General features: G+C 46.5%; 2 long non-coding RNA genes across 2 annotated transcripts; one reads left to right on the top strand and one right to left on the bottom strand.

Moving 5' to 3' along the window:
• Nucleotides 1-14,337: 14,337 nt before the first annotated feature.
• LOC134929200 (uncharacterized) lies at nucleotides 14,338-168,074 on the bottom strand. Its single transcript, XR_010178373.1, has 3 exons — nucleotides 167,978-168,074; nucleotides 16,630-17,021; nucleotides 14,338-14,705 (listed from the first exon to the last, which is right to left on the bottom strand). It is a non-coding gene; the product is annotated as an uncharacterized LOC134929200 (long non-coding RNA).
• Nucleotides 168,075-168,221: 147 nt separating this feature from the next.
• LOC134929201 (uncharacterized) lies at nucleotides 168,222-211,740 on the top strand. Its single transcript, XR_010178374.1, has 2 exons — nucleotides 168,222-168,326; nucleotides 209,486-211,740. It is a non-coding gene; the product is annotated as an uncharacterized LOC134929201 (long non-coding RNA).
• The last annotated feature ends 76,618 nt before the right edge of the window (nucleotides 211,741-288,358 follow it).

Raw genomic sequence — 288,358 nt, forward strand, 5'->3', positions numbered from 1 at the left:
CATCTGAGGAGATCACTTTCTGTAATTGTAAAGATGTGCCTCACTTGAATCAGCTTTTCATGCAAGAGCTTATCTCTTCATGCAACATCTAGACATGTTGTGCCTGTTGCATATTGGCCACATTCAGTAAAGCCCTCAGAATATCTTCCATACCGGTGTCTGTGTATGTTCGAAAGTGAACGTTTGCTTCTTTAAGCATAAATGAACAATTTTCTTTTACTATTCCCAATTTATCACCTAATGACGAATATGGCTCAACAATAAGGTATATAGAAAATTATGTCCATAGCATAAGGGAAAATACTAACATCGGGGGGTGGGGGGGGGGGGTTTAGAAAGTCTTAATGGGTCAAATAGAGATAGTAGTGGGGAAGGCTGTATTAAGCATGATGGGGGTGGAAAGGGAGGGAGGAGAATAACAGTCGGCAAGGGTAAGTTTAGAAGGGCACTTGTAAATAATGATAAGATACCATAAAAACAAACGTGCAAGGGAGATGCTAAACTAAAATGTATGCTTGCAAACGCAAGAGGCCTATCAGGTAAAATGGGGGAATTGGAATGGCTTGTATCAGAATCTCAGTATGATATTATAGGTATTACAGAAATATGGTGGCGCGACTCTCACAACTGGGTTGTGAATTTGGAGGGATATTCTCTTTTCAGGAGGGATAGGGCTACCAATAGGGGAGGAGGGTATTTCTCTTTGTTAAACCATCTCTAAAACCAAACTTAATAGATGGTATTTACGAGGGGACTGGAGATAACATGGAATCACTATGGGTTGAGATCACAAGTGGGAGCACAGAAGCAAAGAAACTAATCACTGTCACATGTTACAAGCAACCAGATATTAGCGTACATGACGAGGAACAACTCTTACTGCAAACTGAAAAAAGCTGCAGGAATGGGGGACATCCTAGTGTTAGGGGATTTTAACTATCCGGATATAAATTGGAGTAACGATTCATGTGTAAAAACTAGGAACAGCAGATTCTTAAATACATTAAAGGATCAATACGTATCTCAATTAAGCAGGGAGACTGTGTGGACGAGGACTTGTGGATTGGAACTGCTATTTCAAGTTGGTGGAGACGCCTGAATACTGGGACTTTGCAGTGACTATGCCCTAGGGTTTCCTCTTGTAGCAGTTCATGCCATGGGGATGTCCTCGATGTGCTTTATGCTGTCTTATACTTGATGTTTGTGAGTGCATTTTTTTATTAAATACGTGTCTTAATCAAAAGACGGTGTTGCACTATTACTACCATTTTCTCTTCCAAGTTCTATATGAAGGAGGACTCTTCTATGCAGTAAAGGCTACTCTTCCCACCTTGTGATTATCTACACGCAATAAATTTACATCCTTATGTGAGTGGGATTGAGCAAATAAAAATATCATTTGATTTTTAACAGAGTTGCACTATGTTCTGTATGTTTTTTGTATTTTAGTAATGTTCAAAACCAACCATCTGTGAGATCTGAAATTCCATATGATTGTACTGTGTAAGCCTTTTTTCTGATGGTATCTAAGTAGCGCCACGTGGAGTCACATTTGTATTACGTTGTTCATTATTTAGAATCACGGTGAAAGGTTCTATTGGTCTTCTAAGGCTGTTACTAGTATTTAAGGGCACCAGGGGTCTCTCTTTTTGCTAAAATGTATCTCAATTAGTCAGGGATCCAACTAGAGGTAAAACTATTCTGGACCTAGTTATTACCAATAATGTGGGCATTATATCAAACACTAAAGTTGGGGAGACCTTGGGAAACAGTGACCACTATATTATCACATTTGAAATCAGTTTCAAGAAGCATAGCTATAAGGGGACAACTAAAACATTTAGCTTTAGAAAAACTAACTTCAATAAGCTGAGACAGGCACTAAACGACATTGACTGGGAAGTTTTGTTTCATGGTAAAGACACATCGGAAATGTGGGTAGCTTTAAAAGGGTTGCTTGATAGGAATATTCACAAATTCATTCCCATGAGCAGTAAACAAAGGAGTACTAAACATAAGCCTATGTGGTTTTATAAGGAGGTCAAAGAAACAATGGCTAAAAAGAGGCGTGCTTTCAGAATATTTAAATCAAATGAAGGGGAGGAGTCATTCCAGCAGTATAAGGAATGCAATAAAAAAATTAAAAAAAGTAATTAGGGCAGCTAAAATTGTAAATGAAAAGCAAATTGCTATAGAGAGTAAAACCATTCCTAAAAAGTTTTTAAATACATAAACAGTAAAAAGTTAAAGAAGGAGAACATAGGCCCATTAAAAGATGAATTGGGAGCTTTGATAAACGATGATAAAATAAAAGCTGAAATACTGAACTTTTTTTTTTCCTCAGCATTCACCAGTGAGGATCAGACGGTGAGAGTAGTGCATAATGATAGTGAAAGTAATGACTCTTGGCTTGATGCTTGTTTAAGTGAGGAAGTAGTCCTGGAGAGACTAAGCAACATAAAGATTAATAAATCACCAGGCCCACATGGTTTTCATCCGAGGGTTATTATGGAGCTTAGGTCGCAGCTAGCAAAACCACTATACTTGATTTTTCATAGTTCAGTTACATCAGGCATGGTACCAAAGGATTGCCGCATAGCTGAGGTAGTGCCTTTATTTAAAAAGGGAACTAAAAATAATCCTGGTAACTATAGACCAGTTAGTTTAACCTCTATAGTGGGTAAAATATTGGAAGGTATTTTGAGAGATAGCATAGAGGATTATCTGCAGGTTAATAAGATTATTAGCAAAAGTCAGCATGGTTTTGTAAGTGGCAGATAATGTCAAACTAACTTAATTAGCTTATACGAGGAAGTGAGCGAGAATCTTGACTAGGGAAATCAGTGGATGTGGTGTATTTAGATTTTGCAAAAGTCTTCGATACAGTGCCTCACAGGAGACTGATCATCAAATAAAGGGAACTTGGCCTAGGATATACTATTGTACATGGATAGGTAATTGGCTGGATAACAGAGTACAACGAGTAGTGGTCAACGGAATGTTCTCCAGCTGGGCACCAGTAGTCAGCGGAATACCACAAGGGTCCATATTTGGCCCGCTACTAATCAATATATTTATCAATGATCTAGGAATAGGCCTGGAAAGCACAGTGTCAATCTTTGCAGATGATACTGAACTCTGCAAGGTAATTAAGTCAGAAAGCATGTGGAGTTTCTACAGACTGACTTATTTAAACTTGAAACCTGGGCGTCTAAATGGGGAATGAGGTTCAATATAGAAAAATGCAAAGTTATGCATTTTGTAACAAAAAACACACATGCATCCTAAACTCTTAATGGGGAAAATATAGGGGCAACTGTGGTGGAAAAAGATTTGGGCGTGCTCATAGATAATAGGCTTAATAACAGTACACAATGTCAAAATGCAGCAAAAAAGGCAAGTAAAGTGCTTGCGTGCATAAAACGGGGCATTGAGACAAGGGACGAGGATGTAATCCTGCCACTGTACAAATCATTGGTACGTCCACATCTTGAGTATTGTGTTCAGTTTTGGGCACCATATTATAAAAAAGATATTGGGAACTCGAAAGAGTTCAAAGGCGAACTACTAAATCGATTAAAGGGTTAGAGACACTGGAGTATGAGGAAAGGCTAACTAGGTTAAATATGTATACACTAGAAAAGAGGCGTCTAAGAGGAAACATTATTAATATCTTCAAATATGTAAAGCATAGGTCTGCAAACTCGGTCCTCATTACCCCACACAGTGCATGTTTTGCAGGTTACCCAGCAGGTGCACTGGTGTATTAATTAGTCACAGACACATTTTAAAAGGTCCGCAGGTGGAGTTAATTATTTCACTTGTGATTCTGTGAGGAGACCTGCAAAACATGCACTGTGTGGGGTAATAAGGACCGAGTTTGCAGACCTATGATGTAAAGGGTCACTACAAGGAGTTATCAGGGTATTTGTTTATTAAAAGAACTCTGCATAGGACACGTGGGCACTCGCTGAGGCTAGAGGAGAGAAAATTCCATACACAACGTAGGAAAAGGGTTCTTCACGGTAAGGGCAATAAAGAGTTGGAGCTCCCTGCCAGAGAAAGTAATAACGGCAGACTCTGTAAATGCATTTAAGAACGGACTGGACAAATTTCTAACTGGAAAAAGTATCCAGGGTTATAGCTTTTAACATAGTGACATTAATATCTGGGAGTGGTAACAATCATAGTTGTCAATTGGTACTAACTAAACCATTACTTCAGCAGGTACATTATAATATGAACATCTTAACACAGAATACAGGTTGAACCCAGTGGGCATTTTGTCGCTTTTCAACCTCACTAACTATGTAACTATGGGGCCTATTTATCACCATCCGCATCCAGGATGCGAATGACAGGTGATAACATCGCCCAAACTCGCACTGCGATAATTGATTACATTGCAGGGATGTATCAATTATCGCATGCAGGAACAGAGCTTGCGGTCAAGCTCTGTCCCTGCGATGCCTCTTCGCAGCATCATCCGGGTATTTTTCGTAAGAAATACCTCGATGTCCTGCTAAGCATGCTCCGCCCCCATTGACATCGCCGCTACCGTTGCCGCCCGGTCGACCCTCCCCGTCGCGACTACCCCTGTGCGCCGCGGACCCCCCAGCAGGATAATATACTCCCCTGTCCGGGGGAGCCGGTCCGCGCTGCTTCAGGAGGCTGCCGGGGGCCGGGTCCTTCTCCTGCGCTGTGACCCCCGGTGCTGTAAAGTGCGCTGCCATTTTGCAGCATCACTTTACTGCACCAGGGTCACATTGCAGCACAATGGGGGACCCGGCGCCCCCGGCAGCGCTCACCAGTGCAGCGGACACCGGTTCCCTGGACAGGTGAGTATGTTTTCAGAATTTTTTTTACTTTTTTTAATTTATTTTTACTCATTGATCAGCTTGTGTGTCCATCGGACACACAGAGCTGATCACTGGAGCCTGGGCCCCGCTCAGCTTTCTCTGCCAGGGCCATTTTATTTTTAGTAAATCTGGTCAGATTGCATTTCTCATTAGAAGTATGGGGAATGCGATGTGGCATACTAAATTTTTTTAGTATTTTAGTAAAAATAATGTTAATAAATAGGCCCCTAACTTATTGTTAATCTTAACACAGCAAAAACATTCTTCATGAGGTAGAGATTGTACAGGGCAGATGTGTCTGTGATGTGTCCATCCAGGGGATATATTGACTAAAATACGTATTTATGTCGATTTGGTGGGAGATGAATCACGATTGGCATCGAATGTGTGAATTTGCAACTTTTTGTTTTTTTTTTACGCCTCATTTACTATGCTGTCGTATTTTGATTATTTTCATTTTTCGATGTCGATGTCATTCGTGTTTTTCAAAGGTAGAATGCGGCCGATTTTGTGTTTTTGCGGCCGTGTTGTGTTTTTTACGAATGCGCCATTTGAATGTTACGGCAGTGTTTTTTTCGTTCCCGGCCGCGATTTTTTTCTAACTTTTGTTTTTGTCACTCGTCCGTGATTGGTTTGTTTCCTGATGGAGGAGTGTCTGTGCTCATTACTATAAAACCTCCCCAAACCGACCGAAGCTCGTGGGTTTAGCTAATGGAGAGGTGAGAGGAAGTGGTGTTTGGTGTTGGAGAGTTGTTTGGAGTTTTTGGAGGATTTGAGGTGTTTTTTTTGCGATTGCTGAGTGCTGTACTGTGTGTGTAAGTAGTCTTGTCATACTTGTTGTGTAGTTATTTAAAAGTCTGTTTAGTTTTTTGTCTTTGTATTTTTTTTTCAGTCTATTGTCATTGTTTGTGAGTGTGTGTGTTTGGTGTGTGGTGTGTAGTGGTAGTGGAGGAGTATGTTTTGTGTTTTATTTTTATCAGTGTTATTTGTTGTTTGTCCGGAATATGTCCCAGTCAGAGGTGAGTGAGAGGGAGGAGGTGAGTGAGGTGGAGGAGGTGAGTGAGAGGGAGGAGGTAAGTGAGGTGGAGGAGGTGAGTGAGGTGGAGGAGGTGAGTGAGGTGGAGGAGGTGGGTGAGGTGGAGGAGGTGAGTGAGAGGGAGGAGGTGAGTGAGGTGGAGGAGGTTAGTGAGGGGGAGGAGGAGGGGAGGTTGGTGCTGTGGCCTCGAGTGAGAGTGACAGTGATGGTGCTGTGGCTCCGCAGCCACGCACCACTACAAAGACTGGGCGCAATGTGAAGTTCAGCTATGCAGAGAATGTAGCGTTGGTGCGGGAGCTTATGAGACATCATCGTCAGCTGTTTGGGCCTGATGCTGCCAAGGTTCCTTCACACAGGAAGAGTGTTCTGTGGGGGAAGGTAGTAGCGGCAGTTAATAGTGAGGGTGTGGTGAGGAGGACCGAGGACACGTGTCTTAAGCGATTCTACGACATCAAGCGCCGTGTCAAGGCTAAGATGGCGAAGGAGGCTAAGTCAGCCAGACAAACAGGGGGTGGCCATCCCTTCAGAGCGTCATATCGGGATTGGGAGGAGCCTGTGCCGCGCGTTCCCTTATTCTGCCAGAAGTGGTTGGTGCGACTAATGTCAGGGATTCGGATCGTCCAAGGCAGGATGGTGAGTTTGTTGTACAATAATTCTTTTTTTTTTAACATATGTGCTTTGTCCTTAGTTGTCTGAAATGTATTCTAGCTAATTATGATTGTAAGTTGGTTCATTGTTCTAATGTGTTGGTGATGTAGTTTTATACATAAATAGTTATGTTTTTTTCCCTTTGTATTGTGAAGTTAGCAGTTGTCCTGGCCCTTTTGCTGCCTTTTTTTTTTTGGGGGGGGGGGGGGGGGGGGGGGACTTTAAATGAAATGTGACTCATGTGTTTTCCTGAATGTTAAGTCAATTTAGTTGAATGTAGTTATGGTTATTGTATGTTGCTCTGGGTAGGCCTTTGTGTGCATGAGGTGATTTTTACCGCAGATTATATATATTTTTTTATCATTTTTTATAATATATTTGGTTGTTGTGAGTTATTTTTGTCACAAATCAATTTTTAATTACAGACTAATATTCTTGTTGTGTTAAACATCCACAGTTGGTTTTGTAGTTGTATAATATTGTGAATTCTGCACCTTAGGGTATGGATTGGTTGGTGTAATTGGTTCATAATTAAAGTATACACACCCAATGAAGTCAGGCAGAAAAGCATAACCAAAGTTTTGTTTACTTCTCACAATGTTCTTCATATGTCCACATCACAATAAGGTTTTTGATTAAATATATAATCACGGGGCGTGGCCTGGCTGTCCTGGAGAGTGGTCGTGCCTTTCCCAGCTCCTCCACACCTAATCCCTATTACCACCCTTTCCTATACCCGACCACCACCAAACCGTTCCAAACCCCTCACAACAAGTCCTGGTACCTCTCTGCAGCTGCCGTGGGGGACCCGCAGAGTCGGGGAGTGCTTCTAAGCACTCCTGCGGATTGCGGCCTCCCCCCGGCCTGAAGCCTGGGACTCAATTTTAGAACCGGGCCGCGGTGACGAGGCGGGACCGGCTTTCCACGAGCTCCACCGCCTCCTCGACATTCTCCCCGTGTCCCCCCTCTCCCGCACCTGAAGAAAGAGGGCCACTCCGAGTGAGGACATCCCCCGGAGCCCGCGGTGCGAGCGGCGCCCATGACCCCGGAGGCCGCCGGGGCCCGGACGACGGACCCTGCGGCTGGGAAGACCCGAGACGGAGATCCGGCTCCGAGACGTGTGGGGTACGTACCTCCGCCTGCGGCCCCTGCCTCACGACCCGGTCCCGAGCGCAGCGGAGGGCTGAGGCCTGCTCCTTGACCCCGCGCCGGGGCCTTGATTGCCGCGACGACCCGCCCGGGACCTCCGGTCACGTCACACACGCCCGGAGGGCTCCCGCGGGCACCTGACGGATCCCTCCTCTCTCCCCCAGGCACATCAGCTCTCGGCCCCGCGATTCCTGGTGCCACCAGACACCAGAGGCCCTCCTGGGGAGCCCCAGCATGACCTGCTTACATCTTCCAGCTCCCAGCAGCCTGCACCAGCGGCGGCCATTTTGTGGGCCTTCAGGACCACAATCTTATCTCTCCGCAAGTATTTACAGCACACGGGAGCATACATTGGGGCCCACCCGAGAGTCGTCCACATAACGCTCTGCAGACCTCTCTCCCTGCTGGGGCCCGGCCGCAGTGCTGCCCCGGTCACTGGCTGGTCCGTGCCCAGGGCGCGCCCCCGTGGTCCCTGAACGGCGGAGACCAAATACAGATCCCCCCCGCCTACGACCTCTGATTACCTGCTTCCACCTCGGGGCCGGGTGGTCCCCCCCTGCTCTCTTGGGCCTCCCTGGACCGGCTCCGTCTGCCGGCCCCGGATGACCACATCATGATTCCTCCTTAAAGCCCTCAATTCACCTTCCCTGGCCCTGAGTCATACTGCTGGGGCGCCACCTCCATCCCCTACCCTGCTACCCACCTACTCCCCCATGCCCTCAAGATGACCAGGGGTGACAAAAAATCTCAGGGGTCCGACCTCACACCATTCCTAACCAAAAAAAGCACCCCAGCCACGAACAGGCATAATAATCCCGGACCCTCCCAGGGTCCCTCCGAATCGGAGGCCGAGGATGACGATCTCACGCACCTCACCCGCAAGGACTTTCTCTCCCTCCTTAAGGAGATGCGGGACATCAAGTCCTCAGTCCAGGCTCTCCACTCCCTGAAATCCGATATTGCCGACATCGGCTCCAGAACTGACCAACTTGAACGATGAGTGGAGGAGGTGGTGACGTTCCAGCAAACGGTAGAGACCGACTTTCTTCAACTCCGCCAAGATGTTGCCCACCTCCGGGAGGAGCATGAAGACCAGGACAATAGAGCAAGGAGAAACAACCTGAGGATCCGGGGTATCCCCGAGGAGGTCGAGGCGACTCATCTTGACCTCTACCTCAAACACCTCTTCGCACACCTGTCGCCTGACACCCCTGAGGAACATCTCCTCCTGGACCGAGCCCACCGAGCCTTGCGGCCTCGCTCTCAGGACTCCTCCCAGCCCAGAGATGTCATTCTCCGACTGCATTACTTCACTGCGAAGGAGTCTGTCATGAGGGAGGCCCGACGGCTAGGGTCTGTGACTTTCCAAAACACCCCGCTTCAGATTTTCCAGGATTTATCTCTGCTCACCCTAGCTAAACGCAGGGACTTCAAACCCATCACTTCCCTGCTCTCCCGTCACAACGTGAAGTACCGCTGGGGTTTCCCTTTCCGTATCCTGGTGTGGCACCAAGGGAAGCTCCTCACAGCCAGAGATCAACCTGAAGCCCAAACGCTCCTCTCCAGGTTGGGCATCCCCGCTGCCGACCAAGATGCCCATACTCAACGCCTCCCGCCACGGACACAGCGGGACTCACTCCAATCTCCTCGCTCTGAGTGGTTCACGGTGCCGTCCTCTGCAGCTTCCCAGGCTCCACCTCCAGTGCCCTGATGAACTTTCAACTCTCTACATTAACGCTCCCTACACAGAATTGGGGCGACCATCCCTGGTCGCATTCCCCCATCTGGGGAGCTGCGTTACCTTAGGTTCCCCGTAACCTGATCTCTTGACCCCTTAGTTGCTTTACAATTGCTTTGTTGTTGCCCCCTGTTTAAATGTTTAAAAGTTTAAATGCTTAAATGTCTAAATATCCAAATGCTACCCTGCTGATATGTTACCATGCTGATACCTGATCTATTCCCTTCCATCCTCCCCCCCCCCTCTCCTTTGCCCCTTGGGGCTGGCGCTCCAGCTGTATTCTCTTCCTGTCTTCTCTCCAGCTTTCTCCCTCAGGTACCTCCAGGGGAGGCTTGCCTCCTGCCCTTTCCCGAGCGGCTCGTGATCCGCGATCTGGACCCCATGCCGCACCCCCACAGGGCTCCGTGCCCTACCGCTGACCTAGGTGCTCCCCCGACACCTAGTACTCCTTCCCCTTGTCAGCTCCACCGGTCCTGGCCTCTACTGCCAGACGACCAACTACCCTCCCACCCCTCCCGGTCTTCTTTCCCTCCCCCCCCTCCTCTGACCACACTCTCTCTTGCTTCATATATCTCCGTTCGGTCTCCCTCTCCCCCCTCTCCACCTTCAACCACCTCCGCTCTTTCTAATCTGCCTACCTCGCTGTTACTTGCCCATGGGTCTCCGGGTACTCTCTCATAACGTGAAGGGCCTGAATAGCCCTCAAAAGAGAGGTAAGCTCTTTGCTTCCCTTAAACACCATAAGGGCGATCTGATCTTCCTACAGGAAACTCACTTCGTGCATGACTCTCACCCTACCCTGCAATGTAAACCATACCCTGTTTCCTTTCATGCCTGCGACCACTTAGCCAAAAAACGAGGAGTGGCGATTTTATTTGCCCACCACCTCACCTTTGAACTCCTAGACTCTTATACCGACAAAGACGGACGATTCCTTGTCCTGGTGGGGAAACTCAATAACAACATATGCACCCTGGTTAACGTTTACGCCCCTAACCAACGACAGGAACGGTTCTTTACAAGGCTAGATAATCTCCTTACTCGAGTCCGGCAGGGCGACCTCATACTTGCAGGGGACTTTAACTCCATCCTGAACCCACAGATAGATCGCTCTACCTCCTCCCTTACTCCTTCCCCATCGGACTCCCTCCGCTCTAGATCCCTTCTCCGACTCATGCGATCTCAACTTCTCTACGACTCCTGGAGGATAAAAGACTCCTCTGGCCGCGATTACACCTTTTACTCTGCCCCTCATAACTCCTACTCACGCATTGATATGGTCCTGCTCAGTCATGATCTTGCTCTGAATCTCCTCGATGCCCATATTCACCCACTAATTTGGTCCGACCACGCCCCCATCTCCTGCGACTTGGTAGGTTTGGTTTCCCGTCCTCGCCCCATGACATGGCGCCTCAACGACTCAATCCTTCACAACCCCGAGATAAGGTCCCAGCTTCAGGATAAGATCTCAGATTACTTCACCTTAAATGATTCCCCCGATATCTCCAGGTCCACCCTCTGGCTGGCACACAAGGCTGTCCTTCGAGGACACCTCATCAGCCTAGCCTCAAAAGTTAAAAAGCAATCCCTTTCCCAATACAATAAACTCTCCATTAAACTCCACGCACTTGAGACCCAACACAAGGCGTCCTCCGACCAGACGGTCTTGTCCGAACTTCGCACTATTAAGGCGGAACTTGATCTCCTTCTCACTACACGGATGGCCAGGCGTCTTAAGTGGCTTCGCCAGTCCTTTTACGAGAGGGGTGACAAGGCGGACAAGATCCTGGCGGCACGACTCCGCTCCACGAGAGCCAAAACCAACATTGTTACTATCAGAAATTCCCTCAATCAACTTGTTCAGGATCCCATTGCCATTAGAGCCGCCTTCCAATCCTACTACACTGACCTATACAACCTTCCGCCCCCTCCACCGGGCTCTTCCCCCCAACCCCAATCCGACCTTATCTCCAAATTTCTCTCTGCTTCTAAATTACCCAGACTACCCCAGGACGCCTTGGACCTTCTTAACGGGGAGATCATGGTGGAAGAAATCACCCAGACTATACTCATGCAAAAAACTGGCAAATCCCCGGGCCCGGACGGGTTCACGGCTCTCTATTACAAAAAAATGTCTGCCCTTCTCTCCCCCCACCTTCACTCCCTGTTCAATAGGATTGTCCAAGGTGACCCTTTTCCCCCTGAGATGCTAGAGGCTAGAATTGTGGTGATCCCCAAAGAAGGTAAGGACCCCCTTAACTGCGCTAGCTATCGCCCCATATCTCTCCTGAACTTAGACCTGAAAATCTTTGCTAAGATCCTGGCCAACCGTCTTAACCCATACCTCCCTTCCCTTGTTCACTACGACCAAGTAGGATTTATCCCGGGCCGCCAGGCGAGAGACAACACCAGACGTGCTATTGACCTTACACATATCTCGAATTCCAGGAGATCCCCCACTATCATGCTCTCCTTAGATGCCGAAAAAGCATTTGACCGGATCTCCTGGGGATTCCTGAGACCCGCCCTGGAGGCCTATGGCCTGTCCGGTGGCTTTCTCACTAGCATCCTAGCATTATACTCCACCCCCACTGCCACCGTCCTTATCAATGGTATCCCATCCGCCCCACTTAGTATTTCCAATGGCACATGTCAGGGCTGCCCTCTCTCCCCCTTAATATTTGCCCTTATCATAGAACCCCTTGCCTCTCAAATTAGAGCACATCCGGATATACACGGAATACAGGTAGGCCCCACAGACCCTAATATCTCCCTCTTCGCAGATGACATTCTACTTTCCCTGACCCAGCCTCTCATCTCACTCCCAAACTTATTCTCAGTTCTACAAGCCTATAGCCTTATATCAGGATATAAGATCAGCTACTCCAAATCTGAGGCTTTGATACTTCATATCCCCCAACATGAGGCTGAGTCCCTTCGCGCCAACTTTAATTTTAAATGGCAGCCCACGAAGATTAAATACTTAGGGATATACCTAACCCATCGTTACGACTCCCTCTTCCGGGAAAACTTCCAACCCCTCCTTGCCAACACACTTGCCGACCTGACCTCTTGGAACAGTCTCTTCATCTCGTGGCTGGGCAGGATCATAGCAGTTAAAATGACCATAATCCCCAAATGGCTCTACCTTTTCCAGACCCTCCCAGTGGCGGTCCCGGCCCCCTTTCTCCGCACTATCCAACGAGCCCTTGTACGCTTTATTTGAAACCACAGGCCTCCCCGCATTGCTGCCAACACTCTGAAAAGACCAACCTTCCCGATGTCAAACTTTACTACCTAGCCTCCCATTTATCCCACATTGTCACTTCATATGCTCCTCCAGGATCGGTGTCATGGTTAGACATCGAGGCAGCCTTCATTGGCATCCCAGACCTGACCCTTTTATGGGGCCTCTCCTCCACCTCCCGACCCCCAACCTCTAAACTTCTCCCCACCATTAAATTCAACCTCAAAATCTGGGACACCCTCTCTCTGAAGTGGGGTCTCACTACTACACCCTCACCCTTGACCTCCATCTGGCAGAATCCCATGTTTCCCTCGGGACTCTCAATTACAAGATCCCGGACGTGGATAACACTGGGCCTCAAATTCCCAACCAACTTTGCCGAGCGGAGCCAATGGTTGTCCCTACCCGACCTCCAACAGAAACCCCCCTCACAACCACTTAATCCCTTTCAATTCCTACAAATACGCCATTTTCTAAGCCCCCCCCCCCCCACCGCCTTACCTCGTGCCCTCACTCCCTTTGAAAGCCTATGTATCAACTCCCATTCCTCCAAAGGCATAATCTCCCAACTTTACTCTCTCTTACTAGAATCCTCCCTTCCCCTCTCCCGGCCCCATGAACTCGCATGGTAACGGGACCTTGGGCCTCCACCAGAAACTGAAGACTGGGAGGACATGAGACTAGGGATTGCTAAATGCTCCATTGCCACCGCTTTTAAGGAAATGGCCTACAAAGTTTACTACCGCTGGTACTACACTCCCGACCGACTTAACAAATTTTTCCCGTCTTCCTCTCCGGCTTGCTGGAGGAACTGTGGGACTAGAGGCACTATGCTCCACATATGGTGGACCTGCCCGGTCATCGTGCCCTTCTGGGACCTAGTCCACTCCCTCCTCAACTCGCTCCTAGAATCCCCTGTGCTGAAAGATCCTTGGATCTCCTTATTGTGTTATCCCCCCCGCTCCTCAATAAATTCTCCCAAAAGCTGACCTCACACATTCTAACGGCAGCAAAATCACTGATCGCCCTCAACTGGAAGAACCCCTCACCACCTTCCCTACTGTCCCTTAAAGCTAAAATTTGGCACATTGCCTCAATGGAAAAGATCACATACTACCTCCACGACCGGGGCCACGTCTTCGAGCAGGTCTGGGCCCCCAGGCTCGCAGCCGAACGTAGTTAGCCATTCCCCTCCTCCTGCTCCTGGCCCTCCCCGTAGACCCATGGGCACCTCATACAATCTCTCTCCCTGACATCTCTCTTTATCATACCTCCTCTCTTTCTCTATCTTCTCTTTTCCCTTTGCTCTGTCTGTTTCCGCCTCCTTCCTGACTCCCCTCCTTCCTTTTATTCTGATCTTGTTGTTCTCACGATATATATTATGTACGGATGCTAATGTGGTCCTCCCCCTCCCCTGTTCCTCTCCTCCTCCCTCCCCCCCCCCCCCCTTGAACCCCATGTTTGAACTCTATTGTTCTTTCTACACCGATTAACCCTGTTGTTTATCTGAAAATTTGTGGTCTATCCTGGACACTGGCTATGTTGGCCGCTTGTCCCATGTATTTCTGTAATGCCTTCTCTATGTGCCTGACCACGTACAAATAAAGAATTTAAAAAATATATATATATAATCACAATATAATGCTCATAAGGACAATCTTCATATTTCGACAGTACGAAAGAGAGCCAGCACAGCCAAGACACAAACCACACTGCCAAGAGATGTGGATGCTGGCGATGCAGGTAAGTATTTTGTGTATACACATAATCTGCAAACACATAGAAAGACAGAATTATAATGTTTATATTATCCCATAGGAACTTCATCATCGCACCACCCTCCACTAAGACGACCTTCGCAGGGGTCTGCCAGTCTCCAGAAGATGTTTAGCAAGAGACGGCATCTTGAGGCGGTATCTACACCCGCATCCTCACCACCACAACGGCGCATCTCCACTGTGTTGGCTCAGCCACCAGAAGTCATTTTGGCCAGTCCACAAAGCGAGGAACCACAATCCCCTCAGCTGTCTGGTGAGTAAACATAAAAATACAATTTTATTTTTAAAAAACACAGTGTTTTTGCACAACAAAAAAACATAACCAAAAACACACACTCATCCTTGTATTAATCCCCACCAGCAAACACATGGGGGTAACGTTATTAAGATGGGAGTTCTCTTTAAGATGTGATGTTGACCATAGCAAGCAATCTTATTCTACGTCACATTAATACAGCACCTTCTCGAATATAATCCCTGCAATGTGATTGGTTGCTATGGACAACATCCCATCTTAAATCTAACTTCCATCTTAGTAATTTGACCCCATGGTAAGCATTATTTCGTTGTTCACATCTCAACTTAACAATATGCGCTAAATAGGTGTGCCCACTCCTGCCATCCATGGGGAAAAATTAATACGGTGGTAGAATTTTACCCATAGCAACCAATCTGATTATATCTATTATTCGGTAGAAGCAGCTACATAAATGGTAAGTAGAACCAGATTGGTTGCCATGGCCAACATCACCAGTTCTACAAATCTACCACCTTAGTAAATTTACCCCCATATTTTTAAAAAAAATTATTTCCACTATATTTTAAAAAGTTTACTGGGCAACACTGACAGCCTTTAACAATGTATGAGTGTATTGTTCAACACATTTAATGTATTGTGTTTGTTTGCCCAAAGGAAGCTACAAACAGAATATGTAAATGGTGGAATTGTTATTTGTTATAGTTCTACGTGTTAGCACATTAAGTATGTCTCATAGTCCAACATTTACCTAAATAATTGATTAAATGAGTAGGGTACCTAAGAAGCCACATGTTTCTAAAATAATGTACAATAATATTTTAAGTTTAGCCCACACTCTATTTATAATTTACAACATGCATATTAAGAAGTAATGCATGTTGCCGTAAAGCTGAAACCAACCAGAAGCACAAGAGTAACTAAATTGTGGCTGTCTTCAACCCCATACAGATCCAGACATCATGCCCCAGGATACCCAGCAGGAAACTGACTTGCAGCAAATGTTCACACTCCACCTGCAAGCGATTGATAATAACCAGCCAACCACGCCGGCTGACATAACTCCACCACCCCAAACAACCCCCACCCCCCCAATTGAGCCCAACACCACCCCAGCCACAAATGGGACCAGAGTTTTGGTCCAGTTGGGCCACACAACAGGCACAAAACTATGCCTGTCCCAACACACACAGCCAATATCTTGCCAGTCTGCCCCATCATCTACCTAGACTCAGTAGAAACTCGGGCAGACTGATTGTGCAACTTGGCAGAGGGGCCAATACCATGGAGCAGATGAGAGCCGACAACAGCCAACTGATAGCAAGTTTTCAGCGAATAATGGACGAACAACACCGCCATCAACAAGCCCTCATTCAAATTATCTAAAATAATCAATTAATTACAAAAAGCCTGTCCCGAATCATCGCCAACAACACTGCCGCAACCACACAACTCACAGCAAGCCTCAACAACCTGAGCCAAAACGTAAATGTGTTGGCATCCCAGCAACAAAGCTCAAGCTCAGGGACAACCGCACGAAGCCAGACCCCAGTTACCTCCCCAGTTAGACGATCCAGCAGAACCCGGCCCAATGTGCCATCACAATCATCTGCACCCAACAAAAAAACACCTAGGAAATGAGCAAGCCTGCATCAAAATATACAGTATTTTCAAATATATTTAAAGATTATCGAATTGTGACAAACCAAATTCAAGTGTTTAAGGTAATAAATTACTCAAACGCAATATGTGTAATGTTTCATTTGTTATTGACTGACAGTGTAAGACGAAAATGTTATTGACTAACTGTAAACAACATGACTAATATCAAACAATAACGCATCACAAACAGAATTCATAACTACATATATTTTAGGATTGGGTTAGCCAATGTTGATTATGAAAAATTAAGACTTACCGGTAAAATAACGCAGAATCAGTTCTTGCCTTACCTGCCTCCCTACATCTGTACTCACACTGTCGCCGGATGTTTCTAACTCCTCTACTTGTGGCTGTTTTCTTCATCACCAACATCAGCCTCCTCCTCCTCAACATGTGGCAGATGTTGGCACAAACACATATTATGAAGAAAACAGCAGCAGAACACAATCCTAGTCACCTTTGAGGGACTATACAACAAAAGCCCTGCAGACTTATCCAGACACCGAAACCTAGATTTCAGCACCCCAAAAGATCTTTCTATCACATTCCGCGTGGACTTATGTGCATTATTGTAATTGTGTTCAGCAGGGGAATCAGGTTGGGACAATGGAGTAAGAAGCCAAGAGAAGCAGCCATATCCCCCATCACCTGAAAGACAGATATAGCCAACATTAGGACATGTGGTTTAGGCAAAAAATAGCTTACATAATGACGATGTTGAGGTTAACACACATACACACAACCAACTTGGAACATACCCAGCAGCCATCCATCAGGCATTTGTCCGGCCTCAAATTTATCAAAAAGGGATGACTGACTGAGGATGAAGGAGTCATGGCAGCCACCAGGGTAACCCGCAACAACACTCATAATTTTTAGATTTGCATCACAAACCACCTGGACATTAGTAGAGTGGGCCAGATGTCTATTGGTATAAATGTATTGCCTGCCCCTAGGTGGTCTCAGCTCAACGTGTGTGCAATCTATGGCACCCAGCACATTGGGCATGCCAGCAAGCTCATAGAAAGCTACCCTGACTGCATGCCACTGCGACTCCTGGGTAGGGAAGCAGATAGAGGCATCTATGTGTGTATCCAAAGCATCCAAAACCTGAGTGGACATTACAAAATATAAGGTGAGTTTCATGACCTGTAATAAATACAATAATGTGTTATATTACATAACAGAAGCACCACTTAGACATAGAGGCATATGTATGTTTTAACTCACCTGCTTTAAATATTTAGAAAAGGTGGGCTGTGAGATACCAATTACATCGCCAGTCACAGCCTGAAAGCTGCCAGTAGCCATAAAGTGCAACACAGCCAGGAGTTTGTGCAGGCCTGAGACAGAGCGAGTGCGTGCTGTCTCAGGGTCTAGGTCCAGTTTGACAAGGTCATACAGACGGAAAATGTTGTTTCTATTTAGCCGGAACATCTGTATGACCTGGTCATCGGCCAATGCATTTAAGCTTAAATGCCCCTAAAAAAACGAGGCCTGCGCAGCCTCCGCGGCACCTGGACAACCTGCTGACCATGTTCAGTTTCCTGGCCCTGGTTTATTGTAGCCTCATGGAGCAGTCTCAGGTATCCCACAGCAAACAAGAATCAGTACTACACACGGCAGCAGCCATTTCAGAGTGAGAGATTTGAAAAATGTGCTTGGGTCCCTTTTAAAGGGCCAAAAATGCAGGTGTGATTAATGTAGAATTGGAAACACATGTAAACACGCTTCTCAAAAGCAGGTCTGTTTTTTTCCAGACTTTTTTTCATGGCCGCCAATGCACTTTCACGGTAGAGATTTCAAATACGAATGCATAGTAAATTACCGAGTTGTATACCTAAACAGCCGCGTTTGACCGATGGTGTATTCATTCGTATTTTTTTCTTTGAATTTCAAAAAAAATACGAATGACCTTATCACTGCCGTGATTTGAGTTTAGTAAATTCCCGAGATGACACTTTGAAGAAAAAACAACAAATCGGTCAAAATCGGGAGCTTAGTAAATATACCCCCAGCAGTGCTGTGATGTCCATCAGAGGTGCAGTGTTGTCCATCCAGGGGGTGCTACTGTGTACTCCAGGTGTGCTCTGTCCGTCTAGGGGTGCTCTGTGCATCCATCCAGGGGCTCTGCTCCAGTGTTAAAAAAAAGAAAACTATTACAATATTCTATAAAAAAAAGGGGCTGCTGTGTCTTTACAGGGATGCTCTCTCAGTCCATCCAGGGGCTCAGCCCCAGTGTTAAAAGATAAAACTAATATTTTATTAATTTAAAATAAAAGTATTTGTTTGTGCTGTACCCTAGTGTACATCCAGGGGCTACTGTGTCTGTGCAGGGGTGCTCTGCATACACATACTATGTGCTTCATCGCGCCCTATGGTCGCTCTTCACACCGTCGTAGGGGGCTATGCCCCCTTAACCCCTGCACGCCTTTGTGTGGTTGAATATTTGTATTATATGGAGTATTACCTGCATTCCTACTGTTGTTAGTGGTAAAATATTGCGTAATGTAAGGGCAGCCGATGGTGAAGGGGGCGTCTCCTCTTGTGATGGCGTGAACAGATATAGAGAATGTAGCGGGTGTGGGTGGGAGGACCGTAGATGAGGGAGGGTGTCTGTAGATGCTGCAGTTGGAGGGGCGGATGGGGGAGGGGGCTGGGAGGTGCTGCGGGGGTGGATGGGCGGGGGAGTGGGGTCCAGAGGTGCTATGGGTGGGGGAAGGGCGAGGGTGACGCGGGTGGGGGAAGGACAGGTGTGGTTTCCTGAGGTGGTGTGGGGGTGCCACGGGTGGTGGAGGGGCGGGTGAGGGGGGCCTCCGGATGGAGGAGGGTGTATGTAGATGCTGTGGGTGGAGGGGGGCAGATGGGGGAGATGTGGGGGTTGCTGTGGATGGGGGAGGGTGTCTGTGGATGCTACGGGTGGAGGGGGTGGATGGGGGGGTGGATGGGTGAGGAGGGTCAGGAGGTGCTGTGGCCGGGGGAGGGGGCGTGGGGGCAGTGGATGGGGAAGGGGGACCGGAGTGGTGCAGGTGGCGGAGGGACAGGAGCGTGGATGATGGGGATGGGGGGAGGGGTTCCGATGGCACTGCGGGTGTGGGCGTTGGGTGGATGGGTGAGGGGTGCTGTGGGTGGTGGAGGGGGGGTGTTTGGATGCCACGGGTGGGGGGTACCGTATGTGGGGGAGGAGAATGGGTGCCGCGGGTGGGAGAGGGGCAGGTGCGATGGTGTTGCGGATAGGGTCAGGAGGTGCCGTGGGTGGGGGAGGGGTGGTTGCGGGGGTTGCCGAGGGTGGGAGACGGGGTCCGAGGGCAGTAGGGGAGGGGTGGTTGTGGGGGTGCCGAGGGTGGGGGAGAGGTGGGTGGCGCGGGTGGGGAAGGGACGGGTGCGGGGGTTGCTGCGGTGTGGGGAAGGGTGTCTGTAGATGCTACGGGTGGAGTGGGGTTGTTATGGGGGGGTGCGAATGGGTGAGCGGGTTGGGAGGTGCTGGAAGGGTGCAGCGAATGGGGGAGGGGGTCTGGAGGCAGTGTGAACAGTGGAGGGGAGGAGGTGTGGCGGGTGCAGGGCTGTTGGGGATGGGGGAGGGGTTTCGAAGGCACTGCGGGTGGAGAAGGGGCTGGTTCGGGGGGTGCGGTGGATGGGGGAGGGGGCATGTGGTGGAGGGGCAGGAGCAGGGGTGCATGCATTCCACAGGTGGGGGAGGGAGGGTGCTGCAGGTGGGGTAGGGGGTTGGGAGGTGGCGTATGGGGGGGGAGAAGCATGGGTGGTGTGGGTGGGAGAGGGTCAGGTGCGGTGGTGTGTGGGATGTGGGGTGGGTGTGGAGGTGCCGCGGGTGGTGGAGGGGCAGTTGTGGAGGTTGCCGTGGGTGGGGGACGGGGTCCGAGGGCATTAGGGGAGGGGCAGTTTTGGAGGTGGTGGGGGAAGGTATGGGTGTGGGGGTTGCTGCATTGTGGGGGAGGGTGTCTGTTGATGCTACGGGTGGAGGGGTGTTGATATAGGGGAGGGGGTGTGCGGATGGGTGAGTGGTCGGGAGGTGCTGGGGGGGCCGCGAAAGAGGGAGGGGGTCTGGAGGTGGAGGGGTGTGGCGGGTGGGGGAGGGGCAGGTGCAGGGCTGTTGGGGATGGTGGAGGGGTTCCGAAGGCACTGCGGATGGAGAAGGGGCTGGTTGCGGGGGTGCGGTGGATGGGGGAGGTGGGCCGAAGGTGCTGCGGGTGGTGGAGGGGCAGGTGTGGGGGTGCGGGGATGCCACGGGTGGGGGAGGGGGGTGCTGCAGGTGGTGTACAGGGTTGGGAGCTGCCGTGTGGGGGTGGAGAAGCATGGGTGGTGTGGGTGGGAAAGGGCCAGGTGCGGTGGTGTGGCAGATGGGGGAGGGGGTCAGGAGGTGACGTTGGTGGTGGAGGGGCAGTTGCAGGGGATTCCCATGGCCCGGCACTTCCCCACACAGCTGCAGTATATCTCCCACAACAGCAGCAGCACGTTCAGCGCTGCCGCCGCTGCCTCCTCTGCCCCATGATGTTTCCGTCAGGAGAAACAGTGGGCCGGCTTCCCCCGAGCCCGTCACTTCCCCACCCAGCCGCAGCGTGCTCTGCTCCACCGCCGGCGCTGATCCCCGGGTCACACAGCTGAGCAGTCCCCCTTGCAGCATGGTGCAGAGAGGGGCTGCGCCTTGAGAGCTTTTCCCCCGGGGCAGCCCTTTGGACAGGGAGAGCGCTGTGCCTCAGTGTCCCGTGACTGCAGCCATGCTGGGACACCAGAGACAGTGAATCCTTGCCTGGGTGTTTCTTATCCCTCTCCTATATAATTGGCCAGATCTTTGTCTCCACCCAGCGTTAGAGGGCCAGGCACAGAGTCACAAGGCTATTATATAGGAGATATCTATATATATATTCTTTTATGTACTGTAACGTCTTTTCGTATGGGCTCAGTGGGCTCTTGCCCAAGGGCCCCAGGAGTATAAGGGCCCTTGGCTGATAGCTGAGGGTCCCCTCTTTCCAGGGATACCAGATTTTTGAAAATCGGCCTTGAGGAACCGGAGATATCTGACTTCAAAGCAGTGGTCCCCATCCAAGCCTCTTAATTGCTCTTCCCAGCCTGATATCTCGAGTTCTGTCTGACTTGGAGTTTTTCTGAGGGTATAGTCCAAAAGCTGGGACTCTCCTCTTGTGGTGAACACTGACAGCTTGTCTCTACTATGCCCAGAACCAGAGATATCAGCTTTCAAGCAGCTGGTCCCTGCTCCAGCTCCACATGCCTAATATGCAGTTTTCGTTGGTGGATTGCTCTGGCTCCTGAACTCTGATTTCCAAGTCCCCAGTACTTCCTGAAAGGTGGGACTCTCTAGTTTTTTATTTTATCCCATTAAAGCTAGGAAATCTATTTCCAGGAACTGGAGATATCTGCAGTAAAGCAAGCTGCCCCCCAAAAGAAAATTATGAATATTAAGCCCACGCAACTATTGACCCCTCCCCTGTGTATTAAACACCCCCTACCACCCTGGAAGTCAGTACCCTGGCCCCTTCATTCAGTGCAATGTCCCCTTCTATAGTTTAGTGTTCTCCTTCCTGCTCCATCTGTGCAGTAAAGGAGTAATTAGCAGAAATTATTTATTCAGTTCCTACATGCTGAGCGAAAGATAGAACCCCCTACTGCCTGTGGGACATCAAAGTTGCCGCTGATAGCACCCCCCACCACTACCGCTGATGGGTGGGCAGGGGGCCCAGTGCATTGCTGTGCCCAGGGGCCTACACTGCTGTTAAGACGGCTCTGCTGTACCCCAGTATGTATCCAGGGGCTGCTGTGTCTGTACATGGGTTATCTGTCCGTCCATCCATCCAGGGGCTCCGTCCCTGTGTAAAATGTAAATAATAAAAGCCTAAAATATAATTATTACAAAAAAATTGTGCTGTACCCCAGTGTACTATACAATTTTTATTTTATTTTCATAAGTACTGTGACACTGCTGGTCAAACTGCAGTATTTTATTATTTTGTACTCATACATGTATTGTGTGACACTGTTGGTGAAGGTCAACCATAATGTAATATATTTTATTTTGTACTCAAACATGTATTGTACAACACTGTTGGTGAAGGTGGTACCACAGTAATATATTTTATTTCGTACTCATACATGTATTGTGCGACACTGTTGGTGAAATTAAACTACAGTGTTAGATTACTATTTCTGGCACTGGATGAAGGTGAAAGTTAGCTACAAAGAAAGATAAATTGTCAATATGCCATTCACCACACAAAGTGGCAAGAAAGGCTTAGGTCTTGGCCTTTTTTTATCAGTGGCGTGCGGTGAGGTCAGTGGCTGATGAGGCATGCCCGCTACCACCACCGCTATGGCCACTGCCCGTTACTGTACTGCCGCCCATGCCAGCTGCCAATGCCTGCTAAATTCACTGCCAGCTACCGCCCCGACAGCTATTTCCCAGTCCGATGCCGCCGCCAATGCCCACGAAGTCTGGGGAGTAGCAGCAGCCAGGGCCTGGGCAGCAGATGTGCCAGAGGTTAAGGAGAGAAGTGGAGGGTCTGCCTGGAAGCATGGAAGTGGGATTACAGCTGCAGGCTGGTTGATCAAGACAGCAGTAGTAATCGCCCCCTCCCCTTATAACCCGGCACACACACATTAATCACCCCCCTCCTCTTATGCCCAACACACACACACACACACACACACACACACACACACACACACACACACACACACACACACACACACACACATTAATCACCCCCCTCCTCTTATACCCCAACACACACACACACAAACACACAGTAATCACCCCCCCCCCCCCCCTCCCCTTATACCCCAGCACATATGCAGTAGTCACCCTCCCCTTATACCCCGGCACACACACAGTAATCACCCCCCCACCCAGTGGCGTAACTACTGCCCCTGCAGCCCTCGCGGTGGCTTGGGGGCGAGGGGCTGCGGGGGCGCCACTGACTTAGAACAGATTGACATGCGGACGAGCGTCCGCATGTCAATCTGCAGGTCTCCTTCCCCCCGCCGCTGTAAGGGGGGACACGGAGCGCACAGCGCGCCCCCCTGTGTCCCTCCCTGGCTCTCCGGCTGTCTAATACAGGAAGTGCCGTTCGTGAGCTCTGATTGGCTCACGAACCGGCACTTCCTTTATTAGACAACCGGAAAGCCAGGAGGGACACAGGGGGGCGCGCGCTGTGCGCTCCGTGTCCCTCCAACACAAAGGAGGGGGAGGGGAGCAGGCACTGTGGGGGACTATCTGGCACTGGGGGCATATACCTGGCACTGTGGGGGACTATCTGGCACTGGGGGCATATACCTGGCACTGTGGGGGAATATCTGGCACTGTGGGGGACTATCTGGCACTGGGGGCATATACCTGGCACTGTGGGGGAATATCTGGCACTGGGGGCATATACCTGGCACTGGGGGCATATACCTGGCACTGTGGGGGACTATCTGGCACTGGGGGCATATACCTGGCACTGTGGGGGAATATCTGGCACTGGGGGCATATACCTGGCACTGTGGGGGACTATCTGGCACTGGGGGCATATACCTGGCACTGTGGGGGACTATCTGGCACTGGGGGCATATACCTGGCACTGTGGGGGAATATCTGGTACTGGGGGCATATACCTGGCACTGTGGGGGACTATCTGGCACTGGGGGCATATACCTGGCACTGTGGGGGAATATCTGGCACTGGGGGCATATACCTGGCACTGTGGGGGACTATCTGGCACTGGGGGCATATACCTGGCACTGTGGGGGACTATCTGGCACTGGGGGCATATACCTGGCACTGTGGGGGAATATCTGGCACTGGGGGCATATACCTGGCACTGTGGGGGAATATCTGGCACTGGGGGGAGCAGGCACTGAGGGGGCATATGTGGCACTGTGGGGGAATATCTGGCACTGGGGGCATATACCTGGCACTGTGGGGGAATATCTGGCACTGGGGGCATATGTGGCACTGGGAGCACAGCCCTAGCAACAAGCACTACCCCCTAGCAACGAGCATGACACCCAGTGCATGAAACCCCTGGCAACGAGCATGACACCCAATGCATGAAACCCCTGGCAACGAGCATGACACCCAGTGCATGAAACCTCTGGCAACGAGCATGACACCCTGAGCATGAAAACCCCTGGCACCGTGCATGGAACAAAGAGCATGAAACCCCTGGCAACGAGCAGGTAATTTAAAAGTAATTAGAAGCCTTACTGTAGAACTTAATGTGTAATGGGCATTACGGTGTGTGGCATAATGTATCACGGACATTGCGGTGTGTGTCATAATGTGTCAGGCATTACGGTGTGTTGTATACTATATCACGGGCATTGTGGTATAATGTCTCGGGGTCATTGCGGTGTGGCATAATGTATAACGGGCATTGCGGTATGTGTCATAATGTGTCACAGATACGGTGTGTAGCATAATGTATAACGGGCATTGCGATTCCTGTCATAATGTGTCGGGGGGCATTACGGTGTGTGGCATAATGTGTCGGGGGCATTACAGTGTGTGCATATTGTGTCATGTGCATTGTTGTGTGTGGCATAATGGCTAAGGCCATTGCAGTATGTGGAATAATGTATACTGGGCATTACTATAAGGAGGAAAAAAGACAAATAATGTAAGGGGCATGAATCAGGATTATTTTTCTTTCCTGTGGTGGCTAACGTCTGGGCATGCAGGTTGCAAAACTGGGGTATAAGGTAGTCTTTTCCTGCAATGCCACGCCCCTTTACGCGAAGCCACGCCCATTTCAACGAAGCCACACCCCTTTTTGGCGGCGCGCGCATATTTCTCCCTTTACTAGTGCCAATTAGGGGGGGGGGTGGGGGCGCCGAAGAATTTTTTGGATTGGGGGAGAAATATTTCTAGTTACGCCACTGCCCCCACCCCTTATGCCCCGGCACATATCCAGTAATCACCCCCCTCACCTTATGCCCCAGCACATATCCAGTAATCACCACCCCCCTCCGCTTATGCCCCAGCACATATTCAGTAATCACCACCCCCTCATCTTATGCCCAGCACATATCCAGTAATCATCCCCCTCCCTTTATGCCCCAGCACATATCCAGTAATCAGCACCCCCCTCCCCTTATACCCCAGTAATCACCCCCCTACCCTTTTCCCCTGGCACATATGGAGTAATTGCCCCCCCCCATACACTGGCACAGTGCGCACATCTCCGTGCTGAGCGCTGCTGCGTACTGACCATGTGCTGCCCTGCTATCTGAAACACAGAGCGCAGGGCAGCCTATGGTCAGTACACAGCAGCGCTCAGCACGGACATGGGAGATGGCAGGATGTGCACACCGACTCTCTACAGCGGCTCTCGACTATAGCGGCGCGGACACTGACATGTGGAGGGGTGAAGGATGGTGGAGTATCTCGCACTGCGGTGCGCCTGACGCTGGCCCTTACCTGGAGCAATGGTCAATCCCGGTGGCAATGAGAGCTGCACCCGGCAATCAATGAGAGGAGACTCAGGTGAGCAGTCCGTGGGAACAGGTGCACTGGTGCAGGGGACTCTCTCGGGGTGGAGGGTGGGCTGGACCCCAAGGAAAGCTCAGAATCTTGTGCCCAATCATATAAGCCTCAGTGACAGTGGCGTGCTTTCATATGGGCTGAAAGCACGCCCCTGTCACTGAGGCACTCATACTAGTGCCGCTTACAGTGCTTTTTTAAATGGGCTTTTTACTGCCCATTTCTTGGTCCCGCCCCCCCACTTCCGATCCTTTATTATTGGCCCTGGGGGTTCCTCCTAAATCAATGTAAACCTGTTTTTACAATGTAAAAATTAATACAATAATATAAAGCATTTACTTATGACACAGAATGTGTCATAAGTATCTTTGTATTATTGTAATCATTAATGACAGGGGAGGCACTGCCTCCCCTGACTGCACGTCACTGGTTTTTACCCTAAGGAGGCAGGGAGAACCAGAAAACTCAGACACTGTATTTGTGAAGTTGTGGTAGCCAGCTAATCCAGGCAGGAGCCTGCAATCTACCTCCAGGAAGCAGGCAAGACTTTAATACTTTGTGAGATACTTTGTGACGTATACTAGCTACCCAAGCAAGTGATGGGTGAAGTAGTGAGTTAGTGCTTTTGCACGGGAACTAGGCTTTTAGTTGTTTTTTGTTTCATTTATGCTGCCAAAAAGTATTATTTCATTTATTTACTGTACCTCATAAATTGTGTGCGGCCCCTGATTAAGCACCTAGACATTGAATCAAGGCACCCCTCTACTGACTTAATTTCCCCAGATTACCACACATTATATTGTAGAAAGCTTTTGGTATTTTAGGAAAATTTCTTTGGTCTATCACAATATATATGCAGCTTAAAACGACAGACCAAAGATTGTAACGAATAGCATGCAGGCTAGCGCAGGGCCGGATTAACAATGGGGCGGGTGGAGCTGCAGCTCCAGGCCTCCCCATGAAAATAGGCCCATCGGAGACAGGCAGAATTGACAGGGAAAAAAAAAGTTCCTGTGAAAAAACTGCCAGCGGCCGTCCTCCCAGGCCCCCGCCCCATGCAAACCCTGCTGGCTCTGGCCGTCACCTCCCCGGTTGTCACCAAGGAGATTACAGGTACCTGCATGTCCGCCTCCCCTCCACCCAGCAAAGCTTACAGTGCAGCCGTGGGTATCCCGCGGCCGCCCCAACACCCAGAGCTTTCAGCGTGACCACCCCTGTCCAGGGCTTACAGTAAGCCCGGACCCTGACCCTCACCGGAGGTTACAGGAAGCTGCAGGCCATACAGTCCGATCCCCTCTACTGCAGCCCCTGTCCGGAGCTTACAGTAAGCCCGGACCCTCTGACCCTCACCAAAGGTTACAACAAGCTGCGGGCATTAATCACCGATCCCCCCCAACCCCTACAGTGCTGGCCGGACCTCTTCTCCCCCACCGCACCGGAGGATATGGTGAGCTGTGTAGTGAGCTGTGGGCATTCAAGCCCGATCCCTTCCCTCTGCCGGAGCTTCCTCCCTAACCCTGAGGTTACACTACTGAGCCGCGAGCAATCATGACAACCCCCCCCTTCCATCCCACCGGAGGTTACACTAAGCCACGGCCAGTAATACCTGAAACCCCCAGCAGTGAGCAGGGCAGATCAGAGAGATAGCCTTTCCGGGACTGTGCCACCCTGCATACTAGTGTGCCAGTCAAAGCACTGCCGCCTCCGCACCCATCTCAAGCGCAGCAGTCCCAGTAGTCATTTTTATGTTTAAAGCAATACTGCTGCGTGCTGGATTCAGGGCCTGGCAATTTACTTCCAGGGAGGGAGGCAGGGTACAGAGTCAATATTTGACCGAAGCCGCTTGTTGGAGAGAACCTGGAAGCGTGGTTAACAGACGGGTCGTGCTTGGACAGAGCGACACAATCTTATTGACAGTGAGCCCTCCTCTCCCCTACCATCCGTCCATATGTCTGTCTATGCCCCCCCATCTGTCTATGCCAACCGCGTCTGTCCGTCTATACACCCCCACCCCCCCATCTGTCTATGCACTCCCCCATCCGTCTATGTCCCCCACTCCCTGTCCATTTGTCTATACCCTGCCCCGTCTATCTATCCATCTGCAGTATGCCCCCATATGGTGTTCTGTCCATCTATGCCCCCAACCACCATCCATCTATGCCGGCTCCTTCTGTGCCCCCATATTGTGCTCTGTCTGTCTATGCACCCCCCCCCCCAGGTCTGTCCGTCCTTCTATACTTTTTATGCTCCTATATGGTGCTCTGTCCGTCTATGCCCCGTCCGTCCATCTATACACTCCATTGTTTGTCTATCCATCTATGCCCCCATGTGGTACTCTGTCCGTCCATCTATGCCCCCATGTCTTTCCACCTGTCTGTCTATGCACCATATGGTGCTCTGTCCATCCGTCTGTCCATCTATGCCCCCTGTCCCTTGTCAATCTATCCATCTATACCCCATATGGTGCTCTGTCCATTTATGCTCCCCCGTCTGTCAGTCTATGACCCTATATGGTGCTCTGTCTGTCCATGCCCCCCATCCATCTGTCCGCCTAACCCCCCCTCCCTTCGTCCTGTGCTATAGTCAGGTAGTGTCTCCTGCTTGCTCCTCACCCTTTTCTTAACACTCTCTCTCTTGCTCCTCTTTCTTTCTTTCTCTCTTACAGTCTTTCTCTCTCCCTGACAGTCTCTCTCTCCCTAGCACTGTCTTTCTCTGACACTCTCTTTCTTTCTCTCTCCCCCTCTCTCCTTAACACTGTCTCTTTCTCTCTATCCCCCTCTCTCTCTCCCTGACACTGTCTTTCTCTCTCCCTGACATTCTCTCTCTGACCCTCTCTCTTTCTCTCTCCCCCCTCTCCTTAACGCTGTCTCTATCTCTCTCTCCCTGGCACTGTCTCTCTCTCTCTCCCTGACACTGTCTTTCTCTCTCCCTGACATTCTCTCTTTGACACTGTTGCCTTCTCTCTCTCTCTGTCACTGTCTCTCTCTTTCTCTCCCTGACACCCTTTCCCTAAAACTCACTCTCTTTCTCCCCCCTCCCTCCCTGACACACTCTCACTCACTCCCGCTCACACCCTCCCACTCTCTTGCTCCTCCCCTCTTTCTCTCTCTGACACCCTCTCTCTATCTCCCTGATGCCCTCTCTCCCCCCTCATCCTTTTCTCTCTTTCTACCTGACACCCTCTCTATCACTCCTCTCTCTCCTCTCGTTCCTTCATTTTTCATGAAACCCTCTCTTTCTCCCTCCTCTCTCTCTTTCTTCCCTTGATGCCATCTTTGTCTCTCACTCCCTCCCCCTTTTACTAACACTCTCTCTCTTGCTCCTCTTTCTTTCTTTCTCTTTCTTTCTTTCCTTCTTTCTTTCTTTCTTTCTTTCTTTCTTTCTTTCTTTCTTTCTTTCTTTCTTTCTTTCTTTCTTTCTTTCTTTCTCTCTCCCAGTCTCTCTCCCTGACAGTCTCTCTCTCCCTAGCACTGTCTTTCTCTGACACTCTTTCTTTCTCTCTCCCCCTTTCTCTCCCCCTCTCTCCTTAACACTGACTCTTTCTCTCTCTCTCCCTGGCACACTCTCTCTCTCCCTGGCACTCTCTCTCTCCCTGATGTTGTCTTACTCTCTCCCTGACATTCTCTCCCTGACACTCTCTCTCTTTCTCTCTCCCCCCTCTCCTTAACGCTGTCTCTATCTCTCTTTCTCTCTCCCTGGCACTGTCTCTCTCTCTCTCTCTCCCTGACATTCGCTCTTTGACACTATTGCCTTCTCTCTCTGTCACTGTCTCTCTCTTTCTCTTTCTTTCTCTCCCTGACACCCTTTCTCTCCCTAAAACTCACTCTCTTTCTCCCCTCTCCCTCCCTGACACACTCTCACTCACTCCCGCTCGCACCCTCCCACTCTCTTGCTCCTCCCCCCTTTCTCTCTCTGTCACCCTCTCTCTATCTCCTGATGCACTCTCTCTCCCCCTCATCCTTTCCTCTCTTTCTACCTGACACCCTCTCTCTCCTCTCATTCCTTCATTTTTCATGAAACCCTCTCTTTCTCCCTCCTCTCTCTCTTTCTTCCCTTGATGCCATCTTTGTCAATCACTCCCTCCTGCCCCCTTAAGGGGCATTGTTGTGACAATGACAGGGGGCCCACAATGTTCTAGTTTTGCCCCTGCCAGTAGTCCCTGGATCTGCTCACACTGTACCTACAATGTTGAATTCAGATAGAAGTAAGCAGCCAGCAACATCCAATGAAAAATAGAAAGAGTCTTTATATACCCCCCTCTCCTTCGCCCTCTGAAGGTATACAATAGGCCCTTCAGAAATTTCAGCTCCAGGCCCGTGTGGACCTTAATCTGGCACTGGGCTAGCGTTATATAATATATAACAAAGGACAAAGTGACTGAGGCACTGTATAATTAAGCAGTAAACTCAGATTGCGTAAAGCAATATATAACATGGTAGCCTTGCTTCTAAACAAATATTACAATGTTATGGTGGATTTTGCATCTACTCAGCTCTCTGTCTGCTTCTAGGTCAAGGGCTCTCCCTTTGGCATTGTGCCAGCTCAATCCACGATTCCCATAATCCTCTGGCATAAGTAACCATTGAAATGCTTTGCCAGATCCACTTGAGGGTGAAATGTGCTGCCCACATTATGATGCTTTTTGTGAACATTTGCTCGTGTGTGCAGCAAACAATGCAATCTTTATGAAATAATGGTGTCGTTTCTTTATCATGAATTTTAGAATAGTTACATTTTGTTTTGTTACAAAAAAAATTATATAATGAGATCTTTTTTAGCATGATATACGTGGCCTTTGTTTTAATTAGTGTGATTAAATTTTACAAGATAAAACAGCATTCATACAGAACTGTTAAGTGATGTTCCAGCTATAATTAAACATGATGTAGCATAAATCTCACAAAGGACTGTCTTGTGTTTAGTATGTGACCTCAGCTCATCGTATTCAAATCATTTGATCTCACATGACTGACTGCAGAGAACAAGGAAAGATGAAACCATGCAGTCTGGATCTGAACCATACTTGCCTGCTTCTGAAAAAGCATTTCAGGGAGATTGTGAAAGCAACACCTGTGAGCGCAGTGTTAAAGTGAACTTGTAGTGCTACATCTGAGAGGTGTGTCATAACAAGGACTTACATCCAAATGTAAATGAGCCCCAAGTCAGTAAGACCACGAGAAACCTTATCTGAAAATGCATGTAGCTATAGGGGTCATTGGCCCAAATGTATGAAGCCTTAACAAGAGATAAAGAGGTCTATTTCATACTTGCCTACTTTTGGAAACTAGTTTCAGGGAGATTCTAGAATCTAGATGGTATGAGAGCTTGCATGACACGCCACTGAAGGGGCGTGTCATGCTCCACCTAAAGGGTGTGTCTGGCGCCACCTGTGGGTGTGTCTACTACCATTCAGGGGGATGTCCTGCAGGTAGAAACTAAATTACTTAGAGCAGCATGCTGCCGGGGGTGCGTGTGTATGGGTGGCATATGTAGTTGCACATACATGAGTCAATGAGTCAGTGCCAGCCTACACACACACAGGAGTCAGTGCCATTCAAACACACATACACACGGGTCAGTGCCATTCAAACACACACACACACACACACACACACACACACACACACACACACACCAATCAGGACAGTATTAACCTACACACAGTGCCAGCATATGAGGCCACTGAGGTAGAACCACATACACTCACTTTGGAATTGGGCGCTCCTCATAGAAACATAGAATTGATGGCAGATAAGAACCACTTGGCACATCTAGTCTGCCCTTGTATACTCTAGGGTTATTTATTTATTTTTTTCCGGGAGGCAATTAACCTACCAGTGTATTTTTGGACTGTGCCAGATATCACCATTACCGATAGCCAAAAATATGTCGCATCTCAATCAGGTTATCACCATTATGGAAAGAATGAATATTAGGTGTTAGATATCCTTGGTAACACTGCAGCCTGAATCTCAGAAGTGTCTATTTGATTGTTCAATAGTGAAGTGGCAACACAGTGATAGTAACAGTTGTTAAAAAATGTATGTATGGTTATTATGTTGCAATGCCTCAAATACACTTCACTGTGCAACTAAAAGTATATATATATATATATATATATATATATATATATATATATATATATTTCGCTGTATAGACTGCTAATATATTGCCACTGTAGAGCATAGGACAGTGTGTGTCTGGATTGGTATCGCACACTGTGGCCATGTTTTATATATGTATTAGTGATGTGCACCGGAAATTTTTCGGGTTTTGTGTTTTGGTTTTGGATTCAGTTCCGCGGCCGTGTTTTGGATTCGGACGCGTTTTGGCAAAAATTCCCTGAAAATTTTTTGTCGGATTCGGGTGTTTTTTTTACAAAAACCCTCAAAAACAGCTTAAATCATAGAATTTGGGGGTCATTTTGATCCCATAGTATTATTAACCCCAATAACCATAATTTACACTCATTTCCAGTCTATTCTGAACACCTCACACCTCACAATATTATTTTTGGTCCTAAAATTTGCACCGAGGTCGCTGGATGGCTAAGCTAAGCGACCCAAGTGGCCGACACAAACACCTGGCCCATCTAGGAGTGGCACTGCAGTGTCAGACAGGATGGCACTTAAAAAAATAGTCCCCAAACAGCACATGATGCAAAGAAAAAAAGAGGTGCACCAAGGTCGCTGGATGGCAAAGCTAAGCGACCCAAGTGGCCGACACAAACACCTGGCCCATCTAGGAGTGGCACTGCAGTGTCAGACAGGATGGCACTTAAAAAAATAGTCCCCAAACAGCACATGATGCAAAGAAAAAAAGAGGTGCACCAAGGTCGCTGGATGGCTAAGCTAAGCGACCCAAGTGGCCGACACAAATACCTGGCCCATCTAGGAGTGGCACTGCAGTGTCAGACAGGATGGCACTTAAAAATATAGTCCCCAAACAGCACATGATGCAAAGAAAAAAAGAGGTGCACCAAGTTCGCTGGATGGCTAAGCTAAGCGACCCAAGTGGCCGACACAAACACCTGGGCCATCTAGGTGTGGCACTGCAGTGTCAGACAGGATGGCACTTAAAAAAATAGTCCCCAAACAGCACATGATGCAGAGATAAATATATATATATATATATATATATATACTGGTGGTCAGCAAAATTCTGCACTGTCCTCCTACTATAATACTGCACACAACTACAATGCAGTACAGATATGGATAGTATACTTGATGACACAGAGGTAGAGCAATGGACTACTGTACCGTACTGCTATATATATACTGGTGGTCAGCAAAATTCTGCACTGTCCTAATACTATATACTGCGCACAACTACAATGTAGCACAGATATGGATGGATAGTATACTAGACGACACAGAGGTAGAGCAATGGACTACTGTACCGTACTGCTATATATATACTGGTGGTCAGCAAAATTCTGCACTGTCCTCCTACTATATACTGTGCACAACTACAATGCAGCACAGATATGGATGGATAGTATACTTGATGACACAGAGGTAGAGCAATGGACTACTGTACCGTACTGCTATATATATATACTGGTAGTCAGCAAAATTCTGCACTGTCCTCCTACTATATACTGCGCACAACTACAATGCAGCACAGATATGGATGGATAGTATACTTGACGACACAGAGGTAAAGCAATGGACTACTGTACTGTACTGCTATATATATACTGGTGGTCAGCAAAATTCTGCACTGTCCTACTATATACTGCGCACAACTACAATGCAGCACAGATATGGATGGATAGTATACTTGACGACACAGAGGTAGAGCAATGGACTACTGTTCCGTACTGCTATATACATACTGGTGGTCAGCAAAATTCTGCACTGTCCTCCTACTATATACTGCGCACAACTACAATGCAGCACAGATATGGATGGATAGTATACTTGATGACACAGAGGTAGAGCAATGTACTACTGTACCATACTGCTATATATACATACTGGTGGTCAGCAAAATTCTGCACTGTCCTCCTACTATATACTACAATGCAGCACAGATATGGAGCGTTTTCAGGCAGAGAACGCAGATATTTGCAGCACACTGAGCACAGATATATGCAGCACACTGAGCACAGATATTTGCAGCACACTGAGCACAGATATTTGCAGCACACTGAACACAGAAACTGAGAGAACACAGCCACGTCCTCTCGCTATCATCTCCAATGCACGAGTGAAAATGGCGGCGATGCGCGGCTCTTTATATGCAATACGAATCTCGCGAGAATCCAACAGCGGTATGATGACGTTAGGGCGCGGTCGGTTTAACCGAGCAAGGCGGGAAGATCCGAGGCTGCCTCGGAACCGTGTAAAATGGCTGAAGTTCGGGGGGGTTCTGATCTCGAGGAACCGAACCCGCTCATCTCTAATATATATACTGCATTATATAGGTAATTAACATTATAGAGTACAGGGTAAATAGAGTGTTCAGTTGTTTATTAGCCTCTGGTAGTGTAAGTATGCAAAGAACATATATTTTGCAGTATTGAATAGATGCTGTGATTGGCATTACAAGAATCTGCTAATTGCCATGGTAAATGTGTACCAATCATATCAGTGCATTTAGTAACCAGTAATAATTAGAAATCTTGTTGTTCTTGGTGAATATTATGTTGCTAATGTATAGTGCCAGTGCTTGGATGAAATAATAACCGCTAATCCTAAACTGTAAGAGAGGGTGATACAACACACAAGATAAAGGAATAGGAGGGACTGTTTAATCTCCCAGCATGGAAGGCAGAGGTAGGGAAGGTCAAGTAAATTTACTGCACAGACAAGGAGGTCACTTAAGGGATCTAGACACACAGTAGCGTGGGCCGCTGCCTTACAAACCCTTTAGCCCCCAACAGAAGATTTATGTACAGCAGCGGTGGCAGTCGGACTTGCGCATGCGCCGTTCAGATTTTTTGCAAGAGAATTCCCCTGCCGCCCCAGGACTGTCAATCGTCCCACCCAGTGCTTAAAGTGGTCCTAGAGAGGTGGTGGAACTCACCCCCCTCCCCACGGCGCCCATGTAATAAAGGTATTGTGCGCGCCTAAGGCGCGCACGGCAAAAAGGGGGTGTGGTCTCAAAAAGAAAGATGCGTGGTCACACAATAGTAATAATGCCCACAGTACTAGCACCCAAGTGTAAATTTTGAAGTGGGGGTATGGAAAAGTGAAGGTTGTAATTATGTGCGCGCCGATGGCGTGCGCGCTCCTGAAAAGGGGGCATGGCCACGCAAAAGGGGGTGTGCCCTTCAGTGTAGTTTACCACACCATATACCCCTTATACACCCCAATAACAGGACCCCTTTCACATTATAGCACACAGTATGAGCCGAAATTCACACTATATCACACAGTATGAGCCGAGATTCACATTACACCACACAGTATGAGCCAAATTCACATTACACCACACAGTATAAGCCGAAATTCACATTATAGCACACGGTATGAGCTGAAATTCACATTACAGCACACGGTATGAGCCGAAATTCACATTATAGCACACAGTATGAGCCGAAATTCACATTATAGCACACGGTATGAGCCGCCATTCACATTATAGCATACAGAATGAGCCGAAATTCACATTATAGAGTGACAGAGTGACAGGGAGAGTGACAGCAGGGACATGGAAAATGACAGCAGGGACATGCAAAGTGACAGCAGGGACATGGAGAGTGACAGCAGGGGCATACAGTAGGCACTAGAGAGAGAGAAAGGCAGCAGGGTAAGATTACCTGTTTAGCAGCGGCGGTGGTCTGCGGTGCTGTGGATGAGTAGGCTGTGGTAGGCGTGGAGTGGAGAAGGCTGTGGGCCTCGGAGATAGTGCGGAGGAGGAGGCTGTGGGCATGCAGAGGTCCGAGGGCGGGGCGGCAGAGGAGGCTGAGGGCGGCTGCAGTGGATCGGGAACCAGGCTGGCTTTATTATCCCTGCCGCCGCATCGAGCTCCTGTGACCACGGTGCTAATATTTCAAAACTGCTGCGGACCGGCAGCCAATCAGCGACAGATTTGAACTAGTAGCGCCGCAGTCACAGGAGCGCAATGCGGCGGCAGGGATTATAAAGCCAGCCTGGTCCCAGATCCGCTGCAGCTGGGAGTCTGAAACCAGGGCTCCCAGTGCGGCGGCGATGGTAGGGGCGGAGCGACGGAGGGCGGACCAGGAGCTCAGCTTCTTTGTCAGCCCATACAGTAACGCCCACAGCAGTAGCACCCCTTATACTATGCCCACAGTAGTAGTGCCCCTTATGCAATACCCGCAATAGTAGTGCCCCTTATGCAATACCCGCAATAGTAGTGCCCCTTATGTCCCCAAGAGTGGTGCCCCTTATGAAGTGTCCCCTTTACAATGCCCTCATTAGCAGTGCACCCCATCAGTAATGCCCTTAATGGTAATGCCCCTGTGTAGTATTTCCCCCAGTAGTAATGTTGCCTGTAGTAATTAGAGATGTGCACCGGAAATTTTTCGGGTTTTGTGTTTTGGTTTTGGGTTCGGTTCCGTGGCCGTGTTTTGGGTTCGAACGCGTTTTGGCAAAACCTCACCGAATTTTTTTTGTCGGATTCGGGTGTGTTTTGGATTCGGGTGTTTTTTTCAAAAAACCCTAAAAAACAGCTTAAATCATAGAATTTGGGGGTCATTTTGATCCCAAAGTATTATTAACCTCAATAACCATAATTTCCACTCATTTTCAGTCTATTCTGAACACCTCACACCTCACAATATTATTTTTAGTCCTAAAATTTGCACCGAGGTCGCTGGATGACTAAGCTCAGCGACCCAAGTGGCCGACACAAACACCTGGCCCATCTAGGAGTGGCACTGCAGTGTCACGCAGGATGGCCCTTCCAAAAAACACTCCCCAAACAGCACATGACGCAAAGAAAAAAAGAGGCGCAATGAGGTAGCTGTGTGACTAAGCTCAGCGACCCAAGTGGCCGACACAAACACCTGGCCCATCTAGGAGTGGCACTGCAGTGTCACGCAGGATGGCCCTTCCAAAAAACACTCCCCAAACAGCACATGACGCAAAGAAAAAAAGAGGCGCAATGAGGTAGCTGTGTGAGTAAGCTAAGCGACCCTAGTGGCCGACACAAACACCTGGCCCATCTAGGAGTGGCACTGCAGTGTCAGGCCGGATGGCCCTTCCAAAAAATACTCCCCAAACAGCACATGACGCAAAGAAGAAAAAAAAGAGGCGCAATGAGGTAGCTGTGTGACTAAGATAAGTGACCCTAGTGGCCGACACAAACACCTGGCCCATCTAGGAGTGGCACTGCAGTGTCACGCAGGATGGCCCTTCCAAAAAACACTCCCCAAACAGCACATGACGCAAAGAAGAAAAAAAAGAGGCGCAATGAGGTAGCTGTGTGACTAAGATAAGCGACCCTAGTGGCCGACACAAACACCTGGCCCATCTAGGAGTGGCACTGCAGTGTCACGCAGGATGGCCCTTCCGAAAAACACTCCCCAAACAGCACATGACGCAAAGAAAAATGAAAGAAAAAAGAGGTGCAAGATGGAATTGTCCTTGGGCCCTCCCACCCACCCTTATGTTGTATAAACAGGACATGCACACTTTAACCAACCCATCATTTCAGTGACAGGGTCTGCCACACGACTGTGACTGAAATGACGGGTTGGTTTGGAACCCCACCAAAAAAGAAGCAATTAATCTCTCCTTGCACAAACTGGCTCTACAGAGGCAAGATGTCCACCTCATCATCATCCTCCGATTCATCACCGTGTACATCCCCCTCCTCACAGATTATCAATTCGTCCCCACTGGAATCCACCATCACAGCTCCCTGTGTACTTTGTGGAGGCAATTGCTGCTGGTGAATGTCTACATGGAGGAATTGATTATAATTCATTTTAATGAACATCATCTTCTCCACATTTTCTGGAAGTAACCTCGTACGCCGATTGCTGACAAGGTGAGCGGCGGCACTAAACACTCTTTCGGAGTACACACTTGTGGGAGGGCAACTTAGGTAGAATAAAGCCAGTTTGTGCAAGGGCCTCCAAATTGCCTCTTTTTCCTGCCAGTATACATACGGACTGTCTGACGTGCCTACTTGGATGCGGTCACTCATATAATCCTCCACCATTCTTTCAATGGTGAGAGAATCATATGCAGTGACAGTAGACGACATGTCCGTAATCGTTGGCAGGTCCTTCAGTCCGGACCAGATGTCAGCATCAGCAGTCGCTCCAGACTGCCCTGCATCACCGCCAGCGGGTGGGCTCGGAATTCTGAGCCTTTTCCTCGCACCCCCAGTTGCGGGAGAATGTGAAGGAGGAGATGTTGACAGGTCGCGTTCCGCTTGACTTGACAATTTTCTCACCAGCAGTTCTTTGAACCCCTGCAGACTTGTGTCTGCCGGAAAGAGAGATACAACGTAGGTTTTAAATCTAGGATCGAGCACGGTGGCCAAAATGTAGTGCTCTGATTTCAACAGATTGACCACCCGTGAATCCTTGTTAAGCGAATTAAGGGCTCCATCCACAAGTCCCACATGCCTAGCGGAATCGCTCAGTGTTAGCTCCTCCTTCAATGTCTCCAGCTTCTTCTGCAAAAGCCTGATGAGGGGAATGACCTGACTCAGGCTGGCAGTGTCTGAACTGACTTCATGTGTGGCAAGTTCAAAAGGTTGCAGAACCTTGCACAACGTTGAAATCATTCTCCACTGCGCTTGAGACAGGTGCATTCCACCTCCTATATCGTGGTCAGTTGTATAGGCTTGAATGGCCTTTTGCTGCTCCTCCAACCTCTGAAGCATATAATAAGAATTTACTTACCGATAATTCTATTTCTCGGAGTCCGTAGTGGATGCTGGGGTTCCTGAAAGGACCATGGGGAATAGCGGCTCCGCAGGAGACAGGGCACAAAAAAGTAAAGCTTTTACCAGATCAGGTGGTGTGCACTGGCTCCTCCCCCTATGACCCTCCTCCAGACTCCAGTTAGGTACTGTGCCCGGACGAGCGTACACAATAAGGGAGGCAATTTGAATCCCGGGTAAGACTCATACCAGCCACACCAATCACACCGTACAACTTGTGATCTAAACCCAGTTAACAGTATGATAACAGAAAGAGCCTCTTAAAGATGGCTCCTTAACAATATAACCCGAATTTGTTAACAATAACTATGTACAGTATTGCAGATAATCCGCACTTGGGATGGGCGCCCAGCATCCACTACGGACTCCGAGAAATAGAATTATCGGTAAGTAAATTCTTATTTTCTCTATCGTCCTAAGTGGATGCTGGGGTTCCTGAAAGGACCATGGGGATTATACCAAAGCTCCCAAACGGGCGGGAGAGTGCGGATGACTCTGCAGCACCGAATGAGAGAATTCCAAGTCCTCTTTTGCCAGGGTATCAAATTTGTAGAATTTTACAAACGTGTTTTCCCCCGACCACGTAGCTGCTCGACAGAATTGTAATGCCGAGACCCCTCGGGCAGCCGCCCAAGATGAGCCCACCTTCCTTGTGGAATGGGCCTTAACAGATTTAGGCTGTGGCAGGCCTGCCACAGAATGAGCAAGTTGAATTGTGTTACAAATCCAACGAGCAATCGTCTGCTTAGAAGCAGGGGCACCCAACTTGTTGGGTGCATATAGTATCAACAGCGAGTCAGATTTTCTGACTTCAGCCGTCCTTGAAATGTATATTTTTAAGGCTCTGACAACATCCAACAACTTGGAGTCCTCCAAGTCGCCAGTGGCCGCAGGCACCACAATAGGTTGGTTCAGGTGAAACGCTGATACCACCTTAGGGAGAAAATGCGGACGAGTCCTCAGTTCTGCCCTATCCGAATGGAAGATTAGATAAGGGCTTTTATAAGATAAAGCCGCCAATTCAGATACTCTCCTGGCGGAAGCCAGGGCCAGTAACATAGTCACTTTCCATGTGAGATATTTAAAATCCACCTTTTTCAATGGTTCAAACCAATGGGATTTGAGGAAATCTAAAACTACATTTAGATCCCACGGTGCCACCGGAGGCACCACAGGAGGCTGTATATGCAGTACTCCTTTAACAAAAGTCTGTACCTCAGGAACTGAGGCCAATTCTTTTTGGAAGAATATTGACAGGGCCGAAATTTGAACCTTAATAGATCTCAATTTGAGACCCATAGACAATCCTGATTGTAGGAAATGTAGGAAACGACCCAGTTGAAATTCCTCCGTCGGAACACTCCGATCCTCGCACCACGCGACATATTTTCGCCAAATGCGGTGATAATGTTTCGCGGTGACTTCCTTCCTTGCCTTAATCAAGGTAGGAATGACTTCTTCTGGAATGCCTTTCCCTTTTAGGATCTGGCGTTCAACCGCCATGCCGTCAAACGCAGCCGCGGTAAGTCTTGAAAGAGACAGGGACCCTGTTGTAGCAGGTCCCTTCTCAGAAGTAGAGGGCACGGGTCGTCCGTGACCAACTCTTGAAGTTCCGGGTACCAAGTCCTTCTTGGCCAATCCGGAGCCACTAGTATTGTTCTTACTCCTCCTCACCGTATAATCTTCAATACCTTTGGTATGAGAGGCAGAAGAGGAAACACATATACTGATTTGTACACCCAAGGTGTTACCAGTGCGTCCACAGCTATTGCCTGTGGATCTCTTGACCTGGCGCAATACTTGTCCAGTTTCTTGTTGAGGCGAGACGCCATCATGTCTACCATTGGTCTTTCCCAACAGTTTATTAGCATGTGGAAGACTTCTGGATGAAGACCCCCCTCTCCCGGGTGAATATCGTGTCTGCTGAGGAAGTCTGCTTCCCAGTTGTCCACGCCCGGGAAGAACACTGCTGACAGTGCTATTACGTGATTCTCCGCCCAGCGAAGAATCTTGGCAGCTTCTGCCATTGCACTCCTGCTTCTTGTGCCGCCCTGTCTGTTTACATGGGCGACCGCCGTGATGTTGTCCGACTGAATCAACACCGGTTTTCCTTGCAGGAGTGGTTCCGCCTGGCTTAGAGCATTTTAGATTGCTCTTAGTACCAGAATGTTTATGTGAAGAGACTTTTCCAGGTTCGTCCATACCCCCTGGAAGTTTCTTCCTTGTGTGACTGCTCCCCAACCTCTCAGGCTGGCGTCCGTGGTCACCAGGATCAAATCCTGTATGCCGAATCTGCGGCCCTCCAATAGATGAGCCTTTTGCAACCACCACAGAAGATATACCCTTGTCCTTGGCGACAGGGTTATTCGCAGGTGCATCTGAGGATGCGACCCTGACCATTTGTCCAACAGATCCCTTTGGAAAATTCTTGCATGGAATCTGCCGAATGGAATTGCTTCGTAAAAAGCCACCATTTTTCCCAGGACTCTTGTGCATTGATGTACAGACACCTTTCCTGGTTTTAGGAGGTTCCTGACAGGTCGGATAACTCCTTGGCTTTTTCCTCGGGAAGAAAAACCTTTTTCTGAACCGTGTCCAGAATCATCCCTAGGAACAGCAGACGTATCGTCGGAAAACAGCTGCGATTCTTGGAATATTTAGAATCCAGTCATGCCGTCGAAGAACTACTTTAGATAGTGCTCTTCCGACCTCCAACTGTTCTCTGGAACTTGCCCTTTTTAGGTCGTGCAAGTAAGGGATAATTTAGATGCCTTTTTTCTTTGAAGAAACATCTTTTCGGCCATTACCTTGGTAAAAAGGCCCGGGGTGCCGTGGATAATTCAAACGGCATCGTCTGAAACTGATATTGACAGTTCTGTACCACGAACCAGAGGTACCCTTGATGAGAAGGACAAAATTTGGACATGGAGGTAATCCTTGATGTCCAGGGACACCATATAGTCCCCTTTTTTCCGGTTCGCTATCACTGCTCTGAGTGACTTTATCTCGATTTGAACCTTTTATGTAAGTGTTCAAAACATTTTAGATTTAGACTATGTGTCACCAAGCCGTCTGGCTTCAGTACCACAATATAGTGTGGAAAAATAATACCCTTTTCCTTGTCGTAGGAGGGGTACTTTGATTATCACCTGCTGGATATACAGCTTGTGAATTGTTTCCAATGCTGCCTCCCTGTCGGAGGGAGCCGTTGGTAAAGCAGACTTCAGGAACCTGCGAGGAGAAGATGTCTCGACTCTCCAATCTTTACCCCTGGGATAATACTCGTACGATCTAGGGGTCAACTTGCGAGTGATCCCACTGCGCCCTGAGACTCTTGAGACTACCCCCCCACCTTGAGTCCGCTTGCACGGCCCCAGCGTCATGCTGAGGACTTGGCAGACGCGGTGGAGGGCTTCTTTTCCTGGGAAAGGGCTGCCTGCTGCAGTCTACTTCCCTTACCTCTATGTCTGGGCAGATATGACTGGCCTTTTGCCTGCATGCCCTCATGGGAAAGGAAAGATTGAGGCTGAAAAGACGGTGTCTTTTTTAGCTGAGATGTAACTTGGGGTAAAAAAGGTTGGATTTCCCAGCTGTTGCTGTGGTCCCCAGGTCCGATGGACCGACCCCCAAATAACTCCTTCCCTTTATACAGCAATACTTCCATCTGCCGTATGGGATCTGTATCACCTGACCACTGTCGTGTCCCTGACATCTTCTGGGAGATATGGACAACGCACTTATCTTGATGCCAGAGAGCAAATATCCGTCTGTGCATCTCACATACATATATATAGAATGCATCCTATTAAATGCTCTACATGAATAAAATATTTTCAGTCAGGGAATCCGACCAAGCCAACCCAGCACTGCATCTCCAGGCTGATGGCGATCGCTGGTCGCAGTATAACCACCGTATGTGTGTATATACTTTTTAGGATATTTTTCCAGCTTCCTATCAGCTGGCTCCTTGAGGGCGGCCGTATCTGGAGACGGTAACGCCACTTGATAAGCGTGTGAGCGCCTTATCACCCTAAGGGGTGTTTCCCAACGTACCCTAATTTCTGGCGGGAAAGGGTATAACGCCAATATTTGCTATCGGGGTAACCCTACGCATCATCACACACTTCATTTTATTTTATCTGATTCAGGAAAAACTACAGGTAGTTTTTTCCACTCCCACATAATACCCTTTCTTGTGGTACTTGTAGTATCAGAAACACGTAACACCTCCTTCATTGCCCTTAACGTGTGGCCCTAATGAGAAATACGTTTGTTTATTCACCGTCGACACTGTATTCAGTGTCCGTGTCTGTGTCTGTGTCGACCGACTGAGGTAAATGGGCGTTTTTAAAACCCCTGACGGTGTTTCTGAGACGCCTGGACCGGTCCTAATAGATTGTCGGCCGTCTCATGTCGTCAACCGACCTTGCAGCGTGTTGACATTCTCACGTAATTCTCTAAATAAGCCATCCATTCCGGTGTCGACTCCCTAGAGAGTGACATCACCATTACAGGCAATTTCTCCGCCTCCTCACCAACATCGTCCTCATACATGTCGACACACACGTACCGACACACAGCACACACACCGGGAATGCTCTGACAGAGGACAGGACCCACTAGCCCTTTGGGGAGACAGAGGGAGAGTCTGCCAGCACACACCAAAAACGCTATAATTATATAGGGACAACCTTATATAAGTGTTTCTCCCTTATAGCATCTTTTATATATATACAATATCGCCAAAATCAGTGCCCCCCCTCTCTGTTTTAACCCTGTTTCTGTAGTGCAGTGCAGGGGAGAGCCTGGGAGCCTTCTCTCCAGCTTTTCTGTGAGAGAAAATGGCGCTGTGTGCTGAGGAGATAGGCCCCGCCCCTTTTACGGCGGGCTCGTCTCCCGCTATTTTTGAAGTTAGGCAGGGGTTAAATATCTCCATATAGCCTCTGTGGGCTATATGTGAGGTATTTTTTGCCTCTAATAAGGTTTTTATTTGCCTCTCAGAGCGCCCCCCCCAGCGCTCTGCACCCTCAGTGACTGTTGTGTGAAGTGTGCTGAGAGGAAAATGGCGCACAGCTGCAGTGCTGTGCGCTACCTTTATGAAGACTCAGGAGTCTTCAGCCGCCGATTTTGGACCTCTTCTCTCTTCAGCGTCTGCAAGGGGGCCGGCGGCGCGGCTCCGGTGACCATCCAGGCTGTACCTGTGATCGTCCCTCTGGAGCTAGTGTCCAGTAGCCAAGCAGCAAATCCACTCTGCACGCAGGTGAGTTCACTACTTCTCCCCTAAGTCCCTCGTTGCAGTGATCCTGTTGCCAGCAGGACTCACTGTAAAGTAAAAAACCTAAGCTAAACTTTCTCTAAGCAGCTCTTTAGGAGAGCCACCTAGATTGCACCCTTCTCGTTCGGGCACAAAATCTAACTGGAGTCTGGAGGAGGGTCATAGGGGGAGGAGCCAGTGCACACCACCTGATCTGGTAAAAGCTTTACTTTTTTGTGCCCTGTCTCCTGCGGAGCCGCTATTCCCCATGGTCCTTTCAGGAACCCCAGCATCCACTTAGGACGATAGAGAAAGAGGGTTGAATTCCACCTCGTTACCACTTCTTGCTTCAGATGATGGCAGGGCAGGTTCAGGCGTTTTTGGTGTTGCTCCAGTCTTCTGTACGTGGTGCCTGTACGCCGAAAGTGTCCCGCAATTCTTCTGGCCACCGACAGCATCTCTTGCACGCCCCTGTCGTTTTTTAAATAATTCTGCACCACCAAATTCAAGGTATGTGCAAAACATGGGACGTGCTGGAATTTGCCCATATTTAATGCACACACAATATTGCTGGCGTTGTCCAATGCCACAAATCCACAGGAGAGTCCAATTGGGGTAAGCCATTCTGCGATGATCTTCCTCAGTTGCCGTAAGAGGTTTTCAGCTGTGTGCGTATTCTGGAAAGCGGTGATACAAAGCGTAGCCTGCCTAGGAAAGAGTTGGCGTTTGCGAGATGCTGCTACTGGTGCCGCCGCTGCTGTTCTTGCGGCGGGAGTCCATACATCTACCCAGTGGGCTGTCACAGTCATATAGTCCTGAGTCTGCCCTGCTCCACTTGTCCACATGTCCGTGGTTAAGTGGACATTGGGTACAACTGCATTTTTTAGGACACTGGTGAGTCTTTTTCTGAGGTCTGTGTACATTTTCGGTATCGCCTGCCTAGAGAAATGGAACCTAGATGGTATTTGGTACCGGGGACACAGTACCTCAAACAAGTCTATAGTTGGCTCTGCAGTAATGATGGATACCGGAACCACGTTTCTCACCGCCCAGGATGCCAAGGCCTCAGTTATCCGCTTTGCAGCAGGATGACTGCTGTGATATTTCATCTTCCTCGCAAAGGACTGTTGGACAGTCAATTGCTTGGTGGAAGTAGTAAAAGTGGTCTTACGACTTCCCCTCTGGGATGACCATCGACTCCCAGCAGCAACAACAGCAGCGCCAGCAGCAGTAGGCGTTACACTCAAGGATGCATCGGAGGAATCCCAGGCAGGAGAGGACTTGTCAGAATTGCCAGTGACATGGCCTGCAGGACTATTGGCATTCCTGGGGAAGGAGGAAATTGACACTGAGGGAGTTGGTGGGGTGGTTTGCGTGAGCTTGGTTACAAGAGGAAGGGATTTACTGGTCAGTGGACTGCTTCCGCTGTCGCCCAAAGTTTTTGAACTTGTCACTGACTTATGATGAATGCGCTGCAGGTGACGTATAAGGGAGGATGTTCCGAGGTGGTTAACGTCCTTACCCCTACTTATTACAGCTTGACAAAGGCAACACACGGCTTGACACCTGTTGTCCGCATTTCTGTTGAAATACTTCCACACCGAAGAGCTGATTTTTTTGGTATTTTCACCAGGCATGTCAATGGCCATATTCCTCCCACGGACAACAGGTGTCTCCCCGGGTGCCTGACTTAAACAAACCACCTCACCATCAGAATCCTCCTTGTCAATTTCCTCCCCAGCGCCAGCAACACCCATATCCTCCTCATCCTGGTGTACTTCAACACTGACATCTTCAATCTGACTATCAGGAACTGGACTGCGGGTGCTCCTTCCAGCACTTGCAGGGGGCGTGCAAATGGTGGAAGGCGCATGCTCTTCATGTCCAGTGTTGGGAAGGTCAGGCATCGCAACCGACACAATTGGACTCTCCTTGTGGATTTGTGATTTCGAAGAACGCACAGTTCTTTGCTGTGCTTTTGCCAGCTTAAGTCTTTTCATTTTTCTAGCGAGAGGCTGAGTGCTTCCATCCTCATGTGAAGCTGAACCACTAGCCATGAACATAGGCCAGGGCCTCAGCCGTTCCTTGCCACTCCGTGTGGTAAATGGCATATTGGCAAGTTTACGCTTCTCCTCCGATGATTTTATTTTAGATTTTTGAGTCCTTTTTTTACTGATATTTTGTGTTTTGGATTTTACATGCTCTGTACTATGACATTGGGCATCGGCCTTGGCAGACAACGTTGATGGAATTTCATCGTCTCGGCCATGACTAGTGGCAGCAGCTTCAGCACGAGGTGGAAGTTGATCTTGATCTTTCCCTATTTTTGGAACCTCAACATTTTTGTTCTCCATATTTTAATAGGCACAACTAAAAGGCACCTCAGGTAAACAATGGAGATGGATGGATACTAGTATACTTATGGATGACGAGTGACTGACGACACAGAGGTAGCTACAGCCGTGGACTACCGTACTGCGTCTGCTAGTATAGAGATGATAATGATATAAAAAATATATATATATCACTACTGCAGGTATATATAATATAATGACGGACCTGCTGGACACTGTCAGCAGACTCCTAAACTACTAGTATGAAGAAGATAGAAAAAAAAAACCCACCACAGGTAGGTATACAATTATGGACGAGCACTGACGACACAGAGGTAGCTACAGCCGTGGACTACCGTACTGCGTCTGCTAGTATAGAGATGATAATGATATAAAAAATATATATATATCACTACTGCAGGTATATATAATATAACGACGGACCTGCTGGACACTGTCAGCAGACTCCTAAACTACTAGTATGAAGAAGATAGAAAAAAAAACCCACCACAGGTAGGTATACAATTATGGACGAGCACTGACGACACAGAGGTAGCCACAGCCGTGGACTACCATACTGCGTCTGCTAATATAGAGATGATAAAGATGATAGAGATGAACAAAAAAAATATAACACTACTGCAGGTAAATATTTATATAATATAATGAATGACGGACCTGCTGGACACTGTCAGCAGAATGCGTTTATAGAATTAAAAAAAAAACACCACAGGAGTGTTTAACTTTTTCAGGCAGACAATATACTGGTGGTCACTGGTCAGTCACACTGGCAGCAAAAGTGTGCACTGTACTCCTGCTATAACAGCACCCCAGTCTCCCCCACAATTCAGCTGTGTGAGCAGTGAGCACTCAGCACAGTCAGATATACCAGTGGCGTAACTACTGCCTCGCCCCCAAGCCACCGCGAGGACTGCGGGGGCGCCACTGATTTACAGCAGACTGACATGCGGACGAGCGTCCGCATGTCAGTCTGCTTTCTCCTTCCCTCCGCCGCTTGTTGGAGGGACACGGAGGGCACAGCCTCTCCTGTGTCCCTCCTGCTGCATCATCTCCGGCGGCCGCGGGTCTGATAGGGAGAAGTGCCGTCCGTGAGCTCTAATTGGCTCACGGACCGGCACTTCCCCCTATTAGACCCGCGGCCGCCGGAGATGATGCAGCAGGAGGGACACAGGAGAGGCTGTACCCTCCGTGTCCCTCCAAAAAGCGGCGGCGGCGGCGGCGGCGGGGGGGGGAATATCTGGCACTGGGGGGAATAACTGGCAGGGGAAGGATATCTGGCACTGGGGCATTGTCTGGCACTGGGGGCATATATGGCACTGGGGGGGGATATCTGGCACTGGGGCATTATCTGGCACTGGGGGGGAATATCTGGGGGGGGGGGGTGGATGTCTGGCACTGGGGGGAATAACTGGCAGGGGGGGGATATCTGGCACTGGGGGGAATATCTGGCACTAGGGGCATATATGGCACTGGAGGGGGGGAATATCTGGCACCGGGGGCATATATGGCACGGGGGGGGGGGGATATCTGGCACTGGGGGCATATATGGCACTGGGGGGGGCATATCTGGCACTGGGGGCATATTTGGCACTGGGGGGGAATATATGGCACTGGGGGCATATTTGGCACTGGGGGGGAATATATGGCACTGGGGGCATATGTGGCACTGGGGGGGAATATCTGGCACTGGGGGCATATGTGGCACTGGGGGGGTATATGTGTACCTGGCACATGGGGGGGGGGGCTATATTTGGCACTGGGGCATGTGAGTACCTGGCACCGTGGGGGAATATCTGGCACTGGGGACATATGTGGCACTGGGAGCACAGCCCTAGCAACGAGCATGACACACAGTGCATGAAACACCTGGCAACGAGCATGACACACAGTGCATGAAACACCTGGCAACGAGCATGACACCCAGTGCATGAAACCCCTGGCAACGAGCATGACACCCTGAGCATGAAAACCCCTGGCACCGTGCATGGAACCAAGAGCATGAAACCCCTGGCAACGAGCATGACACCCAGTGCATGAAACCCCTGACAACGAGCAGGTAATTGAAAAGTAATTAGAAGCCTTACTGTAGGACTTAATGTGTAATGGGCATTACGGTGTGTGGCATAATGTATCACGGACATTGCGGTGTGTGTCATAATGTGTCACAGGCATTACGGTGTATGGTATACTATATCGCGGGCATTGTGATATGTGGTATAATGTCTCAGGGTCATTGCAGTGTGTGGCATAATGTATCAGGGACATTGCGGTGTGTGTCATAATGTGTCAGGCATTACGGTGTGTGGTATACTATATCACGGGCATTGTGGTATGTGGTATAATGTCTCAGGGTCATTGCAGTGTGGCATAATACATAACGGGCATTGCGGTGTGTGGCATAGGGTGTAACGGGCAGGGCATTGCGGTATGTGTCACAGGCATTACGGTGTATGGTATACTATATCACGGGCATTGTGGTATAATGTATCACGGACATTGCGGTGTGTGTCATAATGTGTCACGGACATTGTATGTGCTATAATGTATCAGGGGCATTGCAGTGTGTTGCATAATGTATAACGGGCATTGCGATTCCTGTCATAATGTGTCACAGGCATTACGGTGTGTGGCATAATGTGTCACGGGCATTACGGTGTGTGGCATAATGTGTCGGGGGCATTACAGTGTGTGCATATTGTGTCGTGCATTATTGCGTGTGGAATAATGTCTAAGGGCATTGCAGTATGTGGCATAATGTATACTGGGCATTACTATAATGAGGAAAAATGACAAATAATGTAAGGGGCATGAATCAGGATTATTTTTCTTTCCTGTGGTGGCCAACGTATGGGCGTGCAGGTTGCAGAACTGGGGTATAAGGTAGTCTTTTCCTGCAATGCCACGCCTCTTTATGCGAAACCACGCCCATTCCAACGAAACCACACCCCTTATTTTGTCGCGCGCGCCTTCGGCGCGCGCATATTTAGCCCTTTCTTGCTCCCAATTATGTAGCATGAAGGAGGGGGGGCGCCAAAGAATTTTTTGGCTTGGGGGAGAAAAATTTCTAGTTACGCCACTGAGATATACATATAGATGATATTATCATGCAGCACACTGAGGCTGAGCACAGATATGGTATGTGACTGTGTATCGTTTTTTTTCAGGCAGAGAACGGATTATATTAAATAATAAATAAAACTGGTGGTGGTCAGTCACTAGTAACTATCAGCAAAACTCTGCACTCTGAGTACTCCTAATGCTCCCCAAAATTACTAAGTAATCAACTCAAGTGTCTCTATCTATTCTAACGGAGAGGACGCCAGCCACGTCCTCTCCCTATCAATCTCAATGCACGTGTGAAAATGGCGGCGACGCGCGGCTCCTTATATAGAATTCGAGTCTCGCGATAGAATACGAGCCTCGCGAGAATCCGACAGCGGGATGATGACGTTCGGGCGCGCTCGGGTTAGCCGTGCAAGGCGGGAAGATCCGAGTCTGCCTCGGACCCGTGTAAAAAGGCTGAAGTTCGGGGGGATTCCGAGGATCCGAACCCGCTCATCTCTAGTAGTAATGCCCCCAGTCGTTTAGCCCCCTGTAGTTAGCCCCAGTAGTCATGCCCCCACTGGTAATGCCCCTGCAGTTATGACCCCAGTAATTTACTCCCCCCCCCTTTAGTTTAGCCTCCCAGTGGTAATGGCCCCAGTAGTTTTGCCCCATGTAGTTTAGCCCCATTAGTAATGCCCCCAGTAGTTTGCCCCAGCCCCCCTGTAGTTTGCCCCCTTGTAGTAATGCCCCCAGTAGTAAAGCCCCCCAGTAGTTTGCCCCTTTGTAGTTTGTCCCCAGTATTAAAGCCCCCCAGTAGTTTGCCCCTCTGTAGTTTGCCCCAGTAGTTTGCCTCTGTAGTATAGCCCCCCAGTAGTTTGCCCCAGTAGTTTGCCTCTGTAGTATAGCCCCCCAGTCGTTTGCCCCTCTGTAGTAGAGCCCCCCAGTAGTTGGCCCCTCTGTAGTATAGCCCCCCAGTAGTTTGCCATCTGTAGTATAGCCCCCCAGTAGTTTGCCCCTCTGTAGTATAGCCCCCCAGTAGTTTGGCCCCTCTGTAGTATAGCCCCCCAGTAGTTTGCCCCTCTGTAGTATAGCCCCCCAGTAGTTTGGCCCCTCTGTAGTTTAGCCCCCCAGTAGTTTGCCCCCAGTAGTATAGACACCCAAATAACAGCGCCGCTAGTAATGCACATATGGGAGGGGGGGGGGAGAGAGAGGCACCATACTTACCAAGCCCCGCTCCCGCCGCAGTCCTCTCTTGGCGCCCGCTCCTCGGCACTATGGGAGAGGCGTCATGACGTCTCTCCCATAGCGCGTACTGACAGAGCCAGAGTACTGAGCTCCTGCCTCCGGATGCCGCTGTGCGGGGAGAGCCGGGCGCCGCTGATAACAGCGGCCGCCCGGCATCTCCCTGCAGCGCCGGGACATCGGGTTAGGTGAGCCGGGGGAGGCGGAACTGCGTTCCGTCTCCAAGTGGAACTGACGGAACGCAGTTCCGCCCCGTTCCGGCTCACTTTAACCCCTGGTCCCACCAAGCAAGTTCCATCATCACTCACCCCTCCTAGATGATGTCTCACTGCCCGCAGGTCTGCATTCAAGGGGGGAGAGGGGGAGGGATCAGAAGCTGCTGCTGCCACGGCCAATGGAGATGGACATTGCGCGCCGCGGTAAGGTGTCCATAGTGTGCTGGCCGCTTGCAGGCTCTGCAGGGCTGGAACTCTGATGCTGTCCATGCCCCCCGTGCATTCCCAACGTATTTTGCATGCTCACTCCAAACTCTGCTCCCGTGGCAGTCGGACTTGCGCATGCGCCGTTCAGATTTTTTGCAGGGCTCTGGGATTCCGGGGGATTGGGAGGGCTGTGCGGGGCAGCGGGAGAATGTTTATAAGAACGGGAGCCTTGGCAAGTATGGTCTATTTATTAACATTATTTTAGTATCACCTGAATGTATTAAAGGGCATTTGGAGCAGTTTTCATGAAAAACTGCTCCAAACCCTTTTTTCAGTTTTTTTTAGTAACCCACATCGCATTCCCCATACTTATAATGGGAAATGTGATGTGGCCAAATTTACACAAAAAAAAAAGTGAAAAAATACCGCAGTGTGCTCTGTGATAATCTCGCCAGCTCAGGCTGGCAAGTTCACAGGGCAGCACTGCGATAATGTGGCATTAGCCCAGCTTTCTCTGCCCCTGGCAGAGAGAGCTGAGCGGGGACCGGGCTCCAGTGATCAGTTCTATGTGCAAGCTGATCACAGTGTAAAAAGTAAAAAAAAAAAAAGTAAAAATACCCCAAAACCATACTCGCCTGTCCAGGGAGTCGGTGTCCGTTGCTCCGGTGAGCGCTGCCAGGCGCCGGGTCCCCCATGTGCTGCAATGTGACCCCCTGTGCAGTAAAGTGACGCTGCAAAGCGACAGCGCACTTTACAGCACCAGGAGTCACCGCAGCGTACAGGAGCCGGGCAGCCCAGCAGAGGCAGCGTGGACCGACTCCCTGGACTGGTGAGTATATTAATCTTCTGGGGGGGTCCACGGCGCATGGGGGTAGTCGCGATTGGGGGAGTCTCAACCGAGCTGCGGCGGTAGTGGCCAGAGCCGGCCCTAGGCATAGGCAAACTAGGCAATTGCCTAGGGCATCTGATATGCCTAGGGGCACAAGCAGCTTCTGCTGATTAAAATGATATGCGGCATGCCTATATTCTGTGTGTAGCATTTCGTATGCAGATACAGCCACAGTCGCACACAGTGTATAGGCATGCCGCATATCATTTTATTCAGCAGTGGCTGCTTGTGCATCCTAGCCACATAGCAATGCAAATAAGATGCATTTTCATAAAAAATAGGCACCTGACGTTAGCAGAGCTGCCACTTGACTCACGCCAGGAACTATATGTGTCATTATGTGTATAAGGTCATTAACAATGTGCGGCATATGTGTAAGGGAAATTATGTGTATAAGGGCATTAATGAGGATTGGCACAATGTGTAAGGCGCATTATGTTTATAAGGACATTAATAATGTGTGTCATATGTGTAAGGGGCATAACTGTGTGGTATTATGTATATAAATGCATTATCAATGTGTGGCACTATGTGTATAAGGTGCTCTACTGTGTGGCGTAACGTATAGAAAGGGCACTACTGTGTGGTCTAAATGGGAATAAAGAGGAATATGGTGTGGTGTAATGTGAATAAGGAGCAATATGGTGTGGTATAATGAGAATAAAGAGCAATATGGTGTGGTGTAATGTGAATAAAGAGCAATTCAGTATGATGTTATGAGAATGTGGGGCACTACTGTGAGGAGTAACGTATATAAGGTAAAGTGGTACTACTGTGTGATGTAATGTGAATAAGGGACACTATCGCATTATAAATTGTGAATAAAGTTGCACTACTGTGAAGCATAAGTTGAATTGGCCATGCCCCTTGGCAGCAAAAACACATACCTTTTTGGGCTGTGCGCCGAATGTGCACACTAATCTTATTTAAATTACAGGGGGTAGGAAAACAAAAAAAAGGACTGCTATGGGTGGGGGGTGATGGTGCTGGGAAAAGGGTGCAGGGTCAGAGGCGGAACTAGCGGTGGTGCTAGGGGGCACCAGCCAAAATCTTGCCTAGGGCATCATATTGGTTAGGGCCGGCTCTGGTAGTGGCAATGTCGGCAGGGGCGGCAAATGCGCAGCAGGACATCGGGGTATTTTTTCCAAAAACTACCCCGATGATGCTGCTGAGTATAATCGCAGGGACAGAGCTTGACCGCAAGCTCTGTCCCTGCACGCGATAATCAATACATCCCTGCGATGTAATCAATTATTGCAGTGCGAGTTTGGGCGATTTTATCACCTGTCATCCGCATCCTGTATGCGGATGGTGATAAAAAGGCCCCAAAGTCTTTACCAGCCAACCGGCTCCTAACTGTCATTTTTCAAACACAGCCTGTGACATGGAAGTTAGGAGCTGATTGGCTGGTAATTTATTACTCCTTATCCATCTCCACTTTATCTTTTGTTAAGGCTTAATACATTTGGGCCATTGTGCCTAAAGACCAATGCAGGGAAATGGTACTGGTGATCCCATTTGAATGTATATGTGTCAGATTTCTTTTTAGCCCACCAGAATAACAGCTATATAATGGGGGTAAGGTGCAATCAGGGAGATTTATATTACAAATATAAATTAATATTATAACAACATACAAGTGTACATCATTCTGTATTAAAATACACACAACCATTGGTTGAAGTGGAAATGTTGAAGTGGGGGTATGGAAAAATAAAGGTTGTAACTAAGCGTGCGCGCTCCAGAAAAGGGGCATTGACATGCACGCGCTCCATTCACTAGAATGAGAGCGTCTGTGTGCACTCCCGGCGGGGCTAAGCGGCGACCAATCAGACAGAGGGTGTCCCATAGAGGTACTGTCAAAAATATGGGTGTGGCCAATTAAAATGGGACGTGATACACAGACATATGCCCCCAATAGTGCACTGCCAGATCCACAATTGCCCCCACAGTGCCAGGTATACAAATGCCCCCACAGTGCCAGGTATACAAATGCCCCCACAGTGCCAGATCCACAAATGCCCCCACAGTGCCAGATCCACAAATGCCCCTACAGTGCCAGATCCACAAATGCCCCCACAGTGCCAGATCCACAAATGCCCCCACAGTGCCAGATCCACAAATGCCCCACAGTGCCAGATCCACAAATGCCCACACAGTGCCAGATCCACAAATGCCCCACAGTGCCAGGTATACAAATGCCCCCACAGTGCCAGGTATACAAATGCCCCCACAGTGCCAGATCCACAAATGCCCCCACAGTGCCAGATCCACAAATGCTCCACAGTGCCAGGTATACAAATGCCCCCACAGTGCCAGATCCACAAATGCCCCCACAGAGCCAGATCCACAAATGCCCCACAGTGCCAGATCCACAAATGCCCCCACAGTGCCAGGTTTACAAATGCCCCCACAGTGCCAGGTATACAAATGCCCCCACAGTGACAGATCCACAAATGCCCCCACAGTGACAGATCCACAAATGCCCCCACAGTGCCAGATCAACAAATGCCCCACAGTGCCAGGTATACAAATGCCCCCACAGTGCCAGATCCACAAATGCCCCCACAGAGCCAGGTCCACAAATGCCCCACAGTGCCAGGTACACAAATGCCCCCACAGTGCCAGCCAATTTCCCCCACAGTGCCAGGTATACAAATGCCCCCACAGTGCCAGGTAAACAATTGCCCCCACAGTGCCAGGTATACAAATGCCCCCACAGTGCCAGGTAAACAATTGCCCCCACAGTGCCAGGTATACAAATGCCCCCACAATGCCAGCCAATTTCCCCCACAGTGCCAAATCCACAAATGCCCCCACAGTGCCAGATCCACAAATGCCCCACAGTGCCAGATCCACAAATGCCCCACAGTGCCAGGTATACAAATGCCCCCACAGTGCCAGGTATACAAATGCCCCCACAGTGCCAGATCCACAAATGCCCCCACAGTGCCAGATCCACAAATGCCCCACAGTGCCAGGTATACAATTGCCCCCACAGTGCCAGATCCACAAATGCCCCCAAAGAGCCAGATCCACAAATGCCCCACAGTGCCAGATCCACAAATGCCCCCACAGTGCCAGATCCACAAATGCCCCCACAGTGCCAGGTATACAAATGCCCCCACAGTGCCAGGTATACAAATGCCCCCACAGTGCCAGATCCACAAATGCCCCCACAGTGCCAGATCAACAAATGCCCCACAGTGCCAGGTATACAAATGCCCCCACAGTGCCAGATCCACAAATGCCCCCACAGAGCCAGATCCACAAATGACCCACAGTGCCAGGTACACAAATGCCCCCAGAGTGCCAGCCAATTGCCCCACAGTGCCAGGTATACAATTGCCCCCACAGTGCCAGGTAAACAATTGCCCCCACAGTGCCAGGTATACAAATGCCCATAAAGTGCCAGGTAAACAATTGCCCCCACAGTGCCAGGTATACAAATGCCCCCACAATGCCAGCCAATTGCCCCCACAGTGCCAGGTATACAAATGCCCCCACAGTGCCAGGTAAACAATTGCCCCCACAGTGCCAGCCAATTGCCCCCACAGTGCCAGGTATACAAATGCCCCCACAGTGCCAGGTAAACAATTGCCCCCACAGTGCCAGCCAATTGCCCCCACAGTGCCAGGTATACAAATGCCCCCACAGTGCCAGATCCACAAATGCCCCCACAGAGCCAGATCCACAAATGACCCACAGTGCCAGGTACACAAATGCCCCCAGAGTGCCAGCCAATTGCCCCACAGTGCCAGGTATACAATTGCCCCCACAGTGCCAGGTAAACAATTGCCCCCACAGTGCCAGGTATACAAATGCCCATAAAGTGCCAGGTAAACAATTGCCCCCACAGTGCCAGGTATACAAATGCCCCCACAATGCCAGCCAATTGCCCCCACAGTGCCAGGTATACAAATGCCCCCACAGTGCCAGGTAAACAATTGCCCCCACAGTGCCAGCCAATTGCCCCCACAGTGCCAGGTATACAAATGCCCCCACAGTGCCAGGTAAACAATTGCCCCCACAGTGCCAGCCAATTGCCCCCACAGTGCCAGGTATGCAAATGCCCCCACAGTGCCAGGTAAACAATTTCCCTCCACAGTGCCAGCCAATTGCCCCCACAGCAGTGCTGCAGCTGCTTACCGCTGCTCAGTAGCGGATCTTGCCACGGGCAAGCAGGACTTTTGCCCGGGGCGCCGCCTTCCGGAGGGCGCCGGCGCCTTCCGGAGGGCGCCGCACCATGGCAAGATCTGCTACTGCAGTGCTGTGCCCCCCGCTGTGTCCCGCTACCTCTGCGTCCCGCTCTGGAGGGCGTCAGGGAACTAGACGCGTAGCGTCTAGTTTCCCTTCGTGAAGAGGACCTTTACTGTGCGGTGCGCGATGACGTCATTGCGCACCGCACAGCATTTCAGCGGCGCTACTACTTTACAGGGGGCGTAACTGACCACGCCCCCTGTATGAAGCCATGCCCATACTACCCGCACCGGGCGCAAAAAGGCAGAGAACCGGCCCTGCCGCTGCTGCTCCTTCGGCTGGGATGTGACTGAGGCTGTCAGGAGCTGAGAGCGCGCCAGCGCGGCTATGTCTGGCGGCGTGTAGCGGACTTCAAACCAGCCGCCGGTTCGTGAGCCAATCAGAGCACGTGGACCGGCAGCGGCAGCTCCAGATTGGCTGCCGATCCGCAAGCTCTGATTGGCTCATGAACCGGCGGCTGGTTTGAAGTCCACTATACGCCGCCAGACATAGCCGCGCTGGCGCGCTCTCCTCCCCTGACATCTGAGACACGCTGCCGCCGGACTGAGCGGCAGCGTGTCTCAGTGAGCGCTGGACCGGCCCACGTGGCCATTGGCCCTTCTGGCATTTGCCAGAAGTGCCAGATGGCCAGTCTGGCCCTGCACATACCGATGTTTACAGAGATGTGTGCTGAGCGTTCTATCACAGCATCTATAACAGAGCGATGTGTGCTGATCGAGGGGGGGGGGGGGATTGGACGCTCACTTCACCCATTGGTGAAGTGAGCGATGTAACTAGATTCTAGAGTCAGCAATAGCGCCGTGCGGGGCCGCGCATCACTATCGCTATGAGGCATACACACAGAGAGATCCATGCTTAATTTCTGAGCAATTTAGTAAGGTTGCTTAGAAATTAAGCATACAGTACGTCTCGACGTATGTACCCCCCGTCGCTATCACTGCTGCTAAATTGGCCTCAATTTAGCAGGTCGCTCATTTCACCCGCTGGGTGAAATGAGCGGCCCCCCAGTCCCCTACCCCTGCATGCTCAGCACACATCACGCTGTGCTCAGCGGGGGGAGAGATGTGTGCTGAGCGAACCGCTCAGCACACATCTCTCCCCTGATCTGCCGGTGAGTACTGGCTTTTAGACTATTCAGAGAGTCAGGGAGATTGCTGCTATTTCAGGGAGTCTCCCTGACAATGAGGAAGTGTTGGTAAGTATAAACAGAGCTGCTTAACCACTTGTCTGGCATGGTCGCATCAGATGCGACCATGCCTGCAAGTGCTCTATCTGACCTGGTCGCACAGGATGCGACCAGTCAGATAGAGAGTGTTAGAAGCGGCAGGGAAGAGAAACTTCCCTCCGCTGCTGCTGTCAGAGGGACCAGAAGGTCCCTCTGCCTCCCTGCACTCTCCCCCTGTGTCTGCCGTGCTGCCGATCACTGCTGATCGGTCAGCACGGCAGGATCTGTCCCCTCCAGTGGCTGCAGACAATGGCAGGCGCTGGGGAGTGTAAATAAACCCTCCCTAGCTGCCCCCAGACCCCCACTGCATACCTCCAGGCCAGAGCCGGCCATAGGCAAACTAGGCAATTGCCTAGGGCATTTGATATGCCTTGGGGCATCAGCAGCTTCTACTGTTTAAAATGATATGCGGCATGCCTATATTCTGTGTTTAACATTTCATATGCAGGTACAGCCACAGTCTCACACAGTATATAGGCATGCTGCATATCATTTTAATCAGCAGAAGCTGCTTGTGCATCCTAGCTACATAGCAATGCAAATAAGATTTATAGCATTGAGGCAAGATTTATGAGGGCACATCTGTATCCAAGCAGAGGCAGAGGTCACAGTGTTAGTGGCAGTGTGAGTGCTGTGTGCATGTGAGTGGGTTGGTTGTGCAGTAGTGTTCAGAATATGTGTAAGGAGTATTATGTGTGTCATGTAAAAATGCATTAATAATGTGCAACATATGTGTAAGGGGCACTATGTGTGTCATTATGTGTATAACAGCATTAATAATGTGCAGCATATTTGTAACAGGGTACTACTGTATGTGTGTCATTATGGCCCTCATTCCGAGTTGTTCGCTCGCAAGGCGATTTTAGCAGAGTTACACACGCTAAGCCGCCGCCTACTGGGAGTGAATCTTAGCTTCTTAAAATTGCGAACGATGTATTCGCAATATTGCGATTACAAACTACTTAGCAGTTTCTGAGTAGCTTCAACCTTACTCGGCATCTGCGATCAGTTCAGTGCTTGTCGTTCCTGGTTTGACGTCACAAACACACCCAGCGTTCGGCCAGACACTCCTCCGTTTCTCCAGCCACTCCCGCGTTTTTTCCGGAAACGGTAGCGTTTTTATCCACACGCCCATAAAACGCCGTGTTTCCGCCCAGTAACACCCATTTCCTGTCAATCACACTACGATCGCCGGAGCGAAGAAAAAGCCGTGAGTAAAAATACTATCTTCATAGCAAAATTACTTGGCGCAGTCGCAGTGCGAACATTGCGCATGCGTACTAAGCAGAAAAACGCTGCGATGCGAAGAAAAATACCGAGCGAACGACTCGGAATGAGGGCCTATGTGTATAGGGGCACTAATAATGTGCAGCAAATGTGTAGGGGGCACTATGTGTGTCATTATGTGTATAAGGGCATTAATAATGTGCGGCACATGTGTAAGGGACATTATGTGTAAAAGGGCATTAATAAAGGTTGTCATAATGTGTAAGATGCATTATGTTTCTAAGGACATTAATGATGTGTCTCATATGTGTAAGAGGCATTACTGTGTGGAATTATGTGTATAAATGCATTACTAATGTGTGGCATTATGTGTATAAGGTGCTCTACTATGTGGCATTGCGTATAGAAAGGACATTACTGTGGCGTCTAATGTGAATAAAGAGCAATAGGGTGTGGTGTAATGTAAATAAGGAGCAATTCAGTGTGATGTAATGTGAATAAGGAGCTCTACTGTGAGGAGTAATGTTTATAAGGTAAAGTGTTACTACTGTGGGATGTAATGTGAATTATGGACACTATCGCATGATCAAATGTGAATAAAGTTGCAGTACTGTGTGGCATAATTTGAATTGGGGGTACTATTGTGTGGCCATGCCCCTTGCCAGCAAAAACACACCCCTTTTTGGGCTGTGTGCCAAATGTGCAAACTGTTCCTATTTAAAATATAGGGCGTACAAACACCAAAATAAGGACTGTTATGGGTGAGGGGTGATGGTGCTGGGAAAGAGGTGCAAGGTCATTGGCAGAACCAGCGGTGGTGCTAGAGGGCACCAGCCAAAATCTTGCCCAGGGCATCATATATGTTAGGGCTGGCTCTGCTCTAGGCTGTCTCGGCTTTCAAAATAAAAGCCGCGATGGTCGCGATGTTCCCGATGTTTCGATGGTCGCTATGTTCCCGATCGATGTTTCGATGTTTGGGGGTATTTTTTTTTTTTTTTTAGCAAAAAATTCAAAAAAATTATTTTTTTCCCTTTTTTTTTTAACTAAAATCATTTGGGATAGGGTTAAATTCATGTTCTTCACCTAATTCACTCATAAAAAAACCCCGACAATTTCGGAGCGTTTTTTTGCTAAATAAATTGTCAGTTAAGTGGTTAAAGAGTATTATTTTAGCACTGTCTCCTGATAATGTAGTTACCCCAAGCAGCATTTTGATACTATGGTTCTAATTCAGACGTGATCATAGCCGTGCAAAATTTTGCACGGCTACGATCAGTTACTCAGACATGCAGGGGGACGCCCAGCACAGGGCTAGTCCGCCCCACATGTCTGGCTCTGCCCCGCCGCACAAGCACAAAAGCATTGCACAGCCCTGGGGGGCTTTTCCACTCTGTCTTAGGTGGTGGCTGCGCTCCCCTGCAGGCCCGTCTCTCAACCCCACCCATTGAGCTGCCAAATCTAGGCACCAGACATGGGAATGATAAAATGTGCTGTTCTACGCAATTTGTGCAGTTCTAAAAGCATTGGCCCTCATTCCGAGTTGTTCGCTCTGTAAAAATCTTCGCATCGCAGCGATTTTCCGCTTAATGCGCATGCGCAATGTCCGCACTGCGACTGCGCCAAGTAAATTTGCTATGTAGTTAGGAATTTTACTCACGGCTTTTTCATCGTTCTGGCGATCGTAATGTGATTGACAGGAAATGGGTGTTACTGGGCGGAAACAGGCCGTTTTATGGGCGTGTGGGAAAAACGCTACCGTTTCCGGAAAAAACGCAGGAGTGGCCGGAGAAACGGAGGAGTGTCTGGGCGAACGCTGGGTGTGTTTGTGACGTCAAACCAGGAACGACAAGCACTGAAATGATCGCAGATGCCGAGTAAGTCTGGAGCTACTCAGAAACTGCTACGAGGTGTGTAATCGCAATATTGCGAATACATCGTTCGCAATTTTAAGATGCTAAGATTCACTCCCAGTAGGCGGCGGCTTAGCATGAGCAAATCTGCTAAAATCCACTTGCGAGCGAACAACTCGGAATGAGGGCCATTATGCAGTTATATACCCAAAATTTGTGCAGTTCTAAGAACACCTTAGGGCTCAGTACATACTCCTTTGAGCCCTGATACTCAGCCTGTGTCAGAGGCTGAGCTAACATAGAAACTGCAGCAGCAATAACAGTCCCTGATGCTCTCTAATTATAGCTGCCCAGCCAGTATCATCATGCCATTAATCCTGTAGGCTCGGACAGAGTGCCCAATCAGAATTCACATACTCCCTCTCACCTGGTCCAATGGCTCTGCCTGCTCATCAGCAAGGTTTTATTTAACATAAAATAAAATTTAAATCAACAATGGGTGACTGGCAGGCCCCCTAGGAGTCCATCTAAAGTACATATGGGGTAATATACTCTGCTCACAATGACAGTGGGAAAAGGCACAGATGTATTATGCAGAGTACAGTACACTGGGGGCAGCTGCGTTCAAATGGAATCAGTGTACTTTCCATTACAGCACTATTGTTGTCCTCACTGGGCAGGACAGAAGAAAAATCATTTGAACGAGTTTTGATAATTCTTTCTAACCAAGACTATTTAAATGAATTCAATATTAGCATTCATGTAAACACATCTTGCAAGTTTACCTATTTTATGCATTGTGGGCATCAACTGTCCCGAATGTGTGGCACCAACTGTCCCGAATCCAGTGGGACAGTCCCGCTATTTGGACACTGTCCTGCTGTCCCTCCTGTGGGCAGCAGAGTCCCGCGGGTGGGGGACAGTAGGGAGATCCTTTGATCACCGACTGCTCTGCTCTGTTCAAAGCAGCGAGTGATCTCTGAATAGATGGTGTGCGAACGCGCACGGCATTTATTTAGTGCTGGGAGGTGAACAGGGGGCAGGCCAACTGCTCGGACAAGAGGTTAGTGTCACAAGGCTACGCTCGCTTGGCCGAGGCCACACCCACTTCACCTGAGGCTGCACCCATTTTTTGGGTCAACTAAGAAGTTGGGAGGTATGACAGAGATATGAGCTAAGCGAAATAAAGGAACAATTGGCAAAACCATGTGGCACTGCAGAACACTTTTATAATGAGAATACAGATTCAGTGCTGAGTAGGTCTTGTCTGACTTGTTCTTTCTAGCTTAGGCCCTCATTCCGAGTTGTTCGCTTGCTAGCTGCTTTTAGCAGCCGTGCAAATGCTAAGCTGCCGCCCTCTAGGAGTGTATCTTAGCTTAGCAGAAGTGCGAACGAAAGGATTGCAGCGCTGCTACAAAAAAAGATTGTGCAGTTTCTGAGCAACTCGAGACCTACTCCTAGCTTGCGATCACTTCAGACTGTTTAGTTCCTGTTTTGATGTCACGACCATGCCCTGCGTTCGGCCAGCCATGCCTGCATTTCCCCAGGCACGCCTGCGTTTGTATCTTACACGCCTGCGTCTTTACACACACTCCCTGAAAACGGTCAGTTACCTCCCAGAAACACCCACTTCCTGTCAATCACTCTGCGGCCAGCAGTGCGATTGAAAAGCGTCGCTAGACCTTGTGTGAAACTGCATCGGCTGTTGTGAAAGTACTCGCGCGTGCGCATTGCGTCACATACGCATGCGCAGAATTGCCGCTTTTTTGCCTGCTCGCTGCGCAGCGACCGAAAACAGCCAGCCAACATCTCGGAATGACCACCTTAATTCTAAATTTCAGTGTTAGGGCAGAGCTGCCCAGTATTTGTGCACTACATGCAACATCAGTCCATATTTTCCCTGCATAGTAAAAGCATGGAGGTTGGCGGTGGGGATGGTGGGTGGGTGGGATCACGGATAATGTGCTGCTTAGCAATATTTGTACAGTTTTAAAGAATCCTATTTTAAGGTCTGCTCGAACGATGCATCTTAAGCCCATGGTCTTTAAATAACTTAGAAGCACCCCTCTTTGCTTATCTTCACTAATGCCCCTTTCAGACCGCATATAACGGGTCGCACCCGGGAGCCATACACGAGTGCTTCCCGAGTGCGACCCACTGAGACCCCTTTCACACAGGACTCCCCATCCTGGCATATTTCCGGGTTGGTGACGTCAGCAGTGACGCGTACGGAGGCGTCGCTTTATGATCAGATGATCTGTAAGCGCCACCCGCCCACACAGTGTGAACGGCAAATGGATCGCATCGGCCCAGTAACCTGTTCACACCGCACAGCGACCTTGGTTGAAACCGTATTCAACTCTGGTTGCTCGACCCAGGATATTTCACCTGGCCCCTTTCAGACCGCACAGCAACCCGGGTTATGCGCGCTCATGTGCAATAACCCAGGTTACAAGCTGGCGATCTAAAAGGGCTAAGTATACAATACGTCATCAACACTGCACTTATTCTACATGGAAACAGGGGTGTATCTACCCATTGGCCAGGATGGCACTCGCCAGGGGCGCCAGCTGAGGAAGGGGTGCCGCCCGGCAGTGCGACCCTCAGCCAATGGGTGGACTCACTCAGTAGTGGCATCGCCTGGGCTGGAGGATCACGCAGTAGGCAGGAACAGGCGCCGGTGTACGGCACTGCAATGAAGAAGTGAAAATAAACGACAGCTCCCAGCAGCCCTTGCTGTCGGGAGCTCCTGGCAGCAAGGGTTGCTGGGAGCTGTAGTTTACTTTCACTTTCTTCACGGCGTGTCGTGCAGTACCGAAGTATGGTGTTCATGCCTACTTTGTGATCCTCCAGCCCAGGCGATGCCCAGCTCATCAAACTAGGTATTGCTAAATATTACAGATACAGTATGTGCTTCAAGGGCGGAGACTATGTGCAGGAGGAGAGATAACTATATGCAGGGAGGGGAGAGATCATGTGCTGGGAGGGGGATGGGGACTATGGATATGTGCTGGGAGGGGGATGGGGACTATGTATATGTGCTGGGAGGGGGAGGGGGACTATGGATATGTGCTGGGAGGGGGATGGAGACTACATCAATGTGATGGAAGGGGATGGGGACTATGGCTATGTGCTGGGATGGGGACTATGGCTATGTGCTGGGGGTTGACTATGGCTATGTCCTGGGAGGGGGATGGAGACAACGGCTATGTTGCTGGGATGTGGAAGGGGACTACAGCTATGTGCTGGGAGGCGTATGGGGACTACGGCTATGTTCTGGGAGGGGGATGGGGACTACGGCTATGTGCTGGGAGGAGGTTATCTACCCATTGGCCAGAATGGCACTCACCAGGTTCACTGGCCAAAGAGGTGCACTGCCAGGTGGTGCCACCACTGGCCAGGGGGTGGGATCACTTAGTAGTGGCAGTGCCTGGGCTGGTGGTTAGCACAGCAGCCAGGAGCTGGCACCGGTGTTAGGCACTGCAATGCACCACAGTGAAGAAACTCAAAATAAACAACTAGAATGCTATTCTTAATATATCATTACATCACCACTACTAGGTAGTGTGCATAGATACCTTTTCACTTCAATCAATATTTGATTATACCCCTGGCCGCGGGCAGCATCGCCGGGTGGTGCCCCTCCTTGGACGCACAGGCACTGCTGATTTCTCCACAGTGTGACAAGGATTACTGTGTGGGCATGATGTGTGGGCATGATGTGTAAGAGGCACTAGTGTGTGACAATGTGTATAAGGGGTTACTATTGTGTAACGTAATTTGAATTGGGAGTACTATTGTGCGGTCATGTCCCTTTCCCACAAGATCATGCCCCTTTTTTGTGAATGCGCCTTCCCTATTTCAAATTTTGGGGGGAAGGGCACCAGTACCTTACTTTGCCAGGGGTGCCAGGACCTCTAGATACACCTCTGCATGGAAATACTGTTTTTCCTCAGTGAAAAAGACAAATAAAGCACAATGATATAGGGGAAAAAAATAACGATTTCCTCAAAGTGTGGAAGAATTGAAAGCAGAGACTCTCCCACACATGCAAATCTGTTTGTCAACTCCAAAAAAAACAACAAAGTTTAGTTTTCTGGCAAAGTTTGCACAATGATTATTATGAAGACTTATTTTACCTATAATGCTGTGAAACTGAGAAATTAAAAATAACGCCTTATTTGTGCTACCATAACTTTGCAATGAAAATCTATTTAACTGCTTAACACATTTTTCAAGAAATTACTGGAAACCTCTTTTTAATAGTCATTTCCCTTTGTATCCAACAGGAAAATTATTGCCAGACTTTAATTTAAAACTTCAATTACTTTACTAGTGAATACATTACAATTTTGCTTTACTTTGTACAGTATGCTTAATGTAAGTTTCCACCAATTATTCTCAATACTTCACGCTTTTGCAATTTTGTTCTGCATGATAAGAATACCCACAACCTCAGTTATGTAGGGTAAAGACTACACTCGTGATACAATATATACAGCCCTATTTTAGGAAATACAACAATATACAGACAGTGGTGGCGAGAGATGGGAGGGAGGGTACAAATTTCCGGGGCCCAGGTGTGATGGAGGGGCCCAGTGAGGGTCCAGTAGGGGCCCAGGCCCCCAACCCATTACATAGCAGCAGCAGCTGCAGCTCTTTTCCTCAGCCCAGCACATGCTGCTGTGTACTGGTCTGCAGTGTGGCCATGGAGGTGCTTAAAATATTATTTTTTTCAGTATTTTTTTTCTAAAGATACATAATCACAGCTCCTGTGATTAGGCCAACCCCTTGAAAAGTACCTGGGCCCATCCCGACTGCCCTGTATACACTATACAGCATAAACATAATTAATTACACATTGTTCTTTGCTCAGTATGGGCATTATAAGTCTTTGGTGCCTTTCTAACTTAATTACAGTTTTCACAAACTAATCAGTTTTTCTGCTATGTTCTGTTCTTCACTTTTGATAACAGGGGTAGTAAACAACTGATAGCTATGTGAAAAACACCAATAAACATGAGTATTACCATGCCTCCCATTTGTGGCAATTTTGGGCTGCTTTATCCTATGATAGGGTAGGTTGTGAGGTATGTCATGTGCCGCATGTAACTGCCAATGATGCTCTTTAGGAAGGGGAAAGGCATTCAGGGAAATATGGTCAGACCACAATCCCGTGTGACATGTGACCGCATCCCCTTCTTGAGCATGCATGTGGTGCCAATTCTCCAATTGAATAAAGTGGAAAGCATAGCTATACTATTGTGAAATTCGTGATTAACAGCAAGGAATGATAAAAACTGTGGTTGTTATACAATGTGTATAACAAATAGATAACAAAGGCAAATATAATAAGCAACCCATGATGCTTGGGAAGAAGGGAGCAGTGAAAAAAAGAGTGTTACCATCTTGTGCAGAGGCATTGATTAGGCACACTTGATGTTTGATAAAGTAGTCCCCAGCTTTCACTTGGAAAGTGAGGGGCTGGTGTGAAATCCTCCAGAGCCAGAGGGGGTGAAAGGAGTGGGGGGGGGGGGGGGGGCTTAGCAGTTAGTAGCTCTCCCATTTCATGTTAGGATGAAATATATATTTATACTAAATTAGCTCAATTCACCTGAACAAATGTTTTCTACATTCGCCACACACACTTTCTTAACTCACACAATTTATTGGACCCACTTCAGTCAGGCTTTTGTGCCCAACACTCCACAGAAACAGCACTCCACAGAATCAAGCCCTTTCTTGGTTCTCAACCTACCTATCTTATCGTTCTTTCAGTGTTCATTTCGCTGATTCCACCTCTTTTTCGTTACCTCTATCAGTTGGAGTACCGTAAAGGCTCAGTCTTAGGTCCTTTACTTTACTTAACCTATACCATATCTCTTGGCAAACTAATCAGCTCTTTTGGATTTCAGTATTTGTATGCAGATGATACTCAAATCTACCTATCCCCCAGATTTGTCACCATCTGTACTGGGACGTGTCACTGAATGCCTTTCTGCCATGTAATCTTGGATGACTTCTTGCCACCTCAAACTTAATATTTTCAATACAGAATTAATTATATTTCCACCAGCCAATAATAGTTACCAACCTGATATCTCTATCACTGTTGAGAAATCAACAATCAACCCTACACCACAAGCTCGCTGCCTAGGTGTTATTCTTGACTCTGAATGGTCCTTTGTTCGCCAAATTCAATCTGTCTCAAAATCATGTTACATACACCTAAGAAACATATCCAAAATATGATCATGTCTTACACACAGCAAAAACTGTAATCCATGCTCTCATTATCTCCCGCATTGATTATTGCAATAGTTTTCTGACTGGTCTTCCCAAAAAAAAACTCTCACCACTACAATCCAATACAATTTTGAATGCAGCTGCAAGGCTGATTTTCCTCGCTAGACGTTCATCATCTGCGGATCCACTGTGTTAGTCCCTCTATTGGTTACCAGTATTCTACCGTATTCAATCTAAAATACTTTTACTTACATACAAGGCTATTAACCAAACTGCACCAACGTACATCTCTTCTCTCATCTCAAAATATCTCCCTACCAGACCTCTCCGCTCTGCACAAGATCTGCGTCTCTCATCCACACGCATTACTTGCTCCCTCTCAAAATTACAGCTGTGTCTACTCTGTGGAATGCCCTCCCATGATAAGACTCACCTTTAGTCTCCAAACAGTCCCTGAAAACGCACCTTTTCAGAAAAGCTTAGCAAATTCTGGACCCACCCACATAACCTTCAATGCCTTCCTCTCTAATTACATCCCCTCTATACAGTCCACACATAACCTCACATATTTTGTCTTTCTTCACTTTCACACTCTCCTAACCCTTGGCCAAAATTTCTGGGTGACCAGATCATACAGTCCATTAAGAACCTTTACACACTTGTGGACCATTATGCAATAGGTAGCATTTATCCTTGCGTATCAATGCCTATTTCCCTATAAATTGTAAGCTTACGAGCAGGGCCTTCCTACCTCTATGTCTGTCTGTCTTTACCCAGTTTTGTTCTATTACTGTTGATCCAATTGTAAAGCACAATGGAATATGCTGCACTATATAAGAAACTGTTAATAAATAATAAATAAATAAATAAATGAATGAATAAATAAATAAATAAATAAATAGCTACCTTAATTAATAATTGTATTTACTAGACACCAAAATATTTTCCAACCATTATTTTAAGTGTGTTCAATCAAAGAACACACAGGACCTCAATGAATGTGCAAAAGAGCCCACACTGCTTTGTTATGTAATATTTTAGGCCAATGCAAAATATAAGACTTCCAAATTTCCATTGATTTGTAAATATGGAAATTAATGCTGCTGGACGTTGGCGTAAATGTAGGACAATTTAGAAATATACCTTGTAACTCCATAAGGGTTTCCCGTATGACCAGCCTATTGGGCTATTATTGGAAAACTTCCCTATGACAGCTTTTCAACGCTAGGCCTGGGGTCTATATATGTTAATCCCCCACTCTACACACCTCTCCTCTAATTGAAATCACACTGCATTTTGGTAAAGGGAATCAGATTTTTTTTTGCTGTGATACAGTTGTAATCCACTGTGTCACATTTTAGTAATACCATTTTCACACAGAAAGGAAGAACGGCTTTTACCCAGCATTTGAAGCACATGAAAATGACAGGAGCTGGTTGGCTGGTCATTTATCACACTATCTCCACTTCATCACTTTTTAAGGTTTAATTTGGGCCAGGATATTTTATAGTCCAAGCCTGTACCCCCTTCAAACAGACGAACAATTTGCTGGGTCAAGCATTTGGACCTTGTAATTTCAATGTCAACACGCGTCCTTATTCTGTGTGAAAAGGTCAACTCGGGTCACATTTTCCAGGATTTCGACACTGGTTGAAAGTCAAGTCGAAGTCCAGAGATGTTTCGATCCCGGTTGACACTTTCACACAGAAAAGGATCCAGGCTGACCTGGCAAATTACCTGGTCAAAAACTCTGTCTGAAAGAGATACAATATAATTTTCAGGAAAATAGTGTAAAGCAAGATACACTTTTACTGACCACAAGGTTTGTCAGTACTTATTACAAGAATATGATTATTACTCTCTGAAGTAGATCTTACAGACACATTGGAAGAAACACTTCCCAAGCATACGAGTTAGCAATGCATCATACTGCTGTATTGTTCTATAACAGTCACAAATTTGTTAGCAAACCTTAACAAAAATAGCCTTTCTGTAGAGATAATTACTTTCACAAAACTAACAGTAATTGCCTTAAGATCTGTCTTGTAACATTTGGTTTTTCACATCACTTATTCATTGATAAATAAATGTTGTTTTATTTTACACTCAGTAAATCAACACTCCCAAGTCAGACTTTAAAGGAGAAATACTTAATTTCATCTGTGCAACCAAAATTAGGATTTCTCAACTTTGCATTGCAATTTACCAGCATGTTTTTCAGCTGGGCCTGTTCCAATGTCTTATTAGGGTGAGCCACCACTTGCAGCATACAAATGGTAACTTTATACTTAAGCTATTTTTCATATGTTCATGATACAATAATAAACATACATTACCTAAACTCTTTCTTCCACATGTTCATTAATGCAAATAAATGCTGCTTAATAGGTGTTCTGATTTGATGTACTGTTAACATGTGTGAAAGTCACCATATACTGTATATAGCTATAAGATATTAGGGTTGCCACCTGACCTGCATTATACAGGACTGTCCTGTAGTTGTAGTTCATAGAGAGATGTTGCATCCTATATTGATTTATTACAGGACACAATTTGTCCCATTTTTAGGTTTGGTGCACTTCAGGTCCCACATAGCAGTGTGATTAGGGATGGCCGTCGGTGGGTTAAAATGGTACCATAACCTTGATGGTGTAAAACCATCTGTAAATGAACCATCAATGGTTTTACACATCGATGGTCACCCCTAAATTGGTAGCACTGATGGTAAAAGTATTCGACATCGGTCATAGACCATCAATGATTTAGAATCATAAATGGTCGATGGCCATCCCTAGGTGTGATGTTGGCGCCTGGAGGTGACTGGAGTGTGTGCACCTCGCACACAACACTCCAGTCACCTCCAGGCACCAACATCACATGAAGGGATGGCCATCGACCATCTGATCTCCACCTTTAAGTCCCAGAGTGACAGGACTTTCAACCTATAATGATGCTAGCCTGTGTGCAGCGTCAGTCAGTGTGACTGAGTCCTGATTTGCACAGCCAGCCACACAGCAGCAGCAATTCACAAGCTGTGCAATGCTGAGCATGGGCAGTGGCCAAGCTCTATCATGAACAGCTGACTTGCAGAGTGCTGATGCCGGCCTGCCCCAGCCCCTGCCTATCTGCCTTCCCTGTGAATGGACTGTTACACAGCATTTGGCACTGTCCCATCCCACCCTGACCAGGTGGCTCTGAACCTTAGTATGAGAACCAGATGCTGCCTGTCACTGATTTCAGAGAAGTGATTGAGGCCTCCTTAGCCCTTCTGCACAGCAGCACAGCACTCCTTGGTAAGTTGGCATGGTTCATTCCTTTCCAAAACCTGGCCCTCTGCGTGCATGCAGAACTGGTGAGGTGAGACACTGGAGTCTATAGTCACATGGGGCTGAAGGCTGGAGTGACAAGGGGTAGGAGACTGGTGTGACAGGAGAGCAGGAGGCTGGAGTGATGGGGGGCAGGAGGCTGTTGCGACAGGGGGCAGGAAGATGGATGAAAAGGGATGGGAGGTTGAAGTGACAGGGGGCAGGAGGTTGGAGTGATGGTGGTAGTAGGCTGGAGTTTCAGGAGGCTGGTTCAGGGGGACAGGAGACTGGAATGACAGGACAGGAGGCTGAAGTGACGGGGCAGGAGACTGGAGTGACAGGGGGCAGAAGGTTGGATTTTTAAGAGGCTGGTGATAAGGGTCAGGAGACTGAGTGACAGGACAGGAAGTTGAAATGACAGGGAGTGGGAGCATGGAGTGACAGGGGGCTGGAGGCTGGAATGACAGGAGGCTGATGACAGGTGCACAGAAGGCTGCAGTGATTGGGCCATGAGGCTGGAGTGACCGGGCAGGAGGGGACATGGGGCATGAGTCTGGTTGAAGCTCTGTGATTATGATATTGGTTATATTCCTACACAAACAGATATATTTTGGATCATGTGATCTTATACATGAATATTGAATACTAACAGGAGACACTGTTTGCAAAAGGATTAATTTCCTCATAGTTTCTCTGTTGCAGAGATACCACCATATAGGTAAGGTGTATTTTTATTTAGTACACACAAAAAAACAGAATAGGCTCTTTACCTGGGCTTGTTTGAGGGGTGTGGTGAGAGCCGGGGTCCGTTGCTGAGGGGGACATTGTCCCCTTTGCAGCGCTGCTTTCTATTTTTTGAAATAATGTGGCCATGCTTTTTGGATTTGGCCATGGCCTCCAACCCGTCCTGTATTTTGCCAGAACAAAGGTGGCAACTCTAAGCTATAAAGACATACTGTCATTTTTATTATGACTGTCTATTTTTTTGTGGTTTTATGATTGATTTATTGACTACTATTAGTTTATTCTAATTAACGAAATGTATAGATTAGAATTGTATGTACATATGGGTGGCCTAATGCCAGATGGGAAATTAAATAAAGGGTTTTCAAGCATTTATCGTATCTTGGCTTCTGGCATTTTTCTAGCAAAGCCTGTAACATCACAATTGGAAGATGATTACTATGGGAAATGTCTCCGCTCCCCCTGTAACATTAGTTATTTGCTAGCTTATATGTAAGGGTTTACTTACAGCATACATGCCACAGTCACTTATCTAGCTGCAGCTTTAGTCTAGACAGAGCCTATAGTAAATGTCCCTCCCAAAATGTCCACTGTTTCAGAGGAGACAGTTGTGAATTGAAGGATGCTAGAGTACCAGTAGTACCTCTAGACTAGCATTACTACTGGTCTTCTAGCATACTTCACAACTGTCTCCTCTGAGGCGGTGGCCATTTTGCATGGGTAATTTACGAAAGGCTTTGTCTAGACTGATGCTGCGCTAGATTAGTGACCGAGGGCAGCATGAAACTCCTGAGAATAAGCAAGTAGTTTAAAAGTATGGTGTTAGGGGCATGACTGTGGGGCATGATATAGTGTGAGGGGCATTACTATGTGGGGTAAAAAATGGTGACAAAATGGGACATAACTGTGTGGCGCATAATATGATGCAAGGGTCATAACTCTGGACATAATGTGACTCAAGGGGCATTATTGTGTGAGACACAATATGTTGCAAGGGGCATTACTGTGTAGGTCATAATATTGTGCAAGGGGCATTACTATGTGGGGCATAATATGGTGCAAGGGGCATAACTGTGGGGCATAATATGGCGTAAGAGGCATAACTGTGAGGCATAATATGATGCAAGGGGCTTTACTGTGTGAGATATAGTATGGTGCAAGGGACATTACTGTGTGGGACATAATATGGTACAAGGGGCATTACTATGTGAAGCATAATAAGGTGTAAGGGGCATGTTGTGTGAGGGGCATTATGGTGCGTGGCATAATGTGTAAAGAGCATTACTGTGTATGGAATAATGTGTAAGGGGCATTATGGTGTGTGGCATAATGTGTAATAATGTAAAGAGCATGAATTAGGATTTTTTTTTCCTGTGGTTGCCCTTTGTCTGGGGGTACAGGGTGCAGACATTGGTAGTCTTATCCTGAGAGGCCACACCCCTTGCAGTGAGGCCACACCCTTACTGAAGGTAAGGCAGCTAGCACATGTATTCGTACCTTCCAATATGACCCATTCCAGAGGGGCAAAATGCTCTATTTCTGGACTTCTCTCTTCATTTCTGATTGCCATAACTTGTGTTGAAACACCTTTCTTAGCAACTCATTAGTTTAACACAGGTGATGGCAATAATATGTTAAGAGGGAAGTCCAGGAACAGAGTATTTAGTTCCTCCTGGAGACCATGAGTCATGTTGGGAGGTATGTATATTACATGCAATATTGCATGTATGTTTATACTGTATGGGCCTGATTCAGGATTGTAAGCAAAGCACACAGCTGGGCAAAACCATGTTGCACTGCAGCTTGGGCAGATGTAATATGTGCAGAGAGACTTACAGTGCATCCGTAAAGTATTCACAGCGCTTCACTTTTTCCACATTTTGTTATGTTACAGCCTTATTTCAGACTGGAATAAATTCATTTTTTCCTCAAAATTCAACACACAATACCCCATAATGACAAAGTGAAAAAAGTTTTTTTGAGATTTTTGCAAATTTATAAAAAATAATAAACTAAGAAATCACACGTACATAAGTATTCACAGCCTTTACTCAATACTTTGTTGATGCACCTTTGGCAGCAATTACAGCCTCAAGTCTTTTTGAATATGATGCTACAAGCTTAGCACACCTATCTTTGGGCAGTTTCGCCCCCATTCCTCTTTGCAGCACCTCTCAAGCTTCATCAGGCTGGATGGGAAGCGTCGGTGCACAGCCATTTTCAGATCGCTCCAAAGATGTTCAATCGGATTCAAATCTGGGCTCTGGCTGGGCCACTCAAGGACATTCACAGAGTCGTCCTGAAGCCATTCGTTTAATATATTGGCTGTGTGCTAAGGGTCGTTGTCCTGCTGAACGATGAACCGTCGCCTCAGTCTGAGGTCAAGAGCACTCTGGAGCAGGTTTTTATCTAGGATGTCTCTGTACATTGCTGCATTCATCTTTTCCTCTATCCTGACTAGTCTCCCAGTTCCTGCTGCTGAAATACATCCCTACAGCATGATGCTGGCACCACCATGCTTCACTGTAGGGATGGTATTGGCCTGGTGATGAGCGGTGCCTGGTTTCCTCCAAACATGACACCTGGCATTCACGCCAAAGAGTTCAATCTTTGTCTCATCAGACCAGGGAATTTTGTTTCTGAGAGTCCTTCAGGTGAATTTTGGCAAACTCCAGGTGGGCTGCCATGTGCTTTTTACTAAAGAGTGGCTTCCGACTTCCGGTTCCGGCATGGGAGAGTGAGCAGCTTCTCCCCTCGGCTCCGCTCTACGCACCTACCCTTTCCCGCAAGCACGCTGTCAGCCTCAGGGAAACATCGTTCCCGGTCTCCCCGGAGGACAGAGGTGACAATGGAGAAGTTTCTGGCGTCACCAGCCGCCCCAAAATCGCTCCCTCCGCCGCAGCCACTGAGACAGGAGAAGCGCAGGGGGGAACACAACATGGCGCCTGACGCTGATATGGCTCCTGGAACTCCGGTCAGTAAAAAGCCGATTGCGGCTCCTGTTATTGCTACGGGGGAATCTAAGTCTGCTGTGCCTACTCATTCCTCCTCATATGAGGATATGGTATTGGCGATCCAAGATGCAATGGCACCTTTGTTACAGAAAGCAGTGGTGGATATTACGACACAGATAAAAAATTTGGCTGGCAGGATGTCTGAAGCTGAGCAGCGCATCAGTGATAATACCGATAATGTGGCGGGGCTGCAGAAATCTGTCTCTGCTCTGGTTCTGGACAATAAACGGCTGTCTGAGAAGCTAGATAGCATTGAAAACAGAACCAGAAGAAATTATTTAAGAATTATTGGGTTGCCTGAAACGCTGAAGGGGGCTTCTCTAGAGCACTTTGTTCATACTACACTCCCTGCATTATTGTGGATAGACAGGGACTGCGCTGACATGGTAATTGAGAGAGTGCACCGCTTAGGAGATCTGGCCAGGAACTCCCCTCAACGTCCAAGAGTGGTTATTTTCAAAACTTTGAACTATCTACATGCCTTGGCTATTTGGAGGGTGTCTCGCAAATATAATCCTATTTTATGGGAGGGACACTCTTTGCGTATTTTCCAAGACTTTTCTGCCGAACTTTCTAGACTAAGACGTGCCTTTTCCCCAATTTGTTCTACACTTGTCAAAACCAATCGCAAATTCATGATGTTATTCCCGGCGCGATTGCGCATTTATACTGGATCGGAGTTCTCTGAGTTTGCCACACCTGCTGATGCGGAGGCATTTCTCAAGGAAGAAGCAGATGGGAGAAGCACTATGGATTTATCTCAGGCCACGGATGACTGAGACAAGCAGTGCTGTTCCTGTTCTAACGATAAATATTCCCTGGGATATATTCCATTATTGTACTGTATTGCTCATTTGTTTAGATTTTATAATTGCTCTCAGTTTTTAGTTTTGAGTAATACTCTACTTTGCTATGTTTCATGCTTGCTTAAATTTACACCCTGATTTATCAGGGATTTCTGGTTAATTACTATGTTGGTTGGTGTTTTGGGCGGAGACCGTGCCGGGGGGATTTCTTCTTTATGTCGCTATTGCAGAATTTAGTCTTTGGGGCACTGGTTGTACAAAGACTGAATTCCTACTGGAAGTCTATGAGGAGGATGGGTTATTACTGCTCATGGTTGCTTTGTTTTTGTGTGTTTTCTATTTGTGTTTTTACTTTTATTGTCTGTTATTCCCTCTTGTGTGTCCCTTCCCCATTCCCTCCTAGATTAGGTTCACAATTTCCTGTGCTAAGTGTGGTTATTATCTATTCTTGTGACTATGTCTCTTAAGGTTGGGTCACTGAATGTCCGAGGCATCCATACTCCTGCCAAACGTCGGCGTTTGCTGACTTATTTAAATAAACATGTGATAGATTTAATTTGCCTTCAAGAAACTCATCTGATGCCTGAGGAGGTTAAAAAATTGAATATGATGGGATGGGTGGTTTTAGGTTCTGCATCCCATAATACTAAATCTCGAGGAGTGGTGGTGCTAGCTAAGAAATCTTTGAATATTATGGTATCTCATATGGTTTCAGATGCGGAAGGCCGGTTTTTAATACTTAAGCTTGAATTCCGGGGTGTGGCTTTTCATATATGCAATATTTATGCGCCAAATATATACAGTAAAACCTTTTTTACCTCACTGATTGCGAGATTACATATCTTGGATCCTAGCTCGTTGATAGTCTGCGGTGACTTTAATTTGCTCTCATCTTCCTTTCTGGACAGGACCCTCCCTCCGAAATGCGAGCTGACTCTGCCAAAGATTGATATACCATTTTTTCTTAAGTCACTTAATTTAATTGACACTTGGAGGGCTACACATCCCATAGAAAGAGAATATTCTTGTCTTTCTCTGACCCATAATATGTGGTCTAGAATTGATTATATCTTGGTAGCTGAACCGCTATTTCCCAAAATAGACTCGGTTGATATGGAACCCCCAGTGATAGCGGATCATGGTTTGGTTTGGATGGTGTTGAGCTTCGGGAGGTCAGAGGGCTCTATTCCCCATTGGAAATTTCCTTCCCACTTATTGCATTCACAAAATATGAAGTCTCAATTGGAGACTTGGTGGAAGGAATTTCAAATGGATAATATAACATACGCAAGTTCTAATCCCACAGTTTTCTGGCTGGCAGCCAAGACTGTAATAAGAGGTAACTTAATTGCTTATGTTTCTTTCCTTAAAAAACAACGCAATGCCTCTTATCTCGAACTGCAATCTGCTCTTTCTAGTGCGTTTCAAACTTATAAATTATCTCCTTCCCCAGAACATAAAACTACCTATCTTTCAGCTAAACTGCACTTTAGTGAGATATTACAGAAGAGTGGGGACAACTATCTTTTCCAAGTTAACTCCAAGTTTTATAAATTTGGTAATAAGACTGGACGGCTTTTGACTAATTTATTACAGGGATCGAGGGGTCAGTCTGTAGTTCATCCTCTGTTTAAGGCGGATGGATCTCTCACTACTTCAGACCTACAAATTACAGAGGTTATGAAATCCTTTTATGAATCCCTTTATTCGATTCCAGTTGAAACTGCCGAACAAACTTCTTCTTCTTCTTTTTCTTCTTCTTCTTCTTCTTCATCTTCTTCTCCTACTGTCACTGACTTTCCTCTTCTTCTCACTATCCCTCTGCTTACTGGGACTTATTATCACTTCCTCAGCTCCCTGACTCTTTCTGTTCACCACTTACTGCACCAATCACCACTGCAGAAGTCCTATTAGCCATTAAGCAGCTGAAGCTTGCCAAATCCCCAGGTCCTGATGGCTATTCTAATGAATTTTATAGGCTATTAGATTCTCACATTGCCCAACCTTTAGCTGCCTGTTTTAATCATATAATTAGCACAGGCAGTCTTCCCCTTCACTTCTCGGATGCCTTTATAAAATTTTTACCAAAGGCTGGCAGGAATCTTGCTCTCCCAGGGTCCTACAGACCTATTTCATTGTTAAATTCTGATTATAAACTTTTTACAAAAATTTTGGCTGAAAGATTGAAGCCTATTTTACCAGTTCTAATTCATAAAGACCAAACTGGATTCATTACTGGGAGGCATTCGGTGGTGAACGTGCGAAGAGTCCTTGCTGCGATACATCAGGCTACTGCTGATCCCCCATCTTCTTCCCCCTCAATTTTAATTACGTTAGATGCGGAAAAGGCCTTCGACCTTGTTTTATGGCCTCACTTGTTTCGTACCTTAAAAAAATTTGGCTTCCCTACTCAATTTATTAAAATTCTCCGCTTGTTTTACTCCAACCCCAAATCCCAGGTAGTGTGTAATGGGCTCTTCTCTCCTGCCTTTACTCTCCGTAGAGGTACGAGACAGGGATGTCCTTTGTCGCCTCTTTTGTTCGCCATTGCAATAGAACCTTTGGCGGTGGCGATACGATCGTCCCCTTTATTAACCGGAATAGGGGTGGGGGCTGAGGAATTGAGGGTGAGCTTGTTTGCAGATGATACTCTTATCTTTCTATCTAATCCTCGGCGTTCTTTGCCAGCTTTACTACTTTTGCTTCGCTCTTTTGGTATAGTCTCTGGATATCGAATTAATATGTCCAAATCAGAGATTCTGCCTCTGGGAACGGTCCCCTCTGACTTTTTGAATGATCCCACTATACCCTTTTTAGTCGCATCATCCCAGATTAAATACCTGGGTATACAAATTTGTTCTGATTTAAAAAGACTGTACTCTGCAAATTTCCAACCCATAATTAATAAGCTCGCTACGAAACTGGAGGCGTGGAGAGATCTTCCCCTCTCCCTTCTGGGTCGTCTAACTGTTATACACTCATTCCTTTTTCCTAAGTTGTTTTACTGCATGCAGATGCTGCCGATTGCGTTGGTAAAATCAGACATACAGAAAGTAGATGCCCTGTTTTCTAAATTTCTCTGGCAGGGCAAGTGCCCCAGGATCTCTAAAGCTAAACTTATAATGTCCAGGAAGGAAGGTGGGTTGGGTTATCCCGATTTAAAAATGTATTTGCATGCTGTTTTCTTTAGATATATTCAAGCTTGGATATTAACCAAGTCTCAATATACGGATCTCTCTCTTGATATGGAAATTTTCTCACCATATTCGCCTAGTGCCCTTCTACAGTCCCTTATACCTGCAGAAATGCGTACTCACATTTTATTTGCAGACACCTACAAGACTTGGATTGCTGTTAATAAACATTGTAAAAGTGATCCGCACATTACGACTTTCATCCCCTTGTAGGGTAATCCCTCTTTCTACCCATCACTAACAAAATCATGGTTTAAAATATGGCGTTCTAAAGGGCTGGATCTATCTTGCAAGATCTTTGACCCGGGTGGCCATTTAATTTCTTTTGATATGATTTCTAGCCGTTTTTTGATCCCTAACACACACCTATTTATGTTTTTACAAGTTCGCCATTTTTTGATGACAAGGAAAGCACCCCCTTTCTTATCACATATGCCAAAAATCACACTATCCCAGATTGATTCTTTAGAGAAATTGTTTTATTTTCTTTTGCATACTGACTATAAGGTGAAACATCTGTACTCTCTACTTCTTACCTTTGATAATAGTAATCAGTGGGAGATGTTGGTGTCTAAATGGAGAATGGATATTCCCTTACTAACTACACTACAAGATTTGACTGACTCCTAATCCTTTTCTTTGAAAATATTAAAATCTGCATATCTACAAGAGGTACACATTCGTACCTTACACAGGGCATATATCACCCCATACCAACGTAGATATATGGTCAAGGACGAACTTGGTTATTGTTGTAAATGTACTGCAGTTAAAGCTGATTTTATGCACTGTATGTGGGACTGCTATAAGATTAGGCAGTTTTGGTGTAAAGTTATGCAATTTGTCAATGATATGTTTCACCTTCACCTCTGTCCAGAACCAGCCGCTTGTTTAGGTATAAATTTTTCAAGCTGGTATCTAGGCCGGAATAAGAAATGTGTCTTACCATTGTTAATTACCTTACTAGCAGTGTGTAAGAAATGTATATTACTCCACTGGATTAAAAAGTCTGCTCCTAGATTGGGGGACGTAAAATGTAAACTTTTACAACTCCTATATTATGAAAGGAAGTATGCTTGTCAGGACTTATCTACAGGAGTTAGATCATTTTCTATTAAATGGGCTCCATTTATTGACACCCTTGACTCAACTACTCAGCAACATATATATAGAGTCTTCAATGACTATAAACCTTAGTAGAGGTGTTAGGATGGTATAAGGTGGATTACTACACTTACACTGGTTCATGTTGAGATGTGTAACACATGATCTAGGCTCCCCCCCTCCCCTTTTCTCTTCCTTTCCCTTCTGTATGTCTCTCTTGTCCCTTTTTTGTTTTGTTTATTTCTGTATCCTATTGATGTGAATGCTCTTTATGGTCAGATATCACAATGATTACATCTTTGACCTTGCTAATATACCACAGGGTTTTTATTCCTGTTCTAGTGATGGATGTTATACCTACATATTACCTTTATTAATAGATACTTCTTATTGTAATTTTTCATTCACCTTTCTTGTCACGGTTATGGTGTGATATCTGACTTTGTTACAATGTATACTTTCTGATGTAAATGGAAAATCTGAATAAACAAATATTTAAAAAAAAGAAAAAAGAGTGGCTTCCAACTGGCCACTCTACCATACAGGCCTGATTGGTGGATTGCTGCAGAGATGGTTCTATTTCTGGAAGGTTCTCCTCTCTCCACAGAAGAATGTTGTTGCTCTGACAGAGTGACCGTCGGGATCTTGGTCCCCTCCCTGACTAGGGCCCTTCTTCCCCAATCGCTCAGTTTAGATGGCCGGCCAGCTCTAGGAAGAGTCCTGGTGGTTCCAAACGTCTTCCATTTATGGATGATGGAGGCCACTGTGCTCATTGGGACATTCAAAGCAGCAGATATTTTTCTGTACCCTTCCCAAGATTTGAACCTCGAGACAATCCTGACCTTGGAGGTCTACAAACAATTCCTTTGACTTCATGCTTGGTTTGTGCTCAGACATTCACTGTTAAGTGTAGGACCTTATATAGACAGGTGTGTGCCTTTCCAAATGATGTCCAATCAACTGAATTTACCACAGGTGGACTCTAATTAAGCTGTAGGAACATCTCAAGGGTGATCAGTGGAAACAGGATGCACCTGAGCTCAATTTTGAGCTTCATGGCAAAGGCTGTGAATACTTATGTACATGTGATTTCTTAGTTTTTATTATTAATAAATTTGCAAAAATCTCAAAATAACTTTTTTCACATTGTCATTACGGGGTATTGTGTTTAGAATTTTGAGGGAAAAGGTCAATTTATTCCAGTTTGAGATAAGGCTGTAACATAACAAAATGTGGAAAAAGTGAAGCTCTGTGAATACTTTCCGGATGTACTGTGGATTTTTTTGGATTATATTTTGCATATAGCACACAAATGTTAGACAATTTTATTTTTACATTGCATTTTAGATGTCAATTTGAACACACCCCACCCAAATCTAACTCTTTCTCCACATGTTACATCTGCCCCTCCTGCTTTGCAGCATGGTTTGGCCCAGATGCGCGCTTTTTTGCTTTGCTTACAAACATGATTTAGCCCTACAGTTAGGTGCGGTGCTAAGGTGTTCGGCGCCCTCCTGCAAACTATCAATTTTGCGCCTTTCTACAAATACAAATGTGACCGATCTCATCCTCAGAGCTGTAACTAGACATTTTGTGCTTTGCTTACAAACATGACTTAAGCCCTACAGTCAGGGGCGGTGCTTGGGTGTTCATCGCCCCCCTGCAAACTATCAATTTTGCACTTTTCTACAAATGTGACCAATCTCATCCTCAGAGCTGTAACTAGACATGTTTGTCGCCCCCTCCCTCAAGATCCATAAGAGGGACATTGTGTGCCAAAGGCACCCGCAAAAATATAGGGGCATAAAAAAATTACGTATAATATAGGGGCGTAAAATAATTATGATACACAGTAGTCTCCATTATTCAAAATCACGCCACACAGTAGTACCACTTATATACATTACGCCAGGTACAGACCCTTATATACATTATGCCAGATAGAGCCCCCTTTTACATATTGCACCAGGTAGAGCCAGTCGCACATTATTCCAGGTAGAGCACCCTTTTATACATTGCGCAAGGTATAGTCTCCTTTTACAATGCCAGGTAGAGTAATTTTTACACATTGTGCCAGGTAGAGCACCTTTTTGCAACGCCAGGTAGAGCCAGTCACACATTATTCCAGATAGAGCACCCTTTTACATACTGCACCAGGTAGAGTCCTCTTTTACACACTGAGCCAGGTAGAGCTCCCTTTTACACTTTGTGCCAGATAGGGCACCCTTTTACACATGCCACTTCCCCCAGCACACATTACTATGAACCCCCCTTCCCCAGCACATATTAATATGATCCCGCCTCCCCAGCACACATTAATGACACCCCCCTCCCCAGAACACATTAATTACACCCATGGTCGGTGCTAGAGTGTTTGGCGTCCCCTGCAAATGATAAATTTGTGCCCTCCCTTCCTTGTGCTCACACAAGTCACACAATGCAGAGGCGTGATCACAATGGTACCCACAATTTAAATTACTCCACACAGTATTACAATCTTATTCACATTACCCAAAACATAGTGCCGCTGATTCATTTTACACCACATAATAGTGCCCCTTATTCACATTACATTGCACAGTAGTGCCCCTTATACACGTTTCGCCACACATTACTATCCCGTATGCATAATGCCCAGAGTAGTGCCACTTATCAGAGGTGTAGTGTCGAAGTTGGAAAATATTACAGTACACACATCACGTACAAACTCCACACAGATTACCTCCGTGCGCGTACTTGTTCTGCCGTGCATGTACATATTCGCAAGTTGCGTATGACCGCTCACGCAGTCCTGCATATTAGCGCGTGGTATGAGTAATTACGGTAGCATTGGTACTCGCATGGAAAAGCCACAAAGACATATCTCATATTTAATCCACATAGTGCACAATGTACACATAGCCCACAAGCACCACACCAGCAAGTTATACTTGTTTAAAAGGTACAACAACAAAGGGATTCACCTTTACAGGATATGAGGGGACAGCATTAGGTTATGAGGTGGTGTTTGGTATCCAACTGTATGGTATTTTAAGGGCAACATTCCGGTAGGAGTTTGCAGAAGATAGCACACACCTGCGCATAATTATGCGCAGTAACAGAATATTACTATTATACTGTGTTTACTGTTCTCTGATATTCGGCGGGAACCCAGTGGAGACCAACTGCAAGCACACCTGGAACAGACATCGCCCACCTATTCAAACCAACCTATGACCCCTCCTGTACTGTAAATGACCAGCCCTTTGACCTATGGATGAAGAGGTTACAGTTTCCATTGTATTGTGTTTTTACCAACTGTATAAAAGCTAAGCTGCCTAGCCGGTCACTCAATCTCTCTCTGAATGTCATCTTGCTGATTGACTGAGCACCGGACCGTGTGGCACTGGCGAAACCAAACGTATGTACCATTGTATTGTAGCCTCTTTTCTCTTATTGTAATTGTATATCTGTTGTGACCCCCTTTTATCAATTATATGTTGGCGGGTCAGATCCCAACATCTTAATTACAATTGGTGTCGTGTCTCTTTCCCTGCTAAGGTTTAAAGGTATTTCAGCCACACGTGAAGCTGCATTGTGCTCTCAGCATGTCGGTGTGTGTGTGTATGCACTGCGTGTACTTTGTACGTCCGTCGCGGCGTGTGTACGCAAAGTGCGTGCACGGTACAGGCCTTTGTATGCTAACTGAGTAAAAAGTACGTAGGTTAAGGATTGAATACAGCGGCCGCAGCGGCTCGATTTTAAAGTGTATTGAGTGTATTAAAGTATTGCTTTTAGTCCTGTAAGTAAATCAGCATTTACAATTGGGGGCTCGATCCGGTTTTTCACATGCTCATAGACTAGCAGATCATAGCAGACTTTAATCTATCAGCAAAGGGTGGAGATACAGCTTTAAGTAAAACCTTTTCCTGATTGCTTGGATGTTTTGAAACCCTATTTTTGTGCTGTTAGATTGCGTCTGCTCTATCTGGTCTGCAGAGGTGCTGATAGAACCCGGAGGTAAACAGGAAAATAGCTATTTAAAAATCTGTGAAATTGTTTTTGGCACCAAAAGCGTACACAAAGGGTACCGATATTTTGCATACTCTTCCACATATTGTTGCCATAGGTTATTAGTCATTATAGATCTGTGTGAAATCGGATACATTTGTTTGCTTTTTAGATAAATTTGAAATAAATGTATTAAGGGTGTAATTATAAAAACACAAAACCAGTCCCGGCCTGGTCACTTAGGTTTATACGGAAAAATAGTGGGTTGTGTTTGTGAACAATAGTAGCTTTTATCGCTCACATTTATAGAGATTGTGTGGTTTGTTTTATTGCGGACGCACATTTGTACACGAGGTACGGACAAAGTACGTGGCACAGGGTCGCACACGTGGCATAAAAGGCACGCACGGTCACGTGTTTACGCAAGGTTGCGTAGGAGTACGGATGCTAAGTGCAAATCACACGATAGTTTGTTAAATTAAAAGGCGGGATAGTATACATTTCATACAATAGCACATAACTATCCGATTTCAAAAACAGGTTACCTTAAAAATTTAGTTTAAAACTGTAAGTACCTCTGGGGTAAAGTAACCAACCTAAGGGAGTGGAAATTTTCTGTACAGAAAAGAAAAACAAGGTGTATTTGAGTGAGTGAAAGTGGAGTGAGTGGAGCTGAACCCCGGAAATTTGGGTCCCGTGGGAACACTGGGTTAGTAGAAGCCCGGTGGCGTAAGGTTCGCTACCTTACGTGAACATATTGTGGAAATATGCAAGTCGTGAGGAGACTTGCACAGGAGCGTGGTAGGGAATTGTGAATTGAGAATTGTGACCTCATATAGTTTTTGTTACGCTCCGGCTGAGGATCGCAGCTTGTGAATTCGACTCCCGTGATCGTAGGGCATATAGATAACTAGTATCTATAGGCTGTGCGATTGAACCGCACGTCCGTGTGTTCTACACAGCACAACGTGATACCATTGTGTCATATGTGCTGTGGAAAGTATACGCAGACGTGATTGTGTAAACAAAGTGGAAATTTTCTTTGATAACGTCGGGAAATCTCCCTGGTGGACTACCATTGGAAAGGGTGAAGCAATAGTTATTAGGCAACTGTTTTTTTCACCCTACAAAAATTCCAGTGGAAAGATATCGAAAAGGAATTTTTTGCTGCCTCTCTCAGGAAAATATTCCAACAGAACCTCCACCAAAAGAATTACGGTGCTGTAAGGTCTTATAGGAGCCCTAAGTTGGGTACATTGCGATCCACTATCGACAGTGTATCGTTGTACTGGCCAGCGTGGGCGAGAGCGAGTGAGAGGCGCTCAAGTAACTTTCACTGTCTGCTTGCACTGAGTATTTTGGTGTTTGTGGGAAAAGGCCCACAATTATGGGAGCCAGTTGCTCAAGTGAGAGACATTCAGTATGCAGGGTTCAGGCTGGAGAATTGCGGCCCAGGGGGTCAGCAAGGTGTATTGCAAAGAATGGGTACGTATGACTGCTGCAGATAGGGCCACATTCCACAGGGTGGGTAGCTTTGAACCAGAGGTACTGCAGAATGTAGGTATTAGAATATGTCTGATCAAATCTAGAAAACAAAGGATCAGACATAACGATTGTTTAAATCTGTGGCAACAAGAGCGGGAGGTGCAAAGGGAACAAACTCGCAAAGCAAGTTCCAAACCTGGCAGGAATGTATGAGCACACCATTACTGACACAAGTCGAAGGGGAGGAAATGGCTACAATCAATGGTACATCTGTAAATGATAGTAGAATGCAGAAGCAATGTGTTAACCCTAACCCTTGCAAGTTGTATCCTGTTTTGAATTCTCTCCAAGGTTATAGGTCACAGGAAGATGAAGGACCCAGCCTAATCGCAGCTCTCATTCAGGCAGTCACCTTACAGGAAACGTAGGTGGGGCCTGTCCAACCAGTAAGAGAAGCAACAGCGTCTCCCACTAAAAGGACTGGTGAGATCACAGCCATCGGTAAGTGTGAGACTGTTCATTACACAGAGACATTAATACCTCACAGTGAGCAAATTAAGAATGGAATGGTAGGGTTATATCCTGTCTTGGAAATAGTAACTCCCAATGGGAGAACCGATAGTCAGGGAATAACCCTCACCAGGAATAATGCAATGTATTGCCCGTGGTCCAGATCAGAGCTGTGGTCAATCATTTCAGAATTCCCCAATCCCCAGAAGTATTTAGCCAGATGTCAGAAGTTTATCAGGGATCTGGGTAATACCCATGAACCGGCAAACAAAGATTGTCGGACATTCTTGAAAGTGTGCCTACAACCTAATATTGACAAAAAGTCAGATGGTCCTATGACTGACGAACACAATCAGGAGAACGTGGAATGAATTAACATACAACTAGGATTGTATTTCCCCACTGCTGTCAAGTGGAGCAAAATTTTCTCCATAAGACATAAGGACAGTGAAATAACATCTGAATACTTCCATAGGGCTTTGCAAATAATGGCTAGATACACTGGGGTATCGGATATAGGGAATGATGCGAATTACAGGGAGGTAGCTGTCTCTGTGCTAATGGACAGGCTCAATAAGGCATTGAGGGGCAGGGTGCAGACTTCTTTGCCTAATTGGAGAGGGATCACAGTAGCTAATCTTAGAGAGTGTGCTATTGAACATCACAAGAATATTGGCCCTCATTCCGAGTTGTTCGCTCGCAAGGCGATTTTAGCAGTATTGCACACGCTAAGCCGCCGCCTACTGGGAGTGAATCTTAGCTTCTTAAAATAGCGAACGAAAGATTCGCAATATTGCGATTACACATCTCGTAGCAGTTTCAGAGTAGCTTCAGACTTACTCGGCATCTGCGATCAGTTCAGTGCTTATCGTTCCTGGTTTGACGTCACAAACACACCCAGCGTTCGCCCAGACACTCCTCCGTTTCTCCAGCCACTCCCGCGTTTTTTCCGGAAACGGTAGCATTTTTTCCCACACGCCCATAAAATGGCCTGTTTCCGCCCAGTAACACCCATTTCCTGTCAATCACACTACGATCGCCTGAGCGAAGAAAAAGCCGTGATTAAAAATCCAAACTTCATAGCAAATTTACTTGGCGCAGTCGCAGTGCGGACATTGCGCATGCGCACTAAGCGGAAAAACGCTGCGATGCGAAGAAATTTTCCGAGCGAACAACTCGGAATGACCTCCATTGCTAGGTGCAGAGAACAACAGGAGGAGAGGTTGAGGACGGTAAGTATACAGACACATACAAGAAAGACCCATCAGCCAAAACCCCAGACCCCTGACAGTACATTACGGCCAAGAATATGTTACAATTGTAATAAGGAAGGACATTTTGCCAGGGATTGTAGGAGTAGTAGGACACATAGTCAATATAGGCCCCCTAGACAGAAAACATGAGCCACATTATTAAACACATAGATGGGAGCAAGGGACATATAGTAAGGAATCACAAGCCATATAGAAAACACAAATTTGGCTAATGGGAAGAACAAAATAAATGCAACATTACCCTTTGACAAAAGTTGCTGGGGTTAAGATGGGGCCTCTAAACTTTTGCTTCTTTTTCTAGCAGAAATGGCCCCTGGTTAATTTAACAGGAGCTTTGTTAGATATAATATACATATAATGTGCTCCCGCTCAGGAAGTACAAAGTATGTTAGACACCCACGAAGACTAATTTCACTGTTCTAGATTCATGTCCATCACAGGTAGAGGAAATTATCTCATAGATACCGGGTTCCCTATGAATTTAGGATGGACAGGACACTGGATTGATGGCTGGGATAGTCCCAGTAGAGATACAACACACAGATAATTTTTTTTAAGGGGAGTAGACCAAGTAGAGAATCACTTTCCCGTAGTGCTCAATCCAGTTGTCAAATTTTATAAAATCTTCTTTACCTCTACAAACTTATCTGTCACCAACTTCTATTCTGTTTCTCCACAATTTCCTCTTCATCTTTTGCGTTCACACAGGGTGGTCCAATACATTGACCCGATTACAGTTCAAACACCACATGCTTACTCGGTCCTTCAGAGTTCTGCCCAAACCCAGCATATCTCACCAGCACAATGACTCCAGTATTACTACTAGAGATGTGCGCCGGAAATTTTTCGGGTTTTGTGTTTTGGTTTTGGATTCGGTTCCACGGCTGTGTTTTGGATTCGGACGCGTTTTGGCAAAACCTCCCTGAAAATGTTTTGTCGGATTCGGGTGTGTTTTGGATTCGGGTGTTTTTTTTTCAAAAACCCCTCAAAAACAGCTTAAATCATAGAATTTGGGGGTAATTTTGATCCTATAGTATTATTAACCTCAATAACCACAATTTCCACTCATTTCCAGTCTATTTTGAACACCTCACACCTCACAATATTATTTTTAGTCCTAAAATTTGCACCAAGGTCGCTGGATGACTAAGCTAACCGACCCAAGTGGCCGTCACAAACACCTGGCCCATCTAGGAGTGGCACTGCAGTGTCAGACAGGATGGCACTTAAAAAATTAACCCCAAACATCACATGATGCAGAGATAAAAAAAAAAAAAAAGAGGTGCAAGATGGAATTGTCCTTGGGCCCTCCCACCCACCATTATGTTGTATAAACAGGACATGCACACTTTAACAAACCCATCATTTCAGCCACAGGGTCTGCCACACGACTGTGACTGAAATGACTGGTTGGTTTGGGCCCCCACCAAAAAAAAAGCAATCAATCTCTCCTTGCACAAACTGGCTCTACAGAGGCAAGATGTCCACCTCCTCCTCATCGTCCGATTCCTCACCCCTTTCACTGTGTACATCCTCCTCACAGAGTATTAATTCGTCCCCACTGGAATCCACCATCTCAGGTCCCTGTGTACTTTCTGGAGGCAATTGCTGGTGAATGTCTCCACGGAGGAATTGATTATAATTCATTTTGATGAACATCATCTTCTCCACATTTTCTGGAAGTAACCTTGTACGCCGATTGCTGATAAGGTGACCGGCTGCACTAAACACTCTTTCGGAGTACACACTGGAGGGGAGGCAACTTAGGTAAAATAAAGCCAGTTTGTGCAAGGGCCTCCAAATTGCCTCTTTTTCCTGCCAGTATACGTACGGACTGTCTGAAGTGCCTACTTGGATGCGGTCACTCATATAATCCTCCACCATTCTTTCAATGGTGACAGAATCATATGCAGTGACAGTAGACGACATGTCAGTAATCATTGGCAGGTCCTTCAGTCTGAACCAGATGTCCGCACTCGCTCCTGACTGCCCTGCATCACCACCAGTGGGTGGGCTCGGAATTCTTAGCCTTTTCCTCGCAGCCCCAGTTGCGGGAGAATGTGAAGGAGGAGCTGTTGAAGGGTCACGTTCTGCTTGACTTGACAAGTGTCTCACCAGCAGGTCTTCGCACCTCTGCACACTTGTGTCTGCTGGAAAGAGAGATACAATGTAGGCTTTAAACCTAGGATCGAGCACGGTGGCCAAAATGTAGTGCTCTAATTTCAACAGATTGACCACCCGTGAATCCTGGTTAAGCGAATGAAGGGCTCCATCCACAAGTCCCACATGCCTAGTAGAATCGCTCCGTTTTAGCTCCTCCTTCAATCTCTCCAGCTGCTTCTGCAAAAGCCTGATGAGGGGAATGACCTGATTCAGGCTGGCAGTGTCTGAACTGACTTCACGTGTGGCAAGTTCAAAGGGTTGCAGAACCTTGCACAACGTAGAAATCATTCTCCACTGCACTTGAGTCAGGTACATTCCCCCTCCTTTGCCTATATCGTAGGCAGATGTATAGGCTTGAATGGCCTTTTGCTGCTCCTCTATCCTCTGAAGCATATAGAGGGTTGAATTCCACCTCGTTACCACCTCTTGCTTCAGATGATGGCGGGGCAGGTTCAGGAGTGTTTGCTGGTGCTCCAGTCTTCGGCACGCGGTGGCTGAATGCCGAAAGTGGCCCGCAATTCTTCGGGCCACCGACAGCATCTCTTGCACGCCCCTGTCGTTTTTTTAAAAATTCTGCACCACCAAATTCAATGTATGTGCAAAACATGGGACGTGCTGGAATTTGCCCACATGTAATGCACGCACAATATTGGTGGCGTTGTCCGATATCACAAATCCCCAGGAGAGTCCAATTGGGGTAAGCCATTCTGCGATGATGTTCCTCAGTTTCCGTAAGAGGTTGTCAGCTGTGTGCCTCTTATGGAAAGCGGTGATACAAAGCGTAGCCTGCCTAGGAATGAGTTGGCGTTTGCGAGATGCTGCTACTGGTGCCGCCGCTGCTGTTGTTGCTGCGGGAGGCAATACATCTACCCAGTGGGCTGTCACAGTCATATAGTCCTTAGTCTGCCCTGCTCCACTTGTCCACATGTCCATGGTTAAGTGGACATTGGGTACAACTGCATTTTTTAGGACACTGGTGACTCTTTTTCTGACGTCTCTGTACATTCTCGGTATCGCCTGCCTAGAGAAGTGGAACCTAGATGGTATTTGGTACCGGGGACACAGTACCTCAAGCAATTCTCCTATTCCCTGTGAATTAACGGTGGATACCGGACACACGTTTAACACCAACACAGCTGCAAAGACCTGAGGTATGCGCTTTGCAAAAGGTTAACTGCTGGGATATTTCATCTTCCTCGCAAAGGACTGTTGGACAGTCAATTGCTTACTGGAAGTAGTACAAGTGGTCTTCCGACTTCCCCTCTGGGAAGACAATCGACTCCCAGCAGCAACAACAGCAGCGCCAGCAGCAGTAGGCGTTACACTCAAGGATCCATCGGAGGAATCCCAGTTAGGAGAGGACTCGTCAGACTTGCCAGTGACATGGCCTGCAGGACTATTGGCGTTCCTGTCTAAGGAGGAAATTGACACTGAAGGAGTTAGTGGTGTGGTTTGCGGGAGCCTGGGTACAAGAGGAAGGGATTTAGTTGTCAGTGGACTGCTTCCGCTGCCACCCAAAGTTTTTGAACTTGTCAATGACTTCTGATGAATGCGCTCCAGGTGACGTATAAGGGAGGATGTTCCTAGGTGGTTAACGTCCTTACCCCTACTTATTACAGCTTGACAAAGGCAACACACGGCTTGACACCTGTTGTCCGCATTTCTGTTAAAATAATTCCACACCGAAGAGGTGATTTTATTTGTAATTTGACCAGGCATGTCAATGACCATATTCATCCCACGGACAACAGGTGTCTCCCCGGGTGGCTGACTTAATCAAACCACCTCACCAACAGAATCCTCCTTGTCAATTCCCTCCTCAGCGCCAGCAACACCCATATCCTCATCCTGGTGTACTTCAACTGTGACATCTTCAATTTGACTATCAGGAACTGGACTGTGGGTGCTCCTTCCAGCACTTGCAGGGGGCGTGCAAATGGTGGAAGGCGCCACCTCTTCCCGTCCAGTGTTGGGAAGGTCAGGCATCGCAACCGACACAATTGGACTCTCCTTGGGGATTTGTGATTTAGAAGAACGCACAGTTCTTTGCTGTGCTTTTGCCATCTTAACTCTTTTCAGTTTTCTAGTGGGAGGATGAGTGCTTCCATCCTCATGTGAAGCTGAACCACTAGCCCTGAACATAGGTCAGGGCCTCAGCCGTTCCTTGCCACTCCGTGTAGTAAATGGCAAATTGGCAAGTTTACGCTTCTCCTCAGACGCTTTTAATTTAGATTTTTGGGTAATTTTACTGAACTTTAGTTTTTTTGATTTTACATGCTCTCTATTATGACATTGGACATTGGCCTTGGCAGACGACGTTGATGGCATTTCATCGTCTCGGCCATGACTAGTGGCAGCAGCTTCAGGACGAGGTGGAAGTGGATCTTGATCTTTCCCTATTTTACCCTCCACATTTTTGTTCTCCATTTTTTAATGTGTGGAATTATATGCCAGTAATATATCAATAGTAATGGCCTACTGTACTGTACTATATATGTATACTGTTGGTCACCAAAATGCTGCACTGTAATACTATATATACTGTTCACAAAAATGCTGCACAGATATGTAATGGATACTTGCAGTGACACAGAGCTGCAAGATACAGCAATGGCCTACTGTACAACTATATACTGTTGGGTCACCAAATTGCTGCACTGTGATACTATATATGCTGCTCACAAAAATGCAGCACAGATATGGAATGGATACTTGCAGTGACACAGAGCTGCAAGATACAGCAATGGCCTACTGTACACAACTATATACTGTTGGGACACCAAAATGCTGCACTGTAATACCATATATATATACTGCTCACAAAAATGCAGCACAGATATGGAATGGATACTTGCAGTGACACAGAGCTGCAAGATACAGCAATGGCCTACTGTACACAACTATATACTGTTGGTTCACCAAAATGCTGCACTGTAATACTATATATACTGCTCACAAAAATGCAGCACTGATATGGAATGGATACTTGCAGTGACACAGAGCTGCAAGATACAGCAATGGCCTACTGTACACAACTATATACTGTTGGTCACCAAAATGCTGCACTGTAATACTATATATACTGCTCACAAAAATGCAGCACAGATATGGAATGGATACTTGCAGTGACACAGAGCTGCAAGATACAGCAATGGCCTACTGTACTGTACTACTATAAGTATGATTATATACTGGTAGTCCCCAGTCCCGACAATAAAGCACACTGAGCACAGATATTTGCAGCACACTGAGCACAGATATGGAGCGTTTTCAGGCAGAGAACGTAGATATTTTAAGAACACTGAGCACAGATATTTGCAGCACACTGAGCACAGATTACGGAGCTTTTCAGGGAGAGAACACAGCCACGTCCTCTCCGTTCAATCTCCAATGCACGAGTGAAAATGGCGGCGACGCGCGGCTCTTTATATAGAATACGAATCTCGCGAGAATCTGACAGCGGGATGATGACGTTCGGCTGCGTTCAGGTTAACCAAGCAAGGCGGGAAGATCCGAGGCTGCCTCGGAACCGTGTAAAATAGGTGAAGTTCGGGGGGGTTCGTATCTCGGAGAACCGAACCCGCTCATCTCTAATTACTACAGTGTGCCTGGTCATGCACAAAGGGTGGAGAATGGGAATACTGGTGAAGGGAGATTGTGTACAGACACCGATATGCATGATGGTGTGACGGCCTGTCGGTGAATGGCAAACCTGACATTTTTCTTTTAATTTTCCCTCTCTTCTCTCATCCAGAGATGTTTTTACTTCACACAACTGATAACATGAAATAATTGAATTGAAATGCAAAATTTGTGTTCCCTACAGGAAAAGACAGTCTGGAAGGCGAAGGGATATGGTCAGGAGTCCTCAGGACTTTGGACAGATGGACACGGTAAGCCAGTGGCCCCCAGAACATGTCTCCCAAGTCTAGCTGAGGCGGCACATGGTCTGACTCATCTGGGCAAGGAGGGTATGTGCAAGCTGGTAAGAGCCTACAGGAGTGCGCCAGGATACTCTTCTCATGCAGGTAAGAAAGCAATGACATGTCTTACTTGCTTAAGGAAGAATATTGGTAAGGCAATACCAACGGAGCCATCCCATATCCCTCCTACAGACGGACCTTTTCCGGTAATACAAATCGACTTCATACAGTTACCACCCTGTAGGAATTTTAAATATATGTTAGTATGTACTGATGTGTTTTCCAACTGGGTAGAAGCATTCCCCGCTGCCACAAATACTGCTGTGTTCACTGCAAAGAAAATTGTGCAGGAATTTGTGTCCAGATATGTTTTCCCTAGAATGATTGAAAGTGATAGGGGTACCCACTTTACAGGTGAAGTCTTTCAGGTCATGTGCAAACTGATGTGTCATATCACTGCCGCGGCCGCCGGGCTTGTCCCTCCGAGGCTGCTGGCTGCCCGGGCGGTCGTCCTCACTGGCGGCCTCTGCCTTCCGGCGCTCCGTCCGGCACCCGTAGCGAGAACGTTGCGGGTGCGCCCGACGCTCACTGGGGACAGGTGACGTCATCAGCGCCTCTCCAATCGGGTGCTGGCGGGAAGTACAAATTCAGACGCCGGGCAGAGCTCCGGAGCCTGAGTATCATCGCTACTACTGCTGTACCTGTGATCTCCAGACCTCCGTGCCTCAGCATTTCCGTGCCTCAGTATCTCCGTGCCTCCAGCACCTCCGTACCTCAGCATTTCCATGCCTCAGCATTTCCGTGCTTCAGCATCTCCGTGCCTCAGCACCCCCGTGCCTCAGCATCTCCGTGCCTCAGCACCTCCGTGCCTCAGCACCTCCGTTCCTCAGCACCTCTGTGCCTCAGCATCTCTGTGCCTCAGCACCTCCGTGCCTCAGCATCTCCGTGCCTCCAGCACCTCTGTGCCTCAGCACCTCCGTGCTCCAGCACCTCCGTGCCTCAGCACATCCGTGCCTCAGCACCTCTGTGCCTCCAAGCACCTCAGCGTCTCTAAGCACCTCAGCACCTTCAAAACACCTCAGTACCTCTTGCATTTCAGTGCCTCTAGCACCTCAGTGCCTCTAGCACCACAACACCGCTCACAGCGAGCTTTTGGTACTCGCCACCAATTCATCAGCACCTTTACAAGTCTTGTCTTTCAGGAGTCCTTCAAGCGCCCACCCGTACCTTCTGCCTACCGTCCGAATCCTGCATGAGGAAGACCTACATCCGGCCTTCTCTTCTGCGACCCAGTAGTGGTTCCTCTTCCCGGTCACCGGAAGAAACCCTGAGTCCACAACACTTCCAAAACCAGGTCAGTGATAGTATACTCAGGCCCCATGGACCCGGGGGATTGGAACACAGAGTCGAGCGCCATCCAAAGTTTGGCTTCCCGAGTTCAGACTCAAGAGGCGACACAGGGCCAGGTGATGCAATATCTCCAGGAATTGTCCGGCCGATTGGATCAAATTCAAGCATCCCCAGCTTCCGTAATTCCGGTTCCAGTTCCCGTAACTGCTCCAGTTGCTGTTTCCAGTAATGCTCAACCTCCGGCTGGTACCAGGTCTCGTCTTCAGCTGCCTACTCCTTCCCGCTTTAATGGAAACCCAAAGAATTGCCGTGGTTTTCTAAATCAGTGCGAGCTTCTCTCTCACAATTTCCCTACGGATCGCTCTAAAGTAGCGTATATCATTTCCCTGCTTGAAGGGTCAGCGTTGGATTGGGTGTCTCCGTTATGGGAACGATCTGATCCCGTGGTTTCCAACTACACCAACTTCATCACGTCCTTTCGAAGAATCTTCGACGAGCCCGGCAGGATGACTACTGCTTCTTCCGACTTGCTCCGTGTTCGTCAGGGCTCCCGCCCCGTGGGTCAGTACGTAGTTAATTTCCAGACCATTGCCTCTGAACTTCGCTGGAATAATGACGCTCTGAGGGCTGCCTTCTGGAACGGTCTTTCCGACCGTCTGAAAGATGAGTTGGTTACTAGGGATCTGCCTGATCCGTTAGAAGAGTTGATCTCCCTTTGCGTCAAGGTGGATCTTCGGATGCAGGAGCGTGGAAGAGAACGTAGCCGTTCAGATCATCCCAGGTTCCGGCATTCTACTCCTAGACCGGCGGCTGTGCCCAGCTCGGACGAACCCATGCAAGTTAACCGATCCCGACTATCTCCGGAGGAACGACAGCGTCGTCGTGAGGGTAAACTCTGCCTTTACTGTGGAGCTGCAGATCATTTCCTCAAGTTTTGTAAATCCCGTCCGGGAAACGGGCAGGCCTAGCTTGTTCCGGAGGAGTCAAGTTGGGGGTCACGACTAAATCTTCTCCTATTTTGGATTGTTTGCTTCCTGTGTCTTTAATCACCAATTCAGTTTCCAAGTCTTGCGAGGCCCTGTTGGATTCCGGAGCTGCGGGGAATTTCGTTTCTTCCTCCTGTGTCCAAAGCATGGATTTAAAGGTACGGCCTATCGAGCGGCCTATTTCGTTGACGGCTATCAACGGTACTAGAATTTCCAAGGGTCTCATAACGTGGCGCACGGAGCCAGTTAAGCAGCAGGTCGGGGCTCTACATCAAGAATGTCTGGAACTCTTGGTGATTCCGGAAATGCATCACGATCTGGTCCTTGGAATGCCTTGGCTCAAAATTCATAATCCCCACATTGACTGGAAGTCTTCTCAAATTCTGTCTTGGAGTCCTTTTTGCCATGCTAACTGTCTCACTCCCGTTTGTCCGCTCCATGTCTCTTCTAAGTCGGATGAAGAGCATATTCCGAAGGCGTATCAAGGGTTCAAGGATGTGTTTTCGGAACAGGCGGCTGATCAGTTACCACCTCATTGGCCTTGGGACTGCCCTATTGACCTTATCCCAGGGAAGATGCCACCCCGTGGCCGCACATATCCTCTATCACTTCCCGAGACTTAAGCTATGTCGGACTATATTAAGTCCAATCTGCTCAAGGGATTCATTCGCCCCTCTTCCTCCCCTGCTGGAGCGGGCTTCTTTTTCATGAAAAAAAAGGACGGGGGGTTGAGACCATGTATTGACTACCGCGGTTTAAACGATATCACCATCAAGAATAAATACCCCTTGCCACTAATCACAGAATTATTTGATAGGGTTCGTGGCGCCCGCGTTTTCTCCAAACTCGACTTGAGGGGAGCTTATAATCTTATACACATCTGAGAAGGGGATGAATGGAAGACCGCCTTCAATACCCGGGACGGGCATTACGAATACCTGGTGATGCCGTTTGGCCTTAGTAATGCTCCTGCTGTCTTCCAGGGATTCGTCAACGAAATCTTCCGAGACATGTTATATCAAAGTGTTGTGGTATATCTAGACGACATACTGATTTTTTCCAAAGATCTTGTTGAACACAGGACTCAAGTCAAAGAAGTGCTCCACCGTTTACGAGAGAATCATCTCTATGCTAAGTTCTCCAAATGTACCTTTGAAGTAACATCAATTCCGTTCTTCGGTTATATCATCTCGGGGACGGAGCTTTGCATGGATCCGGAGAAGCTCTCTGCCATTCGTGACTGGACTCAGCCTCTCTCTTTAAAAGCAATACAAAGATTCCTGGGCTTTGCGAATTACTACAGGAAATTCGTTAGGGGTTTCTCCACCATTGTTGCGCCCATTACTGCCTTGACGAGAAAGGGCTCTAATCCAAGTTTGTGGCCTTCCGAAGCTATTGAGGCTTTTTCCCACTTGAAGTCAGCTTTCATGTCCGCTCCAGTTCTCCAACAACCAAATTTCGATGAACCTTTCTTCCTAGAAGTTGACGCATCTTCGGTGGGAGTTGGGGCCGTTCTCTCTCAGTACTCCTCAGATAAGAAATTACATCCGTGTGGCTTCCACTCTCGTAAATTCTCTCCGGCGGAATGAAATTACACTATTGGAGACCAGGAACTTTTGGCAATTAAATCTGCCTTGGAAGAGTGGAGATATCTCTTGGAAGGGGCCAAACATGTGATTACCATTTACACGGATCACAAAAATTTGTTGTATATCAAATCCGCACAATGCTTGAATCCTCGCCAAGCGAGATGGGCACTTTTCTTTACTCGATTTTCTTTTGTTATCAAGTACCGGGCCGGGACTCTCAATATTAAAGCGGATGCACTGTCCCGTTCACAAATTTCCACAGACGAGGATGATTCCTTCGCGCGGAGTTTAATTCTAAATCCAATTTCTGTCTCTGCTGCTTCAACTATTCCAGCTCCTACTCCTGGAAGAATGTCCATACCAGCTAGATTCTGGTCGAGAATACTACAGTGGGCCCATATCTCCAAGTTTTCCGGTCATCCCGGCGCCCAGAAGATGTACAAGTTTCTGCAAAGATCTTACTGGTGGGACACCATGAGGAAGGATGTACAGGATTACGTTAATTCTTGTCCACAGTGTACACAACATAAATCTCCTCGTCTGCCTCAAGCTGGGTTGCTTCGTCCTCTGCCCATTCCTATGAAACCCTGGACTCACATTTCCATGGACTTCATCACTGACTTGCCCTGTTCCAAAGGTTGCAACACCGTCTTGGTGATCGTCGACCGTTTCTCGAAGATGGCGCACTTCGTTCCATTGACTGGTCTGCCGACAGCTCCTAAACTAGCTCTACTATTCATCCGCGAATATTTCCGGTTACATGGGTTACCTCAGGAAATAGTCTCTGATTGAGGGGTACAGTTCACCGCAAGGTTTCGGAAAGCCCTCTGCTCGGCCTTACAGATTAAACTTAAGTTTTCATCCGCTTATCATCCCCAAACGAATGGACAAACGGAACGAGTCAATCAAGATCTAGAGACTTTCCTTCGCCTTTATCTCTCCCCTTCACAGGACAACTGGGTGGAGTTGTTACCTTGGGCGGAGTTTGCCCATAACCATTCATTTCATTCTTCCACTGGTGAGTCTCCGTTCTTCGTCAACTATGGGTTCCATCCACGAGTTCCGGAGTTACCAAGTCTTCCAACAGAAGAGGTTCCAGCTGTAACATCCACTCTACTACACTTCAGACAAATTTGGTGTAGGATTCATGCTAGTCTTAAAAAGGTTTCTGTCCGATACAAGTTCTTCGCTGATAAGAAACGACGAGCCGCTCCTCAATACAAGGTTGGTGATAGGGTATGGCTGTCCACACGTAATCTCCGGTTGAAGGTACCCACTATGAAGTTTGCTCCAAGATTCATCGGTCCTTACCCTGTGCTACAAGTCCTGAATCCTGTGGTCTGTAAGTTGGGTTTACCTTCTCACCTACGTATTCCAAATGCCTTCCATGTTTCTCTTCTTCGTCCTCTCGTCCTTAATCGTTTTCATTCAAAGTCCTCTAGCCCCACCTCAGTGGAAGCTGAAACAGGAACAGACTTCGAGATCAAAACAATTCTAGACTCTCGTTACCTTCACAAGAATCTGCAATATCTGGTGGAATGGAAAGGGTCCAGTCCTGAGGAGAGAAGTTGGATAAAGGCTTCTGAGGTTTCGGCTCCTCGACTAAACCGGATTTTCCATTCTAGACATCCTACGAAACCAGGAAAGTGTCCAGGGGCCACTCCTAGAGGAGGGGGTACTGTAATACCACTGCCGCGGCCGCCGGGCTTGACCCTCCGAGGCTGCTGGCTGCCCGAGCGGTCGTCCTCGCTGGCGGCCTCTGCCTTCCGGCGCTCCGTCCGGCGCCCGTAGCGAGGACGTCGCGGGTGCGCCCGACGCTCACTGGGGACGGGTGATGTCATCAGCGCCTCTCCAATCGGGTGCTGGCGGGAAGTACAAATTCAGATGCCGGGCAGAGCTCCGGCGCCTGAGTATCATCGCTACTACTGCTGTACCTGTGATCTCCATACCTCCGTGCCTCAGCATTTCCGTGCCTCAGTATCTCCGTGCCTCCAGCACCTCCGTGCCTCAGCATTTCCGTGCCTCAGCATTTCCGTGCTTCAGCATCTCCGTGCCTCAGCACCTCCGTGCCTCAGTATCTCCGTGCCTCCAGCACCTCCGTGCCTCAGCATCTCTGTGCCTCAGCACCTCCGTGCCTCAGCATCTCCGTGCCTCAGCACCTCCGTGCCTCAGCACCTCTATGCCTCCAAGCACCTCAGCGTCTCTAAGCGCCTCAGCGCCTTCAAAACACCTCAGTACCTCTTGCATTTCAGTGCCTCTAGCACCACAACACCGCTCACAGCGAGCTTTTGGTACTCTCCACCAATTCATCAGCACCTTTACAAGTCTTGTCTTTCAGGAGTCCTTCAAGCGCCCACCCGTACCTTCTGCCTACCATCCGAATCCTGCATGAGGAAGACCTACATCCGGCCTTCTCTTCTGCGACCGAGTAGTGGTTCCTCTTCCCGGTCACCGGAAGAAACCCCGAGTCCACAACACTTCCAAACCAGGTCAGTGATATGATGGGAATTAATAGCAAGCTGCATACTCCGTACCGACCACAGGCGAGTGCGAAGGTGGAGAGAATGAACAGTACTATTAAGAATAAGCTGAGCAAAGTGATGGCTGAAACTGGATTGCTGTGGCCAGAAGCTTTGCCACTAGTGTTGTACAGCATCAGAACCACTCCCAGGTCACCACTTAACTTATAACCCTTTGAAATTCTTTTTGGTCGACAACCCCATGTAATGATAGACCCCCAGGATGATTTGAAATGCAATAACGAATTAACTGTGAAATATTAAGTTAGGATGAGCCAGCAGCTGAGAAATCAACAAAGAAATTTAAAGCTGGTGATTCCTGACCTACCGAACAGTAATTGTCATGACATTGAGCCTGGGGATTAAGTGATGATTCGAAATTTTCTATGCTCAGGTTGCCTCATAGACAGGTGGGATGGACCGTATCAAGTCTATATAACCAGCATGACAGTACTAAATGTCGCCGAAAGAGAGACTTGGGTCCACTCGTCCCACTGCAAGAAGGTCGCTGACCCGGAGAACTGTGTGTTCAAAGAGCAAGGTGAAAAGAACCTCATATCACTAGAGTGTTTGTTCCGGGAAAGCTGAGAGGCAGTACTGTTGAAACGGCACCTGAGCGCGGAGAGCAACAAGATCAAAGAGGGTTGTCGTACCAGTTTTCTTTTTTCACCTCCCACTACCATTTTCTCCCCCCCCCCTTCTTATCTTCCTTCTTTTCCCTTAACGAAATGGATCTACCTCAAGAGACTGTGTTTTGGGTTTTTCTAGTAATTATGTTTTTGATCAGAACAATCTGTTTTGGTGAGGATCCCAGAGACGTCGAACAAGGATCTGGAATGGGTTCTGTTGGCAAGTACGGATTTGTAGGATCTCAGGAGCAGCACATCACTCGAGTAAAGGCTGGTATCAGTAAGCGCTCTGGTAGTCACGGAGCTCGGAGGCAATGTGAGGGGTTATTGTCTGATGAATATTGTATTTGTAGGAATTGTAAGAACATAGTCGAAGATGGGATCATCCAGAAGTGTCAGTCCAACATTAATATCGACATGGACCGACATCCGTTGAGTGATTACCACTCATTAGTGGGTAAGGTCTTAAACCAGACAGAATGTTGGGTGTGATCACAGGTTCCTCAAGGACAGAGTAAGTCAGGATTAGTACCATACCCTTTAGCAATAGATGAGGTACTCGAATTACGGGGTGGGAGACCGGTGGACAAGAAATTCAATATATCTAGGCCCCCTAGCTTGAAGCTCCACCAGTACAACGTAGATAGGTCTCTGTTGTGTTTTAATATTTCCAATTTCCGAAAACCAGGAAATTGGGAAGTGACTTGGAATAACCAGACAATGACCTTTTCACACAGAGCTGATAGGATTCCTATCGACTCTGAACTTGTATGCAAGATAACCAACAGTGGGAAGTATTTTTGGTACTGGTATACACGTGGAAGCAAAACCATGTGGGTTGGAAAGGTATCGCAGGGGTATTGTACCCACATCATCCAGCCTGATACTTGTACTGAGCAAATGAGAGAACTAGGGATTGGATTCTTTACATGGAAGATTTGCAATATGGTGATGTTACATTTTGTCCCCTATGTTCTGCCAGATGATGCCTATTTCATATGTGGGAGGAAAGCGTACAAGTGGCTTACTTCCGAGCTCTGAGGGATTGTATTATATTGGGAGAGTACTACCAGAGGTCATGACCATAACCCACGACAAAATGAAAGACGTTCACTGCAGTGCTCAGACTCCTTATACTCATACCCACTATGAACACATCATCAAGAGACACCTCATAGATAGGGCAGAGCACGCAGCCTCTGATTTGATCCACGAATCCACCGGGATTCAGTTCCTTTTCGCATTAGATATCACCCTTACTGCCAGAGGAACTATAAATTATAGGTACATCCATGCGCTAGCGAACTTGATAGATAATATCACTGAGATGTATGATGACACCATCAGGTATACAGGAAGGGAGTTACAAGCCTACCAGAAGGAACTGATCCAGCACAGGATGGTCCTCAATTACGTTACAGCTGTGACAGGTGGGTACTGTGTTACCCTGGCAACTCAATATGGCGTGAAGTGTTGTATGTATATCACGAATAGCACTGACGACCCCACGGAGATCATCGATCATAAGATGGATGAGACCTTACAGTTGTATTGGGAGTTCAGTAGGAAGCACAACCTTACCTTGATGGCTGTGGGTAATGAACTGACCGGCTGGGTCTCATGGTTGAACAGACACAAATGGTTCTCAGGGTTAGGAGAGTGGGCACAGAATGTTATCATGATTGTGGGAAAGTTTCTCCTTTGTATCCTGGGAGTCATCATAATTATTGGTCTGATATTCAGGTGTGTTCGAATTCTAACGCGGCGCAAGAACGGCACAAATTTGATGAGTCTAAGGAGCGAGAGCGCTGTTACAGCAGCAGATTTGATTTATGACCCATCAATAGAAAAAGTGTTATGATAAGGATTGCAAATGAATTTCATGGCCTGTTTCTTTCACCATTTTTCTCTGTCTCCCCCTTTACCCAGAAACATCCAACCAGAAAAGGCGTCAACCCTACCCAATGTTTATGTGAATGTATTTTTATATGTGTCTTATCTTCATCTCTGCAACCCTCAGTTAATGGCACATAGTTGACAGGTGTTATACACATATAGTAGCATTCACATATATTCCCCCTCCATGTATCATCAACTAAATGTGCTTCCCATTTGTTGGAATAAGAAGCCGAAAAGAGCTTGGTAGTGTTTGTTTGCCCATTTACAGACCCTTAATACGAGATGAGAAGGATTTAAAGTATACTTTGCAATACCTCGAAGCTTACTTAGATCATATACGGCACCATGATACATGCCCCTCAGAGATTGATTCATACATACATGCTTTTACTATCCCACTAGGCTATACATTTCCCACCTACAACTCTCCCCCGATCATCCAAGCTTGTATATAAATTGTATAGGTAATATTTTTAGTTTATTAGTTAAGAGTGGCAGTTATTGATGACTGCCAAAGGGTGGACTGTCGAAGTCGGAAAATATTACAGTACACATATCACGTACAAACTCCACACAGATGGCCTCCGTGCACGTACTCGTTCTGCCGTGCATGCACATATTCGCAAGTTGCATATGACCGCTCACGCGGTCCTGCGTATTAGCGCGTGGTATGAGTAATTACAGTAGCATGACCCCTCCTGTACTGTAAATGACCATCCCTTTGACCTATGGATGAAGAGGTTACAGTTTCCATTGTATTGTGTTTTTACCAACTGTATCAGAGCTAAGCCCCCCCCCCCCGTAGACCGATAGTCTCCAGTATAGATTCAATAACAGCATCATATCTATCTGAGTATATAGATTACTTCCTACAGTCATTAGTCCTAAATAATGCCTTACATCTTAAGGATACGAGAGATCTTCTTAATCTCCTCACCACGGTCCAGTGGGAGGAGGGATATGTATTAGTCACAGCTGATGTAAAATTCTTATATTCAATGATTGATCATGAAGCAGGAATCTATGCTGTAAGCACCTTTTTGAATAATAGTACTTTGGAAAAAGAAGTTCAGGACTTCATTTTAGAAGGTATACGTTTTATTTTTGTCAATAACTATTTTACCATTGATGGGGATTTTTATATCGAGAAAAGAGGGACAGCCATGAGCACCAGGTTTGCCCCTAGCTATGTGAATATTTTTATGGGGAGATGGAAAAGGTATATAGATGATATATTTTTCATATGGAGAGGTAATAAGGAGGATCTAAACTCTCTCTGTATTTATCCAAATGATAATAAATTAAATATAGAACTGACATATAATATTAGTGATCAAAAAGTTAGTTTTTTGGATATCTCCATATTTCTTGATAATGGAGAACTCTGTACAGAAACTTTTATAAAGGAAACTGATTCTCGAACATATCTAGATATAACTAGTTGTCACCACTCAAATTGGTTGAATTCGACACCACAGGGGCAGTTAAACGATTAAAGAGAAACTGCACAAAAGATTCGACATACAAACAACAGGCCACTGAGATGGTTAGTAGATTTGAAAGGATTGGTTATCAAAAGGATAAAATAGAACTTGCAATACAGGAGGTGGATAAGTAGATAGGAAATAATTATTAAAAGACAAACATCGAGGACGAAAAAATAAAAATAATGCAGAAAGGGCCTTTATTACTGGGTTTAATGCCTAATTCAAAACCCTTGAAAAATCTTTTAGAAAAAATTGGGGAATTCTAAAAAAAGATCCCATAATAGGACAATCTCTTCCAGAGCACCCAATATTTATAAAAGAGCACCAAATCTCAAAAATTCCCTAGTTAGAAGTTATTTACCACCCAAAATGAGAGAGGGTAGGAATTTAACTAAAGGTTTCCATCGATGCAGCACCTGTATTGGATGCTGAGAGGTGAAAAGCGATGGAACAAAAAAACTAGAGGCGATATGTATTAATGGAAAAACTATAAAAATTATGGATTTTATCACATGTAATGTTAAAAATGTTATATATTTTTTAGAGTGCTCATGTAACCTTTTTTATATTGGCCATACAACCAGACCTTTAAAAATCTGTTTGAGCGAGCACTGCAGGAATATAAAAAAGGGCTTGGAAACACATGCCCTATCAGACCATTTCAAAGTGCATCATAGTTGTTCCACTAAAGAGATAGTAAGATTTGGTGGAATAAAACTGATTAAGGGTAACCATCGTCAGAAGCATATTGGGTCTGCACTTGCAAGAAACGAAATGCAGTGTATTTATGAGTGTAATACACTACATCCTCATGGGCTCAACAAGGATTTTGAATTAAAGTGGTTTTTATAGAATCTTTTAATGTTCTTTTTTATCAATTCCCCTTTTTATATTGAGTCGTTGCCATGTAATTTAAAGTTGTTAATAATAATTCAGAGGGATGATGGTAGTCATATTTATTTACTTATATTTGTGTATTCTCCTTTTTTCCTCCTTTTTTTCCCTCTTATTGTTTTTACATAAGGACTTGTTTGTATGAGGATTATATCAAAATTCGGGACGATTAAACATAAGATGACAAGTTATAGTCTTTTTTGTCATGAACTATACTGATCCTACAATGAGCTGTGAAGAATCTTAAGGAATGTGTTTCATTATGTGTTTATGGAAGATTCCCGCAGGCTGTCTGTATGGCCATGTGTGATTTGCTGGAGGAGATGCAGCACGCTGCAGTGAGCGGCTTCACTCGTTACCGGGACAATGGGATAATCCCTTGTTGCCGGAAGTGACGTAGTGGAGGCAACACCCCATCATAGACTGAGCAGCTTCCCTCGTTGCTGTTAGGGTATGTTAACCTGTTCAGGTCTGGTCTATAAACTCTCTGCAGTCATCAGTCAGAATTCTGTTCCTTTAGCAACCGGTTGGAGGTCAATGAATGATAAGATGACACAAATTCATGTGTAACCGAAGCAAATCATAAAAGACCTGCTAGGGGGCCGTCATGGCTTTATTATTTATAGCTTAAAAACAAAGGATTCATGTTTGCCAATACATTTAGCCCATCAGAATACACCATATATATCTTGAAATACATCGATTGTCATACAATGTTTCAAGTGGCAACTAGAACAGCCTTAAAGATGGTTATTGTTTCGTTTATCAGTCTTTCGGACATAAACTCAGAAGATTTTCAGCATTCTTCTCAATTATCCTTGGATATATCTGGTGTTGCTTTGTCCGCCTTGGATACATTTAATGTTGCATTTGTCTTTGTACAAGTCATGCTTTAGGACAAGATATTCAGCAAATATAGTATTCTGACCAACTCAGCAATATTTTTCTTAAGGACACATGAACCCATTTTGTGATTAACAGTAAATATCTTAATAAATGCGAAAAAGCGTGAATCAATATATATTTGCTATACTGCGGAAGCTCCTACACTATCATTGCCAAGACAACGGGTCAATCACCTGTTGCCGGAAGTGACGTAGCGGAGGCTACGCTCTGTCATGGATTGAGAAGCTTCCACCGTTGCTTAGGCAATGGATCATCCAATAGCAGGGATGGCAGGATAAGTTCCTGTTAGTGGAAGTCACGTCCTTGTTCCGGAAGTGACGCCATGCGTTAGACTGGGCGGCGTTCCTGCTGTCACCTAGGCAACCGGACGCCCTGCAAAGGGAATCAATGAAAACAGCTGTACGGTTTTTAAATGAGATGTTTTGATTGGATGCTGGGGATTTAAATATCCGTTTGTGGACTGGGGACATCTACTCTGCCTTGAAAAAGACCCTTGTAAGGGTTGAAACGCGTTGGATGCATAACGGAACCCAACCTGCCTGCTGAGAAAGTGAGACTGCTGAACAGTTACCTAAAGGAATCTCCAGATTGATTTTCCTGGGAGTCGTCTGGTGACTATAACAAAAAACAAGCTTGTTTGAGAACTATCTCACATTAGTTCTCATCTTGTTTTGGTAATTGCACTGCACTTTAACTGTAACAGGGGTTGGAGGTTTTTTAAAAAAAATTTTTTATGGAACTCTTTACAAATTAATTTTTAGAGATTGTGTGTTCAAAATGTACTGTACTACACATGTTTCTTTTATTTTTTCTTCGTATATGCTGAGCGGGGCCAATATGCCGTCACATTGAAGTTTCAACATTTATTCCAGGGATGTATCGTTGTTCCTTTAACTGTTTAAGTTTGTTGAGAGATTGATTTATTTCAAGTGTACTAACCTATGCTGTTAGTTACCTGGCAGGAACCATATCCGTTACTTTTTTTTTACAGTTTTTGTTTCTTTGGGTGGTATTAGGAGACACTCCTTTGGATACGTTGTACTGCAGGGCTGCCTTATATTTAGCGCGGTTTATATGTGACCAATATGCCTAATTCACATTATACACATTATGCCCGGTAGAGCCCATTATATACATTATGCAAGGTACAGCCCATTATACACATTATGGGGGTCATCCAGACCCCACCACATTAGTGGCCCACAGCGCAGTTTGCCGGCAGCAGCAAACTGCGCATGTGCAGTGGGCATGTGGGCATATACATTGCGCTGCCAGGGGTCAACCTTAGATCAGATGCGTCGGCAATGTAATTGCGGATGCATCGGGAGGCGGCGCTACACATGCTGGGCATCCTTGCTTTGTGCTGGGTGGCCCTCAGCATGTGCAGAGATGAACGCAGATCTGGCTGCATATGCAGCGATCTGCATTCATCTCTGAATGACCCCCTATGCCAGGTACAGCCTTCATTCCCTCCACAGTGCAGCTCTGGAACTGCAGTAGGTCCCGGCTCGGGCGCTGCTCCTCCTATCCCTTCTCCTCCGGTTTCTTGCAGGCTCCATTACTCCAGTGGCTCTGTAGGATGTTGTCAGTGACCCCAAGAGGGGGGAGAGGGAGCAGGTACTAATTACTCAGGCCTGGGACTGATGGAGGGGCCCGGTGGGGACACTGGTCCACTGCACTCCCACCGACCTTACTGGGCAACAGCAGCATCAGTTCTCATCGCGGCAGCACAGCACATGCTGCAGTGTGCTGTGCTGCAGTGGGGCCGAGAGGCAGCTGCTACTGCTGAGCCTCTATCTGTTCCTGTATGGGTGGGGGGGAGTGATCACACTCCTGACCCTGCCTGAGGGCTTTGGGCTCAGGGTGCAGGCACTGCACACACCCTGCTCGGCACTGCAAAGATTTTTTTAAATTACTTTTTCCATAAAGGGGTGTGACCATGGCTCCTGTGATTAGGCCATGCCCCCAAACCTCTAGGCAGCATGGGATATCGGTGGCAGCAGCGCTGTGTGGGGGCTGAGGCCACACACTGCGTGCACTCTATCTGGGGAGGAGGAGGGGGAGGGAGCCACGCTGTAAACTGCCAGCTGCCTTCCAGTTTGACAGGCGCAGTGGCATCCAGCAGCAGCAGGGATGCAGAGCAGGGAGAGCACCTCTTTAGCTTGGTGCCTCCCTGCACTGCATCCCTTTGCTGAGCTGCTAGCGCCGGCTCTGCCTACACTATATGTTAACCGCCTCATGGTGTGCGCTGCAGATTATTTTATTATTTAATTATTTATTTATTTATTTATTACCAGTTTTTTATATAGTGCACACATAATCCACAGCACTTTACAGAGAATATTTGGCCACAGGGCCGGCTCTAGGCACGTTCCAATAGAGCAGCCGAACAGGGCACCACACTTAATGGGCGCCGCTCGCTCTCGCTGTCATATTGGAGCCTAGAGCCAGTCCCTACAGCAGCAGCGTCCATCCCACAGGCCGCCTCCTGGCCTTCTAGCAGTGGCTGTGTGACGACAAGGGTGTGTGCTGTGGGCAGTCCAAAGGTAAACAATATGACTTCAGACGCCGCACAGCACGCACATAGTTTAGCTTTGGCCCTCCCACAGCACTCCCCCTCATTGGCTAGGACTACCCCACTGCTTGGACTCAAGATAGAAGCTAGGATGCAGGCCCCTGGATGGGCGCTGCTGCAGTGCTGCTGTTCCTTCCCGTGCATGCCGCCAAACAGTATTGGAGCCTCAAGCCTGTCCCTACAGCAGCAGTGTCCATCCTGCGGGCCTCCTCCTGGCCTAGCAGTGGCTGTGTGACAACCAGGGTGTGTTCTGTGGGCAGGCCAATGCTAAACTATGTGCACGCTGTGCGGTGCCGGCGTTGCACAGCACGCACATAGTTTAACTTTGGCCTCCTACAGCCCTCTCCCTCGTCGGCGCAGCCACTGCTAGGACTCAAAACAGAGGCTAGGAGGCGGGCCCCTGGACGGACGCCGCTGCAGTGCTGCTGTCCCTTCCCGCAAACGGCGAACAGTGTCACTACCAGACTCACCAGAGCAGTCCAGACCAGTTCTGATGGCTGCTCTGCTGCATGTGCGTCACACACCAGGGCCACTGGCGTTTCTATAATGGGTGCAATGTGTGTGGTGCACACGGGCCCCTGAGTCCAGAGGGGGCCCCCACCACACACACTGCACCCATTTGTAAAATACTTACCCCTCTGAAGTCCATTGCCGGCATCCGTAGCGCCGCTAGAACACAGTGAAAATGGCCCAGTGGCCATTTTCACGGCATTCTGCGCATGCGCAGTAGAGAGATCTCAGGGAAAATGGCCGCTGCGCCATTTACCCGGAGATCTGCGCATGCGCAGTAGAGTCTGAGCCCTCTAGAGCTCAGACTCTACGTCGCTCCGGGCAGAGAGGAGGGGGCCCAACGGAGGAGGCTGAACACGGGCCTCCTCTCTCTTAAAACGCCCCTGACCAGGGCGCTGTTGGCTCTGGTGGCGAACAGCAGGGAGTGGTATATTCAGACTGGATCCTCCTGTCCGGAACAGTGTGAGCACTGAGCACCCAAGTAAAGTGTGCCCTGCCTTAAGAGTATTTTTGTTTTCTGATATGGTGCACTGTAACTGTTCTAGCAGTTTAAACTTCTCACCAGACCATTGCGTATAAAGCTACTCCTGGCCCTCCTATAACTCCAACCTCACTTCTATCATCACCCCTTCATGCCCTCTCTGCTCTTCCAGTGATCAGTGGCAGTGCCTCACCTCCACCCTAGTTACCTCTTCTCAGACTATCTACCAGTCTCACCCTCTTCAAATGTGCACTGAAAACATATATTTTCATTAAAGCTTACCAGCCTTCCTCCTAAATCTCCACTTTCCTCTCCTTATGCCCAGTATACCCTTCTATAATGTGTATCTGACAATGTAGGGGATTATAATGTGTATCTGACAATGTAGGGGATTACAATGTGTATCTGACAATGTGGGGGCATACAGTATAATGTGTATCTGACAATGTGGGGGCATATAATGTGTATCTGGCACTGAGGGGCATATAATGTGTATCTGGCACTGCTGGGGGCATATGTGTATCTGGCACTGCACTACTGGGGTATATGTGTATCTGGCACTGTGGGGGCATATAATGTGTATCTGGCACTGTGGGAGCATATAATGTGTATCTGGCACTGCTGGAGCCATATAATGTGTATCTGGCACTGATGGGGTCATATGTGTCTGGCACTGCACAACTGGGGGCATATAATGTGTATCTGGCACTGTGGGGGCATATAATGTGTATCTGGCATTGTGGGGGCATATAATGTGTATCTGGCATTGTGGGGGCATATAATGTGTATCTGGCACTGTGGGGGCATATAATGTGGGGGCATATAATGTGTATCTGGCATTGTGGGGGCATATAATGTGTATCTGGTACTGATGGGGGCATATAATGTGTATTTGGCACTACTGGGGGCGTATGTGTAACTGGCACTGCACTACTGGGGTCATTATGTGTCTGACACTATAATGGAGACATAGGTGGTCTTTCCGAGCTGATCGTAGCTGTGCACACACATTCACACTAGGGTTAATTTTGTCAGAGACCAATTAACCTACCAGTATATTTGTGGATATTGGGAGGAAACCGGAATACCCGGAGGAAACCCACGCAAGTATGGGGAGAATATACAAACTCCACACAGTGGAGTCCATGGTGGGAATCGAACCCATGACCTTAGTGCTGTGAGGCATTAATGCTAACCATAACACCATCCGTACTGATAGCTTGCAGCTGAGTCACCACTGGTTATGATTATGATTTTATAACAACAAAATGCAGTAAGATGAGCCTACCGCAGTTTTGGCAGCACATCACATTCCCCATACCAGAGTAAAGGTGCGCACACATGGGATGAGATTTTAAACGATTTGGCCATTTTCAACCGTTCAGAATAACAAATTATTTAAAAAGTGCCACTATAATGATGCCGAGGTGTGCACCCATGGGTCGGTAGCATCTGCCTCAGATCTTTTGTACATGCAAGAAGATCTAGGGCTGTCACTAGCGATGCCTTGCTTCTCCTTCCCCCCTGATGTCGCTTCGTTGCTGCTGGCATCTGCAGGTATATGCACTTCCCGATGCCAGCACCCTGCAAGGTTCCGTGATTAACAATGTCATGCTGGGTACACATCATCTCGTGTGTACCCAGCTTAGGAGAAATCCTAGATTTGTCTGTGGAATCCCTAATGGTAAACCAACCTGGATTTGGCTTGTAAAAAAATGGCGCTTTAAACATACGGGCAGACTTGCTGAAATTCCCACACAGCCTGCAGCTCATAGGCTTTACATACCTCCCAACTGTCCCGATTTTCGCGGGACAGTCCCGTTTTTTGGGGACTGTCCCGCTGTCCCACCCACGGGCCGCAGTGTCCCGCGGTGGGGGGGGCAGTTGGGAGGCTCATGCACTCGCTGCCCTGCTTAGCAGAGCAGCGGTGAGAGGGGGCATGCCCCCTCAGTGCCTCATCAGTGATGAAAACGGGGCGTGGCTCACGATCGCGGGTCCTCCCGCGAAGCCATGCCCCCTTGTCACACGTGTGTCCCTCTTTCTACAAATGAAAAGTTGGGAGTATGCTATTACAGCAGTGATCGCGCTGAGCCAAAAAAAAAGTGGGTCCCATGGACCCCTCACTTTTAAAAATTGGGGTCCTACTGGTCTTTTTCTGGGTCCCATTGGAATGAAGGTTCTTTTTAAACTTAATCTTGTTTGGACACTACAAAAGTGTTGCAAGGTGGGGGGATGGGGTGACAGTGCTGCTGGGCTGTGTAGCATGCAGGACACCCTGCACCAGAAGTATAACTAGACATTTTGGGGCCCTTAGACAGAAAGTGAATTGGTGTTCCACCTCCCAGACTGCAAAGTATAGGCAATGCGCGCCACAAAATTTTATGGGTGTGGCTTCATGGGGAAGGGGCGTGACCACATAATAGTGCCAATTCACATTACACCACACAGTAGTGCCGCTTATACACATTGCACCAGGTAGAACCTCCTATGCACACTGCGCCAGGTAGAGCACGTCATACACTTTGCTCCAGGTACAGCACGTTATACACTTTGCACCAGGTACAGCACGTTATACACTTTGCACCAGGTACAGCATGTTATACACTTTGCACCAGGTTCAGCACGTTGTACAATTTGCACCAGGTACAGGACTTATACACATTGCGCCAGGTAGAACACGTTATACACATTGCACCAGTTATTGCACGTTATACACGCAGTTAGAGCACGTTATACACATTGCACGTTATACACATTGCGCCAGGCAGAGCACATTATACACACTGCACCAGTTAGAGCGCGTTATACACACTGCGCCAGTTAGAGCACGTTATACACAATGCACCAGGTAAGAGCACTGAGGCACACTGCACCAGGTAAGAGCACTGAGGCACACTGCACCAGGTACGAGCACTGAGGCACACTGCACCAGGTACGAGCACTGAGGCATACTGCACCAGGTAAGAGCACTGAGGCACACTGCACCAGGTAAGAGCACTGAGGCATACTGCACCAGGTAAGAGCACTGAGGCATACTGCACCAGGTAAGAGCACTGAGGCACACTGCACCAGGTAAGAGCACTGAGGCATACTGCACCAGGTAAGAGCACTGAGGCATACTGCACCAGGTAATTACTGCAGGCACACTGCAGTAATCACCTTGTCCCCCCCCCCCCCCCCCCCGGGCCGTAGCGGACATAGACAGGGAACTCACCACACGTGCTGGGATCGGCGTCCTCCGTGATCTAATGGGTAAAGCTGGGCTTTGTGACTGGGGCTTCTCGCGGTGCCGTCTGAGGCGGTGGCCGCGCTGCCGCTCTTGCTTTGAGGTGTTCAACCCCTCGAAGCAGGAGCAGCAGCGCGGCCACTGCCTCAGATGGCACCGCGGGAAGCCCCAGTCACAAAGCCCAGCTTTACCCACTAGATCACAGAGGACGCCGATCCCTGCACATCGCCAGCACCCCCCAGAGATGCTGTGCCCCCACTCCCGTTTTAACCCAACCATCACCCGCACTAGCCTTCACTCACCCGCCGCAAGCAGCCAGCCAGGCGCCAAAGAGGAAGGGAAACTGGCTCCACCTCCTCTTTACATCATTCAGGCAATCATACAAAAATCCCCCTTAGGGATTGGCCTAATGAGGAGCGCGTCCCCTTGGACCCTCCCACTTTAGAAACTTGAGTCCCAGGTCTTAAAAAACGGGTAAAAAACGCGCCATAGCGCGTAATTGCGATCACTGTACAGAAACCCCCAATATGTTTGGGAATGTAACCCACTGGTTCCAATGACCCCATACTCACAAGCATTTTTATTTGTATATTGTGGCACAAAGTGTGGCGTTGTTTGCTCTTTTTATTTGCGTTCATCCCAAGTCAGTGTCCACCATTGATCCCCCTGAACGCTAGCTCTTGTTACTACAGCAAGAAAAATGTGAGTCTCTTTCACATGTGGTGACACTGTCATTTAATGCCATGCCAGTGTGTAACCAGACTAACAGTAATACTTCTTAAATATCTTGCAGCATTTCAGACATGCACCACTTCCATGGTACAGTGCATGACTTGTGAGTTATTTTCCTATAGCATATACTTTTCTTTCAGTGTGTTATCCTCCTTCTCTCAACAGTTTAAAATCTGCTGTCATGTGGCATAATTAAGCAGCAGCATTAGGTAGATTAAGGACACTCTGTTCACTGTTTTAGAATTGAAGGTTTCACAAACTTTCACACCTACTGTGCTCATTAGCAGATTGATGGCAGACAGGATATCATTTGATGTACATGCACCTTAAATATAGATGCTAAGCTGCATGGATCAAATATAGAAAAAAGTGTGAGCTAAGAATCACTGCTAAGTAAACGTGTGGATCTTCCACTAGATGTTCTTGAACTAGATATTTAAACTTAAGCTGGGTACACTACAAACTGTTCCAAGATCGAAACGAATCCCCATCAGCCTGGATTACCCATACACACTGGAGCAACTATAACGTTCATGTTAGAATCCTTCATTAACATACTACAGGACGCTAGCAATATGGGGGGTAATTCCGAGATGATCGCAGCAGGAACTTTGGCCCTCATTCCGAGTTGATCGCTCGCTGCCGTTTTTCACAGCATAGCGATCAGGCTAAAAACCGGCTGTTCTGCGCATGCGTATGGGCCGCAGGGCGCACGCGCCAAGTACTTTCACACAAAACTAAGTAATTTTACACAGGGGCGAGCAACGCTTTTCAGTCGCTCTGCTGATCGGTGTGTGATTGACAGGAAGTTGGTGTTTCTGGGCGGAAAAAGACCGTTTTCCGGGAGTGTGCTAAAAAACGCAGGCGTGTCAGGCTAAAACGCAGGAGTGGCTGGGGAAACGGGGGAGTGGCTGGCCGAACGCAGGGCGTGTTTGTGACGTCAAATCAGGAACCAAACAGTCTGCAGTGATCGCAATCTAGGAGTAGGTCTGGAGCTACTCAGAAACTGCAGGGAAATATTTAATAGCAGAACTGCTAATCTTTCGTTCGCACTTCTGCTAAGCTAAAATACACTCCCAGAGGGCGGCGGCTTAGCGACTGCACTGCTGCTGAAAGCAGCTAGCGAGCGATCAACTCGGAATGAGGGCCTTTGTTAGCAGTTGGGCAAACCAATGTGCACTGCAGGGGAGGCAGATATAACATGTGCAGAGAGAGTTAGATTTGGGTGGGTTATTTTGTTTCTGCTAAAGTAGTTATCCTGCACTGGATATAAGATATCTATTAAACACTTTGGATTATGAACCAGCTACTCTTATTATTAGAGATAATCTTATCTGAATCATAAACAGGCTGGAGGTGCTCCTGGAATTATGAAAAAACTCATGTTCCAAAAATATTGTGGGGACTAGCCCCAAAGAAAATTCCTTTTTTGGAGCACTCTTTTGAAATAATTAACGGTATGATATATAGAGGATTAATGAATGATATTAAAACTTAACTTTTATTTCTCACCAATCTAAAATAAAAGGGAGAGTGTTCAAACACATTTCATATCAAAACACTGAAATAAGTATCATATGTGTTCAATAATTGTCCTCATCTCCCATAATGTCAAAATAAATAAATAAACAATTGCGTTAATGCTAATATTAGATCATAAACATTGAGATCACAGCATATGGTATATATATCTCTAGGACTAATCGTCCCGATTTGAACGCTCTCTCTGTATAAACATGCATTGATTGCCAATTCAGTTGGAATAACTCTAATGTTTTTTCACACACTTCTCATATGATAATTTACTTTATCAACCCTACAGTACCTCTGAGCTGTTTCTCAGCTCAATTTGGAAGCTATGTTGCCTTTGGCAAAAAACATACCTTTGTGATTTCTCCCCAGTGTGATTCTAAAACAGGCCATTCATGGCCTCACAATTTTATAAAGACACGTAGGGGGACATTTACTAAGCAGTGATAAGAGCAAAGAAGTGAACCAGTAGAGAAGTGCCCATGGCAACCAATCAGCACTGAAGTAACATCTATAATTTGCATACTAAAAAATTATACAGAGCTGCTGATTGGTTGATGGGGAAACTTCTCCACTGGCTCACTTCTCCGCTCTTATCACTGCTTAGTAAATGTCCCCCTTAAACCTTTAACGTGTGATATGTTGTACTGGGACATGTCATCGCCCCTAGACGTATAGAGTTTCACTTTTTTTCACAGACATATATCACATTTAAGGAAGAACATCTCAACCCTTAAATTACCACCTGAAAAACACTCTATATCTGGACTACATCACATATAGTATGCGGTGAGGGACAACATGTCTCCTTAACATTCACCGTTTTATACTTATGTGATCGGTCTGAGAAATATTTGGTCAATTAAGACCATAGGTGCACCTCTATTAATTAATTATTTTGAGGCCTCAACCTTAAATTTCTGAATGTGGATTGTATCATTCTTTAGTGTGAAAGGTGGAGAGAGGTATAGTACGATCCAATATACAGATACCCCCATCTGCTGCCCATCCTCATCAATTAGAGCGGAAGAAGGGTGAGAGTAGGGGCACTGATGGATTGATAGAAAAATAGCAACAGTATCTCCTGGTATCTCCGTCTCCGGTGTTAGAGCAATCCTGTTGCAGTGAGCATTGCAGGACTACAATGCGCCGCGGAGACCAGCGGGATACCTGTGAAATATGTAGAAATGAAAAGATTGTGTGTATGTGTGCTCTTGAAGCGCCAAAGTATTTTTTAAGAGACTCAGTTGACACTGAAATTATCTATACTACATGGGCGTAATCCATGGTTTATAACCACTCCAAGGCACATAAACCAATAATTATAGTCCCAATTCAAATGAGTTTAACATAAAAAAAAAGGGGCCATAATCATTCAGAAAAAACATGGGCATAGGAAGCTGCAGGCTTAAGTATAGACAAGAGTAGATGTATCTTGTGCTGCTCCCTGCCGCAACACCGTAGGCAAAATTATTGTAAATAACCATAATCATTCAATGAGAAATTGGACGTAGCATACTGCAGGCTTAGGTATAGGCAGAAGTAGATATATCCTGTATCGTTCCCTGCAGCTGAACTGCTGCTGTTTTGTGTCCAATAACTTTATCCCAAATGATTATTCTTATCCCTATTTCTCTAATAAAAATCAAACAAATCACCAAGATGGAAAAAATTGTTCAATAGAAGAAAAAAGCTGGACACTGCAGTCTATAGGTATTGAGGGAAAAGGTGCATGCAACGCCGCTCCCTGCGGCTCAGTCACTGTTAATCTCCAATCAACCCGTTAATTCATCAACAGTTCACTATCATAACTTGTGTTATCATTTTGCCATGCCTCTGGACCTAATAGTTTAAGCCTCTGATGGTACTACGCTTAACTAATTGCTGAAAAAATGGGAGGCTGTTTTATATGTCTCCCTTATTTAGAACAGTGCCAAGCATTTCGGGTTACCACATTTAGATTGGAGTCACAGATGCCGTCCACCTTCTCCCATCTATCCGTCCCTGGAGGGGATTATCGCTGCCCCATGCCGTGTCTGTCTACCTGTCTCTTGTATAGCGGCTTTCCTGCAGCCCTGTCCCGCTTCTCCAGTGAGAGCGTCTCTGTAGCGATTTCCACTGCCGCTCGCCACGGCTGTGTTGCCGGATCCAAATAAGCGGTTTTACATGCCGCCTAGCACAGCATCCTCCTGCAGAGAGGAGCTGTTTCTGTGGAACACTTCGTCCCAGCTGAACGTACGTTTCACAAACGTGCTTGATCACCAGCCTGACGTTACTCCTGTGTGTCCACTATTTAAAGTACCTCCATGTCAATCAGCTGTTTCGAATTCTGTGTAATTGGTTTAGAGGCATTTGTGATTCTTTCCAATTTAGCTGAGTGATACTATGGAGATAATGGTAGCTTTTAGGCAAGTGTTAATTTAAAACAATTTCAGATACTTCCCATTAGCTAAATCTAACTGGGAAGGTTTAATAGTTTATAGGCTGATAAGAAAAAAAAGGGGGATTTTACCATGAAAACAGATAGATATATATTCGTCTAAGGCTGCATTCATAATGTAATTACTACCTGGATTAACATGTTTTTCTTTTCCTTTTGTAACGAGGAAGGAAAAAGCAGGTAACTATAAAATAGGGCTGGACTCCATGCAAGAATCATATGCCCCTTTATTTGAAAGAAAAGATGTATCTCTTAGAACATGCAGATGTATATATAAGTTCCAAGAGTACCGTGGAGTGTATCCTTTGATCCATGCTACAATACCACTGCCAATTCCACTCCCCTAGTTAAAAATAGTCCCCCAACTATAAAATCAAAGAAAAAATATAAAAAATAAAAAATATAATTAAAAAAAATATATATAGACCCCTCTGCAAAGGGGAAAGGGAGAGACATTTTTCCGACATGCTGATCACAAGAAATTGTGAGTTTAAATACTAATGTGTCAAACAATAATTTCCTATTCCCTCCTTATGTAGAGAGAAATATATGCCCTCCCATATTTCTTATAAATACCAAATTCATATGTATATCATTATGTATTGATATTATATAACCCGTAATGTCCTATGAGTAAATAAATTGTGCCCCCAGTGAAGTGGTGGATAAGTTTTGTGTAAATATCTTTGATTATAAAAATCAAAGCTTGGTGAGCGTGCTAAAACTCTTTTATTTCAAATTGTGAAATTGCTATTATCAAATAATTGTATACAGTTGACTGTGAATAAGACGAGGACCTTTTATAGTCCAGAACTGTGGTTTAATACGTGAATGAATACAATACCTAGTATTAGGGACCCCCAGTGACGGAGAGGCCTTGTCGATCGGCCTGGGGGCTTAACCCTATATCTGCAGATATACGCAACCAAGATCTCCGTATTATCTGACTATTATGTAGTAATATTTTTTCACTCGGTGTGCATTAGGGAACCATTGTTTTTTCCTACACAGAATTACCCCTCCCTTTTAGCACCTGAGTGACATCACTATCTGATTGAGCAGCTCACCATTTTTTGTATTGTATTGAGAGGCATGGATGGGTCAGCATTAGGAGGGATTGCTGACTCTAGACTGCCATAGGAGAAGCTAGGGGTATCTCCAGGTAAGCTGGCTCTCAGATGCTGTAGGAGCCATTACCATGTGGCCTTACACTGGGAATTCAACCCAGACATATTTGCAATTATTTATGGGGTGGGTGTGGGGTGTGGTGGCCCCTGTGTCGGTATGGCTGGGCTGCTTCAGGTAGGCACACCCTAACACTTTATTAACACTTATGATTTTCCCTATCACTTTGTATATATTTTTGTATTATTTTAATCACACCACTTACATAGCACTTCTGTGCTTCTTATTAACCCTTATTAATTTTCACCTGTGTGCTGACCTGGGGTAGCCGACCTGTGCCGACATGATGGGGTCCTGCACCCCGAACCCATACCTAGTATTAGGGACCCCCAGTGACGGAGAGGCCTTGTCGATCGGCCTGGGGGCTTAACCCTATATCTGCAGATATACGCAACCAAGATCTCCGTATTATCTGACTATTATGTAGTAATATTTTTTCACTCGGTGTGCATTAGGGAACCATTGTTTTTTCCTACACAGAATTACCCCTCCCTTTTAGCACCTGAGTGATATCACTATCTGATTGAGCAGCTCACCATTTTTTGTATTGTATTGAGAGGCATGGATGGGTCAGCATTAGGAGGGATTGCTGACTCTAGACTGCCATAGGAGAAGCTAGGGGTATCTCCAGGTAAGCTGGCTCTCAGATGCTGTAGGAGCCATTACCATGTGGCCTTACACTGGGAATTCAAACCAGACATATTTGTAATTATTTATGGGGTGGGTGTGGGGTGTGGTGGCCCCTGTGTCGGTATGGCTGGGCTGCTTCAGGTCGGCACACCCTAACACTTTATTAACACTTATGATTTTCCCTATCACTTTGTATATATTTTTGTATTATTTTAATCACACCACTTACATAGCACTTCTGTGCTTCTTATTAACCCTTATTAATTTTCACCTGTGTGCTGACCTGGGGTAGCCGACCTGTGCCGACATGATGGGGTCCTGCACCCCGGACCCATACCTAGTATTAGGGACCCCCAGTGACGGAGAGGCCTTGTCGATCGGCCTGGGGGCTTAACCCTATATCTGCAGATATACGCAACCAAGATCTCCGTATTATCTGACTATTATGTAGTAATATTTTTTCACTCGGTGTGCATTAGGGAACCATTGTTTTTTCCTACACAGAATTACCCCTCCCTTTTAGCACCTGAGTGACATCACTATCTGATTGAGCAGCTCACCATTTTTTGTATCAGGACACACATGTGTCACAGTTACACCGCTCTGTACTACTACTGATATACAGTAATATATATACTTTTCTATAGCTTCTATACTGCTTGTCAGGACACATGTGTCACAGTTACACTGCTCTGTACTGATATATATACAATAATATATATACTTTTCTATAGCTTCTATACTGCTTATCAGGACACATGTGTCACAGTTACACTGCTCTGTACTGATATATATATACAATAATATATATACTTTTCTATAGCTTCTATACTGCTTGTCAGGACACATGTGTCACAGTTACACTGCTCTGTACTGATATATACTATAATATATATATACTTTTCTATAGCTTCTATACTGCTTGTCAGGACACATGGGTCACAGTTACACTGCTCTGTCTGTACTGATATATACAATAATATATATACTTTTCTTATTTTCTATAGCTTCTATACTGCTTGTCAGGACACATGGGTCACAGTTACACTGCTCTGTACTGATATATACAATAATTTAAAAAAAAAATCTATAGCTTCTATACTGCTTGTCAGGACACACATGTGTCACAGTTACACCGCTCTGTACTACTACTGATATACAGTAATATATATACTTTTCTATAGCTTCTATACTGCTTGTCAGGACACGTGTCACAGCTACACTGCTCTGTACTGATATATATATATACAATAATATATATACTTTTCTATAGCTTCTATACTGCTTGTCAGGACACATGGGTCACAGTTACACCGCTCTGTACTGACATTTACAATAATTTTAAATCATTTTCTATAGCTTCTATACTGCTAGTCAGTACACACATGTGTCACAGTTACATCGCTCTGTACTACATAGTAACATAGTAACATAGTATCTGAGGTTGAAAAAAGACAATTGTCCATCGAGTTCAACCTATTTGTGGTGTCCTCTGCATGATGATTTGACTAAATAGTAACTATAATGCATGACTATGCACCATACCCCTGGATATCCTTATCCAATAGGAATTTATCTAACCCATTCTTAAAGGTGTTGACAGATTCCGCCATTACAACTCCCTCGGGCAGGGAATTCCAAACACGTATTGTCCTTACCGTGAAAAAGCCTTTACGCCGTATTGTGCGGAATCTCCTCTCCTCTAACCTGAGCGAGTGTCCACGAGTCCTCTGTGTTGATCTAACCAAAAACAGGTCCCGCGCAAGCTCTGAGTATTGTCCCCTTATATATTTGTAGATGTTGATCATATCCCCTCTTAGTCTCCGCTTTTCCAATGTAAACATGCCTAGTCTTTCAAGCCTTTCCTTGTATTCCATCGTCTCCATGCCCTTAATTAGTTTGGTCGCCCTCCTTTGTACCTTTTCAAGCTCCAGGATATCCTTTTTGTAGTACGGTGCCCAGAACTGTACACAGTATTCAAGGTGTGGCCTCACTAGTGATTTATATAATGGGAGTATAATACTCTCGTCCCTAGCATCAATACCCCGTTTTATGCATGCTAATATCTTATTAGCCTTCTTTGCTGCAGTCCTACTTTGGGTACTACTGCTTAGCTTGCTATCTATGAGGACACCTAAGTCCTTTTCCAGTACAGAATCCCCTAGTTTTACCCCATTTAGTAGGTAGGTGTAATTTTTGTTCTTGTTACCACAGTGCATTACCTTACACTTGTCTGTGTTGAAGCGCATTCTCCATTTGGCTGCCCATGCTTCTAATTTAACTAAGTCGTTCTGAAGAGACTCGGCATCCTCCTCTGTATTTATAGCCTTACACAATTTGGTATCATCTGCAAAAATTGACACCATGCTCTCTAGACCTTCTGTTAGGTCGTTAATGAAAATATTGAACAATAGCGGTCCTAATACTGAGCCTTGCGGCACACCACTTAGCACTTCAGTCCAAGTTGAAAAATATCCATTAACCACAACGCGCTGCTTCCTATTATCTAACCAGTTTTTGACCCAAGTGCATATTGTGCTTCCTAGCCCTGATTCTTGTAGCTTGTATATAAGTCTCATGTGTGGTACAGTATCAAACGCTTTGGCAAAGTCTAAAAAGATTACATCCACGTCTTTACCCTGATCTAGGTTTGCGCTTACTGTTTCATAAAAGCCAAGTAAGTTGGTTTGACAGGATCTGTCCTTCATAAACCCATGTTGATTCCTTTTAATGACCTTATTGGTTTCAAGGAACTTCTGAATACTATCTCTTAGAATACCTTCCAATACTTTCCCCACTATAGATGTAAGACTAACTGGTCTATAATTACCTGGTTCAGCTTTACTTCCCTTTTTGAATATAGGCACTACTTCCGCTATACGCCAGTCTTTGGGAACCATACCTGATATAACTGAATCCTCAAAGATCAGAGATAGCGGTTTTGCCAGTTCAGAGTGAAGCTCCATTAGAACCCTTGGATGAATACCATCGGGCCCTGGTGATTTATTAATCTTTAAATGTTTTAATCGGTGACAGACTACTTCCTCGCTTAAATAAGTACCTATCAGTGTGATATTGTCCTTATTGAGATTGTGTGTCAGTCCCTGAATTGGGTCCTCTCTAGTGAATACTGTTGAAAAAAACTCATTTAGTGTGTTCGCTATGTCATTATCATTTTTGCTTAAGACTCCCAACGTGTCCTTCAAAGGGCCTATACTCTCCTTTTTTAATCTCTTGCTATTGATGTATTTAAAGAATTTTTTGGGATTTGCTTTGCTTTCCTTTGCTACTAGTTTTTCAGTTTCTACTTTAGCCGCTCTTATTTCCTTTTTGCAATTTTTGTTACATTCCTTATAGTGCTGAAATGACTCTGCTTCCCCGTCAGATTTGTATTTTTTAAATGCTCGCCTTTTCTTGCCCATAAGTTCCTTAATCTTTTTGTTAAGCCACATCGGTTTATGATTTTTATTCCCTTTTTTGCTACTCATAGGAATATATTTGAGTGTATTTTTAGCTAGCAGGAATTTTAGTACCTCCCATTTCTCCGTAGTATTTTTTCCTAAAAACAAACCTTCCCATTCAATATCCCTGAAAAATACCCTCATCATTTCAAAATTTGCTTTGCTAAAATTTAAAGTCCTAGTTGAGCCAGTATAGGGCTGTTTGTAGAAACTGATATTGAATGTGACCATATTTTGGTCGCTGTTTCCTATGGGTTCCCCTACTATAATACCCGATACCAAATCCTGATTGTTTGTTAATACCAGGTCTAAGATTGCATTGTACCTAGTTGGTTCCTCAATTAGTTGGACTAGGTAGTTATCATTTAGTGTGTTTAAAAACATACTGCCCCTAGCAGTATCACATGAATCGTTTTTCCAGTTTATCTCTGGATAGTTAAAATCTCCCATCACTACTATGTCTCCTACTCCTGCTGCTTTTTCAATTTGCTTTAGTAACAATTCATCATCAGATGCGTTGATACCAGGCGGCCTATAGCATACACCCAATACTAACTTTTTTGTTCCTTTTTCCCCGCATGCAATTTCTACCCATAGTGTCTCAACAGTGTATACAGTACCCTTCTGAGTATCTTCCCATATATTAGGTTTTAAAAACGGCTTTACGTACAGACACACCCCTCCACCCTTTTTATTTAGTCTGTCTCTCCTAAACAGTGTATAGCCCTCTAGATTGACTGTCCAATCATGAGATTCATCCCACCAAGTTTCAGTAATGCCTATAATATCATACTGTTTGCTTGCTGCAAGTATTTCTAGTTCACCCTTTTTACCAGTAATGCTTCTGGCGTTTACATACATACAACTAAGATAAGTATTTTCCCTTGCATTAGGGACATCTTTCACCTTATGTGGCAAGGATGACCTGTAATCGTCATTGGTTAGTGCTTTGGTAAAATCCCTTTTAGTACCCATGTTAATAACCTTACTGCCTGCTCTTACCCTCCCCCCAACTTCTCCCCCATTTTGTTTACTACCGCCATCCCCACTATTCTCACTGCATGACCCGTAGTTTTAAGCTAAACCCTCCCCCCAGGCTCCTAGTTTAAAATCTCCTCCAACCTTCTAACCATCCTTCCCCCCAGCACCGCTGCCCCCTCCTCAGTCAGGTGCAATCCGTCACGACAAAAGAGATGGCGTCTGACTGAGAAGTCCGCCCAGTGTTCCAGGAACACAAACCCCTCTTTCCTGCACCAATCCCTAAGCCACACATTTACCTCCCTAATCTCCCTCTGCCTCCCTGGACTAGCGCGTGGCACGGGTAATAATTCCGAGAATATTACCTTAGATGTCCTTGCCTTCAGTTTCTTTCCTAAGTCCCTATAGTCTTTCTTAAGGACATCCCACCTTCCGCTAACTTTGTCATTGGTGCCAACGTGCACCAAGACCGCCGGGTCTTTGCCAGCCCCTCCCAACAATCTATCTACCCGGTCCGCGATGTGCCATACCCGAGCACCCGGGAGACAACAGACTGTACGGCGATCACGATCCCGGTAGCAGATTGCCCTATCTGCCTTCCTGATGATAGAATCCCCTACCACCACCATTTGACTAGGTACCTCTCTATCTTTTATCCCAACCGCGCCAGAGGGACCGCACCTCTGGATGCTAGAGGGAGCAGTCTCCTCCGGCACCGTCATTTCTTCGCTATCATCCTCCGATTCCTCGTCCAATCGGGCAAATTTGTTCGGGTTTGATAGTTCGGAGATGTCGTGCCTCCCCCTCTTATTCTTCCTTCTAACTGTGACCCAACTGGCTACCTGATCATCATCCTCTTCTACCAGTGACCCCTCCCGCAACTCCTCCACCGTTCTGTCTAAACTACGCTCGAGATTGTGAATCTCCCTCAGTCGCGTAACCGTTTGCTCTAGATCAGTTACCTGGGCTTCCAGGGCAACAGTTCGCACACACCTCGTGCAGATGTATTCACACTGGGCCGGTAGCTCCAGGTGTGCATACATCTTGCACGACATGCACTGAGTGAGGTCCTCAATCACAGCCCCTCCCATATTGTTTGCAAGGTCTAACTCCCTGTTACACTCAAAGAAAAAGCAGCAAAAATAAAAAATAGAAGACAAGCAATATCACTTATACAATAATTAAGCTGGCTTATACTTATCTATCTTTGTGCGGTTCTTGGTCCTTCACTTTTATGCAGCCGTAGTGCTCTCACCTGCGGCACCTATACTCCACTTAGCAGTTGCAGTTGTATCAGCTCACTGCTCCTCCTTTTCACTCGGCTTCCAGCTCCTGCTAAGAAAAAAAATAAAAAATGCCCCTCACACCCGCACAATCACAGCCCCTCTGCTACTCCAAGTAAGAGACCCTCTCACTCACTCACAAGGTCAGCCCCTTGCAGTCTCACCAGAAGTTTAATGGTACTGAAAATGTGTGTTCCTGATTGTGTATTATAAAACTCACCTTTATCTGTATTCTAACTCACCTTTATACTGTTTCCAACTCACTTAGAAATCCCAGCAGCACTTTGAAGAGACCAGCCCCACAGAGCAGGCTCAAAGAGTCTGGTCACTGCTTATATAGGCTCACCCAGCTGTTTCAATCAGCCCCTCACCCTCCTGATTACTCCTGATTACTCACACCTGAGTTAACCCCTCAGGCTATCACCTCACACTTTTTTTTTTTTTTAGTTTCCCTCCAAAAGAAAAACAACACAAAAAAAAACCCCAGTACAGATGTATTAAAACAAAAAGAAACAGTATAGATACAATCAATCAATCAGAATCAGATTACTTTCTCTCACAAAATTAATATCTCTGTATGGATAGACAGAGATTAATCAGAGTTCACCTTTATACTGTTTCCAACTCACTTAGAAATCCCAGCAGCACTTTGAAGAGACCAGCCCCACAGAGCAGGCTCAAAGAGTCTGGTCACTGCTTATATAGGCTCACCCAGCTGTTTCAATCAGCCCCTCACCCTCCTGATTACTCCTGATTACTCACACCTGAGTTAACCCCTCAGGCTATCACCTCACACTTTTTTTTTTTTTTTAGTTTCCCTCCAAAAGAAAAACAACAACAAAAAAAAAAAACCCAGTACAGATGTATTAAAACAAAAAGAAACAGTATAGATACAATCAATCAATCAATCAATCAGAATCAGATTACTTTCTCTCACAAAATTAATATCTCTGTATGGATAGACAGAGATTAATCAGAGTTCACCTTTATACTGTTTCCAACTCACTTAGAAATCCCAGCAGCACTTTGAAGAGACCAGCCCCACAGAGCAGGCTCAAAGAGTCTGGTCACTGCTTATATAGGCTCACCCAGCTGTTTCAATCAGCCCCTCACCCTCCTGATTACTCCTGATTACTCCTGATTACTCACACCTGAGTTAACCCCTCAGGCTATCACCTCACACTTTTTTTTTTTTTTTAGTTTCCCTCCAAAAGAAAAACAACACAAAAAAAAAACCCAGTACAGATGTATTAAAACAAAAAGAAACAGTATAGATACAATCAATCAATCAATCAATCAATCAGAATCAGATTACTTTCTCTCACAAAATTAATATCTCTGTATGGATAGACAGAGATTAATCAGAGTTCACCTTTATACTGTTTCCAACTCACTTAGAAATCCCAGCAGCACTTTGAAGAGACCAGCCCCACAGAGAGACCAGCCCCACAGACGGCTGTACTGATATATACAATAATTTTAAATCATTTTCTATAGCTTCTATACTGCTTGTCAGGACACACATGTGTCACAGTTACACCGCTCTGTACTACTACTGATATACAGTAATATATATACTTATCTATAGCTTTTATACTGCTTGTCAGGACGGGTAGACTATGGTATGCCGGCGGTCGGGCTCCCGGCAACCAGTATACCGGCGCCGGGAGCCCGACCGCCGGCTTACCGACAGTGTGGCGAGCGCAAATGAGCCCCTTGCGGGCTTGCTGCGCTCACCACGCTACGGGCACGGTGGCATGCTACGCGCGCCACGCTATTTTATTCTCCCTCCAGGGGCGTCGTGGACCCCCACGAGGGAGAATAAGTGTTGGTATGCCGGCTGTTGGGATCCCGGCGCCGGTATACTGTGCGCCGGGATACCGTCAGTTGGCATACTGAAGACCACCCTGTCAGGACACATGTGTCACAGTTACACTGCTCTGTACTGATATATACAGTATACAATAATATATATACTTTTCTTTAGCTTCTATACTGCTTGTCAGGACACATGTGTCACAGTTACACTGCTCTGTACTGATATATATGGAATAATATATATACTTTTCTATAGCTTCTAGTATTACAGTGCAGCATTTTGGTGACCAACAGTATACATATAAAGTACAGTACAGTAGGCCATTGCTATTGATATATTACTGGCATATAATTCCACACATTAAAAAATGGAGAACAAAAATGTGGAGGGTAAAATAGGGAAAGATCAAGATCCACTTCCACCTCGTGCTGAAGCTTCTGCCACTATTCATGGCCGAGACAATGAAATGCCATCAACGTCATCTGCCAAGGCCGATGCCCAATGTCATAGTAGAGAGCATGTAGAATACAAAAAACAAAAGTTCAGTAAAATGACCCAAAAATCTAAATTAAAAGCGTCTGATGAGAAGCGTAAACTTGCCAATATGCCATTTACGACACGGAGTGGCAAGGAACGGCTGAGGCCCTGTCCTATGTTCAGGGCTAGTGGTTCAGCTTCACATGAGGATGGAAACACTCATCCTCCCGCTAGAAAAATGAAAAGACTTAAGCTGGCAAAAGCAGAGCAAAGAACTGTATGTTCTTCTAAATCACAAATCCCCAAGGAGAGTCCAATTGTGTCGGTTGCGATGCCTGACCTTCCCAACACTAGACGGGAAGAGGTGGCGCCTTCCACCATTTGCATGTCCCCTGCAAGTGCTGGAAGGAGCACCCGCAGTCCAGTTCCTGATAGTCAAATTGAAGATGTCACTGTTGAAGTACACCAGGATGAGGATATGGGTGTTGCTGGCGCTGAGGAGGAAATTGACAAGGAGGATTCTGACGGTGAGGTGGGCACCCGGGGAAACACCTGTTGTCCGTGGGATGAATAAGGCCATTGACATGCCTGGTCAAAATACAAAAAAAAATCACCTCTTTGGTGTGGAATTATTTTAACAGAAATGCGGACAACTGGTGTCAAGCTGTATGTTGCCTTTGTCAAGCTGTAATAAGTAGGGGTAAGGACGTTAACCACCTAGGAACATCCTCCCTTATACGTCACCTGGAGTGCATTCATCAGAAGTCATTGACAAGTTCAAAAACTTTGGGTGACAGCGGAAGCAGTCCACTGACAACTAAATCCTTTCTTCCTCTTACCCAAGCTCCTGCAAACCACACCACCAACTCCCTCAATATCAATTTCCTCCCTAGACAGGGACGCCAATAGTCCTGCAGGCCATGTCACTGGCAAGTTTTTCGAGTCCTCTCCTAACTGGGATTCCTCCGATGGATCCTTGAGTGGAACGCCTACTGCTGCTGTTGTTACTGCTGGCACTGCCGTTGTTGCTGCTGGGAGTCGATCATCATCCCAGAGGGGAAGTCGGAAGACCACTTGTACTACTTCCAGTAAGCAACTGACTGTCCAACAGTCCTTTGCGAGGAAGATGAAATATCACAGCAGTCATCCTGTTGCAAAGCAGATAACTGAGGCCTTGACAACTATGTTGGTGTTAGACGTGCGTCCGGTATCCGCCGTTAGTTTACAGGGACTTAGAGAATTGCTTGAGGTAGTGTGTCCCCGATACCAAATACCATCTAGGTTCCACTTCTCTAGGCAGGCGATACCGAAAATGTACACAGACGTCAGAAAAAGAGTCACCAGAGTCCTAAAAAATGCAGTTGTACCCAGTGTCCACTTAACCACGGACATGTGGACAAGTGGAGCAGGGCAGACTCAGGACTATATGACTGTGACAGCCCACTGGGTAGATGTATTGTCTCCCGCAGCAACAACTGCAGCAGCGGCAACAGTAGCAGCATCTCGCAAACGCCAACTCGTTCCTAGGCAGGCTACGCTTTGTATCACCGCTTTCCATAAGAGGCACACAGCTGACAACCTCTTACGGAAACTGAGGAACATCATCGCAGAATGGCTTACCCCAATTGGACTCTCCTGGGGATTTGTGACATCGGACAACGCCACCAATATTGTGCGTGCATTACATGTGGGCAAATTCCAGCACGTCCCATGTTTTGCACATACATTGAATTTGGTGGTGCAGAATTTTTAAAAAAACGACAGGGGCGTGCAAGAGATGCTGTCGGTGGCCCGAAGAATTGCGGGCCACTTTCGGCATTCAGCCACCGCGTGCCGAAGACTGGAGCACCAGCAAACACTCCTGAACATGCCCTGCCATCAGCTGAAGCAAGAAGTGGTAACGAGGTGGAATTCAACCCTCTATATGCTTCAGAGGATGGAGGAGCAGCAAAAGGCCATTCAAGCTTATAAATCTGCCTACGATATAGGCAAAGGAGGGGAAATACACTTGACTCAAACACAGTGGATAATGATTTCAACGTTGTGAAAGATTCTCCATCCCTTTGAACTTGCCACACGTGAAGTCAGTTCAGACACTGCCAGCCTAAGTCAGATCATTCCCGTCATCAGGCTTTTGCAGCAGCAGCTGGAGAGATTGAAGGAGGAGCTAAAATGGAGCGATTCCACTAGGCATGTGGGACTTGTGGATGGAGCCCTTCATTCGCTTAACCAGGATTCACGGGTGGTCAATCTGTTGAAATCAGAGCACTACATTTTGGCCACCGTGCTCGATCCTAGGTTTAAAGCCTACGTTGTATCTCTCTTTCCGGCAGACACAAGTCTACAGATGTTCAAAGACCTGCTGGTGAGAAAATTGTCAAGTCAAGCGGAACGTGACCCGTCAACAGCTCCTCCTTCATTTTCTCCCGCCACTGGAGCTGCCAGGAAAAGGATAAAATTTCCAAAACCACCCGCTGGTGGTGAAGCAGGGCTGTCAGGAGCGATAGCTGACATCTGGTCCGGATTGAAGGACCTGCCAACGATTACTGACATGTCGTCTACTGTCACTGCATATGATTCTGTCACCATTGAAAGAATGGTGGAGGATTATATGAGTGACAGCACCCAAGTAGGCATGTCAGACAGTACGTACGTATACTGGCAGGAAAAAGAGGCAATTTGGAGGCCCTTGCACAAACTGGCTTTATTTTACCTAAGTTGCCCCCCCCTTTCCCCCCTCCAGTGTGTACTCCGAAAGAGTATTTAGTGCAGCCGGTAACCTTGTCAGCGATCGGCATAGGAGGTTACTTCCACAAAATGTGGAGAAGATGATGTTCATCAAAATGAATTATAATCAATTCCTCCGTGGAGACATTTACCAGCAATTGCCTCCAGAAAGTACACAGGGACCTGTGATGGTGGATTCCAGTGGGGACGAATTAATACTCTGTGAGGAGGGGGGATGTACACAGTGAAAGTGGTGAGGAATTAGACGATGAGGAGGAGGTGGACATCTTGCCTCTGTAGAGCCAGTTTGTGCAAGGAGAGATTGATTGCTTCTTTTTTGGTGGGGGCCCAAACCAACCAATCATTTCAGCCACAGTCGTGTGGCAGACCCTGTCGCTGAAATAATGGGTTTGTTAAAGTGTGCATGTCCTGTTTATACAACATAAGGGTGGGTGGGAGGGGTGGGTGGGAGGGCCCAAGGACAATTCCATCTTGCACCTCTTTTTTTATTTATCTTTGCATCATGTGATGTTTGGGGACTATTTTTTTAAGTGCCAGCCTGTCTGACACTGCAGTGCCACTCCTAGATGGGCCAGGTGTTTGTGCCGCCCACTTGGGTCGCTCAGCTTAGTCATCCAGCAACCTCGGTGCAAATTTTAGGACTAAAAATAATATCGTGAGGGGTGAGGTGTTCAGAATAGACTGGAAATGAGTGGAAATTATGGTTATTGAGGTTAATAATACTATAGGATCGGGTGTGGTCTGGATGGTGAGGAGTGCAGACGTGCTTCTGCCTGGCTCCTCTACCCACCTTCATTAAAGTTGTTTTTCAGGGTCAACACCCTCTGTGGACACCCTCCGGGGGTTCCCCTTCCCCCCCTGTAACACAGCTGTGCCCAGTAGCGTTCACCGCGGAGCCAGGGAGCAGTTTTCTCTGTTCCTGCAGGTTGCGGCCTACGCACCTCCGGAAGCCGGAGCCTCGCGTACATTTTACACCCGCGTTTGGAGCTCCATAGCGGGGACGCGGCGCCGGGAAGCGGCACGGACCCCCCCCCCCCCCGGCGCGCAGGCACCTGCGGCTGGCTTCCCCAGACCCCTAGAGAGGTCACCCACCGTGTACAGCAGGCAGAGGAGGCATCTGGCAGTGGGGGACAGCATGAGACAGGCGCCCAGGAGACGCGGTGGCCATCTTGGATTCTCTGGAGGAGCTGGATAATCAGAGGTAGTGTGCCTGTGTGCTGTGGGGGACTCTGACCTGGGGCTGCATTGAGTCTGGTGGCCCTCTGGCACAATCTTGACTGTGTTCCTACTCTGGGGCCTCTGTTGAGAGTTCTGGGCAATACCCTTTCCTGTGGAGCTTTAGAATTTCACTCAGCAGTATCTTCTTCTACTACAACTGCCCCATCTTGTGGCCACTGGGTGTAACTACATGCACTTCTCCCACAGTGTTCTCGATACATAATACATATTATTCTGCAGTCTTCATAGGAACGCAGCTATCCCAGCACCTGCCGTGACTATCGGATGCGATGTCCCCATGGTGGATTGACCACGCTATTATGATTATGATGTGACTGCTCTGAGACAATTCTGCCTCCACCCGACTGCTCCTTTGACATGACATGACAATTTAACCTTCCTGTGGATCCTTCTCTGATTGATATTACTGACGACTCCTATCTCCAGTCCCATTATTTGTGTCGGTCAGCTTTATTATGCCTCCCAAGAAATATAAGACCGCTAAATCTGTTTCCCAAGTGGCATTCTTTAAACCTTCTCCTCAAACCGCTAAATCAAAAGATGTATGGAGTGGCTCCTCTAAGCCTGTGTCCTCGCCGCTTCGAGATGCGTCTGCCCCTATCACTGTTACCACACACACCAGCTCTATCGAGGACAGTGACTCACTTACGGTGGGCGCTATGAAGCATCTCCTAACGCAATTTAAGGATGAAGTTGCGGCTGAATTCAGAGCAACTATGAAGGAATGCCAGATATCTATTGATGAGATTGGTGGCCACACCGATCACCTAGAAACAAAAATGGGTGAAGTAGTGTCGTCGCATAATGACCTAATCTCTTCCCATGAACTGCTTCAAACCGAGGTAACGGCACTCAAGGACAAGCTTTCTGAACTAGAGGACAGATCGAGACGTAACAATATAAAGTTGCGAGGTGTTCCGGAGGCTGTCGCCAATAGCGCTTTAAACGATTTTGCAGTTGACCTCTTTAGCAAACTCCTTCCCTCATATCGCTCGGCGGACTTTCTGATTGATCGCATCCATAGGCTCCCTAAAGCCAGGAACGCTCCTGATGGGGTCCCCCGAGACGTTCTTATGAGGGTACATTATTTCCACGTGAAGGAGGCAATTTTGAAAGCTGCTAGACCCTCGGATACTGCTTCGGAGGCTTTGGGCTCACTTCAGATATTTGGAGACCTGTCCCCTGCTACTCTAGCGAAAAGGTGCTCTCTTTACCCCATCACGTCAGTGCTACGCAGAGAGAACATTCTATACAGATGGGGATTTCCTACAAAGTTGCTTATTTCTCGAGAAGGTTCTACTGTCGTTATAACAAATGTCGAGGAGGGGAAAAAGATCCTTGCGTCATGGAACTCTGCAAGCTCATCTACACACACCTCTCCCGAACGGGGCCTTCAGCGGGACTGGGCCTCGTCGGCTGCTGAGCTCTGAGTATCGTCTGTTCCACTACACTTGCATTGTTTTTGTATCTTTCTAATCATTTTGTTATGTCATGTTTCATATTTTACACCAGTTCCTTGGCAGTTGCTTATTACGGGTGTCTATGTAAGGCCGATTTGAATGCTGTTAGACTGTTCTTCAGGTGATGCCTCGACACTGCTGGTTTACTGTTTGTTGTCTGCCTCTGTTGCTCCGTCTACCGCCCACGTCTCTTTGGTAGCTGGGTATTTTACCCTAGAATACTTATTTTCTTTTCTTTTTTTTGTCCCGGAGGCTGGGGGTACGGGGGACCAGAGATAGAGGTCCGAGGAACTGCATCTTGTTGAATTTTAATTCGGGTGTGGGCAGATTGACCATTACCCCCCACAGGCTAATTCTGAGTCGCCATGGTTAGGGGTCCAACCATGCCCCCAAGAGGGGTTAATGTTATGTTTCCTTTAACTGTTATTTTCCTTTTTCTTATCCTTTCTTTCCCTTTTCCTCTCCTTCTGTCCGGAAATTGTTGCTCATACTTTCTACATGCCAGCTGGTTGATGGTAACTATGCAATCTTCGATTCCTTTGCAGTATGGTTAACATTGTTTCTATAAATGTGAAGGGTCTTAACTCCCCACATAAGAGGAAGTTAGCATTAAATTATTTTCATAAAATTAAAGCTCAAATCATAGCCGTCCAAGAGAAACATTTTATTAAATCAGCCCCTCCACGGTTTACTAATGTGAGATTTCCCCATTGCTATTTGGCCAATGGACCAGCAAAGAAGGCGGGGGGTGGCAATCTTAATGTCTCAACATTGCGCTTTTTCACTCACGTCACAATACTGCGACCCTGAGGCGAGAATTCTAATTTTAGTGGGTACTCTTGAAAATAAAGAAGTGACGATAGTTTCCTGCTATGCCCCGAACACCAAGCAACTAGCATTTTGTAGGAAACTCTGTGCTAAGGTGCAACAATTGGCCAAGGGCGCTTTACTTCTCATGGGGGACTTTAATCTGACCCTTGACCCTTTGGTTGATAACTCTGGCAAGCGGACCTCACTCTCCAGTCAGCTCCATAGGAATGCGAAGGGCTTTCGCCAGTTATTGGCGGAAAATGATCTTTTAGACCTATGGCGCGTTAAACACCCAATGGACAGGGACTACACATTTTATTCTCCAGTACATGCCTCTTATTCCAGAATAGACCTAGCTTTAGCGGATAAGTGGACTCTACAGTCCATCCGTAAAATTTCCATTCTCCCCATGTCATGGTCGGATCACTCCCCACTATTTATCGAATGGGATATTGGTAGTAGAAAGACTACCCCGGGCCCCTGGCGCTTAGGTAAACAAAGTCTCCTTCAGCCGGAGACCAAGCAGGCTATCCAAACCACTATGGATTATTACCTCTCTGAGAACTCTCCTCGGGAGACATCCATCTTTACATTCTGGTGTGCCCTCAAAGCAGTAACACGAGGAACAGCGATTCAAACAGCAGCTAAACTTAAAAGGAAATATCGTAAAAAATGTGAACAAGCTGAGCTTGCAGTCGCTTCCCTGGAGAGTGCTCACAAGACACACCCACATGATAAAACCCTCCTTAGATCATTGCAGGAAGCCAGAGAGGCGGTAAATGTTTTCTATTTAGCGGAAGTCCAACACAACCTACATAGACTGAACCAAAAATTCTATGTTTATGGTAACCGGGCTGGTAGACTGCTGGCAAGGAAGCTGAGAGGCAGGAAAGCTATAGAAAAAATTCACATTATCCACTCGGATAGGGGTAAGAGAGTCTAAGATCCTGACGAAATTGCAAAAGTTTTTGCATCTTATTACGCCAAACTATATAACTTGAAGGAGGATTCCTCCACTTTTCAACCTACAGGCACGGATGTTCAGAATTTTCTGGGCAAATTTCCTCTCCCTTCACTGTCACCGGAGTCTTGTAGCTCTCTTAGTGCGCCTTTGACTCTAGCAGAAGTCGAAAAAGTTATTGACTCCCTCCCAGCAGATAAGGCCTTGGGACCCGATGGTTATCCTTCTGGTTTCTATAAATCTTTTAAGGAGAGTTTGGCTCCGGTGCTCCTATTGGTGTTTAATAAAGCCTCAGAAGTTGGGTGCTTGCCCAAAGAAATGCTGGAAGCTCAGATCATCACCATCCCCAAACCGGGGAAAACTCCCACCTGAGTCCAAAATTTTAGACCAATTGCTCTATTAAATACGGATTTAAAACTCTATGCCAAATGAATTGCCAACCGTATCAGTCCCCTCCTCCCCTCTCTGATCAACCCTGATCAAGTGGGCTTCGTCTTAAACAGACAGGCCCCAGATAATACGCAAAGGGTGATTAATGTCATTGAACATTCTGCCTGTAGAAAATAACCCCTCCTAGTTTTGTTTCTGGATGCCGAAAAGGCGTTCGATAGGTTGAACTGGGACTTTATGAGATTAACTCTGGCCAAATTTGGCTTCTCTGGTAGGATCTTAGACTCTATCCTGGCTCTCTATTCCACGCCCTGTGCGAGGGTCTTTGTCAATGGATACCTTTCTTCACCCTTTAATATCTCTAATGGCACTCGTCAGGGCTGCCCGTTATCTCCTATTATTTTTGCATTGGCGATAGAACCCCTGGCTGCTTGCATTAGATCCTGGGACTCGATTAGTGGCCCTGTTATAGGGGGTATTTCCCACAAAATCAGCCTATTTGCGGACGATATTTTATTATGTCTTTCTGATCCTGAGACTTCCTTGCCAGTTCTACATGCCGTTCTTCAAGACTATTCGGATGTTTCCTTTTACAAATTAAATACTAATAAAACTGAGGCCCTCCCACTCAATATATCTCCGACTGTGGTTTCTCGGTTGAAGGAATCGTACAAATATGCCTGGAAATCCTGCTCCTTGAGATATCTAGGGATTGATTTATCCAGTGAAGATAATGTATTTGAATGTAATTATGCCCCGTTATTATAAGCCTTTACGGAGCTGACTGGGGAGTGGATGCTGCAGGAGGTGTCTTGGCTGGGTAGGATTGCTGCTGCCAAGATGGTCTTATTGCTGAAATTAATGTATCTGTTTCGCGTCATACCAAGACCCCTTCCCAAACTCTACTATAATAAATTTAACCAGGTCCTGATTAGATACGTGTGGGGAGGCTCTAGGCCAAAAATTGCTAAAAAGATTCTTATTCTGCCCAAACAATCCGGTGGGGTAGCTTTCCCGGACATAGAAAAGTACCATGCTGCTTGTCTGTTAAGTCAGTCTAGGGACTGGTTTGACACCTCGAGCAGGAAACCGTGGGTTATTCTGGAAGCTTCTTATTTGAATACTGTTACTCTTTCTGATTTGTTTTGGTTGCCACCCTCTGCTGACCAAAGTAGGTCCGGATCTTGCAAGTCTATTAAAACAACCCTAGATTCATGGCATAAACTAGTGTCCTCTTCGGAAGAGATTAAATTACCGTCCCCCTGTCTGTCGTTATCCGCTCTTATGTCCTTGATTCCTAATATTACCCTGGAAGACTGGATTCGGAGGGGCCTCTCCACGGTGGGCGATTTTTTTATAGGTGACGTCTTGATGTCCTTTTCTCAAATACAACAGAGATTTGGGATTCGTACTCAAGACTTTTTCAAATATTTGCAGGTGAGAAGTTGGTTACACTCACGGGCTCCACATCTTCACAAACCTTCTTTTCCGGCTTACTTTAAAAGCCGACTGGAGACATCCTCACATAAAGGTGGGATTACGTGGTGGTATCAATTTCAATTGACTAACAGCACACAGTCTAAATTCAAAGCTCAGATTTTATGGGAAAGAGATTTGAATAGATCCTTTACTGATGCAGACTGGGACAGTATATTTAGGTCTTGTTTTAAAGTTTCCAAATGTATTAACCACTCTGAAATGTTCTACAAGCTTATACAGAGGGCCTACTTCACCCCTGAAAGACAAAATAGAATCTGGCCTTCACAATCTAAATTATGTTGGAGGAAATGTGGCTCAACGGTAGATATCTTTCATATTTTCTGGGTGTGCCCACTTATACAACCACTTTGGGGAGAAGTTTTCAATATGATTAGCATGATTTTAGGATTCACCATCCCCCGGACCCAGCTTTAACATTATTTCATTTGTTCGTAGACCACCTTTCTACAGGTGATCGCTACGTCTTGGGGCATATTTTGATAGCTACTAAAGCTGCTATAGCCCAATTGTGGAAATCTGAGAATCTCCCTTCTTTAGCGTTTATTCAAAATAAGATTCACAAACATTTTATTTTTGAAACAGCGGAAGCTAAATACTCTTCCTCAGCTAATTCTATTCACCTGAAATGGTTAGGTTGGTCCGACTATAGGGGGAGAGAAGGTAGGCTAACCGTCTATAGCTCTCCAATTGCTTTATCTGTGCTTCACCCCACCTAGATTGACCTCTATAAGAATGTTGTGATATCAGACGATTTTTTTTCTTTTCTTGGTGTTTGTTTGTGCTAAGCCTCTTTTTTTTGTGTTTCTTCTTCTTCTTCTTGATTCTGAACGCCTAATGTAACCAATTGTATATCCATCCAACTGTGCGTTACAAGTGCTTTGATTATGGTAACCATTCCAGACTTCCCCTATGTTCCCCTTTTCTCTTTTTTCTGTTCCCCATTTCTGTGTGAAAAATCTTCAATAAAAATTCTAATGTTAAAAAAAAATAATACTATAGGATCAAAATTACCCCCAAATTCTATGATTTAAGCTGTTTTTGAGGGGTTTTTGAAAATAAAGATCCGAATCCAAAACGCACCCGAATCCAACATAAATTCAAAAGGGAGGTTTTGCCAAAATGCGTCCGAATCCAAAACACGACCGCAGAACCGAATCCCGAAAAACCCGAAAAATGCCTGCTGCACATCTCTAAACATATATGTGACATATAACTGAATGTACAGTACAGTATGTTATATATAAAATATGCACTTACACTATAAAGGTGATTGCACCTTTCCCAGTGTCCCTGCATGGGATGTAGTTATGATCTCGGAGGTCGGAATCCCGGCGGTCAGCATACCGACACCGAGATCCCGGCTGCCAAAATGCCAGCATTTAGCCGAGGGCTACTTCCACTTGTGGGTGTCCACGACACCCATAGAGTGAGAATAGAACCTGTGGCGAGTGGGAATAGAACCTTCATTGCGCTCGCCCCCCTGCCGGCATTCGGGCGGCCGAGATCCTGGCATCGGTATGCTGACCCCCAGGATCCCGACTGCTGGGATTGTGTCACCACTCCCTTCACACACACACACACACACACACACACACACACACACACACGTAAGTCATGGGAGGACATGACCCCATCATCTGGAGAGAGCAGGCTGGAGAGGTTCTGGCTCTTGCATGCTTCAGTGTGTTGTTCCCTCTATTGTGTCACGTGAGCGCCGGGAGTGATCTTGTGCTGTGCCCCTGGTCTGAAAGATGAGTGTCAGTGGAGAGGACTGGGAGAGGAGGGGGCAGTGAGAGTGACTTCTAGAGAATAGAGATAAATCTCTCCTGCTTCCTCCTGTGTCAAATGTATTTATTGGTGAGGAGCTGTGGAATATCCTGGGTTGAGGGGGGTGGGGAGGGGGAGAGGGTCCGTCCGACCATCACCACACACACTTAACTTGCTTCCCTCTCCTCCTCTCAGCAACGGCAGCCAGCTCCAATATGGGAGCAACTTTACCCACTTCTACACACAGGGGGGGCCGCGTGCACGTGGGATGTCGAACGATCACTGCCAGAAGAACTGCGGTACCGGAACAACATGAGAGGGGGTAGGGCACACAGGGGAACCTGCCCAGCGCTGCCTCATGTCATGTCTGCATGTATCCCAGGCACAGCAAGTGGGACGGCTGAGAACACACACAGAAGACCACTCTGACTCCCTAGCGCTGCCTGCTGTCTTATCTACACAGCACGGCAGACAGCGCTGCAGCTCTCCTCACATAGAAAGCTGTCTAACAGAGGGAGGTGGATGCAGATGGTGCGCCCACAGGACAAATGCCCTGTGGGCAAAGCACCATCTGCACACACCTAGTTACGGCCCTGGTAAAGGGAGATAAGGTCAGAGATGTAAATGGGAGAGGAGTGGGTGAGTGCTTTGTAAGTGAGTGTGAGAAGTTTGAATTAGATTCTGAAAGGGAAGGGAAGACAGTGAAGGGCTTGTAGGAGAGGAGATGTGGATGTAGTGCGTTTGCTGAGGAAGATGAGCTGGGCTGCAGCATTGAGGATAGATTGGAGTGGAGAGAGGTAATTGTCAGGGAGGCTAGTTAGGAGGAGATTACAGTAGTCCAGTCTGGAAATAATCAGTGAGTGGATAATGGTCTTAGTGGCATCCTGAGTGAGAAAAGGTCTGATCCTGGAAATGTTTTTGAGATGAAAATGACAGGTTTGTGAGAGGTGCTGAATGTGTGGTTTGAAAGAGAGGGAGGAGTCAAGGATAATGCCAAGACAGCGTACTTGGGGGCTAGAGGAGATAGTCATGCCATCAATGGATAATGAGATTGTAGGAGGTGAGGTTGTGTGGGAGGGTGGGGAAATAATCAGCTCAGTCTTAGACATGTTGAGTTTAAGAAAGCGCTGGGACATCCAGGAAGAGATAGCAGAAAGACAGTTGGAGGTACGAGTGAGGAGAGATCAGGGGAGGAAAGGTAGATTTGAGTGTCATCAGCATAGAGGTGATATTGGAAGTTAAAAGAACTAATGAGTTCACCTAAAGAGGACGTATAGTGAGAGAAATGGAGAGGACCAAGAACAGAGTCTTGGAGGACACCAACGGTTAGTGGAAGTGGGGGGGAGGTCGCGTCATGAGAGGAGACAGAGAAGGAATGATCAGAGAGGTAAGAGGACAGCCAGGAGAGGGCAGTATCATGCAAACCAAGAGAGTGAAGGATTTGCAGAAGGAGAGGGTGGTCCACAGTGTCTAAAGCAGCAGAGAGGTCAAGAAGAATAAACAGTAGTGGCCCTTAGATTTGGCTGCATGGAGGTCATTGCAGACTTTTGTGAGGGCAGTTTCAGTGGAGTGGAGAGAACGGAAACCAGACTGGAATGGGTCAAGCAGTGAGTGAGAGGAAAGAAAGGCAGTGAGGCGATTATAGACAATACGCTCAAGAAGTTTGGAGGCAAAAGGAAGGAGATAGATTGGTCGATAGTTGGAGAGAGTGTTTGGATGAAGGGTAGGTATATATATATATATATATATATATATATATTGCAGTGTACATTCATAATGTCATCTGGAAATTATTTATTTTATTATTTAAACTACGGAAAAGCACTAAAGTTTTCATACGCAATAGTTGTCTTCATAGGTATATCCTATAAAGACTGCAGTTCCTATTGTCTATTAATGTTACTATGGAAAGGATCAGTGCTTTGGGGCTTATTATTTTCCAGTTTATTATAATTTTCACCTATACAGTATGTTAACTTTTATGTATTATGTATGCTACTATTTTTCTAAAAGGTTACTAGTGTACATTGGTATACTAAACTGCTATATTTTTTTTTTCTCTATCTAAAAGGTTTTAAACCACTTCCCATTAATAGATAACACGTTTTGTATGCAGGTATCTGTGTTTGGCTTGAAGATCCAGTTGTTAATCACAATTATGAATGATTAATAATGTTGACTGCAGTTCTACTTCAGAAGAGATAAGCTGACAACAATTCTTGTTTTTGCCTCAGCCACTTGAAAATAATTAATATCCCTTGCAGCATATGCTCCAAACAGACAGATTCAGTGCGCACATTAATGAGTTTCCATCTATAATGACTTATAGAAACAGAGAATTTGACAGCTGATAAGAACCTCTTGGCCCATCTAGTCTGCCCGTTTTTCTTTCATCCTTTTGCCAATTTCAACCCTATTTGTTCCTTAAGCCTCTGTAAGGATATTCTTATGCTTGTCCAAACCATGTTTAAATCACTCTACTGTCTTGGTCACTACCACCTCTGATGGGAGGCTATTCCACTTATCTACTACTATTTCCGTGAAGTCATTTTTCCTTTAATTTTATTACACTGACACAGTTTACTTGCCATGATCTAATATACATTATAAATGATTATGCTGTAATGGACAGACTGATACTATAGGGATGTAGGGATAGCGAAAGACTAACATATGAATAACATATTACACTTACACACTTGCTAGTATATTAACAATATATACTTCTGCATTATGCAGAGTCTCTTGAATATGGGATTTTGGGCCTGAGTCATGCACAAATGGATATTATTTGCAACTGTGCATGCACAAAAATTTCTGAAGACCCCTATAGTACATGCGTTACATAGAGTGTACTCAAAGTAGAGATGTGCGGCGGGCACTTTTCGTGTTTTATGTTTTAGTTTAGGTTCTGGTTCCATGCTCGTGTTTTGGATCTGGATTGGTTTTGCCAAAACCAGCCTTTCATGTTTTGGTTTTGGATCTGGATGATTTTTGAAAAAAACATAAAAACGGCTAAAATCACAGAATTTTGGGGTAATTTTGATACCATGGTATTATTAACCTCAATAACATTCTTTTCCACTAATTTCCAGTCTATTCTGAATCTGAACACCTCACACCTCACAATATTGTTTTTAGGCCAAAAGGTTGCACAGAGGTGGCTGTATGACTAAGCTAAGCGAAACAAGTGTGCGGCACAAACACCTGGCCCATCTAGGAGTGGCACTGCAGTGGCAGACAGGATGGCAAATTTAAAAAATAGGCCCCAAACAGCACATGATGCAAAGAAGAAAAAGAGGTGCAATTAGGTAGCTGGATGGCTAAGCTAAATGACACAAGTGTGCGGCACAAACACCTGGCCCATCTAGGCGTGGCACTGCAATCAGTAGCGGATCTTGCCACGGGGAAGCAGGACTTTTGCCCGGGGCGCCGCCTCCCGGAGGGCGCAGGGCGTCATCTGGAGGGCGCCGCACCAGGGCAAGATCCGCTGCTGCTGTGCCCCCCGCTGCCCCCCGCTGCCGCTGGCCGCTGTGAAGGGAAACTAGACGCTACGCGTCTAGTTTCCCTTCCTGGAGTGGTCCTTTACTGTGCGGTGCGCGATGACGTCAGCGCGCACCGCACAGCAAAGGTCCTCTCCACGAAGGGAACTAGACGCTATGCGTCTAGTTTCCCTTCGTGAAGAGGACCTTTGCTGTGCGGTGCGCGATGACGTCAACGCGCACCGCACATTTCAAAGCGCTACAGCAGTCTGTACAGGGGGCGTAAATGACCACGCCCCCTCTACGAAGCCACGCCCCCTATTGCCGCCCGGGAACCGGCCCTGACTGCAATGGCAGACAGGCTGGCACTTAAAAAAAATGGGCCCCAAACAACACATCATGCAAAGAAGAAAAAGAGGTGCAATGAGGTAGCTGTATGACTAAACTAAGCTGTAAAATTAAAATTTGAATAATAATAACAACCCTTTTATTTGGAGCTATTATAATAATATGCAGCACAGGTGAGTGTACCCATACACCACACAGGGCAAACCCTGTAAAAATGATTTGGATAATAATATAAGTAATGCATATAACCCCTTTATTTGGAGTAAATAATATACAGCACAGGACACCACCACTGGACTTATTGCAGCACAAGACACTACCACTGGACTGATGCAGCACAAGACAGCACCACTGGACTGGACTTAAATGGCAGTACCCCTGGACTTATACGGCAGTACCCCTGGAGTTGTACGGCAGTGTCAGACAGGATTGCACTTTAAAAAACTAGTCCCCAAACAGGACATGATGCACAGAAGAAAAAGAGGTGCAAGATAGAATTGTCCTTGGGCCCTCCCACCTTATGTTGTATAAACAGGACATGCACACTTTAACAAACCCATTATTTCAGCGACAGGGTCTGCCACACGACTGTGGCTGAAATGATTGGTTGGTTTGGGCCCCCACCAAAAAAGAAGCAATCAATCTCTCCTTGCACAAACTGGCTCTACAGAGGCAAGATGTCCACCTCCTCCTCATCGTCCGATTCCTCACCCCTTTCACTGTGTACATCCCCCTCCTCACAGAGTATTAATTCGTCCCCACTGGAATCCACTATCACAGGTCCCTGTGTACTTTCTGGAGGCAATTGCTGGTAAAGGTCTTCCCGGAGGAATTTATAATTCATTTTGATGAACATCATCTTCTCCACATTTTGTAGAAGTAACCCCCTATGCCAATTGCTGACAAGGTTACCGGCTGCACTAAACACTCTTTCAGAGTACACACTGGAGGGGAGCAACTTAGGTAAAATAAAGCCAGTTTGTGCAAGGGCATCCAAATTGCCTCTTTTTCCTGCCAGTATACATACAGATTGTCTGACATGCCTACTTGGATGCTGTCACTCTTAGGGCCGGATTCAATTCTTTTCACCCCTTTCCACACCTGTTCTGTTTCTGCCCTCAGGGACGTGGTATCATTAGTTCAGCTTGCTACCCCCGGAGTAGCGAGCCACCCAACCCTTTACACAGCTACACCCGATTACTATGGGCGCAATATGCGCGATAACGGAGATCATTTTAGAAAGGAAATTGGGCGTGATATATCATTTGAATCTCACCCATATAATCCTCCACTAATTTTTCAGTGGTGACAGAATAATATGCAGTGACAGTAGACATGTCAGTAATCATTGGCAGGTTCTTCAGTCCGGACCAGATGTCAGCACTCGCTCCTGACTGCCCTGCATCACCGCCAGTGGGTGGGCTAGGAAATCTTATCGTTTTCCTTGCAGCCCCAGTTGAGGGAGAAAATGAAGGAGGAGCTGTTGACAGGTCATGTTTCGCTTGAGATGACAATTATCTCACCTGCAGGTTTTTGAACCTCTGTAGACTTGTGTCTGCCAGAAAGAGAGATACAATATAGGCTTTAAACCTAGGATTGAGCACGGTGGCCAAAATGTAGTGCTTTGATTTCAACAGATTGACCACTCTTGAATCCTGGGGCTCCTTCCACAATCCCACTTACTTTGCGGAATCACTCCATCTTAGCTCCTCCTTCAATTTCTCCAGCTGCTTCTGCAAAAGCCTGATGAGGAGAATGACCTGACTTAAGCTGGCAGTGTCTGAACTGACTTCACATGGGGCAAGTTCTAAGTGTTGGAGAACCTTGCACAAGATGGAAATCATTCTCCACTGTGCTTGAGTCAGGTGCATTCCACATCCTTTGCCTGTATCTTAGGTGGATGTATAGGCTTGAATGACCTTTTGCTGCTCCTCCATCCTCTGAAGCATATACAGTGTTGAATTTTACCTCGTTACCACCTCTTGCTTCAGGTGATGGCAGGGCAAGTTCAGGAGTGTTTGCTGGCGCTCCAGTCTTCGGCACGTGGTGGCTGAATGTTGAAAGTGGCCCGCAATTTTTCAGGCCACCGACAGCATCTCCTGCACGCCCCTGTCATTTTTCAAACAATTCTGCACCATCAAATTAATTGTATGTGCAAAACATGGGACATGCTGGAATTTTCCAGGATGTAATGCACGCACAATATTGGTGGCGTTGTTCGATATCACAAATCCCCAGGAGAGTCTAATTGGGGTAAGCCATTGTGCGATGATGTCCCTTAGTTTCCGTAAGAGGTTGTCAGCTGTGTGCCTCTTACGGAAAGTGGTGATACATAGCGTAGCCTTCCTAGGAACAAGTTGGCGTTTGCGAGATGCTGCTACTGGTGCCGCTGCTGTTGTTGCTGCGGGAGGCCATACATCTACCCAGTGGGCTGTCACAGTCATATAGTCCTTAGTCTGCCCTGTTCCACTTGTCCACCTGTCCGCGGTTAAGTAGACAGTGGGTACAACTGCATTATTTAGTACACTGAGGACACTTTTTCCGACGTCTCTGTACATTCTCGGTATCGCCTGCCTAGTGAAATGGAACCTAGATGGGATTTGGTTCCGAGGACACACTACCTCAAACAATTCTCTAAGTCCCACTGAACTAATGGCGTATACTGGATGTACGTCTAACACCAACATAGCTGTCAAGGCCTCAGTTATCCGCTTTGCAACAGGATGACTTCTGTCATATTTCATCTTCCTCACAAAGGACTGTTGGACAGTCAATTGCTTACTGGAAATAGTACAAGTGGTCTTCTGACTTCGCCTCTGGGATGACGATCGACTCCCAGCAGCAACAACAGCAGCGGCAGCAACAGCAGCAGTAGGTGTACCACTCAAGGATCCTCCGGAGAAATCCCGGTTAGGAGAGGACACCTCAGTCTTGCCAGTGACATAGCCTGCAGGACTACTGACGTTCCTGACTGAGGAGGAAGTTGACATTGAGGGAGTTGGTGGTGTGGTTGGAGGAGCTTGGGTATAAGAGGAAGAAGGGTTTAGGTGTTAGTGGACTGCTTACGCTCTTACCCAAAGTTTCACAACTTGACACTGACTACTGATGAATGCGCAGCAGGTGACGTATAAGGGAGGATGTTCCTGTGTGGTTAACGTCCTCACCCCTTCTTATTACAGATTGACAGAGGCAACACACGGCTTGACACCTGTTGTCCGTATTTGTGGAGAAATAATTCCACACCGAAGAGGTGGCTTTTTTGGTATTTTGCCCAGGCATCACAATGGGCTTATTCATCCCACGGACAACAGATGGCTCCCACGGTGCCTGATTTAAACAAACCACTAGAGATGAGCGGGTTCGGTTCCTCGGAATCCGAACCCGCCCGAACTTCATGTTTTTTTTCACGGGTCCGAGCGACTCGGATCTTCCCGCCTTGCTCGGTTAACCCGAGCGCGCCCGAACGTCATCATGACGCTGTCGGATTCTCGCGAGACTCGGATTCTATATAAGGAGCCGCGCGTCGCCGCCATTTTCACACGTGCATTGAGATTCATAGGGAGAGGACGTGGCTGGCGTCCTCTCCATTTAGATTAGAAGAGAGAGTGTGAGATTGATTTGAGACAGAGACACTTGATTTACTGGAGCTTAGGAGTACTGTAGAGAGTGCAGAGTTTACTAGTGACTGACCACAGTGACCACCAGACAGTGCAGTTTTATTTAATATAATCCGTTCTCTGCCTGAAAAAAACGATACACAGTGACTCAGTCACATACCATATCTGTGTGCACTGCTCAGCCCAGTGTGCTGCATCATCTATGTATATATCTGACTGTGCTCACACAGCTTATAATTGTGGGGGAGACTGGGGAGCAGTGCCAGTTATAGGTTATAGCAGGAGCCAGGAGTACATATTATTAAAATTAAACAGTGCACACTTTTGCTGCAGGAGTGCCACTGCCAGTGTGACTGACCAGTGACCTGACCACACTGACCACCAGTATAGTTAGTAGTATACTATATTGTGATTGCCTGAAAAAGTTAAACACTCGTCGTGTGACTTGTGTGGTGTTTTTTTTTTTATTCTATAAAAAACTCATTCTGCTGACAGACAGTGTCCAGCAGGTCCGTCATTATATAATATATACCTGTCCGGCTGCAGTAGTGATATATATATATTTTTTATATCATTATTTATCATCCAGTCGCAGCAGACACAGTACGGTAGTTCACGGCTGTAGCTACCTCTGTGTCGGCACTCGGCAGTCCATCCATAATTGTATACCACCTACCCGTGGTTTTTTTTTCTTTCTTCTTTATACATACATACTACATCTCATTATCAACCAGTCTATATTAGCAGCAGACACAGTACAGTAGTCCACGGCTGTAGCTACCTCTGTGTCGGCACTCGGCAGTCCGTCCATAATTGTATACCACCTACCCGTGGTTTTTTTTTCTTTCTTCTTTATACATACATACTACATCTCTTTATCAACCAGTCTATATTAGCAGCAGACACAGTACAGTAGTCCATGGCTGTAGCTACCTCTGTGTCGGCACTCGGCAGTCCATCCATAATTGTATACCACCTACCCGTGGTTTTTTTTTCTTTCTTCTTTATACATACATACTACATCTCATTATCAACCAGTCTATATTAGCAGCAGACACAGTACAGTACGGTAGTCCACGGCTGTAGCTACCTCTGTGTCGGCACTCGGCAGTCCGTCCATAATTGTATACCACCTACCCGTGGTTTTTTTTTCTTTCTTCTTTATACATACATACTACATCTCTTTATCAACCAGTCTATATTAGCAGCAGACACAGTACAGTAGTCCACGGCTGTAGCTACCTCTGTGTCGGCACTCGGCAGTCCATCCATAATTGTATACCACCTACCCGTGGTTTTTTTTTCTTTCTTCTTTATACATACATACTACATCTCTTTATCAACCAGTCTATATTAGCAGCAGACACAGTACAGTAGTCCACGGCTGTAGCAACCTCTGTGTCGGCACTCGGCAGTCCATCCATAATTGTATACCACCTACCCGTGATTTTTTTTTTCTTTCTTCTTTATACATACATACTACATCTCTTTATCAACCAGTCTATATTAGCAGCAGACACAGTACAGTAGTCCACGGCTGTAGCTACCTCTGTGTCGGCACTCGGCAGTCCATCCATAATTGTATACCACCTACCCGTGGTTTTTTTTTCTTTCTTCTTTATACATACATACTACATCTCTTTATCAACCAGTCTATATTAGCAGCAGACACAGTACAGTAGTCCACGGCTGTAGCTACCTCTGTGTCGGCACTCGGCAGTCCGTCCATAATTGTATACCACCTACCCGTGGTTTTTTTTTCTTTCTTCTTTATACATACATACTACATCTCTTTATTAACCAGTCTATATTAGCAGCAGACACAGTACAGTAGTCCACGGCTGTAGCTACCTCTGTGTCGGCACTCGGCAGTCCATCCATAATTGTATACTAGTATCCATCCATCTCCATTGTTTACCTGAGGTGCCTTTTAGTTGTGCCTATTAAAATATGGAGAACAAAAATGTTGAGGTTCCAAAATTAGGGAAAGATCAAGATCCACTTCCACCTCGTGCTGAAGCTGCTGCCACTAGTCATGGCCGAGACGATGAAATGCCAGCAACGTCGTCTGCCAAGGCCGATGCCCAATGTCATAGTACAGAGCATGTCAAATCCAAAACACCAAATATCAGTAAAAAAAGGACTCCAAAACCTAAAATAAAATTGTCGGAGGAGAAGCGTAAACTTGCCAATATGCCATTTACCACACGGAGTGGCAAGGAACGGCTGAGGCCCTGGCCTATGTTCATGGCTAGTGGTTCAGCTTCACATGAGGATGGAAGCACTCAGCCTCTCGCTAGAAAAATGAAAAGACTCAAGCTGGCAAAAGCAGTAGCACCGCAAAGAACTGTGCGTTCTTCGAAATCCCAAATCCACAAGGAGAGTCCGACTCCAATTGTGTCGGTTGCGATGCCTGACCTTCCCAACACTGGACGTGAAGAGCATGCGCCTTCCACCATTTGCACGCCCCCTGCAAGTGATGGAAGGAGCACCCACAGTCCAGTTCCTGATAGTCAGATTGAAGATGTCAGTGTTTAAGTACACCAGGATGAGGAGGATATGGGTGTTGCTGGCGCTGGGGAGGAAATTGACCAGGAGGATTCTGATGGTGAGGTGGTTTGTTTAAGTCAGGCACCCGGGGAGACACCTGTTGTCCGTGGGAGGAATATGGCCGTTGACATGCCTGGTGAAAATACCAAAAAAATCAGCTCTTCGGTGTGGAAGTATTTCACCAGAAATGCGGACAACAGGTGTCAAGCCGTGTGTTCCCTTTGTCAAGCTGTAATAAGTAGGGGTAAGGACGTTAACCACCTCGGAACATCCTCCCTTATACGTCACCTGCAGCGCATTCATAATAAGTCAGTGACAAGTTCAAAAACTTGGGCCGACAGCGGAAGCAGTCCACTGACCAGTAAATCCCTTCCTCTTGTAACCAAGCTCACGCAAACCACCCCACCAACTCCCTCAGTGTCAATTTCCTCCTTCCCCAGGAATGCCAATAGTCCTGCAGGCCATGTCACTGGCAATTCTGACGATTCCTCTCCTGCCTGGGATTCCTCCGATGCATCCTTGCGTGTAACGCCTACTGCTGCTGGCGCTGCTGTTGTTGCTGCTGGGAGTCGATCGTCATCCCAGAGGGGAAGTCGTAAGACCACTTTTACTACTTCCACCAAGCAATTGACTGTCCAACAGTCCTTTGCGAGGAAGATGAAATATCACAGCAGTCATCCTACTGCAAAGCGGATAACTGAGGCCTTGACATCCTGGGTGGTGAGAAACGTGGTTCCGGTATCCATCATTACTGCAGAGCCAACTAGAGACTTGTTGGAGGTACTGTGTCCCCGGTACCAAATACCATCTAGGTTCCATTTCTCTAGGCAGGCGATACCGAAAATGTACACAGACCTCAGAAAAAGAGTCACCAGTGTCCTAAAAAATGCAGCTGTACCCAATGTCCACTTAACCACGGACATGTGGACAAGTGGAGCAGGGCAGGGTCAGGACTATATGACTGTGACAGCCCACTGGGTAGATGTATGGACTCCCGCCGCAAAAACAGCAGCGGCGGCACCAGTAGCAGCATCTCGCAAACGCCAACTCTTTCCTAGGCAGGCTACGCTTTGTATCACCGGTTTCCAGAATACGCACACAGCTGAAAACCTCTTACGGCAACTGAGGAAGATCATCGCGGAATGGCTTACCCCAATTGGACTCTCCTGTGGATTTGTGGCATCGGACAACGCCAGCAATATTGTGTGTGCATTAAATCTGGGCAAATTCCAGCACGTCCCATGTTTTGCACATACCTTGAATTTGGTGGTGCAGAATTTTTAAAAAAACGACAGGGGCGTGCAAGAGATGCTGTCGGTGGCCAGAAGAATTGCGGGACACTTTCGGCGTACAGGCACCACGTACAGAAAACTGGAGCACCACCAAAAACTACTGAACCTGCCCTGCCATCATCTGAAGCAAGAAGTGGTAACGAGGTGGAATTCAACCCTCTATATGCTTCAGAGGTTGGAGGAGCAGCAAAAGGCCATTCAAGCCTATACAATTGAGCACGATATAGGAGGTGGAATGCACCTGTCTCAAGCGCAGTGGAGAATGATTTCAACGTTGTGCAAGGTAATGATGCCCTTTGAACTTGCCACACGTGAAGTCAGTTCAGACACTGCCAGCCTGAGTCAGGTCATTCCCCTCATCAGGCTTTTGCAGAAGAAGCTGGAGACATTGAAGGAGGAGCTAACACAGAGCGATTCCGCTAGGCATGTGGGACTTGTGGATGGAGCCCTTAATTCGCTTAACAAGGATTCACGGGTGGTCAATCTGTTGAAATCAGAGCACTACATTTTGGCCACCGTGCTCGATCCTAGATTTAAAGCCTACCTTGGATCTCTCTTTCCTTCAGACACAAGTCTGCTGGGGTTGAAAGACCTGCTGGTGAGAAAATTGTCAAGTCAAGCGGAACGCGACCTGTCAACAACATCTCCTCCTTCACATTCTCCCGCAACTGGGGGTGCGAGGAAAAGGCTCAGAATTCCGAGCCCACCCGCTGGCGGTGATGCAGGGCAGTCTGGAGCGACTGCTGATGCTGACATCTGGTCCGGACTGAAGGACCTGACAACGATTACGGACATGTCGTCTACTGTCACTGCATATGATTCTCTCACCATTGAAAGAATGGTGGAGGATTATATGAGTGACCGCATCCAAGTAGGCACGTCACACAGTCCGTACTTATACTGGCAGGAAAAAGAGGAAATTTGGAGGCCCTTGCACAAACTGGCTTTATTCTACCTAAGTTGCCCTCCCACAAGTGTGTACTCCGAAAGAGTGTTTAGTGCCGCCGCTCACCTTGTCAGCAATCGGCGTACGAGGTTACATCCAGAAAATGTGGAGAAGATGATGTTCATTAAAATGAATTATAATCAATTCCTCCGTGGAGACATTCACCAGCAGCAATTGCCTCCACAAAGTACACAGGGTGCTGAGATGGTGGATTCCAGTGGGGACGAATTGATAATCTGTGAGGAGGGGGATGTACACGGTGATATATCGGAGGATGATGATGAGGTGGACATCTTGCCTCTGTAGAGCCAGTTTGTGCAAGGAGAGATTAATTGCTTCTTTTTTGGGGGGGGTCCAAACCAACCCGTCATATCAGTCACAGTCGTGTGGCAGACCCTGTCACTGAAATGATGGGTTGGTTAAAGTGTGCATGTCCTGTTTATACAACATAAGGGTGGGTGGGAGGGCCCAAGGACAATTCCATCTTGCACCTCTTTTTTCTTTTTCTTTGCGTCATGTGCTGTTTGGGGAGGGTTTTTTGGAAGGGCCATCCTGCGTGACACTGCAGTGCCACTCCTAGATGGGCACGGTGTTTGTGTCGGCCACTAGGGTCGCTTAGCTTAGTCATCCAGCGACCTAGGTGCAAATTTTAGGACTAAAAATAATATTGTGAGGTGTGAGGTATTCAGAATAGACTGAAAATGAGTGGAAATTATGGTTTTTGAGGTTAATAATACTTTGGGATCAAAATGACCCCCAAATTCTATGATTTAAGCTGTTTTTTAGGGTTTTTTGAAAAAAAAACACCCGAATCCAAAACACACCCGAATCCGACAAAAAAAATTCGGTGAGGTTTTGCCAAAACGCGGTCGAACCCAAAACACGGCCGCGGAACCGAACCCAAAATCAAAACACAAAACCCGAAAAATTTCAGGCGCTCATCTCTACAAACCACATCAACATCAGAATCCTCATCGTCAACTTCCTCTTCAGCGCCAGCAACACCCATATCCTCATCCTGGTGTACTTCAACAGTGACATCTTCAATTTGAATATCAGAAACTGGACTGTCGGGGCACCTTCCAGCACTTGCAGAGGGCGTGCAAATGGTGGAAGGAGCCACCTCTTCCCATCCAGTGTTGAGAAGGTCAGGCATCACAACTGCCGACACACTTGGACTTTCCTTGGAGATTTGGGATACCATCTTAGAACACACAGTTCTTTGCTGTGCTTTTGCCAGCTTAACTCTTATCATTTTTCTAATGGGAGGATGAGGGCTTCCATCGCCATGTGAAGCTGAACCACTAGTCATGAACCTAAGCCAGGGCCTTAGCCGTTCCTTGCTACTCCGTGTCGTAAATGGCATATTGGCAAGTTTATGTTTCTCCTCAGACCATTTAAATTTCTTTTTTTAGGTCTTTTTACTGAACTTTGGCTTTTTGGATTTTACATGCCCTCTACTATCACATTGGACATCGGCCTTGGCAGACAATGTTGATGGCATTTCATCGTATGCCATGACTAGTGGCAGCAACTTCAGCATTAGCAGGAAGTGGTTCTTAATCTTTCCCTATTTTATCCTTCAAATTTTTGTTCTCCATTATTTTTCTGGAGTTATATAACAATATGTGGTACAGGAGAGCATACCTCTACACCACACAGGGCAAACCCTGTGAAAATTATTTGGATTAAATATTAATAACCCTTTATTTGGAGTAAATAATATACAGCACCGGACAGCACCACTGAACTTATATGGCAGCACCACTGGACTGGACTTATACGGCAGTACCACTGGAATTATACGGCAGTATCACTGGAATTATACGGCAGTACCACTGGACTTATACGGCAGTACCACTGGACTTATAAGGCAGTACCACTAGACTGGATTTATACGACAGTATCACTGGACTTATACGCCAGTACTGCTGGAATTATATGGCAGTATCACTGGAATTATACGGCAGTACCACTGGACTGGATTTATACGGCAGTATCACTGGACTTATACGCCAGTAGCACTGAAATTAAATGGCAGTACCACTGGACATATACGGCAGTATCATTGGACTGGATTCATACACCAGTACCACTGGAATTATACGGCATGACTACTGGACATTTACGGCAGTATCACTGGAATTATATGGCAGTACCCCTGGACATATACGGCAGTATTACTGGACTGTATTTATACACAGTACCACTGGACATATACAGTAGCACAGGGACACCACCACTGGACTGATGCAGGATAACACAGCACCACTGCAATGGACTGGCACTGGACTTATACAGCAGTACTGGACATATGGCAGCAGAGGACACCACCACTGTGACTGGACTGATGCAGCACAAGACATTACCACTGTACTGATGCAGGACAACACAGCACCACTGGACTGGACTTATACAGCAGCACTGGACATATGGCAGCAGAGGATACCACCACTGTGACTGGACTGATGCAGCACAAGACACTACCGCTGAACTGATGTAGGACACTGAGGACGGAGACACGTCCTCTCTCTACACTCTCCAATGCCGGAGTAAAAATGACGGTGACGCGCGGGTCCTTATATGGGATCCAAACCCTGCGAGAATCCGACAGCAGGACGATTACATTTTGTCTCGTTCTGGTTTCCGAGTCAGGCGGGAAAACCCGAGCCTGACTCGGATCCGGGCTCGGGTAGTGAAGTTCAGGGGGGTTCGGTTATCAGGGAACCAAACCTGCTCATCTCTAATCCAAAGGGACTGTTGTGACAGACGGTATCATATTTGACTCATCTCCAGCCTCGGTCTCCACCAGCAGCTATCCCAGCAGCAGTGGACCAAAAACAAACAGATTTAACTGTAAAAAGCGCCTCAATATGATAATTAAACGTAAATATCAGAAGCCCTCTGAATTACTGCGCAGCCTGCAACTATATGTGTAATAGTGGGGAGAAATAGACTGAAAAAGAGAACTGGCTGCGCTGAATTTCAGAAGGATTCAAATGACAAAGGAGGGAGCCAATGTATCAATATAAAAAGACAGCAAGTTTATTTAAAACATAATGTGTTAATTAATAAAAATAATAATAATAAACAGACATGTTGCATTAATGATAACACAGTCCGGTGTCTCACAGTGTCAGCAGTATGTTGGACTTTTACAGAACTGCCTCTGTAGATGTGGTGTGTTAAAGTCCAAAATCCATGCCAGATATTAGGTGCCGTTCATAATGCTCAGTATTGATGCATGAAGAAAAGTGATATAACTGATTCCAATATGGGATCACATAGGGAGGCCAGTGAGTCCGTAAATAATGAACAATTACCTCTCCAGTGGGTTGGTCCGTCTACCGGGCGTCCCCGGACAGGAATCCTGCGTTACCCACACACAACAGCAGTGTCACGGAGAGGAGAGCGAGCACCGCTCAGGAATCAGCTGCTGACACTGTGAGACACCGGACTGTGTTATCATTAATGCAACATGTCTGTTTATTATTATTATTTTTATTAATTAACACATTATGTTTTAAATAAACTTGCTGTCTTTTTATATTGATACATTGGCTCCCTCCTTTGTCATTTGAATCCTTCTGAAATTCAGCGCAGCCAGTTCTCTTTTTCAGTCTATTTATCCCAGCAGCAGTGTAGCAACTCTTGCCATCAGGGGCTGGTTGGAAACTTTCGGCCTTGAGAGCAGATGCAAGTAAGTGGCCCTGACTTTTCAGTGTATTGCAATGGCAAACTGGACATGACAAAAAAAAAAAAAAAAAAAACCTGTAGGCATATTCTGTCTAATGAGAATGCCAGTAGCCAATGAAATAAATGAAAAATTGCTGCAAATAAAAATACCAAATCCAACTGACAAAGCAGAGACCATTCTAGTGAAATAAACTAGAGATGAGCGCCTGAAATTTTTCGGGTTTTGTGTTTTGGTTTTGGGTTCGGTTCCGCGGCCGTGTTTTGGGTTCGACCGCGTTTTTGGCAAAACCTCACCGAATTTTTTTTGTCGGATTCGGGTGTGTTTTGGATTCGGGTGTTTTTTTAAAAAAACACTAAAAAACAGCTTAAATCATAGAATTTGGGGGTCATTTTGATCCCATATTATTATTAACCTCAAAAACCATAATTTCCACTCATTTTCAGTCTATTCTGAATACCTCACACCTCACAATATTATTTTTAGTCCTAAAATTTGCACCAAGGTCGCTGGATGACTAAGCTAAGCGACACTAGTGGCCGACACAAACACCTGGCCCATCTAGGAGTGGCACTGCAGTGTCACGCAGGATGTCCCTTCCAAAAAACCCTCCCCAATCAGCATATGACGCAAAGAAAAAAAGAGGCGCAATGAGGTAGCTGACTGTGTGAGTAAGATTAGCGACCCTAGTGGCCGACACAAACACCGGGCCCATTTAGGAGTGGCACTGCAGTGTCACGCAGGATGTCCCTTCCAAAAAACCCTCCCCAATCAGCACATGACGCAAAGAAAAAAAGAGGCGCAATGAGGTAGCTGACTGTTTGAGTAAGATTAGCGACCCTAGTGGCCGACACAAACACCGGGCCCATTTAGGAGTGGCACTGCAGTGTCACGCAGGATGTCCCTTCCAAAAAACCCTCCCCAATCAGCACATGACGCAAAGAAAAAAAGAGGCGCAATGAGGTAGCTGACTGTGTGAGTAAGATTAGCGACCCTAGTGGCCGACACAAACACCGGGCCCATTTAGGAGTGGCACTGCAGTGTCACGCAGGATGTCCCTTCCAAAAAACCCTCCCCAATCAGCACATGACGCAAAGAAAAAAAGAGGCGCAATGAGGTAGCTGACTGTGTGAGTAAGATTAGCGACCCTAGTGGCCGACACAAACACCGGGCCCATTTAGGAGTGGCACTGCAGTGTCACGCAGGATGTCCCTTCCAAAAAACCCTCCCCAAACAGCACATGACGCAAAGAAAAATAAAAGAAAAAAGAGGTGCAAGATGGAATTGTCCTTGGGCCCTCCCACCCACCCTTATGTTGTATAAACAAAACAGGACATGCACACTTTAACCAACCCATCATTTCAGTGACAGGGTCTGCCACACGACTGTGACTGATATGACGGGTTGGTTTGGACCCCCCCCAAAAAAGAAGCAATTAATCTCTCCTTGCACAAACTGGCTCTACAGAGGCAAGATGTCCACCTCATCATCACCCTCCGATATATCACCGTGTACATCCCCCTCCTCACAGATTATCAATTCGTCCCCACTGGAATCCACCATCTCAGCTCCCTGTGTACTTTGTGGAGGCAATTGCTGCTGGTCAATGTCTCCGCTGAGGAATTGATTATAATTCATTTTAATGAACATCATCTTCTCCACATTTTCTGGATGTAACCTCGTACGCCGATTGCTGACAAGGTGAGCGGCGGCACTAAACACTCTTTCGGAGTACACACTTGTGGGAGGGCAACTTAGGTAGAATAAAGCCAGTTTGTGCAATGGCCTCCAAATTGCCTCTTTTTCCTGCCAGTATAAGTATGGACTGTGTGACGTGCCTACTTGGATGCGGTCACTCATATAATCCTCCACCATTCTTTCAATGGTGAGAGAATCATATGCAGTGACAGTAGACGACATGTCCGTAATCGTTGTCAGGTCCTTCAGTCCGGACCAGATGTCAGCATCAGCAGTCGCTCCAGACTGCCCTGCATCACCGCCAGCGGGTGGGCTCGGAATTCTGAGCCTTTTCCTCGCACCCCCAGTTGCGGGAGAATGTGAAGGAGGAGATGTTGACAGGTCGCGTTCCGCTTGACTTGACAATTTTCTCACCAGCAGGTCTTTCAACCCCAGCAGACTTGTGTCTGCCGGAAAGAGAGATCCAAGGTAGGCTTTAAATCTAGGATCGAGCACGGTGGCCAAAATGTAGTGCTCTGATTTCAACAGATTGACCACCCGTGAATCCTTGTTAAGCGAATTAAGGGCTCCATCCACAAGTCCCACATGCCTAGCGGAATCGCTCCGTGTAAGCTCCTCCTTCAATGTCTCCAGCTTCTTCTGCAAAAGCCTGATGAGGGGAATGACCTGACTCAGGCTGGCAGTGTCTGAACTGACTTCACGTGTGGCAAGTTCAAAGGGCATCAGAACCTTGCACAACGTTGAAATCATTCTCCACTGCGCTTGAGACAGGTGCATTCCACCTCCTATATCGTGCTCAATTGTATAGGCTTGAATGGCCTTTTGCTGCTCCTCCAACCTCTGAAGCATATAGAGGGTTGAATTCCACCTCGTTACCACTTCTTGCTTCAGATGATGGCAGGGCAGGTTCAGTAGTTTTTGGTGGTGCTCCAGTCTTCTGTACGTGGTGCCTGTACGCCGAAAGTGTCCCGCAATTTTTCTGGCCACCGACAGCATCTCTTGCACGCCCCTGTCGTTTTTTAAATAATTCTGCACCACCAAATTCAAGGTATGTGCAAAACATGGGACGTGCTGGAATTTGCCCATATTTAATGCACACACAATATTGCTGGCGTTGTCCGATGCCACAAATCCACAGGAGAGTCCAATTGGGGTAAGCCATTCCGCGATGATCTTCCTCAGTTGCCGTAAGAGGTTTTCAGCTGTGTGCGTATTCTGGAAACCGGTGATACAAAGCGTAGCCTGCCTAGGAAAGAGTTGGCGTTTGCGAGATGCTGCTACTGGTGCCGCCGCTGCTGTTCTTGCGGCGGGAGTCCATACATCTACCCAGTGGGCTGTCACAGTCATATAGTCCTGACCCTGCCCTGCTCCACTTGTCCACATGTCCGTGGTTAAGTGGACATTGGGTACAACTGCATTTTTTAGGACACTGGTGAGTCTTTTTCTGACGTCCGTGTACATTCTCGGTATCGCCTGCCTAGAGAAGTGGAACCTAGATGGTATTTGGTAACGGGGGCACACTGCCTCAATAAATTGTCTAGTTCCCTGTGAACTAACGGCGGATACCGGACGCACGTCTAACACCAACATAGTTGTCAAGGCCTCAGTTATCCGCTTTGCAGCAGGATGACTGCTGTGATATTTCATCTTCCTCGCAAAGGACTGTTGAACAGTCAATTGCTTACTGGAAGTAGTACAAGTGGGCTTACGACTTCCCCTCTGGGATGACCATCGACTCCCAGCAGCAACAACAGCAGCGCCAGCAGCAGTAGGCGTTACACGCAAGGATGCATCGGAGGAATCCCAGGCAGGAGAGGACTCGTCAGAATTGCCAGTGACATTGCCTGCAGGACTATTGGCATTCCTGGGGAAGGAGGAAATTGACACTGAGGGAGTTGGTGGGGTGGTTTGCGTGAGCTTGGTTACAAGAGGAAGGGATTTACTGGTCAGTGGACTGCTTCCGCTGTCACCCAAAGTTTTTGAACTTGTCACTGACTTATTATGAATGCGCTGCAGGTGACGTATAAGGGAGGATGTTCCGAGGTGGTTAACGTCCTTACCCCTACTTATTACAGCTTGACAAAGGGAACACACGGCTTGACACCTGTTGTCCGCATTTCTGTTGAAATAGTTCCACACCGAAGAGCTGATTTTTTTGGTATTTTCACCAGGCATGTCAACGGCCATATTCCTCCCACGGACAACAGGTGTCTCCCCGGGTGCCTGACTTAAACAAACCACCTCACCATCAGAATCCTCCTGGTCAATTTCCTCCCCAGCGCCAGCAACACCCATATCCTCCTCATCCTGGTGTACTTCAACACTGACATCTTCAATCTGACTATCAGGAACTGGACTGCGGGTGCTCCTTCCAGCACTTGCAGGGGGCGTGCAAATGGTGGAAGGCGCATGCTCTTCACGTCCAGTGTTGGGAAGGTCAGGCATCGCAACCGACACAATTGGACTCTCCTTGTGGATTTGGGATTTCGAAGAACGCACAGTTCTTTGCGGTGCTACTGCTTTTGCCAGCTTGAGTCTTTTCATTTTTCTAGCGAGAGGCTGAGTGCCTCCATCCTCATGTGAAGCTGAACCACTAGCCATGAACATAGGCCAGGGCCTCAGCCGTTCCTTGCCACTCCGTGTGGTAAATGGCATATTGGCAAGTTTACGCTTCTCCTCCGACAATTTTATTTTAGGTTTTGGAGTCCTTTTTTTACTGATATTTGGTGTTTTGGATTTGACATGCTCTGTACTATGACATTGGGCATCGGCCTTGGCAGACGACGTTGCTGGCATTTCATCGTCTCGGCCATGACTAGTGGCAGCAGCTTCAGCACGAGGTGGAAGTGGATCTTGATCTTTCCCTAATTTTGGAACCTCAACATTTTTGTTCTCCATATTTTAATAGGCACAACTAAAAGGCACCTCAGGTAAACAATGGAGATGGATGGATACTAGTATACAATTATGGACGGACTGCCGAGTGCCGACACAGAGGTAGCTACAGCCGTGAACTACCGTACTGTGTCTGCTGCTAATATAGACTGGTTGATAAAGAGATGTCGTAGTATGTATGTATGAAGAAGAAAGAAAAAAAAACCACGGTTAGGTGGTATACAATTATGGACGGACTGCCGAGTGCCGACACAGAGGTAGCCACAGCCGTGAACTACCGTACTGTACTGTGTCTGCTGCTAATATAGACTGATTGATAAAGAGATGTCGTAGTATGTATGTATGAAGAAGAAAGAAAAAAAAACCACGGTTAGGTGGTATACAATTATGGACGGACTGCCGAGTGCCGACACAGAGGTAGCCACAGCCGTGAACTACCGTACTGTACTGTGTCTGCTGCTAATATAGACTGGTTGATAAAGAGATGTCGTAGTATGTATGTATAAAGAAGAAAGAAAAAAAAACCACGGTTAGGTGGTATACAATTATGGACGGACTGCCGAGTGCCGACACAGAGGTAGCCACAGCCGTGAACTACCGTACTGTACTGTGTCTGCTGCTAATATAGACTGGTTGATAAAGAGATGTCGTAGTATGTATGTATGAAGAAGAAAGAAAAAAAAAACCACGGTTAGGTGGTATACAATTATGGACGGACTGCCGAGTGCCGACACAGAGGTAGCCACAGCCGTGAACTACCGTACTGTACTGTGTCTGCTGCTAATATAGACTGGTTGATAAAGAGATGTCGTAGTATGTATGTATAAAGAAGAAAGAAAAAAAAACCACGGTTAGGTGGTATACAATTATGGACGGACTGCCGAGTGCCGACACAGAGGTAGCCACAGCCGTGAACTACCGTACTGTACTGTGTCTGCTGCTAATATAGACTGGTTGATAAAGAGATGTAGTAGTATGTATGTATAAAGAAGAAAGAAAAAAAAACCACGGGTAGGTGGTATACAATTATGGATGGACTGCCGAGTGCCGACACAGAGGTAGCTACAGCCGTGAACTACCGTACTGTGTCTGCTGCGACTGGATGATAAATAATGATATAAAAAATATATATATATCACTACTGCAGCCGGACAGGTATATATATTATATAATGACGGACCTGCTGGACACTGTCTGTCAGCAGAATGAGTTTTTTATAGAATAAAAAAAAAAACACCACACAAGTGAAGTCACACGACGAGTGTTTAACTTTTTCAGGCAATCACAATATAGTATACTACTAACTATACTGGTGGTCAGTGTGGTCAGGTCACTGGTCAGTCACACTGGCAGTGGCACTCCTGCAGCAAAAGTGTGCACTGTTTAATTTTAATATAATATGTACTCCTGGCTCCTGCTATAACCTATAACTGGCACTGCAGTGCTCCCCAGTCTCCCCCACAATTATAAGCTGTGTGAGCTGAGCACAGTCAGATATATATTATATACATAGATGATGCAGCACACTGGGCTGAGCAGTGCACACAGATATGGTATGTGACTGTCTTGTACTCCTGGCTCCTGCTATAACCTATAACTGGCACTGCAGTGCTCCCCAGTCTCCCCCACAATTATAAGCTGTGTGAGCTGAGCACAGTCAGATATATAATATATACATAGATGATGCAGGCATGCAGCACACTGGGCTGAGCAGTGCACACAGATATGGTATGTGACTGAGTCACTGTGTGTACCGTTTTTTTCAGGCAGAGAACGGATATATTAAATAAAACAACTGCACTGCTGGTGGTCACTGTGGTCAGTCACTAAACTCTGCACTCTCTTCTACAGTATCAGCCTCAGGTCAATCTCTCTCTCTCTCTCCTAATCTAAATGGAGAGGACGCCAGCCACGTCCTCTCCCTATCAATCTCAATGCACGTGTGAAAATGGCGGCGACGCGCGGCTCCTTATATAGAATCCGAGTCTCGCGAGAATCCGACAGCGTCATGATGACGTTCGGGCGCGCTCGGGTTAACCGAGCAAGGCGGGAAGATCCGAGTCGCTCGGACCCGTGAAAAAAAACATGAAGTTCGTGCGGGTTCGGATTCAGAGAAACCGAACCCGCTCATCTCTAAAATAAACCAGTATACACTACAGATACCTTTGTAGTGATTATGTTAAATTATTAAAAGTATGATTAATAACTGTAGTTAGTCCCACTCAATGAGCGGGATGTAATGGCGCCCAAGATCGCCGGAGTTGCAGGATGCCAGCCAATCACGGATATTTTTTTTAAAGGGCAATCACTTACAAGGCATGCTTTGTGAGTGATTGCCCCTTTAAAAAAACAACAGAGATTGGCCGACATCCCGCTTCTCCAGTGATCTCGGGCACCATTAAATCCCACCGCATATGTTAAAAAAAAATACTAATGTGGCAAAAAATAGGATTTTAATACCTACCGGTAAATCCTTTTCTCTTAGTCTGTAGAGGATGCTGGGGTCACTTCAAGAACCATGGGGTATAGACGGGATCCGCAGGAGACATGGGCACTTTAAGACTTTCAAAGGGTGTGACCTGGCTCCTCCCTCTATGCCCCTCCTCCAGACTCCAGTTTAAGGAGCTGTGCACAGGGAGACGGACATTTAGAGGAAAGGATTTATTGTTAAACCACGGTGAGCATCTTACCAGCTCACACCGCAAGCATGCCGCAGAACGTGGCATTCAACAGATCACAAGCCAACGGCATGAAGAAATTTTCAGCAATATGCTGACAAAAACCGTAACACAACCTGTGTGTAACCACAACCACTAACTGCAGATACAGTACGCACTGGGACGGGCGCCCAGCATCCTCTACAGACTAAGAGAAAACGATTTACAGGTAGGTATTAAAATCCTATTTTCTCATACGTCCTAGAGGATGCTGGGGTCACTTCAAGAACCATGGGGTTATACCAAAGCTCTAGAACGGGCGGGAGAGTGCAGATGACTCTGCAGCACCGATTGACCAAACATAAGGTCCTCATCAGCCAGGGTATCAAACTTGTAAAACATTGCAAAAGTGTTTGAAACCGACCAAACATCTGCTCGGCAAAGTTGTAATGCCGAGATCCCCCGGGCAGCCGCCCAGGACGAGCCCACCTCTCTAGTAGAATGGGCCTTCACCGATTTCGGTAACAGCAATCCAGCCGTGGAATGAGCATGCTGAATCTCACCACAGATTCAGCGCGCAATGGTCTGTTTGGAAGCAGGACACCCAACCTTGTTGGGAGCATACAGGACAAACAGAGCCACTGTTTTCCTAATCAGAGCTGTTCTGGCGACATAATCTTCAAAGCTCCAACCACATCCAGAGACTTTGACTCAGCGAAGGTGTCAGTAGCCACAGGCGTCACAATAGCCTGGTTCCTGTAGAAAGAGGAAACCATCTTCGGTAGAAAACGCTGACGTGTCCTCAATTCAGCTCTATATTCAAGGAAGATCAAATAAGAGCTCTTGTGATACAAGGCCCCTAACTCAGACACACGCCTTGCAGATGCCAAGGCCAACAGGATGGCCACTTTTCAAGTGAAAAGAGCAACTTCACCTTCTTAAAGGTTCAAACCCACGTGATTGAAGGAACTGCAACACCACATTACGATCCCATGGTGCCACTGGAGGCACAAATGAAGGTTGGGCGCGCAACACGCCTTTCACGCAAGACTAAAACTTCCGGAAGGGAAGCTAATAGTTTCAGAAAGAAAACTGCCAATGCTGAAATCTGGACCTTAATGGAGTCCAACTTCAGTCTGCATTCCCTCCAGCCTGTAGGAAATGGAGAAAACGCCCTAACTGAAACTTTTCTGTTGAACCTTTCTTGGATTCACACCAAGACACATATTTTCTCCAAAAACGGTGGTAATGTTTAGACATTACTCCTTTCCTGGCCTGAATAAGAGTGGGGATGACTTCCTTGGGAATACCCTTTTGGGCTAGGATCCGGCGCTCAACAGTTATGCCGACCAACGTAGCCGCGGTAAGTGTAGGTACACCCATGGCACCTACCGTAGTAGGTCCTCGCGAAGAGGAAGAGGCCCAGGATCTTTTAATGAGCAACTCCTGAAGATCTGGGCACCAAGCCCTCCTTGGCGAGTCTGGGGCAATGAAAATTGCCCAAACCCTTGTTCTTCTTATGATCCCGAGAACTTTTGGGATCAGTGGAAGTGGAAGGAATGCATACACTGACCGGAATAGCCACTGGGTCACCAGAGTATCTACTGCTATTGTCTGAGAGTCTGGAACAATATTTCTGAAGCTTCTCGTTGAGACAAGAAGTCATCATGTCTACTTGAGGAACTCCCCAAAGACTTGTCCCCTCTGCAAAGACTTCTTGGTGGAGGTCCCACTCTCCCGGATGGAGATCGTGTCTGCTGAGGAAGTCTGATTCCCAGTAGTCCACTCCCAGAATGAAAATTGCCGACAGAGCCCTTACATGTTTTTCTGCCCAGAGGAGGATCTTCGTCACCTCTGCCATTTCCGCTCTGCTTTTTGTTCCGCCGTGCTGTTACATTGTCTAACTGGATCTGCACGGGGTGATCTTGAAGAAGATGTACCGCATGCTGAAGGCCGTTGTAAATGGCTCTCAATTCCAGCATGTTCATGTGAAGGCAGGCTTCCTGACTTTAGCATTTTTCTTGGAAGCTTTTCCCTTGAGTGACAGCTCCCCAGCCTCGGAGACTTGCATCCGTGGTTACCAGGACCAGTCCTGAATCCCGAACCTGCATCCCTCTAGTAGGTGCGAGCTGTGGAGCCACCACAGGAGTAAAATCCTTGCTTTCGACGACAGGACTATCGTCCGGTGCATGTGCAGGTGGGATCCACTCTTCCAACAGGTCCCACTGGAATACCCAGGCATGGAACCTGCCAAACTGTATGGCCTCGCAGGCCGCCACCATATTTGCACTGATGGATCGTCACTCTTGATGGTTTCAAAACTAGTTTTACCATTTTCTGGATTTTCAGAGCCTTTTCCACCAGAAGAAAAACTCTCTGAACTTCCCTGTCCAGAATCATCCCAAAAAGAAAAGATAATCTTTCCTGGAAAATTTAGGATCTAACCGTGTTGTTGGAGTATGGACAGGGAGAGCACAATGTTTTGTACCAACCGCTCCCTGGATCTCGCCTTTATCAGGAGATCGTCTAGATAAGGAACTATATTGACTCTTTCTTGATGCAGGAGGACCATCATCTCCGCCATCACCTTGGTGAAAACCCTCGGAGCCGTGGAGAGACTGAAAGGTAACGTCTGGAATTGGTAATGGCAATCCTGAACCGCGAATCTCATATAAGCCTGGTGAGGAGGATAAATGGGAACATGCAGGTAAGCATCCTTTATGTCTACAGACACCATGTAGTCCCCCTCCTCCAGACTGGAAATCACTGCCCTCAGCGATTCCATTTTGAACTTGAATCGTTTCAAGTAGAGATTCAGATTCTTTAGGTTTAGGCTCGGTCTGACCGAGCCGTCCGGCTTCTGAACTACAAAAAGGCTTGAATGAAACCGCTCCCCTTGTTGAGACAAAGGTACCAGGACCATGACCTGATCCTGACATCATTTTTGGATTGCCGCTGTTACTGCTTCCCTTTCTGGAAGAGAAGTTGGCAAGGTCGATTTGAAAAATCGGCATGGGGGAACGTCTTGAAACTCCAGCTTGTATCCCTGGGACACTATCTGCAACACCCAGGGATCCAGGCCAGACAGAATCCAACCTTGGCTGAACAGTTTGAGACATGCCAACCCCCACCCCCACCCCCCGCGCGTGTGGCCTCCCGCAAGGGAGCCCCAGCGTCATGCTGAAGTTTTGGCAGAAGTAGGGGTAGACTTCTGCTCCTGGGAACCTGAAGCCACTGTGGACTTCTTTCCCTTTCCCCTTCCCCTACCTGCAAAGAAGGGGGAACCTCTCGCTTTTGTATTTATTGGGCCGAAAGGACTGCATGTGAGAGTGATATGTCTTTTTTGCCAGTGCAGGCGCAGATGGCAAAAAATGTCGACTTACCTGCGGTAGCTGCTGAGACTAACGCATCTAGTCCATCGCCAAATAAGGCCTCACCCCTATGTGGGAGAGCCTCCATATTTCTTTTGGAATCTGCATCCGTGTTCCACTGGCGAATACACAACGCCCGCCGAGCTGATACTGCCCTGGTAGCAGCTTGTGAACTCAAGAGTCCAATATCTTTTATCGCCTCTAGCATGTATGCGGCAGCGACTTTGATATTCCCTCAGTTAAGAAGTAACTCATCTTAATCAATCGTGTCAATTTCTGATGACACGCTTTCAATAGCGCGACTCACCCACGCGCAAACAATAGTGGGTCTGAGTAGCGTACCATTTGCAACATAAATGTATTTTAATGTATTTTTCACCTTTCGGTCTGCCTGCTCTTTTAGTAACGCCGTACCCGGTGCAGGGAGAATTACTTTGTTTGTCACCTTGGACAGTGCACTATCTAACACAGAGGGTGACAGCCGGGAAAGAATATATTAAACTCGTGGGAGGGACTCTAATTAGATCTATTTAGATCTACTTCCCTGGAGTCCCTATCGTCGACACAGGACTTAGAGTCCGTGTCGGTATCAATAGTCATAACATTTGTAAATGGACTTTATGTGACCCAGGAAGGGCCGCCTGCAGATGGAAGAACAGAATCCTGAAAAGAAACACATCTTCCACATATCCAGCATGCAGTATTAGATACAGCCTTATCTAATCTCCTATTGATATGATGCATACTACCACGTATTCCTTTCACCCATGCAGGCTCTTGGTGTGTCGGAATCGCCACCACCTTACAACTCTGTGTCCCTACAATGGCTTCCTCCAGGGAGGAACTCCCTGCCTCAGACATGTCACACACGTGTACCACACACACTCACGGACACACTGGGACTTATAGGGAACAGATCTCTGTCAGGTGGACACAGAGAGGAAAAACCAGCTCACACCTTAGCGCCAAGCACACACAATCTGTGAAACATATCATTGAAAAACAGACCTGCAGCGCTTTTATTATTATAATAGTACAAGTACCATATACATCTCCCCCCCCTCCCTGTTTTTGCACCCTGATACAAGTCAGTAGTGAAGGGAGGACCAGCGTTTCTCTTGTGAGGAGAAAATGGCGCTGATTAGTGTGCTGGCTTAGTGAGGAAGAAGCCCCGCCCCCGTACTGGCGCGCTTCACTCGCTCTTAACTTAAATAGTTAACTATACTGGCGGGGGTAGGACAATGTGCCTTTTGCCATAAACTAAGTTTTATGCTGCCCAGGGCGCCCCCCCTGCGCCCTGCACCCTGCAGTTGTGAGCAGTGTGTGTGTGAGCTGTGAGGAAGAAGCTCCGCCCCGTAATAGCGCGCTTCCTTCCCGCAATTTTCAACAAATATTTATACTGGCAGGGCTTAGGACAGTGCCTTGGAACAAATGTCCCCTCATGCCAGTGTCAGAATGAGGATTGATATGCGGCCCAGGGCGCCCCCCCCCCCCCCCGCGCCCTGCACCCTGTAGTGCCGCTGTGAGTGGGAGCATGGCGCACAGCGTGCGATCGCTGTGCGGTACCTCAGAAGCCGTCACTGAAGTCTTCTTTGCTTCTTCTACTCACCTGTCTTCTGACTTCTGGCTCTGCAAGGGGGGTGACGGCTGGCTCTGGGAACGAGCATCTGGGCGTACCTAGCGATCAGACCCTCAGGAGCTAATGGTGTCCTGTAGCCAAGAAGCAGAGCCTATAAACTCACTAGAAGTAGGTCTAACTTCTCTCCCCTAAGTCCCACGAAGCAGGGAGACTGTTGCCAGCAGGGCTCCCTGAAAATAAAAAACCTAACATAAGTCTTTTTCAGAGAAACTCAGTAGAGCTCCTTATAGTGCCTCCAGTCTCACTGGGCACAGATTCTAAACTGGAGTCTGGAGGAGGGGCATAGAGGGAGGAGCCAGGTCACACCCTTTGAAAGTCTTAAAGTGCCCATGTCTCCTGCGGATCCCATCTATACCCCATGGTTCTTGAAGTGACCCCAGCATCCTCTAGGACGTATGAGAAATATATTCTACTACATACATATACACCAACAATTATTTAAAACAAAATAATGATCACCTTAAACTGTTAAAATAAATAATCATTCCCAAACATTTTTACAAGTGTAATAAATTCAGATCCCAGAAGAGATTCTACAATAATACTCTGAAATCTGCATAGTACACTCGTTTATTAAATGTGCGGAACGGACACCTCAGATAAAGGGCAAACATAACACGTGAGGACAGGGGTGCAACGGAATGTGTTGTGCTATATAAGAAACTGTTAATAAATAAATCAGTGATAAACTAGAACTTTATAGGCCCCATAGGAACATTTGGAAGGGTTCCCCACAAACCACGCACACTCACCAGCAGGGGTTTAGTGAGGGTGGCTCAGGTGGAGCATGAGCTCCGGGCACCAAAAAAGTTAGAGGGTGCACTGCCCTTCCCTTCCTGCGGGCCACTGGCAGCCACAGAGCAGGAGGAGGAGAAGAAGCAGAGGGGACGCACACTGAGTCAGACTGTGAGACTGGGTAGAGAACAGGGCAGGCCACAGGAGACAGCAGGAGACACTGACAGCCGTCACATGCTGGAGCTCTGCCCGCCCTCTTTATATGTCTCATTGTCTGCTTGTAGCTGTGCAGTAGGGTCTCTTCTGTCCTGCAGAACCTCTCTCTTTTCTGGAAGCTGCAGCACATGTCTATACTTCAGATGCTGCATCAGCTCTCTCTCTGCTCTAGCTGCTGCAGCACCTCTTTCTGTCTCAACTTCTGCAGATCCTCTCTCTGCCCCAGCTGCTGCAGCACTTTTCTCTACATTGATGCTGCAGCACTTCTATCTAATGTTTTGTGAATTGGTACTATTTTGTTGCCACACACCTGCCCAATGAAGCCATCATTTATCTATTTATTTATTATCAGTTGTTTATATAGCAAAAAAACTAAACAAGAGAGTTCCAATTGTCTAGGGATTGCTAATACCCTATTCCTTTGGGAGCAGCAGGCAGCGTTTCAACATAGGCTCAGGGAGGCGCCTTTTCCCCGTTTTAGTTTATATAGCATTCACATATTCCGCAGAACTTTAGAGAGAATACACACACACACACACACACACACACACACACACACACACACACGCGCACGCACGCACGCACGCACTCACACACACACACACACACACACACGTGGCACCACAAGTACCAGCATGCCCGTAATCACAGACACTGGGACATGCACGCCACAACTAACCAGCCCAAGAAAGGGTTAATGCAATTCACAGCCAGCAGCCCAGAGGCTTCAGAGACAACAAGGGTTATACATACTTGCCTACTTTTGGAAACCAGTTTCAGGGAGATTCTATACGGTATGGGAGTTCTTGCGGCACACTGCTGAGTGAGGCATGTCATGCTCCGCCTTAAGGGCATGTCTAGCTCCACCTATGGGCGTGCCTACTGCAGGTGGCTGTCCTGCAGTGGCACACAGGTGTTAATGCCACTCTACACACACAGGAGTTATTGCTAGCCTACATATACACAAACAGGGCAGGGGCGCTTTAAGAGAAGAGGAGGCCCGTGTGCTCCTCCGTTCGGGCTCCCTCCTCTCTGCCGGCAGCGCTGGAGAGTCTGAGCACTAGAGGGCTCAGACTCTACTGCGCATGCGCAGATCACCAGGAAAATGGCTGCTGCACCCTTTTCACAGTGATTCTGTAGCGCTGCTGACTTCGGCGCGGGACTCCGGAGGGGTAAGTATTCAAACAGTTGGTGCAGCGTGTGCCCCTTCTTGACTCGGGCCCATGTACAGCACACATACTGCACCCATTATGGATGGGACAGTGTCAGCTTATACACACATGCCAGGTAAAGCCCCTTTAACACAATATTCCAGGTAGAGCCCCTTTTACGCATTACTCCAGGTTGAGCCTCCCTTTACATATTATGCCAGGCAGAGACCCTTTTACACATTATGCCAGGTAGAGCCCCTTTTATGCGTGTGTGTGTTATATTTATGTTTGGCTCTGGAGAAGCAGCTTCCACCAGCTGGCCCTTTTACACGTGGCTGTGTGTTCTTCAGACCCTGCGGACAAGCTGGGAAGAACGGGAAGCTGCAGCACTGCCCGGCTACCTATGTAACAAGTAGCCAGGCTATTGCGGCGGTGGCAGCATGGCTGTGTGGGTGCTGCTGGTGGTTCTGTGCCATCACTGCATATTTGCTGTGTGTCGGCGATGCTGGCACAACCTCCAGTTATTGCTCTGGTACCTATTTACCAATATTAATTCATTAACATATTGTCCAGCCAAATTCTATAAATATAAATATGTAAAAAAAAAAAGTCTCAGAGTAAATCACACACACACACACACACACACACACACACACACACACACACACACACACACACACACACACACACACACACACACACACACAGTGGTGGCAGACTAAACACACATACATACAGATGTCAGTGGTGGCAGACTACACAGACACACACATACACACACAGTGGTCAGTGGTGGCAGACTACACATACATACATGGGTCAATGGTGGCAGACTATACACACACACAGCACAGTGGTCAGTGATGGCAGAGTACAGTACACACACACACACACACACACACACACACAGTGGTGGCAGACTACGCACATAGGTCACACACACACACATACAGACACTCCTACCTCTTCTCCTGCCTCTCCTCCGGACTCCCAGGTGCCTCACTCTTTCCACTAGAGCGCTCCGTGACACACCAGATCCCCCATCACTACCAACTAACAGCTGCTCCAGTACCGATGTGCGGGGAGGAGGAGGGCGGGCAGGGGGAGTGATCATCTGCTGATGCCGCCGGTGATCCGCTGCTGATGCCGCGGTTACACTGCCTTACTGCATGGTCGGGCATCAAGCTCCGCCCCTGTCGCGCCCAGAGTCGCCAATGCTCAGTCAGGTTTTCAGACATGGCTGGGTGGATTCCGGGGGATTGTGAGGGCTTTCCGGGGTAGCGGGACACTGGGCGAGAAAACGGGAGCGTCGGTAAGTATGGGGTTATACAATGTTGCTAGCTGCAGAACTTCTTGCCTGCAACTGATTGGGTGCCCTCAGGGCGGGAAACCCAGATATGGAATGTTACCCTGGATTTATAGAACTTTGCCCTGGATCAGAGGAAGGCTTATATAGCTTCTGCACAGGTCTGGACTCTGGAGCAGAAGAGAGAGAGCCAGCGTGGTATTGTGCAGAGGGGAGTGTTTGGTCCTGTGGTGAGGAGTATGTAGTAGCCTGTGGAGTGCCTGGTGGAGATCGCAGCGGCAGCCTGGTGTGTATGTCACAGCCACAGAGGAGACGTGGAGCAGTATCCAGCACTATGGGAGAGCCGGCGCACAGCGGTAATAGAGGGCCGTGTCCTGCCGCAGAGAACCGCCGAAAGTGCAGTACGCCTGACAAACTGGAAGAGGACGCAAAGCAGCCCCAAGAACCACGGTGTAACGGAGGTCCGGTCAACTGCTTCTGGGTCTCCAAAGCATCAGCCACGCAGAGCAGGAGCAACAACACAGGCACAAGTGCATCAGCCGTGGGCTGCAGTAATTGTGTCCGAAGGAAGCGTCTGGAGGAGTAAGCATGCAACTGCAATTGCTAATAGAACAGGGAAGAGGCACCTTAACACAGCCAGCAGCCATTCCTTCCCAAGTGCTAGTAATAGCCTCAGGGTTGCAGTACTCTTACAATGCTGCCTGTCCCTACTAGCATCTATCACAGAAAGAGACTGAGTGACGTGCTAGAACAGTCACCTCTTCATCCTGCCAGTAATCTTGGGACAGTGCCCAAATTAACAGAGACTATCTACACCCCGCTTTACCGATCCTGGTCAGAGTTAATTTATAGCTGCAGGGGGCATTACTCTTGCATGAATTTAGTGAACAAGTCACTACCACAGTGTTGTGCCAGTTATTGTATATTACCAGCAGGGTTGGTTCTGCGGCTTTGCGCGCCCCGGGCGGCAATGGGGGTCGTGGCTTCGTGCAGGGAGCGTGGTCATCTACGCCCCCTGTACAGACTGAAATGTGCCCCCAGCTGCCGCTGGCCGTTGTGAAGCCCTTCGTGGAGAGGTCCTTTAATGGCGTTGCGCGATGACGTCATCGCGCACCGCACAGCAAAGGTCCTCTCCACGAAGGGAAACTAGTTTCCCTTCACAGCGGGCAGCGGGGGGCACAGCAGCAGCGGATCTTGCCCTGGTGCGGCGCCCTCCGGATGGCAGCGCCCCGGGCAAAAGTCCTGCTTGCCCGTGGCAAGATCCGCTACTACCAGCCATCCTTAAAGGAAAACACAAGTTACTGCTTAAACGCCAAAGATCTGCTGAACTATTGCTGTTGAACTCTTATGCTACCTTAAATTAATGAGAGATGGTGTCGCTTGTTACTTGACATATAAACTGTTGCTTCGCTGCCTCTGGGGACATAACAGGCTTCAGGTGCAGCCTCTAAGTACCCACAGTTATATCACATAAATCCTTTGCACAGGTACAGGAAGTGGGACTACTGAACGAGACCTTTAAGTTAGGGATCGGGTACCTGATGTCAAGTAAAGGATATACAGTGTGATGTGCTACGCATCTGAAATGTATGTGCCACCACTGTAATGTCATTAGTTAAATGACGCAGGTACCTGCATAGTAGATCCCATTGCTCTCGAAGTTTAAACCTGAATGCCTGCTAATGAGATACAGTAGGCAAACGGTGGCATTATGGTATGTTTGGCTAATATTTCTGTGAAAAGAGTATTCCAAGGATTTGGTTACATATTGCATGATTCTGCAAGGTACTTGTATATTGTTGTGCTTTGTTTGAAAGTACTGACTTATGGTATTGTAGTCTGTTTGATTAACCCTTCTCCAACTGCCAAGCAGTGGTGAGCGCCATAGCGCTAATAAATTCCTTTAGCTCCGCTTTTCCAGGTGTAGTGTCTATTCTCTGGGGATCCTCATCCTTTTCTGTCTGCAAGAAGGGGTAACGTGTACTGGTTAGCTAGTGAAGCCGAAGCAGCAAGCTGAGAAGAACTACAGGTACAAGCTACAACAGGGATAATATACAAACTCCACACATGGTGGGAATGGAACCCATGACCTCAGTGCTGTGAGGCAGTAATGCTAACCATTACACCATCCGTACTGCCATGCCCTTATATTATTGTTGCAAGCGTTCAGCACACGGACCCTATTTTAAACATTGGGGGCACCCAAAGGAAACTTTCGCCCTGTGCTCAACAAGGTCTAGTTGGCTAGGCCCCCAATTCAGTACAGGGGTGGGGGGCGCCAAAACATAACCTTGCTTCAGGCACCATGGCGCCTAGCTACACCTCTGCTCACCAGTCACCACTAGCCAGTAAAGAATAAAACAGCAATTCCCTGTACCCACATCCACTGGTCACTGCTTCCATGTTACAAGATGCCTTACAGTATAATTTAGGGGCAAGTATTTGCAGATATCCCGGCGAAAATGCATGATCCCGAAAATATTAAGCATCCCGAATATGTATCTAGCAGGGGGCGCAACAGCATGTATTGGAGATTGCCCATTTTTGACTGCAAAAGCAGTCCCCGTAGGCTTTTATGGGGGCTGCTTGATTGACATATTTACTAAGCTCCGGATTGCTTCCTGTTAGCTGACGCCTGTAACCTATGGCTATAGTTCACAATATTTCCAGGAGAGGGATCCATAGGATTTCTAATAAGGGATGTAGAAAACTTGAAATAAAGGAGAGGGTACACAGTACCATTTGTGACAGGGGGCCTTATTCAGAGTTGATCGTAGCAGCAAATTTGTTAGCAGTTGGGCAAAACGGGTGTAGTATGGTATGCCGGCAGCCGGGCTCCTGGCGGCCAGCATACCGGTGCCGGAATCCCGACCGCCAGCATACCGACAGCTGGGCAAGCGCAAATGAGCCCCATGCAGGCACGGTGGCAAGCTACGCATGCCACGCTGTCTATTCTCCCTCCAGGGGTGTCGTGGACCCCCAAGAGGGAGAAAAGGTGTCGGTATGCCGGGTGTCGGGATTCCGCCGCTGGTATACTGTGCGCCGGGATCCCAACAGCCGGCAAACTGAAGACCACCTGGGCAAAACCATGTGCACTGCAGGGGGGGCAGATATAACATGTGCAGAAAGAGTTTAGATTTGGATGAGGTGTGTTCAAACTGAAATCTAAATTGCAGTGTAAAAATAAAGCAGCCAGTATTTACCCTGCACAGAAACAAAATTTCTCTGACGTCCTAAGTGGATGCTGGGACTCCGTAAGGACCATGGGGATAGCGGCTCCGCAGGAGACTGGGCACAACTAAAGAAAGCTTTAGGACTACCTGGTGTGCACTGGCTCCTCCCACTATGACCCTCCTCCAGACCTCAGTTAGAATCTTGTGCCCGGCTGAGCTGGATGCACACTAGGGGCTCTCCTGAGCTCCTAGAAAAGAAAGTATACTTTTAGGTTTTTTATTTTCAGTGAGATCTGCTGGCAACAGACTCACTGCTACGAGGGACTAAGGGGAGAAGAAGCGAACCTACCTGCTTGCAGCTAGCTTGGGCTTCTTAGGCTACTGGACACCATTAGCTCCAGAGGCAGTGATCGCGCTAATCCAAAAAAAAAGTGGGTCCCAGGGACCCCTCACTTTCAAAAATTGGGGTTTTACCGGTCCTTTTCTGGGTCCCATCGAAATGAAGGTTCTTATTAATCTTAATCTTATTTGGACACTACAAAAGTGTTGCAAGGTGGAGGGATGGGGTGATAGTGCTGCTGGGCTGTGTAGCATGCAGGACACCCTGCACCAGAGCTGTATCTAGACATTTTGGTGCCCTTAGGTAGAAAGTGAATTGGTGTTACACCTTACCAGATCGTAAAGTAGAGGCAGTGCGCGCGCCGAAGGCGCGCCGCAAAATTTGAGGGGCGTGGCTTCATGGGGAAGGGGCGTGACCACACAATAGTGCCAATTAACATTACATCACACAGTAGTGCCGCTTATACAGATTTCACCAGGTAGAACCTCCTATACACACTGCGCCAGGTAGAGCACGTTATACATATTGCACCAGGTACAGCTCGCTATACACTTTGCTCCAAGTAGAGCACATTATACACATTGCACCAGGTAGAGCCCTTTATACACATTGCGCCAGGCAGAGCCCGTTATACACATTACGCCAGGTAGAGCACTTTATACACATTGTGCACGTTAGAGCGCATTATTATACACATTGCACCCAGTAGAGCACGTTATATACATTGCACCAGGTAGAGCACGTTATATACATTGCACCAGGTACAGCACATATAAACATTGCACCAGGTAGAACACTTAAGACACATTGCACCAAGTAAATCAAATATAAACATTGCACCAGGTAGAGCACGTTATACACAATGCGACCGGTAGAGCACGTTATACACAATGCACCAGGTAGAGCACGTTACACACACTGCACCAGGTAGAGCACGTTACACACACTGCACCAGGTAGAGCACGTTACACACACTGTACCAGGTAGAGCTCGTTACACACATTGCGCCAGGTAGAGCTCGTTACACACATTGCGCCAGGTAGAGCACGTTACACATTGCGCCAGGCAGAGCACGTTACACACATTGCGCCAGGAAGATCACGTTACACACATTGCGCCAGGCAGAGCACGTTACACACATTGTGCCAGGCAGAGCACGTTACACACATTGTGCCAGGCAGAGCACGTTACACACATTGTGCCAGGCAGAGCACGTTATACACATTGCGCCAGGCAGAGCAAGTTATACACATTGCGCCAGGTAGAGCGCCGAGACACATTGCACCAGGTAGAGCGCCGAGACACATTGCACCAGGTAGAGCGCCGAGACACATTGCACCAGGTAGAGCGCCGAGACACATTGCACCATACCCCGGGCACACACACAGCAGCTACCCACCACACACACACACACACAGCATCTGTCCACCTTATACCCCGGACGCACACACAGCATCTGCCCACCTTATACCCCGGACGCACACACACAGCATCTACCCACCTTATACCCCGGACGCGCGCGCACACACACACACAGCATCTGCCCACCTTATACTCCGGACGCACACACACACACACACACAGCATCTTCCCACCTTATACTCCGGACGCACACACACACAGCATCTGCCCACCTTACACCCCGGACGCACACACACACACACACAGCATCTGTCCACCTTATACCCCGGACACACACACACACACAGCATCTGCCCACCTTATACTCCGGACGCACACACACACACACCATCTGCCCACCTTTTACCCCGGACGCACACACAGCATCTGCCCACCTTATACCCCGGACGCACACACACACACACAGCATCTGCCCACCTTATACCCCGGACGCGCACACACACACACACAGCATCTGCCCACCTTATACTCCGGACGCACGCGCACACACACACACAGCATCTGCCCACCTTATACCCCGGACGCACACACAGCATCTGCCCACCTTTTACCCCGGACGCATACGGACGCACACACACAGCATCTGCCCACCTTATTCTCCGGACGCACACACACACACACACCATCTGCCCACCTTTTACCCCGGACGCACACACAGCATCTGCCCACCTTATACCCCGGACGCACACACACAGCATCTGCCCACCTTATACCGCGGACGCACACACACACTCAGCAGCTGACCACCTCATACTCCAGGCGCACACACACACACATCTGCCCACCTCATAATCCACCCCCCTTTTATACCCCGTGCACACACCCATTTTCCCCCCAACCCCCATACAACCAGGACACACAAGCAGTAATTTAACCTTCTCTCCTTATACCCCGTGCACACCCCCAGCAATTGCACCCCCCCCCCCAGACAACTCGGACACACAAGCAGTGATTGACCATCTCCCCTTGTACCCCAGGCACACACACACTAACTGGCCCCCTGCAACAGTGCAAGCACCTCCTCGATGGCAGAGCCCACATGGCAGGCACGGTGAGAGAAGTCCGTTTACAGCAGCGCACACACACACGCTGGCCGGCGCTCAGAGCGGCTGTCAGGAGCGGCACACACACACTAACTGGCCCCCTGCAACAGTGCAAGCACCTCCTCGCTGGCAGAGCCCACATGGCAGGCACGGTGAGAGAAGTCCGTTTACAGCAGCGCACACACACACGCTGGCCGGCGCTCAGAGCGGCTGTCAGGAGCGGCGGGGAAACTGACCTGCAGTGAAGCGGTGCGCTCAGTCCATGAGCACGGGCGCAGGAGCGGAGGGTTCAGGCAACAACAAGTCTATGATGAATGGGCGCCTCCGCGGTGCTCACCTTCTCCCGCCACAGGCATCAATCACTGACTTAACAGGAAGTGATTGGCTGCTGCAGCAGAGCGCGTCCCCGGGGACCCGCCCATTTCAGAAAAGTGAGTCACCTTCCCTCAAAATCGGGTAAAATACGCGCTATAGCGCGTTTTTGCGATCACTGAGAGGGATCGAACACAGGCCCAGCCTCGGTCGTCCGGTCCCAGAGCCGCGCCGCCGTCCCCCTTACAAAGCCAGAAGCAAGAGGATGGTCCTGGAAATCGCTCCTCATGCACACCTCACACTCCGGTCACTGATGGGTGCAGGGCGCGGGGGGGGGGGGGCGCCCTGAGCAGCAATATTAAACACCTTGCTGGCATAAAACTCACATAATATAGTCTTAGAGGCTATATATGTGAAAAATACCCCTGCCAGATATCCATAAAAAAGCGGGAGAAGTCCGCCGAAAAAGGGGCGGAGCTATCTCCCTCAGCACACTGGCGCCATTTTCCCCTCACAGCTCTGCTGGAAGGATCGCTCCCAGGCTCTCCCCTGCAGTTTCAAGACTACAAAGGGTAAAAAAGAGAGGGGGGGCACTAAATTTAGGCGCAGTAGTATACATATAAGCAGCTATAAGGGAAAATCACTCAGTTATAGTGTTAATCCCTGTGTTATATAGCGCTCTGGTGTGTGCTGGCATACTCTCTCTCTGTCTCCCCAAAGGGCTTTGTGGGGTCCTGTCCTCAGTCAGAGCATTCCCTGTGTGTGTGCGGTGTGTCGGTACGGCTGTGTCGACATGTTTGATGAGGAGGCTTATGTGGAGGCGGAGCAGATGCCGATAAATGTGATGTCACCCCCTGCGGGGCCGACACCTGAGTGGTTGGACTTGTGGAAGGAATTACGTGAAAGTGTCAACTCCTTACATAAAAGGTTTGACGACATAGCAGATGTGGGACAGCCGGCTTCTCAGCTCGTGCCTGCCCAACTGTCTCAAAAGCCATCAGTGGCTCTAAAACGCCCGCTACCTCAGATGGCAGACACAGATGTCGACACGGATACTGAATCCAGTGTCGACGACGATGAGACTAATGTAACTTCCAATAGGGCCCCACGTTACATGATTGAGGCAATGAAAAATGTGTTGCACATTTCTGATGTTACCCCAGGTACCACAAAAAAGGGTATTATGTTTGGGGAGAAAAAACTACCAGTGGTTTTTCCCCCATCTGATGAATTAAATGAGGTGTGTGAAGAAGCGTGGGCTTCCCCCGATAAGAAACTGGTAATTTCTAAAAAGTTACTAATGGCGTACCCTTTCCCTCCAGAGGATAGGTCACGTTGGGAAACATCCCCTAGGGTGGATAAAGCGCTCACACGCCTGTCAAAGAAGGTGGCACTACCGTCTCCGGATACGGCCGCCCTGAAGGAGCCTGCTGATAGGAAGCAGGAGGCTATCCTGAAGTCTGTATATACACACTCAGGTATTATTTTAAGACCGGCTATTGCTTCAGCATGGATGTGCAGTGCTGCAGCTGCGTGGTCAGATTCCCTGTCGGAAAATATTGATACCCTTGACAGGGACACTGTATTGCTAACCATAGAGCATATAAAAGACGCAGTCTTATACATGAGAGATGCACAGAGGGATATTTGCCGGCTGGCATCTAAAATAAGTGCAATGTCCATTTCTGCCAGGAGAGGGTTATGGACTCGGCAGTGGACAGGGGATGCAGATTCTAAAAGGCATATGGAAGTTTTGCCTTATAAAGGTGAGGAGTTGTTTGGGGATGGTCTCTCGGACCTCGTTTCCACAGCGACAGCTGGGAAGTCAGCTTTTCTGCCCCATGTTCCCTCACAGCCAAAGTAAGCACCGTATTATCAGGTACAGTCCTTTCGGCCCCAAAAAGGCAAGCGGGTTAAAGGCGCGTCTTTTCTGCCCAGAGGCAGAGGTAGAGGGAAAAAGCTGCAGCATACAGCCAGTTCCCAGGAACAAAAGTCCTCCCCCGTTTCCTCTAAGTCCACCGCATGATGCTGGGGCTCCACAGGCGGAGCCAGGTACGGTGGGGGCCCGTCTCAAAAACTTCAGCAATCAGTGGGCTCGCTCACGGGTAGATCCCTGGATTCTTCTAGTGGTATCTCGGGTACAAGCTGGAATTCGAGACATCTCCCCCTCGCCGTTTCCTCAAATCTGCCTTGCCAACAACTCCCTCAGACAGGGAGGCTGTGCTAGAGGCAATTCACAAGCTGTATTCCCAGCAGGTGATAGTCAAGGTGCCCCTCCTTCAACAAGGACGGGGTTACTATTCCACAATGTTTGTGGTACTGAAACCGGACGGTTCGGTGAGACCCATTTTAAATTTGAAATCCTTGAACACTTATATAAAAAAATTCAAGTTCAAGATGGAATCGCTCAGGGCGGTTATTTCAAGCCTGGACGAGGGGGATTACATGGTATCACTGGACATCAAGGATGCTTACCTGCATGTCCCCATTTACCATCCTCACCAGGAGTACCTCAGATTTGTGGTACAGGATTGTCATTACCAATTCCAGAGGTTGCCGTTTGGTCTGTCCACGGCACCGAGGGTATTTACCAAGGTAATGGCCGAAATGATGATACTCCTTCGAAGAAAGGGAGTTTTAATTATCCCGTACTTGGACGATCTCCTGATAAAGGCGAGGTCCAGGGAGCAGTTGATGGTCGGGGTAGCACTATCTCGGGAGGTGCTACAACAGCACGGTTGGATTCTAAATATTCCAAAGTCACAGCTGGTCCCTACGACACGTCTACTGTTCCTGGGGATGGTTCTGGACACAGAACAGAAAAAAGTGTTTCTCCCGGAGGAGAAAGCCAAGGAGCTGTCATCTCTAGTCAGAGGCCTCCTGAAACCAAAACAGGTGTCGGTGCATCACTGCACGCGAGTCCTGGGAAAAATAGTAGCTTCCTACGAAGCAATTCCATTCGGCAGGTTCCATGCAAGGACCTTTCAGTGGGACCTGTTGGACAAGTGGTCCGGATCGCATCTTCAGATGCATCGGCTGATAACCCTGTCTCCAAGGACCAGGGTGTCTCTGCTGTGGTGGCTGCAGAGTGCTCATCTTCAAGAGGGCAGCAGATTCGGCATACAGGACTGGGTCCTGGTGACCACGGATGCCAGCCTTCGAGGCTGGGGGGCAGTCACACAGGGAAGAAACTTCCAGGGACTATGGTCAAGTCAGGAGACTTCACTACACATAAATATTCTGGAACTGAGGGCCATTTACAATGCCCTAAGTCAGGCAAGACCCCTGCTTCAAAACCAGCCGGTACTGATTCAGTCAGACAACATCACGGCAGTCGCCCATGTAAACCGACAGGGCGGCACAAAAAGCAGGATGGCAATGGCAGAAGCCACAAGGATTCTCCGATGGGCGGAAAATCACGTGTTAGCACTGTCAGCAGTGTTCATTCCGGGAGTGGACAACTGGGAAGCAGACTTCCTCAGCAGGCACGACCTCCACCCGGGAGAGTGGGGACTTCATCCAGAAGTCTTCCAGCTGATTGTAAACCGTTGGGAACGGCCACAGGTGGACATGATGGCGTCCCGCCTAAACAAAAAGCTAGAAAGATATTGCGCCAGGTCCAGAGACCCTCAGGCAATAGCTGTGGACGCTCTAGTGACACCGTGGGTGTACCAGTCGGTTTATGTGTTCCCTCCTCTTCCTCTCATACCCAAGGTTCTGAGGATAATAAGAAAAAGAGGAGTAAGAACTATACTCATTGTTCCGGATTGGCCAAGAAGAGCTTGGTACCCGGAACTTCAAGAACTGATCTCAGAGGACCCATGGCCTCTGCCACTCAGACAGGACCTGCTGCAGCAGGGGCCCTGTCTGTTCCAAGACTTACCGCGGCTGCGTTTGACGGCATGGCGGTTGAACGCCGGATCCTGAAGGAAAAGGGCATTCCGGAAGAAGTCATCCCTACGCTGATTTAAGCTAGGAAAGAAGTGACCGCAAACCATTATCACCGCATATGGCGAAAATATGTTGCGTGGTGTGAGGCCAGGAAGGCCCCAACGGAGGAATTTCAGCTGGGCCGTTTTCTGCACTTCCTACAGTCAGGGGTGACTATGGGCTTAAAATTGGGTTCCATTAAGGTCCAGATTTCGGCTCTGTCGATTTTCTTCCAGAAAGAACTGGTTTCACTGCCTGAAGTTCAGACATTTGTTAAGGGAGTGCTGCATATTCAGCCCCCTTTTGTGCCTCCAGTGGCACCTTGGGATCTCAACGTGGTGTTGGATTTCCTAAAGTCGCATTGGTTTGAGCCACTTAAAACCGTGGATTTGAAATATCTCACGTGGAAAGTGGTCATGCTGTTGGCCTTGGCTTCGCCCAGGCGTGTGTCAGAATTGGCGGCTTTGTCATGTAAAAGCCCTTATCTGATTTTCCATATGGATAGGGCAGAATTGAGGACTCGTCCCCAGTTTCTCCCTAAGGTGGTATCAGCTTTTCATTTGAACCAACCTATTGTAGTGCCTGCGGCTACTAAAGACTTGGTGGATTCCAAGTTGTTGGACGTAGTCACTCAGGGCCCTGAAAATTTATGTTTCCAGGACAGCTAGTGTCAGGAAAACTGACTCGCTATTTATCCTGTATGCACCCAACAAGCTGGGTGCTCCTGCTTCAAAGCAGACTATTGCTCGCTGGATCTGTAGTACGATTCAGCTTGCACATTCTGCGGCTGGACTGCCGCATCCTAGATCAGTGAAAGCCCATTCCACGAGGAAGGTGGGCTCTTCTTGGGCGGTTGCCCGAGGGGTCTCGGCTTTACAACTTTGCCGAGCAGCTACTTGGTCGGGGTCAAACACATTTGCAAAATTCTACAAGTTTGATACCCTGGCTGAGGAGGACCTAGAGTTTGCTCATTCGGTGCTGCAGAGTCATTCGCACTCTCCCGCCCGTTTGGGAGCTTTGGTATAATCCCCATGGTCCTTACGGAGTCCCAGCATCCACTTAGGACGTCAGAGAAAATAAGATTTTACTCACCGGTAAATCTATTTCTCGTAGTCCGTAGTGGATGCTGGGCGCCCATCCCAAGTGCGGATTGTCTGCAATACTTGTATATAGTTATTGTTTAACTAAAGGGTTATTGTTGAGCCATCTGTTGAGAGGCTCAGTTATATTTCATACTGTTAACTGGGTATAGTATCACGAGTTATACGGTGTGATTGGTGTGGCTGGTATGAGTCTTACCCGGGATTCAAAATCCTTCCTTATTGTGTCAGCTCTTCCGGGCACAGTATCCTAACTGAGGACTGGAGGAGGGTCATAGTGGGAGGAGCCAGTGCACACCAGGTAGTCCTAAAGCTTTCTTTAGTTGTGCCCAGTCTCCTGCGGAGCCGCTATCCCCATGGTCCTTACGGAGTCCCAGCATCCACTACGGACTACGAGAAATAGATTTACCGGTGAGTAAAATCTTATTAACCCGCCCAAATCTAACTCTCTCTGCAAATGTTATATCTGCCACACCTGCAGTGCACATGGGGGTCATTCCGAGTTGATCGTAGCTGTGCTAAATTTAGCACAGCTACGATCATCTTTCCTGACATGCGGGGGGACGCCCAGCACAGGGCTATTCCGCCCCGCATGTCAGTGCCGCCCCCCCCCGCAGAAGTGCAAAGGCATCGCACAGCGGCGCGCATGATAGTGGCTCTTGCACTTGCCTATGGATCTTTTCTGGCTCTTTGCCTCCGACTGGTTGGCCACCCCTGGTATAGTGTATTAGTATTATTTCTATTACATTTTGTACACAGGGATATGAGGTTTTCACTACTCTAGGCAATGTATATGGTATATACAATGTATAATGTATATTATAGCCTAATCAACATTATTACATGTGTGTCATGGCCAAGTGAGCTTTGCCTCAGTCTGCAGACTGTAACACTGAGCTCACTACTGTGTGGGGTGGGCATTCACCTCTCCCAACAACCTTGCTTCATAGCATAGTTGCCTACCCTCCCTCATTCTGCAGGAGACTCCCTGAAATAGCAGCAATCTCCCTCACTCCCTGAAAAGTCCAGCAATCTCCCTTATTACACCTTACCCCCATTATGTAGCTATTACATTCTTGGGGGGGGGGGAAATAAATCAGAGATACATTCATTCAAATGGGATCATTAGTGCCATTTCCCTGCATTGGTTATATATTATAAGCATACTTGCCTACTCTCCCGGAATGGCCGGGAGGCTCCAGAAAATCGGATGACCCTCCCGGCCCCCCAGAAGAGCAGACAAGTCTCCCGACTTTTCACTTCCCACCTGCGCGGCCGCCCACTTTGAGAGTAAAGTGGGCGGTCCGGACACTCAATGACGCGATTCAACAAGAATCGCGTCATCGTAGTCACGCCCCCTGCTCTAAAATGACGTGGTGTCAACGTAACCCCGCCCTTGTACCACCTCCGACCCGCCTCCACCGTGCCCCATTCCGCCTCCTCCCCGCCCCCTCCTCTCGTCATTTTCCCGGACAGCCCCTCCACTGAGCCGACCTGGCAGCTCTCTCCCGGAGAGGGCTGCCAGAAAGTAGGTAAGTATGGTTATAAGGCACAATGATCCCTAAGGCTACATGCATTTTAAATAAGGTTTCTCGTGGCCACTTACAGTATATGGAAGTGGCTTTCTACAGGAAGCCAGCTCTCTTCTAGCTGCAGCCTGTTCTGGCAGTCCCAGAGGGCAGAAACAGTCTGTCCTGCCCAGGGCCGGACTGGCCATCTGGCACTTCTGGCAAATGCCAGAAGGGCCGATAGCCACGTGGGCCGGTCCAGCGGTCACTGAGACGCGCTGCCGCTCAGTCCGGCGGCAGCGCGTCTCAGCTGTCAAGATTGGAGAGCTGTGAGGGACGGGGGTGAGAGCGCCGGGCGCCCGCCAGCACGGCTGTGTCTGGCGCGGCGTGTATAGCGGACTTCAAAGCAGCCGCCGGTTCGTGAGCCAATCAGAGCTCGCGGACCGGCAGCCAATCAGAAGCCGCCGGTCCGCGAGCTCTGATTGGCTCACGAACCGGCGGCTGGTTTGAACGCTATACGCTGCCGCGCCAGTCACAGCCGCGCTGGCGGGCGCCCGGCGCTCTTACCCCCGTCCCTCACAGCCCGGAGGAGGAGGAGCAGCAGCAGCAGCAGCAGTAGTGCAGCAGCAGTAGTGCAGCAGCGGTAAGCAGCTGCAGCACTGGCTGCTGTGGGGGCAATTGTATACCTGGCACTGTGGGGGCAATTGGCTGGCACTGTGGGGCATTTGTATACCTGGCACTGTGGGGGCAATTGTTTACCTGGCACTGTGGGGGCATCTGTATACATGGCACTGTAGCGGGGCATATGTATACCTTGCACTGTGGGGGCATCTGTATACCTGGCACTGTGGGGGCATTTGTATACCTTGCACTGTGGGGGCATTTGTATACCTGGCACTGTGGGGGCATTTGTGGATCTGGCACTGTGGGGGCATTTGTATACCTGGCACTGTGGGGGCATTTGTATACCTGGCACTGTGGGGGGCATTTGTGGATCTGGCACTGTGGGGGCATTTGTATACCTGGCACTGTGGGGGCAATTGTTTACCTGGCACTGTGGGGGCAATTGTTTACCTGGCACTGTAGGGGCATTTGTATACCTGGCACTGTGGGGGCATCTGTATACCTGGCACTGTGGGGGCATTTGTATACCTGGCACTGTGGGGGCATTTGTATACCTGGCACTGCACTATCGGGGGCATATAATGTAAATTTCGGCTCATACCGGGTGCTGTAATGTGAATTTTGGCTCATACTATGTGGTATAATGTGAAAGGGGCAGCAGTACTAGATAGTATAAGGGGTCCTACTATTGTGGTGCATAATGCGTATAAGGGGTGTATGGTGTGGTAAACTACACTGAAGGATACGCCCCCTTTTGAGTGGCCACGCCCCCTTTTCCGGAGCATGAGCGCCGAAGGCGCGCGCTTAATTACAAACCTCACATTTCCATACCCCCACTTAAAAATTTCCACTTCAACCACTGGTTGTGTATATTTTAATAGAGAATGATGTACGCCTGTATGTTGTTAGAATATTAATTATATTTGTAAGAACATAGACTAATAAGTGGGGAGGAGTCAGGAATAGTAAGGGGAGGAGTTACAGAGGTGGGCCTGTGTGCTTCAAAAATGCCAGGGCCTATTTTTAGTCCCAGTCCGGCCCTGGTCCTGCCGATGACTGGCAGGTAAGATTTCTAATAGGAAGTCACTGCCAGTTACAATGAAGCCAGTGCAGCCACATAGACTGCAGCTGGCTCAGCTGAGCTCACTGAAGTGGCAGATTTTACTGTGGGGACTGCAGTCCCACAGCCCTAAGGTAAAATCCGCCACTGCAGAAGCATATACATGCATACGGGATGGTCATAATACCAATGCCGGGATGCCGACTGCTGAGAATGCTAGCAGCTGCACCAAGGCTATTCCCAATCGTGGGTGTCCATGACACCCATAGAGTGGGAATAGAACCTGTGGCGAGCGCATCGACCCACCAAGTCCGCAGTGTGGCGAGCGCAGTGTGCCCACAAGGGGCTTTCTAGCACTCGCCCCAATGCTGGCATTCTGACGGCCGGTATCGGTATACTGACCTCCGGGATCGCGGGCGCCGGGATTACATCCCCAACCCATGCATACATGTGGCATACATATGAATGTTCATCGTACAGTCTGGTTTTTCATAGTATGATTTGGTCAGGGCCAGCTCCAGGCCTAGTGGCGCCCTGCTAGAGAAAATTTGTAAGTGCTCCCCCCCCCCCCCCCCCCCTCCACACATCATGCGTGCACTGAAGGTGTGCACGCTTCTGGAAAAGTGGGCCTGGCCTCACAACTTTATATAATCAAACTATAAATAAATATATTTTCACACCTCCTCTACACACACTATTAGCAGCCTTACACATAACGCCCACAGTAGTGTTCCTTACACATAGGGAGTAATTCAGACCTGATCGCTCGCTAACTTTTTTGCAGTGCTGCAATCAGGTCAGAACTGTGTATGCACCGCAATGCACAAGCGTGTTGCACGGGTACAAAGCTGATCGCCGCTCAGCAATGGGTTTGTGCGAAGAATCCATTCGCACAGCCGTTCGCAAAGGAGATTGACAGGAAGAAGGCGTTTGTGGGAGGCAACTGACTATTTTCAGGGAGTGGTTGGAAAACGCAGGCATTCCCAAGCGTTTGCAGGGAGGGTTCCTGACGTCAATTCCGGCCCCAAACAGGCTGATGTGATCGCAGCAGCTGGGTAAGTCCTGAGCTGTGCAGAGACTGCACAAGATCTGTTCGTACAGCTCTGCTACACATACGATCGCACACTTGCAAAGGTAAAATACACTCCCCCTGTAGGCGGCGACTTTCCAATCGCAGCAGTGCAAAAATCGCCTGCTAGTGATCAGGTCTGAATTAGGCCCATAATCTCCAGTATAGTGTCAGACACATAATGACCCCAATAGTGCAGTGCCAGATGCACATATACCCCCAGCAATGCCAAATACACATTATATGCCCCTACAGTGCCAGATACACATATGCCTCCAGTAGTGCAGTGCCAGATACACATTATATGCCCCCAGCAGTGCAGTGCCAGATACACATTATATACCCCCAGCAGTGCCAGATAAACGTTATATGCCCCCAGCAGTGCCAGAAACACATTATATGCCCCCACAGTGCCAAATACACATTATATGCCCCCACAGTGCCAGATACACATATGCCCCATAGTGCCAGATACACATTATATGCACCCACAGTGCCAGAAATACATATGCCCCAGCAGTGTCAGATACACTTTATATGCCTCCAGCAGTTCCAGATACACATTATATGCCCCCCTGTGCCAGATACACATTATATGCCCATACAGTGCCAGATATACATATGCCCCAGTAGTGCAGTGCCAGATACACATATGCCCCCAGCAGTGCCAGATACACATTATATGCCCCCAGAGTGCCAGATACACATTATATGCCCCACAGTGCCTGATACACATTATATGCCCTCACATTGTCAGATACACATTATATGCCCCAACATTGTCAGATACACATTATATGCCCCCACATTGTTAGATACACATTATATGCCCCCATATTGTCAGATACACATTATATGCCCCCACATTGTCAGATACACATTATAATCCCCCACATTGTCAGATACTGTACACATTATAATCCCCCACATTGTCAGATACACATTATACAGTAGGAGGGTATACTGGGGATAAGGGGAGGAAAGTGGAGCTTTAGGAGGAAGGCTGGTAAGCTTTAATGAAAAGGTATGTTTTCAGTGCACATTTGAAGAGGATGAGACTGGTAGATAGTCTGACTTGGTGAGGGAATTTCAGAAGGCAGTAGAGTGAAGAAAGTCTTGGAGAAGGAGAAGAGGTAACTAGGGTGGAGGTGAGGCACTGATCACTGGAAGAGCAGAGAGGGCATGAAGGGGTGATGGTAGAAATGAGGTTGGAGATGTAGGAGGGTCAGTAGTGGCTTTATATGCAATGGTCTGGTGAGAAGTTTAAACAGTCACAGCAGGGACATTCTGTGAGGTAAATGGCTCAGGAGGTACTGGCTAGTAGCAGAGTCAGATTTACACACAATATACAAGTCCAATGATTCATGTTGGCATTATACACAGGCGCAGCAGTATATACTGCTAGACATTTGGTCAGTTTTGATCAGAGATGTGCGGAGAAGATAGGCAGGGGAGGCACTGCCTCACCTGTCATAGACTTTTTACTCCAGATTTTTGACTATAAAAATTATTAGAATAATGCAAATAAGATATTTCTAATATATTATTTGTATTTTTCATATACTTTATACAGTCAAACCTCTGGTTTACACATTAGTATGACAGGAAAGGCTCTGCTTCACCCCACCGCACGCCTCACAGTGCACCATATCAGAAAACAAAATTACTCTTAAGGCAGGACTTACTTTACTTTGAGTGGGTGCTCAGTGCTCACACTGCTCAGGACAGGAGAATCCAGTCTGGATGCACTGCACCCTGCTGTTTGCTGCCAGCGCCAACCGCGCCCTGGCGTGTGACGCACACGCAGCACAGCAGCCAGCAGAACTGGTATGGGCTGGTCTGGTGAGTTTGGCGTCGTGACACTGTTCGGCGGAGTGCGCATGAAGGAACAGCAGCACTGCAGCAGTGTCCAATCAGGGGCCTGCTTCCTAGCCTCTATCTTGAGTCCTAGCAGTGGGGGAGTCCTAGCCGAAGAGGGGGAGTGCTGTGGGAGGGCCAAAGCTAAACTATGTGCATGCTGTGTGGCATCTGATGTCATATAGTTCACCTTTGGCCTGCCCACAGCACTCCCGCTCGTCATCACACAGCCACTGCTAGGAGGCCAGGAGGCGGGCCGCGGGACGGATGCTGCTGCTGTAGGGACTGGCTCCAGGCTTCAATATGACGGCAAGAGCTAGCAGCACCCATTAGGGGGGCGTCCTGTTCGGCCGCTCTATTGGAACATGCCTAGAGTCGGCCCTGGATTTGGTTGTACCTCCCACGTTCAGATCAGGTGAGCAGTCAGGCTTAGTGAAGTGCAGCCATTCATTGTGTTTGTATAGTGATGGCTGTAACTGTTCTAGCTCATCTATACATTTTTAGTGCAGCGATATACAGGTAAGCAAAAAGGCTCTAAAGTTTCTGCTAGTACATCTAGTGGGCAGTTTTCAGATTTTCAAAGGGAGATGGTTCATGGCCATATTGAGCGGTATATGGTGCTAGATTAGAGATTATAGGCCTAATTCAAACCTGATCGATGGGCTGCTAATTTTGCTTGTCTGCGTTCAGATAGTCGCTGCCCAAGTGGAGTGCATTTTCGCCCACGTAAGTGTGTGATCGCATGTGTGTGCCGTGCTACACATATCCCTCAGTCAGCGCACAGCTGCAAATCCGTTCGCACCTCACTCACCATGAAATGTTTTTACCACTGTGTGCAGTCTGTGCACAGCCCAGGACTTACTCCTACAGTGCGATGAGAACAGGCTGATCGGGTCCAGAACACCTGCGTTTTTCCTTACTCTCCCTGAAAACAGTCAGTTACCACCCACAAGTTTTCCTGTCAATCAACATGCGAATGGCTGTGCGATTGAAATTTTTGCACCAGCTTGTCGCAGTTCGGCGATGCCTGTTGTTGTTTGGTGACGCACATGCACACTGCTGTGCATACGCATGCGCAGTCTATCGATAATCGCCCGCTATGAGAACCGAACACCCCGAACCTCACTACCCGGGCCTGGATCCGAGTCAGCATTTTTGTCGCATTTTTGCAGGGTTTGGTTTCCATATAAGGAGCCGCGCGTTGCTGCCATTTTCACTCCGGCATTGGAGAGTGTAGAGAGAGGATGTGCCTCCATCCTCAGTGTCCTGCATCAGTTCAGTGGTAGTGTCTTGTGCTGCATCAGTCCAGTCACAGTGGTGGTGTCCTCTGCTGCCATATGTCCAGTGTTGCTGTATAAGTCCAGTCCAGTGGTGCTGTGTTGTGCTGCATCAGTTCAGTGGTGGTGTATTGTGCTGCATCGATCCAGTCACAGTGGTGGTGTACTCTGCTGCCATATGTCCAGTGCTGCTGTATAAGTCCAGCCCATTGCAGTGGTGCTGTGTTATCCTGCATCAGTCCAGTGGTGGTGTCCCTGTGCTGCTGTATATGTCCAGTGGTACTGCCGTATATGGCTAGTGATACTGCCTTATATGTCCATTGATACTGCCGTATATGTCCAGCAGTACTGCTGTATAAATCCAGTGATCCTGCCATATAATTCCAGTGGTAATGGCGAATAATTCCAGTGGTACTGGCGTATAAGTCCAGTACAGTGATACAGCCATGTATGTCCAGTGGGGGTGGTCTTCTGTTTGCCGGCGGCCGTGATTCCGACGACCAGCATACCGGCGCCGGATTCCCGACCGCCGGCATACCGACGTCTTTTCTCCCTCTTGGGGGTCCACACCCCCCTGGATAAAGAATAGATAGCATAGCACGCCACCGTGCCCGCAGTGTGGCAAGCGCAGCAAGCCCGCAAGGGGCTCATTTGCGCTCGCCTAGCTGTCGGTATGCCGGCGGTCGGAATTCCAGCGCCATTATGCTGGTCACCGGGAGCCCGGCCGCCGGCATACCCTACTAGACCCGTCCAGTGGTACTGACGTATAATTCCAGTGGTACTACCGTATAATTCCAGTGATACTACCGTATAATTTCAGTGGTACTGGCATATAAATCCAGTGATTTTGCCATATAATTCCAGTGGTACTGGCGTATAAATCCAGTGATCCTGCCGTATAATTCCAGTGATCTTGCCGTATAATTCCAGTGGTACTGGCGTATAGGTCCAGTGATCCTGCCGTATAATTCCAGTGGTACTGGCGTATAAATCCAGTTATCCTGCCGTATAATTCCAGTGATCTTGCCGTATAATTCCAGTGGTATTTGCATATAAATCCAGTGATCCTGCCGTATAATTCCAGTGATCCTGCCGTATAATTCCAGTGGTACTGGCGTATAAATCCAGTCCGGTGATACTGCTGAATAAATCCAGTGGTACTGCCGTATAAGTCCAGTGGTACTGCCATATAATTCCAGTGATCCTGCCATATAATTCCAGTGGTACTGGCGTATAATTCCAGTGATCCTGCCATATAATTCCAGTGGTACTGGCGTATAACTCCAGTCCAGTGATACTGCCGTATATGTCCAGTGGTACTGCCATATAAATCCAGTGGTACTGCCGTATAATTCCAGTGATCCTGCCGTATAATTCCAGTGGTACTGGCGTATAAATCCAGTGATCCTGCCGTATAATTCCAGTGATCCTGCTGTATAAATCCAGTGGTACTGCCGTATAATTCCAGTGATCCTGCCGTATAATTCCAGTGATACTGGCGTATAAATCCAGTGATCCTGCCGTATAATTCCTGTGGTACTGCCGTATAATTCCAGTGATCCTGCCGTATAATTCCAGTGGTACTGGGGTATAATTCCAGTGATCCTGCTGTATAATTCCAATGGTACTGGCGTATAAATCCAGTGATCCTGCCGTATAATTCCAGTGATCCTGCAGTATAACTCCAGTGGTACTGGCGTATAAGTCCAGTCCAGTGATACTGCCATATATGTCCAGTGGTACTGACGTATAAGTCCAGTGGTACTGCCGTATAATTCCAGTGATCCTGCCGTATACTTCCAGTGGTACTGTCATATAAGTCCAGTCTAGTGATACTGCCATATATGTCCAGTGGTACTGCCATTTAAGTACAGTGGTACTGCCGTATAATTCCAGTGATCCTGCCGTATAATTCCAGTGGTACTGGCATATAAATCCAGTGATCTTGCCGTATAATTCCAGTGATACTGGCGTATATGTGAGAGGTGCGGTTGGACTGCGGTGCGTGTGGTGGTGCCTGCTGCCGTGCAGGTGTAGACTCGGTACTCACCAGGCGCCGCTCGCTCTCACCTTCAGGTACCGGAACCCTCAACGGACCTGGAAATCTTCACTCGGATCCGGACACGGCGATTCCCTCTCGGAGCTGACCGACGACCGAGCTGAGGAGAGAATGGTCTACATTAAAGGGGTATCGACCCTGCTTCCGGTGGAACAGGGGATACCCCAGGGGTGGCTGCGACCTTCACCGGCTGGGTGAATGGTCATCACCGGCACAAAGCCTCAGCTACCCAGCTTTCACACACTCGCGCTTTCGCACGTAGTGTGATGAAAGGGATTCTCACGTCCGTGAGCAATCCTAACTCCGGCGCTCGGGGACAAACAAGGGACAGACGTACACGGATGCTACTCACCGTCACAAGTCTTGCACTCCGATCTTCTCCACTTACAGGTCCCTGTAAGGAGGCAAAGAGAAACAGCCGTGCAGGGCCTAACTCTACCCTAGTGTCACACCCTATACTATCTACAACTGCGGAGCCCTCAAACTAGCTCTGTGGGTGTGGTGCAACACAACTATGCACAACTTACACAACACATACACTTTGCCCTGCACAGTAACAACATATATCACACTATCGGAGTTACAACATAAAACGGTGCTGTCCCTTTTCTACCCGACTCAGAACACCCAGTAGTGGGGACCGCACAGCTCACCCACCTACCGTACTCTCAGGGTGGCCTGAGCCTAACGCCCAGTGCCACCTTTACTCACCTCGGGGAAAACACTGCTTCGCTGGGCCTGGCGCCCCCTAACTGCACACAGGCCAGAGGCCTGACTTCGCTCACGGGCCTAGCGCCCGCCTAACTTGCTGCCCGTTGGGTGACCTGGGCCTTGTGCCCAGGGTCACCTTATCTGTACTTACTGGCCAAAATACGCTAGGGCCTAGCGCCCTCTAATGTCCCAACAGGCCTATTGCCTGAACTGCCCCTCGGGCCTAATGCCAGCCTAACTGTGCCCACAGGCCGGTGGCCTGACTATTCTCATGGGCCTAGTGCCCAACATGTGCCCCCCAGGCCTAGTGCCTGCCTATCTGGTGCCGCAGGGGTTGGGTGGCTCGGGCCTAATGCCCAAACCACCTAATCAGACAAATGACCCCCAATCTCCTAACTGCGCCACAGGCCTAGTGCCTGACTTGTGCCCGCGGGCCTAATGCCCGTCCCTGGTGGTCGAGGGAGGAAGAGGGGAGGATAGCCTCACTGAGGCCTTACCTAACCCGAGGGCCTCCGACACCGTCTTCTGCCGCTGACCCGTCCTGGCCAGCGGCGTCGCCTCCGCTGCTCCGCGTCCAGCCGCCGCTGGACATCTCCTTCCTGGGGCCCGACGTCTTCCGGCCTCTTCAGCGGCCACCGGAGCTCTTCTCCCCGCGGCCGTCGTCGTCTCCTTTCTGCGGTGGCGTCTTCCTCCTTCTTCGCGCTCTTCTGCGCGCGCAACCTCTTCGGCTCCCGCCCGTGTCTTCTGTCCTCGCCGCTCTTCGGCGCGGCCTCCTTCGCTCCGTCCCGCCCGGCGTCTGACGTCAGACGCCGGGGGCGGGGCCTATGACGCGGCGAGCGCCGATTGGCTCGCCGCGTCTCTCTCCTATTGGCTGCCGCTCCGGGAGCCGCGATTGGCTCCCGGAGGGCGCCAACATTCAAATGCCCCCGCAGTCTCTGGTCCGGTGCAGGGAAAAGGGTAATCCCTGCACCGGACACCCGCCGCCGCCACACACTGACAGGCGCTGGGGACAGACAAGCTGTCCCCGCGCTGTCAGAGACATTGTCCCGCAGGGGACACAGGCGCTCTGGCTGCTGCAGCTGGAATGTGTCCTGTAAAACAGGACACATTCCCACATTTCCCCCCCCTTTTTCCTTTGTAGTCCCTACAAAGATCTCCACGGCGTCCATCGTCCGCGGGTCAGGGAATTCCAAGGTCCTTCCGGCGAGGGTGCATTCGGGGGCCCAGCCTGGACCAGCTGTGACCCCACATCCTTCCTCCTCCAGCTCCGGGTTCCTCTTACGGCCTGACCTCCATCGGCGGATCCTCTGGGGGAGTGGCATCTCCTCACGGTCGCTTGACGCTGGCCACCAAGGGGAATCTTCCTCCACGGGGACAACAGTCACCCACTCTTGGCCTCCGATATCGTCTGTGGCTTCGTCCCTGTCTTCCGGGTGTGGTATCGACCACCACCCAACAGCGGAATCCTCCGGGGCATCCGTTTCCTCCCGGGCAACAGCCACCACATGTAGAATTTCCTCGTGGGGCATCTCCAAAGGTCCTGTGTCTTCCTCTGGAACGGGTCCTCCCACGGCATCACAGTCCTGTCCCCGTACGTCGGTCCATTTCAACACTCCTGGCAGGTATTCTTGCTCCAGGACTATCTCCTCCTCTTCACGGAGGGCATTCAACTGGGAGCATGACTCCACCCGATCCTGCCAGTCACTCTCGTCGGCGCTTCCGATGCCAGAGTCGTCCTCCATCTGTTCTGGGAGGGATTCGTCGGCGGACAGCTCACCGTAGTCCGAGTCCTCCTCCGATATCTGGCCTGGGGTATTACTTTCCTCCTCAGCGTACTTCTTCACTTCCGCTGGCACCTCTGCTTCCTCAGCGTACTCCTTCGCTTCCGCTGGCATCGTTACTTCCTCAGCGTACTCCTTCGCTTCCGCTGGCATCGTTACTTCCTCAGCGTACTCCTTTGCTTCCGCTGGCATCTCTTGGTACCCAGGACACTCCTGTTCCGCACGTCCTGGTCGTGGACGGTTCCATCGCAGGGAGATTCCGGACGTCTCAGTCACTGGGTCTTCACGCTTTTCTTCGCAGCGTGGCCTCTTCACCTCCCAGTCGTCCACCTCCGCCTCATGCGGGAAAGGATTCTGCCTTACTGGGGTCACTTTCTTGGGACAGAGTAGGTCCGCGGCATCTTTCCAGGGGCACTCACTGGCCGCATGTCCTGGTCGTCGACACTTCCAACAAGGGAGGGCCACTGCCACCTTCTCCAAGACGGGTTCCTGGTCCACCTCCTTCACTGGGGAATCTTCACCCGTTGGTCCCGGCTCAGAGGAAATGGGCACCTGCGAACTAACTTCAAGCAAGGCCTTCCGCTCCATTTCCCTGGTTTCCTCCTCCCATCTCTGGGCGCGACCATCCGCAATCATCCGGTCTTCATTCCACGGACAATCGGGAAGCGCATGCCCTCTCGCCTCGCAGAGCGCACACACAGGCTCTGCAGCCACCCGGTCCCAAAGCTGCTGACGAGATTCCGTCAGCTGCTTCACCGTGGCCTCGTAGTCCGTCCTGTCTTCCGTCCATGGACATTCCAGGAGCCGATGTCGGGGATCTCCACAGCTTTCACACCGGGAATCAACCTCGTCTTCGCTCGACTCTTCGTCCCAGGGACAACTGTTGTGCTCATGCCCGTAGTTTCCGCAGAGCAAACACCAGGACTCTTTCGCTTGGCCCTTCTGACGTCTTCGGTCCACTTCCTGGACCACCTTCTTTGGGGACGTCTCTCGCCAAGTACACTCGTCGGCAAAGTGACCTGTTTGCCGACATTTCTTGCAGGGCGTCACAGCGGCCTTCTTGCGCCCCTTCTCCCGGCGCTCTTCTTTTTCCCGCTGGACCGACCGCTGCACCATCTTCAGGATGTCTGCCCCAGACACCGTCACCCAGTCGCTCTGGTCCGCACACGTCCGGGGGTGAGTCTTCTCCGGAGCCGTCCGCAGGGAGGTCTTCTTGGTGGCGTTCCACATCGTGTCCGTGATCCGGTCTCTTTTATCCTGCCGACTACGCCAAGTGTGAGAGGTGCGGTTGGACTGCGGTGCGTGAGGTGGTGCCTACTGCCGTGCAGGTGTAGACTCGGTACTTACCTGGCGCCGCTCGCTCTCACCTTCAGGTACCGGAACCCTCAACGGACCTGGAAATCTTCACTCGGATCCGGACACGGCGATTCCCTCTCGGAGCTGACCGACGACCGAGCTGAGGAGAGAATGGTCTACATTAAAGGGGGTATCGACCCTGCTTCCGGTGGAACAGGGGATACCCCAGGGGTGGCTGCGACCTTCACCGGCTGGGTGAATGGTCATCACCGGCACAAAGCCTCAGCTACCCAGCTTTCACACACTCGCGCTTTCGCACGTAGTGTGATGAAAGGGATTCTCACGTCCGTGAGCAATCCTAACTCCGGCGCTCGGGGACAAACAAGGGACAGACGTACACGGATGCTACTCACCGTCACAAGTCTTGCACTCCGATCTTCTCCACTTACAGGTCCCTGTAAGGAGGCAAAGAGAAACAGCCGTGCAGGGCCTAACTCTACCCTAGTGTCACACCCTATACTATCTACAACTGCGGAGCCCTCAAACTAGCTCTGTGGGTGTGGTGCAACACAACTATGCACAACTTACACAACACATACACTTTGCCCTGCACGGTAACAACATATATCACACTATCGGAGTTACAACATAAAACGGTGCTGTCCCTTTTCTACCCGACTCAGAACACCCAGTAGTGGGGACCGCACAGCTCACCCACCTACCGTACTCTCAGGGTGGCCTGAGCCTAACGCCCAGTGCCACCTTTACTCACCTCGGGGAAAACACTGCTTCGCTGGGCCTGGCGCCCCCTAACTGCACACAGGCCGGAGGCCTGACTTCGCCCACGGGCCTAGCGCCCGCCTAACTTGCTGCCCGTTGGGTGACCTGGGCCTTGTGCCCAGGGTCACCTTATCTGTACTTACTGGCCAAAATACGCTAGGGCCTAGCGCCCTCTAATGTCCCAACAGGCCTATTGCCTGAACTGCCCCTCGGGCCTAATGCCCGCCTAACTGTGCCCACAGGCCGGTGGCCTGACTATTCTCATGGGCCTAGTGCCCAACATGTGCCCCCCAGGCCTAGTGCCTGCCTATCTGGTGCCGCAGGGGTTGGGTGGCTCGGGCCTAATGCCCAAACCACCTAATCAGACAAATGACCCCCAATCTCCTAACTGCGCCACAGGCCTAGTGCCTGACTTGTGCCCGCGGGCCTAATGCCCGTCCCTGGTGGTCGAGGGAGGAAGAGGGGAGGATAGCCTCACTGAGGCCTTACCTAACCCGAGGGCCTCCGACACCGTCTTCTGCCGCTGACCCGTCCTGGCCAGCGGCGTCGCCTCCGCTGCTCCGCGTCCAGCCGCCGCTGGACATCTCCTTCCTGGGGCCCGACGTCTTCCGGCCTCTTCAGCGGCCACCGGAGCTCTTCTCCCCGCGGCCGTCGTCGTCTCCTTTCTGCGGCGGCGTCTTCCTCCTTCTTCGCGCTCTTCTGCGCGCGCAACCTCTTCGGCTCCCGCCCGTGTCTTCTGTCCTCGCCGCTCTTCGGCGCGGCCTCCTTCGCTCCGTCCCGCCCGGCGTCTGACGTCAGACGCCGGGGGCGGGGCCTATGACGCGGCGAGCGCCGATTGGCTCGCCGCGTCTCTCTCCTATTGGCTGCCGCTCCGGGAGCCGCGATTGGCTCCCGGAGGGCGCCAACATTCAAATGCCCCCGCAGTCTCTGGTCCGGTGCAGGGAAAAGGGTAATCCCTGCACCGGACACCCGCCGCCGCCACACACTGACAGGCGCTGGGGACAGACAAGCTGTCCCTGCGCTGTCAGAGACATTGTCCCGCAGGGGACACAGGCGCTCTGGCTGCTGCAGCTGGAATGTGTCCTGTAAAACAGGACACATTCCCACATATAAATCCAGTGATATTGCCGTATAATTCCAGTGATCCTGCCGTATAATTCCAGTGGTACTGGCGTATAAATACAGTGATCCTGCCGTATAATTACAGTGATCCTGCCGTATATGTTCAGTGGTACTACCATATAATTACAGTGATACTGCCGTATATATATATATACCCTGTTGCAAAGCGGATTACTGAGGCCATAACAACTATGCTGGTGTTAGACGTGCGTTCGGTATCTGCCATTAGTGCAGTAGGACTGCAGTGCCAACCCTAGTTTGGCCAGGTGTTTGTGCCGCACACTTGAGTCGCTTAGCTTAGTCATATAGCTACCTCATTGCCCTCTTTCACTTCTTGGCATGATGTGCTGTTTGGGTACTATTTTTTTTATGTGCCATCCTGTCTGACACTGCAATGCCACTTCTAGATGGGCCAATTGTTTGTGTCGTTTAGCTTAGTCATACAGCTACCTCATTGCACCTCTTCATCTTTGCATGATGTGCTGTTTGGGGCCTTTTTTTATATCTGCCCTCCTGTCTGACACTGCAGTGCCACTCCTAGATGGGCCAATTGTTTGTTTCGCTTAGCTTAGTCATACAGCTACCTCATTGCACCTCGTTTACATCTTTGCATGATGTGCTGTTTGGGGCCTTTTTTAAATCTGCCCTCCTGTTTGACACTGCAGTGCCATTCCTAGATGGACCAGGTGTTTGTGCCGCACACTTGTGTCCCTTAGCTTAGTCATACTGCAACCTCGGTGCACCTCTTTTTCTTCTTTGCATCATGTGCTGTTTGGGGCCTAGTTTTTTAAATCTGCCATCCTGACACTGCAGTGCCACTCCTAGATGGGCCAATTGTTTGTGTTGCTTAGCTTAATCATACAGCTACCTCATTGCACCTCATTTACATCTTTGCATGATGTGCTGTCTGGGGCCTTTTTTTATATCTGCCCTCCTGTCTGCCATTGCAGTGCCACTCCTAGATGGGCCAGGGGTTTGTGCCGCACACTTGTGTCGCTTAGCTTAGTCATACAGCAACCTTGGTGCACCTATTTTTCATCTTTGCATCATGTGCTGTTTGGGGCATGGTTTTAAAAAGTGCCACCCTGTCTGACATTGCCGTATAAGTCCAGGGGTACTGCTGTATTACTCCAGGAGTACTGCCGTATAATAGTGATGTGCACCGGACATTTTTCGGGTTTTGTGTTTTGGTTTTGGATTCGGTTCCGCAGCCGTGTTTTGGATTCGAACGCGTTTTGGCAAAACCTCCCTGAAAATTTTTTGTCGGATTCGGGTGTGTTTTGGATTCGGGTGTTTTTTTACAAAAAACCCTCAAAAACAGCTTAAATCATAGAATTTGGGAGTAATTTTGATCCCATAGTATTATTAACCTCAATAACCATAATTTACACTCATTTTCAGTCTATTCTGAACACCTCACAATATTATTTTTAGTCCTAAAATTTGCACCGAGGTCGCTGGATGGCTAAGCTAAGCGACACAAGTGACCGACACAAACACCTGGCCCATCTAGGAGTGGCACTGCAGTGTCAGGCAGGATGGCACTTCAAAAAAATTGTCCCCAAACAGCACATGATGCAAAGAAAAAAAGAGGCGCGCGAAGGTCGCTGTGTGACTAAGCTAAGCGACCCAAGTGGCCGACACAAACACCTGGCCCATCTAGGAGTGGCACTGCAGTGTCAGGCAGGATGGCACTTCAAAAAAAATAGTCCCCAAACAGCACATGATGCAAAGAAAAAAGAGGCGCACCAAGGTCGCTGTGTGACTAAGCTAAGCGACCAAAGTGGCCGACACAAACACCTGGCCCATCTAGGAGTGGCACTGCAGTGTCAGGGAGGATGGCACTTCAAAAAAATTGTCCCCAAACAGCACATGATGCAAAGAAAAAAAGAGGCGCACCAAGGTCATTGTGTGACTAAGCTAAGCGACCCAAGTGGCCGACACAAACACCTGGCCCATCTAGGAGTGGCACTGCAGTGTCAGGCAGGATGGCACTTCAAAAAAATTGTCCCCAAACAGCACATGATGCAAAGAAAAATGAAAGAAAAAAGAGGTGCAAGATGGAATTGTCCTTGGGCCCTCCCACCCACCCTTATGTTGTATAAACAGGACATGCACACTTTAACGAACCCATCATTTCAGCGACAGGGTCTGCCACACGACTGTGACTGAAATGACTGGTTGGTTTGGGCCCCCACCAAAAAAAGAAGCAATCAATCTCTCCTTGCACAAACTGGCTCTACAGAGGCAAGATGTCCACCTCATCATCATCCTCCGATTCCTCACCCCTTTCACTGTGTACATCCCCCTCCTCACAGATTATTAATTCGTCCCCACTGGAATCCACCATCTCAGGTCCCTGTGTACTTTGTGGAGGCAATTGCTGCTGATGAATGTCTCCACGGAGGAATTGATTATAATTCATTTTGATGAACATCATCTTCTCCACATTTTCTGGAAGTAACCTCGTACGCCGATTGCTGAAAAGGTGAGCGGCTGCACTAAACACTCTTTCGGAGTACTTCTCATCAGACGCTTTCAATTTCGATTTTTGGGTTTTACATGCTCTCTACTATGACACTGGGCATCGGCCTTGGCAGACGACGTTGATGGCATTTCATCGTCTCGGCCATGACTAGTGGCAGCAGCTTCAGCACGAGGTGGAAGTGGATCTTGATCTTTCCCTATTTTAACCTCCACATTTTTGTTCTCCATTTTTTCATGTGTGGAATTATATGCCAGTATCAATAGCAATGGCCTACTACTATATACTGCGCACAACTGAAATGCACCAAAGGTATGGATGGATAGTATACTTGACGACACAGAGGTAGGTACAGCAGTGGCCTACTGTACAGTACTGCTATATATTATATACTGGTGGTCAGCAAACTGTGCAAAACTGAAATGCACCACAGGTATGGATGGATAGTATACTTGACGACACAGAGGTAGGTACAGCAGTGGCCTACTGTACCGTAATGCTATATATTATATACTGGTGGTCAGCAAACTGTGCAAAAATTAAATGCACCACAGGTATGGATGGATAGTATACTTGACGACACAGAGGTAGGTACAGCAGTGGCCTACTGTACCGTACTGCTATATATTATATACTGGTGGTCAGCAAACTGTGCAAAACTGAAATGCACCACAGGTATGGATGGATAGTATACTTGACGACACAGAGGTAGGTACAGCAGTGGCCTACTGTACCTTAATGCTATATACTATATACTGGTGGCCAGCAAACTGTGCAAAACTGAAAAGCACCACAGGTATGGATGGATAGTATACTTGACGACACAGAGGTAGGTACAGCAGTGGCCTACTGTACAGTACTGCTATATATTATATACTGGTGGTCAGCAAACTGTGCAAAACTGAAATGCACCACAGGTATGGATGGATAGTATACTTGACGACACAGAGGTAGGTACAGCAGTGGCCTACTGTACCGTAATGCTATATATTATATATACTGGTGGTCAGCAAACTGTGCAAAACTGAAATGCACCACAGGTATGGATGGATAGTATACTTGACGACACAGAGGTAGGTACAGCAGTGGCCTACTGTACCGTACTGCTATATATTATATACTGGTGGTCAGCAAACTTTGCAAAACTGAAATGCACCACAGGTATGGATGGATAGTATACTTGACGACACAGAGGTAGGTACAGCAGTGGCCTACTGTACCGTACTGCTATATATTATATACTGGTGGTCAGCAAACTGTACAAAACTGAAATGCACCACAGGTATGGATGGATAGTATACTTGACGACACAGAGGTAGGTACAGCAGTGGCCTACTGTACCATAATGCTATATATTATATACTGGTGGTCAGCAAACTGTGCAAAAATGAAATGCACCACAGGTATGGATGGATAGTATACTTGACGACACAGAGGTAGGTAAAGCAGTGGCCTTCTGTACCGTACTGCTATATGTTATATATACTGGTGGTCAGCAAACTGTGCAAAACTGAAATGCACCACAGGTATGGATGGATAGTATACTTGACGACACAGAGGTAGGTAGAGCAGTGGCCTACTGTACCGTACTGCTATATATTATATATACTGGCAGTCAGCAAACTGTGCAAAACTGAAATGCACCACAGGTATGGATGGATAGTATACTTGACGACACAGAGGTAGGTAGAGCAGTGGCCTACTGTACCGTACTGCTATATATTATATATACTGGTGGTCAGCAAACTGTGCAAAACTGAAATGCACCACAGGTATGGATGGATAGTATACTTGATGACACAGAGGTAGGTAGAGCAGTGGCCTACTGTACCGTACTGCTATATATTATATATACTGGTGGTCAGCAAACTGTGCAAAACTGAAATGCACCACAGGTATGGATGGATAGTATACTTGACGACACAGAGGTAGGTACAGCAGTGGCCTACTGTACAGTACTGCTATATATTATATACTGGTGGTCAGCAAACTGTGCAAAACTGAAATGCACCACAGGTATGGATGGATAGTATACTTGACGACACAGAGGTAGGTACAGCAGTGGCCTACTGTACCGTAATGCTATATATTATATATACTGGTGGTCAGCAAACTGTGCAAAACTGAAATGCACCACAGGTATGGATGGATAGTATACTTGACGACACAGAGGTAGGTACAGCAGTGGCCTACTGTACCGTACTGCTATATATTATATACTGGTGGTCAGCAAACTTTGCAAAACTGAAATGCACCACAGGTATGGATGGATAGTATACTTGACGACACAGAGGTAGGTACAGCAGTGGCCTACTGTACCGTACTGCTATATATTATATACTGGTGGTCAGCAAACTGTACAAAACTGAAATGCACCACAGGTATGGATGGATAGTATACTTGACGACACAGAGGTAGGTACAGCAGTGGCCTACTGTACCATAATGCTATATATTATATACTGGTGGTCAGCAAACTGTGCAAAAATGAAATGCACCACAGGTATGGATGGATAGTATACTTGACGACACAGAGGTAGGTAAAGCAGTGGCCTTCTGTACCGTACTGCTATATGTTATATATACTGGTGGTCAGCAAACTGTGCAAAACTGAAATGCACCACAGGAATGGATGGATAGTATACTTGACGACACAGAGGTAGGTAGAGCAGTGGCCTACTGTACCGTACTGCTATATATTATATATACTGGCGGTCAGCAAACTGTGCAAAACTGAAATGCACCACAGGTATGGATGGATAGTATACTTGACGACACAGAGGTAGGTAGAGCAGTGGCCTACTGTACCGTACTGCTATATATTATATATACTGGTGGTCAGCAAACTGTGCAAAACTGAAATGCACCACAGGTATGGATGGATAGTATACTTGATGACACAGAGGTAGGTAGAGCAGTGGCCTACTGTACCGTACTGCTATATATTATATATACTGGTGGTCAGCAAACTGTGCAAAACTGAAATGCACCACAGGTATGGATGGATAGTATACTTGACGACACAGAGGTAGGTACAGCAGTGGCCTACTGTACCGTACTGCTATATATTATATACTGGTGGTCAGCAAACTGTACAAAGCTGAAATGCACCACAGGTATGGATGGATAGTATACTTGACGACACAGAGGTAGGTACAGCAGTGGCCTACTGTACCATAATGCTATATATTATATACTGGTGGTCAGCAAACTGTGCAAAAATGAAATGCACCACAGGTATGGATGGATAGTATACTTGACGACACAGAGGTAGGTAAAGCAGTGGCCTTCTGTACCGTACTGCTATATGTTATATATACTGGTGGTCAGCAAACTGTGCAAAACTGAAATGCACCACAGGTATGGATGGATAGTATACTTGACGACACAGAGGTAGGTAGAGCAGTGGCCTACTGTACCGTACTGCTATATATTATATATACTGGCGGTCAGCAAACTGTGCAAAACTGAAATGCACCACAGGTATGGATGGATAGTATACTTGACGACACAGAGGTAGGTAGAGCAGTGGCCTACTGTACCGTACTGCTATATATTATATATACTGGTGGTCAGCAAACTGTGCAAAACTGAAATGCACCACAGGTATGGATGGATAGTATACTTGATGACACAGAGGTAGGTAGAGCAGTGGCCTACTGTACCGTACTGCTATATATTATATATACTGGTGGTCAGCAAACTGTGCAAAACTGAAATGCACCACAGGTATGGATGGATAGTATACTTGACGACACAGAGGTAGGTAGAGCAGTGGCCTTCTGTGCCGTACTGCTATATATTATATATACTGGTGGTCAGCAAACTGTGCAAAACTGAAATGCACCACAGGTATGGATGGATAGTATACTCGACGACACAGAGGTAGGTAAAGCAGTGGCCTTCTGTACCGTACTGCTATATATTATATATACTGCTGGTCAGCAAACTGTGCAAAACTGAAATGCACCACAGGTATGGATGGGATAGTATACTTGACGACACAGAGGTAGAGCAGTGGACTACTGTACCGTACTGCTATATATTTAGTTATACTGGTGGTCAGCAAAATTCTGCACTGTCCTCCTACTATATACTACAATGCAGCACAGATATGGAGCGTTTTTCAGGCAGAGAACGTATAATACTGGTGGTCACTGGTCAGCAAAACTCTGCACTGTCCTCCTACTATATAATGCTGCTGGTCTCCAGTCCCCACAATAAAGCAATTAGCACACTGAGCACAGATATTTGCAGCACACTGAGCACAGATATGGAGCGTTTTTCAGGCAGAGAACGTAGATATTTGCACTTGCAGCACACTGAGCACAGATATTTGCAGCACACTGAGCACAGATATTTGCAGCACTCTGAGCACAGATATTTGCAGCCCACTGAACATAGAAACTGAGAGGACGCCAGCCACGTCCTCTCACGATCCTCTCCAATGCACGAGTGAAAAATGGCGGCGACGCGCGGCTCCTTATATAGAATACGAATCTCGCGAGAATCCGACCGCGGGATGATGACGTTCGGGCGCGCTCGGGTTAACCGAGCAAGGCGGGAGGATCCGAGTCTGCTCGGACCCGTGCAAAAAAGAGTGAAGTTAGGGGGGGTTGGGATCCCGAGGATCCGAACCCGCTCATCACTAATAAAAACCCTGTTGCAAAGCGGATTACTGAGGCAATAACAACTATGCTGGCATTATATGTGCATCTGGTATCTGCCATTAGTGCAGTGGGACTGCAGTGCCAACCCTAGATGGGCCAGGTGTTTGTGCCGAACACTTGTGTTGCTTAGCTTAGTCATACAGCTAACTCATTGCCCTTTTTTACTTCTTGGCATGATGTGCTGTTTGGGTACTATTTTTTTTAAGTGCCCTCCTGTCTGACACTGCAATGCCACTCCTAGATGGGCCAATTGTTTGTGTCGCTTAGCTTAGTCATACAGCTACCTCATTGCACCTCGTTTACATCTTTGCATGATGTGCTGTTTGGGGCCTATTTGTTAAATCTGCCATCCTGTCTGACACTGCAGTGCCACTCCTAGATGGGCCAGGTGTTTGTGCCGCACACTTGGGTAGCTTAGCTTAGTCATACAGGAACCTTGGTGCATCTCTTTTTCATCTTTGCATCATGTTCTGTTTGGGGCATGGTTTTTTAAAGTGCTATCCTGTCTGCCACTGCCGTATAAGTCCAGGGGTACTGCTGTATTAGTCCACCACTTGCAGAATTTTTTTTAAATGACAGGGGCGTGCAGGAGATGCTGTCAGTGGACTGAAAAATTGTGGGCTAGTTTCAACATTCAGCCACTGCATGCCATTACTAGATGGGCCAGGTGGTTGTGTCGCTTAGCTTAGTCATACAGCTACCTCATTGCACTTCTTTTTCTTCTTTGCATGATGTGCTGTTTGGGGCCTATTTTTTAAATCTGCCATCCTCCCTGACACTGCAGTGCCACTCCTAGATATGCCAGGTGTTTGTGCTGCACACTTGTGTCGCTTAGCTTAGTCATACAGCAACCTCGGTGCACCTCTTTTTCTTCTTTGCATTATGTGTTGTTTGGGGCCTATTTTTTAAATCTGCCATCCTGTCTGACACTGCAGTGCCACTCCTAGATATGCCAGGTGTTTGTGCTGCACACTTGTGTCACTTAGCTTAGTCATACAGCCACCTCGGTGCATCCTTTTGGCCTAAAAACAATATTGTGAGGTGTTCAGAATAGACTAGAAATGAGTGGAAATGAATGTTATTGAGGTTAATAATACCGTAGGATGAAAATTACCCCCAAATTCTGAGATTTTAGCTGTTTTTATGTTTTTTTCAAAAATCATCCAGATCCAAAACCAACACCAAAACACGAAAGGGTGGTTTTGGCAAAACCAAACCAAAACCAAAAGACGAGCGGGGAATTAGAATCAAAACCAAACCACAAAACACGAAAAGTGCCCACTGCACATCTCTACTTTCTGCTATCCTGGTTCTTTTATATAGAACTTAATTGCACGAAAACATCTATTCCAGGAGAGAATAAGTGTTTATTGATCATCAAGGCTATGAAATTCTGTTCTATGTAATTCCAACTAATAACTCGTCCTCCCTTTAGCTTTGCCTCGCTTGGGCAGTATTATTATCATTAGATAAAAGTTAGCCTTGAGGCTCCTTGACAAGGTTAAACATACTGTATGGGAAGAAATTTTATTTTTATTGAAGCTCATAGTAATGGAATAGTTTTTTTTCTGAAAATAATATTTTGACAGTAATATTGAAGATTGTATTTAATAGTGTTAGTGTTACCTTAAATATTCACACTGCACTCAGTGTCAGGCCTAAAAATGCGCTTGTGAAAACAAACAAAAACCCAGCATAGGTAAAGGTGTAGCCCACACTACTACTTTCATAATTTTATTTATTTTATTCTAACCTTAGGTTCCTCTTCCAGAGCCATTATCAGAAATTGCATGGCTCAAGACGAAGTATAAGAGCTCTTATTCTCTGTCTTGAGCCATGTGATTTCTGATAATAGCCCTGGGAGAAACTCTGAGCAGAGACCACTTTCTTCCCCACATTCCTGCAATACCTGAATTCAGACACCAACTTATCCCCCAATCTCTACGGGCAGACTCTCTGATACCTTGACCATGCACAGTTTCCACCAATCTAGTACCCATTGTCATTGTATACTAATATGAAAGCATTTTGCATCCATTTGAATCAACTAACTGGCATCACCCCAGGCATTAACACACAGGTGCCCACATATATAGCATCAGGACTTGGGGGGTACCAATCTTCCCATAATTGTGCCCTGCCTCTGACTCTCTACACTTTTTAAGGTTGTAGACTGCTACTAGTGACTCTGCAATGCTGTCACAGTGTGACTTTGAGGAGCAGTTGAGAGGAACCTCCTAGTCAGAATAACATAGTAACACATGATCGCACAGAGCTCGGGTTGCCATCTGTCCTATATTATACAAGATTGTCCTGTAATTAACATGGACATGCTGAGTCCTGTATTGATTTAATATGGGACATAGTTTTCCACCTTTTTAGGTCTGGTGCACTTCAAGTCTCACATAGTGGTATGATGTCAGGACCCGAAGGTGACTTTAGTGTTCTGTGTGAGGTGCAGCTCTCAGCTCCGCCTTTAAGTTCCAGAAAGACAGGGCTTTCAATCTATCATTTTGCTGGCCTGTGTACAGCATTCGTCAGCGTGACTGAGTCCCGCACAGCACGGCTAGCTACACAGCAGCAGTAGCAATGAGCAAGCTGTGCAACACTGAACGCGGACAGCAGCCAGGCTCCATCCTGTAGCTGCATTGTGGAGTACGGATGCTGGCTTGCCCCCAGCCCTTACCTCTCTGTCTTCCCTGCGGATGAACTGTTACACACACATTTGGCACTGTCCCAAGTCTGGCTGAGCATGAGTGTGAGAGCCTGAGGCTGCCTGCTGCTGATTGCAGAGAAGATAGTCTGAGAGTGAATGAGGCCTTCTGAGTCCAGTTTTACCGCAGCACAGCACTCCTTGGCAAGTTGGCATGGTCCATTCCTTTCCAATTCCTAGCCCTCTGCCTGCAGACAGTACTAGTGACATGAGACACTGGAGGCTGAAGTGACAGAGGGCAGAAGGCTGCAGTGATGGGGACAGGAAACTGGTGTGACAGGAGGGCAGGAGGTTGGAGTGACATGGGGGCAAGAGGCTGAAGTGAAAGGGAGCAGGAAGCTGGTGTGACAGGGGCAGGGGGCTGGAATGACTAGGGGCAGGTAGGTGGAATGACTAGGGGAGGAGGCTGAAGATTCAGTAAGTTAGTGACAGAAGACTGGAGTGACAGGACAGGAGGCTGAAGTGACAGCCGGCAGTAGGCTGGAGTAAAAGGCTGGTGACCTGGGGCAGGAGGCTGGGGGAGACACAGGGGGCACAAGTCTGGTTTAACCTCTGTAATGATGATATTGATTATATTCCTACACAAACAGGCATATTCTGGACCATGTGATCTCATACATGAATTGTGAATACCAACAGAAGACACTGTCTGTCCAGGGAGGATCAATTTATTCAGAGGTTCCCCGTTGCAGAGAAACCACCATATAGATAAGGTGTATTTTTATTTAGTATACACAAAATAACAGTATAGACTCTTTACATAGTCATTAAAAGTTCAGCAAATCCTGAAAAATAACATCCCATTATGAGTGGATAAGGGAGCTTAGGTCCAACTGCAGCTACCACCTCATGAGTGCTTCCTTTTATGATGAGACTCACTCATACATGGGAGAAGTTTTCCATGGATCTCCGTTGGAGTCTCCACAAACAGTGGGTGTAGATGCAGTCACAGGCAAGTGCGGTGCCAAATTAATGGGAAGCCCATTACCTGTTCTCTGTTCCAGAATTTTTTCCATACTTCTTGCAGTTTAATACCGCTCCAACACTGTACTTAACTCTTCCAACTTTTGGGGTTTGGAGTGTACCACCCAGGGTTGCAAACTCCGACCTAAGGTCCTTATGCACCGGCCAATAACTATCGTTTTGACAATCTGTGCAGCAGTGTGGACCTCCGGCTGGAGCCAACTTTGCCCCTGTCTGGGTGATTTCTTCTGAATTGGGAGCCATCAGCATTTCAAATAGGCCACCAGCCTCCAGCCTCCAGCCAATCGGCACTCGTAAACCAACAGCCAATCAGGAGTGCTGGCTCCTTATTGGCTGCCGGACAGCAAGTTCCGATTGGCTGGAGGTGGGCATCCCATTTGAATTGAATTGCCGACGGCGGCGCTATCTATAGCTCCATGGTATCACCTGGATTTCCTTCACCATGGCTACCTTGCTGCTACTCTAGTCATGGCTGCCCGGGCTACTCAGCCGGGGAAGGGGGGGGGGGCGGTGACATGGACCTCGCCCAGCCAGCACTGCCAAGCCAACAAATGTCTGTCATGTTCTAAATGTAATCTATACAGTAGTCATTAGAAAATTAAAGTAAACATCTCATTCTCAACCTTTTCTAATTAGGTATTTGTTTTTATATATACTCCAATGTATTTGAGAAGTGTTTTAGGTTCATTTCTCATGTTTGTAGTTTCAAATAATTACAACTAGAATGTAGTAAGGTTGTATTTAAAATGTTGTCAAATAATGGGTTTCTTGTTGGAACTGCTTCTCAATTAAACAAAAAATAGATAAGTTAAACACTAATTGCAAATTAATAAATTGTTTTCTGGGATGTAAGTAATACGTTATTACACTTAACGCCTAGATAATTGGTTACAGCATCCTAGAGCTTAAAAAATACACAGAAGCATAATTGGATTTTTGGTAATTTTCAACATAATCATATTGAAGCAGACCTCATTATACCGACTGCACAATTAAATGTGTATCAAATTGATCAGAAATTAGTAATTACCAGCTATTTGTCATTTAAAAGAACTTTTTATCCAAAAGCAAAAACAACTCACAAACAAAAGAAATAAATATTATTTAAAACAGTCAAAGTGTAATGTGGAAACTTGAAAAATGTGGAGAGGCAAATTGCACAGGCGGTAGCCACAATGTTTTGTATTTGTGCTTATTTTTATATCCAGTTTTTATTAGAGATGAGCCAGTCACGAAAAATGGCCAGGCGTACATCTCTAGTTTTCATTAACACCACTCCACACAACCACTTCAATTTTATGCTGGGGTGTGAATTTAACTGAAGGCCTGATTCATGTTGGAACGCAATCGCGATCCAATACGCAGTTTACCGATGGTTGATAAACTGCGCATGTGCAGCCAGTGCTGTGCTTAGCTGATTTCTGCCCATATTGGCTTATGTTAAATGCACAATACTGAGGGAATAAGGATTACCAGTATAAATAACAGCATGCTGGAATAAAATACATTACTTTGCCTGGATACTTCTTTATTGGATTTATATTGGAGCCTTATATTTTAAAATCAAAGGTCAGTGGGACAATTGCATAATAAATTAGCAAATATGACGAGATCTATATATATCTAGATAGGTCCTGGGAAGCTGGTGGTGGCGGCTTGCATCTCCGGGAAGATGGCGGGGTCCCTGTGACTTCACCAACAGGAACCTCCAATGGTGGCCGGGCAGCAGGAAGGAGGCGGGAGGTTTAATAGGAAGAGCCGGGAGAGACCCAGCGCTTGGATATCGTCGCTGCTAGCGTCACCCCTCAGGCTCCTGCTGTCTCCCAGACTGCTGTTGCTCCTTCAGTCTGTATCCCCACACAGTTTCTACAGGACCTCTGTTACCTGGTTACTGCAGTACTAGTAGTTCCATTACTAGTACCAGCACCAGTCCGGTTCATCATATCAGTACCCGCACCAGTCTGGATCATTGCACCAGTGCCTGTCCGGATCATTGTCACTGAGCCAGTACCAGCACCAGTCCGGTTCATTGTACCGGCACCAGTCTGGATCATTGCTCCAGTACCAGCACCAGTCCGGTTCATTGTACCAGAACCAGTCTGGATCATTGCCCCAGTACCAGTTCGGATCTTTGTCATAGTACCAGTACCAGCTCAGAATCTTGTTGCAAACCCAGTTATATCTGTTACCAGCCCGGAATCTTGATGCAAACCCAGTTATATCCGGTACCAGCCTGAAATCTTGTTGCAAAGCCAGGTATATCCGGTAACAGCCCGGAATCTTGTTGTGAACCCAGTTATAACCGGTACCAGCCTGGAATATTGTTGTGAACCCAGGTATATCCGTTACCAGACCGGAATCTTGTTGCGAACCCAGTTATATCCGGTACCAGCCCGGAATCTTGTTGTGAACCCAGTTATATCCGGCACCAGCCCAGATTCTTGTTGCAAACCCAGCTATATCTGGTACTAGCCCAAAATCTTGTTGTGAATCCAATTATATCCGGTAACCAATCTGATCATCGCTGTGATATCAACTACTCCCAACAATCTCACAATCTAATGTCAGAGAATGGTTAATAAATTAGACCACCCTCACCTTAAAAAGGTGTGAGCACTAGGGTGGACACTTTTACAGTTAGGTGGTGAATGAGAATTTTGATAAACCCTATGCGTTTTGTCCAAACGGACTTCTTCAGGGATAGGCAGTGTCGGACAGGGACATGAAGGGCCCACCAGGGGAATGCAGTGGTAGGGGCCCATGTTCAGGTGTGTGACCAGTCTCCAGAGGGGCTATGGCCAGCCGCCACAGAAGTTTGGCTAACCATTAGAAAGAGCATGGTCTGGACCTCTTGATAAATATATATAGCAAATACTTCTAGTTCATGCATGATTGATAATAATACTAGATTAATAACAGCAATGCACATTTTATTCCTGTACAGTATAAGGTAATATACTGTATGTATAATATATAATTCAAGTGCACAGTCTAGAACCTGATTCCTAAAAAAGGTGGGCCCCCAGGCAATGGTAGGGGCCCATGTTTAGGGGCGTGGCCAGTCTACAGAGGGGGTTTGGCCAGCCGACACAGAGGTTTGACTAACCATTAGAGATAGCATGGTCTGGGCCTCTTGATAAATACTGTTAGTGCATGCATGATTTATAATATACCAGATTAATAACAGCAGTGCACACCTTAGTCATGTACAGTATAAGGTTACATATGTATAATATTAATATATAATTTAAGTGCACAGTCTAGAACCTGATTCCTAGAGGAGGTGGGCCCCAAGGCAGTGGGGCCCATCTGTGGTTTCCCCTGTACCTCTGTGGGCCAGTCCAACTCTGGGGGTAGGTATCATCTAACACAACATAGCTTCCATGTGCTTCACAAATCGGGTGAGGCCATATGATCAAAGTGGAAAATTAAAACTAGCTTTATACTGTAAGCCTAAAATGAAGTATATATTTCTGACTCCTTCTTGGTACTGGTAATAAGAAATGTATTTTAAATGGGTCAGAGGGGATGACCACGTTAAAAATAGGAGGAGATTAGTAGTCAAATGTTTAAAATCCTTCGGGCTCAATAGTTGACCCTAGATAGTCACATAGTAGATTGGGTTGCAGCAAAAAAAACTTGCCATTACAGACTTACTGTAATATCAAATCGAACACAACTTAGGATTCCTACAGAGGGACCAAATGTGTATGTAGCTCCAAGACTGCCACTCAAAATTCTCGTTCACCACCCAACTGTAAGAGTGAGGGAGAGGGTGGTCTAAATTATCAACCATTCAATATATATATGTCACGATCCAGATAATTAGTAACCACTTCTTACCTTCCAGGTGTCTTCTGAGACTGGCCCAGCGCTCCAAGCCTGGATTCCACCTGCGCTGTCTGCATGCAGCGCGCTGTATAACTTTGCCTCAGTCTACCCTCTGAGATCCCGGCAGCGCTGTCATGGCAACTACACAGCAAATCCCTCCTGTCAAAATGAATGGCGTCTCCTGCCCTTCACGGCCTCCGCCGCCATTTCCACAGATTCCCACATGCTAAGTACTGTACAAACAGAATTTCCCTCCAGAATCAAACATGAGTGCAGCCATGTTTGGATTCATTACATGTCACTCTACAGCCTATCCGCTGCGCTTTGGACTCTGCCTGATTGCCCATCCAATACCTGCTTTCCATCTGTTATAAATATCCTGCATCAAGGCTGCCTAATCGTCAGTGCTTTGGTTGTCTAACCCAGTGATACATGTCTTTACTGTTTGTGGATGTTCCACCTTGTGCTTCCAGGTATTCCAGCTCCTGTGACCTTGCTCTACTTAAAGAGACCCCGCACCAGATACCATTCTGCGGTGCTGCCTGACTCCAGCAGTGTTCCTGCATTGTGTCCTGTGATCTGCCGTGATCCATCATCGGCTTTCAGCGTTGTTCCAGAATCACTTCCAGCTTTCAGCGGTGTTCCAGCATCACTCCCAGCTCTCATTGCTTACCAACATCGCTCTCCGTGATCCACAGTGGCTTCATCACCGGCTTCCAGCATTGCTCCAGTATTGCTTCCAGCTTCCAGCGGAGTTCCCGAGTCACTTCCAGCTCTCAGCAGTGTTCTGTATCACTTCCAGTATCGCTCTCCATCTCCTGCGGTGTTCCAGCATTGATCCGCTTTCATTTACCACACAACATCGAACCACAGTTCACCATCGATACTCACCGTCGGACTCTAACTTCAGCGGTGAGTTCAACACCTTTCCGTCTGCACCGGTTCCATCCGGCATCCCCGGCAGTTCTTCCAAGTTTCCCTTCAACCTCTGTGCACTTGTGTTAACCCCAGCTTCCAGAGTGTCATCTGCTTGGCAGTACCAGCTCGTTCCCTGATACAGTGGTTAGCTGTGGCCTACGGATTTACCAACTCTGGGTCTTGCAAAGACTTTGTCTCATCTCATCCTGCATAGCCACAGCACTCATTACCACTGCGTCCCAGGAACTATACTGTTATCTTACCCTGCACATCTACTGTTGAAGTTATCTGAATTACCAAGGTGTCTAACTATGGCCCTCATTCCGAGTTGTTCGCTCGGTATTTTTCATCGCATCGCAGTGAAAATCCGCCTAGTACGCATGCGCAATGTTCGCACTGCGACTGCGCCAAGTAACTTTACTATGAAGAAAGTATTTTTACTCACGGCTTTTTCTTCGCTCCGGCGATCGTAATGTGATTGACAGGAAATGGGTGTTACTGGGCGGAAACACGGCGTTTCAGGGGCGTGTGGCTGAAAACGCTACCGTTTCCGGGAAAAACGCAGGAGTGGCCGGAGAAACGGTGGGAGTGCCTGGGCGAACGCTGGGTGTGTTTGTGACGTCAACCAGGAACGACAAGCACTGAAATGATCGCACAGGCAGAGTAAGTCTGGAGCTACTCTGAAACTGCTAAGTAGTTAGTAATCGCATTATTGCGAATACATCGGTCGCAATTTTAAGAAGCTAAGATTCACTCCCAGTAGGCGGCGGCTTAGCGTGTGTAACTCTGCTAAATTCGCCTTGCGACCGATCAACTCGGAATGAGGGCCTATGTGTTTAATAAACAGACTTTGTTTTACATAATCTGTTGTTGTGGTCACGCCTTCGGGCAAACAGTGCTTAGACCTTCTGTATGTCCAAGAACCCCATTCAACCTCCACGGTTCACATACACGCCAGCCCCTATGTCTGAGGCTTCCCCAGGTCAGCCTCAGCCCTCATTGGTGACAATATATATATATATATATATATATATATATTCATTTTAGGCTTACAAAGCTAGTTTTAATTTTCCACATTGATCCTATGGCCTCACCCGATGGGTGAAGCACATGGAAGCTATGTTGTTTTAGAAGATACCTACCCCTGAAGAAGTCAGTTTGGACAAAACGCGTAGGGGTTTATCAAAATTCTCACTCATCACCCAACTGTAATAGTGAGGGTGGTCTAATTTATCAACCATCCTCTGACATTGGATTGTGAGCATGTGATCTTATTGTTAATTTTATAATTGTTCTATAGGAATTGTGCTTTGTCATTTACCTCTGAAACGGTAAAATAAATCGTCTGGTATCTTATATTGATTGATTTTCTCAAATTCTTTGGGTGACTTTCTTTGTTGAAAGGGTATGTTCACAGGCCCCCATTAGGGGGATCTGAAAAGGTCGAAAAATTAAGAAGACCGTTGAACACAAGCTTCAAACTTGGCATACTTCACGCATTCAGTTACATCCATATATAAGCGCACTCTGGAATCTATTGTATGTATATACAGTATATATATATATATATATATATACAGTATATATATATATATATATATATATAGGTAGGTAGGTGTCCCTGCACTCTCACTCATCACAGGCAGCTGCTGGGGTGCCAATCAAGGTCCAACCATATAAGATGGGACCCATAGTACAACATACAGTATCTCCACTATGTGGAAAAAATTGGCACTCTCCAGACTAGAGTATCAAAAATCAAAAAAGTTCACATTTATTTCAAAGTCAATCTCACAGTTTCCAGGAAGTGTCCAACGTTTCGGTCCATACCAGGACCTTTTTCAAGGTATACGGCAACACAATCAACAGGTTCAGTAGTATAGCATGAGTCAAAGTGGTGGTAGGAAACTGGAGCACCCGTTTCCTACCACCACTTTGACTATATTTCCTGAATGATATCACTAAGCTAATTGAGCATATACCAATATATATATGTTATATATATTTCCTGTCAACCTTCCAAAAAATACTGGGGGAAATTCTATTGCTTATTGCTCCAGCAGCCACTAGATGGTGCTTGACGGAGCAATTCAGTTGTTGATCCGGTCGGGCGTGAACAGCTATCAGCACCGGAAATTTCAGCATGCAGCCCTATGAGGTGGCAAGCTGAAATGAATGAAAAGTGACCCGTTTGGGTGCCCAACTGGCGCTTTTCGCATCGTGCCCAGCACTTTGGTTGGGTTGATCACTTTTACGTGGCTAAACCCGGTCTATTTGGAAGTGACTAGCACAAAATAAAAATTGAATTGCGCCCCGCGATATCCCGCCACTTTAGACGGCAGATTAGGCACGCAGCTGGTGCAATTAACAATTGAATTCCCCCCACTGGCTCAAATGTTTGTTTACTTTTGTTATCTTAAACCTTAGAAACTAAGAAATGCTCTCAGGTTACATACTGTAGTAACATTATATACAGTTGATTACAAATAAGTGCTCTACACCTTGTGTCATTCTTTGTACATAGTGTATTTACTGTAGGTGTCCTGACTGAGTTTGGCTCATATCTATTCTGTGTAAACAGAAGTCATGAAGTAATTGTACTGACTTTGACCTGTAGCTCTGATATGATTACACCTGAGATGCAGCTGACAGCTCAGAAACTAACAATACATATTTATTACCGCCTCAGCTGTTTCGCGTGCTAGCATGTGTGGTAGAGTCTGACTGATTAGTAGCCTGTGATGTCTACTGAAAGGGCTGTCACTCAGCGCTGAGCTGTGGGACATACAGTGCTGAATAGTGAAAGCAAGGCCCTACATGAGGAGATAGCCATGTTTGTTCTGACAGGAGCTTCCCAGACCAGGCTTGTTTGCACAGCCTATGGCAGCCTTCCAAGCTCATTTGTGAATCTTTATTCACACCATATTTTCAAAGTAGGTCATGAAGCAAAGTAATGTGAGTGGGAGGAGGGGATATACTAGCAGCAGCAGCATTCACAAGAAAGAGGATAGGAACAGCAGCCAGCCACAGGGGCGGTGTTCAGACCATGAATCTGAATGCTCTGGGCCAGCTGTATCAAGGTGCTTGTCTTGTTGAAACAGCTGACAGACAAGCTTCGACAGACCCAGCCTCTTTGCCATTGATAGCTGTACAAGGACCAACTATTCCTGTGCCAGCTTATCCATGCATTGCTTAAACATTAACCTGAATGAAAATGCAGTAAAGAAATATCACCTTTACTCTAGCTCTATACACTATCAGAATTTACTGCTTTGGTTTTAGTATAGCTATTACTAGGAGATGAGAAATTTGTATAGGATTAATGAAAGCTGCACTTTATGGTGCCTGTCTGCAAGGAAATAGAGAAGGCCTGGCAGTATTTTTCGCTTGTCACAAAGCAAAGTTCTCCTTCCTGCTAATTTACTGTTGGCTGAGTGAAAGCCAGGGAACGTACAGACACTTTGACATTATAAGCAGGTTGCCTAACAATTTATAAACAACTGGGGAAGATAGACACTACATCACACCCTGACTGTATCTCCACTGTGTTCCTGGATTCTTGAGTGTAGGGATTATCCATTTCAGTCACACAAAAATGCAATTCAACTGAGGGAATATCAAAAACATCCTGCCAAGAGTGACAGGAAAGAATTTCCCTCTTCTATCTTGGTCATCCAGGGAGGGAAACTCTAGAAAATTTTCCATTGACCGCCCAGGAAATCATTTGACCTATCGTCTGAGTTTGACCACTTCCAGCACTCTGATTGGTGAGATAGCACTGAAAAATTACTGACTATGCAGAACTATCAACCAATCAAAGTACTGAGTGCCATCTATGGTATATGATGGGTTCAACTGGCAATTAATTTGGGTTATTTTGAAAATGAAGTTCTAGCTCACTGTCTGGAGAATACCTACAGCTATCCTTCTTTCACAGTGATGGGAGCTGACTACTGGGTGTGATAGCTTCATGGAAAGAAGTTTTAGGAGGGGTCAATTATTTATTTGGGATTTTTTATGTCTCCACCATTTGGAGTTTACAATGCGTCATAAGCAGAAAAGGGGTGCATTCTGCATTGCACCATAGTAAGCCAAGGCATTCAGTGTTCTGGTTCTGTTCCGTGATTCCACCAGAGATTTGTGCCAGGTTTAAAGAAATTCTGCATAGGTATTCTTGACATAATATCCCTTTTATCCAGGAAACCTTTGATTTGCACAGCTTCTGTGGCTGGTTAAAACCAGGGCGAAATGAAGGCATGAATTTAGCCAGCCACAGAACCTGTGTAAATCATAAGTGACCCAGATTAAAGGGATATTATGGCAAGACTATGCATAGAAGCTCTTAGAAAGGGACAGCATTCACCATTGTGGTTTATGGAAGCTATCAGTAGCAGGGCCAGCAACAGGTCTACTAGTGCACTGTGAATGAGAATTTTTTAAGCGCCCCCCCCCCCCCCCCCCCCCACTTCAATGCACACACCGAAGGTGCGTGCACTCCTGGGAAAGTGGGTGTGGACTCATAACTTTATATTAAGAATATATATCAGGGGTGGCCAACCAGTCAGAGGCAAAGAGCCCCAAAAAATCTGTAGTCAAGCCAAAGAGCCAGTATCATGCGCGCGCACCCAAAATGGGGCGTGGCCTAACTGGCACAAGGCCACTCCCCATTTTTGGGCACCCGCCTTCAGTATGACGTTTGTAGGAGCATGACCGTGTGTCACAACCCAATTTTTAGTTACACTGGGGGTGAGAAACACAAACATTTTACACATTACGGCAGGCAAGAGTCCCCATTTTACACATTACGGCAGGCAAGAGTCCCCATTTTACACATTGCGGCAGGCAAGAGTCCCCATGCAAGAGTCCCCATTTTACACATTGCGGCAGGCAAGAGTCCCCATTTTACACATTGCGGCAGGCAAGAGTCCCCATTTTACACATTACGGCAGGCAAGAGTCCCCATTTTACACAATGCGGCAGGCAAGAGTCTCCATTTTACACATTGCGGCAGGCAAGAGTCCCCATTTTATACATTGCGGCAGGCAAGAGTCCTTATTTTACACAATACGGCAGGTAAGAATCCCCATTTTACACATTACAGCAGGCAAGAGTACCCATTTTACAAATTACGACAGGCAAGAGTCCCCATTTTACACATTACGGCAGGCAAGAGTCCCCATTTTACACATTACGGCAGGCAAGAATCCCTATTTTACACATTACGGCAGGCAAGAGTCCACATTTTACATATTACGGCAGGCAAGAGTCCCCATTTTAACATTGCGGCAGGCAAGAGTCCCCATATTACACATTACGGCAGGCAAAAGTCCCCATTTTACACATTACGGCAGGCAAGGGTCCCCATTTTACACATTATGGCAGGCAAGGGTCCCCATTTTACACATTACGGCAGGCAAGGGTCCCCATTTTACACATTACTGCAGGCAAGAGTCCCCATTTTACACATTATGGCAGGCAAGAGTCCCCATTTTACACATTGCGGCAGGCAAGAGTCCCCATTTTACACATTGCAGCAGGCAAGAGTCCCCATTTTACACATTACGGCGGGCAAGAGTGCCCATTTTACACAATACAGCAGGCAAGAGTCCCCATGTTACACATTGCGGCAGGCAAGAGTCCCCATGTTACACATTTCGGCAGGCAAGAGTCCCCATGTTACACATTGTGGCAGGCAAGAGTCCCCATGTTAAACATTACGGCAGGCAAGAGGCTCCAGGTTGCAGGCTCCAGTCTCCCCAGGCTTGCCCCCCCCAGGCAGGCTCCAGGCTCGCCCCCAGGCAGGCAGCAGGCTCCCCCCCTCCACCAGCATAATCTCTGTGGGCTATTAGGCCAAGGGATGCAGAGGGATACGTTTCTTCTCTCCTTGTGGCAGCAGCGCCGCCTCTCATTACGCGATGTAACATCATGACGTCACATTGCGCACGAAGCGGAGCGGTGCCGGCGCATCCCAAGCCTCCTGTGAACTTGTGAAGGAGGCAGGATGATATTGGCTGCTAGTGGGAGGCTGGGACCAGTGGCAGGTGTGGGAGCGGGAGCCACATCAAATGAAGGGGAGAGCCGCGGGTTGGCCACCCCTGATATATATCTTATCACACCGCACACAGACACACACACACACACACACACACACAGCAGCCTTACACATAATGCTCACAGTAATGCCCCTTATACATAATGCCTACAGTTAGTGCCACTTGCACATAATGTATCCAGTATAGTGGTAGTTACACATAATGACCCCAGTATAGTGCTTGGCACACATAATGTCCTCAATATAGTGCCGGTTACTCATAATGACCCCCGTATAGTGCCAGTTTCACACAATGTCCCCAGTATAGTGCCAGATACACATAATGCCTCCAGTATAGTGCCAGGTAAACATAATATGTGCCATGTACACATAATGCCCGGTACACATAATGCCCCAGTATAGTCCCAGTTACAGTATAGTCCCAGTTACACATACTGTTCCCAGTATAGTGCCAGTTACATATAATGACCCCAGTATAGTGCCAGGTACACATAATGTCCCCAGTATAGTGCCAGGTACACACAATGTCCTCAGTTTAGTGCCAGTTACACATAATGTCCCAGTATAGTGCCAGTTACACATAATGCACCCAGTATAATGCCAGATACACATAATACCCCCAGTATAGTGCCAGTTACACATAATGCCCAACAGTATAGTGCCAGTTTCACACAATGTCCCCAGTATAGTGCCAGATACACATAATGCCTCCAGTATAGTGCCAGATAAACATAATATGTGCCAGGTACACATAATGCCCAGTACACATAATGCCTCCAGTATAGTCCCAGTTACAGTATAGTCCCAGTGGCACATACTTTTCACCGTATAGTGCCAGTTACATATAATGACCCCAGTATGGTGCCAGGTACACATAATGTCCCCAGTATAGTGCCAGGTACACATAATGTCCCAGTATAGTGCCAGATACACATAATACCCCCAGTATAGTGCCAGTTACACATAATGCCCAACAGTATAGTGCCAGTTACACATAATGTCCCCAGTATAGTGCCAGTTACACATAATGTCCCCAGTATAGTGCCAATTACACATAATGTCCCCAGTATAGTGCCAGTTACACATAATACCCCCAGTATAGTACTATATACACATAATACCCCAGTGTAGTGCCAGATACACATAATACCCCAGTGTAGTGCCAGATACACATATTGCCCCAGTAGTGCCAGATAAACATACTGCCCCAATAGTGCTGCTTACACAAACTGCCCCCAGTGCTCACCACAACTGCTGGGCTCTGCTGCTGGGCACTGCTGGGCTCTGCTGCTGCTGGCCTTGGCATGTCTGAGGGAAGGAGAGCGCAGTGTGTGCCTCTCCTGCCCCTAAGTCCAGTCTCCTGTCTTTGGCAGCGGTGGGCATCTCAAATATGGCAACGATTCGTGAGCCAATCAAAGCTCGTGGCCCGGCAGCCAAACAGGAATGGCCACTGCCGGTCCACGATCCCTGAATGGCTCATGAATCGGCACCATATTTAAGATGCCTAACGGCTGATGGCCGCCCTTAGGAGCCTGGCACCCCACACGGCCACTCGAGCTGGCCCTTGTCACTACAATACTATCCAGAGTTCTATACATATTGTGGGCCAGATGCATCATTGCTTGGAAAGCCTGTGACATGTCACAGCTTGTGACATGGCAGAAAGAACCTGATTGACTGGTACTTTTTCACTCTCTATTTTATCACTTTCCAAGGGATGATGCAGTAGCCCTGTATCAGTCAAAAGAATGTAGGGATGGCCATCAACCATCATTGTCAAATACTTTTGCCATCAATGGGAGAGAACCAAATAGTCTCCCACCATCGATGGTATATAACCATCCGATGGGGTGTTTTTTCCTAGAAGTGCAGGGACATGGAGCATAGCTGTGTGTCGTCGCCCCCCCTGACAACCGCAAAGCCCCGCCCCTGGCTGTGATTGGCCATTGGGCCAATCAATGAAAGAACAGTTATGACCATTTATGGTTGAAAACTTCAATGGTCTTCCATTGCAGTTTGTTACCATCGATGGCAACCCATAGGATCACCATTGATAGTAACCATTGATGGAGAGCACATCGGTGGCCACCCCTAAAAGAATGTCCTCTTTATTTTTAATAGTATAGTATAAAATTATATGGGCCCACCTATCGCGACCAGGTGGCTAACAGCAAGTCAACAGCATGAGACCCCCAAGGCCATCACAACCCAACCACCCCAAGGAATCACACTAGCAAGTGTCCGTTTATGTGTAAGCTGGGGCCATTACAACTGTGTACAAGAATACTCTCTTTGGCCGCGACACTCCCCAAAAACGGTTGTGCTGGCCTTGGGGTCCATCGCTCTGGACTTTAACCATAGGAATGTTAGGGACCCACCTGATGAGGTGACCTGGTTGCAGTAGGTGGACCTATATTTATGATAAGTACCTCAATTTTACTCCATGTTACAGTAATCTGCAGAGTTTAATATAATTGTTCTGATTAGCAGTGTTAGTATTTGGAGTGTTCACCTGTACGTTCTGTTTTTTCTGTTTAGTACTACAAGTCTAAATGTGCATACACACGGTACAATGTATTCTTGCAATTTGGTCCGTAGCGACAGGAAGTGATGGGCAGCGATAGGATGGTGCGAGAAAAGCAATCGCACTGGCGATCGCAAGGTGACTGACATGAAGAGGCTGTTTGTGGGTGGCAACTGACCGTTTTAGAGGAGTGTCCAGAGAAACGCAGGAGGGACCAGGCATTTGAAGGGAGGGTTTCTGACGTCCGCTCCGGCCCTGATCATCGCACTGGAAGAGGAAGTCCTGGTCTGTGCATAGACTGCACAAACTTCTGTTTGTGCAGCTCTCCTGCAAATGTGATCGCATACCTGCACAATTAATTCCCCCTCCCCTGTAGGCGGCGACTACCTGATTGCATGGATGCAAAAATTGCACCCTAGCGATCAGGTCTGAATTAGGCCCCGTGTGTACACATCTTGCAAAACTGATGCGCAGCCCCGTGGGATCGGTATCGCAAGAAAAAATAGACTGTGCAAGCAAGGACATTTTTACTATATTGTGTACAATCTAGTGCAAAGTACAGTATGTGGGTCATTCCATGGTAACAAACGTTACATTTTAAAATATATTTCATGTGAAATATATTTTTTTGAGCATGTGTTTTGAATATTTTGTGCAAAGCAAATGTTGTTTGTGTGGTACATGTATACTTTTATTTTGATGCAAAGCTTGTCATGAAAACTGGTAACAAACGTTACATAAAAAAAAAACATTTTCCTGGAATGACCCATTAGTAAAAAACGGCCATAATCAAATTTGCACATAGCCAAAATCGCACCGTGTGTATAGACAATATCGGTGCTTCTGGGCTCTAGGGGTCTTCAAGGGAAATCACATATTCAAAATCGGGCGTTGGGGGTAATTCAGAGTTGATCGTAAATGTTTTAAATTTAGCACATCTACGATCAGCTTCCCTGACATGCGGGGGGATGTCCAGCACAGGGCTAGTCCGCCCCGCATGCCAGGTCCTGCCCCGTCGCACAAGTACAAAATCATCGCACAGCGGCGATACTTTTGTACTGGAAGAGTAGCTCCCTGCCAGCGCAGCTCCAGCACGCTGGCAGGAGTTACTTGTCGCTGTGAGGGTCGCAACGGCTGTGTGTGACGTCACGCAGCTGCCTCGGCCTGCCCCCCCCAACGGTCCGGGCACGCCTGCGTTGCTCGGACTGCACCCCCTAAACGGCGGCCTAATGCCACCAGCCCGCCCGCTCCCACCCAGCGACCGCCTCTGCCTGTCAATCAGGCCCACATAAGGCCCACAGTAATGGTGCCACTTATAAGTAATGCCCCAGTAGTAACGCTGCTTAAACATAATGCTCCCAGTAGTGGCACGCTTATACACATAACGCCTCTTGAAGCAGTGCTGCTTATGCACACAATGCCCTCTGTAGCAGTGATGCTTACACACAACGCATCCTGTACAAGTGACGCTTAAACATATAACGCCCCCTGTAGTAGTGACGCTTACACATATAATGCTCCCTGTAGCAGTGACGCTTAGACATGTAACGGTCCCTGTGGCAGTGATGCTTAGACATGTAATGCTCCCGTAGCAGTGACGCTTAAACATATAACACCCCCCGTAGCAGTGGCACTTAAACATATAACGCCCACTGTAGCAGTGACGCTTACACATATAAGGCCCCCTCTAGCAGTGACGCTTAAACATATTACGCCTCCCATAGCAGTGACTCCTAAACATATAATGCTCCCTGTAGCAGTGACGCTTAGACATGTAACGCCCCCGTAGCTGTGACGCTTAAAAATATAACGCACCCTGTAGCAGTGACGCTTAAACATTAGTGATGAGCGGGTTCGGATCCTCGGAATCCGACCCGCCCGAACTTCACCTTTTTTTTACACTGGTCCGAGCGACTCGGATCCTCCCGCCTTGCTCGGTTAACCCGAGCGCGCCCGAACGTCATCATCCCGCTGTCGGATTCTCGCGAGACTCGGATTCTATATAAGGAGCCGCGCATCGCCGCCATTTTCACACGTGCATTGAGATTGATAGGGAGAGGACGTGGCTGGCGTCCTCTCCGTTATAGTAGAACACAGAGTGACTTAGTTAGTTATAATTGTGGGGAGGATTGGGGACGGGGAGCAGCTGTTAGGGAGTACAGTGCAGGGTTTTGATTATACCACCAGTGAGTTTAATCCTTTGTTTCTCTGCCTGAAAAAAACGCTCCGACCACCATATCTGTGCTCACTCAGTGTGCTGCACTGCTGCATGATATATCTGTGCTGAGTGCACTGCTCTGCTCACACTGCCTAATTGTGGGGACTGGGGAGCAGTTATAGCAGGAGTACAGTGCACAGTTTTGCTGATAGTGACCACCAGTCCAGTATACGTTTGTCTGCCTGAAAAACACTCCTGTGTTTTTTTTTTTCTTCATACTAGTTTAGCAGTCTGCTGACAGTGTCCACCAGGTCCGTTATACAGTATATTATATATATAAGCAGCAGTACGGTAGGCCACGGCTGTACCTACCTCTGTGTCGTCAGTGCACTCGTCGTCCATAAGTAATATAATACTATACTATCCATCCATCTACATTGTATACCTGTGTTGTTGTTTTTTTCTTCATACTAGTTTAGCAGTCTGCTGACAGTGTCCACCAGGTCCGTTATACAGTATATTATATATATAAGCAGCAGTACGGTAGGCCACGGCTGTACCTACCTCTGTGTCGTCAGTGCACTCGTCGTCCATAAGTAATATAATACTATACTATCCATCCATCTACATTGTATACCTGTGGTGTTTTTTTTCTTCTTCATACTAGTTTAGCAGTCTGCTGACAGTGTCCACCAGGTCCGTTATACAGTATATTATATATATAAGCAGCAGTACGGTAGGCCACGGCTGTACCTACCTCTGTGTCGTCAGTGCACTCGTCGTCCATAAGTAATATAATACTATACTATCCATCCATCTACATTGTATACCTGTGGTGTTTTTTTTTCTTCTTCATACTAGTTTAGCAGTCTGCTGACAGTGTCCACCAGGTCCGTTATACAGTATATTATATATATAAGCAGCAGTACGGTAGGCCACGGCTGTACCTACCTCTGTGTCGTCAGTGCACTCGTCGTCCATAAGTAATATAATACTATACTATCCATCCATCTACATTGTATACCTGTGGTGTTTTTTTTTCCTTCATACTAGTTTAGCAGTCTGCTGACAGTGTCCACCAGGTCCGTTATACAGTATATTATATATATAAGCAGCAGTACGGTAGGCCACGGCTGTACCTACCTCTGTGTCGTCAGTGCACTCGTCATCCATAAGTAATATAATACTATACTATCCATCCATCTACATTGTATACCTGTGGTGTGTTTTTTTTCTTCATACTAGTTTAGCAGTCTGCTGACAGTGTCCACCAGGTCGTTATACAGTATATTATATATATAAGCAGCAGTACGGTAGGCCACGGCTGTACCTACCTCTGTGTCGTCAGTGCACTCGTCGTCCATAAGTAATATAATACTATACTATCCATCCATCCATCTACATTGTATACCTGTGGTGTTTTTTTTTTCTTCATACTAGTTTAGCAGTCTGCTGACAGTGTCCACCAGGTCCGTTATACAGTATATTATATATATAAGCAGCAGTACGGTAGGCCACGGCTGTACCTACCTCTGTGTCGTCAGTGCACTCGTCGTCCATAAGTAATATAATACTATACTATCCATCCATCTACATTGTATACCTGTGGTGTTTTTTTTTTCTTCATACTAGTTTAGCAGTCTGCTGACAGTGTCCACCAGGTCCGTTATACAGTATATTATATATGTAAGCAGCAGTACGGTAGGCCACGGCTGTACCTACCTCTGTGTCGTCAGTGCACTCGTCGTCCATAAGTAATATAATACTATACTATCCATCCATCTACATTGTATACCTTTGGTGTTTTTTTTTTCTTCATACTAGTTTAGCAGTCTGCTGACAGTGTCCACCAGGTCCGTTATACAGTATATTATATATATAAGCAGCAGTACGGTAGGCCACGGCTGTACCTACCTCTGTGTCGTCAGTGCACTCGTCGTCCATAAGTAATATAATACTATACTATCCATCCATCTACATTGTATACCTGTGGTGTTTTTTTTTTTCTTCATACTAGTTTAGCAGTCTGCTGACAGTGTCCACCAGATCCGTTATACAATATATTATATATATAAGCAGCAGTACGGTAGGCCACGGCTGTACCTACCTCTGTGTCGTCAGTGCACTCGTCGTCCATAAGTAATATAATACTATACTATCCATCCATCTACATTGTATACCTGTGGTGGTTTTTTTTTCTTCATACTAGTTTAGCAGTCTGCTGACAGTGTCCACCAGGTCCGTTATACAGTATATTATATATATAAGCAGCAGTACGGTAGGCCACGGCTGTACCTACCTCTGTGTCGTCAGAGCACTCGTCGTCCATAAGTAATATAATACTATACTATCCATCCATCTACATTGTATACCTGTGGTGTTTTTTTTCTTCTTCATACTAGTTTAGCAGTCTGCTGACAGTGTCCACCAGGTCCGTTATACAGTATATTATATATAAGCAGCAGTACGGTAGGCCACAGCTGTACCTACCTCTGTGTCATCAGTGCACTCGTCTTACATAAGTAATATAATACTGTACTATCCATCCATCTACATTGTATACCTGTGGTGTTTTTTTTTCTTCATACTAGTTTAGCAGTCTGCTGACAGTGTCCACCAGATCCGTTATACAGTATATTATATATATAAGCAGCAGTACGGTATGCCACGGCTGTACCTACCTCTGTGTCGTCAGTGCACTCGTCGTCCATAAGTAATATAATACTATACTATCCATCCATCTTCATTGTATACCTGTGGTGTTTTTTTTTTTCTTCATACTAGTTTAGCAGTCTGCTGACAGTGTCCACCAGGTCCGTTATACAGTATATTATATATGTAAGCAGCAGTACGGTAGGCCACGGCTGTACCTACCTCTGTGTCGTCAGTGCACTCGTCGTCCATAAGTAATATAATACTATACTATCCATCCATCTACATTGTATACCTGTGGTGTTTTTTTCCCTTCATACTAGTTTAGCAGTCTGCTGACAGTGTCCACCAGGTCCGTTATACAGTATATTATATATATAAGCAGCAGTACGGTAGGCCACGGCTGTACCTACCTCTGTGTCGTCAGTGCACTCGTCGTCCATAAGTAATATAATACTATACTATCCATCCATCTACATTGTATACCTGTGATGGTTTTTTTCCCTTCATACTAGTTTAGCAGTCTGCTGACAGTGTCCACCAGGTCCGTTATACAGTATATTATATATATAAGCAGCAGTACGGTAGGCCACGGCTGTACCTACCTCTGTGTCGTCAGTGCACTCGTTGTCCATAAGTAATATAATACTATACTATCCATCCATCTACATTGTATACCTGTGGTGTTTTTTTTTTCTTCATACTAGTTTAGCAGTCTGCTGACAGTGTCCACCAGGTCCGTTATACAGTATATTATATATATAAGCAGCAGTACGGTAGGCCACGGCTGTACCTACCTCTGTGTCGTCAGTGCACTCGTCGTCCATAAGTAATATAATACTATACTATCCATCCATCTACATTGTATACCTGTGGTGTTTTTTTTTCTTCATACTAGTTTAGCAGTCTGCTGACAGTGTCCACTAGGTCCGTTATACAGTATATTATATATATAAGCAGCAGTACGGTAGGCCACGGCTGTACCTACCTCTGTGTTGTCAGTGCACTCGTCGTCCATAAGTAATATAATACTATACTATCCATCCATCTACATTGTATACCTGTGGTGGTTTTTTTTTCTTCATACTAGTTAAGCAGTCTGCTGACAGTGTCCACCAGGTCCGTTATACAGTATATTATATATGTAAGCAGCAGTACGGTAGGCCACGGCTGTACCTACCTCTGTGTCATCAGTGCACTCGTCGTCCATATGTAATATAATACTATACTATCCATCCATCTACATTGTATACCTGTGGTGTTTTTTTTTTTCTTCATACTAGTTTAGCAGTCTGCTGACAGTGTCCACCAGGTCCGTTATACAGTATATTATATATATAAGCAGCAGTACGGTAGGCCACGGCTGTACCTACCTCTGTGTCGTCAGTGCACTCGTCGTCCATAAGTAATATAATACTATACTATCCATCCATCTACATTGTATACCTGTGATGTTTTTTTTTTCTTCATACTAGTTTAGCAGTCTGCTGACAGTGTCCACCAGGTCCGTTATACAGTATATTATATATACAGGTTGAGTATCCCTTATCCAAATATCCGAAATATGGAATATTCCGAAATACGGACTTTTTTTGAGTGAGAGTGAGATAGTGAAACTTTTGTTTTTTGATGGCTCAATGTACACAAACCTTGTTTAATACACACTGTTATTAAAAATATTGTATTAAATGACCTTCAGGCTGTGTGTATAAGGTGTATATGAAACATAAATGAATTGTGTGACTGTACACACACTTTGTTTAATGCACAAAGTTATAAAAAATATTGGCTAAAATGACATTCAGGCTGTGTGTATAAGGTGTATATGAGACATAAATGCATTCTGTGCTTAGACTTGGGTCCCATCACCATGGTATCTCATTATGGTATGCAATTATTCCAAAATACGGAAAAATCCCATATCCAAAATACCTCTGGTCCCAAGCATTTTGGATAAGGGATACTCAACCTGTATAAGCAGCAGTACGGTAGGCCACGGCTGTACCTACCTCTGTGTCGTCAGTGCACTCGTCGTCCATAAGTAATATAATACTATACTATCCATCCATCTACATTGTATACCTGTGGTGTTTTTTTTTTCTTCATACTAGTTTAGCAGTCTGCTGACAGTGTCCACCAGGTCCGTTATACAGTATATTATATATATAAGCAGCAGTACGGTAGGCCACGGCTGTACCTACCTCTGTGTCGTCAGTGCACTCGTCGTCCATAAGTAATATAATACTATACTATCCATCCATCTATCTACATTGTATACCTGTGGTGTTTTTTTTCTTCTTCATACTAGTTTAGCAGTCTGCTGACAGTGACCACCAGGTCCGTTATACAGTATATTATATATATAAGCAGCAGTACGGTAGGCCACGGCTGTACCTACCTCTGTGTCGTCAGTGCACTCGTCGTCCATAAGTAATATAATACTATACTATCCATCCATCTACAATGTATACCTGTGGTGTTTTTTTTTTTTCTTCATACTAGTTTAGCAGTCTGCTGACAGTGTCCACCAGGTCCATTATACAGTATATTATATATAAGCAGCAGTACGGTAGGCCACGGCTGTACCTACCTCTGTGTCGTCAGTGCACTCGTCGTCCATAAGTAATATAATACTATACTATCCATCCATCTACATTGTATACCTGTGGTGTTTTTTTTTCTTCTTCATACTAGTTTAGCAGTCTGCTGACAGTGTCCACCAGGTCCGTTATTATTATTCTGTATATATTATATATATAGCAGTACGGTAGGCCACGGCTGTACCTACCTCTGTGTCGTCACTCATCGTCCATAAGTATAAGTAATAATAGTATACTATCCACCCATCTACATTGTATACCTGTGGTGGCTTTTAGTTGTGCGCAAAATATGGAGAACAAAAATGTGGAGGTTAAAAAAATAGGGAAAGATCAAGATCCACTTCCACCTCGTGCTGAAGCTGCTGCCACTAGTCATGGCCGAGACGATGAAATGCCATCAACGTCGTCTGCCAAGGCCGATGCCCAATGTCATAGTACAGAGCATGTAAAATCCAAAACGCAAAAGATCAGTAAAAAAATGACCCAAAAATCAAAATTAAAAGCGTCTGAGGAGATGCGTAAACTTGCCAATATGCCATTTACGACACGGAGTGGCAAGGAACGGCTGAGGCCCTGGCCTATGTTCATGGCTATTGGTTCAGCTTCACATGAGGATGGAAGCACTCATCCTCTCGCTACAAAAAAGAAAAGACTTGCGGCAAAAGCACAGCAAAGAACTGCGTTCTTCGAAATCACAAATCCCAAAGGAGAGTCCAATTGTGTCGGTTGCGATGCCTGACCTTCCCAACACTGGACGGGAAGAGCTTGCGCCTTCCACCATTTGCACGCCCCCTGCAAGTGTTGAAAGGAGAACCCGCAGTCCAGTTCCTGATAGTGAAATTGAAGATGTCAGTGTTGAAGTACACCAGGATGAGGATATGGGTGTTGCTGGCGCTGGGGAGGAAATTGACAAGGAGGATTCTGATGGTGAGGTGGTTTGTTTAAGTCAGGCACCCGGGGAGACACCTGTTGTCCGTGGGAGGAATATGGCCATTGACATGCCTGGTGAAAATACCAAAAAAATCAGCTCTTCAGTGTGGAAGTATTTAAACAGAAATGCGGACAACAGGTGTCAAGCCGTGTGTTGCCTTTGTCAAGCTGTAATAAGAAGGGGTAAGGACGTTAACCACCTCGGAACATCCTCCCTTATACGTCACCTGCAGCGTATTCATAATAAGTCAGTGACAAGTTCAAAAACTTTGGGCGACAGCGGAAGCAGTCCACTGACCAGTAAATCCCTTCCTCTTGTAACCAAGCTCGCGCAAACCACACCACCAACTCCCTCAGTGTCAATTTCCTCCTTACCCAGGAAAGCCAATAGTCCTGCAGGCCATGTCACTGGCAAGTCTGACGAGTACTCTCCTGCCTGGGATTCCTCCGATGCATCCTTGAGTGTAACGCCTACTGCTGCTGGCGCTGCTGTTGTTGCTGCTGGGAGTCGATCGTCATCCCAGAGGGGAAGTCGGAAGACCACTTGTACTACTTCCAGTAAGCAATTGACTGTCCAACAGTCCTTTGCGAGAAAGATGAAATATCACAGCAGTCATCCTGTTGCAAAGCGGATAACTGAGGCCTTGACAACTATGTTGGTGTTAGACGTGCGTCCAGTATCCGCCGTTAGTTCACGGGGAACTAGACAATTGCTTGAGGTAGTGTGCCCCCGTTACCAAATACAATCTAGGTTCCACTTCTCTAGGCAGGCGATACAGACAATGTACACGGACGTCAGAAAAAGACTCACCAGTGTCCTAAAAAATGCAGTTGTACCCAATGTCCACTTAACCACGGACATGTGGGCAAGTGGAGCAGGGCAGACTCAGGACTACATGACTGTGACAGCCCACTGGGTAGATGTATTGCCTCCCGCTGCAAGAACAGCAGCGGCGGCACCAGTAGCAGCATCTCACAAACGCCAACTCGTTCCTAGGCAGGCTACGCTTTGTATCACAGCTTTCCAGAATACGCACACAGCTGAAAACCTCTTACGGCAACTGAGGAAGATCATCGCAGAATGGCTTACCCCAATTGGACTCTCCTGGGGATTTGTGGCATCGGACAACGCCAGCAATATTGTGCGTGCATTACATCTGGGCAAATTCCAGCACGTCCCATGTTTTGCACATACCTTGAATTTGGTGGTGCAGAATTATTTAAAAAAACGACAGGGGCGTGCAAGAGATGCTGTCAGGGGCCAGAAGAATTGCGGGCCACTTTCGGCGTACAGGCACCGCGTACAGAAGACTGGAGCACCACCAAAAACACCTGAACCTGCCCTGCCATCATCTGAAGCAAGAGGTGGTAACGAGGTGGAATTCAACCCTCTATATGCTTCAGAGGATGGAGGAGCAGCAAAAGGCCATTCAAGCCTATACATCTGGCCACGATATAGGCAAAGGAGGTGGAATGCACCTGTCTCAAGCGCAGTGGAGAATGATTTCAACGTTGTGCAAGGTTCTGCAACCTTTTGAACTTGCCACACGTGAAGTCAGTTCAGACACTGTCAGCCTGAGTCAGGTCATTCCCCTCATCAGGCTTTTGCAGAAGAAGCTGGAGGCATTGAAGGAGGAGCTAAAACAGAGCGATTCCGCTAGGCATGTGGGACTTGTGGATGGAGCCCTTCATTCGCTTAACCAGGATTCACGGGTGGTCAATCTGTTGAAATCAGAGCACTACATTTTGGCCACCGTACTCGATCCTAGATTTAAAACCTACGTTGGATCTCTCTTTCCGGCAGACACAAGTCTGCAGAGGTTCAAAGAACTGCTGGTGAGAAAATTGTCAAGTCAAGCGGAACGCGACCCGTCAACATCTCCCCCTTCACATTCTCCCGCAACTGGGGGTGCGTGGAAAAGGCTCAGAATTCCAAGGCCACCCGCTGGCGGTGATGCAGGGCAGTCTGGAGCGACTGCTGATGCTGACATCTGGTCCGGACTGAAGGACCTGCCAACGATTACTGACATGTCGTCTACTGTCACTGCATATGATTCTCTCACCATTGAAAGAATGGTGGAGGATTATATGAGTGACCGCATCCAAGTAGGCACGTCAGACAGTCCGTACGTATACTGGCAGGAAAAAGAGGCAATTTGGAGGCCCTTGCACAAACTGGCTTTATTCTACCTAAGTTGCCCTCCCTCCAGTGTGTACTCCGAAAGAGTGTTTAGAGCCGCCGCTCACCTTGTCAGCAATCGGCGTACGAGGTTACTTCCAGAAAATGTGGAGAAGATGATGTTCATTAAAATGAATTATAATCAATTCCTCCTTGGAGACATTCACCAGCAGCAATTGCCTCCAGAAAGTACACGGGGACCTGAGATGGTGGATTCCAGTGGGGACGAATTAATAATCTGTGAGGAGGGGGATGTACACAGTGAAAGGGGTGATGAATCGGACGATGATGATGAGGTGGACATCTTGCCTCTGTAGAGCCAGTTTGCGCAAGGAGAGATTGATTGCTTCTTTTTTGGTGGGGGCCCAAACCAACCAGTCATTTCAGTCACAGTCGTGTGGCAGACCCTGTCGCTGAAATGATGGGTTCGTTAAAGTGTGCATGTCCTGTTTTTACAACATACGGGTGGGTGGGAGGTCCCAAGGACAATTCCATCTTGCACCTATTTTTTCTTTCTTTTTTCTTTGCTTCATGTGCTGTTTGGGGAGTATTTTTTGGAAGGGCCATCCTGCGTGACACTGCAGTGCCACTCCTAGATGGGCCAGGTGTTTGTGTCGGCCACTAGGGTCGCTTAGCTTAGTCGTCACACAGCTACCTCATTGCGCCTCTTTTTTTCTTTGCGTCATGTGCTATTTGGGGAGTATTTTTTGGAAGGGCCATCCTGCGTGACACTGCAGTGACACTCCTAGATGGGCCAGGTGTTTGTGTCGGCCACTTGGGTCGCTTAGCTTAGTCACACAATGACTTTGGTGCAGCTCTTTTTTTCTTTGCATCATGTGCTGTTTGGGGACTATTTTTTTAAGTGCCATCCTGTCTGACACTGCAGTGCCACTCCTAGATGGGCCAGGTGTTTGTGTCGGCCACTTGTGTCGTCTTAGCTTAGTCACACAGCGACCTTGATGCGCCTCTTTTTTTCTTTGCATCATGTGCTGTTTGGGGACTATTTTTTTGAAGTGCCATCCTGCCTGACACTGCAGTGCCACTCCTAGATGGGCCAGGTGTTTGTGTCGGCCACTTGTGTCGCTTAGCTTAGCCATCCAGCGACCTCGGTGCAAATTTTAGGACTAAAAATAATATTGTGAGGTGTGAGGTGTTCAGAATAGACTGAAAATGAGTGGAAATTATGGTTATTGAGGTTAATAATACTATGGGATCAAAATGACCCCCAAATTCTATGATTTAAGCTGTTTTTTAGGGTTTTTTGTAAAAAACACCCGAATCCAAAACACACCCGAATCCAACAAAAAAAATTTGGTGAGGTTTTGCCAAAACGCGTTCGAACCCAAAACACGGCCACGGAACCGAACCCAAAACACAAAACCCGAAAAATGTCAGGTGCACATCACTATTAAACATATAACGCCCCTTGTAGCAGCGACGCTTAAACATATAACACCTTCTGTAGCAGTGACGATTACACATATAACGCCCCCGCAGCAGTGACACTTTATGCCCACACAGTCAAACATACACATACAGATACACATACACACACTCACATATATGCACACACACACACACACACATACTTACACAGATACTCACACACTTTCTCTCAGTCACCAACTCTTTCCATCCACGCTTACGTAAGGAAGTCTGGCTGCTGGAACAGCTCATTCTCTCCTGTGTAGTAGCAGGCTGCCTGTAGCCTGGTACCGTGTAGCTCCACCCCATGTAGCCCCACCCCTTTTAGGTCTCGCTGTTCTGCACACTGACTGACGGGAGAGGGAGAGGGGACTTTAATCTGCTGGCGCTGCTGCCTGTCCTACAGTGTGATAGGCACAGCAGCCGGCAGCAGAGGGGAAAGGCCGGCGCAGCAGCAGGGATGCAAAGCAGGGAGAGTGCCTCTCCTGGCTGGCGCATACCTGCTATGCATCCCTTTGCTGAGCGGGTAGCGCTGGGCCTGCTCAAAAGTGTGCTTGAATGCTAGGCTCTCGGCCTTATGTTGTTGGGGTGGATCTACATCCCAGAAGATGACCAAGAAGACTACTAGTATTTTCGAAAAACAATTGACCATTAAACAATCTTTGAGGAAGCAAGTATGACCTTTGTCACCCAGTGACAGCGGATCACTGACTCTATGATGGGTATGTTAGTATTAGATCTGTGGCCAATATCTTCCACTAATGAAGCAGGATTTAGACAGGTAATAGAGGTCCTGTGTCTCCGCTACCAAATTACATCTTGGTTTCACTTTATTAGTAATTCCTCGCCTGTACCAGGACCTGAAAAAAAAAATGAATTATTGGCCTACGAAATGCCATTGTACCCACTGTCCACTTAACCACAGATATGTGGACAAGCGGAACTAGGCAAACTAAAGATTGCATGACTGACAGCCAACTGGGTGGGCTAATCACATTCAGCAGCAGGAACAGCAGCAGCTTCTAACAAACAATGCCAGATCATTCAGAGGCAGGCTACTCTCTGAATCGGGATCCGGTCTGAAGATCGACACTGTCTAGGTTGACCACTATAGGTCGACCACTATACGTCAACACTATAGGTCGACAGCCACTAGGTCGACAGGGTCTGAAGGTCGATAGGGTTTCTAGGTCGACATGTGCTAGGTCGACAGGTCAAAATGTCGACGTGAGTTTTTCACATTTTTTTCATTTTTGAACTTTTTCATACTTAACGATCCACGTGGACTACGATTGGAATGGTAATCTGTGCCGAGCGAAGCGAGCCATGCCATGCCCAAAGCATGGCAAGCGAAGCGACCGATGCGAGGGGACACGGTGCACTAATTGGGGTTCCCGGTCACTTTACGGAGAAAACGGCACAAAAAAAACATGAAAAACTCATGTCGACCTTTTCACCTGTTGACCTAGCACATGTCGACCTAAAAACCCTGTCGACCTTCAGACCCTGTCGACCTATAGTGGTTGACCTAAACATTGTCGACCTAGACACTGTCGATTTGATGATCCACACCCCTCTGAATCACTGGCTTCACTGAGAGGCATGCCAGTGATAACCTGTTACAAAAACTAAAGGATGTCAAAGCAAAATGGCTTGATCCGCTTGGACTCTCCTCGGTATTTGCGATTTCTCATAACGCCATAAATATTGTTAGAGTATTATAGCTGGGTGAGTTCCAACACATACCCTGTTTTGCTCGCATAATCAACTTGGTGGTACAGAGTTTTTTAAGAAGTGACAGGGCCCGAAAAATTTTGGGACATTTTCAGCATTCAACAGCTGCATGCAGAAGACTGCAGCACCTGCGAGAAAAATTCAATTTGCCCAGCCACCAACTGAAGCAAGAGGTAGTAACAAGATAGAATTCTGCTTTTCACAGGCTTCAGTGGATGGGGGAACAGCAAAAATCCATCCAAAGCTTGTTAAGTTCGCTTAACTTACAGGAAGAAAAAGCAATACCTTAAATCCAGAAATGTTCAGGCTGCTGCAACCTCTAAGCGTGTGTGGGTTAAACCACTATGAAATGCGTACACATTGCGTAAGCACACCGTCACAATATAAGCACAAAATAGCTACACGTGCGGCCTATATACTTTAAACCCTAATAGGAAAGGAAATGCGACACCAATTGTATATGTAATGCTGTGGTCCAACGCAGCAACACATTTTTACTTAAAAGGGGGTACAACAGAAATACAATAACACAAGAGAAAAGCTACAACCAATGGATACATACATTTGTTCGCCTGGCCACCTGGTTTCCGGTCCTCAGTCAATCTGGATAGATGACCTTCAGAGAATAGACTGAGCCCGGCCAGGAGGCTTGGTTTTTATACAATGGTCCAAAGCATGAAACAAAGGAAACTGTAATCTCTTCATCCATAGGTTAAAGGGATGGTCATTTACAGTACATGAGAGGTCATAGGTCAGTTTGAATAAGTGGGCGATGCCTGGTCCAGGTGCACTTGCAGATGTCCTCCACTGGGTTCCTGCCAAATATCAAGAGTACAGTAAGTACAGTGTAATATTAATATTGTACTCCTGCGCATATCTATGCACAGGAGCATGCTACTTTCTGCAAACTGCCATCGGAATATTGCCCTTGAAATACTGTACAACTGGATACCAAACACCACCTCCTAACCTAATTCTGTCCCCTCATATCCTGTAAAGTTGAATATCTCTATTGTTCCATTTATAAGGTAAATGTAACTTGCTGGTGTGGTGTGTGTGGGCTATGTGTAAATTATGCACTACATGGATGAAATGTCAGTTATATCTTTGTGGCTTTTCCATGCGAATGCGTATGCTACCGTACTTACTCATACCACGCGCTAATACGCAGGACTTCGTGAGCCAATGTACACAGCGTGCGGGCATATGCACGCACAGCAGAACAAGCACAAGCACGGAGGCCACTCTGTGTGGTGTTTGTACTTGATGCATGTGGGTATAATATTTTCGACTTCGACAGTCCACCCTTTGGCAGTAAACAATAACTGCCACACATAACTAATAAAACTGAAAATATTACATATACATTATATACAAAGTTCAGGTGACCGAGGGAAGATTTGTAGGTGGGAAATGTATAGCCTAGTGGGATAGTAAAAAGCATGTATGTATGAATTAATGTCTGAGGGGCATGTATCGTCGTGCCGTATATGTTCTAAGTAAGCTTCGAGGTATTGCGAAGTATACATTAAATCCTTCTCATCCCGTATTAAGGGTCTGTACATGGGCAAATAAACACTAACAAGCTCTTTTTCGGGCAAGGGCCATTAGCCATCACCTTTCCGGCTTCTTATACCAACAAATGGGGAGCACATTTATCTGATGATACATGGAGGGGAAATGTATGTGTATGCTATTATATGTGGATAACATTTATCGACTATGTGTGCCATTAATTGAAGATTGCAGAGATGAGTGTTAGACATATAAAAATATATTTACATAAATTTGGGTATGTTGAAGTCTTTTCCGGTTGGATGTTTCTGGGTAGAGGGGAAAACAGAAAAATGGTGAAAGAAACAGGCCATGAAATTCATTTACAATCCTTATCATAACACTGTTTCTACGGATGGGTCATAAATCAAATCTGCCGCTGTTACAACGCCCTCACTCCTTAGACTCATCAAATTTGTCCTATGTTTGCGCCGCGTCAAAATTCGTACACATCTGAATATCAGACCAAAAATTATGACGACACCCAGGATACAGAGGAGAAACTTTCCCACACTTGCAATTACATTTTGCGCCCATTCTCCTAACCCTGAGAACCATTTGAGTGGGTTCAACCATGAGGCCCAGCCGGTCAATTCATTACCCACAGCCGTTAAGGTAAGGTTGTGCTTCCTTCTGAACTCCCACTTCAACTGCAAGATCTCGTCCATCTTTTGATCAATGATCTCCGTTGGCTCTTCGGTGCTGTTCGTAATATACGTACAACACTTCACACCATATTGAGTTGCCAGAGTAACACAGTACCCACCTGTCACAGCCATGACGTAATTCAGGACCACCCTATGCTGGACCAGCTCCTTCTTGTAGGCCTGTAACTTCCTACCTGTATACCTGAAGGTGTCATCATACATCTCAGTGATATTATCTATCAAATTCGCCAGCGCATGGATGTACCTATAATTTATAATTCCTCTGGCAGTACGAGTGATATCTAATGCGAGAAGAATTTGAATCCCAGTGGATTCATGGATCAAATCAGAGGCTGCGTGCTCTGTCCTATCTATGAGGTGTCTCTTGACAATGTGTTCGTAATGTGTATGAGTATAAGGAATCTGAGGGTTGCGGTGAATGTCTTTCATTTTGTCATGTGCAATAACCTCTGGTAGTACTCTGCCAATATAACACAACCCTTCAGAGCTCGGAGTAAGCCACTTGTACGCTTTCCTTCCACGTATGAAGTAGGCATCGTCTGGAAGAACATAAGGGACAAAATGCAACAAAACCAAATCACATATTTTCCTTATAAAGAAACTGTCCCCGGTTCTCTCATTTGCTCAGTACAAGTATCGGGCTGGATGATGTGGGTACAATACCCCTGTGACACTTTTCCCGCCCACATGGTTTTGATCCCACGTGTATACCGATATCGAAAATACTTCCCACTTGCGGCTATCTTACGTACAAGTTCGGAGTTGATAGGTATTTTATCAGCTCTATGTGAAAAGGTCATTGTCTGGTTATTCCATGTCACTTCCCAATTTCCTGGTTTCTGGAAATTGGACATGTTAACTTTCTTGTCCACCGGTCTCCCCCCCCCCCCCATAATTTGAGTACCTCATCTATTGTTAAAGGGTATGGCACTAATCCCGACTTACTCTGTCCTTGAGGTACTTGTGAGCACACCCAGCATTCTGTTTGGTTTAAGACCATACCCACTAATGAGTGGTAATCACTCAAAGGATGTCCGCTCATGTCCATATTACTGTTTGACTGACATCTCTGGATGCACCCGTCTTCGACTATATTATCGCAGTGCGCACATATGCAGTATTCATCAGACAATAACCCTTCACATTGCCTCCAAGCTCCGTGACTACCAGATCTCTTACTGATACCAGCTTTGACCAAAGTGATGCGCTGATCCTGTGGTCCTACGAATCCATACTCTCCATCAGAACCCATTCCAGATCCTTGCTCGCCGTCTCAGGGCCCTCACAAAAACAGATTGTCCTGATCAAAAACAGAGTCACAAGAAAAAGCCGGAACACAGTCTCTTGGTGTGGATCCATTTCGTTACGGAGCAAAAATAGAATAGGGGAAAAAAGAAAAATGTAGCGGGGGGTGAAAAAAAGAAAAATGTTACGACAACCGGCCTTGGTTTTGCTGCTCTGCACGCTCAGGTGCCGTCCAACAGTCCTGCCTCTCAGCTTTCCCGGAATAGATTCTCTAGTGATATGAGGCTCTCTTCACCTTTCTCTTTGTCATGAGTTTTCTCCGGGTCAGCGACCTTCTTGCAGTGGGACGAGTGGACCCAAGTCTCTCTCTCAGCAACCTTTAGTGCTGTCGTGCTGGTCAACAAAACTTGATATGGTCCTTCCCACCTGTCAATGAGGCAACCTGAGCGTAGAAAATTTCGAATCATCACATAATCCCCAGGTTCAATGTTATGACAATTACTGTTTGGTAGGTCAGGAATCACCAGTTTTAGATTCCTTTGCTGGTTTCTCAGTTGCTGGCTCATCCTAACCAAATATTGTACAATTATGTCGTTATTGCATTTCAAATCATCCTGGGGATCTATCATTACATGGGGTTGTCGTCCAAAAAGAACGTCGAAGGGTGATAAGTTAAGCGGTGACCTGGGAGTGGTACAACACTAGTGGCAGTGCTTCTGGCCACAACAGTCCAGTTTCAGCCATCACTTTGCTCAGCTTGGTCTTAATAGTGCTGTTCATTCTCTCCACCTTCGCACTGGCCTGTGGCCGGTATGGAGTATGCAGCTTACTATTAATACCCATCAGTTTGCACATGACCTGAAAGACTTCACCTGTAAAATGGGTACCCCTATCACTTTCAATCATTCTAGGGATACCATATCTACACACAAATTCTTGCATGATTTTCTTTGTAGTGAACACGGCAGTATTTGTGGCAGCGGGGAATGCTTCTACCCAGTTTGAAAAGACATCGGTACATACTAATACATACTTTAAATTCCTACAGAGTGGTAACTGTATGAAGTCAATTTGTATTACCTGGAAAGGTCCATCTGTAGGAGGGATATGGGATGGCTCCGTTGGTATTGTCTTACCAATATTTTTCCTCAAGCAAGTAAGACATGTCATTGCTTTCTTACCTGCATGAGAAGAGAACCCTGGTCCACTCAAATAGGCTCTTACCAAATTGCACATACCTTCCTTGCCCAGATGAGTCAGACCATGTGCCACCTCAGCTAGGCTTGGGAGATATGCCCTGGGGGCCCACTGGCTTACCGTGTCCATCTCTCCAAAGGCCTGAGGACTCCTGACCATATCCCTTCGCCTTCCAGACTGCCCTCTCCTGTAGGGAACACAAATTTTGCATTTCGATTAATTGTTATGTATTTGTTGTGTGGGGTAAAAACATCTCTAGAGGAGAGAGAAGAGAAGAGGAAAAAAAAAGAAAATGTCAGGTTTGCGCTCACCAACGGGCTGTCACACGATCATGCATATCAGTGTCTGTACACAATTTCCCTTCACCAGTATTCTCATTCTCCACCCTTTGTGCATGACAAGGCACACTGCAGTAATACTGGTGCCATCGTGCTGGTGAGATATACCGGGTTCGGGCAGCATTCTGAAAGACCGATAAGGCATGTGGTGTATGAACTGTAATCGGGTCCATGTATTGTACCCTCCTGTAGGTGAACGTAAAAGGTGAAGAGGAAACTGTGAAGAAAAACAGAATAGAGGTTGGTAACAGATAAGTTTTGTAGAGGTAAAGAGGATTTTATTAAAATGACAGCTGGATTGGGCACTACGGGGAATTGATTCCCTAGTTGGTCTACTCCCCTTTAAAGTTTGTGTTTGTTGTATCACTACTGGGACTATCCGAGCCATCAATCCAGTGTCCTGTCCATCCTAAATTCATAGGGAACCCAGTATTTTGTGAGATAATTTCCTCTACCTGTGATGGACATGAATCTAGAACAGTGGAATGCAACATTAGTCTTTGAGGGTATCTAACATACCTTGTACTTTCTGAGCGGTAGCACAATATATGTATTTCACATTTAACAAAATCTATGTCAATTAAGTTAGTCAGGGGCCACTGCTGCTAGGAAAAAAAGAAAAGGTTTAGCATCATAGAGGCCCAATCGTAACTTCAGCAGGTTTTGTCAAAGGGTAATGTTGCACTTGTCTCGTTCTTCCCTTTTGCCGAATTAGAGTTTTCTATATAACTTTAAAGTCTTACTATATGTCCCTTGGTCCCGTCTATGTGTTTGATAACGTGGCTCGTGTTCTTTGTCTAGGGGGTCTATATTTACTATGTATCCCATTACTCCTACAATCCCTGGCAAGATGCCCCTACTTTCTACAAACATAACATATTCTTGCTCGTTTACAGTCTTTAGGGGCTTCGGACCTTGGTTAATTGGACATCCCTTTAAGTGCCTGTAAGCTTACCGTCCTCAACCTCTCCTCCTGCTGTTCTCTGCATCTGGAGATATTCCTGTCATGCTCAATAGCAGACTCCCTGAGAGTATCTACTGTGACCCCTCTCCAATTAGGCAAAGAAGTCTGTACCCTGACTTTCAATGCCTTATTGAGCCTGTCCATTAGCGCAGAGACAGCCACCTCCCCAGAGCCGGCCCTAGCCAATTTGATGCCCTAGGCAAAATTTTGTCTGGTGCCCCCTAGCTCCGCCGCTAGTTCTGCATCTGTACCTGCAACGCTCAGGTAGTGGGGCCCACCGGGGGGTTACCCTGTGGGCCAGTTCAACTCTGCACAATGCCACACAGTAATGACCATAATACATATAATTCCACACAGTAAAGGAACCTTACACATATGCCCCACATTAGTAATGCCCATAATACACATAATGCCACACAGTAATGCACCTTACACATATGCCCCACATTAGTAATGCCCATAATACACATATACTGCCACAGATACTGCCACACTTGCTGGTTATACAAAAAGATCAGTATCAAACATGTAGAAACTGTCCATTCTCTTCACTATTCAGTGTGTTTGCTGGTGTCTGTTACTCCCGTTAACTGCAAGCACTTTACTTTATACTGTGGGAGCTAAATGCTCTGCCCTCCAGTCTGATGTGTCCAAAAGTCACGCTGCACGGATGTTTCATATAGAAATAGCACAACGCAACTTACTGACCACGTTACAGTGCTAGATGGCAGGGGAATTTTACGGTATGGACTGACTAGGAAATAAAGTGTGGGGAGAACACTGCCCATGTTATGTCCCTGCAGACACCTGGGGTTACTTTGCACAGGGATAAGGGACACACACAGGATGGCAGGGTCCCCCTCCCCCATGTGCACAAGCAGTATAGGTGATGTCAGGTTTCTGTGAAGCAGTCTTCCAAAATACACATGTGTTATCATAAGAAGCCATCCAGTAATAACCTTATATAGTCAGTAAAAATGTCACAGGTCCAGGAATTGCATTTACTGGGCTTCTGCTGTCTGTCTGAGGTCTCACAAGTCAGGGGCATTCAAGCATGTCAGAGGAAGTTTAAGTTTAAGACAGTGTGCATTTTTTTTGACAAATGTAAACAGCGGTGTATACAAGTACTGATTGAATACATTTGGAAAGTAACAGTTAGTTTGCGGACTGTCCCTCTCAGCATGAGATGCTGCAGGGACATGCTTGGATGCCCCTAGACATGCTTGAATGCCCTAGGCAAATGCCTAGCCTGCCTATAGCTAAGGCCGGCTCTGCACCTCCCTGTAATTCGCATTGTTCCTTATATCCGATACCCCAGTGTACTTAGCCATAGTTTGTAAAGCTCTATGAAAATACTCAAATGCAGTTTCATTTTCTCTCTGTTTGATTGAGAAAACTTTGCTCCATTTTTCAATTGTGGGGAAATGTAATCCTAGTTGTTCATTGATTCGTTTCACGTTTTCCTGATTGTATTCGTCAGTCAGAGGATCGTCTGACTGTATTTTACAATCCGTGATAAATTTTTGAGTGTCAATATTAGGGGGTAGGCATGCTTTCAAAAGTGTCCGCCAATCTTTGTTTGTAGGTTCATGGGCATTACCCAGATCCTTAATAAACTTCTGACATCTGGCTAAATGTCTCCGGGGATCAGGGAATTCTGAAATGATTGACCGCAGTTCTGATCTGGTACACGGGCAATACATTGCAGTATTCCTGATGAGGGTTACTCCCTGGCTATCGGTTCTCCCATTTGGAGTTGCTATTACCCAGACAGGATGTAACCCAACCATTCCATTTCTAATTGGCTCACTGTGAGGTGTTACCGTCTCTGCGTAAGGAACAGTCTCACACTTACCGGTGGCTGTGATCTCACCCGTCCCTTCAGTGGGAGACAAAGTCACTGTTCCTACTGGTTGGGCCGTGCCCACCTGAGTTTCCTGCAAGGTGGCTGCTTGCATGAGGGCTGAGATTAGGCTGGATCCATCATCTTCCTCCGACCTATAACCTTGGAGAGAATTTAAGACAGGGTGCAATATGCATGGGTTAGGGTTAATACAAGTTACATGAATGTTCCTATCATTTGTCGATGTACCATTGGTTGTAGCTGTTTTCTCCCCATCGACATGTGTCGGTGATGGTGTGCTTGCAATCACATTCCTGTCAGGTTTGGAACTTGCTGTGCGAGCCAGCTCCCTTTGCACATCTCCCTCTTGTTGCCATATATTTAAACAGTTGTTATGTCTGATCCTTTGTTCCTTAGACTCGATCAGACATATTTTATTCCTTACATTCTGCAGTACCTCTGGTTTAAAACTACCCATCTTAGGAAATGATGCCTTATCCCCCGCAGTCATACATCTCCATTCATCACAAAAAGCCTCTACATGTGGACCATACCTACCACACATTACTAACCTTGCGGACCCTTTAGGCCCTACTTCTTCTTCAGCCTGAACCCTGACTGCTGAACGCCTCTCGCTTGTCCACTTGGCTTCCATTGTGGGCCTTTTTTCACAAACACCAAATGAACAATGCAAGCAGATGGTGAAAGTTCTTATTGAGTGCTTTCACTCACTCCAGTCCCTGCTGGCCTGTACTCCGACCCACTCCAACAGTGGCAAACCCAAGGTGTACCCAACCTTCGGACTGCTATCAGACCCTTCAGCATCGTAATTTCTTTTGGTGGAGGTTCTGTTGGAATATTTTCCTGAGAGGGCCAGCGAAAAATTCCTTTTCGGTATCTTTCCACTAGAATTTTTGTAGGGTGAGAAACATAACCCTTTCCAGTGAATGTCTACCAGAGAGATTTCCTGAAGAACATCAGTGAAAAACCCCTTGTTTACACAATCACGTCTGCGTATGCTTTACAAAGCGCCTATGACACACCTGTGTAAAATATCACAAATAGTATCACGATGCGCTGCGCATATCACACCTGCACCTCTAAGACTATACAGCACAGACTTGGTCTAACAACACAAGATAGTTTTGAACACAATGCAAGGTTAGTTAAGATGCGTCTCCACCCTTTGTTGCTAGATCAAAGTCTGTGTGGCCTGTTTCTCTGTAAGTATGTGGTAAACTGGACAGAGCCCCCAATTGTTAAGTTCATTTAACTTACAGGAAGCAATACCTTAAATACAGAAATGTTAAGGCTGTTGCAACCTCTAAGGGTGTGTGGGTTAAACCTCTATGAAATGCGTACACGTTGCATAAGCACACCGTCACGCTGTAAGCACAAAATAGCTACACGTGCGGCCTATACACTTTAACCCCTAACAGGAAAGGAAATGTGACACCAATTGTATATGTAATGTTGTGGTCCAACGCAGCAACAAATATTTACTTAAAAGGGGGTACAACAGAAATACAATAACACAAGAGAAAAGCTACAACCAATGGATATACATACATTTGTTTGCCTGCGCCACCCGGCTCCGGTCCTCAGTCAATCTGGATAGATGACCTTCAGAGAATAGACTGAGCCCGGCCAGGAGGCTTGGTTTTTATACAATGGTCCGAAGCATGAAACAAAGGAAACTGTAATCTCTTCATCCATAGGTTAAAGGGCTGGTCATTTACAGTACATGAGGGGTCATAGGCCGGTTTGAATAGGTGGGTGATGCCTGGTCCAGGTGCACTTGCAGATGTCCTCCACTGGGTTCCCGCCGAATATCAAGAGTACAGTAAATACAGTGTAATATTAATATTGTACTCCTGCGCATATCTATGCGCAGGAGCGTGCTACTTTCTGCAAACTGCCTTCAAAATATTGCCCTTGAAATAATGTACAACTGGATACCAAACACCACCTCCTAACCTAATTCTGTCCCCTCACATCCTGTAAAGTTCAATATCTCTATTGTTCCATTTCTAAAGTAAATGTAACTTGCTGGTGTGGTGTGTAGGCTATGTGTAAATTATGCACTACATGGATGAAATGTCAGTTATGTCTTTGTGGCTTTTCCATGCGAATGCGTATGCTACTCATACCACGCGCTAATACCCAGTACTTTGTGAGCCAATGTACGCAGCATGTGGGCATGTGCACACATGGCAGAACAAGCCCACGCACGGAGGCCACTCTGTGTGGTGTTTGTACTTGATGCATGTGGGTATAATATTTTCGACTTCGACAAGCTACGCAACAAACCATGACATTGGGATAAGAGGAGGAATGTACTTTAATCCAGTGCTGTGGTGAATACCTTTTGTGTGTAAGGTGTTGAAACCATTAGAAATAGTCACCTGAGAAGTGAGTTCAGACACTAGCTTGAGTCAGATGATTAGCCTAATTAGACTTTTGGAAAAGCAGCTCAAGAAATTGAAGGAGGAGATTAAACCAAGCGATTCCGCTAAGTATGTCGGACTTGTACATCAAGTCCTTTATTCTCTTTGACAGGATCCAAAGGTTGTCAATATCTTGAAATCGGATCATGACATTTGGCGATAATACTTGATCCTAGGTTTAAGTCACACATAGTGTCTTTCTTTACAACTGACCCAGATCTTAAGAGATGCAAAGAGCTCATGGTGAGCTGGTTGTCAGCTCAAGTGTACATGACATGATGACGTCTCATCCTTCAGTTTCTCTGACAACTGATGCTGCCAGGAAAAAAACTCTGCTTTTCAAAGACACCCAGTGGTGATACAGAGGAGGCAACACAACATTTTGACATCTTGTTGGGTCTAAAAGAATTGCCCAAAATTAGTGACATTTCTACTGTAACTCCATCTGATATGGTTAACATCCAAAGAGTCCTATTGAGTACTGGAAGGGAAAAAAAGGCAATTTGGAGGCACTAGTACAAACTCACTTTGCATTACTTAAGCTGCCTACCCTCCAGTGTGTACTCATAAATGAATTACAAATTCTATGACAAAGACCTTTACCAGCAATTACATCAAAGTACAGAGACTTCTGTAATGGTGGATTCCAACAGGGATGAATTGATATTGTGTGAGGAAGATGTACACACTGATGAGGGAGGAGAAAAATTACAATGACATCTTGCCACTGTAGAGATCATTGACAACTCCGTTAGCCTAGCTGCATTAACCATGCACTTCAGTCGCTGAAGTGCATGGTTTGTTAAACTGTGCATGTCCTTTATAATATCCAACATAAGGGTGGGTGAAAAGGCCCAAGGACTATTTCATCTTGCACCACTTTTCTTTTCTGCAACTTCTGTGTGACAGTGTTTTATAAATGTGCTATAAACTGTTGTGTGTTTGTGCTAGAGATGAGCGCCGGAAATTTTTCGGGTTTTGTGTTTTGGTTTTGGGTTCGGTTCCGCGGCCGTGTTTTGGGTTCGACCGCGTTTTGGCAAAACCTAACCGAATTTTTTTTGCCGGATTCGGGTGTGTTTTGGATTCGGGTGTTTTTTTCCAAAAAACCTAAAAAACAGCTTAAATCATAGAATTTGGGGGTCATTTTGATCCCAAAGTATTATTAACCTCAAAAACCATCATTTCCACTCATTTTCAGTCTATTCTGAATACCTCACACCTCACAATATTATTTTTAGTCCTAAAATTTGCACCGAGGTCGCTGGATGACTAAGCTAAGCGACCCTAGTGGCCGACACAAATACCTGGCCCATCTAGGAGTGGCACTGCAGTGTCACGCAGGATGTCCCTTCCAAAAAACCCTCCCCAAACAGCACATGACGCAAAGAAAAAAAGAGGCGCAATGAGGTAGCTGTGTGAGTAAGATAAACGACCCTAGTGGCCGACACAAACACCGGGCCCATCTAGGAGTGTCACTGCAGTGTCACGCAGGATGTCCCTTCCAAAAAACCCTCCCCAAACAGCACATGACGCAAAGAAAAAAAGAGGCGCAATGAGGTAGCTGTGTGAGTAAGATAAGCGACCCTAGTGGCCGACACAAACACCGGGCCCATCTAGGAGTGGCACTGCAGTGTCACGCAGGATGTCCCTTCCAAAAAACCCTCCCCAAACAGCACATGACGCAAAGAAAAAAAGAGGCGCAATGAGGTAGCTGTGTGAGTAAGATAAGCGACCCTAGTGGCCGACACAAACACCGGGCCCATCTAGGAGTGGCACTGCAGTGTCACGCAGGATGTCCCTTCCAAAAAACCCTCCCCAAACAGCACATGACGCAAAGAAAAAAAGAGGCGCAATGAGGTAGCTGTGTGAGTAAGATAAGCGACCCTAGTGGCCGACACAAACACCGGGCCCATCTAGGAGTGGCACTGCAGTGTCACGCAGGATGTCCCTTCCAAAAAACCCTCCCCAAACAGCACATGACGCAAAGAAAAAAAGAGGCGCAATGAGGTAGCTGTGTGAGTAAGATAAGCGACCCTAGTGGCCGACACAAACACCGGGCCCATCAAGGAGTGGCACTGCAGTGTCACGCAGGATGTCCCTTCCAAAAAACCCTCCCCAAACAGCACATGACGCAAAGAAAAAAAGAGGCGCAATGAGGTAGCTGTGTGAGTAAGATAAGCGACCCTAGTGGCCGACACAAACACCGGGCCCATCTAGGAGTGTCACTGCAGTGTCACGCAGGATGTCCCTTCCAAAAAAACCTCCCCAAACAGCACATGACGCAAAGAAAAATTAAAGAAAAAAGAGGTGCAAGATGGAATTGTCCTTGGGCCCTCCCACCCACCCTTCTGTTGTATAAACAGGACATGCACACTTTAACCAACCCATCATTTCAGTGACAGGGTCTGCCACACGACTGTGACTGATATGACGGGTTGGTTTGGACCCCCACCAAAAAAGAAGCAATTAATCTCTCCTTGCACAAACTGGCTCTACAGAGGCAAGATGTCCACCTCATCATCATCCTCCGATATATCACCGTGTACATCCCCCTCCTCACAGATTATCAATTCGTCCCCACTGGAATCCACCATCTCAGCTCCCTGTGTACTTTGTGGAGGCAATTGCTGCTGGTCAATGTCTCCGCGGAGGAATTGATTATAATTCATTTTAATGAACATCATCTTCTCCACATTTTCTGGATGTAACCTCGTACGCCGATTGCTGACAAGGTGAGCGGCGGCACTAAACACTCTTTCGGAGTACACACTTGTGGGAGGGCAACTTAGGTAGAATAAAGCCAGTTTGTGCAAGGGCCTCCAAATTGCCTCTTTTTCCTGCCAGTATAAGTACGGACTGTGTGACGTGCCTACTTGGATGCGGTCACTCATATAATCCTCCACCATTCTTTCAATGTTGAGAGAATCATATGCAGTGACAGTAGACGACATGTCCGTAATCGTTGTTAGGTCCTTCAGTCCGGACCAGATGTCAGCATCAGCAGTCGCTCCAGACTGCCCTGCATCACCGCCAGCGGGTGGGCTCGGAATTCTGAGCCTTTCCCTCGCACCCCCAGTTGTGGGAGAATGTGAAGGAGGAGATGTTGACAGGTCGCGTTCCGCTTGACTTGACAATTTTCTCACCAGCAGGTCTTTCAACCCCAGCAGACTTGTGTCTGCCGGAAAGAGAGATCCAAGGTAGGCTTTAAATCTAGGATCGAGCACGGTGGCCAAAATGTAGTGATCTGATTTCAACAGATTGACCACCCGTGAATCCTTGTTAAGCGAATTAAGGGCTCCATCCACAAGTCCCACATGCTAGCGGAATCGCTCCGTGTTAGCTCCTCCTTCAATGTCTCCAGCTTCTTCTGCAAAAGCCTGATGAGGGGAATGACCTGACTCAGGCTGGCAGTGTCTGAACTGACTTCACGTGTGGCAAGTTCAAAGGGCATCAGAACCTTGCACAACGTTGAAATCATTCTCCACTGCGCTTGAGACAGATGCATTCCACCTCCTATATCGTGCTCAATTGTATAGGCTTGAATGGCCTTTTGCTGCTCCTCCAACCTCTGAAGCATATAGAGGGTTGAATTCCACCTCGTTACCACTTCTTGCTTCAGATGATGGCAGGGCAGGTTCAGTAGTTTTTGGTGGTGCTCCAGTCTTCTGTACGTGGTGCCTGTACGCCGAAAGTGTCCCGCAATTCTTCTGGCCACCGACAGCATCTCTTGCACGCCCCTGTCGTTTTTTAAAAAATTCTGCACCACCAAATTCAAGGTATGTGCAAAACATGGGACGTGCTGGAATTTGCCCATATTTAATGCACACACAATATTGCTGGCGTTGTCCGATGCCACAAATCCACAGGAGAGTCCAATTGGGGTAAGCCATTCCGCGATGATCTTCCTCAGTTGCCGTAAGAGGTTTTCAGCTGTGTGCGTATTCTGGAAACCGGTGATACAAAGCGTAGCCTGCCTAGGAAAGAGTTGGCGTTTGCGAGATGCTGCTACTGGTGCCGCCGCTGCTGTTCTTGCGGCGGGAGTCCATACATCTACCCAGTGGGCTGTCACAGTCATATAGTCCTGACCCAGCCCTGCTCCACTTGTCCACATGTCCGTGGTTAAGTGGACATTGGGTACAACTGCATTTTTTAGGACACTGGTGAGTCTTTTTCTGACGTCCGTGTACATTCTCGGTATCGCCTGCCTAGAGAAGTGGAACCTAGATGGTATTTGGTAACGGGGGCACACTGCCTCAATAAATTGTCTAGTTCCCTGTGAACTAACGGCGGATACCGGACGCACGTCTAACACCAACATAGTTGTCAAGGCCTCAGTTATCCGCTTTGCAGCAGGATGACTGCTGTGATATTTCATCTTCCTCGCAAAGGACTGTTGAACAGTCAATTGCTTACTGGAAGTAGTACAAGTGGGCTTACGACTTCCCCTCTGGGATGACCATCGACTCCCAGCAGCAACAACAGCAGCGCCAGCAGCAGTAGGCGTTACACGCAAGGATGCATCGGAGGAATCCCAGGCAAGAGAGGACTCGTCAGAATTGCCAGTGACATGGCCTGCAGGACTATTGGCATTCCTGGGGAAGGAGGAAATTGACACTGAGGGAGTTGGTGGGGTGGTTTGCGTGAGTTTGGTTACAAGAGGAAGGGATTTACTGGTCAGTGGACTGCTTCCGCTGTCGCCCAAAGTTTTTGAACTTGTCACTGACTTATTATGAATGCGCTGCAGGTGACGTATAAGGGAGGATGTTCCGAGGTGGTTAACGTCCTTACCCCTACTTATTACAGCTTGACAAAGGCAACACACGGCTTGACATCTGTTGTCCGCATTTCTGTTGAAATACTTCCACACCGAAGAGCTGATTTTTTTGGTATTTTCACCAGGCATGTCAGTGGCCATATTCCTCCCACGGACAACAGGTGTCTCCCCGGGTGCCTGACTTAAACAAACCACCTCACCATCAGAATCCTCCTGGTCAATTTCCTCCCCAGCGCCAGCAACACCCATATCCTCCTCATCCTGGTGTACTTCAACACTGACATCTTCAATCTGACTATCAGGAACTGGACTGCGGGTGCTCCTTCCAGCACTTGCAGGGGGCGTGCAAATGGTGGAAGGCGCATGCTCTTCACGTCCAGTGTTGGGAAGGTCAGGCATCGCAACCGACACAATTGGACTCTCCTTGTGGATTTGGGATTTCGAAGAACGCACAGTTCTTTGCGGTGCTTTTGCCAGCTTGAGTCTTTTCAGTTTTCTAGCGAGAGGCTGAGTGCTTCCATCCTCATGTGAAGCTGAACCACTAGCCATGAACATAGGCCAGGGCCTCAGCCGTTCCTTGCCACTCCGTGTGGTAAATGGCATATTGGCAAGTTTACGCTTCTCCTCCGACAATTTTATTTTAGGTTTTGGAGTCCTTTTTTTACTGATATTTGGTGTTTTGGATTTGACATGCTCTGTACTATGACATTGGGCATCGGCCTTGGCAGACGACGTTGCTGGCATTTCATCGTCTCGGCCATGACTAGTGGCAGCAGCTTCAGCACGAGGTGGAAGTGGATCTTGATCTTTCCCTAATTTTGGAACCTCAACATTTTTGTTCTCCATATTTTAATAGGCACAACTAAAAGGCACCTCAGGTAAACAATGGAGATGGATGGATACTAGTATACAATTATGGATGGACTGCCGAGTGCCAACACAGAGGTAGCTACAGCCGTGGACTACCGTACTGTACTGTGTCTGCTGCTAATATAGACTGGTTGATAATGAGATGTAGTATGTATAAAGAAGAAAGAAAAAAAAAAACCACGGGTAGGTGGTATACAATTATGGATGGACTGCCGAGTGCCGACACAGAGGTAGCTACAGCCGTGGACTACCGTACTGTACTGTGTCTGCTGCTAATATAGACTGGATGATAATGAGATGTAGTATGTATAAAGAAGAAAGAAAAAAAAACCACGGGTAGGTGGTATACAATTATGGATGGACTGCCGAGTGCCGACACAGAGGTAGCTACAGCTGTGGACTACCGTACTGTACTGTGTCTGCTGCTAATATAGACTGGTTGATAATGAGATGTAGTATGTATAAAGAAGAAAGAAAAAAAAAACCACGGGTAGGTGGTATACAATTATGGATGTACTGCCGAGTGCCGACACAGAGATAGCTACAGCCGTGGACTACCGTACTGTACTGTGTCTGCTGCTAATATAGACTGGATGATAATGAGATGTAGTATGTATAAAGAAGAAAGAAAAAAAAAACCACGGGTAGGTGGTATACAATTATGGATGGACTGCCGAGTGCCGACACAGAGGTAGCTACAGCCGTGGACTACCGTACTGTACTGTGTCTGCTGCTAATATAGACTGGATGATAATGAGATGTAGTATGTATAAAGAAGAAAGAAAAAAAAAAACCACGGGTAGGTGGTATACAATTATGGATGGACTGCCGAGTGCCGACACAGAGGTAGCTACAGCCGTGGACTACCGTACTGTACTGTGTCTGCTGCTAATATAGACTGGATGATAATGAGATGTAGTATGTATAAAGAAGAAAGAAAAAAAAACCACGGGTAGGTGGTATACAATTATGGATGGACTGCCGAGTGCCGACACAGAGGTAGCTACAGCCGTGAACTACCGTACTGTGTCTGCTGCTAATATAGACTGGTTGATAATGAGATGTAGTATGTATAAAGAAGAAAGAAAAAAAAACCACGGGTAGGTGGTATACAATTATGGATGGACTGCCGAGTGCCGACACAGAGGTAGCTACAGCCATGGACTACCGTACTGTACTGTGTCTGCTGCTAATATAGACTGGTTGATAATGAGATGTAGTATGTATAAAGAAGAAAAAAAAAACCACGGGTAGGTGGTATACAATTATGGATGGACTGCCGAGTGCCGACACAGAGATAGCTACAGCCGTGGACTACCGTACTGTACTGTGTCTGCTGCTAATATAGACTGGATGATAATGAGATGTAGTATGTATAAAGAAGAAAGAAAAAAAAAACCACGGGTAGGTGGTATACAATTATGGATGGACTGCCGAGTGCCGACACAGAGGTAGCTACAGCCGTGGACTACCGTACTGTACTGTGTCTGCTGCTAATATAGACTGGATGATAATGAGATGTAGTATGTATAAAGAAGAAAGAAAAAAAAAACCACGGGTAGGTGGTATACAATTATGGATGGACTGCCGAGTGCCGACACAGAGGTAGCTACAGCCGTGGACTACTGTACTGTACTGTGTCTGCTGCTAATATAGACTGGATGATAATGAGATGTAGTATGTATAAAGAAGAAAGAAAAAAAAACCACGGGTAGGTGGTATACAATTATGGATGGACTGCCGAGTGCCGACACAGAGGTAGCTACAGCCGTGAACTACCGTACTGTGTCTGCTGCTAGTATAGACTGGATGATAAATAATGATATAAAAAATATATATATATCACTACTGCAGCCGGACAGGTATATATTATATAATGACGGACCTGCTGGACACTGTCTGTCAGCAGAATGAGTTTTTTAATTTTTATAGAATAAAAAAACACCACACAAGTCACACGACGAGTGTACTTTTTCAGGCAGACATTCAATCACAATATACTATACTGGTGGTCAGTGTGGTCAGGTCACTGGTCACAGTGGTCAGTGGTCAGTCACACTGGCAGTGGCACTCTGGCAGCAAAAGTGTGCACTGTTTAATATGTACTCCTGGCTCCTGCTATAACCTATAACTGCTCCCCAGTCTCCCCCACAATTAAGCTGTGTGAGCACAGTAAGATATTATACATAGATGATGCAGCACACTGGGCTGAGCACAGATATGGTATGTGAGTGTGACTGAGTCACTGTGTATCGTTTTTTTCAGGCAGAGAACAAGAACAGAACGGATTATTAAATAATAATAAATTATAAAACTGCACTGGTGGTCAGGTCACTGGTCATCAGTCACTAGTATAACTCCTCCTAAGCTCCAGTAAGTAAATGAAGTGTCTCACTCTCACTCTCCTATCTATTTTAATTTCTAAACGGAGAGGACGCCAGCCACGTCCTCTCCCTATCAATCTCAATGCACGTGTGAAAATGGCCGCGACGCGCGGCTCCTTATATAGAATCCGAGTCTCGCGATAGAATCCGAGCCTCGCGAGAATCCGACAGCGTGATGATGACGTTCGGGCGCGCTCGAGTTAACCGAGCAAGGCGGGAAGATCCGAGTCGCTCGGACCCGTGTAAAAAAACATGAAGTTCGGGCGGGTTCGGATTCAGAGAAACCGAACCCGCTCATCTCTAGTTTGTGCCACTGCTGTATTACTTAGTAACCAGCCTTCTTGCTGTAGCCTTTGGCCAATATTGGTAAAAACATTATTATGAACTGTGAGGTGGTCAAAATTGACTGGAAATTACTGGAAATAAATGTTATTGAAGTTAATAATACTGTAGCAACAAGAAAGGCCCACATTATTTGATTGTAGCAGTTTTTATCAATTTAGAAAATAAAAACAGACCTAAAAGCAAAACACGTGAGGGCGGTTTTGTGAAAACCAAAACATGAAGTTAATAGAGATCCAAAACAAAACCAAAATATGGTGGCTGGTAGGAGCAGCAGCAGCATGGGACAGAGGAGGGGGAATAGAGGGGGCACTGCCTGTCTATAAGTATATACGTACTGTAGGTGAATGGCTGTGTGTGTGTGTGTGTGTGTGTGTGTGTGTGTGTGTGTGTGTGTGTGTGTGTTTGTTTGTGTGTATGTGACTTTATCTTCTGTATATATGTGTGACTATACATGTATGTATAGAGGTGTATGACTGTGTATGTGTACAAGTGTCTGATAATTATGTATATAGGTGTCACTATATATGTATGTTTACTGCAAGTGTTTGACTGTATATATGTATGTGTATGACTATGTATGTGACAGTATGTATGACTGTGTGTGACTGTGTGTATGTATGTATGTGTATCAGTGTGCATGTAGGAGTATGTGGGAGGGTCAGGGAGCATGTGGGAGGGACAGGCAGCGGCGGCAGTGCCGTCAAGACTGCGGCGCCCCGGGCAAAAAGCCCGCTTGCCCGTGGCAAGAGCCGCTCCTGACTACAATGCTATGGGACAGGACAGTCAGCCCATGCTTTGAGCTAACCTTGAGTACAGTATGGGAACACTGTGAAAGGGGAGATTTTCAGAGTGATAATAGCAGTATTCCACAAATAACATATAGATTGTACTAAACCTTATAGATTAAGTGGAATAAAATCACACATTGCTGACAGTTTTCAGTTTTCACCTCCAATCAGCCAATGGTTTGAGGTTTGACATATAAACCTTTCAGCCAATCAAAGATCATTGTTTATTTATTACAAAGTTGATTATGAAAAGTGATAGGTGAATTTAAGTCTAAAAATATTTTTTTGCTTTACAAACTACTTTAAGTACCGCTAAACTGCTATTCTCCACCAGTGGCGGCTGCTGACACTGGGTTGCAGCACCAACCAAAGATTGCAGTGGGGAGCTGGCCATCACATATAAACATACATGTAAAGTTGTATATAATATATGTGCTGGCTTCCTTAACTAGTGATCAGCAGCCACAGTATGCACAGGACACAGGCACACAGCGCTCAACCTGTCATTCTTCAATAAGCCCGCCCCCAGACTCCTGTAAAATCAGCCAATGGGAATCTGCGGGCAGGCTTATTGAAGATAGGCTGAACACTATGTGCCTGTGTCACGTGCGTGCTGCTGTTTCCTGGGTAAGGCAGTAAGCACAGATATTACATGCAACTTTACATATATGTTTATACACGGTCAAGTCACATTATTGTGTCCACCAGCTAACAGCCAGAGTAACCGCCGTGTGCAGCATGGACAGCAGCAAGATGCGCTGAACTGTCATTTTAGACACATATCTGGTAGACCCACAGGTTCATTTTGACAGTCAGCTGCTTCACTGTAGCATGTCAGTCGGCCCTCATGCACCTTCATAGCCGACTTTCACCTCTCACATCAATGGCATCGGGTGCTCTGCATTTTCCATAGTGGTTATTTGCAATGGTGCCACTAGTCCAGTCATGATACAGTTGACAAAGTCACGTGGAGCGTGACGAAACGCGTTAGGATTCTACCTCCAACACACCTGCCCAGGTCTCCATACATATCCACACGTACTGTTCCGTTTGACCTGCATCTGACGTGCTCACCATTGCTGACAACGGCGGTGCATTACGCCATTCCCGGCCAGACATCTATACCGGCGGCTTCATTCTTCCACTCTCCTCCCGCTGCCTAGCGCCTGTGGGCATTGCAGGACTTTGGCCGAGGATGCTCGGTTCCAATGCCAGCCCACACAGAGAGGTAAAACAGCATTCTTTCTATCAAGCATGGTGAGACTGGTTAACTGAAATAACGGGACGGCTGCAATCCTTTACTATTATCAGCCACTACCTTTACTATCAGCATTCAGTGACTGTGGACATTTACCAAAGGAATTTATTTTAGCTATTGTTCTTCTACGTTGAAAGTGAGACCTTTATACAGAGATCAATAAGGTGTACTTATAGATCATATGTTTATTCACAATTAGTTGTTTTTTAACCCTTTATATGGTTAATAAATGTATATTGTTTATGCCGGCTCTCATCTTTTTATCTTCTCCTGATATACAGCGCAGCCGTTTTTTGCTTTAAATTCTTCACTCTTTCACGTCCACATACTGTGTACGGCGGCGCAGTTTCTCAGGAGATCTTTTTATTTATTCATATATAGTTTTTATTCTGTGTAGGCGCTGTCAGCAGTACTTTGGCTCTTTCTCAGTCACGATACACCTTCACCACAGCAGCACACAAACAGCTCACAAGCTACTACGCAAAAGCAGATAATAATCCCTTTTTGCAACTCAGATAAATTGCTCCTTTTATGCATGACAGCAACGAGTGATATGTGTGCAGATGGCCTATCGCACATCTTATATACCCTGCAAGCCAGCGCTCAACATGTGGCGTACTTCATGGGCTTCGTGCTTCCGATGTCAAATGTAGGAGGTGGTCACAATAAAGTGACTCAACCGTGTACTTGTTGGCTGTTTCCCCCTGTAGTCTTTGGTCAGCGCTGCATCTGCCGCTGGCTCCCAGTGTACTAGAGATGCTAGGCTGAGACTTTGACTGCACAGAATTTGGTATATACAAAGTCATAGATGAAGAACAAAGGAACTTGTTGTGAGCTAAAGCCGTGGGGCTGGCGGGTATGTCTAAGTGGTTGAGAGAGGTATCAAAGGTGTTGGGGGGCTATGTGATGGATCTTTCCCCTTGAAATGTTCTTCCCTGTACCTTGTTTATAGTACCTTGCTCAGAGAGGTAGGATAGGTTGATACGAAACAGGTGTAAGTCAGCAATTCCAACAGGATGTCTTTTTATTGAGCCGCAATGAACTCTGGGTTGAGGATGATGATTGGTTAAATGGCAAAAATATTAGATAATCACAAGAAGAATAGGGCATAAAAAGAATATAAAGAGATGACAATTGACTACAGTTCACATCACATTGGATCATTCAAGAATGCAAAAGACAATCAAATCATGGATATTTGTGTATTACAATAATAAACTATAGTGTGGTGATAAGGGTAATGAAAAATACAATTTCACAACAAAAGTTGATACATTTCAAGCTTTCCCTAATCAAGTTGTTATAGGGTTATATTCAATTAAGGTCGAAACTGCCGTCTTTTCGAAAAGACGGCAGTTTTCAACTTTTTCAGGTCGGAAGGGGTTCCGACCTATTCAGTCCCCAGCATTTTTATTCAACAAGTCAGGGAATTCCACTTGTTGAATAGTACGTGAATCGGCGGTATAGCTGCCAATTCACCTGCTTCTGAGGGAAACGGGGCCAAATTCGACAGGTTTAAGTCAATCTAGTTGAATGCTCAGAAAGAGTGGAGGGAGTATTTGGAGGATAAGGAACAATGGCCCTCATTCCAAGTTGATCGCTCACTAGCTGCTTTTAGCAGCAGTGCACACGCTAAGCCGCCGCCCTCTGGGAGTGTATCTAAGCTTAGCAGAAGTGCGATCGAAAGATTAGCAGAACAGTGCTGAAATTTTTTCAAGCAATTTCAGAGTAGCTGCAGACCTACTCCTTTCTTGCGATCCCTTCAGTCTGTTTAGTTCCTGCTTTGACGTCACACACACGCCCTGCGTTCGGCCAGCCACTCCCCCGTTTCCCCAGGCACGCCTGCGTTTTTACCTGACACACCTGCGTTTTTAGCACACTCCTGGAAAACGGTCAGTTACCACCCAGAAACACCCACTGCCTGTCAATCACTCACCGATCAGCAGAGCGACTGAAAAGCGTCGCTCGACCTTGTGTGAAACTGCATAGTTTTTTGTTAAAGTACGTCGCGCGTGCGCACTGCGGGCCATACGCATGCGCAGAAATGCCGATTTTTAGCCTGATCGCTACGCTGCGAACAACGGCAGCTAGCGATCAACTCGGAATGACCCCCAATGTAAGCTGCTTTATGCTTCACATTCAATTTATGCTTCAGGTGACTGGCCGGGCAGTTATTTAGCATGTCTGGCCAAGGGGGAATGTATTTCTAGCATAGTGGTGGAGCTTCAGGCATCAGATGGCTCGATCTTAGTTCAAACCCCTGCCATTGCATCTGAATTTGTGTCTTACTACCAAAAATTGTATGGTACTAAATTAGATTGCAGTAAGGATGAATTATGCAATTATATCCACAGTATACCTCTGACCTCCCTGACAGAGGAAGCTCAGGAATTTCTAGACGCTCCCTTAACACCATATGAGATTGCAGATGCTGTTAAGGCATCTCCTGGTGGTAAGGCTCTGGGTGCTGATGGCATCCCTTCAGAACTTTATAGGAAGCATATGGATTTCATTTGCATAATATTTTCACACAGCTGTTTGACAATGGCTCCCATACTGTTTCCATGTCGGAAGCATTGATTGTTGTTATACCCAAGCCTGATAAAGGTCCTAGGAGCCCCAAATCTTATCGGCCTATATCGCTATTACCTACAGATATTAAGATCCTGGCTAAAGTGTTGGCTGCCAGATTAAATCGGGTTAGTGAACAAATTATTCACCCTGATCAGACGGGGTTTATTCCCAATAAATCTACTTCTATAAACCTCAGGGGCGGTTGTTCACCCACCTCCAGGTTCCCCAGGGGGATTCCCATACCATCATAGTTGCGTCTTTGGATACCGCTAAGGCATTTGATTCAGTGGAGTGGGAGTTCCTGTGGGAAACGATGCACAGATTCGGCATAGGTCCTAATTTAAAAAAATTTGTACAAATACTTTACTCTGACCCGGTTGCTAGGATTTCAGTTAGTGGGTATAATTCCGAATCCTTTCCCCTTTCTAGAGGATTGAGGCAGGGGGGCCCTCTATCTCCGACCCTTTTTTGCTATAGCCATTGAACCTTTGGCATGCCTAATTCGAGCTAGTGCTGATGTTCGAGGGCTGCAAGTGGGCTCTAAAGAGGATAAAATTGCTTTATATGCAGACGATATATTACTTTTTATTAGTGATTTTGCTAATTCCATGCCTAAGGTCTTTGACATTATTAACACATATGGTCAATACTCTGGCCTTTTCATTAACTGGACTAAATCCTGCATTACCCCACTTAGGGGTGGCACACCAACTATGTCCCCAATTCCCCTTCCTTTAAATATCTATGGATATGGGTGACTAATGACTCCCTGAGCTATATTCCCTTGAACATTGTACCACATATTTCCTATCTTCGGGTTATGGTTGCGGTGTGGGGAAGGTTACCATTGACTGTCACTGGGAGAATAAATCTAATCAAAATGGTCTTCCAACCTAAACTCCTTTATGCTCTTAAACAGTCACCGGCTTATATTCCTCAAAACATTTTTACTCAGATTGATGGCCTGATGTCCTCCTTAGTATGGGCTAGGAAAAGAGCTTGTCTGAAGCTTGCTACTCTAACTAGGTCAAGAGCTGTTGCTGGCATGGCCCTTCCTGCCTTCAGACAATATTATTATGCTGCGCAATTAGCGCACCTTTGGGAATAGGTGAATCTATCTGATCAGTTGGCTTTACCCTTTCAAGTGGTACACTAGGTTAGCCAAGGTCTAACAACTCTGCAGTTATTACTTTGCGCCAATATGAGAATGTCTAAAATTCCTTTAGTGAAGCAGGCAATTCATGTTTGGAAGATAGTGCATAATATTATGAATGGTCAGGGGTGGGATCCAGATACGCCCTTGGATAATATCTATGGCCTTCCAGAACTTTACAAGTGAGGGAATCATGGGGCCGATGTGGTGTACAGTCTCTTAGAGACTTATATAAGAATGTTTTTAAGTAATTTCAAGAGCTTCAGCAAGACATTTCCGTACCTAATACTTTTTTTAATAGATACCTTCAATTGAGGCATGCTATTAATGTTCAATTTGTAAATGTTCCACCTACCTTTAATGATTCTCCGGTCAAAAAATTGTTACTAGATAGAGTTAGTGGGCATTTAGTTTCTGATATTTACTTAGATATACAGCAGATACATCATTCTGATCTCCTGCCCTCACTTAAACTTAAATTGGTGTCAGATTTGGGAACATTTTCTGATGATATACGGTTGCCCACGCTTCTCCAGTACATCAGTTCGCTATCAGCAAATACAGTTTTTTGTGCTTCATAGGTGGAAATTTACTAAGCTCACAAATCCATTCTAGTTTGGTTTTTTTTTCTAAGTGTCATCTCAGGAATTTACTAAACAGAAATCTCGGCAGTGTTGGAGCTATTCGTATTGAGATACACATCCGTCCAAAAAAATACGAATCAATAGACCATCGGTCAAACACGGCTGTTATAATAATTTGTATTCTCAATCACTGCCGACAATAGCCAAACACTGCTGGGAAAGCATAGAATTTGTACAAAAATTTAACTTTCAAATAGACCAGCTTCTGGCTGACATGTTTAGATAGTCATGCACTGATTAGTGAGATATGTATATGCTTCTCTGTGTAAAGTGGCTAAAAGTGTTAAAATCCCACCCCTAAAAATTGCATGGGGGTCCCCTCTCCTAAACATAACCAGCCTTGGCTCTTTGAGCCAGTCCTGGTTGTTTAAATACCGGGGGAAAATTGAGTAGGGTTCCCCAGTATTTATACAACCAACACCAGGCTCTTGAGCCGGTCCTGGTTCCAAAAATATGGGGGACAAAAGACGTAGGGGTCCCCCATATTTTTAAAACCAGCACCGGCTCCACTAGCAAGGGAGTCGATGCAGCAGCCGGGGGACACTTTTATATAGGTCCCTGCGGCTAAAGCATCACTGCCCCCAACTAGTCACCCCTGGCCAGGGTTCCCTGGGGGAGTGGGGACCCCTTAAATCAAGGGGTCTTCCCCTTCCAGGAACCCAAGGGTCAGGGGAGAAGTCCGAGGCTGTCCCCCCCATCCCTTGGCGGTGGATGCGGGCTTCGCCTTTTGTGTAAAAAGAAAGAATATTGTCTTTTGGTGTGGAACTACAAGTCCCAGCAAGCCTCCCCCGCTTGCTGGTACTTGGAGAACCACAAGTACAAGCATGCGGGAAATTAACGTGCCGCTGTCACCTGTAGTTCCACACCAAAAGAAATACCCAAAAGAAAACACAACACACACACCGTGAAAGTACAAGTTTATTTACACATACTTGCACACTTACACACTCACATATACTTACCTACCTAGTGTCCCACGGAGCCCATCGGTCCCCTTGTCAAGTAAAATCCTTTGGTGTATCTGTAAAAAAATAAAAATACTCACCTATTATCCAGTGAAGATCGGTCCTCTTCTTTCCATGTAGGCATCCACAGTGTTAAAAAAAAAAACGAAAAATCGTTCCACGCCACTAAAGGGGTTCCATGTTTACACATGGAACCCCTTTCCCCGAATGCCGGGACCCCCTGGGACTGCTGTCACTAGAGGATCTGGCAGCCAATCAGGGAGCGCCACATCATAGCACTCTCCTGATTGGCTGTGCTCTCCTGGCCTGTCAATCAGGCAGAGCGCACTGACTATAATTGAGGATCGCTGTCCTCCATTATAGTCAATGGTGGGAAAATTGCGGTCTGCTGCTAACCGCAAGGTTAATTGAGGTCACCAACAAGAGTGACCTCAATTAACCTCGCGGTTAGTGTTGCACGGAGCCCATCAGTCCCCTTGTCAAGTAGAATCCTTTGGTGTACCTGTAACAACAACAAAATTCTCACCTATTATCCACTGAAGATCGGTCCTCTTCTTTCCATGTAGGCATCCACAGGGTTAAAAAAATAATAAAACGAAAACCCGATCCATGCCACTAAAGGGGTTCCATTTTTACACATGGAACCCCTTTCCCCGAATGCCGGGACCCCCCATGACTGCTGTCACTGGAGGACCCGGCAGCCAATCAGGAAATCCCACATCATAGCGTTCCCCTGAGCTTTGCGCTCCTGGCCGGTGAATTAGGCGGAGCGCACTGGCTATAATGGAGGATTGCGGTCCTCCATTATAGTTAATGGTGGGAAAATTGCGGTCTGCTCTAACTGCAAGGTTAATTGAGGTCACCCACAAGAGTGATGTCGGGCTGGGCACATATTGTTTAGTGTGTATCTAACTTAACAGTAATTTTGCTGTCTTATCGGGTTGTGTATGTGCTGTGGAACTGGAAGCTCTTAGGTGAGCTTTCTGTTGAGCTTTTTAAATTCCAGAATTTTTTATTGAGTTTTTGTTGCTGATAAGACAGAAACAGAGAAAAAATAAATAAATAACCAACTTCTCCACTGGCTCACTTCTCCACTCTTTTCATTGCTTCATGAATAGACCCCAAAGTCCCAACCAACTCCAACTCCTGTCATTTTTCAAACACAGTCTGCGACATGGCAGTTAGACGCTGAGTGGCTGGTACTTTATCTCCGTCCACTCCATCCAAGGCTTAGTAGATAGACCACTAAATTCGGATTGCTTAATATTAATTACTATTGTCTCTTGAAATCCATCAGTCAAAAGGTGGTATCCTATTACCCGTGGTCATTGACCACCGGTAATTGGTGCAACGGGGGCTATCCAAATTAGCCCGATAAGCCAGCGCAAGGCACGGCTTATCTGGGATTTTGTTTCACCTGCCTCAGGCAAGCAAAACCAAATCCCCGAAAGCAGACTCGTTTTCATGTGAAGAAGGGGCTGCCGCGCCGAAAACACACAGGTTTCACTGAACCTTTGTGTTTTCGAGAGGAAAGGTATTTTTTTACAGGCAATCCAAATTGTATAGCCTTTAAAAAAAACATTGTTGAAACATCAGGATAAAGTGAGTAAAACTAAAAATTTTCGCACTCAATATTTTTCCATGGCTTATAGGATACTGGCCAAAGTTGTCAGTTACACAGTAGGTACATTAGTTTGAAAATCTGACCCATAGTACATCTACCCCCTGGACATCTTTATCATTTGTGCTTCAGTACACTGTAGTGGAAATCAAAATGTCTTACTCATGTTGTTAATCTGGTTATACTTTATCCTTTAACTAATTATCCACTTAAAAAAACAACACAAATTACTATGAAATTAGAAATATGATCAGTAGACACTTAGTGAAATTTGGCTTCAATATAGAATAACATCTTTTCAGATTTTGAGGCAAAATGCACAGCCAAATATATCTTTGTACTGCTGAGAAGTTTTCCCATTCCATTATCCATTTTTTTTAAATTGCACTTATATAAATATAAGTCATTCATGTGTGTGTGTGTGTGTGTGTATATATATATATATATATCTCCAGCAGATGAATCAGAGGGCGCACTATATCACTTTATCTTAGTACCAACACAAAAATGGACCAAATGGATATGTAATTTAAACAATTTATTAAAAGCAAAGTATTGCCCAATAAAGACAGAGGTCACCCTTTTTCAAATACAGATCATACAATATGTCGAATGATGGATAATAAAGGGTGTCAATATAGCTAAAGACTCAGTCCATGCAGTAACCATAGGAAAATGAGTTGAAATGCTTTAAGGTTCAGAAATGTTGGACAATTTAGACTTTATTCAGAAGACCTCTTTCCAAAAACATGATGGTCCAAATATTCAAAAGGTAAGCGTCTTTGGGTGAGCCTCGAAATTAATGATGTATTCGCAGCTGGGCCAAACAAAATTCAGCACCTGCTCCTGTGTGCTCTCCCAAATGCAGTATAAATATATACTGTATATAGATATACTTACTGCATGTATATATATATATATATATACACGTAGTATATATATACATATATATATATATACGTAGTATATATATATATATATATATATACGTAGTACAGTCAGCTATGTGAAAGGAGGGAGATCTGTGTCAAACTGTACAGGAGGTTATAAAGAGAATAAAACAGGATTGCTTGTTGCGTTCAGCTCTTCCGCTAATTAGGGAATGAGTAAGAAGATACTTTTCATAATAGGAATTACATGCACAATTGATTTTTTTTTCCTTTTGGAGAATCTATTTTAAAATAATTTGAGGGGATGTATTACTCTTTAAAGAAAACTTGGTATACACACAAAAAACATCATTACCATGTCTTGCACAAATATAGTGTGTATTGTGAAAGAAATGTTTAATTATGATCAATAATATAGATGTTAGTGATACTTGTCTCAGGAATACAGCCGAGTAACAGAGATCAAAATACAGAAGCTTGTCTTGAAAAAGGTGTTCCGTCAAATGCTACAGGGGGGGAATCTACTAAAGGTTTATTTTAATCAATGAATATCGATTACAAATCGATATCATTTGATGTTGGGTTTCAGGGGCTGACACACACAATTGCTAACAGGTGATTTTTTTTTTATATAGCTTAATTTTTAAATATTAATAAATCTGTGTTTTCGCCCTGGATGTACAACATCGATTTTGAATCCACCTTTAGTAAATCCCCCCTCAACATTGAACAACAACTGAACTGACAGAGAAAGGTTTTGTATAACTATAATTACTGTACACAATTTTGTTCCTCAGTGACTACAGAATAGGGCGTCTTTTTCAAATGAATGATATTCTTGTTACCACTCGTTATTAATCAAAAAATGCTGCTCCAAACCTCCTCCTCCTGTCATTTTTCCAACACATGACGGTTAGGAGCTGATAGGTTGGAGCACTATTCAAGATTAGTGATAACGATAATATCACTTGTTATTAAATTTCTCCCTGCATCTGTCTATTCTGTCTCGTTTGGGTAGAAAAATATTGTCATTGGCACAGGTCTAGAATCAGTGACAGGGAGGTGACCTAGGAGTTAAATTAAAATCACAATAATAACTCACAAAACATGAATTTACTGTAAGAGGGAAATTAAAAAGCAAATTATTGTGTATATTTTCATGTATAAGGTAAAAAGCATCATTTGAAAAGCCACTTATGATAAATGACAGCTAGCATTTTGTTTCACCTGCCTCAGGCATGCAAAACCAAATCCCCGAAAGCAGACTCGTTTTCATGTGAAGAAGGGGCTGCCGCGCCGAAAACACACAGGTTTCACTGAACCTTTGTGTTTTCGGAAGGAAAGGTATTTTTTTACAGGCAATCCAAATTGTATAGCCTTTAAAAAAAACATTGTTGAAACATCAGGATAAAGTGAGTAAAACTAAAAATTTTCGCACTCAATATTTTTCCGTGGCTAATAGGATACTGGCCAAAGTTGTCAGTTATACAGTAGGTACATTAGTTTGAAAATCTGACCCATAGTACATCTACCCCCTGGACATCGTTATCATTTGTGCTTCAGTACACTGTAGTGGAAATCAAAATGTCTTACTCATGTTGTTAATCTGGTTATACTTTATCCTTTAACTAATTATCCACTTAAAAAAACAACACAAATTACTATGAAATTAGAAATATGATCAGTAGACACTTAGTGAACTTTGGCTTCAATATAGAATAACATCTTTTCAGATTTTGAGGCAAAATGCACAGCCAAATATATCTTTGTACTGCTGAGAAGTTTTCCCATTCCATTATCCATTTTTTTTTAAATTGCACTTATATAAATATAAGTCATTCGTGTGTGTGTGTGTGTGTGTGTGTGTGTGTGTGTGTGTGTGTGTGTGTGTGTGTGTATGTGTGTGTGTGTGTGTGTATATATATATCTCCAGCAGATGAATCAGAGGGCGCACTATATCACTTTATCTTAGTACCAACACAAAAATGGACCAAATGGATATGTAATTTAAACAATTTATTAAAAGCAAAGTATTGCCCAATAAAGACAGAGGTCACCCTTTTACAAATACAGATCATACAATATGTCGAATGATGGATAATAAAGGGTGTCAATATAGCTAAAGACTCAGTCCATGCAGTAACCATAGGAAAATGAGTTGAAATGCTTTAAGGTTCAGAAATGTTGGACAATTTAGACTTTATTCAGAAGACCTCTTTCCAAAAACATGATGGTCCAAATATTCAAAAGGTAAGCGTCTTTGGGTGAGCCTCGAAATTAATGATGTATTCGCAGCTGGGCCAAACAAAATTCAGCACCTGCTCCTGTGTGCTCTCCCAAATGCAGTATAAATATATACTGTATATAGATATACTTACTGCATGTATATATATATATATATATATATACACACACGTAGTATATATATATATATATATACGTAGTACAGTCAGCTATGTGAAAAGAGGGAGATCTGTGTCAAACTGTACAGGAGGTTATAAAGAGAATAAAACAGGATTGCTTGTTACGTTCAGCTCTTCCGCTAATTAGGGAATGAGTAAGAAGATACTTTTCATAATAGGAATTACATGCACAATTGATTTTTTTTTTCTTTTGGAGAATCTATTTTAAAATAATTTGAGGGGATGTATTACTCTTTAAAGAAAACTTGGTATACACACAAAAAACATCATTGCCATGTCTTGCACAAATATAGTGTGTGTTGTGAAAGAAATGTCTAATTATGATCAATAATATAGATGTTAGTGATACTTGTCTCTGCAATACAGCCGAGTAACAGAGATCAAAATACAGAAGCTTGTCTTGAAAAAGGTGTACCGTCAAATGCTACAGGGGGGGAATCTACTAAAGGTCTATTTTAATCAATGAATATCGATTACAAATCGATCTCATTCGATGTTGGGTTTCAGGGGCTGACACACACAATTGCTAACAGGTGATTTTTTTTATATATATATCTTAATTTTTTAAATATTAATAAATCTGTGTTTTGGCCCTGGATGTACAACATCGGTTTTGAATCCACCTTTAGTAAATCCCCCCTCAACATTGAACAACAACTGAACTGACAGAGAAAGGTTTTGTATAACTATAATTACTGTACACAATTTTGTTTCTCAGTGACTACAGAATAGGGCGTCTTTTTCAAATGAATGATATTTTTGTTACCACTCGTTATTAATCAAAAAATGCTGCTCCAAACCTCCTCCTCCTGTCATTTTTCCAACACATGACGGTTAGGAGCTGATAGGTTGGAGCACTATTCAAGATTAGTGATAACGATAATATCACTTGTTATTAAATTTCTCCCTGCATCTGTCTATTCTGTCTCGTTTGGGTAGAAAAATATTGTCATTGGCACAGGTCTAGAATCAGTGACAGGGAGGTGACCTAGGAGTTAAATTAAAATCACAATAATAACTCACAAAACATGAATTTACTGTAAGAGGGAAATTAAAAAGCAAATTATTGTGTATATTTTCATGTATAAGGTAAAAAGCATCATTTGAAAAGCCACTTATGATAAATGACAGCTAGCAGATCTCATTGTTTTATTTAATAACTTTTGTTTTGCTGTCTGAGTCACAGTTTTCCTTTCCATCATTGGTATATAGTTGCACACAATTGCCTATGTTTTTTTTTTTAATCGCGCAGAACAAATTTACAAAGCTGCTCTGATAATGTGACTATTTTTGTCATCAAATTCTCAAAGGCTTGTGAACGTTTACTGCCTTTATGGAATTCATTGTGTATTTTTCTATAAAACTGTATGATTATTCTTTTTTACCTCAGAACCATGTTAAAGATGGGATGGCGGATGTTAGGTCAACATGCATTGGGTCGACCACTAATTGTCGACATGGTCATTATGTCGACGTGGTCATTAGGTCGACATGTACTAGGTTGACATGGAAAAAGGTCAACATGAGTTTTTCACAATTTTTTTTATTTTTTGACCTTTTTCATACTTAACGATCCACGTGGACTACAATTAGAAATGGTAACCTGTGCCAAGGGTAGCAGTAGCGGAGTGAGGCACCTTGCCCAAAGCATGACGAGCAAAGCGAGCCATGTGAGGGGACACGGTGCACTAATTGGGGGTCCCCGTCACTTTACGAAGAAAACTACACCAAAAACAGTCAAAAAAACTCATGTCGACCTTTTCCATGTCGACCTAATCACCATGTCGACTTAATAACCATGTCAACCTAATGCATGTCGACCATTAGTGAAGCCGATAGCTTTGCCGGGCCACGGTACTGGGAGGGGGCATGGCCAACAGGAAGAGATGTGGCAAGACACCTCCCTTAGATAATATAATAAATTACAGTTTGTGTGCGGCCGCAAAGTAGCCACCAACCACAAGAGGGACACCAGTGGGCACGCAGGGGACGAGTGCAAGTGCATCCACTTGCACATCACACCGGGAGAGAGAGGACAGACCACTTCTGCAGCTGCCAGTCTCTTTCCCCGGTGCAATACACAGCAGCGTGTTCCATATGCTGGGCTGGAGAGAGAGGTTGCTTATTTATCAGGATTGTAGACAACAAGCAATTGCGATCCCTATCACTAATCTAACAGATTGCCATCTCTATGTCCAGCATCGCCATGTCCACAGAAACCAGCACCTTCTCAACCCAATTAAATCTAATTACAGCTTGAAACAAATTTGTTAGGGTAGTATTGTTAAGCTGAGTTTATGCAAAATCCTGGAGGAGAAACTGTCCTGGGTTCAGATTACAATGCTCAACTCTTGCATTGGCTATCAACATTTCATCCATTATCTCTTCCAGTTCCAGCAAGACAGCACAGTGTTTATCTCCAATGCCACTTCTCAAGAGGCTTTTCCCAAATCGTTTTCCATGGTTCATAAAAAAGTAAGCATCCGGGGAAGGTAGTTCATACGATACAGATGATGTGTGCCTATTTTATCACCCTGCTTAGGGACTCTCTCAGCACCTGTATGTCTATATCCTTCTCTTCTAGCACCATCTCTTTCCATTTCACAATCTCTCTTATTACTTTCTTGCTTTTCATCATACAGTGGAGAGACCCGCCCCAAGATTGTTGGCACCCTTTCAGCTACTATCCTAATAATCTGTTCCCTGAGTAATCGGTAAGAGGCCTCTGTCATAGTCATCAGTGGTTATATGTATACCAAGAACATGAAATATAGGCAACACAGTCACAGACTAGAGATCAGAGGTGACCACTTTCAGAGTCTACTAAGACCAATAACAATTTACAGTCACCCGAAACAAGCAGGATTACCCTGTTGTGGGAGTCATATCGCAGTAAGTAGGGTAGGCTAGATCAACAAAAGGCAGGTTACAGTCCATGGACTCCCATAGCATGTAATATTTGGTCAAACATTCTTAATCCATTTAACTTTTTTGCTGGTACAGTATCTATCACCAATGTACTCCCACGGTGTTGGGATTGAAATGGTAAGTATACTAACCTACCCCCAATGGCCTCCTACCCTCTTGATACATTTAAAATTTATTTTATTATATGACATAACTAGTTAGTTACCATATCTGTATTTCAGATGCATAGTCAGGTACAGCGCTAACCATCTCATATATAGGACAGCGCTAAATAGCAATCTTTAATAACTTATTCCTGACTCTAAACTATTACAGTTTATTTACAGATGGAGCCTCCGTTATCTTGGCTGTTTATCCGCCTAAATGGAGGTTTAGTCATGCCTAGGTGATAGCTAAGGTTGCTGAGTTTAATCACCGACAGGCGCATTGAGGCACGACTACATACTTAGCATACAATACATATCTCCACCACTGGGTGGCTAATGCTTCACTAATCAAGTACTTTAGATCGAATAGTGGCGGATTGATCTACAAGCTCTGGCAAATGGTCAGTGACGACTGTAATGTTAATATACAGTCCTGTACTGCATACTACTGCATACTGCACACAGATGGTGACCAATGGTCAGACGGAGAGAGTAAAAAAAAAAATAGTTTATACAGATGCAAATGAATGTGTTAAATAACTTGTCAATAGCCGTGTTACTGCATGTGAGCGTCCAAGTCCCGTAGACAAAGCAATAGAGTAAAAATTAAAATAGTGTATGCAGACGCAACTAATGTGTGAAAGCAATAATGTAGTTCACTGACTTTAAAGTATGTACAGTACACTGTATGTTTTGTACGATATGAGCGTCCAAGTCCCCTAACGGCATAAACGAACACCAATGGGAAGGAATCGCTGCTTGTAGTACTTTTACACATGAGCTTGTGTATCCTCCACAAAGTGGTATGTACAAGCGGTGAAGGCTTCCGCCTCCAACACTTAGAGTCCTGGTTCGATTACCAAAGTGCAAATGTATTTTTTTTTCCTGACACTCACTTTATTAAAAAAAATGTTTTCCCTGTAATCCATTGTAATACATTACACAGAAGTGTGCACACAGGTTTCACATAAATCAGGGTACATCTGCAGGAGCATCTGATTCCACTATCTAAAATACACAGCAGTAATGAGGACCCATAGACATACCAATAAATATAAATTAGTGTATCCTGATGCAATTAACTGTTCGAGCAACATAGTACTGTAGATCATCGATGATAGAGAATCTGTGTTGTACTTTATGAGAAGGGATCACTGCTACTGTACCAGGTACACACCTACTGTATCAAAGCAACTGCAGTTCTCTATCTGATTTTCATATACAGTATACTTTAGTATTGTGTTGTACATTTATTGAAACCTGACCTCCCTCCCTGTCTACTGTATGAACTGTTTAGGCTCCCAGGGGGGAAGTGGGATGGGGGTGGGGGGAGGTGGTGGCTAAATACTGTGCTCTGCGATATGAGCATCCAAGTCCCCTAACGGCATAAGCGAACACAAATGGGAAGGAATCGCTGCTTGCAGTACTTTTACACATGAGCTTGTGTATCCTCCATGAAGCGGTGTGTGCAAGCGGTGAAGGCTTCCGCCTCCCACGCTTAGAGTCCCGGGTTCGATTCCCAAAGTGCAAATGTATTTTTTTTTCTGACACTCACTTTATTCATTTTTTTCTCTGTAATCCATTGTAATACATTGTGACGCTCCTACAGCATTGCCCTGTAACTTGCAAAACCTATGCAGTTACTGGAACAATAGCTGAGGCAAGGGGTCATGGGTGGTAGCCATTTCAATCGAGTCTGGCCTGCTACAGAATTGTATGTGTACCATACGGTGCATAGAACCTTATCCTCATAGCCGCTGTGTATTTTACAGTAGTTACGCTCTTGCAGCTTTGCCCTGCTTTATGTAAAACTTGTGTGCACACTTCTATTAAATGTGAAAGTATAGTACAGTACAATGGGGGGGGGGGGGGGGGGAATACAACATAAACCTATTTGTTAGTCAATATAGGTTTAAAAAAGAGGGATGGAAATCTGCCAAGGCACACAGCAGGAGTGAAGATTGAGATTAGAATAGACAGTGGCCACTGATAAGTCACAGCTCATGTCACATGTCACAAACAGAAACATTCACAGATGTTTTTCCCTAGAGGAACAGAGGGGCTGTAAACTGCTTTTTTTAATAAGGCAATTGACATGTAACATTGATTAATCCTTGTTGATTGCCTTCTTTATATCCACTGCTTTCACCCGATTCTCCAGGAAGAGTAAATTATTCTGGGAATTTTATGTGAATCTGGATGAATTGCAGATTTGGCTGAATCATAAATTTGTAGTTCTGTTGAGCTCATTAAACTTTTGCACATATACAGTATGCTAATGTATTTAGTCCTACTTTTACATTAGACAAGCTGTAGTTTATTTTTATTGATTCGCTATTTAAGCAGCATGTTTTCTGCCTATATAGATTAATTGTAATTACATGAGGATATCAATAATGTCATTTGTTTATGTACAGTAAATCACATGATCAGTTATTTTAGCCAAAATGCTATATATTACCAACCAACATGTGGTGTCATTTTGTAATTATAAATATAAAGTATCTGATATTACCAGGTACTGTATTACTGTATCATTCATACCCACAGACGATGATAAAGCCCAACGTTGCAATGTCCACAAAAGGCAAAGTATCCTCTGTAAAAGTAGTTGTTTTGACAATTATTTCTCATAGTTACATTCGTTAACTGGATATAATTTAGGGGGACATTTACTAAGCAGTGATAAGAGCAGAGAAGTGAGCCAGTGTAGAAGTTGCCCATGGCAACCAATCAGCACTGAAGTAACATGTATAATTTGCATACTATAAAATTATACATAGCTGCTGATTGGTTGATGGGGCAACTTCTCCACTGGCTCACTTCTCCGCTCTTATCACTGCTTAGTAAATGTCCCCCATACTCTCATGCCAGTTGTAGTTGAAAAGTAAGTTTAAAAAAAATAACTTACCATGTGATTCTCATAACTTGCATAAGCTTCATTTATTCTGTTTGTCACACTTTTCTCTTTCCTCACATAGAAGTTGCTAAGTTATTCATTGCCTGCACCGAGCGCTGTTGACAAGGAATTCCTTCTGATTTAAGAGCTGCCCCAACACTGTTTTTTTTATATGTAATCAGATGTTTCTGGAGAATGCTCATCACTAGTGAAGTAACCTTTTCAACTTTGAAATTGCAGTGCAAAATAAAATTATTTTTATTTGTACTAACTTCAAGTACTTGTAGAGCCTAGATAATTTTCCAATTATTATTATTTTTTTTTTATTTTTTTTTATGATGCATAATATAACGAATTAAACAGAGTTGTTGTATGGTATGGATGGATGGTACAGATGCAGGAATATAGAGCCTTATTCATGTTTGTAAGCAAAGCAAAAAAAGCCAGTAACTTTGTGTCTGGAACAAACCATGTTGGTATGCAAAGGGATCTGGGTAGGGAGCAGGGTAGGTTGCTGTGCAGGGTAAATACTGGCTGCTTCTGCACGTAGCCCACACATGTTAGACAGCTTTATTTTTACACTGTTATTTAGATTTCAGTTTGAACATACAGTACCTCACACAAATCTATCTCTCTCTGCACATGTTACATCTGCCCCACCTGCAGTTCAACATGGTTTTGCCCAGTAGCTTACTTTCTAGCTTTACTTACATACAGTGTACATTAATCAAGCCCTGAGTATCAAGCAAAGTATTGGTTCCTTGAGCCTGATTCAGATGTACATGCAGTGTCAACGTCGTATGCAATAGAGTGATTTGTTTGCCACTGCGCACATGCCTAAATTGGTTAGCATATGCACAGAGGATTTATCTGCAAGTGAGTGACAAGTAGTTTGGGGGATGGTAAAGGAGGGTGGCTTAAAATATGCAGGTGTGTCAGGACCATTTTATGGTCCTAGTTAGCCACTACAAGTTCGCAGCTGGAGAGGCCCTGGAATCTTATGAGAGGCATTCTGTCTGAGACAGCATAAGGTTTCTCAGATGTCCAATGGTGCTACCGAGGTGTGTCTGATGTTCCTGCCTATGGGGGTCATGCCGAGTTTATCGCTTGCTGCCGTTTTTCGCAGCGCAGCAAACAGGTTACTACTGCACATGCGTATGCACCGCAATTCGCAGGCGCGTCGTACGGGTACAAAGCGGATAGTTGCTGGGCGATGCATTTAAGAAAGAATCCATTCGCACAGCCGATCGCAAGGAGGTTGACAGGAAGAGGGCGTTTGTGGATGGCAACTGACCGTTTTCAGGGAGTGTTTGGAAAAACGCAGGCGTGTCCAAGCGTTTTCAGGGCAGGTGTCTGACGTCAATTCCGGGACCAAAAAGACTGAAGTGATCGCAAGGGCTGAGTAAGTCCAGAGTTACTCAGAAACTGCAAAAAACTTTTTCGTCCTGCTCGGCTGCACGTGCGTTCGCACACTTACAAAGTTAAAATACACTCCCCAGTGGTCGGCGACTATGCGTTTGCACGGCTGCTAAAAGTAGCTAGCGAGCGATCAACTCAGAATGAGGGCCTATGTACGAGAGCAGCAGATGTGAGTCACCGGCAGCACAAGACCGCGACTGAATCATTAGCAGATTTTTGCAAGTACCCAGCATGCAAAATCGCAGCTGTGCATGCAATTGTGTGCACTGTAAATCGGACATTACATTACAACCTTATAATACTGTGGCAACTGATTATATAAGTGTTGTGCATATTGTAAGGATGAACAGTATTCTCAAAATTACATTTCTTGCCGAATGGATGCTTTAGGCAGCAACATTGCCAAAGACTACAGTACAACCATAATCAGTGTTCCATCCATCACAGGGTCACTTAGACAGACTGCAAGAATTCTTGGTTAGATCATGTCAGCTGATATATGGCCAATAACAATATGTTTGAAACTTATATGCAAGGGTGAACTGGACCGGGATATAGGGTGGCATGTGCCCCATGTCCGCAGTCATTTTTAATGCTTTTGGGCTGGCATCCAACCAACCCATGAATTCTCAATTCGGCCACACTGTGGGTCACTGAGAGCGGGTGCAGCAGATACCAGAGGCCGCTGCTGGTAAAAAATCGATTTAAAGCAGAGGCGGAGCAGGGCAGAGACGTGCCCCAGCCAGCTCACATCAGTACACACTGCAGAAGATAAGAGAAACATACAAAGTTATGAGAGATGAAGTTGTACATATCATCTCAAATTGGAGCAGCTCATCTGTAGAAAGAAATGTATATTACTAAATATAACATGTAACACTGAGAAACAATTACTTGCCTCTTTTCCAGTTGTGCTTAACAAACAGAATAGCAGTAATAGTTCTAGCTGATATCACAGAAGAGCCTAATTATTGAACGGGCTGAATACCTCATTGTATGCATATAAATGAACAAACTGCTATACTGTAATAGCTTAAAGTACAATAGAATTAAATGCACATTATATACATTTATCATCAAAGTAATAAACAAATGAATAAGTAGCATTAACATCTGTTCTGAAAGAAACTGTGAGATCAGCTGAATCACAGATTTCCATAAAGGCTGTGGCTCACACATATGGTATACAGTATATGTTTGATAATAATTTACAAGTTGTAAACAAAAATTCTTCTATTGTGCGAAATAAGAAAACATAATTTAGTTGCCCAATGTATTAATACATTGGATGCAATAATATAGAATACCCAGATTAATGAAGAAATTATACTGTACAAAAACCAACTGAGGTATATCAGAAGTTAGAACTGATTTCTTAGAACCACTGTCAGGTGTTCAGGATCACGGCAGTCAGAATCCTGACACCGGAATCCTGACACTATTCGGAATGCCAGCATCCCGAATAGGGTCTCCAGCCCGATGCCGGATCCCAGGGGCGTAGCCAGAACTTTGTGGGCCCCATAGCAGCATTTTGAAGGGGCCCCTGTCCCATTGCTCCTAGAGAAACACCTCTTCACAGCAGCTGTAAATTTTATGCCCAATAATAGTGCCCTAGTTGTTCATTTTCTGATCCATAGCAGTGCCGTAGTTACTGTTATGCCCCATGGTAGTGCCCTAGTTGTTAATTTTCTGATCCATAGCAGTGCCGTAGCGCCCTAGTTTATTTTTTTAAACTTTAGTAGTGCATACCTCCCAACATTTTCAGATGTTGAAAAGGGATTCCCGAGCGTGCCCGAAAGGGAACACGGCATATTTGAAAATGGGTGTGGCCTCGCAGCACTGCCGCAATCATGAGTCACGCCCCCCATTTGCCGTCACTGAAGGGGCATGATCAGCGCTCTGTGAGCTGTTGGCATGCCCCCAGTCCCCCTGTCTCTAATCAATAGACGCCCGTTTAGTCACCGCTGCTCCGCTAAGCAGAGCAGCAGTGACAGGAGCCTCCCAACTGCCCCTCCCCACCGCAGGACACTGCGGCCCACAGGTGGGACAGTCCCCCCAGAAAAACGGGACTGTCCCACGAAAATCAGGACAGTTGGGAGGTATGGTAGTGCCCTAGTTCACGTTATGGAACATTGTAGGACTGCCAGTACATATTATGCCATACAGTACCCACAATTCACATTATTACATACAGTGGGGTAAATTTACTAAGAATCGTATTTTCCCGTTTGAGGTCAAAGTTCAATCACGAATGACATCGAAAGTGTAAATATGCAACTTTTTGAATTGATTACGACTAATTTACTAAGCTGCCGTATTCTGCATTTTCGGTTTTTTAGGCAGTGTTTTACGTGAGTGACTTGTAAAACACTGCCGACTTTAATACAATGAATCTCGGCCGGATCTGAGAGATCCGTGCGGGCTTCATTGTGCACCTTGTAAAAAAAAAAAAAATGTTTAAACTTAAAAAAAAATTGCGTGGGGTCCCCCCTCCTAAGCCAAACCAGCCTCGGGCTCTTTGAGCCGGTCCTGGTTGCAAAAATATGGGAAAGAAATTGACAGGGGTTCCCCCATATTTAAGCAACCAGCACCGGGCTCTGCGCCTGGTTCCCCCATATTTAAGCAACCAGCACCGGGCTCTGCGCCTGGTCCTGGTTCCAAAAATACGGGGGACAAAAAGCGTAGGGGTCCCCCGTATTTTTGAAACCAGCACCGGGCTCCACTAGCTGGACAGATAATACCACAGCCGGGGGTCACTTTTATACAGTGCCTTGCGGCCGTGAAATCAAATATCCAACTAGTCACCCCTGGCCGGGGTACCCTGGGGGAGTAGGGACCCCTTCAATCAAGGGGTCCCCCCCAGCCACCCAAGGGCCAGGGGTGAAGCCCGAGGCTGTCCCCACCATCCAATGGGCTGCGGATGGGGGGCTGATAGCCTTTGTTGAAAGTAATGAATATTGTTTTTAGTAGCAGTACTACAAGTCCCAGGAAGCCTCCCCCGCAAGCTGGTACTTGGAGAACCACAAGTACCAGCATGCGACGGAAAACCGGGCCCGCTGGTACCTGTAGTACTACTACTAAAAAAATACCCCAATAAAGACATTACACACACACCTTGAAAGTATAACTTTAATGCATACATACACACCACCATACTTACCTTATGTTCACACGAGGGTCGGTCCTCTTCTCCAGTAGAATCCATGGTGTACCTGTTGAAAAAATCCTACTCACCAAATCCAGTGTAGAGGGCTCCTCGGATAATCCATTTGTAATCCACGTACTTGTAAAAATAAAAAAACGGGACACCCGACCACGAACTGAAAGGGGACCCATGTTTTCACATGGAACCCTTTTCCCCGAATGCCAGAAACCCCCTCTGACTGATGTCTAAGTGGGTTTCTTCAGCCAATCAGGGAGCGCCACGTTGTGGCACCCTCCTGATCGGCTGTGTGCTCCTGTACTGTCTGACAGGCGGCACACGGCAGTGTTACAATGTAGCGCCTATGCGCTCCATTGTAACCAATGGTGGGAACTTTGTGGTCAGCGGTGAGGTCACTTTCGGTCAACCGCTTACCTCAAAGTTCCCACCATTGGTTACAATGGAGCGCATAGGCGCTACATTGTAACACTGCCGTGTGCCACCTGTCAGACAGTACAGGAGCACACAGCCGATCAGGAGGGTGCCACAACGTGGCGCTCCCTGATTGGCTGAAGAAACCCACTTAGACATCAGTCAGAGGGGGTTTCTGGCATTCGGGGAAAGGGGTCCCATGTGAAAACATGGGTCCCCTTTCAGTTCGTGGTCGGGTGTCCCGTTTTTTTATTTTTACAAGTACGTGGATTACAAATGGATTATCCGAGGAGCCCTCTACACTGGATTTAGTGAGTAGGATTTTTTCAACAGGTACACCACGGATTCTACTGGAGAAGAGGACCGACCCTTGTGTGAACATAAGGTAAGTATGTGTATATGGTGGTGTGTATGTATGCATTAAAGTTATACTTTCAAGGTGTGTGTGTAATGTCTTTATTGGGGTATTTTTTTAGTAGTAGTACTACAGGTACCAGCGGGCCCGGTTTTCCTCCGCATGCTGGTACTTGTGGTTCTCCAAGTACCAGCTTGCGGGGGAGGCTTGCTGGGACTTGTAGTACTGCTACTAAAAACAATATTCATTACTTTCAACAAAGGCTATCAGCCCCCCATCCGCAGCCCATTGGATGGGGGGGACAGCCTCGGGCTTCACCCCTGGCCCTTGGGTGGCTGGGGGGGGGACCCCTTGATTGAAGGGGTCCCCACTCCCCCAGGGTACCCCGGCCAGGGGTGACTAGTTGGATATTTGATGCCACGGCCGCAAGGCACTGTATAAAAGTGACCCCCGGCTGTGGCATTATCTGTCCAGCTAGTGGAGCCCGGTGCTGGTTTAAAAAATACGGGGGACCCCTACGCTTTTTGTCCCCCGTATTTTTGGAACCAGGACCAGGCGCAGAGCCCGGTGCTGGTTGCTTAAATATGGGGGAACCCCTGTCAATTTCTTTCCCATATTTTTGCAACCAGGGCCGGCTCAAAGAGACCGAGGCTGGTTTGGTTTAGGAGGAGGGACCCCACGCATTTTTTTTTGGAAAAATTAAAACATTTCCCACCCCTTCCCACTGATATACATGCACGGATCTCATGGATCCGTGCATGCCTATACAAACACAGGATAAAAAAGCAGGTCTGTTTTTTTTTAGCACTTTTTCACGATTTGTATTTCATCACGGCAGTGTTTGGCTATTGTCGGCAGTGTTTGTGTTTTGCACTTTTTAGTAAATTCCCGATTTCTACCAAATTGCAGGCGTATTTGACCGATGGTGTATTGATTCGTGATTTTTTCCTTGGACTTCCAAAAAATTACGAATGCCCTCATCACTGCCGTGATTTTTGCTTAGTAAATTACCGAGATGACACTTTGAAGAAAAAACGGCATCTCGGTCAAAATCGGTACCTTAGTAAATATACCACAGTGTCTCCAGTTCATATTATGAAATGTTACAGTGACCCCAGTTCATATTATGCCACACTATAGTGCAGGGATGGGGAACCTTCGGCCCTCCAGCTGTTGTTGAACTACACATACCAGCATGCCTTGCTACAGTTTTGCTATTTGGCCATGCTAAAACTGTTGCAGGGCATGCTGGGATGTGTAGTTCAACAACAGCTGGAGGGCCGAAGGTTTCCCATCCCTGCTATAGTGCTTCCATTTCATACTGTGCCACATTACAGTGTCCCAGGTCATATTATGTAACATTATAATGCCCTCCAGTTCATTTTATACCACATAACAATGAGCAGGACCGGGGCAAACAAAAATAGTTTGCAGGCTTGCAGTCAAAATCCTCTAAGTGCCCCTATGTATCACCCACTGGCGAAAAATGAATATAGCACATGTAACTTTGACAGGGAAGGTGGGCCCCTCTCATCTCTGGGCCCCATAGCAGATGCAGTCCCTGCACCTATGGTAGCTACGCCCTTGCCTGATCCCGACTGCCAGGATCCCGAATCCCCATCAAACATTAGCAGTTGTATACACCAGGAAGTGCAGATCAACATTCGTATTTTTATACTACAAACAGACTGCAGATATAGTTACACATACTGTAACATTGATAAACATCCTAAATACTACTCTATCAAATCAGGGGGTGGAGGCAATAAAGAATGTATACATTAAAATAGTTTACATTATAACTTGCACATTTTATAATAAACTATAGGCAATACAATACCAAGCAGTATGAAATATGATAACTGGTGGCAGCAGTTAATCAAGATTTGAAGCAACTAAGGGCCTAATTCAGACCTGGTCGCACGCAGGCTATATTTTGCACTGCTGCGACCAGGTAGTCGCCGCCTACAGGGGAGGGGGTAATCGCTGTGCAGTGGTGCGTTCGCTTGTGTAGAGAGCTGCACAAACAAAACGTTTGTGCAGTCTCTGCACAGCTCCAGACTTACTCAGCCGCTGCAATGATCGTTGCTGGAGCTGACGTCAGGATCGCTCCCTGGAAACGGCTGGGCACGCCTGCGTTTTCCTCGACATTCCCAGAAAACGGTGAGTTGACACCCCCGGACAACCTCTTCCTGTCAATCTTTTTGCGTTCGCCACTGCAAACACTTTCTTTGTTCTTTTCGTCGCTGCCCAGGTGACGCGCCTGAGCATTGCGGCCCGCACGCAGGCGCTGTTCAGACCCGATCGCACGGCTGCAAAAAACTGCAGCGTGCGATCGGGTCTGAATGACCCCCTAAAACTATTTCCTTCAGGAACTAATCTATTTTAAATTTTGACTTAAAGGATTCCAAGATAAAATAGTTTTAATGTATTGACATAAAATTCAGTGCTAAGTGAGCTCAGTTAGTTCTTCTGTGTCCAATTATGACTACATTAAATAAAAGAACCTTCCATAGAACAAAGAAGATAAAATACAGATTGAAAAATAATGGTGGGATTTAAGGTACAAATAGATGACCAAAGTACTGTCGCAGGCATTTTGCTTTTTGCGTGTGCTTACATTTGATCCAGGGGTGTAGCCAGAACGTTGTATACCCCATAGCAACATTTTGAAGGGGCCCCTGTCTCATTGCTACCAGAGTGACACCACTCGACAGCATTTGTTAATTTTATGCCCCATAGTAGTGCCCTAGTTCACATTACGTCACATTATAGGGCTGCCAGCACTGGCGTGCGCAGCACATTTTATTAGGGGGTGCACCGCTGGAGGGGTGTGTCTAGTACCGCCTTTTGGGCGTGTCTAGCAACATCTATTGATGGTCAACGCATATAAAATATCCACCCTTGTACCAATCCTAATAAAGCAGATACATTGTCAGATGTTGTGGTGTGCACCAAACAAACACCCCTGATGGCACTGACTACAATTACACTGCTCCTCCTCAGCCTGGTCTGGCTCCCCCTCTCTTTCCCCTGCAAGCTTCAGCAGCTTACTTACAAGTCAGTCACTCACTGAAACTGACAGTCGCAGACTAGTACTGCTGCTGCTGGAAAAACGAGTGACGTGTCAATGTTGCTGCCGACCGCCTGCCAGTATTGAATGTCTTCCTAAGAGAAACGCTGGCTGCATGCTGATCCTCATCAGTGGCTGGCGTTGGCATAGCATAGAAGGAGAGAGGTGTATATGTGGCTGGTGTGACGGGTGGGCGTGCGAGCTGCATGATGTCATTACGTCACATCACGCTGTTTTTGTACATAGAGGTGGAGCCAGGAGTTTGAAAGCCGGTGGCAGTGGCACCCTTGATTAACTCAGGTGTCCGGTCAGTAATGCAGTCCTGACAGGGTGCAACGCAGAGGGGACAGTAATCAGCCTGCTCGGCAATCGCTGCATCAGGCATGTGAGATCGGGGTGCCACCCCCCCTGCGCACACCTATGGCTGCCAGTACACATAATGCAACACAGTACCCCCAATACACATTATAAATTACATTGTTCCCTGTTCAAAATGTACCACACTACAGTGCCCCCATTTCATATTATGCCACACTATAGTGGCCCCACTTCATATATTGCCACACTACAGTGCCCCAGTTCATATTATGCCACACTACAGTGCCTCCACTTTAAATATTGTCACACTATAGTGCCCCCAGTGTATATTATGTAGTGATGTGCACCGGACATTTTTCGGGTTTTGTGTTTTGGTTTTGGATTCGGTTCCGCGGCCGTGTTTTGGATTCGGACGCGTTTTGGCAAAACCTCTCCGAAATTTTTTTGTCGGATTCGGGTGTGTTTTGGATTCGGGTGTTTTTTACAAAAAACCCTAAAATACAGCTTAAATCATAGAATTTGGGGGTCATTTTGATCCCATAGTATTATTAACCTCAATAACCATAATTTCCACTCATTTCCAGTCTATTCTGAACACCTCACACCTCACAATATTATTTGTAGTCCTAAAATTTACACCGAGGTCGCTGGATGGCTAAGCTAAGCGACACAAGTGGCCGACACAAACACCTGGCCCATCTAGGAGTGGCACTGCAGTGTCAGGCAGGATGGCACTTCAAAAAAATAGTCCCCAAACAGCACATGATGCAAAGAAAAAAAGAGGCGCACCAAGGTCGCTGTGTGACTAAGCTAAGCGACACAAGTGGCCGACACAAACACCTGGCCCATCTAGGAGTGGCACTGCAGTGTCAGACAGGATGGCACTTCAAAAAAATAGTCCCCAAACAGCACATGATGCAAAGAAAAAAAGAGGCGCACCAAGGTCGCTGTGTGACTAAGCTAAGCGACACAAGTGGCCGACACAAACACCTGGCCCATCTAGGAGTGGCACTGCAGTGTCAGACAGGATGGCACTTCAAAAAAATAGTCCCCAAACAGCACATGATGCAAAGAAAAATGAAAGAAAAAAGAGGTGCAAGATGGAATTGTCCTTGGGCCCTCCCACCCACCCTTAAGTTGTATAAACAGGACATGCACACTTTAACGAACCCAGCATTTCAGCGACAGGGTCTGCCACACGACTGTGACTGAAATGACTGGTTGGTTTGGGCCCCCACCAAAGAAAGAAGCAATCAATCTCTCCCTGCACAAACTGGCTCTACAGAGGCAAGATGTCCACCTCATCATCATCCTCCGATTCCTCACCCCTTTCACTGTGTACATCCCCCTCCTCACAGATTATTAATTTGTCCCCACTGGAATCCACCATCTCAGGTCCCTGTGTACTTTGTGGAGGCAATTGCTGCTGGTGAATGTCTTCACGGAGGAATTGATTATAATTCATTTTGATGAACATCATCTTCTCCACATTTTCTGGAAGTAACCTCGTACGCCGATTGCTGACAAGGTGAGCGGCTGCACTAGACACTCTTTCGGAGTACACACTGGAGGGAGGGCAACTTAGGTAGAATAAAGCCAGTTTGTGCAAGGGCCTCCAAATTGCCTCTTTTTCCTGCCAGTATACGTACGGACTGTCTGACGTGCCTACTTGGATGCGGTCACTCATATAATCCTCCACCATTCTTTCAATGGTGAGAGAATCATATGAAGTGACAGTAGACGACATGTCAGTAATCGTTGGCAGGTCCTTCAGTCCGGACCAGATGTCAGCACTCACTCCAGACTGCCCTGCATCACCGCCAGCGGGTGGGCTCGGAATTCTTAGCCTTTTCCTCGCACCCCCAGTTGCTGGAGAATGTGAAGGAGGAGATGTTGACGGGTCACGTTCCGCTTGACTTGACAATTTTCTCACCAGCAGGTCTTTGAACCTCTGCAGACTTGTGTCTGCCGGAAAGAGAGATACAACGTAGGTTTTAAATCTAGGATCGAGCACGGTGGCCAAAATGTAGTGCTCTGATTTCAACAGATTGACCACCCGTGAATCCTGGTTAAGCGAATTAAGGGCTCCATCCACAAGTCCCACATGCCTAGCGGAATCGCTCTGTTTTAGCTCCTCCTTCAATGTCTCCAGCTTCTTCTGCAAAAGCCTGATGAGGGGAATGACCTGACTCAGGCTGGCAGTGTCTGAACTGACTTCACGTGTGGCAAGTTCAAAGGGTTGCAGAACCTTGCACAACGTTGAAATCATTCTCCACTGCGCTTGAGTCAGGTGCATTCCCCTCCTTTGCCTATATCGTGGGCAGATGTATAGGCTTGAATGGCCTTTTGCTGCTCCTCCATCCTCTGAAGCATATAGAGGGTTGAATTCCACCTTGTTACCACCTCTTGCTTCAGATAATGGCAGGGCAGGTTCAGGACTTTTTGGTGGTGCTCCAGTTTTCTGTACGCGGTGGCTGAATGCCGAAAGTGGCCCGCAATTCTTCGGGCCACCGACAGCATCTCTTGCATGCCCCTGTCGTTTTTTAAATAATTCTGCACCACCAAATTCAATGTATGTGCAAAACATGGGACGTGCTGGAATTTGCCCAGATGTAATGCACGCACAATATTGCTGGCATTGTCCGATGTCACAAATCCCCAGGAGAGTCCAATTGGGGTAAGCCATTCTGCGATGATCTTCCTCAGTTTCCGTAAGAGGTTGTCAGCTGTGTGCCTCTTCTGGAAAGCGGTGATACAAAGCGTAGCCTGCCTAGGAATGAGTTGGCGTTTGCGAGATGCTGCTACTGGTGCCGCCGCTGCTGTTCTTGCTGCGGGAGGCAATACATCTACCCAGTGGGCTGTCACAGTCATATAGTCCTGAGTCTGCCCTGCTCCACTTGTCCACATGTCCGTGGTTAAGTGGACATTGGGTACAACTGCATTTTTTAGGACACTGGTGACTCTTTTTCTGACGTCTGTGTACATTTTCGGTCTCGCCTGCCTAGAGAAGTGGAACCTAGATGGTATTTGGTACCGGGGACACAGTACCTCAATCAAGTCTCTAGTTGCCTCTGAATTAAAGGTGGATACCGGAACCACGTTTCTCACCGCCCAGGCTGCCAAGGCCTGAGTTATCTGCTTTGCAGCAGGATGACTGCTGTGATATTTCATCTTCCTCGCAAAGAACTGTTGGACAGTCAATTGCTTACTGGAAGTAGTACAAGTGGTCTTCCGACTTCCCCTCTGGGATGACGATCGACTCCCAGCAGCTACAACAGCAGCGCCAGCAGCAGTAGGCGTTACACTCAAGGATGCATCGGAGGAATCCCAGGCAGGAGAGGACTCGTCAGACTTGCCAGTGACATGGCCTGCAGGACTATTGGCTTTCCTGGGTAAGGAAGAAATTGACACTGAGGGAGTTGGTGGTGTGGTTTGTAGGAGCTTGGTTACAAGAGGAAGGGATTTAGTGGTCAGTGGACTGCTTCCGTTGTTACCCAAAGTTTTTGAACTTGTCACTGACTTATGATGAATGCGCTGCAGGTGACGTATAAGGGAGGATGTTACGAGGTGGTTAACGTCCTTACCCCTACTTATTACAGCTTGACAAAGGCAACACACGGCTTGACACCTGTTGTCCGCATTTGTGTTTAAATAATTCCACACCGAAGAGCTGATTTTTTTTGTATTTTGACCAGGCATGTCAATGGCCATATTCGTCCCACGGACAACAGGTGTCTCACCGGGTGCCTGACTTAAACAAACCACCTCACCATCAGTATCCTCCTTGTCAATTTCCTCCCCAGCGCCAGCAACACCCATATCCTCATCCTGGTGTACTTCAACAGTGACATTTTCAATTTGACTATCAGGAACTGGACTGCAGGTGCTCCTTCCAGCACTTGCAGGGGGCATGCAAATGGTGGAAGGCGCAAGCTCTTCCCGTCCAGTGTTGGGAAGGTCAGGCATCGCAACCGACACAATTGGACTCTCCTTGGGTATTTGTGATTTAGAAGAACGCACAGTTCTTTGCTGTGCTTTTGCCAGCTTAAGTCTTTTAATTTTTCTAGCGAGAGGATGAGTGCTTCCATCCTCATGTGAAGCTGAACCACTAGCCATGAACATAGGCCAGGGCCTCAGCCGTTCCTTGCCACTCCGTGTCGTAAATGGCATATTGGCAAGTTTACGCTTCTCCTCAGATGCTTTTAATTTTGATTTTTGGGTCATTTTACTGAACTTTTGTTTTTTGGATTTTACATGCTCTGTACTATGACATTGGGCATCGGCCTTGGCAGACGACGTTGATGGCATTTCATCGTCTCGGCCGTGACTAGTGGCAGCAGCTTCAGCACGAGGTGGAAGTGGATCTTGATCTTTCCTTATTTTAACCTCCACATTTTTGCTCTCCATTTTTTAATGTGTGGAATTATATGCCAGTAACTATCAATAGCAATGGCCTACTACTATATATACTGCGCACAACTGAAATGCACCACAGGTATGGATGGATAGTATACTTGACGACACAGAGGTAGGTAGAGCAGTGGCCTTCCGTACCGTACTGCTATATGTACTGGTGGTCACTGTCAGCAAACTGCAAAACTAAAATGCACCATAGGTATAGAATGTAGATGGATAGTATACTTAATGACGACACAGAGGTAGGTACAGCAGTGGCCTTCCGTACCGTACTGCTATATATAGTATACTGGTGGTCACTGTGTCAGCAAACTGCAAAACTAAAATGCACCACAGGTATAGAATGTAGATGGATAGTATACTTAATGACGACACAGAGGTAGGTACAGCAGTGGCCTTCCATACCGTACTGCTATATATAGTATACTGGTGGTCACTGTGTCAGCAAACTGCAAAACTAAAATGCACCACAGGTATAGAATGTAGATGGATAGTATACTTAATGACGACACAGAGGTAGGTACAGCAGTGGCCTTCCATACTGTACTGCTATATATAGTATACTGGTGGTCACTGTGTCAGCAAACTGCAAAACTAAAATGCACCACAGGTATAGAATGTAGATAGATAGTATACTTAATGACGACACAGAGGTAGGTACAGCAGTGGCCTTCCGTACCGTACTGCTATATATAGTATACTGGTGGTCACTGTGTCAGCAAACTGCAAAACTAAAATGCACCATAGGTATAGAATGTAGATGGATAGTATACTTAATGACAACACAGAGGTAGGTACAGCAGTGGCCTTCCGTACCGTACTGCTATATATAGTATACTGTTGGTCACTGTGTCAGCAAACTGCAAAACTAAAATGCACCACAGGTATAGAATGTAGATGGATAGTATACTTAATGACGACACAGAGGTAGGTACAGCAGTGGCCTTCCGTACTGTACTGCTATATATAGTATACTGGTGGTCACTGTGTCAGCAAACTGCAAAACTAAAATGCACCACAGGTATAGAATGTAGATGGATAGTATACTTAATGACGACACAGAGGTAGGTACAGCAGTGGCCTTCCGTACTGTACTGCTATATATAGTATACTGGTGGTCACTGTGTCAGCAAACTGCAAAACTAAAATGCACCACAGGTATAGAATGTAGATGGATAGTATACTTAATGACGACACAGAGGTAGGTACAGCAGTGGCCTTCCGTACCGTACTGCTATATATAGTATACTGGTGGTCACTGTGTCAGCAAACTGCAAAACTAAAATGCACCACAGGTATAGAATGTAGATGGATAGTATAATTAATGACGACACAGAGGTAGGTACAGCAGTGGCCTTCCGTACTGTACTGCTATATATAGTATACTGGTGGTCACTGTGTCAGCAAACTGCAAAACTAAAATGCACCACAGGTATAGAATGTAGATGGATAGTATACTTAATGACGACACAGAGGTAGGTACAGCAGTGGCCTTCCGTACCGTACTGCTATATATAGTATACTGGTGGTCACTGTGTCAGCAAACTGCAAAACTAAAATGCACCACAGGTATAGAATGTAGATGGATAGTATAATTAATGACGACACAGAGGTAGGTACAGCAGTGGCCTTCCGTACCGTACTGCTATATATAGTATACTGGTGGTCACTGTGTCAGCAAACTGCAAAACTAAAATGCACCATAGGTATAGAATGTAGATGGATAGTATACTTAATGACAACACAGAGGTAGGTACAGCAGTGGCCTTCCGTACCATACTGCTATATATAGTATACTGTTGGTCACTGTGTCAGCAAACTGCAAAACTAAAATGCACCACAGGTATAGAATGTAGATGGATAGTATACTTAATGACGACACAGAGGTAGGTACAGCAGTGGCCTTCCGTACCGTACTGCTATATATAGTATACTGGTGGTCACTGTGTCAGCAAACTGCAAAACTAAAATGCACCACAGGTATAGAATGTAGATGGATAGTATACTTAATGACGACACAGAGGTAGGTACAGCAGTGGCCTTCCGTACCGTACTGCTATATATATAGTATACTGGTGGTCACTGTGTCAGCAAACTGCAAAACTAAAATGCACCACAGGTATAGAATGTAGATGGATAGTATACTTAATGACGACACAGAGGTATGTACAGCAGTGGCCTTCCGTACCGTACTGCTATATATAGTATACTGGTGGTCACTGTGTCAGCAAACTGCACAACTGAAATGCACCACAGGTATAGAATCTAGATGGATAGTATACTTAATGACGACACAGAGGTAGGTACAGCAGTGGCCTACTGTACCGTAATGCTATATATTATATACTGGTGGTCACTGGTCAGCAAAACTCTGCACTGTACTCCTCCTATATAATATTATACTGGTGGTCCCCAGTCCCCACAATAAAGCAGCACACTGAGCACAGATATGGAGTGTTTTTCAGGCAGACAACGTATACTGGTGGTCACTGTCAGCAAAACTCTGCACTGTACTCCTGCTATATAATACAGCTGCTCCCCAGTCCCCACAATTAAGCAGTGTGAGCACAGATATAGGCAGCACACTGAGCACAGATATAGAGCGTTTTTTTCAGGCAGAGAACGGATAACTGGTGGTCACTGATCAGCAAAAGTCTGCACTGTACTCCTCCTATAGTATACAGCTGCTCCCCAGCCCTCCCCACAATTAAGCAATAGTGCACAATCAAGTTCAACAATAACGGAGAGGAAGCCAGCCACATCCTCTCCCTAACATTTCCAATGCACGAGTGAAAATGGCGGCGACGCGCGGCTGCTTATATAGAATCCGAATCTCGCGAGAATCCAACAGCGGGATGATGACGTTCGGGCGCGCTCGGGTTACCCGAGCCATACGGGAGAATCCGAGTATAGCTCGGACCCGTGTAAAAAGGGTGAAGTTCGGGGGGGTTCGGTTTCCGAGAAACCCGAACCCGCTCATCACTAATATTATGTAACATTATAATGCTCTTTGGTTCATTTTATACCACATCACAATGAGCAGCTCCAAGGACATACTTAGATATATTGCAGAGTCCAAGACAAAATGATGTAAGGGTCCCTATGCATCTACCAGTGGTGAAAACATGAATACATGAAACTGTGACAGGGAAGGTGGGTCCCTCTCAGTTCTGGGCCCTATAGCAGCTGCACTCCCTGCACCTATGGTAGCTACGCCATTGTTTTGATCCTAACCTTGTAAATGTCTGGAATTCCTGACATTGGCTTGGTTATGGTCTATGCTATTAGCGTTCCACCCACCTACATTAATGCTGTTTCCATGCCGTTACTACAGGTATTGCAGAAGAGGAATTTTGAAGGGTTAAATTTAGGAAATATGCAGCAGGGATTGTGGTCTCGCCACTCCCATAAAAACCGGGATGACATGCCTTAATGTTTTACGAACGCTGGCCACCCTTTGCCCACGTCCCTACTTGCAGATGCCTCTGCTGGTCAATCAGACAGAGGAGTTTGCAGTCCGGCGCTGAGATCATGTGCACAACGGGGTACTGCACCGACCATCAGGCTAAATGCAGTAAGGATTGCATCAGCGATTCTTACTGAATCACACACTATTTTGACCCCTCCAGTTGATATTTCAAATCTGTTTGCAGCAATAAACTTTTCAACAAATTCTGATGTTGTTTGACATGTTACATGACCCCCTTTCCATTTGAAAAAAACTGACTTTGATTCAAGAGGGACGATTTCAAGATGGCGCCCATGTTCGGTACATACCCTAAAAGATTGCCCACCTCACCCATACCTTACTGGAGTATTCAGTTTTCCCATTTCCTGCACAGTTTTTGAAACATAAGGGTGTACTGTGACTTTTGAATCACCCTTAATATGAAGTATTGCCCCTTTTTTTTATTGCTTAATAGACTTTTTCTTTTCGGCTACTAGTGAAAAAGAACAGATGTGTGTATTTAATGTGCTTTCATTTACTTTGCATTTTGTATTTGTATGTAATTACATTTTTACCAAAATTAATAACGTTACAGTTCAAACAGGGCATGCAGAGAAGTAGTTTGCACCAGCCAATGGGAGGAGGATACCGGAGTAAGGGTATTCCTTATAAAGTACAGAGTATTTTCACGGGGCAATAAGAGAGTTTAATTTGAGTAGCAAAATTATTGAAATGAGTTAAAGCAAATGAGAGGCACAATTGTAAGAGCACGCTTTCCTTTGAGGGCAGGGGCACAGCCATTTTTACTTTGTAAAAGGACTTGTTGCGCAAGCTCTGAGCTGTCGTGACACTCCTGCGCTTTCAAGCTTCACTTCGGCAGCCAAATTTATACAGTACTGTGCAAAAGTTTTAGGCAGGAGTGCAAAATAAGAATGCTTTCAAAAATAGAAGTGTTAATAGTTTATTTTGATCAATTAACAAAATGCTAAGTGAATGAACAGAAGAGAAATCTAAATCAAATTAATATTTGGTGTCCACCCTTTGCCTTCAAAACAGCATACATTCTTCTAGGTACACTTGCACAGTTTTTGAGGGAACTCAGTAGGGAGGTTTGTTCCAAACATCATGGAGAACCAACCACAGATATTGTAGACATACACTGTGAGATCTCTCACAGTCAGGGTTGGTCTGGCCCACAGGGGTACATGGGAAACCACCAGTGGGCCCCACTGCCTGGGGGCCCACTCCTTCCTCTATGGATGAGGTTCTAGACTGTGCACTTGTATTATACATGGTAGATATGTTGCATTACACTGCACAAGTCTATTGTGTATGTCAAGCCTCTGTGGGGGTTGGCCACACCCCATTTGTAGGCTGACCACACCCCTAAGTATGGGCCCCTATCACTGCATCCCCCCAGTGGGCCCTTCATGCCCCAGTCCGACACTGCTCACGGTGTACTGGCCACGATATCAGCGCTCCGCCACTGAGGAGGACACATTTACCTGTTCACTGCCATGTGATGGAACATGGGAAATGTCCATCGATTTGCCACAATAGGGCATACACTGCTCGATTCTGATGACTTTCAACTTATCTCATGTGATAGACATGTGATATGTGACAGACATGCTGAACAATCTGGCATGCCTGATCGATCGATAAATTCAAACAAATCATAAGGAAAATTCTGTACAATTATCAGGGCAATAGATGCACCGATATCGAGCGGATTGGCCAGATAATTGTAGGATGTATGTCCAGTTTTGCTCTAACCTTAATATGGATTATGACAATGCTGACATTATATCCATGTCAACATTCAGGATGTCAATATTTAAACCCTGTTGACATTTTGGTGTCAACATTCTGAATATTGACATAATCAGTGCATGCCGTTTGTTTATTATGCAGAACTGTAGGTCTTTAGACTGCTGTGATATATTTTTCCTAGAGAGATCTGTACACATTTCTCCACAACCAATTTATCTCTACAACCAGCTCTGTAATTTAACATTTAATTCATGCCGTTCTCAACCTCAAAACTTGCAGATAAGGCAACTCTAAAAGCTAAGGCACTTGGTAGCGTTGCATACTTTTGTCTGACATATTTTCCAAAAATAACAAAAAAAACAGACGCATTGGAAAGTACACAGAATATTCTTGTTTCAGCAAACATCATTAAGAACTTTGGAAACA

Source organism: Pseudophryne corroboree, chromosome 5, assembly GCF_028390025.1.
Source record: "Pseudophryne corroboree isolate aPseCor3 chromosome 5, aPseCor3.hap2, whole genome shotgun sequence".
Taxonomy (NCBI): Eukaryota; Metazoa; Chordata; class Amphibia; order Anura; family Myobatrachidae; genus Pseudophryne; species Pseudophryne corroboree.